Source organism: Miniopterus schreibersii (genome assembly GCF_964146895.1).
Source record: "Miniopterus schreibersii genome assembly, chromosome: X".
Lineage (NCBI taxonomy): Eukaryota > Metazoa > Chordata > Mammalia > Chiroptera > Miniopteridae > Miniopterus > Miniopterus schreibersii.
Window position 1 is genome coordinate 23078519 of NC_138104.1, and position 271777 is coordinate 23350295.

At 40.3% G+C, this 271777-nt stretch overlaps 1 protein-coding gene across 7 annotated transcripts; it reads right to left on the reverse strand.

Moving 5' to 3' along the window:
* Positions 1–5787: 5787 nt before the first annotated feature.
* Positions 5788–180528, reverse strand: TMEM164 (transmembrane protein 164). Of its 7 annotated transcripts, none has more exons than XM_081125962.1 (7): positions 180396–180528; positions 179016–179297; positions 109668–109717; positions 75526–75592; positions 36728–36806; positions 12191–12291; positions 5788–10505 (listed from the first exon to the last, which is right to left on the reverse strand). In XM_081125962.1, exons 2-7 carry the CDS (start codon positions 179022–179024, stop codon positions 10299–10301), a joined length of 513 nt encoding a protein of 170 aa, XP_080982088.1. In that variant the 5' UTR covers positions 179025–179297; positions 180396–180528; the 3' UTR covers positions 5788–10298. The 7 variants fall into 7 exon arrangements, with proteins under 7 accessions (XP_080982088.1, XP_080982084.1, XP_080982085.1 ...); XM_081125958.1 differs by having other exon boundaries at positions 179016–179680; positions 180396–180484; XM_081125959.1 differs by lacking the exon at positions 180396–180528 and adding an exon at positions 180014–180095 and having other exon boundaries at positions 179016–179680.
* Positions 180529–271777: the final 91249 nt, after the last annotated feature.

Sequence of the window (271777 nt, forward strand, 5' to 3'; positions counted from 1 at the left end):
ATATTAGCGTGCTTCAAATGCACAGAATCTACTTAGTGAAGGCTAGTGACTATATTGGAGACTTCATTTTGACCATCCACTGTCTCTCTGTAGGGCTGGAGATGGCAAAAACACAGGACAAGGTGTTTCCCAGAAAACTGATTAGTTGATTTGATTCTTTTTTTCTAAATCCTCCCCAAGGATATGTTTTTATTGATTTTAGAGAGAGAGGAAGGGATATAGAGAGAGAAACATTGGTATAAGAGAGGAACATCTATCAGTTGCCTCCTGTACACACCCTGATCAGGGATCAAACTTGCAACCTAGGTATGTGCCCTGATTGGGAATTGAACCTGCAATGTTTTGGTGCACAGGACGATGCCCAACCAACTGAGCCACTTGGCCCAATCTGGTTTGATATATGAAGTCAAAAATCCAGAGACTTAAACTTGTTATTTGATTCTCTGTTACATAATGGCACATGAGGTCTGACAGCACTGCTCTCAAGGGCAGCAGACTCTGTCCTTGGCTGTCCAGCCTTAGTTACTGTCTTTCTTGTCACAGGAGGAATGCCCTCAGGTTTCTGGGTACACAACTAGGGCTCAGAAATAGCCCCCTAATCAGCCTCATCAGCTTTGAAGGAAGCCGCTGAAGGAGGGGCCTAAGTAGGCCAACACTTTAACCCAGTTACATGAGGGCAGCTGTAATCTGGGCTGATCATGTTTTGCTAAGCTCTTGGTAGGGGTGGGAGGGGCTTGGGGGGGGGGAGTGTGTCCAAAAAACTGCTTCCTGTGTCCGTGTCCCTGGATCTCACTGGAGTCTCTCCTTCCCCTTCTGGAAGAGTTTGGCCTAAAGGCTGCAAGGGCCAAGCTTAGAGTGTCTGGCAGGACTGAAGGAAGGTTGGTGGTAATTTCCAACTGCAGTGAACATCCACGGCTTAGGCTACCCTTGGTTAAGGTGGTGTTTTCTTTAAAAGGCTCACTAACTAACACTTCTTACATCTTATTGGAAGAGCTGAGGAAATCATTGTCTTCCTCTGTGTGAGCCAGACAGTCACTCACATCAACCTAGGGAGTTTGGGTTAGGCTGGGCTCCTTTCCCTCACTCCCCTCCTAGCTCACCTCTGGCAATAACTAGCCCTGGGGGCTTCCCAGGGAAGCAGGCTGAGATGTCTGGTTAGGCTGTGGCTGGGAAATAAAGAAACCAGAGCTGTTGGGGATGGCTGGCCTGGTTTGTCTGGCTCCCTCCCCAACTCTCTTTCTGGCTTCCTCCACCCTCCGTCTCTCCACTGTAGTTGGCATGATAGGTTTCCCTATGCAGGTGCACTCTGCCTCCTTCCTCTCATGTCCCACAGACCATCTGCCCCAAGAGAAAACTCAACAAAGTGGGCCCCCTTCTGGTCAAGAAGTAGAAAGCTTGCCTGGCCTGAGTAAAAGCTGGCAGAGAAGAGGACAGAGTGTTGAAATAAAATGAGGCTATATTCTAAAAATTTGTTTATAAGTTTTTCCAAACGGGTTTTCTCTAGCCAGGAGGGTGACTCTCATGGGGAAAAGGAAGAGGAAACAAAGTTAATGGTCATGGAATTTCAGCGACTCTAAGATGCCTCAGATTGTAAAATATCCACTTCCTTATGTACCAGGGAAAGAGAAAAATAAGTTGCTGATTAAAGTACATCATGCTATTGCTTATACAATGCATCCTAAATTTAGAGATATTAAAATGTAAAAAAAAAAAAAAAAAAGTGTCTTAGAGTCAGTGAAGTACAAAAAAAAATTCCTCGAAAGTGAGGTATCACCTCTCCTCCAGACCCCATAGACCCCAACCACATGGGGCACATTAAGGCTCAGTGGATGAGTGTAGTCAAAACCACAACTAACCTCTGGGCTCTAAGAGCAAGCACAGTAACTACACTGTATGGAAATAGAACCCCCTTACACTAGACAGAACTTGATCATTTAGAAAGCCTTCTCACACCCATATCTCACTGGATGTCTCACAGCTGCCCTGAAGTTCAGAGAGATATGACTTGACCAAGGGCACTCAGGACTTAAGAGGGGACAGAGAACTAGAACTGCAGGCCCCAATGAAATTATTTACAGATCCTCCATGAACAAAGCAATAAAATTGGTTTTGTTCTGGGTGAAACAAGGAAAAAGGCCAGAAGAACCCCAACCACCCATCCCTCACCCATCCCTCATCCCAAGGGGCCTCCAAGACAGATCACCAGGCTCCCTGAAGCTCTGAGGAACAATTTCCAAACATGTGCAGTAAGGGGGCTTCAACTGTATTGGTAATATTATTTTCCTCAAGCTGGACTTAGATAATATTCTTTATACCTTTTGTTATGTCTTAAAATTTTCATTAAAAACAAAACAAAACCACACTGCTGGAGATGGTCAGTTCAAAGAGATGACTCAAAACCTGGAAACTTAAAGTAAAAACAAAACAAAATAACTTTTTTTTTAATTACTGGCTGGGGTGAAGCTTGGGCATTGAATCTGTCTTTAAAGTTCCTCAGGTAGTTTCAATATTAAGGAAAATTTATGAGCCCCTGTATGAATGTTATCTTGTCAGCTCCAACATTCCAGAAATCTGAGGGTATGTCCTGGAGTGCACAGGAAGGGCCCTCCATTTTCAGGGAGCAGTTGGAGAGCCCAGGGTCTTTGTAAAAATGTAACAGCAAAGGAATTGGGGGTCCTGGGAACTACGGAGAAAGAAGGCGCAGCTGAAGGAACAGTAAAAGCAGGCTATACCTCTGCAAGCCCTTGGATAGAGAGGAAAGGTAGAAGAGACCAGGGAGAACTGGTCATTGGAGCAGAGGTATGGCTGGGGATGGGTCCTTGGAAAGAACACCTATGGAGCTCTGCTATGGGCCCAGTCCCCTATCAGAGATATATCAAGGAAGCATCACTTCCTTGCTAGGACTTGCCTTGTGAGACACAGAAGCTACTGGCTGGCTGAGATGTAGGAGAAGCTGCACAGAAGTTAGGAAGTCAGCTATGAAGAACAAAGCCGTTTGGGTCATGCAACAGGAATAGCCTTCCTTACTGCCTCCCTGGGAGATACTTAAACCCCTTTACCAAGCAGCTCAGATATCCCAGATGTACAATCTAGATGCTGGGCAAATGCTGACTGGGAGAGGGGAGGGTACAAGCAGTAACAGAGTCCTTGGTTTTGGATTAGGCCAGCCTTGTCTGCTGTCAAGCTTAGCAAACCACATATTCTTTGAAAAAGCCATTGCATTTGTCAAACTGACATCTGTGTATCTCTGTTCTTCCACTGGCTTTGGCAAATAAACCAGGCAAAGGGGGAAATTCACTGGGGGATCAGATAGTAACCATCCCAAGCTGCTTCCTACCCCTCCAAGGTGTAGGTGAAGCATTCCAGGGGCTGGCGGGGCTTTTGTTATGCGAACACCAACTCTGAGTGCCCCAGGAAATGGAGGGGTGACTGTGGTGGGGATGAGCCAAGAATATGGAAAAGCAGATGGATAATGCCTTCCTCACTTTCTACCCAGAGGTCTGGGGAAGAGTCAGGGGGAACTGATATTGTCTCAGTTCTCTTCCATCCCAGCATTGCCACCTCATCCAGGATCCCAACCACAGAGAGAAGGCAGAGAAGCAGGATGGTTCCCTCAGAAAGGAGATTCAGAGGCTAGAGCTTGAGGTGCCTGGGCAAACAAAGGCACACAGCCTGTGCAGAACTCACAGGACAGGCAATAGTTATGTGGCCAAGGACTCTCCCTCAGGTAACAATGGTGCCTCCCAGGATTTTGTAGCACTCCGAGATAAAATCATTGCTTACAATCACCTTCTATGGAGCAGGTCCTGTGCCAGAGGAAGGAGAATAAATCAGACCCTACCCTGCCCTCACGGAGCTCATGGAACTCAACATCCATAGAGTAAGAGAAAGCCTTAAGGAATTACACAACTGGGGGCAAATGACAGCCTAGGAGTGAGTACTAGGTGCTGTGGGAGCCAGGTGGAGAGGAATCTAATGTGAAACTAGGGCTCATGGAAGACTATGCACAAGAGCTGACCCTTGAGCTGAGGCCTTTGGACGAGAAGGGAGAGTGGGGAGCTGAGAAAACAGCACAAAGAGAAAGGCAAGGGAGCTGGAAATGGCATGGCAAGAATAAATGGAATATGTAGACCTGGAGCAAAGGGTCTCTCCCTGTGTATGGTTTATGGGGAGGGAGGGTGCTGGGGATGAGGAGATGAAGCCTAGGTGTTTACAGGGGCCAGGGAAATGATACAGTCAGCTTTGCATTTGAAAGACCTTTGCCAGCAGAAGGGGAAAAGACTGGAGCAGAGACAAAGGTAGAAGCACTAGCCCTCAGAAGAGGGAGGGCATGGCTCAGGTCATTGGTATTTAGCTCTTCTCATTGGCCCAATTTTCATCCCCTCCATCCAACATCCTCTTTCTTTCCTTCTTCCTGGGCCAGCTCTAGCCTGGACCCTCGCACCAACACCGCCCCCCCCCCCCACACACACACACATTCCTATGCCTTTCAGCTCTGTTCTAAGGTTCACCAGGCTCAGGCTTGCTGGCAGCAGAAAAAACTATGGGCTTGACTCCTCTGTATCATGCAGTCATGGGTCTCCCCTTCCTCTCTCTTACCTTCCACATCATTTCTTGGCTCTCCTCCAGGATTTCCTCCCATCTCTTTCAGGGCTGGGTCCTATGCACAAGGTCTGCCCAGTAACCCCAACAGCCCAAACAGGCCATGAAGTCTGGGGGTGAGTGTAAGGCACATGGGTTTTGGAGTCTAACAGACTGGCTTTCACAACCCAGCTTCTCCATTTATTAGCTCTGTCAGGTGGGGAGAGAATTACTGGTCAACTCACTGCTTTTGTGGGGATCACAGGATGTACTGTGTGTGGAGGGACTTAGCATCATACCTGGCACATGGCGGTAGTTACTGTTTTGTAGATGGAGAACCTGGTGTGGCAAGAGAACAAATGACTTGCCTTACCTGGTGGTTTTGTGGTCCAGGATTGCAGGGCCCTGCCTCATTGATAGCCTGGGTGCCCAACTACTCATCAATGGGGAGATCCACTAGCACTGGGTGCCACTTCGGCTAGCTCTGTCCCTACTAAAAGCACCAGTACCAGTAAAACACCAAGGAGGGCCTCCATCTGGTATAAAGGCAAGCTGGGCTAATCACACTCACCATGGGCTGGTCAGCAGGCAGCCTTGGACAGGCAGGTCTGACTGTTCCCAAACTGCAGGGTTTTATTTTTTTAATATGTTTTTATTGATTTTTTTAGATAGAGGAAGGGAGAGGGAGAGAGAGATAGAAACATCAATGAGAGAAATACATCAATCCACTGCCTCCTGCACACCTCCTACAGGGGATAAAGCAGGGTTATCTTGTTCACTTCTCCCCATAGGCCATTCTGTCCTGTGCTGAGTGCAGGTCTGTGTGGAACAGTGCTAGCTCAGAGCCAGCCCTCAGGTAACTTGGGATGAGTGAGCCTAAACACCTTGGTTTCAAAATTACCTTATCCAACTCAGACATCCAGCCTGGCCCCATTCGCCAGGGGCCCAGTGAACCCAGGAGATAAGCCCTGCTAAGAGCCAAATACTCCCTGGGTCCCAGGCAGCCCTGGCAGAAGTAGGCAGCACATGGGAATTCAAGTCCACATGTCCTGCAACACGACTTCCAGGGCAAAGCTGTGCTAAGAGCACCAACTGCTGTTTGGTGGTTTTCTCCATAGTGTGGGGGACCAAAGGCCCCTTTTGTCTACTTTTCAAAGCAGAGGGCCTTCTGAGAGGGTTTTGGGAAGCAAGGCTAAGACTCTTGGGTTCTCATAAATCTTTTAATAACAGTAAATGAAGAAAACATTTGTAACAGTAAGTCCCATGGTGAGGGTTCATTTTCATTCAGGGATCTTCAACAACAAAAACACCTAAGACTAAAATGCAGAATGCTAAGTACACAAATTAATGACCATTTATTTCTGAAGGTGACCGCAGAAACCATTTCGGTACAATCAAAAGGTTATAGAAAACGGAAAACACATTACAAAATGCCCCAAGAGGTGAGCAAACTGGTAGGGGCACAGAGCACCCAAGAACCAGCTTGACAAAAATACTCACCCTGCTGTTGTTTAGGGGGATTAGGAAGACTGGTCCTAAAGGTAGCCATAGAGGGGGAATGGTGATGACAGGGAGGAGTCTGCCAAGTGCATAGCAATCTGCCTTGGGAATGAGAAAGGATGGGGGAGAGGGAGGCAGTAAGAGGGACAGAGTCATTTGCCAGTATCCTGGCAGAAATAATTACAGATCAGACTATCTTATTGTCTTCACCACAGTAACACCAATATAAATGAAGAATTCTTTAAAATATAATACAAAACTGACACTGAAAGAAAGCAAGTTTCCAAAACAAGAGCTTTTTAAAATGACTTTTGTTTCATTTTGTGCCACTCAGTAGCCAACCACTGTACAAAAATGTCACAGACAAGAGCAACAACAAATGACTAGATTTTCCTGAGCACAAACTGGCTCAGTCTATATACAGAAGAGGAAGGCTCACTCCCTGTCATGGCTCTACCTACCACCCAGAGGGCAGGACAGGTTATGCAGCAGGAAGGCCCCTTCTCAGTCTGGGGCATTGCCAAGGAGCACATGAGGGCCTATGGGACCCCTTTCTTATGCCTGCTCCAGATTTACCAAAACCACCACTGCATCTGCATCTTATCCTGCAGAGTCATGCACGGCCCTTCTTTTCTCCTCCCATACCTCCCATTCAGTCTTCCAAAGAGGACCGATGACTCTGGATCAACATCTACAGATCCAGGCAAGACTTTTTGGCCAAGGGAGTGGAAGGAAGGGCTTTCTACCACACAATGAGCCACCCAGCTTACTACCAGGGCACCACCCAGCCCTGGCACCAGTGTCAGAAGACTTGCTGACAACTTGTTATTTATGGGGAGCTATGCCCACTCCCCAAAACACTGAATTATCAGTGAGCACAAAGAGCAAAGCTCTGGCTGAGGCTGCAGCAAAAGAGATGATCTGATACCTAGACTTGTACTGGATGGTACAGTGCGCTGACCACCTCATTTATCCCAAACACCCTGAAGCAGCTTTTGTGAGTGCTGAGACGTTCAAGGAGAAAGAGTATTGACTTGTGGAGACGGAGTCTGTGCTTTTCTCACAAGCCCACAGAGGTATGAATCACTGGGGAAGACGGGCCAGATCATCTTTGGTGTACAAGACCAAATACTGAGACTGTAAGCAGGCAGGACCATATTTCTGCTATTCTGAGCTGATGCTACAAGTTGGGCAGTTGACTAGACTGTTCTCTTTGGCCCAGATTCTTGGCCAAGGCTATCCCAGGGCTTCAGGGAACACTCACTTCTCTTCTTAGGGCTATTTTAAAGAAACTGTCCACTTCTACGAACTCTGTCTTGACCGCACACTAAGCTCCCACACACTGGCTAATGACATGTGGAAGCTTGGCCAAGGTGGTTGGAGAACCTCCTTGGCACTAAAAGGAAAGCTCTGGGGAGGAGCTGGGAAGCACGGGCTCACAGGTAAAGGTGCCAACCTCTAAGGAAGGCTGCCATGGTTCTGGCCAGGTTACCTTTCTACATGGGCTTGGCCCAATGTAAGAGTGAGGTACAGACCAATTCAGATACATGCTGCTCCCTTAAACCTCAAACACAGTCCCTGACTCACTGTGGAGCCTCTAGATAGGCTCACTCTCTGTTCCTTTCATCTACATGTTTCTGAGCCAACCGGACCCCCAGAAGCCCTGCGTCTCCCCTTCACTTCTTCCTTCCCCTGACAGGTGTATCTGTCTCTGGCCTGGCCAGGGCAGGCATATGACTTTCACTCTCTTCTTTCCTTCCAACCAGCAGAAAATGCCAGCCAGATTGGGACACTGAGCTGTAGCCAGGGCAAAGACAAGCTTTTAGAGGCATGCCAACACAGGAAAAGCTCAGGCTAACTGGCAACTTATCCATGCCACACAGACAGAAAGAGAGCTCATTCAGAGTCACTGATGCCACTATGGCTAGCTGAGGCACATCATCTGCCTACAAAGACTCCATGTACTGGTAGGGGACAGGACAGGCCCCCAGGAGCTCTACCCATGACCTCCTTCCAACTTTTCCTTTTGTGGAGAGGCTGAGGGGCACTGAGGCCTTGCACATTTCCTCATCAGCCCATCCTATACACTGAGCAGTTTGATGGTGGGCAAGGGAAATCCAGCCAATCAAAAGGTGCCTCTTCTGGAAGGCAACCCTAGTGAGATGAACTAAGAAAAACTTGTCCAAGCACTCAAAGACAACATAAAATGAAGGCTACATGTCACGAGGAGCTCATAGGGACTAAGAGCACCCAGTGTTCTCCCTCCTGTTCTCCCACACCCCAGGAATTGATTTCCTCAGTGCCAGCAGGCCTCTGCAAAAGGGTAGTTCTGCGGTTGCTTCCCTGGGCCTCACCTTGCTAAGAGACTCTCCTACATTCTTCTGCTTCCTGTAGGTCCATTTGCTAAAATCATGATCACTGATTCACTGAAGTTCAATCTATGTCTAATTCAGTAACGTCTGAAATATTGGAACTGGCCCAGGGCAACTCGGTTGCCTAGAGAGGGAAATGGAAGGGGAGGCCCACCAGAGGAAGTTACTGAACCATCTTTTCTGTTCTTTTTAAAAAAAATATTTTTAATTGTTTTTTCAGAGAGAGAGGAAGAGAGAGAAACATCAATATGAGAGAGAAGCATTGATTATTTGCCTCCTGCACACCCCCTACTGGGGATCAAGTCCGCAATGTGGGCAAGTGCCTTGACCAGGAATCGAACTGGTGACCTCTTGGTGCACAGGGCAACACTCAACCAACTGAGCCACACCAGCCAGGGCTCTTTACTATTTTTAAACAAATCTGTTCTTAGTGTGATCTAACAAGGAATCACCAAAAGCCCATCCACTGCCTCCTTTCTTGAGATCCATGCATGATTAATCTCAAGTCTTTCAACAAAATGTCTTCCATTTGAAGTACTTGAATCTTCAGCCATGGGGACTTGATTCCTTGGTACCTCCTTTTAACCTAAACGTGGGCTTTGAGGTGGGTGGGGTGGGGAGCATGTGATGCCTGCCACGTTAAACATTTCAGCACTGAGTCTGGCTACAGTGATGACATCTGGACCTAGAGAAACAATACCAGCAGAATCTGTATGTCCCCAAAACCTGGATGCTGACATATCCTGTAAAACCACAAAATGTATTGACAAGAGGCCCTACAGATACAGGCCCTGATGCAAGGATTCTCCAAGCTCAAACATCCAAAAATAAATGAAAAATCAAATAAATAAAATTCAAAGAGCAAAAAAATAAAAATAAAAAGCCCCAAAACAACTCTAGCTCATTCTTCCCTGAAGCTGCCTTTAAAAAGAGAGAAAGAGAGAAGATTTAAGGGGCACTCAAGATTGAAGTGGCATCTATTATCAACATTAAACTAAAATGAAGCATATGATTCAAATCACTATTTTCTCAAGTTACCACTTCTGTTGATTAATTTCTATGCTCACTTCTGATTGGAATATAGGTCAGTTCTCACAGGCAAAATGTACCCAGGATCCTGCCTAGTATTAGTTATGGACATTTTAACCTTGTTCACTTTGGATTTGCCATTGCAGCAGCTCTCTATTCTCCTCAATGGAATCAAGCCCTTGGGCTGGGTAGTGCCCCACCTCCCACTGCAGGCAGCCTCCTGGAGAATGTGGCTGGTTGGCTGCTTGCTTTGAGTCATGGGACACCAATGGGAAGAATCTGGCCAGTTCTATTTTGGCCATGAGCTGGGAAATCCCTTGGCTCTTGGCTTGCCGCTGGTATAGAAAAAGGCTTCAGTCCCCTTATGGTAGGGGCTGTGCTGGAGACAAAAGGGGACCCCAGCATAAACCTGTAGGTCCCTGGCAGTGGAGAAATGAAACACAACCAATTCCATCACTGCGATGCCAAAAGAACTACTGCTTGTTGTTCCCTTTCTCCTCAACCAGCTGTTGTTAAAGCACCAACAAGCAGAGTGAAAGCTACTGACTACCCTCTCCCCATGTAAGGCCACTGGGAGCAGGGAGAAAGAGCAAAGGGGAGGAGGTCAAATCCAGCTGCCAGCACTACACCCCAGGTTCCAGGCAACATCCTGAGAGGAAGAGCTGGGGAAGGAAGACTGGTGGAAGAAAGGGACAGAGAGAAGGAAAAAAGAAATACATCAAATATCCTACTGCCCTCTCCCATGATTTCATTAAGAACTGGGTGTTCTCCAAGTCAAGTCAGGACTTGTTTCCTCAGGGAGAAAAAAAAGCACCTTCAGTCTATTTTCTTGGCTGGAAGCCGGAGCAAATCTAGCAGATATTTACACAAGGGCCCAACCATGTATGAGAACAGGATGACCAGCTTCCCGTGGGTCATGGTCATGAGAGTCTGGTGTCCCGAGGCCCAGATGCGATACCAGGGGCCGTAGAATGGGTCTGAGATGGCCGGACACAGCATGTTGTTCAAATTCACTTCGGTGACCTGCAGGGACAAGGGAGGTAGAGTGAGCGTTCACCATCCTTAGGCTTTCTCTGGCTTCTGCCAGTTCAGCCATCTATAGCTAAAGGGGGACTAGACAAGTAGGGATTGACAAATCCCCACCTGTTAATAACAGGATTTTTTTCCCTTAGGTTTTATGAGTGGGTCAAGGCTAGAGTCCCCTGGAGGTGATGGGGAAGGCTGTCTGTCCACTGGAAGAGCTGTTTGGTTTTGCTCTATCTTGCCTTCTCGGTTGAGTGTAGAGCCCATTGCTATTCTTAAGCATCTACTATGTGCCTAGTTCCTGGAGAGGTATTATGGTAGAAAAGAACAGTCAACAGCATGATCCCTGCCTCCACATAGCTGGCAACCAATCAAGTTGGCATGATCAGTCTACCACATCTGACCTCAAAGCAGACAAAGCTCACAGGGATTTCCCCAACAGGAGATCTGCAGTGTACAGAATGGGGGCCAAGTTTTCATGGAAAATTTCATGAAGGAAGTGGCACTGAATGGACTCATGAAGGATGGATGGGGGTCACGGCGAGAAATGGAGTAAGCAGAGCCCTCCTTGTAGGAGTCATGGCCTGAGTCAGGCCCAGAAGTGGGACTGAGTATGGTGATGTGAGGACACTGACTCCTCTGGAATCAAAGAGACCCAGTAGAGAGCAGTATGAATAAGGGTGTGAAGGTCATACTACTTCATTTTTGTGTGTGCAGGAAGCATGCACACCTTCAGCAAGGAGCTCAAACCATACCCCAAAGTCAACCAGAGCAGAACAATATGCCAGGGTGGGAAAAAAAGGTAACTTCTTCTACAAAGACACTGGTGACATCAGTTATATGCCCTAATCCTGCCAGGCCCTGCAAGGCTCCACATGAAAAATGCTACATTACTGCCGCTCGCACACAAAACCAGACATGCCACTCCTGCCCCAAGGACATCACAGCACCTTCCTTCCAAAGCCCTTCAAGCCCATTCACATTAAAGACAAGTCTTCACCACCTGTTGGGGAGGTTGGGGGTTTTGTGCCATGTCACAGAGAGGTAGAGAGCTCTCCACCCTTGAGGATGAGGTGACTCACCCAGAGCAGTGGCAGAGCTAGGACTTGAACTTGGGCCTTCTGACACCCAGCCCCAGCCCTGAGCTCTTCCTATTCACTTTGCCACCAATAGACACCCATACACTCAGCAATCTTGGGCTCTGGGTAACTCAACTACTGAGCCCAGCCATCATCTATGCTCCAGGCAGGTCTGAACACCCCAGAATGCACAGCGGTCCTCCAACATCACACTTCCCCTGGCCACACAGCTCAGGGTTTGGGAATAGGCCCAAAAGCTTACCGAGGCCCAGAGCGAGGGTTAGGGTCTTGCCTCCCCATGGAATCCACAGCAAACCACTGTCCAGTTGCAGCTCACTGTTTCTGACCCAAGTGGCCAAGAGTGAAAGGCAGCACCCTTACCTCTCCATGGATGAAAGAAGCAGCCATTACCAAAAGATTCAGAAAACTCTTAGAAAAGTCAAGGTTATAGATCGCAAATCACAACCCAGACACAACAATCTGACATCCTGGCCTTTGGCATCTTGTATTTTCAAAACAAAATGATACAATAGCGCCAACCAGGATTATAAAGATTTACGGAGAACTCCAAATAGAGGGGATAGAAAGGGATAGAACCAAACTTACCAGGCCCAGGATCTGTAAGACGCTGAAGTGATAAAAGAACATGAGGCCAGTTGAGAGAAGGGCCCACCGGAAACTGCTGAGGGGTTCTGGGGTGTAAGCTCCTGGGGGAAAACGGGAGATGGTGAAATAGCAGGGTTGGTGACCCACTTCTCCTCCTTTGCCCCACGAAGTGCAGGTGCTGAGGCCACAGCTGCTGCCTACTGACCCTTTCACTCCTCAGTGACAGCTACCTAAGAGACAGCCCCGCTATTTGGGTACTCCAATAAGCCCCTTCCCAACCTATGTTCTGCCATGTAATGTTGGGGCCATTACAAAGAGAGGGATTTTATTTATTGTAAAAGTAATAAAATAAAATGTGACTAGAATTGAAATACTCTGTAAGTCAAAGTATATAGATTTTTCATATGAAAAAGAATGTAAAATATCTTAGTTTTATATTGATTACATGTTGAAATGATATTTTGAATATACTGAGTTAAATAAGACATTATTAAAATTTAGTTTAAAAAAGTAACACATCTCATTAAAGGAAATTTAGAAAATGTTAAAAAGTAGAAACAAGATGGAGGAAAAGAAGAAAAACATTCCCAGTGTTCTATTACCCAAATGCAACTACTGCTAACCGGGAGGGTGTCTCTTTGGTTCTTTTCTCTACGCCTTAGGAGTTTCTTTCTTTTTAAAATTTATAATTGTTATTTTACTGTATATATAATTGCATATCCTTTATTTCCACATTTATTTTAATCATTCCCTCATGTTTCAGAAGAGAAACGTCGTTTATTGGGTATGGCATGGTGGTTGAGAATGTTAACTTTGATGTCAGACAGATTTGGTTTTAAATCTGGATTCTACCACTTACTGGCTGTGTGACCCTGGAAAAGTTATTTAAACTTCCAAAATCTCAGTTGAGTTTTCTCTAAAATGGGGATAATAGTCCTACCTACTTCTTAAAGTTGTGAGGAGTAAAGGACATAATATATTGAGAGCTCTTAGCATGAGATCTGTTACAGTGTAAATGTGCAATTCGTGTTAGATGTTATAATTACCACACCATTATTATTATTCAAATAACTAAAGAATATGCCATATCCAATGATTGTGCCATGTCCCAACTGCTAGACAACTCCCTCCCGTGGTATAGCAAGAATGATATATTTTCCCTCTATTGTCACTAAGGATCACCATACCAGTAGGCTTAGATGTATTCCAGAGCTTGCAGGGTAGGGGTATGGTTTATAGAATTTTGTGAGTGTCACTCTGAATGGAGACTTGGAGGGCAGTGGTCCAGAATGAAAGGAACCTGGAATTCTCTACCCAAGTAAGTAGGTGGCAACATTACATCTTGGAGTAGTATTTTCCCAAGTAAGTCTTTCACTGATTCATCCATTCATTCATCAGTTATTAGCACCTATTATATTTGGTGGAAGGTGTGAAAACAAGGAATACTTCTTGGTTCAGTGAGCACAGGCTCCTGAAGGATAAATGGGACTTAAGGAGGGACCTGGCTATGGCAGAACAGCCTATACTAAGGCAGATGTGAGTGGAGAGCCAGACAATTCAGAGAATAATGGGTAAGAGCTGGGGCCACAGAGGAGAGTGTGCTGGGGTAGTGAACAGAAGTAAGACTTAAGAGGTTGACAGAGCGGTCTGCTCCAAGCTGGGCCACATAGGACTTTAGGAGCCAGGCTGAGGGCTTTGGGCTCCATCCTGTGCTTGCAGGGTCATGAGCCCAAATGCCTCAAGTCTCAGGCAGGTAACTGGGAGTAGGAGGGTGACCAGGGACAGAGACATTAGGGATGCTGGAGATTGGCCAACTGGAAAACCCATGCCTTTTCTAAAGAGGACAACCACCACAGCACCAGCCAATCATTCCCTGCAGGGATGTGGGCCCAGAGTTAGCAATTTTTTCACTTTTGCAAGAGAAGCCAGAAATATGAACTTTCATGTGGAATTTCCTGACTTTTTAAAAAATACATCTTTATTGATTTCAGAGAGGAAGGGAGAGGGAGAGCAAGAGAGAGATAGAAACATCAGTGATGAGAGTCATCACTGATCAGCTGCCTCCTGCATGCCCCTAACTGGGGATCGAGCTCACAACTGGGCATGTGCCCTGACAGGGAATCGAACCGCGATCTCCTGGATTCTAGGTTAATGCTCAACTGCCAAGCCATGCCCAGCTGGGTGGAATTTCCTGATTTTTAAATGTTGGCAAATAATTCAAAATATTTTAAGCATGATCAATGAACCAAAAAACATGTCTTCTTAGATGGATTTCAGCCCATGGATGGCCAGCTTAGAGCTCTGCTGCAGAACCATAGAAAACAGTGGAAGGTTTGAAGCTAGAAAGTGATACAATAAGATGTGTGCTTGAGAAAGATCATCCTCGCCCACTAGCGAGGGGGGGATGGCTTGAAGCAGAGGGAGCAGAGGCTGGAGACTGATAAGGAGACTTCTTCAGGAACCCAAAGAGGAAAGACGATGGATGGTCTTTGAACATAATAGCAGTGGAGCTGGAGAAAAATGGAGTCAAATCACCAGAAAGTGGTGGAAGGTTGGATGTTGGGAGGAAGTGTGAGGAAGGATATAGGAAGACTCCCAGGCTTCTAGTTTGGGCATCATTAGGTTGATAGTGCCATTTATTGCGATGGAGAAGACAGGAAAAGGCAGATTGGGGAGAAGACAGGGAAAAGATGAGGCCAATTTTAGGCATGTTAAAATTGAGGTGTCTGTGGAATATCTTAGTGAAAATATCTCTTCGATACCTGGATGCACTGTGGGAAATATGGTGTGATGGATGACAGTGTCAGCACCAGATCCTGGCAGACACAGGTTTTCAAATCTTGGCTCTTGTCACTTATTAACACCAAGGCCTTGAGCAAGCCTCAGTATCTCTTTTTTTCAAATATGTTTTTTATTGATTTCAGAGAGGAAGGGAGAAGGAGAGAGAGATAGAAACATCAATGATGGGAATCGTCGATTGGCTGCCTTCTGCATACCCCCTTTTGGAGATCAAGCCCACAACCCAGCTATGTGTCTTGACTGGGAATCTAACCGTGATCTCCTGGTTCATGGGTCAACACTCAACCACTGAACCATGCCAACTGGGCAAGGCTCAGTATCTCTTGAATTCAGTTTCATTCATCTATAAAATGAGAAACCACTGCCTACTTCACAAAGTTCTTGGATAGATGAGGTGAGATAATTTAAGCAATGATTGTAGTGTCAAATCTGGGATTTGACAAATGCTAATTATTTTTATTATTACAGGTATACCTCGGAGATATTGTAGGTTTGGTTCCAGACCACTGCAATAAAGTAAGCCACACAATATTTTTTGTTTCCCAGTACATATAAAAGTTATGTTTACATTATACTGTAGTATATTAAGTATGCAATGGCATTATATCTTTTAAAAAATAATATACATACCTTAATTTAAAAACATTTATAAAAAATGCTAACCATCATCTGAGGCTTTGGTGAGTCGCAACCTTTTTGCTGGTGGAGAGCCTTGCCTTGATGTTGACAAAAACACAGTATCTGTGAAGCTCAATAAAGCAAGGTATGCCTGTTTAGGGGTGGGGAACCTTTTTTCTGCCCATGAAATCATTTGGTCTGGCCCTGCCAAGGCAACTGCAGACAGGACGCGAAATTCAATAAACTCAATTAAATGTTTGACCAAATTTAATTTTTAAGTTGATAATTTTGTATGGTAGGGCCAGACCAAATTATTTTGTGGGCTGTATACAGCCTGTAGGCTAGACATTCCCCACCCCTGATGTATGTGAATCACAAACTCAGTGAAGAGGACGGGGCTGAACATCCAGATATAGGTGTCATCAGTACATAACAGTAACCGAAGTCACAGGAGTGTATGTAGAGACCAAGAGAGGAAGAAGGCCAGAGGAAGAACATCAAAGAACACCATGGGGTGGGGGTGGGGGTGGGGGTGGCAGATGAATGAGATGGGGTGATTAAAGCGAAGTTGGGTCTTCTGGGGGAGCAGCTAGCTCAGCATTGCTCTCTGACAAGAGGCAGGCTCACAGCACATCTGAGTCAGAAAGCCCTTTAGGGTATCAAATTCATCTCTCTATTTCATAGATGGAGAAACTGAGGCTGGGAGATGGGCAGACTATGTGACAGCCAAAGTCACATAGCAGAACACGGGGGACTTCTAGGGGGCTCACTGCTCAATGTCCATTGCAACTCCATCACACCAACTTGTATCCTTTCTTTCCTTGTCTGCCTAACAGTCTAGACCAGAGTGCCTTGGGGTAAAGAACCATGTGGGACTCATTTCTGTGTTCCTAGGATCTAGCACAGTGCTTGGTTTGTGAAAAGACATTGAGCTATGCACTTACGCTTCATGCATTTTCTTATCTGCTAAATGAGTGGGAATTGGGCACCATATTGTCACCCTGGCTGCTGGGGACATAAAGGGGAAGAAGAGGGGACCTGGAGGACTCACAGGTGCTGAGGCTGCCGCTCATGCCACTCCTCAAGCCCCAAGCCATTTTCCCTAGGTGTCCCTACCCTCCACTCTCTGCTTGGCTCTTCCTAGTGACAGCTGGGCAGTACTGACAGGCCCCATGGGCCAGGGGGTGGATGCAGGAAAGGGATAGATGGGGAAAGTGTCCAAAAGTATCCTCATCCAGGAGGCAGCTCAGCCATAGACCTAGGGAAAGCTGGGACAAGTTCTCTGGGCAGCCCCCCTCTCATTGCGTTCCTCTGTCCTGTGATATGGGGGGGAAAGGAACACTCAGACACTGCCAAGGGTCAGGTTTCTCAGTGCTCTCACTGCCTCTCGCCCAACTCCCCACTTTAGTCTCATTCCTTCTGAGTTGCATCATCCATCCCACACCAGACTTAGTTCCCTGGGGGAGGGGCTGTTACTGAATTACTTCTTCACCACCAGCACCTGGTACACAGTAAGCACTCAGAAAATTATCACTGCATGGATGAATAAAGGGCACAGATTTTCTGAAGAATCATAAAACTATAACTCTTTGGCTCAACAATCCTACTTTTAGGATTACCATCGAATACCTAAAAAACCAAGAAACTGACCTTATTTGCACAAAGATGTTTACATCTGCACTGACTATAACATTGGGAAACTAGAAACAAACCAAATGGGAGATAAGTTAAGTAAACTCTGGTACCTCAGTATTGTGTAACAGTCCACTGCCATTCAAATGACAACCTGACAAACTAAGTCCCTGGATAGTAATGACAAGTGTAAAAGACAGAACACCAAATAGTACATCGATGATGGAAAATACAGCTTAGTGGTTTAAAATAAAGGCTTTGGGTTCAGGCAGCTTTGGGTTTGAATCTTGCCTCTACCACTACTTGTAGGGGTGAGCTTGGGCAAACTGTGCTGCCCCTCTAAGCCCGTCTGCCCATATGTAGACTGGAGGTAACATCTGCCTTTTGAGGCTGCTGAGTAGAATAAGATATTGAGGAGTAAATACAGCAGCTAGGCTGGCACACAGATGGTAGCTGCTATTTTTACCCATGTTCACCACAGGTATCCAAAACCTCATAAAAGACTAGAAGACAGGGAGTCTTGTAAAAGGTGATTTTCTCTAGGAAGGGAGACTTTGACTATGGTTTCCACTGCTTTTTTACTGTTGTTGGTTCTTTACATAGCAAAGATGATCAAATATTCAATTTCTTTGAAAAATAAAGAAGAAAAAGAAAAAACCCTGAGAACAGATGACCCAGTCTACATAGATATATGCAAATTATATGCAAACACACATCATTATTTTTTCTATATACCTGGATGTAGCCCTTGGGATAAAAACCAGTGAAAAACAAGTTTTCTTTTAAAGGAAAATAGAAACAAGCATTTTCAGAAAAATTAAACACATAAAACTTATTTTCTACTTTAAGAAAAAAAGTGTGACATTTTCTGGTAGTATCTTCTATCTCAGGAGGATAGAAGCATTTCAGAGCCAAAGGTAGGGGAAAGCCTAGATAGCTTTTTCTGAAATTGATTTCTGCCAGAAAGAAGCTTTATGAGTGCTGGGAAAGAAGTCAATTGCAGTACCAGCAGCAAAGACCTATCTCTAGAGAAGCCTCCCAGTAGCCCTTTCTGTCATTCTATAATCCCACCCAGGAAGGACTTACACCAAGGAAATGAGACTAGGCACAGTGGCATTCCTTCTCCAAATCTTCTTCTTGTTCCTTTCAACTCATTCACTTCTACATGTTACACATCCACTCAACATCAACTGAATGCACACTGGGCACCAGACTCCATGCTACGCAGTGACAATAAGGGGGCAAAGATAGCTCCTGCCATTGAGAATGACCCTGCAGCTTACAAGTGAACAATGAGATGGTGCAATAAGGTAAGCACAGTAAGTAATGGGGACACCAAGGAAGGGTAGCTGGAGAAGATAACAGTTGAAGTGAGTTTTGAAGAACAAGAAGGATTTGGGGTAAGAACTTGAAGGAAGAAAAGTATATTTGAGGCAGTGGGTACAGCCTGAGAAAAAGTGTGGAGGCATGAAACAGCATGCTGCTTGCATCTAATCACAAGCAGGTCTGTCTTCCTGGAGCATAAAGTGGGAGGGAACATGTGTCAGGAGATGCAGCTGGAGAGACAGATGAGTGAGGTCAGGTCATGAAGAACCTTGTTTTCCATGTTACAGAACTTGGCCTTTATCCTGTACACAATGAGAGGCCATTAAGTTTTTAAACAGGGGAGGGCAAGGTCAATTTATGTTTCTAGCTAGAGTGCTGTGGTAGCAGTATGGACAATGGACTAGAGAGGGACAAGATTGTAGACAGGCTCAGATTCAGATGCAGAGATATAGATGACTTGGCAATTTGTCTGACACGGAGACATCTAGGATAACTCCCAGGTCTATGACTTCAGTAACTGAGAGGAATTGACTGAGGGGGAGATGAGCTCAGATTGGAGCATGCAAACACTGAATGTCAATAGGATATCCAAGCAGACATCTCCAATAGGCTGTGGATGTCCACGTCTAGCTTTCAGGGAGGGGGGTGGCCTGGAAACAGAGCTTGGAGTATGGATAAGATCAATAAGGAAGAGTCCACAGAACATAATTAAAAGACCACGGACAGAGCCTGAGAAACAGCAATAGTTGCCAGAAGAAAGAGGATCCATGAGAAGATAGGATTGAAAACAAGATTAAAAGTTGTCACTAGCCACATGTGGCAATTTACATTTAAATTAATTAAAATGAGAAATTTCATTCCTTAGTCACGCTACATTTCAAGTGCTCAATAACCACATGTAGCTAGTGGCTACCATCCTGGAGAGTCCAGAGATAGAACATTCCCACCATTACATAAAATTAAACTGGGAACATACTTCTCTACAGAGGTACAGTAAAGGAAAGACAAACAACTTCTACTGGGTTTGGTAACATGCTGGTCACTGGTTATCTTTGCTATAGCAATTTTAGGAAAGTAGTGATGCAGGAACTGGCTGGTAAAAGATAAAGAAAAGTTTTCTAGGTGCAAAAGGTAAGAAAGGGAATTCCAGGAAAAAGGAACAGATATGCAGTAACAGAGAAATATTTAGCCAAATTCCCAATAATATTTTAATAACTTTTTTGAATATTCCCTTCATCCTTTTGCTCTTACCCCACCTACCTCTCTCCACAAGGAGTCTGCTTCATCTCTAGCCCTCTAAAGGAATCACTGGTTTTGGTCCTTTGGCCCATGTAGGTACAGTAGGTAACTTCTTTCTTTGCATTGCTGTTTCCTGACCACTGGTACTGCTTTCCCCTTAAAATCTCACAACCACCACACTCACTACCCTTCCATTTTACACTTGTATACAAATGTATGGGTCATGGTTCTCAATATTCCTTGAGGATATTAATAGCTGGCTTGGTACCACTCTCTCCAAAAGTATTCCTGTCATATTTCTTGATAATTTCAATATATGCCTAGTTGAAACTTCCAGTATTCTGACCTCTCAGTTCCTTGGCCTGTTCTCCTCTAACTGTATGTGCCTTAGCCACTCATTCTTATGGTCATGCCAGAGACCTTACAATTATGAATATCTGCAGCCCTTCCATAAGTCAAGCTTTCCCTTTTTACAACTTACTCCCTCTAACCTTGACCCCAACACTTCTTTGACTCCACTGGAATCTGTTATCCATTGGTTCTACCATCTTTTTGCTATCCCTCATGGCTCCCTTCTTCCCTCCTTAAATTCCATAGTCCATCATTCTAATTATCTTTGGCGTACACCTTTGATTCCATTGCACCTCTAATTATCATACTCATCTTGAAAAACATTCAGATCTGGTTAAGTTCCAATCTTCTCTTCTTCCTTGCTTGCACCTAAAGTTGAATGTGGCTGGAGAAAACGACAGATGACTGTTCTCACTTCAAATTTGTGATCACAAACCTCAAGTGCACCTTTCATGTTGCCAGGCCATCATACTACATTTCCCCAGTTCATTCACTCTCTCATGCTGCAATTTAATATTTTCTCTTCTCTTCTCAGATGTTCAATACTTTTATCTCAATCTCAATCTCAGATGATGACTTTGCTTCCTACTTCACTGAGAAAAAAGGAATCAGACCAAAATGTTCCATAAGTTTTCATTATTTCCTATCTGCCTCAGGGCCCAATGTGCTCTGCCTTCACCCCTCTTACCTAGGATGACTTGCCCAGATTCCTAACCAAGGCCAGCCCTCCCATTTGTATCCAGATCATGCCCCTCTCACTTACCCAGTATCACTCCAGCAACTTTCCTTTACATGAACCATTTCTTCTCTACTAGATTATTCCCATTACCATATAAACTAAATATACTATAATAGCTCCCATCCTAAAACAAATACTTGACCTCACTTCCCACTGCAACCCCCTCATTCTTCTGCTCCTCTTTAATAGCAAAACTCCTTGAAAGTATTATCTATTACTGTACTCTCCAATATGGTAGCAACTGGTCATGTGTGGCTATTGAGCCCTTGAGATATGGCTAGTTTGAATTGAGAGAAACTGTTAGTGTAAAATACACACTGGATTTCAAAGGATGTAAAATATTGTGGTGATAATTTTATATTAATCATATTGGAATGATAATATTTTAATATATCGAGCTAAATAAAATATAAGATATATTATTAAAATTAATTTCACCTGCTTCTTTTTACCTCCTTTTTAATGACTACTAGAACATTTGAAATTACATATGTGGCTCACATGTTTTATTGGATAGTACTTGTATATACTCCCAGTCTAGAATTCCTTTCTTCCAATTCACAACCCGCTGTAATTGGGCTTCCACCAAAACAGCTCCCATCAAGGTCACAAATAACCTTTTCATTGCTAAATCCAATGGTCAATTCTCAGGCCTCATCTTATGTCCCCTTTCATTCTTGAAACATTCCTCACTTGGCTTCAGGGATACTGTTCTCTCTTAATTTTCCTCCTGACTTATAGCTTGCTTCTTCTCAGTCTGCTTTTACTGGTTCCTCCTTATCACCCTGACCTCTAAATGATGGAGAGGATCAGGATGTAGAATTCAGAACTCTTCTCTTCTCTATATACTTACATTCCCTAGGTGATTTCAACCAATCTCATGGCTGTAATACCATCTGTGTACGTGTTGATGACTCCAACCATTATATCTCAGTCCGGACCTCTGCCTTGAACTCCAGGTTCACATAGCTCACAGCCTACTCAGTACTAAACTTGAATATCTAGAGGGCATCCAACTCTTAAAAACAACTTCTAATCTTGGCTCCTGTGGTAGATTGTTACAGTACTGGCTCCTAATGAATCACATTATCACACCATCCACACCCTTATGTATTCCCCTTCCCACACTGATTTGGCCCTGTGGCTCACATGGCTCAGCCACATAACTTGCATTGTTCAATGCCATATCATCAAAAAAGATGCAATCAGAGGTTTGCTAAGCATTTGTATATTCCTTCTTGGAATGCTGCCCTAAGACCCCCCTATCATGAAAGGTCATGTGGATAGAGAAGCCCAGCCATCCCAACCATCCTAGCTGAGCCCAGGCAAAACCAGTAGAAAAATGTCTTAGTCATCTCAGGCTGCCATAACAAAATACCATGGAATGAGTGACTTAAACAACAGAAATGTATTTCCTCACTAGATCAAGGCACTAGCAGATTCATGGTCTAGTGAGAGGCTACTGCCTAGTTCATAGGTGTCCATCTTTCTGCTGTGCCCTCACATAGTGAAAGGGGCTAGGGATCTATCTGGCCTCTTCTTATAAGGGCGTTAATCCCATTCATGAAAGCCCCACCCTCATGACCACATCCAACCTAATTATCTCCCAAAGGTCCCATCTCCAAATACTATCACACTGGGGTTAAGACTTCAACATATGAAATTTGAGGGACAATAACATTCAGTCCATTACAACCCAGCCAACTCACACAGTTGTGAAAAACAGTAAGTCATTGACTCAAGCCACTAAGTTTTGAGAATGTTTGCTACACAATAAATAACTGAAAGAGCACTTCCTCCGACCCCCCCAAAAACAATAAACAAGCACAAAATTCCTTTTCCCAATAAATGGCCTTCCATCTAAGACTGAAAAGTCTTAAGAGCCATCCTTGACCTCTCCCTTTCTCTCATACACATCTGTCTCATCAGCAAATCCTGTAGACTGTACCTTCAGTATGTATCCAGAATCCAATGATTTTTCTTTGTTTCTACTATACTAGCCCAAGCTTCTGTTATCTCCTTTCTGGATTATTACAAATATCACTTACAGGTTTTCCTACTTCTATCCTTGTCCCACCTCAGTCTAATTTCAGCATAACAACTGAGTGATCCCTTGAAAAATTAATTCAGATAGTGTCAGTCCTCTGCTCAAAACCTTCCAATGGCCACCCGTATCCCTAAGAACAAAATATCTAGTCCTTACAATGGTCTATAAGGCCTTATATATGATCTGCCCCTTCACCTATATCACCAATCTGAACTCATCTCTTACTACTTTCTCCTTCCTTCACAGAACTCTAGACACAATGACCTACTTGCTGTTGCTGGAATATTCTAGAAACTCTCCTGTTTCATGGCCATTGTTATTTCCTCTGATTGGCACATTCTTCCTGCAGATACTCATTGGCTCACTCCCTTGCCTGAAAGCCTTTCTTCAAATGTCACATTCTTGGTGAGCCCTTCCCTTTAAATGAAACACCCTCATTTAAAATTGCAGCCCTCTCTACCCATTCAGCAGCACTATGACCCTTACTCTGCTTTGTTCTTCCTCTATGGCACTTAACATCATATGACTTACCATATATTTTACTTATTTCCTTACTGTCTCCTCCCACAAGAATGTAAACTCCATGAAAACAAGGATGTGTATCTGTTTTGCTCACTGCTTTATCCCCAGTGCCTGACACAAAGTAGAAATTCAATAAATACTTGCTGGAAGAATAAAGTGAGCAGCGCAATATGTTCAAGACTTTTATATAGTTCAATATCATTGAACTATAATGTAGGAGAGAAGGAAAAAAGTAGGAGATAAGAGCCACTTGATATTCTGGAATTTACAAATCACCTTGAGATCTTGTCAAAAGGTAGGTTCTGATGGAATAGGTCTGGGGTAGGGCCTGAGTCTGCATTTCTAACTAGCTCCCAGGTGCTGCTGGTCCTCTGACCATACTTTGAATAGCAAAGGATAGAACTCGCAGCCTGGTGGCTGATTGAAATAGGACGAGACTAGAGACAGGGAGACCAGTGTTGAGGCTGTTGCAATAGAACATAAACAGGAGTAGTGGAAATGAATTTGAGAAATGATTAGGAGGTCAAATTGACAGGATTTTGCAACTGATTGGTTGTGAATTGCCAATGATTATCTTTAGATTTCTGGCCTGGGTAATGAATGGGTGGTGGTACCACTCCATGGGATGCGGAATATTGAAGGTGCACATTTGGGTACAGGGAAGAGAATGACAAGTTTTTAGATCCTGACAATGCCATCCCATCTTTGGTGCCCACTAAATGAGACACCTCCATTTCTAGCTTTTGCAAGCCTTAGTTGCCCAGAAGATATGTCTCTGAGTGGCACAGCCCCAAGATGACCATGGATATGTGATTTCTCATTTTCTCAGCCATTGAGTGCAATCCCAAGTCAGGTTTCCCTTCATCCAGGCGTTTGACTGAATGAACTGTTTAAGGTGCAAGGAAGTGGTAGCTGTCTTGATTTGGTGTCCAAGTGGAATGTCCATCTTGTCGACCTCTTATTCTGAGATGCTGGAGAGCCCACTCAGGCCAGGCTTCATCCTCAAAGTGCCTAGTGGGGACTGACAGAGTCACCCAGCCTGTGGCTATGGCAACTTAAAGACCTAACTTCCATCAGGATCAGAGAGCCAGCCCTCTGCCAACTGCATACAAAGTAAGGACCCTGAGCTGGCAAAGAATTCATCATGTGAACCTGGCCTAGCAGAAAAACCTCTGGAGTCCAGAGACCCAGGTTCTAGCTTCTACTCTTATCAAGTTGCTATGTGACCATCTGTGTGGATCGAAACCCTCTAAGCATCCATGTCCCTCTCAGAAGGGAATCCCAGGCCCTACATATCTACCTTTCAGGAGCACTGTAGGAATAGAAAAGTTAAAGGAGCATGGAGATACTTTAGAGAAAAGTGCTACTTAAACATAACGCACCATTATGCTTCACACAGTTCTGCAGTTTGTATTAGCTGGGTCTCTGGTGAGCTTTCAGCAAGGGGGACCAATTCTTGGATCATTTGAGGCAATGAGACTTAACCTTCGTTCTGCATCAGAATCCCCTGGAGGGCTTGTTAAAAGGCAGTTTGCTGGGCCCCACCCCAGAGTTTCTGATTCAGTAGGTATGGGTCGGGGCCTAGAAACAGGAATCTGAGAATTTGTATTTCTAACAGGTTCCTCGGTTGGGCTGCTGCTGCTGTTGGTGCTCCAGTGGCCAGGCTTTGAGAACCCCTGTCCTAGAGAATATGTGGAAAATGCAGATTATTGGGCCCTGCCCCAGAGACTTGAGTCCAGGAGATGTGAATGGGTCCTGGAATTTTCATTTTAGTAACATGAACCTGCTAGGTCTTCCGATCCCACAGGAAAAACACTGACTTAGGAGTAAATTCTGGAGTTGGAAGAGGTATCAAGAGGCCTAGGAACAGCTACCAGTAGAGGGGCCACAATCTGGCCAGATGTAAGGAGGAGTGTCTCCTGGAAGCTGATAAAATTAAGGTGGGAAATACTTAATTATCTGCTCTCACAAAGTGTTCCTGAGCTCGTTACTTCTTCCTCAGCATGGAGGTTTTCAGAAACTCACCTACCTACCCTCTTGCACAAGGCTCAGGCCTTGGCCAAGTTTTCAAATTCCCCAGCTCTCCTCTCAGCCACTAGCCCCTCAAGAGCCTTCAGAATCTACTTGAGTCCTTTATCTTTTCCTCTGCCCCTCGCCTAACCAACAAAGTGAAAGTGGAAAGCTAGTGAAAGAGGAAAACTTTCCCAGCATCCTCACACTAGCTAGGCTAGAGGGGCATTGGGCCAATGGGGAGGGGGGAAAACAGGCAGTCCAACATGGAACTAGGGTTATTATGACCTTGGGGCTAATTTCAAGCCATCATTGGCCAAAGTGCTCTGGCTTTAACAGTTCTAGAAGCTAGCACAGGGACTGTATCCCAACCCTCATCCTCCAGGAAACAATTTAAAACCCACTCAAGAGAGAAGAGGGATCAAACAACATTGGAGTTCTTACATCCCAGTTTCCAGAAATGCCCCCAAAGACCATGTGGATTTGCCTGTAATTCAAAACAACCTTCCTACCCAGTGTCAAGCCTCAGGGGCCACTGCTCCCCAATTCTGAAACAGGAGCTCCCTCTAGTGAAACACAAAGGGCTTTCCAGGCAGCATGGAGACGGCTTCTTACCTTCCTACCACCACACAGGGACTCTCCTCTGGCAGCGTGGGGACATGGACAAATCCCTTCTCAGAACAATGTTTTAAATGCATAAAATAAAAGGCAAAGGGTTATAAAATAAGCCAATGATATTAAAGGTTATCAAAATATGTAAACAGATTTGAAATACAGTCCTCTTGTGTTTCTTTATTAATGCATTTAATAATAAGATCTAGCTGCAAGTCTAATTACTAGTATAATTTCAAAGCAGTGATGAGCTAAATAGTATTCTGATCTGTCTGCAACCACTGTAATGTGATAGGAAGCCATCTGTGATTGCTACTGACAACAAAGGCGCAGGTGTGCTCATTGCCTACATTCATGGGCTACACTTCTGCTAGAGGTTAGTGAAAAGAAAGATGTGATTTTTTCTCCCCATCCAAGTTAATGCACCCTTAATTCCTATTTGTGGATTCCAGGTGAAGAACCCCTGCCTAAATAAAAAGAACCACAAGCAATGAACAAAAAACCCCCACAGGGATGAAGAAAAAGGAGCTCAGGGCGGGGGAGGAGGGATTGTGTTACCAGCCTTGCAGGTGCTGAAGCTGTGCAGGCACTCTCCTATACCCAGCTGACTTCCCGTCAAACCTGGTGGCACCATCAACAAATCCTCCTATGCCTTTCATGTCTGCACAGCATGACCCTTTCACATCCTCACCCTAAGGAGACCTGGCTCTCCCCAGAGGACACTACTTCTCCCTCTGGCTGCACAGAGCAAAGATTGTTCTTTCTTATCCTTCTATTCTCACAGAAAGCTTTTTTTTTTTTTGGGGGGGGGGGAGACTGAAGATTCCTCTAGCCCCTCATCATTGCTTTTACATGTTTGCTCTTCTCTTTTTTTCTTCTTTCAAGCTTCAGCTTCTATTCCTCATCACTGTCACCCACTGTCTTCCAGGTGACTATCAAATTCATCCCAGATAAGTCTACATTAGGCCTTTTCCTGCCAGCATTCTGGGTGATTTCAACATCCATGCAAGTGCCACTTCCTACACCCTCACTTCATGGCTTCTTGAACCTCCTCATCTCTAGAGATCTGCAACCTCTACTCCACCTCTCCCCCTACAACCAGTTTCAGTCAGCACTCACAATCACCCTGCCTCAGTTAAGATTATGACTGTGGTCAAACACAACCTCCCAGAGTTTCAGCTTTCATATCCTCATTCCTACCATGCACAGGCCCACAGGCTTCTTTGTGACCTCTGACCCCCTGATGTCCCTGACCTTCCCCCATGGATTTCCTCCTTGGTCTGCAGCTCTCTCCTAGACTCACTTCCTTCCACACCACCTTGGACCCCATGACCAATCACTTGAACTCACACACACCCTCAAATCCCTGGTGAGCAGAGGGGACCCTTCATCCCTCCTGCCCCTTCACTAATTTATCCCCAGGGGGTGGCCTGCTAAAGATGAGAACCTAAGAAACTGCTCAGACCACATTTTATTACATTAGGGGGCAGAGTCATGGTACATTAGCAAGCAGACACCACACAAATAATAGCAAATTTAAATAATGCAAACTAAGTGACAGACACTATTTCAAGTGCTTTACATACATGAATACATTTAATGCTCATTATAACCTTTTGAAGAAGTACTATTATTCTTATTTTACAGATGAGGAAATCGAAGTGCAGAGAAGTTAAGGAACTTCCGCAAGGTCACACAGCATGTAAGTAACAGAACCAGTATTTAAAACCAGGTAGTCTAGCTTCATTATACACATCTCAGAAGAATCTGTCTCTAGGCAGCTAGGCCTGTTCACCTTCCTCTCTAACTTCTCAGCCCCTTTGACCGGGTGGGAAAGTAGTTCAGGATCACTCTACAGATCCGGCCACCTGAAATTCTCAGGGTATGTACAGAGCAGGAAGTTCATTTACATGTCAATACCAAAGCTGCAAGCTCAAGCCCAGTCTGCCACAGGAGCCCTGCCAACATTGGAGGTACTGGGTGCCTGCTCAGCTAAGAATAAAGTGAGTTCTATTTCCCATTCCACTATAGTTTCTGGGTGACCTGCCTTTAGGTGGAAACCCTAAAGGAGGAAGGTGGGTGGCAGGATCACCAAACTCTGTCCCAAACCCTGAACATCCCTTTCTTTCTGGATCTTCCACATCATTGACCCTATTTACAAACCCCCAAACTCAGATGGATCCCTCAAGCCAGCTGTTTTGCTCCTTCACTCAGGCCGATGAGCCCTGAGAAAATGGGGTGATCGCATAGACCAATGATGGAAAAATACACAGAAACTTGTTCCAGGTGGACTACCTCAGTGCTAGTCACCAAAGTTCTAGAGCTACACTGTCCAATATACTGTTGACACTTGAACAACAAAGGGGTTATTAGGAACACTGACCCCCATGAAGTAGAAAATGCAACTTTAACTTTAGACTCCTAGTCATCTCTTGGTATCTGCAGGGGATTGGTTCCAGAACCAGCAGGGATACCAAAATTCGCAGATGCCCAAGTCCCTTATATAAAATGGTGTAGAATGATGTATATAGTTGGCCCTCCACATCCAAAAATTTCCAACTGTGAACTGAAAATACTTTGTTCAGTCTGTGATTGGTTGAATCCGTGAATGTGAAACCCATGTATTTAGAGGGTGAACTGTATATTTATTGAAAAAAACCTGCCTATAAGTGGATCTGCACAGTTCAAATCTGTGTTGTTCAAAAGTCGACTGTAGTAGCTACTAAAGATAGGTGGCTATTTCAATCTCAATTCAATTACATTAAACTTAAGTCAAATTAGAAATTCTTCAGTCCTAGTTCCTTAGTCACACTAAGCCACATTTCATCTGCTCAGAAGCCACATGTAGCTAGTGGCTACAATATTGAACAGATCAAAGAATATCTCTATCATCACAGAGAATTTTATTGAATATTACCAAAACAGTCTAGAATTAACTCCTTCTTACATAGTCTACTGCACTTGCTCCTCTTGTCAATACCCTTCTCAATCTTCCATAAACTGCTTCCATTCTCAGCAGTTGTCATTATCTCATAATTTATACATTCTCTTTTCTCCCTTGTATTTTCAATTTTTCCTCTCACTAACGGCCTTCATCTTAGCACCTTAACATGCCCAGCATTGGGAAGAGAGGAGAGGGGAATATTAGAAAGGGAATGAGGGTAACAGGAAGAGGGGGGAGGAGGGGCTGAAAGAAAAGTAACTCCTTTGGCTCTGCAACACCCTTAACCCCTCCTTCCGTAACGCCTTTAACTTCCTTTTCCTTCCCATTCCCACTTCTCCAAGAGATTTACCCTCCTGGAACTCTCTGAAACAATGTGGCAGTATTCTTGAGCACTACTACTTTGATGGACATTTCCATTAGCTTCCAGGACAATCAACCACTCCTATTCTTCTGACCATTCTCCTTACAATTTTCTTCCTGTGTCTATTATTTACAGGTTGATGCAGCTCAACATTTTTCTAAGTTCTATTTCTTCCCCACCTACATAGCTACCCTGGACTGCCTGACATGACTGTATCCACCACCTTCACAGCAATGATACCACAGTCAGCCTCTATCTCACACTCCCTTGAACAGCTCCAGAATATTCCATTCAACTGCTTCTTGGACATCTCAACCTGAATAGCCAGAAGTACCTCAAACCCAAGTAAAATCGTCTCCCCTCTAAAATATGTTCCTTCCTTCTGTGCTTCCTCCCCACTAGTAGCACCGTATTCCCCCCAGCCACACAGGCAAAAATCCTGGGACTTCACGAATGTTGCCTTCTCTATCACTCCCATAGCATCTTAATTACAATAAACACTATTAATTTAATTATTTGTTATTATTAATTTAAATTTTTAAAAAAGATTTAGAAATGATCTTAATTGTATATACTCATTTCTTGACAAGATGAAAATATGAGACTACTGCCACCTGGTGGCAATACACAGATAAACAACGAGATAAGAGTTGTGACACTCAACAGTAATTCAAATTAAAACTGAATTGATATACTAATATTTTTACCCATCAGATGGGCAAAAATTAAGAAGGTTGTTAACACACTCGTTTGTTGAGGTTGTGTGGAAGCAGACACTCTTACACATCGCTAGTGAGCATTTAAATTGGTATAACTTTATGGATTGGGAAATATCCATCAAAATTACAAACACATACACTCTTTGATCCAGCAATTCCACTTAGGGGGATTTATCGTATAGATACACTTGCACACATGCAAAATGGTACAGTACAAGGTGGTCCAGTGCAGTGTTATTTATATTAGCAAAATATCTGAAACAACCTAAATGTCTATTAATAGGGGACAGAATAAATAAATTATGGTATAGTGTTGTAGTCTTACGTTATGCCTAACAGCAAAAACCTTGGAGCTGTAACAGTGGTTCAAATCTTGGGTCTTCCACTTAGTATCTGGGTGTCAGTTTTCTGGTTTAAAAGGGAGATAACAGTAACATCTACTACCTACAAGGACTGTGTTGGGGAATAAATATGTTAGTATGTCTGAAGAGCTTGCAACAATGTCCTCTGGCATGTCACAGTGCTATATAAAGTGTTGCCATTCTTATTATACTTATTTTATCATCCACACAATGGAACACATGTTGCTGTGGAAAAGGATGCATAAGCTTCCTATAGGCTTACATGGAAAGCTGGCTAAGAAATACTGCTAAGCAAAACAGTAACAACAGCAAAGGAACAGTTGTGTAGTAGTATGCAGCAGTAATATGTTGAGATGTGTGTTTTAAGAAGGAGGAAAATAAAGTACTTTTAAAGTACTAGTACTATGGGAGGATATGCAAAAGCAAAAGTGGTATTTACTTGTGGAGTTGTAGAGGGGATTATGTGGATGGAAGGAAGAGGGGGAAGGGAAGGTGACTTTTTGTATCCTAGATTTTGAAGTACAAATGGTCCATGACATACGGTAGTTGCTGACAGGATTTTCTGACTTTAAGACAGTGTGAAAGCAATACACATTCAGTAGAAACCATACTTTGAATTTTTAATTTGGATCTTTTCCTAGGCTAGTGATACGCAGTATCATACTCTCTCATGATGCTGGACAGTGGCTCCCAGCTCCCAGCCTCGTGATCACGAGGGTAAACCACTGATACTCCACAGCATATTCATTGTTAGGTGATTTTGCCCAACTGGAGGCTAATGTAAGTGTTCTGAGAATGTTTAAGGTAGGCTAGGGTAAACTATGATGTTCGTTTGGTAAGTTAGGTGTATTAAATGCATTTTTACCATATTATTTTCAACTTATGATGGGTTTATTGGGACATAACCCCACTGTAAATCGAGGAGCATCTGTATATCAATGAATTATGCAAAGAAAGAATCAAGAGGAAAAATGAACTGATTTTATGCCCTTTCTTAAAACTTTCACTGACTTTCCACAGCTCTTAGAATAAAGACCAAATCCCTGACCATGGTCAAAAAGCCCTCCATATCTGACTCCTGCCTGTCCCTCATGTCCTGTGTTACTCATCCTCTCCAGGCTCCCTCTCCTGCTGCAGTGCTGTTATACATGTTATTCTGTCTGGCTATAAGAGTTCACCTCTGCTAATCCTACACTTCCCTTGTAAACTCCTCTATTCATCCTTCAGCTCTCAGTTGAAATGTCACTTCGTCAGGGAACTTTCCCCCAAACCTCCAACCCAGGTCAGCTTGTGTAGCTTGTGTTGCTGTAAGCTCTCATAAAAACATGTTCCTTTCCTTCAGAGTATTTACCACAGGTATACAGGGTGGGGCAAAAGTAGGTTTACTGTTGTTCATATGGAAAATAATATAATAATTAATAAATAATAATTCAAGAATAAACTGTTTTGTGTGCTCACAGATGTAAACTTACTTTTGCCCTGCCCTGAATACATTCATTTCTGTGATTATTTGATTCATGTCTGTCTCTTCCCACTACAATATGAATTCTGATATTCACTCATCAGGGCACCCCAGTGACCAGTGCAGAGCCTGGCAGAAATAAAGCACATGTAAATATGTTGCTATGATTGGAATGTTTGTGTCCTCCCAAATTCATATGGTGCAATCCTAACCCAGAAAGATGATGGTATTAGGAGATGAGGCCTTTGGGAGGTACTTAGGTCATCAAGCTGGAGCCCTCATGATAGGATCAATGCCCTAGAAAAGAGGCTCCAAAGAGATTCTTCACCCCTTCCAGCATGTGAGAATATAGTCAGAAAGTGCTGGCTATGAACCAGGAAGAGGGCCCTCACCAGAAGGTTACCATCCTAGCATCTTGACTTGAACTTCCAAGATTCCAGAACTATGAGAAATAAACTTATGATTTTTATAACCTATCCAGTTGGTGGTATGTTGTTATAGCAGCCTGAATGGATGAAGACACATGTGTTATACGAATGGATGAATCAGATACAGGGGTAGCAATGATTCCAAGGTTTTAGTTGGGGTGACTAGGTGGTGCCATCTCTCAAAACAACCACAGGAAGAGAAGCAGGGCCAATGGGGAAGATAATGAGTGCAGCATGGACAGGTTGAGTTTGAGGGGTGCTCAGGATGATTAGGTGGAGAAGCTGAGTAACAATATAAAACTGATTCTCCTAAGTCTGGGCTGCACATAGGAATGCAGTGGTCATCTCTGTATAGGCTGTTGGTTAAACTGTGTAAGCTCATGAGACCATGTCAGGAGTAGCAAGCGAAAGGTGATCCCAGAACAGAACTCTGGGGAAATCAATATCTCAGAAAATGGAGAAAAAAGAACTAAAGAAGACAGGAAGATACAGTCAGTGAGATAGATAAGCCAAGAGAGGGATAGATTTTGAAAGCCCCAAGAGCAGAGCCTTATCCATGTAACCACTTATATTATTATGATGTATATAATATAGGTCCTTACATCTACTGGGGGTTTTTTCCTAAAATATATTTGTTTGTAAGAGAAACTTTATATTATCCATGAAATCCTGAATTTACTGCACTGGGTATATATTTTAATATATGTTATTTACATAACTATTTTTTTAAAAGTTTATTTCTGTACCACCTGAAATCACAAGATGTTGAGAGCACAATTATAACAGAAACCATGGAACTTTAGTCGTCCAAATCTAAATGACTTGAAAGATTTTCTCTAGTAGGCCAAGACAGGGCACTGGGATTGGACACTGGTCCCAGTGGAAGGGGGAAGGGAGTGAAACATTTTCAGGAGCTGGTAAAAGGAAAGTCCCAGTAATTGGTCATAGTGGTATAAGCTGATTGAGAAAAGGAGGAGTAGAGATTTTAGTCAAAGAAAGGAACATAGAGGCTTACAATCTCAGACAGGGGAGTTTAAGGGGAAGGAGTAAGGCAATGTCCAGATGGCTAAAAAGAAAGGGATGCAGAAGTCACCTAATTAAGAAACCCAAACCTTAAGAAGCTGCAGGTGGAATGAACAGTCCTCACTAGAAGTCTCTCAGCATGCTCGCTAGCATTGTAATGGAAAATTTGAGAGCCCATGGGCCAGAGACATCTAGGAATGTGGGGCAAGTGACCAGGAGGTTACATGATGGTAGTGATGAAATAGGGTCAAGAGAATGGTAAAGTAGAAGCATTTTCACATAAGGTAGAGATAAAATAATGGTCTGGAAGAGACAGTGGGGAGCCAGGCAGAACATGGGGTTGAGCAGAAAGGGCTGTTTCCATTAGAGGTAGCTTTGGGAAGGAGATAGGACTTTGTGTTCTGTGAAGAGCTGGTGGTAGAGCTAGGGGGTTATACAAAAATACATTTTCAGAGGGCCAAAGGCAAAGAGTTCAGAGGAAAAGAAACAGAAATCAAGAACCAAGCTGGTGGAAGAAAAGAGTATAGTGGACAAAGATGGTGGTATAGAAGGACTGAAGGAACAAGGGAGGAATGGGGTTCTCATTAAGCACCATTCACCACCTCAAAATCACAGGAAAAAGCAGGACTGTGCCTTTTAAGAAAACAGAGCTCCTGGGAACAAGAGGTATCTATAGGAGGGCTGTCTTGCCTTGGGTAAAACCCCTGAGCCAGTTATTTCTGGAAAATCACAAGAGACTTCTAGGGAAGAAAAGTCCCAAACCCTCAGCTTTTTTGGTTTATAGGAAATAATCTTCCCATTGCTCACTGCAGATCCACTTCTCCTTTGCAAGGCCTAGGACCAAGGCTCTGACTGAAGATCAAACCAGCCTGAGAAAATCTAGATTATTCTCTAAATGCTCATAATTTCCCCCACATGAACAGCAGGTGGCAGTAAAGAGCCACAAGAGAAGCTGAGCCCACACAAGAACCCAGAAATGGTGAAGGGAAAGTGAACCAGACTTCAGAAATCATATCATGCTCCCATGGTACCCTATGTCACACTTACCACGTTGTATTATAATTATCTATCTTCTGCCATTGATGAGGAGGGGAGGCTCACAGCCTAATGTAATAAGGAGACAGACATCTGTCTTTGAAGACAACATTGCATATGGGAAAGAATACTGGTTTGGGAGGGGATCTAGGCTAACTTTGAATCTGGACTGTGGGCAAGGTACCTAACATTTCTGAGTCTTGATTTTCTCTTCCGTGGAAGGAGGTTTTTTTTCACCAGGTTAGTTGTGATGAAAAAATAGATAAAACATGCCTAGTACAGTATATTACAGATAGTAAACACTCAATAAAAAAGTAGGCATCGATATTTATTGTGATTATTATTACTCTTATCATTATTATAGCCTCATCTCAGGGTCAGGCACCAGAGGAAATGGGGAAAAAAATCACAAATAGTAGGAAATAAATTGGAATTAAGACTTGGAATTCCTACTTCCTCAGCTCAGTTTTCCTAAACAGTGCAGCAATAGACCCAATAGAAGGCCACAGTAGAATCAGCCACTTCTAGAATGTGCTTGCTTCCCAGATTGTGGTTTGTTTATTGGGTCGTTGGGGAGAGAGGAGAATGGCTGCTTCGTATTTTCCATGTCAGACCAGTCTAGCTCAGCTACCTGAAGGATTTTTATAGGCACCTCAGAGCACAGATAGGTTTAACTAATAGCCATGTGCACCCATCAAAACTTGCATCACACCCCTCAGAAACCAGCAACAATGAATGGTGGGGGTCTGGAGCCCTGGAGCCCTGCCTGGTCCTCTTCAGAATGCATCTATCCCCAAGACTTGAATATTATTAGGAAGCTATTGCCTGTGCCACAGGGGACAGACAAGAGAAATGGCACAGATTTCCTGGCCATTGAAACTTCAAACTTCCCTTAAAGCTCAAAGGGGAAAATAATGTGTTTAAAGCATATTCAAAGTTAAGATCATTTGACAGCGTGAGACCCCAAGTGGCTGTACAGGGTAAAAACAGTCTTGAAAAATATTTAGATATCTCTTAAGAATCCTAATTGATAGAAACCTGGGGGAGAGGGCAAACCTCTGGACAGGTAGTAGCCATCATAGACAGTAATAATGCCCATCCTCCAACATGTCCCTGAATTGACTGGTCCTTGAGGCTATCTCATGCCAGAAGTTCTTAAGATTTGCCAGAATTCCTGAGTTAGAGGAACCACACTTCCAAACGATATTCCAAAAGGTTCAAGGGCCCATGTGGACTGTTGTCATTTTTTAAATATGTTTTTATTGATTTCAGAGAGAGAAGGGGAGAGAGAGAGAAAGATAGAAACATCAATGATGAGTCCTTGATTGGCTGCTTATTGCAGACCTCCCACTGGGGATTGAGCCTGCAACCCCGGCATGCGCCCTGACTGGGAACTGTGACCTCCTGGTTCATAGATCGACGCACAACCACTGAGGCACTTTGGCAGGGCTCAGGCAATATAAATGAAACCCTTGCTGCCTCGGGTCAAGTAGGGAAGGTTGATCTCAGAAAACTCCCAGCAACCTACATAAAGAGGCTAGTGGCTAAGACTAGGAGAGGACGTCTTCCAGGTATAGGCTTTACAGGATGGTAAAAAGACAGAAGGAGCTGCTCTCACACTTAGTCTAAAAGATATAGGAACTACCCTTCCTTTTTGTCTCCTACACAATAGAGGGAGGGGATAATTTAAGGGGCATTGCATGGTCACAAATCAGTTTCCATTCTAGGCCACCTCTCCCAGGTTGATGGTCTCATCCTCATGACCAAATGAAAGTTTTCAATAGTTTATTTTACATGAAGGTCACTGCTTTCACCTGACTCTTCCCTCAATCCCATCATCCCCCAATCCTTCGATTTCTTGCCTCTTTCAGTATTTCTTTTGTTCTGAGAGGATGGGTACTATAAGCAAGAGCACAAGGTCTGTCTCTTGAGAGAACTGAGTGCTTCCTTCTCTCCTTCCACCCTATACTGCACACTAAGGCAAGTAGAAGGCACAAGCACAAGCGAGTGACAGAGCGTGAGAGGTTCCATGCAAATCCAAACAACCACAGAGCCCAAGGCCTAGGCCCTGAGATAGGCAGTCAGCAGCACCAAGCTCACCCACAAAGGGTAGTTCTGAAAAGCCCCCAGAGTCTTTGCAGGCCTTATCCATGCCCATTTCCCACTGCCTGGCATAAAGCATGCTGCATAAACCCAGTGAGGCAGCAGTTCAAGATCCTAGTAGGCACCCAAAAGTTTGTGATTCCCCAAAACAGAAGGGAGAGCCGAGGTGTTGGGGTGGTACAGGGGTATGGTCCTCTGGACTTACCTCCTTTCCAAAGCAGGTAGATGGGCACCACGTAGAGCATAACATGCTGAATGTAGTAAACCTCCAATTCAAAGGGGAGCTGTAAGGACAGGAGGGAGAGGTATTTCAGAGCAGAGAGCACACATTTCCACAGATTCTGAACTTGAACGATCTTGCTCTTTACAACCCACATCTTTAGCAACCCCATGTATTTCACCAGTTCACCTCCCTTCACAATCAGACAAAAAAGACTGAAATAAATATACCTATGACCTAGGTCGGCATCTTCCAAAGTGTATTTTGCAGAGATGGCACTTGAAAAATGTCCCACTAAGAAAGTTGGTTACCCCATAACTTCTGTCTGTAAAAACCAGTGGGGATTGTGGCTAAGGGAGACAGAGGGCTCTGGAGTCTCAAGCAGTTCCTCTTAAAGGGCCCACACACCGACTTACTCAGATTTACTCCCTCTGAGCTCCAGCACTGGGACAGCAGCTTGAAATGAATCAGGGACATACGGGGAGGAACTGAATTGTCTGGCATCAGGGTGAGAGATGGGGGCAGCTTTCTGCCAGACAGAAGTGCTGGCAGAGACTATTGTTCCTTTTCTGAGATATATCCTCACAGAGCCAGCAGGCAAGTGCCATATCTGAGTCTCCATCTACCTGGCTCACACTGTTTGCCCCATCCTGGTGATTCCCTGAGGCTCTGCCCCACTGGAATTTTGGGCCGACCTGAGCTGTTTCCAGTGGCTTTTCCAAATGAATGGCTTGTCTTGGCTCATATTTCAGACTTTCCTAAAATCTCTCTAACAAGCTGCATCTGGCCTCTGCACACTCTATACCTCTTGCTAAGTGAACCCAGGCCTGGCACTAGCGGCAGCCCAACATTGGTTTGCAGCTTGGTCTCTCCTGGGCACTTCCAAGCCCAGCACACATAGCAGCCATCTGCAGATTGCTCTGTAGCTCGTGGTGGATGGCCTCAGGCAGGGCACAGGCAGTGGCTGACCTTGCACCTCCCAGGAGTCCCCAGAGCCAGTGCACCCAGTAGACAGCTTCAAACCACACTGGATTAAAACCTATCACTTCCATGAGTGACACACTCAAGAAGTGGACTCAGTAAGCATCAAAGCCCCACTGAAGCAAGTCCTGTTCTGTAGGGTTGACTCCTGCACAGCAGCTCCTCTTCTACAGTTGCAGCTGGTCAGCATGGGAATCAATCCCTCCCAGTGATGTGCCAACAGCAATCAAGTCTCAAATATAACAGAACAGTGCACATAGCCCACACAGGAATGCACCTGGAGTGCCCAGCTCGGGTGACTGTGGAGGCTATGCCACTGGGCCCCACAGTACACCTATAACACCAGGCCACTCTACCAAGTCTGGGAGATGTAGCATATCTACCTAATACATGGAAACAAACACAGGGAAGAAGTCAAAATACAAAGGAAAAGAAACAGGCCCCAATTGAAAAACCAAGAAAGATCTCCAGAAAAAGAACTAAATGAAACAGAGGCAAGCTAATTACCAGATACAGAGTTCTAAACAATGGTTATAAGAATGCTCAAGGAACTTAGTGAGAGCTTCAAGAAACTTACTGAGAACTTCAACAGCATGAAAAAGGACATAGAAACCATAAAAAATAACCAGTCAGAAATGAAGAATACAATAACTATAATGAAGAATACATGGCATGGAATCAAAAGTACAGTAGATAAAGCAGAGGATAAAATAAACAATTTGGAAGATAAAAAAGCAAAAAATACCCAATCAGAATAGCAAAAAGAAAAAAAAAAATTTAGAAGAGGATAGTGTAATGAGCCTTTGGGACAACTTCGAGCATACCAACATTTGCATCATGGGGGTGCCAAAAGGAGAAGAGAGAGCAAGGAACTGAAAACCTATTTGAAAAAAATAATGACAGAAAACTTCTCTAACTTGGTGAAGGAAATATACATACAAGTCCAGGAAGCACAGAGAGTCCCAAACAAGATGAACCCAAAGAGGCCCACACCAAGACACATCACAATTAAAATGCAAAATATTAAAGACAAAGAGAGAATCTTAAAAGCAGCAAGAGAAAAGCAGTACAAAAGAGCTCCCATAAGACTGTCAACTGATTTCTCAACAGAAACTTTGCAGGCTAGAAGAGATTGGCAAGAAATATTCAAAGTAATGTAAAGGAAGGCCCTACAATCAAGATTACTCTACACAGCAAAGCCATCATTTAGAATGGAAGGACAGATAAAGAGCTTCCCGGACAAGAAAAAGCTAAAGGAGTTCATCACCATCAAACCAGTATTACAAGAAATGTTAAAGGGTGTTTTTTAAGAATAAGAAGAAAAGCAAGATAAAAAATAAGAGCAATAAAATGACAGTAAATACATATCTATGAACAACTGAATCTAAAAAACAATAAACGAACAAGCAGAACAGAAACAGGTTCATAGATATAGAGAACATTTTGACAGTTGGCAGATGGGAGGGGTGTTTGGGGATTGGTGAAAAAGTTGAAGGGATTAAAAAGTAAAAATTGGCTGTTACAGAATAGTTATGGGGGTGTAATGTACAGTATAGCGAATATAGTCAATAATATTCTAATAACTATGTATGGTGTCAGATGGGCATGAGATTTATTGGGATGATCACTTAGTAAGTTATATAATGCCTAATCACTGGGTATACAACTGAAACTAATATAATATTGTATGTCAACTGTAATTAAAAAATTTAAAAATGATTTTAAAAAGATAAAGAAAGTTGGTTAAAAGTGTAAGAAATATTGCATACAATATAGTCTCTTGCAGATTCACCATGTATATTAGTGGTATGTATATGAAGGACCTGGGTGGTCTCTACAATTACAAAATCTGCTTAGTATTATTTATACAGTGTTTCCCAAAGTTAGTTAGCCTGTGCCTTTTAAGAAATAACACTCAGTATTCTGCAGAATATACTGGAAGAAAGATAACCTTATGTCACTTCCTGTTCCTGGTGAATAGTTAGTGAGCTATTTAAAAGCTTACTTATCAGTTGACATGAAGAACATATGGAATAGGATTTATTATTCCTAATTTCCAGATTAAAAAAAAAAAATGATTGCTAGATCCAATGTGGTCTAGATCCAAGAATAAAGAGTTTCCCTACTGGATATTTGGGGTCAGTCCAGAGTTAGTCCTACTTTTGGGTGAAGACCAAGCAACTGGGCCAATATTTTTTGTCATATGTTGCCAAAAAATTGTCTCCAAATTCCCTCCATCCAACAAACCCATTCATTCACTCTTGTTTCCCATCTCTCTCCCAAAATGGAAGCTCTGGATTACCGAGGCAGAGCACAGTTTCAAATTGGCATAGGCACCATGCTATAGACCCTGGCAGCGAGTGGAGAATGGAAATGGCTGGGTGACTAACTCAGTTTTAGCAGCTGGCAAGAGGCCAAGCCTCCAGGCTTACACAGCTCTCAGCGCACGATCACACACACACACATACACACACCCAAGGGGAAGCCCAGAGAGACAAGAACACCCAGGGAAAGGGTCAGCTGCCTCCTTGTTCCCTACAGGACATGCACAGAAGCAAGGCTATGTGCTAATGAGAGGAGGCATTTATGGGCTCTCCAGACCCAGGAGCCCACGCCTGCCTTGTGTCAAGAGCTGAAACTAAAAGATGGCAGAGCTCCCAGAATGGGAGCTTGGACGACTGTAGATGCTGGATAGACACTGGCTCTGGTTCTTGAAAACAAAAACCCACGCAGAAGAAAATTTTCCCATGGATCCAGATGATGCTCAACTATTATTCTATGTTCACAGAGGGAAATGTAAAACTCCACAAAAAGAGATGAGGTTCCAAGCATCTCTCTAGACCATGCTGGAACAGCTGGGAAAAAATCATGGGGTTTGACAATGGGCATCACAAGCAAGAGGTAGTTAGGCTTGAGTGGCGTGCACTGGACCCTCATAGTAATGTGGTCTTGGATCACCCTACTTTCTTTAATTTCAGTACTGCTTCATGCTTTTTCAAATGTTTTTACATCTACCATTGAAACAATTCTCTCAAAAGCCCCATGAGGTAGGGGGGTAAAGTATCATTATCCACATTTGACAGATGAGGAAACTGAGATGCAAAAGGGTTAACTGACTTGACGCTGGTCACCCAGAAAATGGATAAGGAGGAAAAAGACCCAGGACTGAGTGCTCTGGCTATAATCTGAATTTTCAGGTACTTAAGGGACTTGACCTCTTCTTGAAACGGGCCTGGGAACCCAGGCTGCTCTCCCACACAGGGAGCAGAGAACCAGGCCAAGGGCCCCCAGCCCCTGGTCCCAGCCAGGTCATCAAACAGTACCTCTGCTAGCCTCTTAGACTCTATTTACCCCACTGGACTCACAGTGCCCACTTGCATCTCCCTCCTTGACAGCCATCCTAGGAAGCAAACTGCCCACCTGCATGTTCAGTTTAGAACCATGGCTGCAAGCAAGGACTTTGGAGTCTGTCAAATCTGTGTTCTAGATTTGATTCTGCCACTTAATAGCCCTGTGGTCTCAGGCAAGGCACTTAACCTCTCCACCCCAATGAAATGAAAATAACTGTGCTGTTAAAAGATTGCTGTGCCATGGCTAGTGTTGCTCAATAGTTAGAGAGTTGGCCCATGAACCGAAGGGTTGCAGGTTCGGTCGAGGGCACATACCTGGGTTGCAGATTCGATCCTTGGCCCTGGTCAGGGTGCATGTGGTAGGCAACTGATCGATGTGTCTCTCTCACATCAATGTTTCTGTTTCTGTTTCTGTTTCTGTTTCTGTTTCTGTTTCATTCTCTCTCTCTCTCTCTCTCTCCCCCTTCCCCATTCCCTTCCGCTCTCCCTCTCTCCCGTCCACTCTCTCTAAAAACCAATGGAAAAAATATCCTAGGGTAAGGATTAACAAAAAACAAACAAACAAACAAACAAAGATTGTTGTAAGATTTCTAATTTTTTTTTAACATAACAAACATTTATATAGTACTTATTATGTGCCAGGAACTATCATAAGCACTTTGTTAACTATTAATCCACCTAATCATTATAACAACTGTGCACCAGATCCTTGAACAACGTTGTTTCCTTCAACATTGTTTTGTTAAAAAATTGATGACATGCTGTAGGCACTAAACTCTTGTTTATATCAATTAGCCTGTGGTAAAATTAGTTTTGTTATAGGTTGTTTCGCTTAGTCAGAGAACCTATTAATGATGTTAAGTGAGGACTTCCTGTACTATTCTAATTATCATCATTTTAGAGATGAGAAACTGAGGCACAGAGAGGTTATAAATAACTTACCTGAGGGTACATGACTCACTCGGTGACAGAATCAAGATTCAAACCCAGGCAGTCTGGCTCTAGAGTATGTAGATTTACCTGGTATACTCTGCTACCCACTACCACTCCCTCCACCCACCCACCCCCATCCAAAACAAAGCCTGACACCCAGTAGATATGCAGTGGATGGAAGCAGTTATCATTTACAGGAGTGGTAATGGTGGTACATTAGCAGCAGCAAAATTAGTGCATGTCCTCACTGTCCCTCCACATGAGAACTTGGCCCAGCCCCTCCCAGTTCACATGATCCTCACCTTCACAGCCTGCTCTGCCCCACTGTGGCCCCAGCCCCACATCACAGAGTGGCCCAGCTTGGCCTGCAATACAGCCTCCTGTCTCCAGCCCACTGAGGCTGTGTAGACATCTCAGGCACAGATCTCAGTTGGAATAGTGAGGCAGCCCCCATCAGCAGTGTCCTTTCTCTGAGGGCTGCCTCACTCACTATTCCAAGAGTTCCCTACCTTGGAAGGCCGTAGAGAGTGTTAAACTGAGTGTGCTTACCACTGACAGCCAGAGCCAGGGAGGAGAAAGAAGATATAGGCAAAGGAGGAAGTGTAGGAAAATAGGAAGAAGAAAGGAAAGAGATGAAAGAGAAGGGGGGCGACATAAGAAAAAACACAGAAGTGGAGGAAGAAGGGAGCTTACTAGGTGCAAGAACCTACCACTGGTCATTTAATAAAAATATTTATTAAGCCCAGCCGGGCGTGGCTCAGCAGTTGAGCATCGACCTAGGATCCAGGCGATCGGAGTTTGATTCCTGGTCAGGGCACATGCCCGGGTTGCGGGCTCGATCCCCAGTCGGGGGCGTGCAGGAGGCAGCCGATCAATGACTCTCTCATCACTGATGTTTCTGTCTCTCTCTCTCCCTCTCCTTTCTTCTCTCTGAAATCAATAAAGATATATTTATAAATAAAAAAATAAAATAAAATAAATAAATAAATAAATAAATAAATAAATTTATTAAGTACTTATGTACCACGCACTGTGTTAAATACTTTTACCTGTGTTATCTCATTTAATTATTACAAGTTTCCTATGAAGCAGGAACTATGATCACCCCCATTTGACAGATAAGGAAACTGAGGCCCAGAGCCATTAAATGACATCCAAAGAATAAGTGGCAGGGCAGGGATGGTAAACGGTAATCAGCAATGAGGAAGGAAAAAAAGGCAATTTTCTTTACTGAGCACTGAATCTAGGCCTAGTCCCAGGGACTTTCTCATGGAGCCTCCCCATCCTCTTTTCCCCATTTTGCAAACACTATGTGTAAAATGTCATACTTCCCCCAAAAGAAGTTCTACTTGGCTGATTCATTTCTAACCTACAGAACTCACATCTGGAACTCCACTCTAATGTACGCATCCTGGTTCCTTTTCAGCTGGAGGATTCCCAAAGCTTTAGACCAAAAGTCTTACATCACTGGGATTGAAAGTCAAAAGTAATAAAAACATTTTAAGTTGCACAGATCATTAACATCCTTCTCACAGCCAAGTCAACATCTTTTCTAGAGTCAGACTGCCTAAAACACTAGGTGCATGGACTCTGTCCAAGGAAAGATCCTGACCTCCTTCCTCTAGCCCTATATCCCTGGTTACTTCAGTCACCATACAAAGCCCAAGACTCCCTGGTCACTGCCCAACACCTGAATGAACTCTATCCTCTGGATCCCAGTGATATCACACTCTTCTCTAAGCAATCCCTTCACCTTCTTGCTTTAACAAAAACCTGGTCTTCCCACAAGGACACTGCTATTTCTACAACCTTCTCAAGTTGTGGGTGATTTTCCTCCAATATCGCCTTGTATCACTGGGCAGGGGGTGGTGGGGGGGTGGTATCTTGTTTGTTCCTCACTGCTTCTTCTAAACTGCTGTCTTTTCCAGACCATTCTCTCTGCCTTCTTTCTAACCACTCAATGTGAATCTCATATCATTAGACTCAACCACCCACTACTCTTCTTGTTACAGTCATCTGTGAACCCTCTACATGTGTATTCCCTTTCAGTGCTTGAAGACTTTAACTCTGGCCTCCCTGTCTCTCCTTTCTGACACACCTTTGTCAAAATCCTTGTGTTTCCAATATTTAGCAATACTCTGGTCTCTCAATGCCATGATGTTTAGTCCCCTTGAGATCTCATCTCCAGCTAACCTCAGCCCTTTATTCCTATTGTCATACCTGTCATTACTAATATCTGGAATCCCTACATAAACTCTGTCGTGTATCACACTCTTCAACCACCACTTCTTATCTATCCAACTCACTCCCCCTCATATCCCGAATCTAACAATCTTTCTACTTTATTGGAACCTAGTCTATCAATCCTACCACCTTTTTATTGCCCCTCACTAGTCTCGTGTCCTCACTTCTATGTTTACCTATCACACCCTGGACACCCTCTCTCCCTTTTTCCTACTTGCCATGCAAAACCACATTTCTGGTTAAATCCAACTCTCTGCCTCCATGTCCCTATACCATACAAGTAAGCATGACTGAAGAAAAATATAAAGCTATGCTTTTAACCCTTTAAACTCATGATTGCAAATTTTGAGTGGGCCCTAAATTTGACCCCATGATCTGACTGCATTCCCAAGTCCATTCACACTCTCCTGTCTCCTAGACAACTATTCACAGCTTCTCCCACTTTCGTCAAATCTTCACTCATCTTCCCCCTCAGCTGGTGATATGGTTTCCTCTTTCATTGGACGGGGGCGAAGCATTGTAAGAGGACATGCACAAGCTCTCACCTTGACATCACCCTCCTCCCTGAACCCATCCCCACAGCTGCTTTTTTTTCTTCTGCTGCTTTGCAGAAACACCCATGCTGTTAGCTAAGGCTACCTCTCCCATTCATGCACTAGATCCTATCCTTTCTCACCAACTCAACGTCACACCTGCAATTGTCCTTTTCTTCCCACTGGATTATTCCCATCAGAAAACAAACAAGTTACAGTATTTTTAATTTAAAGAAACAAAAATTCTTGAGCCCACTTTTTCCTCTAGCTATCATCCCCTTTATCTGTTTCCCTTCATAGCAAAACTCCTCAAAACATTTGTCTCTCCTCGTTGCCATCATTTCCTATTCTCTAAATTATCCTTCATCCACTCCAATCAATTTTCATGCCCACCACTTCCCCTAAATTGCTTTTATTACCAATGACCTCCATGTTCCTAATTCCTATGGGTAATGAGGATGGAAGCTAGCCCATATGGTATCTTTGTATGAATTCTAAATAGCTGCCCCTTCTTCATCCTTATGTCAGGGTGTCAATTTTAGGTATCTTCTTATTTGACCCATCAGCAGCATTTGATGCAGTTGATCATTCTCTCATTCTTAAAACACTTTCTGCACTGGGCATCTAGGTCATCGCTCTCTGTTCTTCCCCTATCTCAATGACTCACATTCTCAATCTCCTTTGCTGAATCTTCCTTATGTCCCACACCTTTAAATATTAGAAGGGACCAGAGCCAATTCCTTGGTTCTCTTTTCTATCTACTATCATTCAGTAGATAATCTTATTCAGTTCCTGGCTCTAAATGCCATCTATATACTGATGACTCCCAAATGAATATCTCTAGTCTAGAGTCAGGCTGCTAAGACTGAAATTCTACCTCTATCATTTAGTTGCTATGAACCTTTGGGTGAATCATTAATCTTCCTCTACTTCAGTTGGCTCATTTGTAAAATGGGAATGATAATAGTACCTATCTCATCAAACTGTGGTGAAATTAGGTGATATGAGGCATGGCATAGTGCTGGCATATAATATGTACTCAATAAACATTGGCTGTTATTATCCTCCTCCTCTTCAACATCAATCAGTCAGTAAATGGTAAAGCCAGGATTTCAATCCCAGCCAACAAGACTTAATGCCAGGTCTCCTTGGATGAAAAGCAGATGGTCTTTTCATCTTATCATTCTGCCTTAGCAAGAACCTCCAGCAAGAGATGGTGGCAGCTGGGCCTGCCCCACAGCCCTAAGATACATATCAGTATATTTATCAGGTGACTGCTAGGGTAACGTTAGCTTCCCAAATCAATCCATTCTTTTGGCCCATCTCTAGGTGAGTTTCTCTCCGGAGACCTCTTTATTTCTCGAAGGAATTTCAACACTGCTCTCCTCTTCTCACCCATGACAATCTCATTCTTATTCTCATCCAATCAATAAAAAAATAACACTCATTGAGACATGACTAAGTGTCAGGTATTGTACCTGGCTCTGGGTATACTTCAATAATGAAGACACAGTCCCTTCCCTTCAAGAGTTCATAGTCTAGTTGACGAGGCTAACATATAAAAGTTTAATATCTGTGCAAACAAAAAATCATGGAAGTACCTGTAAATCAGGCATTGAATTTGGTTTGATGTTTTCTTTTAAAGTCAGGGAGACTCCTGTATGATGTACAGTTGTGTAGAGCTACTGTTGGTGGCTAGGTTCATGGGATGCTCATAGAGGCAGAGACACCAGTTAGGGACTGGCAACAGCAATGCCTAAATCAAGCTTAAGGCAGAGGCAGCAAGAGAAGAGAAGGTAGACAGACTTGAGAGATGGTAAGAAAGTTGAATCATCAGGACTAAGCAGTTGATTAGGTAGTGGTTATGCAGGAGTAAGAGGAGGAAAGATGTCAAAGATATAGGGGCTTCTCCTTAAGTTGGAGCCTACAGTCAAGGAAGCAGATTGGAGGAGGTGGGGTACAAGAAAAGAAGCTGGGACCATGCTGAGTTTGTGAGGCTAGGGTGTAGCCTGACAGGATGCTCATAAGTCAGTGGGAAAGTGGGCCTGGAAAGGATGAGAAGAGTTAAAAGGCAAGTGATATACATGTATAACTATGCATTACACATACACACACACACACACACACACACACACACTTTATAAAGCACAACCTGGAAAAGTAAAAGGATACAATTCTAAAATGCATCGAAATGCTAATATTTTCTTTAATCACCCGAATAGAACATCTTATGCACCCCACTTTGCAGACACCTGCTCCATAGTACTCTTTCAGGAAGAGTCCATTAGTAGAGAAATATGGAAGATATAACTCAAGATCAGTATCAATAAAGAAAAATAATTGTAAAGAATGGGAGAGACATGAACATACTTACAGACTTACAGAGGGAAGGAATCAACAGAAAGGAAGAGGCTAAAGAAGCAAGAGGGGCAGGAGGGCACTGGATGGTGAGAGGACCTGAAGCAGGCATGGGATGGAACCCAGAGCACAAACAGAAGGATTTGCTCGGGCTCTAGGAGATGAGCAGCAAAAGATAAGCTGAAGTGAGAATAACTATAAAAGGGAGGGGCATGCTAGAAATTGAGGGAGCTCACTACTTAGGAACTCACACTACATGGCAGCAAATTTGGCATTACTTAGAGTCCATGGCTGATGATGAGATACAAAGGGAGGACAGGTGTATATAAAGAGAGGATACTGGTGCCAGCTCAGCCGCAGACTGCAGCCTCTTGGGAGAAAAAAAAAAAAAAAAAGAGAGAGAATCAGAAAAGATAATTGCTATAGCTCTCCCCCTGCCCCCAAATTCATGCCCAATGTGATGGTATTTAGAGGTGGGGCCTTATTAAGTCATGAAAGTGGAGCCCTCATGAATAGAATCAGTGCCCTTATAAAAGAGGCCCCAGAAAGCACCCTAGCCCTTTACGCCCTGTGATGACACAATGAAAACTCTGTGACCTGGAAGAGCCCCTCAGTAGACCAGGCTGATACCCTGGTCTCGAACTTCCAGCCTCCAGAACTGTGAGAAAGACTTCTGTTGTTTATAAGCCACCCAGTCTATGGTATTTTTCTATAGAAACCTGAACAGACTAAAACAAAAATTCATTTCCCTTAGAGGCGAAGGGGAAAGGGAAGGGAAAGGATGCAACCCACTGTTATTTCTGCCTTTGGTAATATTCCTGCCAACCAAGTTTGGCTTTAGAACACTGTATCTTCATTAACTGACCACAGACTTTTACTGTGGTTGTGGTCTGCTTGTGCCACAAACTCTTTGGGAATAAATACCACTTGTTAGAGGAGCCACAAAAGGAATGCCTGCAAGCTAAAATGAACCACAATGCACTATAGAACAGAATACCATGCTGCTATTAAAAACAAGGTGCCATGAAGAAACAGACAAATCCAGAATGTGGAACTTTCTGTGAAACAACTGGCCTGGATTAATCAAAATTTCAATGTCATGGCCCTGGACAGTGTCGCTCAGTTGGTTGGAGCATGACCCCATAAACCTACAGGTCGTGGGTTTGATCCCCAGCAGGGGTGCGTATGGGAGGCAGCCAATCAATGTTCTTCTCTCTCTTTTTCCCTCTCCCTTCCTCGCTTTCTAAAATCAATAAAAACATATTTTTTAAAAATTTCAATATCGTGAATGAAGAAGGTAGAGGGACTGTTTCTAGATTTAGAAAAATAAACAAAAACTGAAGAGATAGAACAATCAAAGCAGTCTTGAAATTTGATTGGATTCTAATTTGTTTAAAGTTAAAAAGCTATTTTGGGAACAATTGTGGAAATGTGAATATAAACTGATTATTAGATAAAGTATACAGTATTATAGAATTGTTGATAATTTTCTTGAGTGTGATAATGGTACAGCGCTTTTAAATGATAATGTTCTTATTCTTAGGAGTTTCAAGCTGAAGTATTTAGAACTGAAGTGTAAACATGGCTACAATTTTTTTAAAATGATTCAGCAAACTTACATAGAAAGAGAAATGAACTTTGAAAGTGAATATGGAAAAAAGTTAATTGTTGAATCTAGCTGGAGGGCATATAGTCGTTTGTTACACTATTATTTCAACTCTTCAGCATGTTTGAAAACTTTTATAATAAAAAGTTGTAAATGTGTAAAAATTAAATGAATTTAAATGAGGAAATTCTGAACTAATATGATAAAATCCTAAGAAATATTAACTGGAAGGAAAAACAAGGTACACTGATAAAGGACAACAATTTGTCAATATTTATTAAAAATTTTGAGTACCCATTCACTTTGACTCACAAATTTAACTTCTAAGAATTTATACTAACAGAGATACCTGCATACATGCTCAAAGCTATATCTATAAAAATGTTCACTGCAACATTATTTGTAATAACAAAACAACAAACAAAAAAACAAACAAACATCCATTAGTAGCAGAGTCATCAAAAAATACTCTGGAAGATTAATTATACAACCATTTACAAAAAAGGAGGTACAACCATTTGTAGGTAAATCTATGCTGTATAAAGCATGATCCTTTGTATAGAAGAAAAAAGGAAAAATTAATATTTGTATTTTTAGATGTATGTAAATACATAAAAAAGGACCAAGATTATATATGCCCAACTGGGCAGGGGAGCAGGACTGGGAAGGAGAGGTTGGGATAGAGAAGGAGAGACCTTGACTGTATACTTGTATATCCTTATATATCCTATATACCTTAACTATACACTTGCACATCCTATACACTTGTAAATGAATATGTTTTACAGCAGATGAATATATTCCTTTATTAATCATGTAGCTAAACATTTTTAAAAGTCAAAGAGGTGAAAAGAAGACTGTACCAAATGGTTAGTGGCAATTACTTCTGGGGAGTGGGAGGAGAGAACTTTCATGTTATATTCTTCATATCTCTATATATCCTTAACCAAGAGGATATATTAAGCTATTAAGGATTAGTGTACATTTTTCTTGTTTTTAAGAAATCCCTCTTTCAGAGTATCTGAGTATGTAAAGGAAATAACATGTAAAGGGAGGAGTCTATAAACATGTAAATCCTTTGTTCTCATTTTATCCAACTCTGTGACCCCACCCCCACACCCAGTAAAGACAGATATCCCTGGCTCTACCAGGCACCTGATATTCCATGCTATCCTCATGATCTGATGTGGAGAGAGGGAGTGGTAAGTGACAGGCTTGGGGGAGACAGGTCTTTCCTTTAGGAGTCTAAACCCTATGAGGCTACTCCTGACTTCCTCCTTGGTGCTCAGAGCCCTCAAGAGACCAGGAGGGCAGACTTGTAGTTGTTAGATAGCAGTCCCCAACCAGCTCACTAATGTCAGAATAAAGTATTTGGAGCCCATGAAAGATGTAATTTGCTCTGATGGTGCAGCTACTTGTGCAAGTGTATTTCCTGGTGTGAAAGATATAGCAGCCCAGACCTGCCTGCCTTGGCTAGGGGAGCCCATAGAACTTCACTGAGTGGCAATTTCAGGTCCCCAGCTTTTGAATATGTTGCCACACTTAGGTGTTTCCTTTCACCAAGATGAAAATGAAACCTCTTAGCTCTTCTCCTCCCACCTCTAATGGGCTTAAAAGTTGCTGCCTATATTATCCTGGGAAATAGCAAAGTGCAATTCCTTAGTATTGTTGCTGTTATGAAAAGTCATTTCTAAAAAGACAAGATAGTAAGCTCTGGTATTCTGCCCACCTAATAGCAATAAGAACTAACATTTGAGTGTTCTCAGGGCAAATGTCATAACAAAGTCTGTTGCATTTTCCTAAAGATGTAATGCAGAGGAGGAAGAAGATAATGATGATCATAATGGCTTATGCTTACTGATTTTTATAGGTTGAATTATATCCCCCAAAATTCATATGTTCAAGTCTTAACTACAAGTACCTCAGAATGTGCCTATATTTAAAGATAGGGCCTTTAAAGAAGAAATTAGGATAGGAGGATTAAAGATGGTGGCGGACTGAGTGGAAGTTACATTGACCCTCTCCAGGGACCAAACCGGAATTACAACCAAAATATAGAAAAACCATTCTGAATAATTAACTGCAACTGAAGACGAGCTGGAAAGCACCCTCATAACCAACGACAAAATGTGCAGACCATGTAGAGACTGGTAGGAAGTATGGAGGTATGAAAGGGCTGGCTGCGTTCCCACAGGCAGCAGCTGAAGGTCCGGAGGGATATCTCAGCTGTGGAGGGTTCCCACTGAGGACTCTGGGGCCTAAACCCCAGGCTGGGCTTCCTAGCCAAGAGCACCAGAACTGAGGAAGGTGCTCACATAACATCTGGCTGTGAAAAGCAGCTATGTTTCTGTATGCCAGGGAGAGATGGCTAGAAATGCAGGCACCCTCTTAAAGAGCCAACACACAAAGTTTCCTGTGCAGCCTCTCACTTTGGGCTCCAGCAGAGGGAGGGCAGAGTGGACTTGTGCTGTGTGAGGAGAATCTAGGTTTGTGGGCTCTAGAGATAGAGCTCAGAGGACACCCCTCTGGATTCCTGTGTTGAGTCATTCCCCCATAGTACAGAGGACATCTTTCAAGGCAGATATTTACCTTCCAAGCAGCTTTTGCCTGAGGGGGAAGTAACTGCCCCACCCTGCTGGAAAATCTCTTGCCCTACTCTGTGGAGTTTCTACAACTTGAGGTTCATTAAAAGAATTAGATTAATCACTCTGAAGGCAGACGCAGACCTCAGAGTGCTTTGAGTCTTTGTCTGATCTGCTTCTGGACCCAGGCCTTGGAAAAGCAGACTTTGGTGTGCATCTTGGTCCTGTCCAAACACACCTAGCCCCAACAGAGGGGACCTTAGGTTGTTGATAGCTCCAAAAAGGGTACTCAGGGCCAGTCACAAACAGCGTCTGACATTGGCCTGCACCAGAGACCTTCCAAAAAGATTAAGAGTCCTAGCAGACTTACCTAATACATAGAAACAAACCCAAATAGGCAGACAAAGTGGGGAGACAAAAAAAGAAGCCCCAAATGAAAGAACAGGAGAAGTCTCCAGAAAAAGAGCTAAATAAAATGGAGATAAGCAATCTATCAGATATAGAGTTCAGAATACTAATTGTAAGGATGCTCAACAACATTAAAAAAGATATGGAAACTATGAAAAATGACCAGTCAGAAATGAAGGATGGCATAGCAGAAATAAAGAATACATTGGAAGTAATAAACAGCAGATTAGAGGAAGCTGAAGATCAGATCAGCAAATTAGATGACAAGGAAGAAAAAAAATCACTCAATCAGAAACCCAAAAACAAAAAGCAATTAAAAAACAGGAGGACAGTTTCAGGGAGCTGTGGGACAAGATGAAACGTAATAATATTCGCAACATAGGAGTGCCAGAAGAGGTAAAAAGTAAGCAAGGGTTAGAGAATCTGTTTGAAGAAATAATGGCGTAAAAATTCCCTAACCTGGTGAAGGAAAAAGTCACACAAGTTCAGGAGGCACAGAGAGTCCCAAGCAAGAAGAATCCAAAGAGGCCCAGGTCCAGATACATCATAATTAAAATGCCAAAAATTCAAGACAAAGAGAATATTAAAGGCAGCAAGAGAAAAGCAATATGTTACCTACAAAGGGGTTCCCATAAGGCTGTCAGCTGACTTCTCATCAGAAACTCTACAGGCCAGAAGGGAATGGCATGAAGTATTCAAGGTAATGCAAAACAAGGATCCGAAACCAAGAGTCCTCTATCCAGCATGGCTATCATTCAAAATAGATAGTGAAATAAAGAGTTTCCCAGACAAAAAAAAAGGCTAAAGGATTTATCACCACCAAACCAGCATTGCAGGAAATGTTAAAGAAACTGCTGTAATTAGAAGTAGAAATAGAAGCATTGCAAGAAATGTTAAAAGGACTGCTATAATAATAAAAAAGACATATAGAGAGAAACATAGACATAAAGAATTAAAATGGCAATAAATAAGGACCTATCAACCATCACCTTAAGGGCTTTAAGGGAGGATCAACAGCAATACAGTCATAGTCACAGACGTTAACACCCCACTGACTTCACTGGATAGATCTTCCAGACAAAAAGTCAATACAGAAACAGTGAATCTAAATGGCACACTAGATCAGATGGATTTAACTGATATTTGCAGAACATTTCACCCCAAAGCTGCAGAATGTACATTCCTCTCAATTGTATATGGGTCGTTCTCAAAGACAGACCACATGTTAGGACACAAAACCAGTCTCTACAAGTTCAAGAAGATTCAAATCATATCAAGCATCTCAGATCACAATGGCATGAAATTAGAAATCAACTACAGTAAAACCACTCAAAAACATTCAAACACATGGAGGCTAAATAGCATGTTATTAAACAATGAATGGGTTACCAGTAAGATCAAGAAAGAAATAAAAAACTTCCTGGAAACAAATGAAAATGAACACACAACCCAAAATCTATGGGACACAGTGAAAGCAGTCCTAAGAGGGAAGTTCATAGTACTATGGGCTTACCTCAAACGTAAGAAAAATTTTTAGAAAACTATCTAACCCTACAACTTAAAGAATTAGAAAGCTCCCCTGTGAAGCCATCCGGACCAGCGCTTTTGTTTGCTGGGATTTTTTTTTTTACTACTGCTTCAATTTCATCCGTTGTTATTAGACTATTCAGGTTTTCTGATTCTTCTTGATTCAGTTTTTCATGATCTCACTCATATGTGGAATCTAATGTTCAAAATGGACCAAGGAACAAAATAGATCCAGAGCCATAGAAGGATGGAACAGACTGATGAATCTCAGTGGGAAGGCATGGGTGGGGGAGTGGGTGGGGAGATATTAATCAAAGAAATTACATGTATATATGCATAACCCATGAACATAGACAATAGTGTGGCGAAGGCCTGGGGGGCGGATGCAGGGTGGAGGAGATCAATGGGGGGGAAAAGGGGGGATACCTGTAATACTTTCAACAATAAAGAAGAAATTAGGATAAAATGAAGTCCTATGGCTAGGCTCTAATGTAATATGACTGGTGTCTTTACAAGCAGAGGAAATTAGGATGCAGAGAGACACAGAGGAAAGACCATGTGAAGGCACTGGAAGAAGAGGCCATTTACAAGCCGAAGAGAGACTCTCAGAAAAATCTAATGCTAGTGACATTTTGATCTTAGACTCCTGGCCTCTAAAACTGTGTGTGGGGGGGAAAGTCTCTACTGTTTAAGCCACCCAGTGTGTATTATTTGTTATGAGAACCCAAACAAATTAATATACTGATCAACCATATACTATTGAGTTAGGCCCTGTACTAAGCCTTTTACAGCTATTAACTCCATTCATCTTCATAACACACTTAGGAGGTAGCACCTATTGTTATTCTCTAATTTTAAGATAAGAAAACTCAGGCAGAGAGGTTTCTGTAATAGTAAAATATTAGAAAACACCAAATGCCCATCTCAAGGAGAATAGAGAAAGATATTGTGGTATATCTATATGATAGAATGTTACATCACAGTGAAAATGTAACTATAGTTATATTCAGTAATAGTGAAAAATATTAGTAATATAATGTCGAATAAAATAAGCCAACCCCAGAAAAGTACATATGACATAATACTTTTTCATAAGGGACAAAAAACAACTAAAATTAAATAATATATTATTTAGGAATAAACATATACACAGACACATGCACATATGAGGGGGTGGGGGATGGGGGGGACTCTATTTTCAAAAGGAGCAAAGGAATGATTACCAAAATTCAGGTTAGTGGTTTCACTGGGGTGGACAGGAAGGTAGGAAGCAGGATGGAGAAGCACATAGGAAAACACAAGTTATTATTAATGTGTCTACTCCTTGCATTGGGTTCATCATAGTCATTTATTACATTATCCATAAAGAAACAAATATATTTGTGAACAAAATTAAAGCGTGCTATGTATGGACAAATGGTGGAGTTTGTTATAAATAGAGGATTGTAAATATGATTACCCCAACTGTGTGCAACCAAGTTCTCTTCAAATAAAAAAGGGGTAAGGGTTCATTTAAATAACTTGTCTGAGTCTCCAGGCTTATTAAATGGCTGAGCCATGATGAGAGCCCAGGAAACCTGGCTCCAGAATGCATGATCTTAACCACTGTTGTCTGCTCAATACTCCAGGCTGTTCCCCTGATGGAAAAGAAATAGGGTCTACTATGAAACATGAAATCCTACCCTACCTAGCTACCATAATATAGGCACTAGCCATCAAAGCGGACCCAGTGGTCTCCAAATTCACTAAATCCTGATTTACCACTTCTTCAGACTGGGCCAAAAGTTCAACTTTCATGTAGAAATATGAGAGAAGCTTTGAGTAGACAAGAAGGTACTTTAGGACTTAGAAGTCCAGCCCTGAAGACATTATTTAACTTTTTACTCAAGGAGAGAAAGTAAATATTTGTGTGGCTCTCCCCAAAGAATTCAGGGGAAAGTCTAATGATAGATATTGTTCCAATGGCTAATGATAGACATTGTTCAAAAAGCCTATAGAGGAATCAGGGTAGCTGCAAGTCAAAGATAATCAGCTTATTGCAGAGGCCAAACTGTGCCCGCAGAATGACTTATCCAGGATTGGCTTTCCTGGTTAGGTGGCAAGACAAGGGGCTCCATGAGGGCCTTTTGCACTATTGAAAGGGCCAAGGCACCATTCTCTCCTGCCTTGGGTTATAAATTCTACCCAGAAAATGTAAGCTATGCAGAGTGGGAGATACAAGAGGAAAGGTACTAAACTCACAGTCCCTCATCAGTCCAAGCAGCCTGTGGTACCATCCATCTATATTTTAGTACCTTCATGAGTATCAGATGGCTTGAAATAAGTCCAACCCCACACTAGCACGAGAGCAAAGAAAGGGACAAAATCATCTGAGATTTGGCTCTCAGCCCCGTCAAAACAGCTCAAGGGCACTCAGTACCCAGCCCACTGACCACCAACAACCTAATAGGGAATCCTGTTAACCTTCTACTCCTTTGATGAGTAGAAGATTAACCAGAATCTTCTTTGGACCCACTGGGATGGGGCCCAGCATTGTGTATTTTAATAAAGCTCCTTAATGTAATCTGGATGCAGAAGTGCTTAACATACACTTGGAGAAATACTACAGTAGGCTAGGCTCCAAAAGTCTAAATGGTAGGTGTGGAATCAGAGTATTTTTGTAAAAGACAAAACAAAACAAAACAAAAACCATAAAACAACCCCACAAACCTTCTCTAGAGGAATCTAGGACTCAAAAATTCCTACAAATAGAATCTCAAGGAAAATAAGCAATGTACAGTAACAGAACAATAACAACAGTAATATTTAAATAAAACCTAAGTACAGAAAGAAGTAAGCCAAGGACCAGTGAAAACAGAGCTTTAAGGACCTCAGAATATATTATCATTAGTTATAGATTATGTTTAATATATATAAAAACTGAAAAATAATTGAAATTTAGAACAGACTGACAGCTATCAGAGGGCAGGGGAGTTGCAGGGCTGGGTGAAAAAGGTGAAGCAATTAAGCAAAAATATATATATATACCTCATAGACACAGATAACAGTATGATGATTACTAGAGGGAAAGGGGGTGAGAGGAGGTAGAAGAGGGTAAAAGAGGGATTAACAGTGATGGAAGGAGATTTAATTTGGGTTAGTGAACACAATACAATATGCAGATGATGTATTACAGAATTGTACACCTGAAACCAATATAATTTTATTAACCAATGTCACCCCAAATACATTTCTTAAAGAAAGAAATAGAATAAAAGTGCCAGTCTAAGTGGCACCTGGCAGTCACATTTGTGCTGACTAGAGGCTCTTCTGTGTACTCTGGAGTTTGGGATGAGTACAGGCTCAACCCTAACCGAATCTCCTTCATTAACATGGCCCCTGGAAAAACAAACCCCTGATGTAAAGCCTAGGCCCATTAAACAAATACCAACTTGGGATGAGACATGCTCCTTTTGATCACCAGGGACAAAAATTATTCTTCCATTTACTTGAGGCCTATAGGTCTTAGGTTCTAAAGGAAAATAATTAATTCCGCTGCTCAGAAGTCACAGGAATTTTGGCACATAAGCTACTTTAAATTATTAAGTGTGTAATGGGTTTTTAGAAACACACTTTTAGCAGATTGGTGGGTGACTTGTACACATAGGGCTCAGCACAGGAATGGCTGGCTGCTTTAATAAGAGCCACCTGGTACATACCATCATAGGGTCCCCGGGTCTCTCTCTAGGGCAGCCTGTTGTCACTATTATTTCACCTATTAGAACTGATTGATCGGAATGCTTTCTATCCCCTGACCAGAGAAGGTGGAGTTCCCCCAAGTCTGGATAGAAAGTGGGGATCCTAGATCTCCCTTTACCCTTTCCTCACTGTTCCTTCTTCCCTCCGGTGCTGGCACTGCAGGGCACAGGAAGTGAAATTCAAACATACCTGGAATCAACTATTCTTGCCTAAGGGCCTACTCAATGAAAGGAAAAAGGATCTTCTTTTGGTTCCACCATTGGAATTTGGAGGTTAGTCTTTACTTACACTAAAACACCTTGCCAGGATAAAGTTCCAGGCAATATTTTCTCTGAACAGCTCTGTCCATGCATCTGCCAACAGTACTCCCACCCCCAGCCTGTTACACAGGGCAAGCTGCCATCCCTTTGCTCACAATTGGAAATAGAACAGGGCCCACTCCTTTGGCATAAGTTGCAGCTGACCTCTGGCCTAGTTTGGAGGCTGAGCAACAGCAGTTACATACAGTGAATGTGGTATGAGGAACAAAGGGGAGTGCTCCAATTCTTTCAACGCCATCTAGATCACCTACAAATTGGCCTTCTTTCTAATCAGTCATATCTTGAACACCCACTCCATACAGAATCTTGCATCCTCCCACCCAACACACACACACACACACACACACTCCCTAAAGCCCTCTTTGTGAATTTCTGTTTTCACTGTTTGTGTTTCAGTATGCCTCAGAAAAATGGAAGTGGACAGCAGTAGTTAATGTCTACTTGGAAAAGAATTCTGGAAAGCAGGAAGCTATAGATAAGCATAAGCCTCTCTCCAGATCACTCCTCGAGCCAGAAGTTTGGAATTGTCTCATGGTAGGACGATGCCGTGAGCACAGAGTTAAGGTTCCTCCTGCTTTGAGGCTCACTGCCCTTGGTCGAGAGGAGAGGTGTGCTCTTAGATCAGCTGGGGAAGGGAAGCAGGATTCCCCGCCACCCTCTGTCAGCCCTACATCTGTCCCTATGGGATGGCCCCCAGAGGGCAGCCTTGAGTCAGGACAGAAGCAGGGAATAACCAGGCAGCTTCTGGAATACTCATTTTCTTTTCTTCCTCTCCATTCACCCACCAATTAGCTTTTTCAAAGTTGCGGTCATATTTGAAAAAACATACTCCTGGTCTGTATGGACATGTTCAGCTTCTTTAGAGCACCTCCACTCTGCAGCCCACAGCGTCGCTGCTGCCACCCCAACCCACCCCCAGCCCATTTTAGGCCAACATAATTTACAATTCCCAGAAACAGCATATGCATTTGTGGCGCCAAGCCTGGCCGATTTTACAGATTTTCATTTAGCAGGTGTCTGTTGCTAAATCAGTAGCAGCTGCTAATTGCTTTTCCTCCCTCGAACCTTCCGACAGAATGAAACATCTGGTGTTCTCTCATTTGGGTTAAAATCAGATACCTTATCATTCCTCCTTTGGGTTCCATTTTCATTAAAAAGCTTTCAGCTGATGCCTAGAACAGGCTGCAGAGAGTGAAGCTGTCCCAGAGGAAGGGGAATGATTCTTAGAGCAACACAAGAGAATGAGCCTGCCTCATGCCACCAGACATCAAGCACAGATGCAGCGTTGCTCAGGCCAGTCCCCACAAGGTGGAGCTTTAAACGCATGACTACCCAGGTAACTTGGGGCTTCATTTCTCCAGCAAGAACTCTGAGGTCCCTGCCCCCCTTTTGCTTGCAGTGACCCTAACTGCCCTGAATCTGTTCCAGTACTGTCACCCCACATCCCATCTAGCTCTCCTCGCTCTTCCAGGGGAGGAGGAGAACTATTCAATATGCACAAGCTTCTACCACAAGGAACATGAAATCTCAGGAGGAACAAACTATATACAGTGGAAGGAAATTACAAGGACCTTATCATTTTGAGCTCCAATTCGTATCAGTGTTCTCTTGCAGCGTTTGGGGCCACTTTGAAAGTTGTTTTGTTTTTTTCCCCCCTCACAAAATATTTTTCCTGGGTTCCAAGTCTGCCTCTTGATTGTAAGTCAAAACCGTTCTTTTAAAAAAATATTTTTATTGATTTCAGAGAGAGGAAGGGAGACAGAGATAGAAACATCAATGAGAGAGTCATCAATTGGCTGCCTCATGCATGCCCCCTGCTGTGGATTGAGCCCGAAACCCGGGCATGTGCCCTGACCGAGAATCAAACCTCGATCTCCTGGATCACAGGTCAATGCTCAACTGCTGAGCCATGCTAGCTGGGGCTCAAAGAGATTCTTAAAGGTACCTGAATAGCAACTCAAATACTTTAGAGTATTAAATAATAATCTTAGCTAATCTTTATTGAGCACTTACAGTAGTATCAGGCTACTACATGTATTATTTTATTGAGGGTTTAGAAATTATTATAATCATTCTCATTTTACAGTATGGAACAGGCACAGAGAAGAGCCATTGATGATGTAGAAGCAAGAATGGAACTGTGATCTGGCTGGATTTGAAACCTGTGCTCTGCTGACTTGGTATTTCATAATTTTAAGGAATAATTATTGTAGATACAATAATGGTATTGCAATTATATATATTTAAAAAATCCTTATATTTTAGAGGTGTATAATGAAATATTCAGTTAAAATTAAATGAGATTTCCTTCAAAATCACCCTGGGATAAGTATTTGTGATGGGGTGGGAGGGCAGTTTGAGGTGAAGTGAGTTGTACTGATTAAAAGAAAACATAGGTTGTGAGTTGATAACTGCTGAAACTGGGTAATTTTTCTACATTTACATATTTTTCAATTTTCTGTAGTATAAAATCATAGATACACAAAATTATACACATACTATCCACTACACTTTAGAACCTCCTGACTTATGTAAGATTTTCTCTGCCCCAAACTTCTTTCCTGAGTCAGCTCCTACCATGAAAGCTTCCTAAGCTGGCATCTAGGCAGTATAGGGACTTAGAAGTGATTACACTCCCCTTGGATTTTTCTAAACCCTCAGTTTGTCTTACAGTCTCAAGTCACTTTACTTCAAGTCCTAGGTGTGTATGACATAGGGGAGGCTGGAAGGACAGCTGTTGGGGTAAGAGGAGGGCATCATGAGGCTCTGCCTATTTCTCCCTTATGTTTATGCAATCATCTGCTCCAGATTATTCCTTAATTTGGCTAGAGGCTGTTCTGGATTATCATGGATCTAGAACTCCCAGAATTTTACCTTTGCTTCTTTTCAAAAATCAAAATAGCTATCCAACCTCGGTTTTGGGTACCTATTTATGCTCTACGAATTTTAAAATTCACCTACAGTGAATTTCAGGTCCTAACATTTTTTTTTTTTACTTTCTTTTTTTATTGAGGTATATAACTCATATATTAAAGTAAAAAATACCTTAACCTTTGTCAAGCCCTATAGCTTAGGCTTCATTTACAACAGCTGAATGCCTGACTAGGAAGACCTCCATCTCTACGTACTACCCACATCTGTTCCATGATAGGTCTCCTTAAAGAAAGAACAGAAGCAGAATAAAAGCTGAGTAGTACTGAGTTGCCTTTGCTCCTTTGTATACTATACATTGGTCATTTTGCTCTCTTGATTTTGCTTCCCAAAATTTCATGTGCACACCAATCCCCAGGAGATTTTGTTAAAATTCAGATTCTTACTCTGTAGATATGGGATGGGGCCCAAGATTCTGAATTTCTAACAAGTCCCCAGGGGAGGCCAATTCTGTTGGACTGTGGACCACACTTTGAGTTTCAAGGGCTCAGGGTGCTGTGAGGAAGGTGGCATGATGTAGTGGAAACAGAATGGGCTTTGGAAACAAAAACTTTGGTTCTAATTTGCAACACTGCCTCTCACTAGTTGCCATTGCACTAGTTGCGTGCCTTTGGGCGGACTGCTTAACATCTTGGTGTCTGCATCAGTTTACTCCACTATATAAATGAGGTAACATAAATTTCAAGGCTGCTGAGATGATTAACTTAGATAAGGGACTTAACTAATCTACCAAAGTTCTGGGCACATATGTAGGCCCTCAATACATGGTAGCTGTCACTGTGAATGTCTGACTGAGCCCCACCACTCCCTATCTTTGCTGTTATGAATCCTAATATTTCAAATTTGCCCATGCCACACCTGGTATGTATCAGTATCCTAACTTGCTGTTATGGACTCTATGCCTGTGTCCCCCATCAAAATCACGTGTTGAAGCCCTAACCCCCATATAAAGGTATTTGGAGTTTGAGCCTTTGGGAGATAATTAGGTTTAAATGACCTCATGAGGGTGAGGTCCAAATGATGGGATTAGTGCTGTTATAAGAAGAGACACAAGAGAGTTTGAGGGGTCTGTCCCTACCATTTGAGAACAAAGCAAGAAGGCAGCAATCTATAAGCCAGGAAGAGGGCACTCACCAGAACTCAACCATGCTGATATCCTGATCTTGAACTTCCAGCCTCCAGAATGGTAAGAAACAAATTTATGTTGTTTAAGTCACTCACTGTATGGTTTTGTTATGGTAGCCCAAGCTGACTAATACACCTAAACTAAGCATACCAGCTATCCAATAAATATTTATTGAGCTCCTACTATATGCCTCTAGTTCCCTCATGGCAATGTAATATTACTGTATTTTAACAGAAACTCTATTATCTTTGCATGCTCCTCTTAATATATGTAAGATTCCATATTTTAATTTGAATGTAGATGACTTTGAACCTCTGAAACATCACAATGCTTCCTTTGGAAAGAAGTGAATTCTCACCCTAAGCAATTTCAAACTCTGAATTACTAAGTACCTCCACATTAAGCAACATCCTACTACCCTGAGTTCCCCAAAAATAGACATTTATTAAAGGTTACTAAAGGAACCTCCTCAACCTAATAAGGGCATCTGTGAAAAACCCAAAGCTAAAATTATACTTGATGATAAAAGATTGAATGATTTCCCCCTAATATGAAGAACAAGATAAGAATATCCACTTTCCCCACTTCTACTGACACTGCACTTGAGGATCTAGCCATGGCAATTGGGCAAGAAAAAGAAATACAAGGCATCCAGATTGGAAAGAAGTACTATCTCCATTTGTAGATAACATGATCATGTTTATAGAAAATCTTTAAAAATACACACACAAAAAAATATTAGTTGTAATAAATAAGTTCTGTGAGGTTGCAGGATATAAGATCAATACAGAAAAAGGAACTGCATTTCTACAGTTGCATGAGAAATCTGAAAATTAAGAAAACAATTCCACTCACAATACCATCAAAAAGAATAAAATACATAGGGATAAAATTAACAAAAGAAGTATAAAACCTGTACTCCAAAACTATAAAACATCATACAGGAAGAAAACAGCTGATATCTCTCTCTCTCTCTCTCTCTCTCTCTCTCTCTCTCTCTCTCTCTCTCTCAAATCAATGAAAACATATCCTCGAATAAGGATAAAAAATTTAAATAAATAGATATCATACCCAATGTTCATGAATTAGAACACAATATTGTTAAGATGGCAATATTCCTCAAATTGACCTACAGTCAATGCAAGCCCTATCAAAATTCTAGCTGGCTGCTTTGCAGAAATTGACAAAATTATCCTGGAATACATATAGCAATACAAGAGTCCCATAATGGTCAAAACAATATTGAAAAAGGAACAAATTTGGAGGACTCATACTTCTCAGTTTTAAAACTTTCCACAGAGCTACAATAATAAGGACAGTGTGATGCAGGCATAAGGAGAGACTTATACATCAAAGGAATAGAATTTGTGGTCCAGAAATAAACCCTGACATTTATTTTTGATAGATTTTTCACAAGGGTGCCAAGATATTTCAATAAGAAAGAGTCTTTTCAACAAATGATACTAGGTCAACTGAATATACAAACGAATGAATTTGTATCCCTTCCTCATACTGTGTATATAAATTTACTTGAAATGGATCATAGACCTAAATGGAAGTTCCAACACCATAAAACTCTTAGAAGAAAGAAAACATAGTCATAAAAGTTTGTGACCTTGAATTAGAGAATAGTTTCTTACATATTACACCAAAAGCAAAAGCAGCCAACAAAAAATTAGAGAGATTAGACTTCATCATGTTTAAAGTCTTTGTGCTTCAAAAGATATCAATAAAATACAAGGATGACCCACAGAATGTGAGAAATATTTAAAATCATTTATCTGATAAGAGTCTAGTGTCCAAAACATGTAACTCTCAAAACTGAACAACAAAAAACAAATAACCCAATAAAAAATAAAAAAGGATAGCCCTGGCATGTTTGGCTCAGTGGTCAGAGCATCGGCCTGTGGACTGAAGAGTCTTGCATTCAATTCCAGTCAAGGGCACATACCTCAGTTGCAGGCTTGATCCCTGGCCCCAGTTGGGGCATGTATAGGAGGCAACCACTCAATTGTGTCTCTCTCACATCGATATTTCTCTCTCCCTTCCACTCTCTCTGAAAAGCAATGGAAAAAATATCCTTGAGTGAGGATTAAAAAAAAAAAAGAAGAAGAAAGGATTTGAAAAGACATTTCTCCAAACAGGACATACAAATGGCTAATAAGTATCTGATATGGTGTACAACATCATTAATCATCAGGAAATACAAGAAAAACTGCAGCGAGTTACTACTACACATACCTACTAAGATGGTTTAAATAAAAAAGTTAAGCAATAAAAAGTGTTGGTGAGAATGCAGAGAAACTGGAATCCTCATACACTGCTGGTGGAAACAAAAAATGTTGCAGCCACTTTGCAAAGCAATCTGGCAGTTTTTCAAAAGGTTAATCATGGATTTACCATATGACCCAGCAATTCCACTTCTAGGTATCTACCCAAAAGACATTCAAACAGATAATTTTACGAACATTCATATCAGCACTATTCACAATAGCCAAAAGTTGGAAACAACCTAAATGTCTATCAATGAATGGATGGATGAACAAAATGTGGTATATCTGTAAAAATAATATAAATGAAGCCACTTTAAACTGGAGTTGGAGCATCCATCCCAGAGGAGCTGCCTTGAACATCTTACTCCTTAAACCTTTGGAATGTTAAAACTGGGCAAAAATAAACTTTGACTGGGCTTAAAGCAGTGTTATATTACAGACAACTGTTTGCCAAGTTAACAGGAAAGTAGACTTTTATGACTATGGAATTGAAAATTAAAGACATTCTTTAGAGTTAGGATCACTATGTTAGCTTATCTTCTCCTACAGAAATGCCTTCCTTCTATTCCTGTAATTGTTCCCCTTCCCTTTCTCATAAATGCCTCTCCCCTTCACCTCCTGTTCTGAATGCTACTTGAGTTTCTGCCAGATTCAATGCTTCCCAAATAGCTATTCTTTTGGATTTCAAATAAACCCTTGTTCCTCACTTTGAACTTTTATTTTTAGGTTAACATTTCATACAATGAAATATTATTCAGCCATAAAAAGGAATGCAGTACTGCCCTAGCAGGTTTTTCTCAGTGGTTAGAATGGCCCATGGACTGAAGGGTCCTGAGTTCTATTCCGGTCAAGGGCATGTACCTCGGTTGCATGCTGGATCCCCAGCCCCGGTCAGGGCACGTGCAGGAGACAACCAATCAATGTGTCTCTCTCACATCGATGTTTCTCTCTCCCTCCTTCCACTCTCTCTGAAAAGCAATGGAACAGATATCCTCTGGTGAGGATTTTTTTTAAAAAGGAATGAAGTACTGACACAGGCAATAGTATGGATGAGCTTGAAAACTTGACGCTAAGTGAAAAAAGTCTGTTAGAAAAGGCCACATATTATATGATTCTACTTATATAAACTGCCCAGAATAGGCAAATACATAGAGACAGAAAGTAGATAAGTGGTTGCCAGGGCCTGGAGACAGGAGAATAGGGAGACATGACTAATGTGTACAATGCTTCTTTTAGGAATGATGAAAATATTCTACAATTAAAGAGTGGTGATGGTTGCACAACTCTGTAAAAAACAGTTTGTACACTTTAAAAGACAGTTGTGCTATATAAATTATATCTAAACTAATCTCCCCTCAAAAAAATGACTGAAAAGAGAGAGAACAAGGCAAGTACTCATTTGTGTAGTGCTTCTAAATTTTTTTCAAAGCTCCTCGCTATCTCTTATTATCTTTTGTTATTTCTTGTGTTTTCTTTATAACCTATCTGTGAGTTGGAGAAAGCAGATAGTACTAGTCCCAGTGGACAGATGGGGAAATTGATGCTTGATGAGGTCAAGTTAACTGTTCAAAGCTCCAGGTCCCAGTCAGCAGCAGGGGTGGGACTAGAACAGGGTGCACAGCAGAGCCACTCTCTACACACTGAAATTGCCTGGAATACTTTCTTAAAATGAATGTTTTGAAATTGGCTCTGGTGATTCCAATCAGGGTTGAGAACCATTGGCCCAAAGGCTGGAATGAGTGAAATAACCTGCTAGATAAGGCTATTATTCCACACAAAAAACACTACTTGGGGTAGTGGTTCAAGGTTGGGGAAAAAACCGGTTACCACTGCTGAAGGCTGTTCCTTCTTATCTCATTTTAGGAAAACAGAACCAAGACAATGAACAGCAAGTTCTGGAGACAAAAAGGCTTCTGCTTGACACTCTTACGGCTGCCACTCCCTCCATGAGTTCAGGAGCTTGGCCCTCACAACAAACCCAAAGTTCTGGCAATTTTATTCAAGTAGGAATAATAACCAGGAGTGGGCCTAATTCACCTGTCAGGAGGGAGGTGAGAGGGCTGGCCAGTTCCCTAATCAAACAGGCTGTCTTGGAAACATGCAAAAAACAAAGGAGCTATTAGTCAACGTGGAAAAGAAAGCCTGCCAGGGAATTTTAATCTCCCTCAGCAAGCCTAATTCAGAAACAAAGCCCCCTTCACCTCACCATCACTCAACAGCTCAGGTATGCTGGGGCCAAACTTCTGAAAACTAACATCAAAACCACATGTCACCCGGCCAGTGCGGCTCAGTAATTGAATGTCAACCCATGAATCTGGAGGTCACGGTTTGATTCCTGGTCAGGACACATGCCTGGGTTGTGGGCTTGATATCCAGTAGGGGGCATACAGGAGGCAGCCGATTGATGATGTTTCTCATTCATTGATGTTTCTATCTCTCTCTCCTCCTTCCTCTCTCTCTAAAAATCAATAAAAACTTTTTTAAAAAATATATCTTTATTGATTTCAGAGAGAGAAAAGGAGAGGGAGAGAGAGAGATAGAAACATCAATGATGAGAGAATCATTGATCGAGCCCACAACCCGGGCATGCGCCCCGACTGGGAATCAAACCCCGATCGCCTGGATCCTAGGTCGATGCTCAACCGCTGAGCCACGCCCGGCCGGGCTCAATAAAAACATTTTTAAAAAAACCAAACACATGTCAATAGGAACCCCTCTCAATTTCTGAGATAATATTAGGAACAGTAACAATGATGGTATCTGACACTTATTAAGCACTTACTATGTACCACACATTATTTCCAATCATCTGAGCACCATTTTCCAGATAAGAAAATGAGAAACCAGAAGTTAAGTGATTTACCATAGGTCACAAGGCTAAAGACAGAGGAGCCACAGGCAGGCTAGATCCAGGGACCACATTTTTTATCACTATGCTATACTAACTCTCAACATCTAGGCAGAAACAAAAAGACTGCAAATACACAGCAAACAGTGCTAACAGTTGTTACTGCTCAATGATTTCTATTTTATTCTGATGTTTATCTGTGTTTTCCATTATAAACACATATTACTTGTGTAAAGAAAATATTTATATATTTGTAAAGATAAAGGCACAAAAGCCTCAGGCTTTTTGTTGTTTCTTTTTTATAAATGTGTTGAAAATTAACCACCTTTGCATTTTTTAATTTATACTTTTTCATATTTTACAACTTTTCAATAGTAAATATCTTTTGTTGTAATCAGGAAAACATTATTATTTTAAATGGTCTAAAAAATATTTCACCTAGGAAAAACATCACCTATCATCCCTCTATCTTCACACCCAAGATCTCAGGCATGTGAGAGGGATCCTTGCAATTTCTCTAAGCAACACAGAAGTTCAGTTTGTTTGCCTAATTCGCTTATTCTATCTGTGGATACCTATCATGTGCTAGGGGTGAGGACCTGCAGGGGACAGATATCACAAAAGACACTAATCATGCCCACAGAGAATAGTTATGATGCAGTGCTGAGAACCTGGGGACAGGCTGAATATAAAGTCCAATTACACTATGGCGTGTTAAGCAGTTATCTCCATACCTGAAAAGATTATTGATTATCTCCTGTTACATTAAAGGGAATATACTGGAGTACTGTTTACAGTATAATGCCAAAGAAACCTAAACCCCCAAAACAACAACCCTAGAAATAGAAAACTCTTCATCTACATTTATGAGCAAAATAAAAATGGAAAAATACACAAACTTTTAACACAACTTACCACTGGAGGCATAGGATTGAAAGTTGGTGGAGTAAAATGATTAGCTTTCTCTTCATACTCCTCTGATTGAATGAGCATGCATTATTTTTGTTAAAAATTCTTAAAAGTATAATCAGTCCCCCAAATCTCTAATGGATATTGTATAAAATTTACCACAAAGAGTTGATTTGGCTTAAAACTTAAAAATCAACCTAAATACAAGTTCTGTTTTCTGAGTGTCCCTGTGCAAGTTACTTCAACTTTCTAAATCTCATTCTATAAAATGAAGACGCTAATACCCACTTTACAGGGTTTTTTTTTTGAGGATCAAAGACTAATAATTAATATCTTACACTGACTGAGGGCTTCCTATTTGCCAGGTGCTGTGCTATGTGCTTTACACAAATTAACTAATTTAATCCTCAGAACAGCTTTAGGAGGCAGGTAGTATTATCACCTCCATTTTATAGATGAGAGAACTGGGACGTACAGAAGTTAACTTGCCCAAGTTCACTACACCTCTCTCTCTCTCTCTCTCTCTCACACACACACACACACACACACACACACACACACACACACACACACAGGAGTAGCACAGCCAGGATATGAACCTGGAGGATCTTATCCCTGAGTCAATATTTTTAACTACACTAGGGTGAGATATTTGTGAAAGAGCTTTTCTGGTTGCAGAGTCCCATGTACCTGTAAGAAATTCTTATTAGTAGAGATGGAAAAGATAAGAAATACATGTAAAATCTAAACACTATAAGTAAGGGCTTAAAGATGTGACAGAGGCAGAGTCACAGGATGTCTTCTGACAATTTGCTTATAAAGGACAAAGTCTATATATACAACTGGAATTCATGATTCTCCATCCTGCTCTTCAGAATTTCAATGATGAGTTTACTGTTTCCTACTGGCCATGACAGTCCCTTAGCTTGAACTGCCTCCTTCCTCTGCAATTTGCATGCACATTCTAATCCTCTTTCAAGGCTCAGTTCAGGCTTTAATTTTCCATGAAGCCTTTCTGGTCCACTTAATGATCACTCTAGGAGGTGGTGTGCTAGAGTGCAAAGTGCACAGGTTTAGCTTTAGCACTTACAAACCACGTAACTCTAAACAAGTCATTTAAGGTCTCTGAATATTACCTCATATGTAAAATAGGGTCCTTGTGAGAATAAAATAATATGTAAATCACCTGGCACATATTTGGTGCTCTATAAATGCTAATATTAATCCTCTTTCCATTTCTTAGAACTCTGGAACAATTGCAATTTAGCCATTAAACCTGAATTGCCTTGTGATTTTCCTTTTTCACAATTTTGACTCTAATATCGCCATAACTTTCCAGGCATTTATGTCTTATATTTCTAACTGCAAGTTCCCCGGGGCCCAGAAATGTACCCTGCCTGCTTCTGCATCCCCTACGGCATTTAGCACAATACTTGACATAGAAGAGTGCACAATAAAAATCTGTGTATTCAAATTCATGGCATGTGCATGCAGCCTTTACCCAGGCCACTCCACTCCCTTTGTGACTTTGGGGACAAGGGGAGTAGATATGAACATGAAACCTATGCTGCTTTTTGTGCTGTAATAGACAAAATCATTGGTCTGAAGAAAAAAGTCTGTGTATTAACTGGTGTGATGGGGCTGGATTCATGGAGAATACAAGACTCGCAAAGATCAATCTTAACACCTTGCTGACTGGTCACAAGATAACTCGTGTCTGCACTTACATTAATTTAAGTAATTTTAAACACATTGCTGACCAAACCAGTAGGCTGCACGGGTGAGTTCTGGCTCAAAATAGCTAAACAGGTAAGATAAAGGTAGTAACTACATATTCGACAGTAGTCCCCATGATTTGGTTTGGACCAGGAACCCCAGACTCTTCTCAGCCCTCCACATCCTCATGCACTTTGCATTCATTTGACCAGAAATGTACTGGCCTTTGTAGGTTAAGGCACAATTTTGCCCAAATCAATTCTTCAGAAAGCTAAGGGCTGTTTTGAAATGAAGGTTTTTATGTGTTAAGTACTTTCAGGAAAGCAGAGAGACATCCTGTCCCTAGTTCAGGTCCAAAATCCAAACTATAACTTTTTTAAATAGCTCAATTTGCCAGTCACAAAAATAACTTTCTAGGTCAATTAGCACATTTCAATGTGCCAATTAGCAAGAGTGAGATTCTCAAGCCTATTTGCATTGGTGACAGCAAAGTTTCCCCAAGCAGCATACATGGGTACAAGGTGTGCCAGTGGTAAAGTTGTATCCCAAGAACATTGAGGTAATTGTCGCTGGTGAGTAGCTGCCCAAGTAATGAAGATCATTACTAATCTCTTTCACTCAATCTGACATTTCAAAACATTCAAAAGAACCTAACAAAAAAAGTACTGGACAAAAGGGGAGGTGTGGTAAAGGAGGGACAAAAGAACTAACATAATAGATCAGCATGGATACACAAGATGGGCAATTTTGATAATGAGATAATAATATACTCTAGGCTTTTGGCCTTTTAGAAGAAAAGAGCTTGATAAAAAAAATCATTATCATTCTTTTCATTATTATTCTAGTAGAAAACAGATGGCTGCAAACACAACTATAGGCCATGCTAGTCTGGTCTGGGAAGAGGGCTGATCTAGTGTCTTAAGTTTCTTTTCCATTTCCAATCTCCCTTGCTCAAAACACTCTGCATTCAGAAGAAACTCTCATGGGCCTAGGAGGGCTGGGGATGCAGGCTGGGCACAGTGCTTTATTCTGAGGACCAGACTGCCAGCTTTGCAAGGAAAGAGTGGTAATTGAAAAGCTAATATGTAACCAGGTTCCACGAGTACCCTACTTAGCTCCCACTTCTTGGCTTTCATTTTCTGGAAGGCGGTTTAGCATGGAATGGATGATATCCTTTGCAAAGTCACAGGCAAAGATAAGCAACCTGGCATTACCATCAGGCCAAAAAGCCACTGGCTATAACAAAGAGCTTACAAAGAAGGCAGTGCATCTATTCTCCAAGCCCTGGACTACTGACAGTTTAGGCAGGGGAATCTTATTATAAGATCCATGGATGGGCTTGTAAGGAGAAAGGCAGGAAATGGCAGTCCGTGTGTCCCTAGTGAAATTATGTATAAAATGTGTTTGTGTATTTATCTAGGAAGAGTCTGTATGGTCCTCTTCAGCTTCTCAAAGAAGCCTATGACCTAAATCTTTTAGATGGAGGGAAGCTAAGAAGCATCTCTAGCACCTCAATTCACTAGCATTCAAACTTGCCGGGAGTTTCAGACAACACAAAAAGAGCTCTGAAGTCTGAATCAGGAGACCTGAGTTCAGGGGGCACCCACCTTTTCTTCTTAAGCAAGTCATTTATCCTCCTAAATTCCCCCTCCAGGTGATAAGATTAGACCAGACAAGCTTTCAGCTCCCTCCTAATCTAAATAATCATTAGTGCATGTCCCCTCCTTCCTTCTAAGAAGAAAAAAAAAAAGCCCTGAAGATGCCTCATCTGAAGCCAGAAAGAGGCCTCCAGAATTGTGGCAGCAAAGAGCACTTACTTATAATACACGCCATTGGAACACACATTCCTTCTTCTAAGGTGTCAGCTTCTAAGATGAAGAACCAGGAGGAACTGGAACCTGAGCATTCTCTAGCTGGTGCCATGAGTCATAGGATAGAGTGCAGCACATGGAAGTTCATTGATGACTCCCAGTCCATTAGCTGACTGTGGCAATTTCCTCCAACCCTCTCTCTTCTCTCTGTCTTTATATATGTGAGTGTGTTTGTCTGTGTTCTGGTGCACACACACTAATTAGTTCATTTTATTTTCCTTGCTTCCTCATTATTGCTAATGAGCAAAAGAAAAGGATTAAAAATATAAATGGCCGAGAAGGAAGGGAGGGCACAAGTCAAAGGCTGGCTTCCTGCCTAATTGAGTCATCAGGCTTAAAAGAAAGAGTTGCCTATCTTCCTGTGTCTTATTTTAAGTCAATATGAGCTCAACTAAGGGGTTGCAAAATAAAAGTCCTGAAGGCCAGAAGTAGCCCAGGAGGGGTCCCAATCATTTAAAATAACCAGACCAAAGCCAATGGCCAAGACACATGCCCAACACCATGAGCTTTTCTCAGCTTTATTTTAGAAAAACACCACCAAAATTATTTACCAGAATAATAGAAATTACTAGTTAAGAGAAAGCTCATTAAAGGAGTTTTAGTGTTAAGAAATATTACTTGAACATTCTTGATAAGGCAGTTGGCTAAAGCTTGACATTTATTTGGAAAGTATTATGTATTATAACAAATATAACAGCAAATCTGCCATGAGAAAGGAAAGAAGGAGAGAGGGAAAAAGAAGGAAGGAAGGAAGGAAGGAAGGAAGGAAGGAAGGAAGGAAGGAAGGAAAGAAAGAAAGAAAAGAGGGAGAAGAAAGAAAGAGAGGAGGAGAAACACTGCTTTCTATATAGACTGGTAAAGCTATTAAGGGTTGACTTGTGCTCCCCTCCCCAATTCATATGTTGAAGCCCTAATCCCTAGTATCTCAGAATGTAACTATATTTGGAGATAGAGTGAGGCCATCATGGTGGATCCTAATACAATCTGATGGGTATCCTTATAAGAAGAGGAAATTTGGACAACAGAGACATACCAGGGGTATGTGGACACAGAGGAAAGACCATATGGAGAGGCAACAAGAGGGGAGCGCTCTGCAAGCCAAGAAGAAAGGCTTCGGAGGAAACCAACCCTGCTGGCACCTTGATCTTGGGGATAATAAGAGTACCTTGCCTCATAAGTGTATTGTGAGGATTAAATAAACAAGTCAATGGAAAGGACTTAGAATAGTACCAGGCACATAAGCACTCAAGAAGTGTCAGCTGCTGTTGATGCTGGTGTTGATTTTAAAAGGGCTAAGGAAATATCAGCAGGCTTAGTGAAACTATATACCTTTGGTATAACACATTAATGACTGAATGAAGCATTCCGACTTCAGATATGTGAATGGGCGTTCATTTTCAAGCTTGCACAATAGGAATTATAACATCTGTTTGTGCTCAGTGGTTCTGCAAGGAGAAGACTATTCAGTTTTCCTCAGGGGAAAGGTCCCACTAAGAAGAGAGATATAGGTGACCTAATTAGAGGAACCATAGCTACCTCAACTGATGGCAGATGCTATTTGGCCAAAGATGTGGGCTAGATGCATTCACATTCAGGATCACTAACTCTTATAATCAATTTTCTGGTGTACCACTCCTTCCTTGAATCTAATAGAGCTGCTAAAAAATGGAAAACGAGAGCAGACTTCTCTCTGCCCAACCTCCAAATCTCCTGAGAAAACAGTAAGAGGGTGATCAGAGAGATGGAATAAGATAGCACTGGATCCACTTCCCTGCCTTAGCAGGTTATTCCCACAGACAGGGAGTAACTTGAGCTCCAGCGCTGTTCCACAAACCTAAGCCAATAAAAAATGTGTTTTCAATTTCTTTGATTTACACCATTCTTGGGTATTATCCCATATAGCCCTGAGACCAAGTCAGGAGTTTTGATTCTACAGTTCACCATGTGAAGTCAAATAAGTCACATAGTATGGGGAAATGTAGAAGGGAGGACAAGGACAAAGGTACCTATGTTAGCAGCCTGTGCCTGCTGATCCCAGCTAACAGGAGAACACTGAACTTAATGCACCTGGCCTATTATGACAGAGACCATGCACTAAGTCCTCCTTTAATGTCATCAATAGGTTCTGCAACTCTAAGCAAGATAATGTATAATGAAACCAATTTTGCAATAGGTTAATTGATATAAACAGGAATTAAGTCCCTATGACATCTCAAGAAAATAACATTATTCAATGACCTCTGTACAGCCTGACCTCTCTGACCTTAGTGTTCCCTTCTTCTGGAGGTTGAATGGGGCATTGTGCTCTTTGGAAGAAAGGAGCTAGGGCATATAAGCCACCCAGGGCTCCCATTAAAATGCGAGTTTTGATGCAGTAGGTCTGAGGTGGGGCCTGAAATTCTGCATTTCTAATAAATAGTCCGTCTGATGCTGATACTTGGACCACACTTTGAGTTATACATGAGTAACTTCGAATTTTCAGCAACTAGGACACTGATTTTCCAAGAGTGGTCTGAGGGCACATGCAATCAGCATCCCCTGGCATTACCTCAGACCCTCTCAGTCAGACCTTCTGGGGATGGGGTCTGGCAAACCTCTTTTTTTTTTTTTTTAATCCTCACCTGAGGATATGTTTCTATTGATTTTAGAGAGGAACAGGGGAGAGAGAGAGGGAGAGAGAGAGAAAGAGAGAGAGAGAAACATCAATGTGAGACAGTTGCCTCTCTTACATGTCCCAACCACTAGGGATTGAACCCACAACCTAGGTATATGCCCTGACTTGGAATTGAACCCACAACCTTCTGGTTCATGGAACAATGCTCCAACCAACTGAGCCACCTGGCTAGGGCTGGCAAGCCTCACTTTTTAGCCATACCTTCAGGTGATTGCTATGGACATTGTTTCAGAACCGTTGCACAAAATCAGTGGCTCTCAACTGCAGCTCCATGTTAGAAGGAACTCTTTAAAACACTGTACCCAGGCTGTATCACAGGTCAGAAATTCAGACCTGTGATCTGAGGTGGTAGGGGCAGGGGGGAACAGGGCATCAGTGTTTTTTGTTTGTTTTATTCACTAGTCTGTTTCTTACAGTACCCCTAGGTGAGACTTGAACATACTGAGGGTTTAAAATCATTGCTTTGATGAATTTTTTAAAAATTTATATTGATATATAATATGCATCTAGAAAAGTATGACAATCATAAGGATATACATGAGTATTTGTGGAGATGGAGTGACTAAATCCTTGGAGAGATTGAGTATAGCTCTGGTTGTAGGATCTGGAGGCTTAAGCTCTGCTGTGTGTGTGTGTGTGTGTGTGTGTGTGTGTGTGTGTGTTTAACTCCCTGAGTGTCAGTTTCTTCCTCTGTGACTAAAGGCCATGATATTTGCCCTATCTACCTTACACAGCTGTTATGTGAAAAGACCTTGTAAACTATGTTATCCAAAGAGAAAAAATTGTCATTTTGAGATTTAAACTATGAGGCAAATTTAAGTCATGAAAATGGAAAGCAGAAGGAAGGATTTACCAGCGATTTCTTTCCCTGAGCTTTCTAACATGGCCTCCTAATCCCTCTGCACTCTCGCATCTGGGACTCTGAGGACAGGGCCCTGCCACCCAGTCCTGTAGCTCCTGCTTCTCTCTCTGCTGGTTTATCACTCAGCTTCCTGCCACAGTGAGATTCTACATGCTAGCCACAGGAGATGTGTAGCCCAGACTTCCCTGTAGGTTTGAACAAATGGGGAAGGAATCTAATTCTTGCCCAAGGGGGGTCCCTGACAAAGCAGATGGGCTTTGAAGCTCCCCAGCAGATTATCCTGGTTCACTGTGACTGAGTCCACACTAGAGACCCTTAGAAACATCTTGAAACCTCTGTCTAATGGGTGAGGCCCCTAGTCTCCCTTCTCTCCACCAAACTTCTCCAAGAGCTTCTGTAAGCTTTTTGGTCTGTCCTGATTCTGGCCTAAACCACTATCTCAGCCTCAGAGTTCCACAAAATACTCCTATTCCCATCATGCTTCACTGCATCGAAACAGGGCTGCGTCAAACCTCAACATTAAATATAGCTGACCCTTGAACAGCACAGGGGTTAGGGATAAGGCCCCTTCCCATGCAGTCAAAAATCCACATGTAACTTTTGACTCCTCAAAAACTTAACTGCTAATAGCCTACTGTTGACCTGAAGCCTTATCAATAACATAAACAGTTGATTAACATATAGTTTGTATGTTTTATGTATTATATACTCTATTCTACCATAAAGTTAGTGAGAGAAAAGAAAATGTTATTAAGAAAACCATAAGGAAAAGAAAATACATTTAAAGTACTGTACATTACTTATTTTTAAAAATCCATGTATAAATGGACCTGCACAGTTCAAACCCATGTTGTTTAAAGGTAAAGTGTATATAGATATTTTAATACTCACATGTGCACATGAGCTAAGGAGGAGGACAAGCAATATATAAAGAAGTAGCAAGCAAATGCTGTTTTATATGTTGCTGGTATGTTCCTAGAAGAGGCTACTTACCAGGCGGGTATTTACCACAGGAAACAGCAAGGCCAGAAGAGCTCCATTCAACATATGCATCTGTAGCCTGGAGAGGAAGAAAGATAAAGTCTAGGTCACACTCAGACTCTGATGGATAGGCAGAAAAAAATGTGTCAGGTTATGCCACGCCATATGGGAGAACATGTAAACAAGTGTCTCTCTGTAAAAGAACACTGGGGTTGGCACATGTGCATAATAAATGAAAAGTCACATATTTTGTATTAACTGAAATGTTCTGAAGAGCATCATCACTGCCTCAAAATCCCCAAAACACGTCCGGAACACACTTTGGTTACAACACTTCATTACATAATGAGCTCTGAGTTCCCTAAACATCCAGTCAGTCTCAATCAATGGCTTCAACTGCTGCAGCTCAGGTGGCATTAGAAAAGGGGAACTACAGTGGCCAAGTACTCTGTTATTACAGTAGAGGCCTATATCTTATAACAGGGCTGCTTATTTACGGGGTCATGTTCAATCCATTTCCCCAAACAGCAACCTGGGCATAAAATGGCTAGTACGACCCACAGAGCCAACTGCAGTGTTTTGCAAACTGTTGCCCCGTCTTCTTAGAAATGCCTTTAGGGGCTGCTATAGGAGGTATAAGGGCAGAAGTGGCAACCTTCTAGGCTTCCTTTGATCTATTTATATATTGGGTTCTGTGATTTAAAAGAAAGGGGTGGTGGGGAGAAGGCGTTCACTCCAGCATTGTGTAGTAATACTGTTTCCCAATATCAAACTTTATAAACACACACTAGAAACCCAGTATAAGTTGAGAACAACCAAGTCAGAAACAAACTTCACTTGTGAGGGCTCTGAGGATGGATTTAAATAGCTTTATTTATGACTAAAAGCAAATGGTCCTTTACTACAAAGAGAGAAACAAAGAAAGACAGTCTGTTCCTCTGGAAGAAAAGCTGATTTGATGAGTCACATATAACCACCACTGAGTCAACATGCCTCTTAGACCTCAAGTCTCTCCTTCTCCCTCTCGCTCTCATTCTCTTGATCTCTTGCACACACACAAACACAGCAGCCCTGAGATACCAGAATTTCTCCTATACCAGGAACAGGAAAGCAGTCCATACCTTGAAGACCCCCAGGACATTAGCTCTTCTCTTGGAGCTCACAGATGTGTGCCTAACAGTAAGTAAAGTTTCAAGGAGACCCAAGGGAACAGCCCAGAAGCCCCAAGGCTGCTTTTCATTTCTCCCAGTGTGTTTCTTACTGCAGCTCTTATTGCCAATGCCATGATGATGGTGATGACGCCCACTTAACATATTCTACACAAGTATCTAATTAACTGCTATACATGAACACTATCGCTTAATTTTTATAGCAATCTTATGAGATAGGTATAATTATCTTTCCCATTTCATTGATGAGGAAAGCAAGTTCAAAGAAGCAAAGCGACCTGATCAATGCCACTCTTCAGAGCCATGATTCAAACCCTGGTTTATCTGACTCCAGTCCCCAAATTATTATATTCTTCTCCCAGCCTCCTATCAGAGCCTCCTTGCCACCATCCTTTGCAAAAATGACCTCAGGCAGAGAATCGGAGATGCTCCTTTTTCCTTGTGGCTTTGTGGGTCTCTCTACCACCTCCAGCATCCACTTCCCGAGGCTTAATATGCTTTCAGGGAATGAGCAAGAGTGCTCTTAAGTCATAGGAGGTCATCACAGTACTACACTTTACCAGGACTTGGCTTGGTCCATCAAAGGGAGGAGGCAAGCCAGTACAATACCACTCCTACATCCCCAGGCTGGCCAGGTTACCATGCTTTTGCAACAGGGTCCCTTTTAGGGATACTCCATGCTCTGAGAAACTGACTACTGAAAACTCTGGCTCAAGCCTCAGTGCTTAGAGCAGGGGTCATTAACAGCCATCCCAGGCCTCAGCTGAAGCAGAATCTGGCCTAAGTGTGTTCCTCCTATGTGACAGCCACAGCATAAACACTCTGTAAAATGCACTCAACATAAGGAACAGTGGTGCCAGGCTTTGCCATTTGCCTTAAATGCTGGCAATTTACACCAGGCCAATTAGAAATTGGGGCACCAAATGTTGAATCTTGAGGATGATGAAAGTGAACCCAAGGGATTGTGAAAGGCCAAAGTTAAAGAAGATAAAACTAATATTAAGATTCAAAACAAATGATTAACTTCCTAGAAAAAGGCAGGCCTTGTTCTGAGTCCTCAAAATTCATTTTCACAAGCTACATACATGCCAAAGGGTAAATTATCCATAATATATAAAAAAGTCTTGCATATCAATAATTACAAAAATATCTAACACGTATTGAGCATTTCAATGTGCAAATCACTGGGCTAATTATTCAAATGCATCCTCTCATTTAATCCTCACAGATTTTATTATAATCATCATCTTCTTCAATTGTATGGCTGAGAAAACCAAAGCACTAAGTGATTAAGTGACTTGCTCAAGATCACACAGATAATAAGTGGCAGAGGGAGAAGTCATACTCAGGTCTCCTCAAGTTTCAAGCCTATGTGTTTCCCACTGTACCCTGCTTCAAATCCATGACATGAACATTACAACATGTTCCGTGTGTGTGTGTGTGAGCAGATGAGTGTGTCAGATTGGTAGCGAGTTAGGAAAAAATTGTGGGATGTCAATGGGGGAGGGAGGGTCATGCCTAAAGGCACCAGAACCCCTGTGTCTTCTGTGACAAAAATGTCTGAATTACACAGTGCAACTGTCCTCTACAGACCCAGGGCACAGCTCAACAAGTAAGCAACTAATCACATCAGAGGCCAAGGCCACCTCCTGCCTGACACCCACATTTATACTGGGTATGGGAAATGGATAATGGGCCACTAGAAGGTCCTGTGAGAGTTTCCTCATCTGTACAACAGAAACAATAATAATACCAACTCAAGATTATTATAAGGAGTCAATATGTATAAAGTGCTTAGAAAAGTACATGGTACATAGTGAGACAGAATCACTTACTGGGTTAGTGACTCTGAAGAAGTCATTTAAAATATGTATGTCAGTTTCCTCAACCTTAAATATGGCCTAATAACAGTCCCTGGCTGAAATGGTTGCTGGGAGAATTTAATGAGATATGATCACATAAAGTGATCAACATAGGCCTAGGACATAGTAATCACTCAATACATGATAGCTATTATTATCCTTAATAAAGCAATGTAAATGAATGTCATATTATTATTCATAACAACAGATAAAGCTGTTAAAACCTTCACGAAATTATTTATATTTCAATTTAGCACTTGATTACAACCAAAAACCAAAAATATGGAACAGATGACAAATTCTTCTATGAGTGGCTAAAAAGGCAAATCCACAGAGAAGAATTCTTAAAGGAAATTACATAATATTATGAAGTGGATGAAAATAAAAATACAACATATCAAAAAGGATGAGATATTTAATTCTTATATTAGAAAAAAAGGAATGGTCTCAAGTCAGTAATCCAAACTTCCACTTTGAGAATCCAGAAAAACAAAGAGCAAAATAAACCCGAGGCAAGCAGAAGGAATGAAATAATAAAGATAAAGGCAGAAATCAATGAAATTAAAAACAAAAACAATAGAGAATATTAATAAAACCAAAAGTTTGTCTCTAAAAAAATCAATACAATTGATAAAAACTCTAGACAGAATAACATGAATAAAAAGAGAGAAGAAAACATTTACCAATATCAGGAGGGAAAGAAGGGATATCACTACAGACCCCCAGAATTAAAGGGATAATAAGGGGGATACTATGAAGATTTCTATACACATAAAATTTGAGAACTTAGATAAAATGGAAAATTACCTCTGAAATCACAAATTACCAAAACTCATGCTAGATAAAACAGATAACCTGATCATTATTTCCTATTACAGAAATTGAATTCATACTTAAAATCTTCTAAATAAGAAATCCACAAACCTAGATGGTTTCAATGACCAACTCTGTCAAATATTTATAAAATGTCCAGAAAAGAGAAGAGAGGGAAACATTTCTCAACTCATTTTATGAGACTATTATTAACCAGATACCAAAACCAGACAAAGAATGTACCAACAAAGAAGGAGGAGGAGAAAGAAAACTAAGATTAAGCTAATACCTCTCATGAATGCAGACACAAAAATCCTCAATAAAACGTTAGCAAGTCTAGCCTGGCCGGCGTGGCTCAGTGGATGAGCATCAACCTATGAACCCAGAGGTCAAGGTTTAATTCCTGGTCAGGGCACAGGCCCAAGTTTCGGGCTCCATCCCCAGTAGGGGGCGTGCAGGAGGCAGCTGATCGATGACTCTCTCCCATCATTGATGTTTCTCTCTCTCTCTCCATCTTCCTTCCTCTCTCTGAAATCAATAAAAAAAAAAAAAAAAAAAACATAGAAAAGGGACAAAATAAAATTTTAAAAATGTTAGCAAGTCTAATGCAGCAATATCAAAATAATAAATACTCCATCACCAGGTGGTGTTTGTCCTGGTAATAAAAGGTTGATTCAATATTTGAAATTTAAATAATGAAATCCATAAATTTAAAAAGTTAAATAATAAATACAAATACAAAACTATAAAACTTACAATGTTAATCTTTGTGTATGTGTACACACACTCACATACACATGTAGATGGAAAACAGTATACCAAAATATTAAGTGTGGTTAGTTTTGAGTGGTAGGATTAGTTTTTTCATTATCACTTTTTTGAATTATTCAGTTTCTACAATGAGCATTTATCAATTTTACACTGGAAAAAGTCCCAAATATTACATTAAAATTTTCCCATGTTTCAAAAAAACAAACAAACAATAAATAAATAAATAATGAAATTCCCCAAATTAAAAGTTTAAAGAATAATAAGTACATAATCATATTAATTGATACAGAAAGGGCATTTCTCAAAATTCAACATCAATTTATGATAAAAAATACCAACAAACTGGAAACAGGGAAAATCCTAAACCTGATAAAGTGCATCTAAAAAATATTATATGCCCAAACATCATACTGAATGATCAAAGGCTGTATGTTTCCACCACTAACATAAGGAAAAGACAGGGGGCCTGCTCTCAACACTCCAATTCAACAAGATACTGGTAATCTTAGCCAACAAAAATAATGGAATTTGGAAAGAAAGAAAAAAAACTGCCCCTATTTGCAAAGAACATGATTATATGTGTAGAAAATGCTAAGGAATCTAAAAAACAACTCCTAGTACTAATACATGATTTTAGCAAGGTTGCAGGATCGCAAGGTGAATCCACAAACATCCATAATATTTCTACATAATATCAGTTTAAAATTGGAAGCCAAATTTTATTATTATTTTTTCTTTTTAATTTTATTATTGTTTAAAATATTACAGATGTCCCTTTTTCTCCCCAAGGACCCGTTCCACCCCGTCCTTCCCCCCCCCCCCCAGTCCCTCTCCCCACCATTGTCCATGTCCTTGGGTTGTGCATATATGCACATAAATTCTTTGGTTACTCTCTCCCCCTCCACCCACCCACCCTCCTCCATCCCTCTGATATTCATCAGTCTCATCTATGCTTCCATGTCATTGAATCTATTCTGTTCATCAGTTTATTAAGTTCTTTAGATTCCACATATAAGCAAGATCATGTGATATTTGTCTTTGGCTGCCTGGCTTATTTCCCTTAGCATAATTTTCTCCAGGTCCATCCATACTGTCCCAAAGGGTACGGGATTCTTCTTCTTTACAGCTGCGTAGTATTCCATGGTGTAAATGTCCCACAGCTTTTTTATCCACTCATCTACTGATGGGCACTTGGGCTGTTTCGAGATCTTAGCTATTGTAAACTGTGCTGCTATGAACATCGGGGTACATATATCCTTTCTGATGAATGTTTCAGGATTCTTAGGATACATTCCTAGGAGTGGAATCACTGGGTCAAAAGGCAGCTCCATTTCTAATTTTTTGAGGAACCTCCATACTGTTTTCCATAGTGGCTGCACCAGTCTGCATTCCCACCAGCAGTGTACTAGGGTTCCCCTTTCTTCACACCCTCGCGACCACATGTTGTTTGTTGATTTGTTGATGGCAGCCATTCTGACAGGGGTGAAGTGATACCTCATTGTGGTTTTAATTTGCATCTCTCTGATGATTAGCGAAGTCGAGCATTTTCTCATGCGTCTCTTGGCCAACCGTATGTCCTCTTTGGAGAAGTGTCTATTTAAGTCCTTTGCCCATTTCTTAATTGGGTTGTTTGTCTTCCTCTTGCTGAGTGCTATGAGTTCTTTGTACACTTTGGAAATTAGCCCCTTATCAGATTCATCCTTGGCAAACATGTTTTCCCAGACCGTGGGGTTCCTTTGTATTTTGAGGCTGTTTTCTTTTGCTGTGCAGAAGCTTTTTAGTTTGATGTAGTCCCATATGTTTTTTTTGTCCTTTGTTTCTCTTGCCCTAGGAGATGTATCAGTGAAAAGTCCACTACGTGGGATGTCTGTGACTTTACTGCCTATGTTTTCTTCCAGGATTTTTATGGTTTCGTGACTTACATTTTTGTCTTTTATCCATTTTGAGTTTATTTTTGTGTATGGTGAAAGTTGGTGGTCTAGTTTCATTCTTTTGCATGTACCTGTCCAATTTTCGCAGCACCACTTATTGAAGAGACTGTCCTCTCTCCATTGGATACTCTTGCCTCCTTTGTCAAATATTAACTGACCATAATGGCGTGGGTCTATTTCTGGGGTCTCTGTACTGTTCCATTGATCTATATGGCTGTTGTTGTACCAATACCAGGCCGTTTTGATTACAGTGGCTTTGTAACATAGTTTGAAGTCTGGTAATGTGATCCCTCCCACTCCGTTCTTTTTTCTGAGGATGGCTGCAGCTATTTGGGGTCTTTTTTGGTTCCATATAAATTTTTGAAATGTTTGTTCTAGGTCTGTGAAATATGCTGTTGGTATTTTCATAGGAACTGCATTGAATTTATAAATTGCTTTGGGTAGTATAGACATTTTAATGATATTAATTCTTCCAACCCATGAGCATGGTATCTTCTTCCACTTGTTTAAATCTTCTTCTATTTCTTTTTTCAGTGTCATGTAGTTTTGGAAGCCAAATTTTAAAAAATAATATTTACAATATATCCTCTCAACTGAAAGACATATATATATAAAACAAAATATGTACAAAATCTATTTAATGAGAACTGCAAAAGATTGATAAAATAAATCATAGAAGACCTAAATAAATAGAAAGCCATACCATATTCAAGGATTGAAAGTCTCCACATATGAAAGATGTCAACTCTTACTAAAATGATCTATAGGTTCAATGCAATTATGATCAAATCCTATCAGCATATTTTGTAGCTACAGGTAAACCAATTCCAAAATGTATATGGAAGACAAAGAAAAAGAATTTTTAAAAATACCCTTATCATATGACCCAATAATCCTGCTCCTAGATATTTACCCCGCTGAGATGAAAACTAAGGTTTACACAAAAACCTTTACACAGATATTCATAGCAACCCTATTCATAGTAGCCAAGTTGGAAATCATCCCAGATGCCCTTCAATGGGTGAATGTATAAACAAACTGTGGTATATACATATCATGGAAAGCCACTCAGAAATAAAAATGAACAATTGATATATCTAATAACTTGAATAAATCTCAAAGGCATTATGCCAAGTTAACAAAGCCTAATTCAGCAGGTTTCATACTGTAGGGTTGCATTTAGATGGCATTTCCTAAACAACAAAACTAGAGAGACAGACAACTAACTAGTGGTTGCCAATGTTTAGGAATATGGGAGGGTGTCACTCTAAAGTGACAGCATGAAGAGTTTTTACAAGTAATGAAACTATTTATACTCTGATTTTGCTGATAGTTACACTAAACTGTTCTGGGATCATGTTCACAGATGCCTGTCACTTCAGAGCAGTTTACATGCAGCTTGGGGAGGCTAGAGTAGGCAATAAAACCCTGTCCTCCAAAAATTAGAGATCTGTGTTCTGAATGCTGCTTCTGATCACAAAAATTACTAGCACAGAAGTAGTCTGTCATTGTTTCACACCCCCCATTGTTAAAAGCCCCTCCCCATCAAATTGATGTGAGTTCTAGGGGACGTAAAGGACCAACACATCCCCCCATTCATTGTTCCTTTTTTCCCCTTTTAGGAGCTAGAAATTAAAGACTAGGACCTACATATACAGGGGAAATAAGAAAATCACTGTCCACGCTGAGGTAAAGTCACAGGCTCAAAAAAGACCTGAGAAGACCTTAAATTTACACCTAAGACTGATCCTTGGCTTGGAGACAGCCTACAACAATAAAAACAAAAAACAAAAACAAAAAACAGTAAATCATGGGGGAATGGGGAAAATCTGACTTCCAGTGTTAGCACATGATTAGATTCAAAGTTCCAGTTCTCAACAACAACAATAAAAAAATCACAAGGCATTCAAGAACTAGAAACATATGGCTCATTGAAAAGGAAAAAAAACAACAACAGAAACTGTCCCAAAGAATGACCAGATGGCAGACATGCTAAACAAAGATTTTAAAACAAAGGACAGGGATGCTCAAAGAACTAAAGGAACACATGGAGAAAATAAAGAAAATGATGTATGAACAAAATAGGAATGTCAAAAAAGAGACCAAAAAAAAAAAAAAAAAACTAAAAAAGAAACCAAAAAGTAACTCTAGAGCTGAAAAGTAATATAACAGAAATGAAAAATTCCCTAGAGGAATTCAAAGGCAGATTTCAGCAGGCAGCAAAAACAATCCATGAACTTGAAGATAAGGCATTTGAAATTATTAAGTCTGAGGAACAGAAAGAAAGATTGAGGAAAAAGTGAACAGAGCCTGAAGAAGGAAAAAGAGAGAAAGGGGTAGAGAGATTATTTGAAAAAGTAATGACCAAGAACTTCCCAAATGTGATGAAAGATATGACTGTAAATGTCCAAGAAACTTAATGAACTTCAAGTATGATGAACTCAGAGATCCACACCACAACACATTACAATCGAATTGTCGAAGGTCAAAGACAAAGATTCTTGAAAACAGGAAGAGAAACATGACTCATCGTATACAAAGGGTCTTCAATAAGATTATTAGCAGATTTCTCATCAGAAACTTTGGAAGCCAGAAGGCATAGTGCTGATATAATTCAAAATGCTCAAAAAACAAACAAACAAACAAACCCCCCACCCCAAAGAAACAGCTGTCAACCAAGAATCTTATATTCAGCAAAACAAGCCTTCAAAATTGAAACAGAAATGAAGACATTTTCAGGAAAAACAACAACCAAACAACTGAGGAGTTTGTGTTTTGTTTTCTTTTTTTAATGAATAGACTTGCCCTACAATAAATGCTAAAGGAAGTCCTGCAGTTTGAAATAAAAGGACACTAGACAGTAACTCAAAGTAACTGAAAGTCATATGAAGAAATAAAGATTTCAATAACAATAAATACACGGGCAATTATAAAAGCTAGTATTACTGTAACATAGTTTGTAACTCCACTTTTGGTTTTCTACATGATTTAAGAGATTAGTACATTTTGGAAAACACAATTATTGGTCTAAATCCAGTATTATTGTAATTTTGGTTTGTAACTCCATGTTTTGTTTTCTACATAATTTAAAAGACTAATTCATTTAAAATTACTTTAAGTTTGGGGGCACATAATATATAAGATGTAATTTTGTAATATCAGTAATTAAAAGGGGTGGAGATGAAACTGTAGGTAATCAGAGTTTTTGAACATTATTGAAATTAAGCTAATATAAATTCAAAGTAAAATGTTATAATTTTACATTGTTAAATGTAAGCCTCATAACAACAAAGAAAATAGTTATAAAATATACACAAAATTAAATAAGATAACTAAATTGTTACACTAACAAAACATCAACAGAACAAAAAAGAAGACAGTAATGCAGGTAATGAGGGACAAAAAAAGTTATAAAACAAATAGAAAACAAGTAGCAAAATAGAAGTCTTTTCTTATCAGTAATTATTTTAAATGTAAATTGATTTTAAAAAAACAACAACTCTCCATTTGAAAGATAAAGATTAGCCAGATGGAATTAAAAAACAAACAAAAACATGACCCAACTATATACTGTCTACAAGAGACCCTCATTAGATTCAAAGACACAAAGAGGTTGAAAGTGAAAGGTTGGAAAAGATATCCCATGCAAATGGTAACCAAAAGAGAACAGGAATGGCTATACTAGCATCAGACAAAATAGACTTATACAGACATTCCTCAGATACTGCAATTTCAGTTCCAGACCACCCCAATAAAGCAATTATCACAATAAAGTGAGTTGCATAAATATTTTGGTTTCATAGTGCATATAAAATTATGTTAACACTATACTGAAGTCTGTGAATTGTGAAAAAGCATTATGTCTAAAAAATGTACATACCTTAATTTAAAAATACTTTATTGCTAACCATTATTTCATCCTTCAATGAGTCATGATCTTTTTGCGCGTGGAGGGTATTGCCTTTATGTTCATTGCTGCCGACTGATCAGGGTCGTGGTTACTAAAAGTTGTAGTGACTGAGACTATTTCTTAAAACAACACAAACATAAAGTTTGCCACATCAGTTGACACTTCCTCTCATAAATGATTTCTCTGAATTATGAGATGCTGTTTGACAAGATTTTACCCCCAGCAGTACTTCCTTCAAAATTGAAGTCAATTCTCTAAAGCCCTGCTGCTGCTTTGTCAACTAAGTTGACGTGCGACTCTTCCTTTCACATGAACACTTAGAGTCCATTGTAGGGGTATTAATTGAACTAATTTCAAAATTGTTGGGTCTCAGGGAAGAGGGAGGCCTGAGGAGAGGGAGAGAGATGGGAGAATGACCAGTCATGGAGCAGTCAGAATACACACAACATTTTTTGAATAAGTTATCTGCTTTATATGAGTGCAGTTCATGGTGCCCCAAAACAATTATAATCATAACATCAAAAATCACTGATCACAAAACACCAAAACAAATATAATAATATTTAATGTTACTATTTTGATGTTACTACTATATATTATATTCACAATAATAGTAACATCAAAATCACTGATCACAGATCCCCATAACAAATATAATAATGAAATATTGCAAGAATTTCCAAGTTGTGACACAGAGACATGAAGTGAGCAAAGGCTGTTGGAAAATGGCACCAATAGACTTGTTTGAGGCAAGGTTGCTGCAAACCTTCAACTGTAAAAAAGCACAATAAAACAAGGTTTGTCTGTAAATCAAAAAAGTTTTGATCTAACAGACATAAACAGAAAACTCTAATCAACAACAACATTATTCACATTATTCTCAAATGCACATGGGACATTTCCAAGGATAGGACCTGTATTAGGCCACACATTAAGACTCAATGAGTTAGCCCTGGCCAGTGTGTCTCTGTGGTTAGAGCATCAGCCTGCGCACCAAAGGGGGCTTGGTTTGATTTCCAGTCACGGGCATATACCTTGGTTGCAGGTTTGCTCCCTGCCCCCAGTCAAGGCACATGTTGGAGGCAACCAGTCGATGTGTCTCTCTCACATCGGAGTTTTCTCTCTCTCTCTCTCCCCCTCCCACCTTCCCTTCTACTTTCTCTAAAAAGCAATGGACAAAATATCCTCAGGTGAGGATTAACAACAACAACAAAGACTCAATGAATTAAAAAAGATAGGTATCATAAAAAGTAGATTCTTTAACCACAACAGGATGAAGTTAGAATCAGTAACAGAAGTAAAATGAAAAAATTCACAAATTTGTGAAAATTAATTAGCACTCTTAAACAACCAATGGATCAAAGAAGAAATCACATGGGAAATCAGAAAATGAAAGGCAAATCAAAACCAAGAGATACCATCTCACATCATTAAAATTGTTACCAGTTTGATTCCTAGTCAAGGGCAAATGCCCATGTTGTGGGCTTGATCCCCAGTAGGGGGGTGTGCAGGAGGCAGCCAATCAATTTTGCACTCTCACATCGATGTTTCTCTCTCTCTCTCCCTCTCCCTTCCTCTCTCTCTAAAAATCAATAAACTGTTCTTAAATATATATTATATATTTTTAAAAGCATTAAAAAACCCAGAAAATAACAAATGTTGGCAAAGATATAAAGACATTGGAATGTTTGTACACTATGGGTAGAAATGTAAGATCGTACAGCTCCTGCGTAAAACAATACAGCATTTCTTCAAAAATTAAAACTAGAACTACCCTATGATCCTGCAATTCCATTTCTGGGTATATATCCCCCAAAATTGAAATCAGGGTCTCTAAGTGATATACTTGTATACCCATGTTAGTAGCAGCAGCATTATTCACAATAGCTAAAATACGGAAGCAACTCAAGTGTCCACCAACAGATGAATGGATAAACAAATGTGTTATATACACATACAATGAAATAGTATTCTGACACATGCCACAACATGGATAAACCTTGAGGACATTATGCTAAGGAAAATAGGCCAGTCACAAGAGACAAACAGTATACAAGGGTGGCAAAAGTAGGTTTATAGGGATTTGTATGGAAACATAAATAATATATAAGTAAATAACAATACAAGAATAAATTTTGTTTTGTGTACTCACAACTGTAAACCTACTTTTGCTCACCTTGTATTACACTTACATAAGGTATACCTACCTACAGTGAAAATCATAGATAGAAAGTAGAAAAGTAGTTGCTAGGGGCTAGGGAAAGGAGGGAATGGGATTCAGTGTTTAACAGGTACAGAATTTCAGTTTTTGCAAGATAAAAATAGTTCTGGAGATGAACGGTGGTGATGGTTGCACAGCAATGTGAATGTACTTAATACCACTAAACTGAACACTTAAAAATAATTAACATGTTGCATTTTATGCTGTGTATTTTAGCATAAAAATGAAAAAATCTCAAAGAACTGTACACAAAAAATAATAAATTTTACTCTATAATTAAATAAAATTCAAAAATATGTATGAGAAGCAAAGAACTGGACTCCCCCATCCTCAGCTTTCACACATATGAAATAAGTGATACAAGGTGCTAAGCCTTTTAAACAATGCTTTTTTCATTCTAGTGTTTTCTATGTTAACATTTTCCAACACACAGAAAGTATAAAAGAATTAAGAATCTCTGTATCCACCATACCGTTTTAATAAATGTGAACATTACTGATTCAGTTGAAGCCTGTTTACCCTTCCTGAATATCATTTGTCTCCTCAACTCCCTAACTAGGGGGAACCTTTATTATGGAGTAGTAGGATTCCTTTCTATGTTTTATATGTTTATTACATTTGTATGTATTTACAAACCATATACATTGTTGTTTCATGTTTATCCCCTTAAATAAATGATATTGTGTGTGTGTGTGTGTGTATGTATACATATATATATATATATATATATATATATATATATATCTCCTTCTGTAAATTACATTTTCACTCAACATAGCTTTCTTTTAATTATCGATGTTGATACATGTAACTATCTCATCTGTTTTTTACTGCTGCATATTATTCAATTGTACAAATATATCAGAAGTTATTAGTCATTTTCACATTGATGGGCATGTGGATCTACTCTTTCCTTTCAGCCAGCAATAGCTCTATTTCTGCTATCCCAGAACCCCGGGTCCTTCCACTGCAACCTTCTGTTTCCATAAACCCTTGATCTGAGAGTGTACATTTTTTGCTCATTGTGTGAGTGTACACTTTTTGCCCATGGTAGCACAAGCCTACCATGTAGCAGAGAATGCAGTTAGGATCTTCCATTTTTTAACTTGCACATCAGAAAGCATAAAAAAACCCCTGCTGAATCTAGGTGGAGGTCATATAAGTTTTCAGCATACTACCCTGTTCACTTTTTTGTATCTTTGAAAATTGGCAGGATGAAAGTTGGAAAATAAAAATCAAGTAACAAAAATAAACAAATATAACAGGAAGGCTTAGCTGGTTTTGCCTGTGGTTGCAACTGGTGGTTTCCCACTTCCTTGTTCACGACCAAATGGGGCCATAGAACTACAGAGGCTCCAGAACTTTTTTCAGGTGAAGTTCAGGAAGTTGGCCAAAGCCACCATCTGGAAGGTACTCAACTAACAAAAGGGGTTACTGATCTGAACACAGTTTTCATTTTGAAATTCTATGTATATGAATGAAAGCAATTTTCATTCCCTGGGACCCTAATTCTAACAGTAAGATAAGCACACAGATGGTAAAATATCAAGACAAGGATAATGTGATAGATGATTAACATTTATGGATTACTTAAGTCTATATTAGGTTGAATGCCAAGAAATTAACATAGATCACCTCATCTATTGTCACCACCACTCAAGGAAGTAGTTACTATCCATAACATTCTTTCATAAATGGGGAAATGGACCCTGAGACCTTAACACTTGCTCGGAACCATAGCTATAACCTAATTTCATCTTATCTCCTACTTCCACTGCACTATTCAAGATTCCTTCAAAACATATCTACCCAACAAACCAAATGTTGATGGACATTTGGGCACTGTTTGAATACATCAATATTATGTTCATCCAAATGATGAAATACTATTAATTCATTAGAAATCATGTTTAGAAGAATGTTTAATGACATGGCAAACACAGTCTATCAACTTTTAATATATCACAAAGTAGCATATATAGAATAATCTCATTTTTAAAAAATGGATATATGATACACAGAAAACTGGGAGAAAATTATACCAACATATTAACAGAAGAATTATCAGTTATTCTTATTTCCATCATTATTGCTTTCTGTTATGTTCAATGTTTTCCTCACAGTGATCATAGGTTACATTTATAATGAGAACAAAACATTTCTACTTCTTCATTATCTACTGCACAGGTCCTACATATCTTACCCAAACCTTATCTATTATGCTGTACTGGTTTTTTCTTTCTGGAATTGCTTTTGCCCAATACACAGCATAGTAAATTTCTCACTTGGCTTCCATAAAAACTGGGTGGGCTGATAAAGTTAAAAGAGACCAAAAATGATCAGTCCACTATTCCTCTAGTCTATACTGCTTTCCATGCATGCCCAGATGGGAAAAATTACCTAAATCTTCGGCACTCCTTTTACCCAGAGATGATATACATCCAAACACATGTTTAAAGCAAAGCAGCCCAAGAGGAAGAAAAAAAAAGCAGTCCCTGCTCCAGGAACCTTAAGAGACTTCCGGGACAGGATTTGGTGAGATGAAAATAGTAAATCAGAAAATGTGGGCTAAGACCATAGAAGCCAAAGCTCCCAAGGAGAGAACAAAATTGAATATGTACACATAGGAAGAAAGGCAACTTCCAGTCTATGTAGCAGGGGAAGAAACCTGTGAACAACCTGAAAGCTTCTTCCCTCTTCTAAGCATTAAGGAAACAATATGTATGGATTCAAGGCAATGACTGGGCAATTAGATGGCTCCCAGGAAAGCAGACACCTGAGCAGCATTCTGTATAAGAAAGGAAATTGGTCTCCTTAGATTGCTGCTTATTTACTGTGGATTTTCTAGGTCCCTGGTCTCTACCTTTTAAACTGACAGCATTCATATATAGAACTTTTCCCCCCTTGCCAAGAACAGTCTTAATAAAGCTTCTCAAGTCAGAGGCAGTCTCCCAAACACCTTTATCCGTAATGAGTCCAAAGCTAAGCCAAAAAGCTGTTCCTTTTAAGGTTCCAGAGTGGCTGACCTGTTGATCACTGTGAAAGGGGATGCTGAGATGGTAATACCATTCTGAGATATTTAAGACACAAGTGGCTCAGCCTGAGCCCATCTCATAAACAGAATGATCTTAGAGATATGAGTCTCCCTGGGGAAAGTTGTATTCTTTAAAAATTTGACACATTATAATAAATGGGATCTAAAAAGAGAGGGTCACAGGGCTACTAAACTCTGGTAATATCATGTGGCCCAAAGACTTACAGGTTATCAATCTTGCAATGCCAAGATCACATGTCAGGCTGTTCTAATTCCCCTCACCAACCCCATGCATCCCGTACCTACCTTGGCTCACACCAGCCTACCGTCCTCTCTCCATCCAGCAATGCACTCCCTGCTGTCTGCAACACAGATGAAATTTCATCTCATCTCCTTCAAAAGCCTCTCCAGACTGAGTCAGCAGGTAGTCATGACCAAATAATCCAACTTGCATCACAGATCCACTCCCCTCCACGTGTACATGAAAATGAGCAGATTTACGGGTTTCAGCATTCTTGGGGAGGGGGACCATACACTTCCTTGAGACAGAGAATGTCTGCCAGCTCTCTGCTATGCACTTTTCTTACCAGCTCAGGGTGGGGAAAGAGTCCTCTGCCATTCAAACTGCACAGCTCAGTGATTCACTCCATGAGTCCCCCCACCCTGGCAGCACACACTTGGATAACCAGGCATATTAAGCAGTGGGTGTTCACCAGACAGCTAAACTGTCGGATCATAATCTAAAGCTGGGGAAATCTTAACAGCCATTCTCTTTTCTTCCTCTACTCCTTCAAAATATCCCAGCTCAGAGAGAGGAGAGTTCCAAAAGGCTGGCTTCTCTAAGAGGCTCCCAGCCTCTTGTGAAATCAAGAATTTCACCCTCTTCTAAAAGCAGCAGCCACGATGCCAAAGAGAAAGCTGAAAACTAAGAGGTCGACTGCACTCAGAGTCCTTTGTGGTGGTGGAATCCATGGTGACTGGGAAGGGGGAGTGAGCGCTTGCTACCATGATGACGACACCCTCCTTCAGCCTAAATAACAGACCCAGAGACCTGGGAACTCCAAACCATGCTGTGCTGCCCAGAGCTGCTCCCAGACACAGCAGACAGGCCTGCAATTCACCTGAATGATAGTGTCTTCAGTTGTAGCCCCACCTCCCAGCTGTAACACAGAGATCTTAGCTTTCCTCCAGCTTCATCTTTGGATGGGGGGGGGGTAATATAAATGGACATTGATATGCTAACTGTGCTCCAAGAACAGCATGAAACACACCAGAGACCTGCACCCCCAGTAGATGGGATTAGGACTTTAGGCTCTTTAAAGATCTTGGTCAAGCTGAGGCCTGCCAAGGCTAGAGCTGGGAAACAGGAAAATCCTCTCCACATCACTGAGAGAGGCACTTAGGGTCCTGAAACAGCATTGTTTCCAGATGTGAAGGGCTTGGGTCTCCAGTTGATAAGGAGTCCTAATAGTACAAGAATCTTGGCAAAAAGGTGCAAAACCAGCTGACTCAGACTAGTGGCAGCTCTTTTTTATCCAGTGAGTTTGTTGTGGTTACTAGCTAAAAAGTTAGGATTTTCTAGCTTTGGAAAGAGACCAGATCTTCTACAGGAAGTGTCAGCAGTCACTGAGAAGGAAGGACTGGCTGGCTTTTAAGGTGCATCTGATATGAACACTTCTGACAGCTGGAGAGGTTTCTCCAGCCTGGGGAGTAGAAAACTCCTGCTCTGATTCTCATGGAAAAAAAAAAAAAAAAAGTGTGACTGTGAACTCTGAGTATCTCTATCCCTAAAGACCATGGGATGATGTCATCAAGATGAACTGTTGCTTTCCAGAACTATACCACCCCACTCTCACTAAAGTATCCCTTTTAAATACTTGAGAAATCTGTCCCACTATCTTTGAGCTTATTAACAAAGTCACTGTATTGTACTCATATAATTTCCTCCTCCCTCCTTCCCTTTGCCCCACCCCCACTCTCTTTCTGCTAGATTTAATTGCTCTAAACTCGGGGTCAGCAAAATATGGTTCTCCTGTTATGTTTGGAGGGGATGGTAAAAAAATACATAACATAAATTTTACCATCTTAACAGTTTTTAAGTATGTAGTTCAGTGGCATTAGCTATATTCACATTGTTGTGCAACAACCACAATCATCCATCTCTAAAACTTTTTCATCTGTTCCTCCTGTTTTTGTAAATAAAATTTTTATTGGGACAGAGCCAAACTCATTTGTTTACATATTGTCTATGCTGCTTTCATGTTGCAACAACAGTTATTTAGTTAAAACAGAGGTAATATGATCCACAACTTCCAAAATGTTTTCTATCTAGTCCTTTACAGTAAAAGGTTCTTGGCCTCTGCTCTAAATGAAAATATACAGTAGACTTCTAGTTTAAAAGAGCACTTAACTAACAGCCACTAATACAGCCTCTCCCAGCTTTCCACTAAAATACCTATGAAGATACAGGAAAAGATAAAACTCCCCAAATCACTGAAAACTTAGATTGACAGTCATCCTATCATGAGAATTTAGGAGAAGTCTCCATTAACTACAAGGCTAATGATGAAATGAGGGGAAAAAAGCAACCTGTGGTCAATTCATGCAGGAGAAACCTGAAACAAGATAGAAATGATACCTTTGTAATTAGCTAGTTACTAATAATAGGAAAGGAGCAAAAGGAAGGCCAGACATTATAAGTATGGCCATTTGGGCAGCCTTGCCAGGAAGGTGCAACTTTGTACTCCCCAGGGAACCACGGGCCCATGCTCTGCAGATCACTGGGGGAAGAGACTAGAAAAACGGAAAGATGGGCACATGCACAATGGGTCAGGGTGATATCGGGAAGGTGCTTGCTATCAATCAAACCTGGGAACAGAGGTAACTGGCCACTGCAATCCTGCGAAAATTTGGGGATACATAATCCCAAGACAAAGGAAGTAGCTCTATTGGCTCTCTTGGCTCTTGGTGCTCTTGGCTCTGGGCTCTTATGGCTCTCTTGCATTCATCCATGTTCCCTCCATAGCCATGTGGCCCTGCATACCCCACACATAACTGACTGATGGACTACAGCGGGGAATACAAATTAAGCTAGCCTGGTGCTGAACAGGACACTGTTCCAACATGGAGCAGAAACTCTGGACACTGGCTTTCATCCTCACTCTGCTGAAGCCACAGACACTTCTTCTATGATGGGACAAAGGGAAATGGGACCTTGGAAACTCAGGGGTATAATTCCTCAGAAATAAAGCTTTCTACAAAACCTCATCCGCCCATGGGAGCCTCTAGAAATTCTTATTCCAGCGGCACCCAAGAAGCCCCTTCCCATTGATAACAGAAAGATACTGAGTCTTTCAGCCACTATCAGCCTCATAGCTTAGAAATCAAGAGGTCATCACTGAGGAATCAGCAAACCAGACAACTGTATCATCACTACAGGGCTACTACTTTGCTTGCAAAGGAAATCGACAATTCTCCAAACGGGTCTCCATCCATTTGGAGACTTCTACTCCCACAAATCAGAAGGGGTAATATATTGGCATTGGTGCTGTCTCATCACATCCTGGCAGTGGGAGATTTCACAAGTAAAACTCAGGTAGCAATTCATGTGGGAGATTGTAGTTTTTCCACATATTTTATCTGTTCAGAGTATCAGAGAACCTAGTACTATAGTGAGAGTGATTCCATAAGAATTCAGCAGAATACATGAGATGAAGCCTCTAGATTCTGGGAATGGGGCTAGAAGCTATGTGCATCAATCAGCCAGCCAAGCGTGTCTTTTTCCTTCTCTTAATTTTTGTTTCTTTTGTTCTAAAGTAGGTCTCTTGTAGACCCAAATTAAACATGAGAGGAATCAAAGGCAATCCACATGCCCTTTGTTTGACAAATAATAAATCAATCTTCCTTTAAATATGCATAAACATGCCCCCCAAATCAGTATGGTTCCTATGAAAACTTCTGGCTGCAGAAGAGAAATGGACTTGGAGGAAGCACAAAAGCCTGAATTTAGTGTCTGAACCAGGAGAAATATTTTAAAAAACTGCATCTTCAAAGAATGCAAGAAAACATGGGCTCTATAAAAATAGGTATAGAAAACCATTAGAATAAAACATATTGAGAAAGAAAGACAACAAACTGGGGTAAAAAGAGCACTCAGCAAAGCAAGGAGGAATTACAAAGAGATTAATATTGTAACAGCAGAATTAAAATTCACATTGGAGATGACAAAGAGCAAAATCAGTCACATTTATAGTATGGAAGCCAAATTTGAATCTCTCCCAAGCATGCAGAAAAAAAGGAAATCTGACCTTAGAAATCCAAGAAAGGTTTTTTATTATGAAATCTACTAATATAACATACAAAATGGGGAGGTCAAAGGAGAAAACCCAAATGAATCAGTAGATTCTCAAAAATCATTAGCTAAATTCAGCAACCATTCCTGATTTATTTTTAAAAAGCACATTGAATTTAAGAATAAGAATTCCTTAATATTATAAAAAACATCTAATGTAAACTAACTATCACCATCAGAGTCAATAGTGAAACACTAGAAACATTTCCATTAAAATCAGAAGTAAGGCCTTGGCCAGTGTGGCTCAATTGGTTGGGCATTGTTTCATGCATCGAAAGGTTGCTGGTTCCATTCCTGGTCAGGGTACATGCCTGGGATTGCGTGTCTGATCTCTAGTTGGGGATGTGCAGGAGACAGCTGATCAATGTTTCACTCTCACATCAATCTCTCTCTCTCCCTCTCTCAATTCAATAAAAACATATTTTTAAAAATCAGAAGTAAGGCAAGAATTCCTGCCAGTACCACTATTATTTATATTGTCCTGGAAGTTCTAGCCAATAAAATCAGGCTTGAAACAAGGGTGGAGGTAGTTTTGCTCTGTAAAAGGAGATAAAGTTATCATATGGGAGTTGATATTATTAATTTCCAATATAATCCAAGTGAAGCAACTGAAAAACTATTAGAAGTGTTAAACACTGTGGCCAAATATGAAATAAACATATAAATAAAAATATTTCCTATGTACTACTAATAATTAGGTTAAAAATAGAATAAACAAATGGCATTGTAAACTATAAACTGTCCAAGAATGACTTTGATGAAAAATATGTGGAACACACACACATATACACACACTCACCCCTAAAGAACATAAAAGGAAACTTGAATAAATTAATAAATATACTATGTCTTTTCCTGGATGGAGAAACTCACTATTGTAATGATACTAATAAAATTTTAGGTTTAAATAATTCTGATCAAAACTAATAGGACTTTGGGGGAGAATATGATAAAAACATTCTAAGTTCACTTGAAAGGAAAAATGATTCAGACTAGCTAAGAAAAAAGTGTGGGTCAAGTAAAAAGCTGGGGAGATTGACAAAGAGAAATGTGGCCTGCTAGTTGTTGCAAAGACAAGAGTATGAAACTGGTGGAGAACCCAACAGAAACATCAATGCACTAGTACAACAAACCCCCAAATAAACCCTAGCATATATAAGAATTTATATATGATAAAAATGTAACAGGAATAATCATAGGAAAAGTTATTCAACAAATGATGCTCAAATAAATGAAAATTGGGGGGAATTACGTTACATCCCCACCTCATTATATTCACAAAATGAATTTTAGATAAACTGACAGCTACATATTTTTAAAACGATTTAAAACTAGATCGTCTATCTGATCTTAGAATGGGAAAAGTCTTAAAGTCTTCAAGCATAAAAGCACTGGAAGAAGCTACCATGATCTGAATATGGTTTGGAAACCAATGAATTTAAGCAACGAAGCATAAAATTTTCATTAAAAGCATTGTCAACAATTTAGAAAGCATTCTGGGGAAAACATTTACTGCAAAGGTGATAAAGAATTAACACTCTTTACATATGAACAACTTATGCAGATCAACAAGAAGAAAAACACCCCTATATAAAAACTGGGCAGAGAACATGAAGTGACAATTCACAGATTAAAATACATAATGAGTAATACGCATAATACATATGTGTTTGAAATTTTCTATAATAAAATATGAAGGGGGGAAAAAAAAGAGGAAAAAGGCAAGGAGAGAAAAAGAGAAGACACCAGGGATATGTAGGGGGAACTGAGGAGTACCTGGCTACACTGCAACACAACCCTCTTTCTTCTCCCTTTGGTTTGCAAAAGGGAATCTTATTTATTAAGAACTCAGGAAGCAGGCTGGTTCATGTTATGGGACGGCCTATGTTTCCTACAGGTAACTGAGACAGATAACTTCTTTTTGTTATCTCTGAAGAAATGTTCAATTTTACTTGGATGCTAAGTATCGCGATGTTTCTAAGCTGCTCAGAAATAACGTCTTAGGAACCTCTTGGATGTGCTGAATTAGCCCACTGAAAAAGTATATCAGAGTCTCCGGATATCCTGCCTTTCTTGAACTGGGTAGCAGGGTAGGCTAGTTCTTCAAATTAGTGACATCTCTGATCTCCTATCTCTGATCCCCACAATTTTCAGACCTGCTTTCTCCTTGAATATCCAATAATGTCAAATAAAATGTTTAAGTGTGCAAAGCAAACTGAGTTATTTGCTTCTATCTTTAAGCTTGTCCATCTTTAGCTAAAATTTGAGAATGGATTTCCATTTTGATAATAACCCTAAGTCATAAACATAATGTCTAAACCAGAAAGATTAAATACAAATTACATTATGCTTCATCTATCAATAAAATGTTCCATGCATTAAATAATATTTGTAGTTATTCAAATACTTACATGCTCTAATCTATTATGATTAGGTGTACTCCAATAAAGATATTTTTTTAAAAATTTATCTTTAATGTTGAAAGCATTACAAATGTCCCCTTTTCACCCACTGATCCCTTCTACCCTGTACCCCTCCCCCCAGACCTTCACCCCACTATTGTCTGTGTCCATGGGTTATGCATATATGCATACAAATCCTTTTGTTAATCTCTACTTACCCACCTGCCTTCCCTCTGAGAATCATCAGTCTGTTCAATGCTTCTATATCCCTGGATCTATATTTTGTTCATCAGTTTATTTTGTTCATATAAGAAAGGTCATGTGATACTTGTCTTTCTCTTCCTGGCATATTATGCATAGCATAATACTCTCCAGGTCCCACCATTCTGTCTCCAAGGGTAAGGGATCCTTCGTTTTTACAGCTGCATAGCGTTCGATTGTGTAAATGTCCAAGATTCTTGATATGATTTCAATCTTCCTGAACTTGTAGGACTTGTTTTGTGTCCTAATGTGGTATATCTTTGAGAATGTCCCATGTACACTTGAGGAGAATGCCTATTCTGCAGCTTTGGAGTAGAATGTTCAGTAAATGTCAACTAAATCCATCTGATCTAGTGTGTAATTTAGAGTCATTGTTTCCTTGTTGATTTTTTGTCTGGAAGATCTATCCAGTAAAGTCAGTGGGGTGTTAAAGTCCCCTACTATGGCTGTATTGCTGTCGATCTCTTTAAAGTCCTCCAGAAGTTATTTGTTTTTCCCCAGCCTGTGTGAGTCTTTTGTTCTGAGGTAGGTCTCTAGTAGACGGCATTTATTTGGGGTCTTGTTTTCTTATCCATTCAGCTACCCTATGTCTTTTGATTGGGACATTTAATCCATTCATATTTAAGGTTATTATTGAACGGTACTTATCTATGGCAATTTTATTTCTTTATGCCAATGTTTCTCATTCTCTCCATTTGAACTTCGTATTATAGCAGTCCCTTTAACATTTCCTGCAATGCTGGTTTGGTGCTGATAAATTCCTTTAGCCTTTTTTTGTCTGGAAAGCTCTTTATTTCACCATCCATTTTGAATGACAGCCTTGCTGGATAGAGTATTCTAATTTCAGATCTTTATTTTGCATTACCTTGAAAACATCATGCCATTCCAGCCTGGCCTGTAAAGTTTCTGATGAGAAGTCAGCTGACAACCTTATGGGAGCTCCTTTGTAGATAACAGCTTGCTTTTCTCTTGCTGCCTTTAACATTATCTCTTTGTCTTGAATTTGTGGCATTTTAATTATGATGTGTCTGGGCATGGGCCTCTTTGGGTTCTTCTTGCTTGGGACTCTCTCTGTGTCCTGAACTTGTGTGAGTTTTTCCTTGACCAGGTTAGGGAAGTTTCCTGACATCATTTCTTCAAACAAGTTCTCTAACCCTTGCTTACTTTCAACTTCTCCTGGCACTCTTATAATGCAAATATTGTTACATTTAATGTTGTCGGACAGCTCCCTTAAACTGCCTCCTGTTTTTTAATTGTTTTTTTTCTTTTTGGTTCTCTGATTGAGTGATTTTTTTCTACCCTGTCCTCTAATTTGCTGACCTGATCCTCAATTTCCTGCTGTTCATTCCTTCCAATGTTTTTTTTCCTACTATGTCATTCTTAATTTCCTTCATAGTTTCTATATGTTTTTTCATGCTGTTGAGCATCCTTATAACCTGTATTCTGAACTCTATATCTGATAGATTGCTTATCTCCATTTCATTTAGCTCTTTTTCTGGAGAATTCTTTTGTTCTTTCGTTTGGGGCTTTTTCTTTTGTCTCCCCACCTTTTGGCTGCCTGTTTGGATTTATTTCTATGTATTAGATAGATCTGCTAGGACTCCCAGTCTTTTGGGTGGTCTCTGGTGCAGGTCAATGTCAGATGCTGTTTGTGACTGGCTTTGAGTACACTGTTTGAAGTTTTCTACACTCCACAGTTTCTGGTTTCCTCTGCTGGGGCTGGGTGTGTCTGGACAGGACCAAGATATGCACCAAGGTCTGGTTTTCCAATCCCTAGGTCCAGAAGCAAATCAAGCAAAGAATCAAAGCACCCAGAGGCTGTTATTCAGTCTCTTAATGAACCTCAGGATATAGACACTCCACAGGGTGCGGCCAGAGGTTTTCCAGCAGGGTGGGGCTTGCCCCGCCAAGGACAAAGCTGCTTGGAAGGTAAATGTCTACCTTAGAAAGGTGCCCTCTGTCCTATGGGGGAATGACTCAGCAATAGGGTCCAGATGGGTGCTGTCTGAGATCTATTTCCCCAGCCAGCCCTCTGGATTCTTCTCACACAGCTCTAGTCCACTCTGCCTTCCCTCCACTGGAACCCAAGGTGAGTGGCTGCACATGAAACTTTTGTGCATTGGCCCTTTAAGGGGATGCCTGCATTTCTAGCCACCTCTCCCTGGCAGACAGAAACCCTGCTGCTTTTCACAGCCAGATGTTATGTGGTCACCTTTCTCAGTTCTGGTGCTCTTGGCTGGGGAGCCAGCCTGTGGTTTAGACCTCAGAGTCCTCAGTGGGAACCCCCAACAGCTGAGATATCCCTCTGGACCTTCAGCTGCTGCCTGTAGGAGCCCAGCCATCCCTCTTGCACCTCTGCACTTCCTACCAGTCTCTAAGTGGTCTCCACTTTTCATCCTTGGTTATGAGGGTGCTCTCCAGCTCGTCTTCAGTTGCAGTTAATTATTCAGGATGGATTTTCTATATTTTAGTTGTAATTCCAGTTTGGTCCTGGAAGAGTGTCATTGTAGTTTTCACTCAATCTGCCACCATCTTGGATCCAATAAATACACTTTAGCTAAACTTTTCAGGTTGATAAAAGCTATGGTATTTCTACCTAGACTGTACTTCTATGACTTTCAGTCTCCTCCCATTTAATACACTAGACTTTATCCTAAATGCATGCTCAATATCTAAAGAAATGCTATTAGACAGGTAACTTTTTTCAAAGTTAATAGCAGGATTAGTAAGCACAGAATGGTCTCTGAGGACATACTGGTTTTAATCAAACCTAAGTGAGAGAAGTCATTCTGTGGCTTGCATATTGAAGGTGCTAGTAGATAGCTCTTCAGTAAGGAACTGCTCAAAAGAGGAAATGAATAAAAATAAGAGAGCTCAGATTCAAACAGATACAGAATAGCACTGTATGTACAGACACAACAAAACAATTCTGGTGTTGCTATATGAGCATGTACAGAGGAGAAGCCAAGAACAGGAAGGATAAGAGGCCTTCAGAGATAGAAGGCAGCCAGGCAGGAATTCTAAGAAATGGAGATATTAGAGATCAAAAGAGCACCATGCCCAAGGTTGCTATAGTGGTGGACCAGGTAGAACCCCTTCCAGTCTTAGCTCCATATTCTGAATGCATGCTTTCAGCTGAGGCAGACTTTCTATCAGCAGACTTAGCAGGTGATATGTCAACTGAGGGGCACATAAATGAAGCACCCTAGGACCCAGCTAGAACAATGGGGAATGGTCGTTCCCTCTTGTGAAGAGTACCATGGGAACCCTGTGGAGAATCCTACCCATTCCTCACTCCAAAGAGAATTGCTAGTTCCTTCCCAGCAGGGGGCATGAGGCCTGCTGGTCACACCATACCCCTTTCCTGCAGTGACTGGGCATGCCACCATGATCATGCCAGCCGCTGCTTAGCTGGGAAGCAGACAAATTCATGGATGGCTGGTGTAGTAAAGGGCCAATAGAAAAAACAACCCAGAGATGGGTATATAGCTATCATCAGTGAATTCACAGAACACATTGGCATAAAAACCACAGCAGTGCCCAACTGTGTATAAACAGATTTATGAAATTTTACATAGAATGTTTTTGTGGTTTTAACCCCTTAAATACTAATAGAATAGCAGAAAATATTCACTTAAACCACATAAGGTAGTGGTTGGGAGCACTATCTCGGGAGTCACAGAGACATTGGATCAAATCCCACCTGCATCACTTACCAGCCACACGGTAAGTGATCACTTTCTGAATCTCCATTTTCTTGCTTTAACTGGGGATACTATTTGTATCTCCCTACATACATTTGTTGGAAGGATTAAATAATACATATTAAGTGATTCCCACTGTGCCTAGGAACACAGTAAACCTGATATGAGCATTAGCAGGAAAAGAAAGAATGAGAATCCTGACTCTGCCACTATGTAATTTTAGCCAAGTTACTTAATATCTCTTGGCCCCAACAGCTTTTTTTGTAATGTGGATAATGTATTCCCTATCTCATAGCATTATTTGAAGGATTAGATGAGAACATTTAAGACAAAGTTCTTTCAAAACAGTAACAAGCTACACTAATGTAAAGTAGAGTTATTTTAAGAGCTATCTACTTTCTAAAATACTGATTTTGAACTTCACGTTGAAAATGGTATTTCTATACAATGAAATAATATGCACCTCTGAAAATGATGTGTGTAGTAAAAACTTAGATGAATCTCCAAGGAATTATGTTAAGTTTTTAAAAAAAGGCAATCTCAAAGGTGACATACTGTATGATTCCCTTTATTTAATGTTCTTGAAATGACAAACTTAGAGACATGGAGAACAGATTAGTTGCCAGGGGTTAGGGACAGGGTCAACTGGGAAGGTAGTGGGTGTGACTATAAAAGGACAACAGGAGAGATTCACATGGTGATGGAACTGTTCAGTGCCTTGAGTGTATCAATGTCAATATCCTGGTTGTGATATTGTACTATAGGTTTGCAAGAGGTTACCACTGGAGAAAATTAAGTAAAGGGTACAAGAGATCTCTCTGTATTTTTCTTACAACTAAATCAATATTATGATATGATATGGTATTTATTATGTTATGTAATTATCTCAAATATAAAGTTTATTTTAAAAATGATGGGCACAATCAATCTGTAATAAAATGGAGAAAACATTAAGCTAAGAAAGCACAATAGAAAACTATCATTAAAGAAGAGAAAAGTAAAGGAATAAATAGAAATCTTGAGAGATAAGAAAACCCAGGAAGAGAAAATAAAGATTAAAAAGTTTAAAATTTAGTAAAAAAATACATAAAAATAATAAAGTAAAAATGATAAATATATCAAAAATTGGGTTCTAGAAAACAACCAAAAATAGATAAAGTGCTTATTAACCTGACTAAAATATAAGATATAAGAAAGAGAACAAAAAAAACCCTACAAAATTAAGCCCAAGAAAGAATACATGGCTATAGATGACAAGATAGATTCTAAAATTATAAAATAAGAGGATATTCAACCTGCTCAACTAAACTCATGACAACAAATTTGTAAACTTCGAATAAATGGATAATTTCTCAGCAAAATACAAATGACCAAAGTTGACCCGAAAAGATTTGAATAGGCTAATTAACACAGAATACATTGGAAAGGTGATTAAAGGTCTACCAACTGAAAAAGGCACTAAGACCAGATGGGTTTCACATTAAGTTTTATGTAATCTTTAAAAAACACATAATTTCTAAGAGTAATTCAAGTATTCCGGCCAGAGGAGAAAAAAAGAACATTCTGCAGTTCATTTCACACAGCCACCATAATTTTAACCCTTAACCCTGATGGAAAAAAAATGACTCCAATCTTATGAACACTGAGACCAAGGTCTATATCAAAGATTGACAAATAGAATAAAGCAATGTATCAAAATAATAATATACTATGATTGGCAGGGCTTATTCCAGTAATGTACCTATCACCATAATTCACTGTATCAAAAACTTAAAACAACAACATGATCAACAAACATTGAAAAAGTATTTAACAAAATAAAGCAACCATTCTCATTTAAAATATTTCTATGTAAATGTGGAAACTATTTAAATACAATAAGCTATCTAACCAATGCCAACAATATACAAAGAAAGAAAATTACAGGCCAATATCCCTGATGAACACAGACACTAAAATCCTCAAATTATTAGCAAATCAGGTCCAGCAATACATTAAAAAGATCATAAACCATTACCAAGTGGGATTTATCCTAGGGATGCAAGGCTGGTACAATATCTGCAAATCAATAACCATGATACATCACATAAACAAAATGAAGGATAAAAATCACATGGTCATATCAAGAGATGCCAAAAAAACAAAAAACAAAAAACCAAAAAAAAACATTCAACAAACTCCAGCACCCATTTATGACAAAAACTTGCCGCAAAGTGGGAATAAAGGGAACATATCTCAACAAAACAAAAGGCCACATATGACAAACTTGCAACCAACATCATACTCAACAGGCAAAAGCTAAAAGCGTTTCCCTTAAGATCAGGGACAAGACAAGGATGTCCACGTTCACCACTCTTATTCAACATAGTACTTAAAGTCTTAGCCACAGTGATCAGACAAAGAAAAAATCAAAAGCATCCAAATTGGAAATGAAGAAGTAAAACTTTCATTATTTGAACATGACATGATACGGTATATAGAAAACTCTAAAGACTCCACCAAAAACACACACACAAAAAAACTACTAGAGCTGATAAATGGATTCAGTAAAGTAGGAGGATACAAAATAAATACCCAGAAATCAGTCACATTTTAGACATCAATAATGAAGTATCAGAAATGGAAACTAAGAAAACGATCCCATTTACAATTGCATTAAAAAATACATAGGATTGAATTTAACCAAGGATATAAAAGACTGGTACTAGGAAAATTATAAGACATTGAAGAAAAAAAAATGAAGAAAATACAAATAAGTGGAAGCACAAACCGTGTTCATGGATAGGAATAATTAACATCATTAAAATGTCCATATTAAGCAAAGCAATCTATAGATTCAATACAATTCCTATCAAGATACTAATGACATATTTCACAGAACTAGAACAAATGTTCCAAAAATTTATATGGAACCACAAAAGACCCTGAGTAGCTGCAGCAATCTTGAGAAAGAAGAACAAAATTGGAGGAATCATGCTACCTGATATGAAACTATACTACAAGGCCATAGTAATCAAAACAGCATGGCATTGGCATCAAAACAGATATATATAGGTCAATGGAACATAATAGAGAGTCCAGAAAGAAACCCACACCTTTATGGTCAATTAATATTTGACAAAGGAGGTAATAACTTACAATGGAATAAAGATAGTCTATTCAGTAAATGGTGTTGATAAAATTGGACAAATAAGTGCTGAAAATGAAACTAAACCACCTTCTTACACCATACACAAGAATAAACTTAAAATGGATAAAAGACTTTCATGTTAGATTTGAAACCATAAAATTCCTAAAAGAAAACATAGGCAGTAAAATCTCAGACATTTCTTGTAGCAATATTTTTTTCTGATATATTTCCTTGGGCAACAGAAACAAAAGAAAAAAAAAAACAAATGGGACTACATCACACTAAACAGTTTTTCCACAGCAAAGGAAGCCATCAACAAAATGAAAAGACAACCCACTGACTGGGAGAGCATGTTTGCCAATGATACATCAGATAAGGGGTTAATATCCAAAATTTATAAAGAACTTATACAAGTTAACACCAATAAAACAAACAATTGAATTAAAAAATGTACAAAGGACCTGAATAGACATTTCTCCAAAGATGGCCAAGAGAAATATGAAAAGATGCTCAATGTCACTAACCATCAGAGAAATGCAAATTAAAACCACAATGAGATATCACCTCACACCTGTCAGAATGGCTACCATCAATAAATTAACAAACAACAAGTATTGGGGAGGATGTAGAGAAAAGGGAATCCTCGTGTACTGTTGGAGGGAATGCAGATTGGTGCAACCACTGTGGAAAGCAGCGTGCAATTATTTCAAAAAATAAAATAGGACAGCCTTATGACCCAGGGATGATACTCTGGGAATATATCCAAAGAAACCCAAAACACTAATTCAAAACAATATATGCACCTCTATATTCATGGTAGCACTACTTATAATAGCCAAGATTTGGAAGTAGCCCAAGTGCCCATTAGTTGATGAGTGGATAAAAAAGCTGTGATACATTTACGCAATGGAATACTACTTGGCCATAAAAAATAAGGAAAACTTACCTTTCGCAACAGCATGGATGGACCTGAAGAATATTATGCTAAGTGAAATAAGCCAGTCAGAGAAAGACAAATACCATGATGTCACTCCTACGTGGAACAAAATAAACTAACAAACAAAAAGTAGTAGAAACAGACACATAGATACAGAAAACAGACTGACAGCTATCAGAGGGAAGGGGGGTGGGTGCTGAGTGAAAAAGGTGAAGGGATTAAGTAAAAATTTAAAAATAAATAAATAAACTCACAGACAGATAACAGTATGGTAATTACCATAGGAAAATGTGGGTGGGGGTAGGTAAAAGAGGGTAAAGGAGGGATAAATGATGATGGAAAAAGACTTGACTTTGGATGGTGAACACACAATACAATATACAGATGATACATTATAGAATTTTATACCTGAAACCTATATAATTTTATTAACTAATGTTACCCCAATAAATTTAATTTTTTTAAAAAAGATTCTTTTATTTTAATTTTTATTTTTGTTGTTTAAAGTATTACAGATGTTCCTGTTTTTCCCCATTGACCCTTCCACCCTGCACCTCCAAGAAATTTAACTTTTAAAAAGTTTAAGAGATGACAAAGATGGTAGTTTGGTTCACAGGGAAAAGTATGGATTATTTAATATATTATGCTACTACAACTGGTTATCTACCTTTAAGAAAACGGTCTTAAAAAGCTGTGGAACATTTACACCATGGAATACTACGCAGCTGTAAAGAAGAAGAATCTCGTACCCTTTGGGACAGTATGGATGGACCTGGAGAATATTATGCTAAGTGAAATAAGCCAGGCAGAGAAAGAAAAACATCACATGATCTCACTTATACGTGGAATCTAAAGAACTTAATAAACTGATGAACAGAATAGATTCAGTGACATGGAAGCATAGATGAGACTGACGAATGTCAGAGGGATGGAGGAGGGTGGGTAGGTGGAGGGGGAGAGAGTAACCAAAGAATTTATATGCATATATGCACAACCCAAGGACACGGACTATGGTGGGGAGAGGGACTGGGGAGGGGGGTGGGATGGGGTGGAATGGAACAGGGAAAGGGACATCTGTGATATTTTAAACAAAAAAAAAAATTAAAAGAAGAAAAGAAAATGGTCTTAATCCAGACTGGAAACCAGAACCTACTTAATAAAAGATTCATATTTGTATATGAAAAAGTTAAAAAGTTATGTGGAAAAAATATACTATCAGCAAACCCAATACATACAGATTTTGGAGAGGTTTTCTTTAACAATGATAGACAAAGGGCCAATATAAAAGATATTCAAAGAGGTCTTACAAATTAAGAAAAATATAAATAACTCATGAAAATGGGCAGATAATATGAACAGATAATTCAAAAGGGAAATTTAATTGGGGAGGAAAAAACAACATAATAATAAAATGCATTAGTAGTCAAGGAAATTCATACACTAAGTTATGAAAATTATAAAAGAACCATAACACCTTATGCTAGTAAGGATATGAAGAAAGGGATAATTTCATATATTACATACAAGAGGTAAAAGTAAATTATAACAGCCTTTTATATGTATAATCAATATAAATAATATATTAACTTAACAAATACATATACTTTATATATAAACATTGATATATGCATGTGTTTGTTTGTGTGTGTGTAGTACCAGTAATATATAAGTTCATATGCATAATGATGTTTATTTCAGTACTGATTATAGTGGCAGAAATCTGGAAAGAATGAATGTAAATGTTCATTAGTAGGAAAATGGCTAAAAAATTGTTGTGCCTCTATAAAATTTTCTGCACCCTTGTTTTATATTTATTATTTATTTATTTATTTATTTATTTATTATTTTATTTTTAAAATATATATCTTTATTGATTTCAGAGAGAGGAAAGGAGAGGGAGAGAGAGAGAAACATCAATGATGAGAGAGTCATTGATCGGCTGCCCCCTGCACGACCCTGACTGGGGACCGAGCCCACAACCAGGGCATGTGCCCTGACCGGGAATCGAACCCCGGTCACCTGGATCCTAGGTCAACGCTCAACCACTGGGCTGCACCCTTGTTTTAAAAGAATAAGAGCTATACCAAAAGACTTGGTTAGATTTTCATGAGATACTATTGAGTGAAAAAAGCAAGATGTATTAAATTATGTATAAAATTCTATTTTTGTAAAATAATGAACAGCAAAAACTCATGTGTGTGTTTGTATGTGTTTGTGTGTGTGTATACACATATAAGCATGGAAAAAATATAGAAGGACATACTTGTTTGGTAATATACAAGGGTGGGATGGAAAGCTAGAGGAGCCAAACAAAACAAGGAAAAGGAAAAAACAACAACCACTATAAAAAAATAAATCCAGCAATTATATTTATGTATTTTACATATAAAACATATATATAAAATGAATTAAGTTTAGAAAAGTTACAGTAAAAGTTCTAAAAAGGATCTCTGTTTATTAAGAAAAGAAAGAAAATAACCAAAATTATCTCTTGATGATAGAATTAAGGATGATGTTTATTTTCTTTATGTATCTCTGCATTTTCTATAATAAGAATTGTTACTTTCATAATAAGGAAATAAAACTAATATATGTTACTTTGAAAACATTACACTAAAAAATGGAGCTGATTTTCAGAAATCAAAGGAGGAAACAGGGTTAAATACCCCTTCTGCTTAGGAGCTGTCCAAGTAGGAGATATATGAAATCAGGATACATTACCCCTCATCAAGCAGAAAGTTACTCACCAAAGCCAAGAGACTAAGTGTCTATTCCAAGAAGCTATTTGAAGCAGCAAATAGGGTATAACAGGGTATATTTCCCCCTACCTAACACTTTAATGACTTAAGTAAATCAGAAAGCCATTTACACCACTCTCAATTATCCAAGAATCTTCAGGGCTCTTTACTTCCTGTCCCTTCCCTCTGGCCTGTGGTCATTTCAGTGCTCAGGAACAGCTCCAAAATGGGGGCCAGGAAGCAGAAAAGAGATGAAATTAATTTCGTCAATTTAGCTTCTCATTAGCAATTCTAATAAAAGGCTTGATAAATGAGATGGTCACAACTCACGGTTACAATGAGGGTTCCGGGACTCTTGAGAATTTTACTTAAGCAAATTTGCCTTCTGATAAACACGATTTGCCTGAAATAGACTTTAACAGATTTAATACTTGCTATTTTTAAGAGAGCTAGAACTTGTAATAAGGTAATATTTTTTTTCTTCTCATTTTAATTTTAAGGGGAAAAAATATAAAAACACAAAAACAAAGGCCTTAAAAGTGAAGACATATCCTCAGTGGAGCAGCAGGACCACAATGAAAAGATTCTTGAAACAAGGGAAGATGTCTGGGCGCCAGTTTGCTCTCAAGAGAAAGTTTAGGAAGGCGGCAAACTTCCAAGGGAGCATGCCTTGGCCATAAACCACCACCACAAGAAATAGCTGAAAAGGATTTGTCAGGACTTGACAAAAGCGAAATCTCCACATACAACATTTGCCTGTTTCACTGTGCCCTCACAGACTTTTGTCCCTTGGGATGCTCAGAGACAAAGTGGTGCAGGTCCAAGGTATTCACAGCAATGAGCTCATCATCCTAGGTTATCAAACAGACAAAACAGTCTGAATAGCAGTGGCAACAGAGCAAAAAACAATTTTCCCTTACTTGAAGACCACGATAGCTCCTGGACATGGAGGGCAGGCGAGGAGAAAAATCTGCAATGGAAAAAGAATTAAGTATGATTACTTAAAAAAAAGTGTGATTATTAAAATAAATGCTAGATGCAGTAAGACAATGTTACTTTAATATTAATAATAATAATAATAATAATAACCAAACTTTAACACAGAAAATGTAATATAAAAATTTAAAAAGGCAAACAGGTGGTTTTACAAACATGTTTGTTTGTACATGCATCTACGTGTGTTTATGTCGGGGAGGAGGGAGAGGGTCAGAGATGGAGAGTGAGGGAACAAAAGTTTGGGGGTTAGGAGATGGAGAAAGCTTAGGTTCTTTTAGCCTCTGGAACACTTCCTCTTAACCTCCAGAACAAGACTCAACTTTTCAACACTTCAACTTCAATACAACACCAGTAGCTTGTCTGAGAAGCTTTCAATGCAAGACAAGTACAAATGCCATATGGTTTGCCTCCCATAAGGGAAGTTAGGTTAATCAATACCCAGCATTCAGATTTAGTAAATAAAAATATAGGCTGCCCAATTAAATGTGAATTTCACATAAACAATAAATAAAGTTTTAGTATAGGTATATTCCATGCAATATTTAGGTTGAACTTATATTAGAACATTATTCAATGTTTATTATAAATTCACACTTAACTGGGCATTCTGTATTTTATCTGGCAACCCTATCAATATTGCCTGCCCTAGGCTCTATACCTCCCTTTGATTTTCAAAGGAAACAGAATTTGCCTTCCCAAAATCTCTCTTTGGCATGAGGATTATTCTAGATTGATTATTTTAAGAAACAGCAGACACAGAAAAAGCTCTGGAAACTGAGTAGAAGTTATTACCCTTTTGTAAGAAACATTTACTTTTATCAGGGAAATCTCTGTTTGTAAGTGTGTCTCCCTCTCTGTACCAGGAAGAGAAGGATAACTAAATATCTAGAAACTCTTCCATGTAGAAGGCAAGGACTAAATCTGCATGACAACCTTATTCTTCTTTATTGTGCTGTTTTGGTCTTCTCCCATAACTCACTTCCCCTCCCAACATCTTTTATATTTAGCTGGAGATGGCATTTAAGGTGATATCTTGGACTAGTTCAGGGAGTTACTCAGTTTTCCTGGGTCTTTCCCATGTACACCAGGTATACATTTTATTCAACATCTATTTGTTCTTCTCCTGTTAATGTGTCTTATATAACAAGGGCATCTCAGCCAAAAACCTAGAAGGGTAGAAGGAAAATTATTTTTCCTCCCTCACATTGGATCGGTTTGTTTCTAAGCATGACTAAGTAGTTTTATTCTTCTATTTTCCATCCAGGCCAAACTAAACAAAAAGAACCTTGTCCTAAGAGACAAATCAGTCCCATGCTACTTCATTTGACCTAGGCCTGGATTACAGCCTTCAAAGTTTGACCTTCACCCAAGCACTGGTTCTTTAAATGGACAAAGAAACCCTGCATATCGCTTATTAAACATGTGAATTGCTGGGCTCATCCGTTAAAAATGCTAATATTCACATCCTGGCCAGTAGCTCAGTGGTTAGAGCGTTGGTCTGCATACTGAAGGGAAGCAGATTTGGTTCCTGGTAAAGGGCATGTACCTGGGTTGCAGGTTCGATCCTCAGCCTGGGTCAGGATATAAACGGGAGGCAACCAGTTGATGTTTCTCTCTCACATTGATTCCCCCCCCCCCCGCGCTCATCCTCCCTCCTTCCCTCCCTCCCTTCCACTCTCTCTAAAAAGCAATGGAAATAATATCATCGGGTGAGATTGAAAAAAAAAAAAAGAATGCTGATTCCCGAAGTCTGGGACTTCGGGAATCTGCACATTTAACAAAATCCCCAAGACAATCAACCACTCTTGGCAGCCAGATATGCTAAATATTTGACCTTGGCCTGAAGTCAGAGACATTCAGCAGGATTAAGAACTGATAAAAAAAAAAATGAAACCCATATTTGTGGAGTTCTTTCACCTACAGTGATTTAATAGTGCAGTTTATAAAATCATCAATATGTGTCCTATCTTGTGAGCATTTATTAATATAGATTATCTGCATTATAGACTTTTTGGCTTTGTCATGTGTATATTCTTTAGCATTTGGTTCTTCAGTTGTCTCAGAGTCTACATTAGAAGTAAAGAATACTATAAGGAAAAACACTGTAAGAAAGACAACCACTTGAATCTCTGTCAAGAGGAAGAGAAAGACGAATAGGAAAGAAAAGAGGTCTTGAGAGGAACACAGGCAGGAGTCCATTACCTGCACAATACCTCATCAGAGAACCTCTCCAAGGAAATATCCATTGAGAATGTGCCTTTCCCCCTGTGGGTTAAGTTGATTAAAAGTGTAAAACCAATGACAATTACAGGTCCACAATCCTTTATCCGAAATCACCAAATCTAAAAAGCTCTCAAAGTCCATTTTTTTCAAAGATAATTTGGTAGTAAAACATGACCTGAACTGAGCTAAGGCAATTAACAGACTCTGTTTATTACACTTATGGTGAATATTCATATATTTTCCATAAAAATAATGTATTTTGATTATCGAGTGCTGCCCCAGACCCTACTGGCAGTATGTATAAAATACTCCACATGCACTGTATTGCCTTTCTAAAACTCAAAATTTTTGATTTCTGAAATACATATAACCTTAATGATTTGTGATAAGGATTGTTGACTTGGAATTTCAATCATCCAAACATGAACTTATCCCAGCTCTCCACCCTAACCCTCAGGAACAGTCCAAGAAAGAAAAAAAACAAAGTTGGCGTTCTTTACCACTGACCCAGCAGTAAAGTTACTCACCTTAGGCAAGGGACCAAGCTGCAGGCTGCACATAGTTACAGCATCTGGCCTATCACAGGCTATACTCAGAAACTACAGTATACAGAGAGCAGAGAGGGGGCCCCCAACCACCTTGGAAAGGTCCTCAGTACCTCTGGAATCACCTAAGAGCCATGCCAGCAGCCTTCCTGAGCTTCTGAAATACCCATGATACTTCCAACATGCTAAACAGAGAAGCAAAAATACACACTGAGCCTCAGAGTTAACTCTTAATTTTCTATACCCATAGCCAAGAAGAAAGGAACAGATTCTTGGGGGGCATATTTCCCTATAATTGCTCCATTTGGCTGGTTCTCATCCATGACAGTACTATACCAGAAACCCAGAAACCTACTAAAGGGAGAAGCCTAAAGTTCCAATGCAGTAGGGTGTCATGTTATCCTCAATTCAATCATGGATCTAACTTCCTTTGAGGTAGCTAATCTATTCTTGACTCTGAGTTTTCCAACAGTTACTTTCATGTGGCCATGCCATTCTAATAGAGTAGGCAGTTAGAAAGGCATGAACAGAGCAGGAATGACAGGCCAGGAATAGAATGCCAAAAGGGCAGAAAGTCTGGGGTACCTAGCAATAGGCAAAACTGAGAAAACAGCTATTATAGTCTAGGACCTCATCCCAGGGTGACCTTTCCTCCCCTAGCATGTAGCTAGCCATGCAGTTTAGATGCCTCTGATCTTTCATATTGCTAGTTATGTGGTTTAGATCCCCTGAGAGGAGAAATAAGGTGCCGGAAAATAGCCTTATATGGTTCCATACAAGCCTTTGCATGACCACTTCCTTAAGGATTAAGTCCCCCAAGACAATGAGGTTCTGACCCATATCAAATGACCTGAGGAACAAAGCCATGGGTCTATTGACCACAAAGACAGAATTTTGATCAAACTAGAGGTGACATTTAGGCTTCAGTTGTGTTTTAGCTCCAGGTCCAGAAAAGCACCAAAACCAGATAAAGCTACACCATGGCTGACATCAGGACCAGATGCAATAACTAATGACCCCCCCACACACTGCCAGCCAACCAATAGAAACCACAACCTTGAAAGAACACACCTAGAAACGCTGATGAATATTCTATTGAGATCCTCCCCTGGAACCTTCCCTAAAATACCTGCCTTTGCAAAAAGAGATAAAAACCCTTAAGACAAAGGACCCTGTTTTCTCTCTCTCTCTCTCTCTCTCTCACTCTCTCTCTCTCTCTCCTTTTCTCTTTCTTTTTCTCTCTCTCTTTCTCTTTCTCTCTCTCTCATGCCCATGCCTTTCCCCATTTCCTTCTTTCCTCACGTGCTCTCTCTCTCTCTCCCTCGGAACATGCCTACATCTTTCCTCCTCTTCTTCCCTTGAGCTTGTTATCTTTGCTTTCTTTTTCCTAAGCTCCAAGGGCCCTTCTTTTTCCTCTATAACTTGTTTCATGTCCACTCTGTCCATCCTGGCTCACTTCTTCCACCTCTGTGACTTTCTAAATAAACTTCTTGCATTAGAGTTCTTGGCTTTGAATTCTTTCTTACTCGAACTCATGGACTGGGGTCTAACTCCACATTCACCATTAACAATTCCAAACAGCACTTTGGCCTTTCTCATCTTGCCTGTCTATTCCCAAAACCAGTATAGAGGGTATCTTTTATAAGCAATCTTGAAATCAGATGCATATAGACATATCAAACAACAGATTTGAAAAATAACCCCAAATTAATCATATTCCATTTCCAGTAAACTCATGACAAGGAAAAATTCTGAGATGTCATAAATTATAGCAGACCAAAAAGTGGAAGGAGACAAGAGAGGTTAATCTGTTAATAGAACCAATAAAAAACTGCTCTCATTCCTGAATGTATGTTAAAACTTTGAATCAACCTTCAGGTGACTATTTTCCATGATTATCTAGAGAGAATAGCTGAAGAGCTGACAACCAGATGCCACCACATCTTGATTACACATGAACTTTCCAGACTGTTGCCCACAACCAATCCAAAAGCAGAAAGTATGTCTTCCTTATAGACTGTGCACCTATCCTAGAACTTTCTCGACTTTACCTCCCCCTGACTCCTTTATCTATAGCCAATGTAAATTCTTTTCAAACAACTTACATATTTCTTCTCCAAACTCACTGTATAAAAGAGTTCCAACAACCCTGGATGGTGGGAGTGTCTGTATTCTCCATCCAGGTCCTAGTCCTTTTTTGCCTAGCATATGGCTCAATAAACCCTTTCTTTCAGAAAAACTTTCGGCCTTGAAGGTTTTTGTTTAACAATGACCTCCTTTAGCAACTTCAAAGATTTATAACATTGAACCTCTCTGCTCTGTCATGCTGGAGCCACATCCATAATCACAATTAACCAAAGGAGCCACGTGAAAATAACATTTTAATTTAGAGGCCCAAAGGCCCCCAGCCTTTGCCTAAATATCTTTGCTTTCTTCCTTGGTTAGCTGCCAGCCACCTCCAAATTTGGGTAGTATGTGTTTTAGACTAGCAGGCAGAAAGCTAAATTTTCCTTCAGCTGCAAAAAGTGTGGGAAAAGAAGACCTTAGAAGTGCAAATAAGGACAGTAGGGAAATTAAAATGCATCTGAGCATATTCCAGCACCAACCAGGCATTTTTGTATTCATGCTGAAATTCACCCAGCTCAGCACCTAAACAAAAGTGCATGGGCAGGTAGCATAGAGAGAAACAAAGCACTTGCGTTTTCCCATCATCTGGTAGGTAAGCAGAGCCTTATTATTAAATCCCATCTTACAGATGAAGAAACCAAGGAAGAAAGGTCCTGACAAGCTTTCTGATAATAACCTAGGTCCCCTAACTTCCAGATCAAGACCCTTTCCACCTCACACCAGATACATTCCAGGCCTCATAGGGGCTTCTCTTCTTTAGACTCAAGACCTGCCCCTTGACCCCATGGCACACAAAGAGTCACCCAATGGCCCCACACCTGTGCTACCACACAACCCACAAGATCTACTCTCTACAAGGTGAAACATCTCAAAACAGAAACCTAACCGGGCAGCAAATCATATTTACACCAATGGGTTTCAGAGCTCAGCATTACCTAAAGCATTAGCTCTAATCTGCCTCATTTCCAGGTTTGCTGGGTGCTTGCAATTCTTTCAATCTTGCAAAACTGAGGTCTTTCTTGGCTATTTTTTCCAGGAAAAACCTACAATTTCCATTCAAAATCACACTCTCTCAGCTTCCCCAGGAAAGCTTCCTGTACTACTCCAAGGTTCTCCTGCCCCAAAACTTGTAAATTCAGCTCTTTCCTAAGCACCTGACAAGAGAAAATTTCTGAGATGTCCTAAATTAACTATCAGTGGGCTGGAGGATGGGAGAAAGAGATAAGGGTAGTTAATCTGTTAACAATTGTGGGCTGAAACTAACAAAAAACTGCTCACATTCCTCAATGTAGGTTTAAAATTTGAATTAACTTTCATGTGACTATAAAAAAAAGTTGACCACCAGATGACACGAGGCACCACCACATCTGGTTTATGCATGAACTTTCTAGATTATTGCCCACAATGAATCAAAAAGTAGGAAATATTTTTTCCTTACAGACTATGCACCTATCATGGTAGAACTGCCTTCTCTTCTGCCTTCATCTTCTCTGCTCCCTCTATTTTTTAAAGCCAATGTTAATTCTTTCAAAACAATTTACATCTTTCTTCCCCAAATTCATTGCATAAAAAAGTCCCTTTAGCTCCAGGACAGCAGACATGTTCTCCATCTAGCCTTGGTGTTGATGGTTTAGACTGTATGTCCCAAGACCTGGTGACTTTTCTGGCAAGCATATGGCTTCATAAACCCTTTCTTTCATAAAAGCTTCTGGACACAAAATTTTTGTTTAACACACCCAATCTAGGTACCAGCAGGTGTACCAGTTCATCCTCTATCTCTGAACCACTCTGGTTCCAGATTCCCCACCTTCCCTACCCAACCTACTAGCCAAGCTATCACTTGTAGCACCTCCCTGTTCCTGTGCCAGTTATATCAGCCCCAAATTCACTGGCATCATTGTCCAGCCTCCCATTAACTTCTGCTCCACCTCAACATTAGATTCAATAAACTTCCATTTTCATATCACCTAAAGAAGATAATTTTTGTTCACAGGAGGAAGTGTCAGTACTATGGGAAATATAATTGAGAAGGAAGGCCAGTCGCCACAAACCACCCTAAAAGAAGGATTTGCCAGTTTAACAGTACAGGGTGATGGAAAAACTAAATAAAAGGGAAACAGAATGAGTGGGGGACAGGAGAGTGATGTTTACCCTGGCACACAATCTTCCCAAACCAGCCCTCTGGCTCCAGTTTTCCTGGCTCCACATCCTATGATGGCACACAGCTATTTGGGGATTCCTAAGAACTCATGCTTATAACCATCACCCACTGTGGACCCTGAGAAGGAATTTATCTGCTGAAGTAGACTCCCCATGGTCAAAAGAGAGCCCAAATTTTATAAATAATAAGAGCCTAGTGGCCATTTGCTGACAGGGGCTCCTCACCTAATCTGTATATCAGGAAGAACCTCAGACTGAACTCAGCTTTTCACAGTGTGTCCTGTTTGTTTATGCTGTCTGAGTCAACCACTGCAGGGGAATCCTGGTTTCCTCTTTCTACCAAGGTACTGAGACCTGCCCAGTCCAATCAGAACTACACAATTTGGATACTACATTTACATAAAACAGACCTAATTGGGAACCTGGGCAGGAGCTTTCAATATAAAAGTCAGCCTCCCCTTTGTCTCAGTGGAGCACAATTTAGGTTGCTACCCAAATCTGTGTCTCCTGGGCTGCGGTTCCTTTTGCTCAGATAATTTCTTTTTATTCTTTATTGTAGTCTAAAATTAATTTTGGTTTATACCACCATTCCTTGGGCTGCCCAAAGTCTGTCCTAGGCTCTATGTATTCACTAATGTTCATACTCTCCCAGGACCACTGCAATTATCTTTTCACTGGTCTCTGGTGTCTGGCCTCCAGGAACACTGCTTCAAGAGGGGTCTATCTAGCATGGCCGGGCGTGGCTCAGTGGTTAAGCATCGACCTAGGATCCAGGCGATCAGGGTTCAATTCCCGGTCAGGGCACATGCCCGGGTTGTGGGCTGCAGCTGATCAATGACTCTCTAATCATTGATGTTTCTATCTCTCTCTTTCCCTCTCCTTTCCTCTCTCTGAAATCAATAAAGATGTATTTAAAAAAAAAAAAAAAAGAGGGGTCTATCTAAAATGCAGCTCTGATCTGCCATTTAAAATCCTTTAATTGCTTGCCAGTACCTACAGAAAAAGCTCAAACTCCTGAAGGAGAAAAGAGTTTGCCACCTCTAAATATGTCTCTGGGATATTGATTAGGACAGAAGACCTAAGAGAAGCTCTGAAAACTGAATAGAAGTTATGTTTTTGTAGGAGACATTTACATACATAAGGAAAATCTTGTAATGATGTCTCCCTCACTGTACCAGGAAGGAGGGGATGACTAAATCTCTAGAAAGCCCTCAATAGAGAAGGCAAAGGCTTAAACCTGCTTAACAGCCTCCACCTTGTTTACTTTTAATGTTTTCCTCACTAGTTTCCCCCACCACAAGCACACCAAACACCTTTTGTCTTTACCTGTATTTTTGTATTTAATATACTGGCGTGGGCCATTTCAGGAAGTTATCTGGTTTTCCTGGCTCTCTCCCATGTATATAGGAGGTATGCATTTTATTAAATGTCTGTTTGTTTTTCTCCTGTTTATTATTACAGGGGAGGGAGTCTCAGCTAAGAACATAGGAGGGTAGAGGAAAAATTATTTTTCCTCCTATACAGCACATACATATCCTTATTGCTTTAATTTGTATAACTATTTTCTAACATGTTTTTTGGCCAGGTATATTTCTTTTTTGTGGATGTAACCATCTGTGGTCTTTGCCTATTTTTCAACTGGCATGTTCTTTTTCTTATTAAGTTCTAAGAGCTGCTTATGTTTTAATGACATTTAATACACACTATTTGACATTTATTGCAAATACTTTTCCCAGGTTGTTATTGTCTGTCATAGCTCTGCTTATGGTAGTTTTTTGATGTATAGAAGTTTTTTATCTTTATGTAATCAGATGTATTTTTCATTTCCTTTCTGGCTTCTGGCTTTGATGTCATGCTTTGAAAGTCTTTTACAACCCTGAGATTATAGTAAGAGACACTTATTGTTTTCCTAATATTTTCATAATTTTATTTTTAAAGTTTCAATCTCCAATATCAAGAAATTGTACCACTGTTAATCCTACTCATTCTTCCAGAAAGGCCTTCTCACCTTTCCTCTTCTGGCTAACTCCTATTTACCTTTCAAATACAAAATTATGCATCATTTTCTCCAGGGAACGTTTGGTTAAATGCCCATCCTCTCTCCTCCCATTAACTACTTCTGCTTACATCTTGCTGAGAAATTACCATTCTTGTCAGTATAAGGAGCTTACAGAGAGAATTTTTCCTCAAGAATTTAGACAAAAGGAAAGTAAAAGTACCTACTAAGAGTTGGGCTTTAAAATCAACATACAAGGGATTAAAAAATTATATGTTCATTTTAAAGTCAGAATGTTTCCCAGACTTGAAAACACAGATTGTAACCAGCTTGAATTAGACCTAAAGAAAGAACGAAGTTGGTCAACCATTGAGGTATAGAATAAAAAGAGTTACAGTGCATATTTGGCAGTGTCCACAAAAAAGGGGGTATATGAAAAGTAACCTCACAGGGTGATCTGATCATAAAATCCTAGCTGGGCAGGTCATGGTGGGTAGTCCCACGCCAGGCATATGACTTCTTTAGTAAAAGTTTTACCTTTGCCTTAAGCAATCCCTGTCCATTTTTTCTGTGCATCTAGTTAATGCACCTTTGAAATACCTCTTTTCACTCTTCTCCTTCTAAAGCTTGCCCATCTTCAAGAGAGCACATAATATTGTTAACTATCCTGTAATCAGATCCCTACCTTGCTTTCTCCCACCTTCATGTAGTCTTCCCTAATTCCAAATGCATAAGTGAAACTACAAACTATCATTTTTTGGAAGCATTTATCTCAGTTTGTTGAGATCTTGCTTCCAGGCTTATCCTCTGTTTAGCTCAAATAAAGTTTTGTAAAAATTCACTACAGATTTGGATGTTCTTATGTCAACAAGCCAGGGAACCTTAGCTCATCAACATTGAGTGTTCTGGTCCCATTGGCAAATTCATCCTTGTTAAGAGGACAGAAGCAGGATAGTTAGCATGGTGAAGTGGTTAAGATTACAGGCTTTAGAGTCAAGACAGAATGGGTCCACATGATGGCTCTGACACTCAGCAGCGTTATAACCCTAGGCAAGAGATTGGAGTAATTTTCATCTCTAAAATAGGGATAAAAATAGTATCTACGTCTCACAAGGTTTTGGAGATTATCAAATGAGATAAAGTACACAAAGCACTTGGCACAATGCCTAGCACATAGCTAGCACTCAATACGTAGTAGCCGTAATTATTCTGATCTCAATAGAAAATCCATCCCTACTGTGAGCGGCATCAGCACATATTGAACTTCCACTTCATCTAACTTGACTTATTTTAATTCCATGCTTGCAGAATAACTTTCTGATATATTTTCTTGGGCTTCCCTTGTCCAGCTGCCTATGGGGAGAGAATACTTGACCACTCTAGGCTCAGTTTCTTCATGTGTCAAATGGGGACTAAAATAGTATTATCTCATATGGTAGATGTGAGGATTAAATGCTTGAAGCACTTAGTTTAGTACCTGTCACACTGAAGGAATAAAGTAAGTATGAGCATCATCTTTCTTAAATGCCCTTTCTCCTCTCACTGATAATTCCATCCAAGGCCATGACAAGTGCTATTTCCCCCATAAAGTCTTCTCCAAGAACTCCAGATAACACCTTTCCTGTTTTCTAATGGCCTGTAGAACATATTGGGTACTTAGATTTTATTTAATTTGGGATATTAAATGGCTCTCAAATGTTGTACACAGTGCTATAGTAGATTGAGAGCTAGGATTTGATTATCAATCATTTCCTCTGACAAATCTTAAATTGGCATTGGTGAGCCATTAAACAAAGTCCAAAGTAATTTGTAGGGTAATCACAGCCCTCAACAATGTACCCCCCCAAGCCCCAAGAGCCTTACCAGTTTTATTGCCCACTATGGTTCAGGTTTTTACCCTAAACCTCAGTTTCTACATTCTAAAATGGAAAAGAATAATAGTACTTGCTTCCAATATATTAACCTCAACTCTTGTTCCTATGCAAATATCAAATGCTTTCTGGATATTTTCATCTGGATGTCATACAGGTACCTCAGACGAAACATGCCTGAATCTGAACTTGCCATCTTCTTTCCCTAACCTCTTCCCTCTCTAACTGTTCCCTCAAAAAATGGGAGAGAAGGAACAGCTCTTGTAACAAGACAATTCCAACTAGTAGAAGTAGAAGGGATGAGGGAAACAAAATCAACATTAGGCAAATACTGTAGCAATAACTGTTGCAAGCAGGGATCATTGATAGACCCTGATTAGTAAGGAGAGTCTTATCATTTTGGGATGCAAGATATTTGTTAATTACAATGGGAAAATAGTAACTTTATAATGGAGAAATCTGGCCGACACCACCTTAACCAAATGACCAAGGTTAACATCACCAGTAATAAAGCATATCATCATGTGCTCCTGGAAACTATGTACCAAAAAGTGTACATAATCACTTCTGTGGTATTTTTGCTCAAATTCCCAAATCTAATAATGAAAAACATCAGGGACAAATTAGGGACATTTTACAAAGTAACTGACCATGAGTCTTCAAAATTGTCAACGTAATAAAAGACAGACTGAGGAATTTTCATGGATAGAGGAGACTAAGAAGACATGCAACTATGTTGGCTGGGCGGCTCAGTTGGTTGGAGCATCATCCCATACATCGAAAGGTCATGGGTTCGATTCCCAGTCAGGGCATATACCTAGTTTGGGGGTTCGGTCCCCAGTTGGGGTGCATAAGGGAGACAAACGATTGATATTTCTCTCACATGAATGTTTCTCTCTCTTTCCTTTCTCTCTAAAGTCAATAAAAAATGTATCCTTGGGTGAAGACTAAAATAAAATAAAAAAAGACATGACAACTAAATGCAATGTGGGATACTGGATTGGATCCTGGAACAGAAAAAGGGCATTTGTGGGAAAACTAATGAAATCAGAATAAAGTCTACAGTTTAGCCCATAGCACCAATGTAAATTTATCAGTTTCGATAATTTTATCATGGTTATGCAAGATGTTAACATTAGGGGAAGCTGATTGAAGGGTATATGGAAATTCTCTGTAATATCTTTACAACTCTTTACATAAGTTAAAAAATACTGTTATCAAATCATTAGCCTATCTTTAAATGTCAGGGCTATCTTTGATGACTCTTCTTTCTCAGCCTCCATGTGTAGTCAGTCCCCAAGTCCTGTCAACTTGAAACTTTAACCTTTTCAATATATTTCAAGTCCATCCTCACTATTTCTTCCTAGTTCAGTCCCCATCATTTTTAAAATTTTATCTTTATTGTTGAAAGTATTACAGATGTCCCTGTTTTCCCTCATTGAACCCTCTACCCTGCACCTATCCCCCATACCAGGCCTTCACCACACTATTGTCCGTGTCCATGGGTTATACATATATGCATGTAACTTCTTTGGTTAATCTCTCCCCACCCACCCACCCCTGTCTTCCCTCTGAGATTCATCAGTCTGTTCTATGCTTCTATGTCACATATTCTTTTTTTAAAAATTAATTTTAGAGAGAGATGAAGGGAGAGGGGGAGAGAAAGCCAGAGAGAGAGAGAAACATGGATGTGAGAAAGAAACATTGATTGGCTGCTCCAGTATGCACCCAGGATGGGAATAGAACCCACAACCCGGGTATGTGCCCTGACTGGGAATCAAACTGGTGACCTTTCGGTGCACGAGAGGTCGCTCAACCAACTGAGCCACACCTGCCAGGGCCCTATCATTTTCTTAAACTACTATAACAGTTTCCTATCTAATCTCCAGGTCTCTAGTGTCGCCCCTTCTTTACTCTAGTTCATTCAGTATTGTCATGTTTCTATTCATAAAAGAGTCCTGATCATGTTACGCTCTTCCTTAAAAATTTTCAGATGACAGGTTTAACACAATCCCTATCAGAATCTCAGCTGACTTATCTGTGAAACTGAAAAGCTAATTCTAAAATTCGTATGGAATTGCAAGGCACCCCAAATGGCGAAAACAATCTTGAAAAGAATAACAAGTAGAAGACCCCACACTACCTGATTTCAAAAGTTACTACAAAGCAACAGTAATAAACAGAGTGTGGTACTGTCATAAGGATAGAGATATAGACTAATGGAAGGTAATTGAAAGTCCAAAAATAAATTCTCACAACTGATTTTCAACAAGGGTGTCAAGACTATTCAATGGGGAATAGTCTCTATAACAAACAGTGCTAGAAAAACTAGATTTTCAAGTACATAAGAATGAAGTTTGGAATTCTACCTAACAACTATATACAAAAATTAACTTAAAATCAATCAAAGACCTAAATGTAGAAAGAAAACTATAAAATTCTCAAAAGTAAACATAATGGTAAATCTTCATGACTCCAGATTTGGCCATGGATTCTTAGATGTGACACCGAAAGCACAAGCAACAAAAGAAAAAAAATAGGTAAACTGGACTTCAGAAAAATGAAAATCTGTGATTAAAAGGACACCATCAAGAAAGTAAAAAGACAACTCAAAGAATGAGAAAATTTTTGCAAATGCTATCTCTGATAATGGTCCAATATCCAGAATACAAAAATAGTTCTTAAAACTCAACAGCAAAAAGGCAAATAACCCAATTAAAAAGTGAATTACGGATTTGAATAGAATTTCTCCAAAGAAGACATACAAATGGCCAATATATCTATGAAAAGATGCTCAATACCATTACTCATTAGGAAAATACAAATCAAATCCACAGGGAGATACAACTTCACACTCACAAGCAAGATGAAAATAAAAAAGACAATTACAGGTGTTTGTGATATGGAGAAACTGAAAACTTCATAGACTGCTGATAGGGATGTAAAATGATGCTGCAACATTGGAAAACAGTATGGCAGTTTCTTAAAAAGATAAACATAAAGTTATTATATGACCCAGCAATTCCATATATGTGTGTGTGTATCTCCACGAAAAATATTCATATAAAAACATAGATGTTCATTGCAGAATTATTCATAATAGCCAGAAGGTGGAAATAATCCAAATACTCATCAATGGATGAATGAATAAACAAAATGTGGTATATCTATACAATGGAGTATTATTTGGCCATAAAAAGGAATGAAGTACTGATATATGCTACAACATGGATGAACCTTAAGAACGTTATACTTAATGAAAGAAGCCAGTCAAAATAGACCATATATAATATGAGTTCATCTGTATTGAATGTCCAAAATAGCCAAATCTAGAGAGATAGAAAGCAAATTAGTTGTTGTTTAGAGCTAGGAAGATGGGGGAAGAATGGGAAGGGGAGTGATGGCTAGATGGTATGGAGCTTCTTTTGGAGGTGATGAAAATGTTCTAAATTGACTGTGGTGATGGCTGCACATACCTGTCAATATACTAAAAACCACTGATTGCACACTTTAAAGAGGAGAATAGTACTGTGAGTTATATCTTTATAAACTATTTTTTTTAAAACTTCAATGGCTTCTTACTGCTTATTGAATAAAGTCCAAACTCCTTAATTTGGCATCCAACTCCCTCCCTCAGCCATCATCATTTGAGCCCCTAGCCAGCATTACTGTTCACTACTTTTTCATGTGCTTTTCTATCAAACCAAAATGAATTATTCACAATTATCCACATGACCCATGTAGTTTTCCATCTTTGTCTTTCCTCTCGCTATTCCTTTCCCTGGAACTCTTTCCTTGTAACTCATCTTTACATTTTTATATCCTACTGCTCTCACAAGGCCCAGTTCAAATGCCCCCTCCTATGCAAATCCTTCCATGTGTTTCAACTCTCATATAGTAGGCCCTCAAAAAAAGTATTTATTGAAAGAATGAAGGTAAGTAGTCCTCCCATATGATGGTTGCTGCTGTCAGAGGATAATCCTCTCAAAACCACAACTGCACTTTTCTCTTCCTTACCTAGTCACAGCAGCAGCTCACTGCCTCAGCCACATTATTAAGATCCTGAGAATGGTTCCAAACTGCTACTCTCTACCTCTCCCCAAACCCTTCCCTTGATGAACAAAGTATTGACATTACATTATGCCAGGGCTGCCGAGTATAGTTGTGTAGGTTGTACACTGCACAACCCTAGTGGCGCCATTCAATTATAGTCTATGTGAATGGCACACTCTCCTAGGGTTGTGCAGTGCATAGCCATTCATGGCAGCCCTGCTTGGAAACATCAGTAGAATTTGGGAACAAAGCCAAAAATAGCCTTCAGTGAAAGAATCACTGTAACTGTATTGCTGTTGAGAAGTAGGTATTTTCCAAATCTTATCAAGAAGATCAAAAAGAAACTCAGGAGAATAACATGATCATAGCAATCACAGAGTCTTTGCAAGAAATTAGAAACTGGGAGCATCCCCTAGGAAAAAAATTGTCATTGATGTTTTTCCAGCAGTGGAGAGAGAAAAGGATATACATTCTGGTCTATACAAAGGTGTGATATATATACATGGTCTCTTTCATGAGACCCTTCAATTCCACTGATTTTGGGTTATCAAACAAGCCCTTGTTTAATTTGGATTCAAGAATATTGCTATCTGAAAGGATATTACCTGGCTGATAGACAAGTTTTACGTCTCTATATAGGTCTCTTTCTCCCATCATCAATCCATTCATCTGCCTTGTGGTTTATCAAGAAGTCTTTTGTGAGGTTGTGGAGTATAAAACCAACACCCCTAGGTAAGCTGAAAAAAATTAGGCTCTGAACCCATAGCCAAGTTTCAGAATTAGGACCCATATCAACTCCACCAAGGTAGATACCCTCTAAATTCAGCCAGAGCAGCCACTCAGTAAACCCTCTCACTCCAAATACCAACTCTAAACTGCAAGCAGTAATGCAGGGCTCTTGAAAATGGGGAGCCATACTGGCTGTGAAAACAGATGAGCTGGTAGTAGAGTCTGAGTGTACCAGATGTTGGGTTTATTCCTTCTTTTTACCTCTACCTACAGTTCATCTCAGCCTCTCACTTTCATCCATTTGCTCTATCTGGCATATTTGATTCCATGTCTTCTACCTCCTCCAGAGATTTCCTGGATAACCCACCCAAATTGATCATTCCTTTCCCGACCTCCATTTGAACTTAGTAGTACTATACACATATTGCTTCATTAGCCTCCTACTATTGTTAATAATAATAACAGTAGTAATAATAATGATGGCAGCAGCTATTCTTTATTGAGTGGTTTACTAGGTGCCTGGCACTATATTCAGCATCTTTTATGTATTATTTCATATATGCCTCATGGTAATCTTATGAGGTAAGTAATATTTCCCCATCCCACCCCTCCCCTATTTACATATGAGAAAATCAAACTAAGGAAAGGTTAAGTAACTCACCTAAGGTCATACAATAAGTAAGTGAAAGTTAATCCTTGTACCCAAAACTGATCCCAAAGATTGTGTTTGTAGCCAACTATTTTTTGTCTCTCCCATATGATAATTTGTCTTTTAAGGAGTCTCCTTTGCCTCCATTACCCATAGTGCCTAACACACTGTCAGCCACAGAAAAATTTCCCAGGAAACGTGTGCAAGTGTGACTCTGCTCCCTGGCCAGAGCCCAGCCCAGGATACAAGCTGGAAGAGAAGGGAAGAGGGACAGTGAGTATAGAGGGGATCACCCTTTCAGGGAGCCACAGGAGTCCTCGTCCTCTGACCCATTTACAAGAGGATCAAGCTGCTGCCTTGACCTCAATCCCAGAAAAATATTTAGAACAGGATGACCTGGTTATCTTAAAACTCTTCCAGACAGCCCTAAAGGAACAGAGCCTAGGCCAACCAATGGGAGGGATGAATGGTATACAGTTCCCTGCAGGAAAGGGACCAACTGTGTCAGGGTCAGATCCATGTGGGCCAGCAAATATTTACAGATCTCTGCCACTGAGAAGCCATGTGACTATGGTCAAGGCTTTTGGGAGGAAGGGAGGGGGACAGGAGTATGTTTAAAGAATGGAAGGGTTTTTTTACACCTCTTTAAGCCTCAGTTTTCTCATATTTAAAAATAGGAATAAGAATACCTAACACTTGCAATGCAACCAAGGTATAAAAAGGAATGTAATAAAGTGCTTATCACCCTGTACTTGCATCAGTTTGTCCTTGCTTGGGTTGGGCACAGAGAGATACAGAACATGGTTCCTGTCTGCAAGAAGGTCACAGTCTGTCTGACAAAGGTCTTATGATGTAGAGTACTGCTAGACTCTGTCAGCCAATCATAAAGCTGGCTGATAGATTACACTAACTCTCAACTCTCAGCAGGACATTTTGTCAGATGGGAAAGAAGTAAACTACTGACAAGAATAAAAGTTGAGGGTTATGTTTTTACTTCCAATCTCCCATCCACACTTCCATATTAGAAAATTGGGGAAGGGAGACTCTATCAACCACTATTTTGGAAGTGATGCATGTGAACTCTGTTCTTTTCCTTCACAACACTCCTCACCATTTCTCATTTTCTAGTAGGTGTGTTTTTGTTAAATGTCTATCTTCCCTGCTAGACTGTAAGCTCTTGGAGGACGGTGACTGTGTGCTGGTCCTTACTGTAGATCCAGAAGCTAACACAGTGCCTGGAATATACAAGATGCTCATCAGATACTTATTGAATAAATAAATGAAACAAACTTGGTTACCTAATCAGAAGCAATTTAAAATATGCAAGCCTTATTTATGCATAGAGTGTCTCTTAAGGTCTCCAAGTAACTGGTAATGGTGGTTTGTTTCTGGGGAGAAGAAATAGTGGAGTAGGATTCAAGGGTTGGAGGGAATTATACATGCTATTTTATTCCTTTCAGATTGTTTGAGTTTTTAAATAACAACCAATCAAACATAAAATGTGAAGTAAAAACATGCTTACAGTGGTTAGCTCTAGGAGATAGACTTCTAGGGGACTTTTATTTGCTATGTGTCATACAGTTGTAATGTTTCAGGTTTGGATCATGAGGGTGATAGAAAAACATAATAAAAAGGCAATTTTCACAAAGAATAAAATTATGGTGCCTAACTCTGCTAACCACCTGGGTTATGGGAATGGAATCAACTACAAACTGGGGCAGGTTCAAAAACCCAGAAAGCACTATCTAAACTGTACTGGGGAAAGCGATACTGCTGTTCCTCCCCACAGACAAGCTCTTCGTTCAAGAAACTGGGAATATTTAGTTTAATCCCTGAGACTGCCTCAAGCTACTATTACAGCCCAGACATCAAGCCAGCTGCATAGTTGGATATTTTTTTGAAGAGCAGGTGCCTTTCTTTTGTATGTGACAATAATGATAGGGAAGTGAGAATGGGCTTCTTAAGTTCTCAAACTTTACTGGTCCCATCTTCTAGGCAAGAAAAACTAAGTTATGGAAAAGTTGATCATATTTCCCTCACTTGTCTCAGACAGCCCAGAATCCAGTTGGTTGGCTTTGTTGCCCAAACCCAGTGGTTTTAAATGCTGAACACACATAAGAATCACCAAGGCAGTTTAATTAAAACAAAGTACTAATCCTGGGGCCTACTCGTCAAGATCCTGACTCAACTGCTCCAGTCTGGGGCCTGGGCAGCAGCATTTCAGAGTTTCCCAGGTGATTTCAATGTACAGCCAGGTTCAAAAACCATGCTTCTACCCAATGCTGAATACTGCAGTATCCTCAGAGAAAGGACACTCAGTCTCTATTTTTTAAACTCTTCTTTAAGCAGTATATTCCCCTCAAAAAAGGCAGGCCAAAGGAGTCTGTAACCAAGACAACAAGCTAGGAGCACAAAGAGATAGGTCTCTGTGATTTGAAACCAAAGGAAGCAGAAGAGAAAAAGTAGAGAAGTCTGAAAGCAGACACTGAAAAATGGACAGGAAACTAGAGAACAAAGGCATGGTGTCTGAGAGAACGCCTGGATGGCAGCACATCAAACTCCTTGCTCCATCTTCTAAACTGAGTACCTTGACACAGATGACCTAAAGATGGAAAACAACCCTGAATTAGCAAATTAAACCCTTAAAAACATGCTTTCTTCTTAATAGATTTCCTGGGGGGAAGGATGGGAATATCTGCTGTTGTGGATGTTACAAACCAATTTTTTTCCTCTCCAAGTCCTCTCTCATTTAACACCTGCACTTGACCATGTAGGAAAGCAAAATGACAATGAAGCATGAAATCCGCATGTGCTTGGATTTTTAAAAAGCTCTCTTCCTCTTTATGTGCTCTGACCCTGGAGCTAAAGTTCTATTCCCAACCATGGAAGCACTGAGGTGGATGAAAAGGCTGAGGACGTTGCAAATTGAAAGCCATGGAGTTGGCCTTTTGTCCTCTTTTTCAGGCAGGGGCCATTCTGAAAAGCAGACATCAAAAGGAAAATTCAGCCTGCGCTGAGCTGAAATTGGACAAGATGTGATGAGGCACAAATGAAAAAAGTAATAAAAAAAGAGGGGGAAAAGGAAAAGAGGAAAATGGGTCTTTCTTTACCAGAAGGGGCTCTTTTCTGAAAACTGCTTCAAATTATAGCACTTTCCACACTTGGTTCATTCCAGGAAGCTCTGCATTGTACTTAGAAGCAAAACACTTTTGCCACACATTATGAGGAGAAATTGAGGCAGATGCAAATGGCCCCGGATTGGGTGGTTTTGGAAGGGGAAGAAAATGCATGACTTCAAGAACAGCCATTCTAGGCTCATCATTCTATTTCCCTCAGTCCAGATGGACAGCCAAGAGTTTATTCAGAGTGACATTGAAGAGGCACACAAGCAAAGCTATTATGAATCAAATTATTGGTAATTTGAGGAAATACAAAGCCATACATTATCTTGTCTTAAAGGAACTCAATGAATGGTGCTTTACTTTATTATTATAATATTGGCCCACCAGTCTCTGAGGATTTTGGGTGACCTGCTGGAAGGATGCTTGGGTCTCCCAAGCCTTTGAGGTTGACTTTTGGGCTTATGATCTTTTTAATTAGCCACCTGCTGGCTCTTTTCCTCAACACAGGGACAAATAACCAGCCTGATGTGGGACTCCTGCAGTGTGTTCTACTGGAAGGCAGGTGGGGAAATAAACTATGCTGTCCTTTCCAGTCAGCCACATACCTTCTTTCCACAAGAATCCAACTCTGGGTCACAGGCTTACACTTGCAAAAGCATTGCTTTCACTTCATCTCCAGGGGCCTACAAATTGGCCTTTCTCCTAAATGCCTTTGAACTTCACTTAGGTGACCCATTATGCTGTGTCCTCTAATTCAGTCCTGTGACAGAACTTATTCTGAGCCGAAGAAACCCACAGGAGTCAGAACAAGAACTGCAAATAACATTAAGCAACAGGTATTTAAGGTACCATGTAATTTTTAATAGCTGAGGCAGAGTTCCAAACCAAATGGCCTAAAGGCTCCTCCCAGCTCTGTAGGAACTACAAAAAACTAATAACAACAACAATATCATTTATCAAACCACATGCTTACCAATTAACTGATCGATGGTATAAAAAAAAATCCCACCAGCAGAGTGATTTTAGCAAATCACATAATCAAGAAATAACCACTGAACTTTCAGTCATGTTCTAAGCTCTCTACAGATATGGAATGGTAGAATAATGAAAAGTCATCTGTTATGTCTCAATTCTGTAAGCAGTGCCTTGGGTAAGCTGTACTCCCTTAGCTCTCCTCCAGGCCCAGTATTAATGAATCAAACCTAAACTACAGAATGTACTTTTTGCATTACTGCATTACTTCGCCTTCCTGTATCCCCCAATCCATCACCAGTAGTGCCCAGGTCAAGTGATTTGAGACTGCCTTTATACCCAAAGAAGGATAAGCTGTTTCAGTGCATGCGGACTTCATTAATGGAATGTATACCTCTGGAAGAAACTACAATGGCCTGGGAATCAGAACCCTAGGTCCTAATCCCAGGACACCTGCTAACTAAAGTATGGAATTGGGCAAAAGGCTTCCCTCTCTAAATCTTGGAACCCACATCTGTAAAAGAGGGTTGGACCAGGTTGGTACTTCTCAGCATGGTTTAGCAGCCCAGTGGTATGTCGTATCAGGTGAAAGGTGAGGCAAGTGATTTACTATGAATAATAAAGTACTGAAGTTTACATTATCTGCATATATACTTATTTGTATGTTATCCCTTTGATAATTCCTTCTTTCTCACTTGCATTCCTATATGCTTTCTTTCTTTTTTCTTTTTTTAAATTCTCACCTGAGAATATTTCTTTTTCAATTTATTTTTAGAGAGAGTGGAGGGGAGGGAGGAGGGGGAAAGAGAGAGAGAAACATTGACATGAGAAAGACACATCGATTGGCTGCTTCCCGAAACATGAGCCCCCACCAAGCTGGGGATCAAACTTGCAAACAAGGTACATGCCCTTGATGGGGAATTGATCCCAGGACCCTTTGGTCTGCAGGCCGATGCTCTAACCACTGAGCAAAACTGGTCACGGCTCCTATATACTTTCCTGAGTTGTGTTACAGATACAGTAATTGAGAATTCTGCATAACTTAAATATTATCTTCTTATTGATGCAGCCCTCAGCTTTGTTTGTTGAGCATGTGAAGACCATCCATCATATGTATAGCAGCTAGAAAAAGGTTTAGAACCCACGGACTAGATCATTCATTCACTTGTCATATAGTTTCTAAGAACCTACCATGTGCTAAACACTATGTGAAGTGCTGGAACACAGTGAGTAACACAGACATGGTCTTTGCTTTTTTGTAGTCAGTCTGGCAGGAGGGAAGAGAAATGACATAAAACATGCAAATCACACTGTACTAAAAACTGTGATCAGAGTGTTGAGAGCCTGCAGCAGAGCCACCAATTGCTCACCAGGAAAGGGGAATAGGTTCCAAGCAGAAGGAAAAGACAGGTAAAGGCTTCAATGGCCCAGAGGTTATAAAGACATGTTCAGGGAACATGTGGCTCCTTTTGCTACAAGTAGCTCCTTTTGCATGGATAATATAGAGTGCCAGGGGAAACATAGTAAGAAATGATGCTGGAGTGCTGAGCAGAAGCGAGATCACTAAGCAAGGCCTAGGAAGCCATGTGAAGGAGTTTGAATTATTCATTCCAACAATAAACCCCTATGATTCTGCTCAGAGAGTAAAGCTGGAATGTGTATCTAGGTTCACAGGTCTGAAAGCCTTTATCCCATAAATACACTGTTAGGAATCCTGTTAGGGCCTGGGGGACTGCACTTCCATTCCACTTCAGAGTAAATAGGCTTTTGCTGGCTAGTCTGGGAACCTGGTCTCCAAGAATATTGAGTTCATGGGAAAATGCAATCTGAATTCTAAACAGATTTCCAAAGAAACGTTTGGAACAAAACCCCTTCAACAGTTGTTGGGGAATGCTTGGCAAGCAATGAAACAAGGACATTGCTTTATTCCATAGAGCCAGTGTTTAAAAAATAGACTGAACACTATGAGCACTGTCTTAAAATAAACACAATATCCTCATTTTAATTAGTAGGGTTATATTTAGGCACAACCATTGAGTGGCATCATGTAGTGCTTATTTATATATTTAAATTACCACAAACGCCCAAATATGTTGGAGATGACTGGCTATTTTCACTCTAAATAAAGACAATGAAGAAATGGGGAAGAGGGTGGTCTCTTTAGAAGGAAACATGGATGCAAACCAAGTCTGTAACTAATACAATCTTCCTGTGTCCCTGCCCAAACAACTCTCAATTACCCAGGCAGTAATTCAACAAATATTTAAGTGCTAAGAGCCATCTAATTTTGTATGGTAGCATCTCCGTTTTTCTTCACTTTTCTTTCAGTAGAGAAGCCCTATCTATTTGCACTCAGAAAAACACCCTCTGACACCTGGGATGCCCCATTTTCCCCACTCACTCACTTGGTCTACTAATAATGAAGGAAAAGGAAGTATTGGTAATTTCCCAGAACTACCTTCCAAATCCCCTCAGGTCATTTTATAGAGTAACCATTCTCAAAGTTGAATGTGCATAATATCACCTGGAGAGGGGTGGGTAAAATTCATATTCCCAGGTCAATTCCCCTCCCACATATCCAGACTCAGTAGGTCTGAGCTGGGGCCCAGGAGTCAGCATTTTTAATAAGCAACCAAGGTGACTCTGATACAAGTGACTCAAGAATCACACTTGGAGTCCGGCTGGGCATGGCTCAGTGGTTGAGCGTCGACCTAGGATCCAGGTGATCAGGGTTCAATTCCCGTTCAGGGCACATGCCCAGGTTACAGGCCTGATCCCCAATCAGGGGTGTGCAGGAGGCAACTGATCAATGACTCTGTCATCACTGATGTTTCTATCTTTCTCCCTCTCCTTTCTTCTCTCTGAAATCAATAAAGATATATTAAAAAAAAAAAAAAGAGTCAAACTTGGAGAAACCCCACTGTAGATATTTTAGCTAGCTAAATCCTGCACTGAAAATAATAGTCACCAGTCAGAATGCTGGGTGGCTCTCACATGCCGTGACACTGACAAAGGGTAAGATAGATGAGAAAAAAACAGCATCCTACTCAACTTACCCCCAACTATATTTTAGTTTTTAAAAATTCCATATTTTTACTTTAATCAGGCAGATGGCACTGCCTTTCCAGCACTCTCCTACTGACACCAGAAAAGGAACTCAACAGGGATGATTTAGAAGGAAGATATAAACATGGGAGAAGAAACAATGTTAACTTGCTTGGCCCTGTCCCAACTTTTTTCAGCCTCCTTACCTCTCCTGCTAGTTGGTTTCCATTTCTGGAACTGAGTGCTGCTGTGGCAGGGAAGAGAGGCCAAGTTGGGGCAGTCTTCTATTATTCACATTAATGCTCTCCTCTATTACATGAATAATCAAGAGTTGACTGGAAAGAGGAATAAATGAAAGGCAAATAATCTACTGAGAGGTTAAATAGGATAAAGGCAGCCCCCTGTTGGTTGAGAGCTGTGAGGTGATAAATGAACAGTCAGGATCCCTGCCTCTTTTCATTCTCACTGTTTGCCAGGAACACAGATTTAAAGTCCATAACGTCAGCACCGAGCTTGAGAGAAATAATCGGTATCTTCCACTGTTCCTAATACCTAGAACAGTCTTCAGCACCTAATGTTAACCCTAAATGTTAACCAACTGTTGTCAATTCAGCCCAAAAGTCTAAAATTTTAAAGGTAGGGGTGAGATCTGATCTGACAATTTATTTTATTTGATTGTGATAAGAATATTTAACATGAGATAGACCCTCTTAATAAAAATTTAAGTCTATAATACAATATTGCTAACTATCGGCACAATATTGTACAACAGAGCTCTAGAATTTGTTCACCTTATATAATTGAAACTTTATGCCCATTGATTAGCAATTGCCAGCCCCTGGTATTCCTTTCCTCCCAATCCCTAGTAACTGCCATTCTACTCTCTCATTCTATGAGTTTGACTATATAAATGCCTCATATCAGTAGAATCATGCAGCATTTATCCTCTGTGACTGACTTATTTCACTTAGCATAACATCCTCAAGGTTAATCCATGTCATGGCATACGACAAGATTTCCTCCTTTTTAAGGCTGAATAATATTCCATTGTATGTATGTTCGTTTTCTTTATCCATTCATCTATTAATAACCATTTAGTTCATTTCTACATCTTGGCTATTATGAATACTGTAACAATGAATATTGGGGTGCAAATACCTCTTCAAGATTCTGATTTCAATTCTTTTGGATAAATACCAAGAAGTAGGATTGCTGAATCATGTGGTAGTTCTATTTTTAATTTTTGTTTTCCAGTGGCTACACCATTCTGCATTCCCACTAACATTGTACCAAGGTTCCAAATTCTCTATATCCTAGCTAACATTTATCTTTTTTTTTTTTTTTTTTGCTATTATCAACAAAACAAAAAGCAACAAGTGTTGGTGTGACAATTTTTATTGCAAGAAAACAGAGTCCTATTCAATCTGGTTTGTGGTAAGAAAACAGGTATCCCATGAGAATCCTAGTACAGGATAAAGCTTGGACTCAGGAGAACTGGAAGGTGGTTCTAGGTTCAAGGTGGGTATGGGGAATAGTTTATCTGTCTCTCAAGGCATCTCTAGTCCTCTCTTACTAGTTTCCTCTGTTTACTCATAGTTTCTATCTCCTTATAACACCAGCTTGGACATGGGATGACATGACTGCTCCTCTCCCCATCATCTTTTGGCTCTTGTCCCTGCTGCGGATAGCCTTATTTAGTCTCTCAGCCTCCCAATTCTAATTTCCTAGATGAATACAAAGCTCATCTTGTCAAGCCTATGTTGCTGGCCAGGTGATAGATGGGCTGTTTTGAGGACAGATAGCCACTTTTTATCCAATCAACCCAAGCCTGGGAGACAAGGTATCAGACACAGTACATGGTTGCTGTCACCCAGTGCAGCTAGTATGGAGTGGTGCCTTCAAAGTAGATACAGACCAAAAGGCACTATTATCTATCTATCTATCATCTATCTATCTATCTATCTATCTATCTATCTATCTATCTATCTATCTATCATCTATCTATCTATATCTATCATCTATCTATCTATCTATCATCTATCTATCTATCATCTATCTATCTATCTATCTATCTATCTATCTATCTATCTATCTATCATCTATCTATCATCTATCTATCTATCTATCTATCTATCTATCTATCTATCTATCTATCTATCATCTATCTATCATCTATCTATCTATCTATCATCTATCTATCTATATCTATCATCTATCTATCTATCTATCATCTATCTATCTATCATCTATCTATCTATCTATCTATCATCTATCTATCATCTATCTATCTATCTATCATCTATCTATCTATCATCTATCATCTATCTATCTATCTATCTATCTATCTATCTATCTATCTATCATCTATCATCTATCTATCTATCTATCATCTATCTATCTATCTATCTATCATCTATCTATCATCTATCTATCTATCATCTATCATCTATCTATCTATCTATCTATCTATCTATCTATCTATCTATCTATCTATCATCTATCTATCTATCATCTATCTATCTATCTATCTATCTATCTATCTATCTATCTATCATCTATCATCTGTCTATCATCTATCTATCATCTATCTATCTATCTCTATCTATCTATATCTATCATCTATCTATCATCATCTATCATCTGTCTATATCTATCTATCATCTATCTATCTATAATGCTTAGTATGAAATTTGAAAGATAGTGACATGTCCATTCATGAACTTCAAATACCCATATTTTTACTTTCTTAATTAAGAGAAAAGAAAGCATCTGAACACAACCCAAACCATATCGCCAACTCCCTGAGGTAAAGATGAAAAGAGAAGAGAGCAGGAGACAGACAAATACTGATAAAGTAACAGCACTGGCCTTTAGCCCACCTCTCCACAGGCAGTCTGTCAGTTTGCTTTACACCCTATGATCATCTTATCTTCTAAGCTTCTCCAAGTGCCATGTGAGGTCAGTGGTCTACGTTAACCAGAACAAAGGAAGCAGCATCACAAACCAACAGTTGGCAATAGAGAGTTATCATTCTTCGGTTATTTTATTCCCTGGAGTGATACTGGCTGTCAGATACTTGTACTAATTCTCAACTAAACATTCCCCTAGATAATCTTCTTTTCACCTATCAATTCCCAGTGACAACAACAATAAATGCCACACTTGATAAAGTCAATAGGAGGTTTGCTAGAAACAAGTGCCTGGACAGAGGAGGAAACAAAGAAACACTGACAACCACTGAGGACCCATCTCACAAAGTGAGTAACAGATGAAGAGAAATTGAAAGGTTACACTGCCTTGAAAACGGTGTTTCTCAAAAGCAGAGCAGGGCCTACTGCAGTTGAAGAAAGAGATTCCAAAGAGGGTTTCAAAGACCAGAGCTGCAAAGCCCTAAAGAAATGTAAAAGTAATTGACATGTAGTCTTAATCTCTTATCTTGCAATTACCCCTAAGTAGCTTAGTTTAAGAGTTTTCTTGTAACTTTTAACAACATTAATTTTTATCTTATCATTCCACGTAAATAAGTTATGGTAGCTCTGGAGTGGGAAGTGGACAGAATGGTGCTGTTTGGTACCCAACAGTGGTTATCAAACTTTTTGTCCCAGGTCCACCTATCATCCCTTCTTCAAAACAGCCCTTCAAAGTCACTTACACTTCCTGCACACGAGAGATATGTAGCTGTGAAAAGGAATGAAGTAGTGCTATATGCACTGGTGTCCAACTCTCTTGTCAGGTGAAAAAAGTTTCCAATTATAAGGCATAATCCAATTTTTGTAAAAAAAAACACAAAAAAAAGATGTGCAAAGAAAAAGATCTGAAAGAATAAATAGAATGCTAGCTGTGAATATTGATTGTTTCTGGTGGATGGATTATGGAGAGTTTTCACTTTCTATTTTTGCTATTTACGACTTGCTTAAATTTTTCTTACAAAACATATTTTTTTGCAATCAAGAAAAGGATATTTTTAACCCCCTCCAATTAATCAATAGGTGGTACCCCCACAGCTTTATTTTCACTTCAAATTTGTATAGGTTTTAGAGAGGCAGGAGGGAAGAAAGTAACAAAGAAAGGTCTCTGGGGTTAGAAGAAAGTTGTTCACTCTGTTTATGATAGTTGGGACTCGGTAAGTAAATCCCACAAATGGGACAGAAGTCAGTGTGGCACAGAGGTCAAACACAGGGGCTCTGGAGTCCAGGTTCAAGTCTCAGCCTACTACTAACTTGTTTTAAGTTTCTCCCTCTGTTTACTGATGATATATATGAAACACTTGAAATACGTCTAGCAGATCATGTGTTCAATGGTACCTATTTTTACTTTCAATGGGGAAACTAAAGTGCTGTAATTGAAAATCATTTTCATTTACTTTAAGTTATAATGTCTCCAATTTACTTACAATATAGACACTGTGATGAGTGTGTGTGTACTAGTTTTTTCTACACTGTAGTGTGTTTAGTTAACATTCAGTGCTGTACTGAAAGCCCAATAACACTGGCTAGCAAGAGTTGATTATACACATCCATTCCCAACTCCTTTTTACTTGAATGTGGACAGATGGGTAGCTGAAAATGCACCATGGAAAATGGTGAATGCTATAAATCAGTGCTTTAAATGTTTACCAGCACACCACTGTTAACAGCTGAAGGACCCTAATTGAAAATACACACTCCAGGGGTGATTGGTTAGCAACTGAAATCTCTAATCAAAACCCACAATGAAAAACTCAGTAAAAGGCAAACAATCTGTTTTTAGAAAATGGGCAAAGAAAATGAATAGGCATTTCCCCAAAGAAGATATACAAATGGCCAATGGGCACATAAAGTGCTCAACATCATTAGTCATAAGGGAAATGCACAAGAAAACCATAATGAGATACCATTTCATACCTACTAGGATAGCTATAATTTTTAAAATGGAAAATAAGTGCCTGAGAGGATTTGGAGAAATTGGAACTCTCATACATTGCTAGAAGGAATATAAAATGGCTCAGCTTTGGTGGAACAGTTCTGCAGTTCATCAAAAATCTAAACATAGAATCACCATTTGACCCAGCCATTCTACTCCTAGTTATATACCCAAAAGAACTGAGAAGAGGGACTCAAACAGATACTTGTAAGGCAATGTTCATAGCAGTATTATTCACAATAGCCACTGGGGGAAAATCCAAGTGTCCATGAATAGATGAGTGGATAAACAAATGTGGTATATCCATACAATGGGCTATCATTTAACCTTAAAAAGGAATAAAGTACCTATAGATGCTACAACATGGGTGAACCTTAAAAACATTGTGCTAAGTGAAAGAAGCCAGATATAAAAGGACATATATTGCATGATTCTACTTATAGGAGGTACCTAGATAGACACATTCATAGAGATAGAAAGTAGAACTGGTTTTCAGGGGCTGGGGTAAGGGGGAAATGGGGAGTTACTGCTTAATGCTTAATGGGTACAGAGTTTTTGTTTTGGTGATGAAAAAGTTTTGAAAATAGATAGTGGTGATGGTTGTCAAACATTGTGAATATAATTAGTGTCACAGAATTTTAAAAATAGTTAAAATGGCAAATTTTATGTTATATATATTTTATCACAATTTAAAAAATAATGTAATACCAAAAACCAATGAATTGTATATTTTAAATGGGTGGACTCTATGGTATGAATTATATCTCAATAATTCTGTCTGGGCTTCTTTTTAAAAGCCTGCAAGCATGTTGTGGGGAATTTGGGGGGTTGATAGAAGCATTCTCTTTTTTGTTTTATCCTCACCCGAGGATATGCTTTATTGATTTTTTTTTTAAAGAGGAAGGGGGGGGGAGAGAAATCAATGTGAGAGAGAAACATCGATCAGTTGCCTCCCAAATGCACCCCAACCGGGGCTCAAACCCACAACCTAGGTATGTGCCCTGACAGGGAATCGAACCCACAACCTTTTCAGTTTATGGCACAACACTCCAACCAACTGAGCCACCTTGCTGGGGTGCATTCTCTATCTTGATTATGGTATATACACTCGTCAAAACTCATAGAATTGTATGCTAAAAAAGGTGAATTTTACTGTATGTAAAATATACCTTTTTTTAAATGAAAAAATAGCCACACTCAAATGGATTGTTAATTTTAATTAGAACAATGGATACTACAAATGATACTTCATTGAAGAACTTCTTGGTGTTTCCCACCAAGGTGGGGATAAGTTAGAAATATTATTCAGGCACTCCTACCTTTGCATGAGTAAGACTGGTTGGCCCAATGTTCTCCACCCTTTTGGAATAACACATTAGGCTCAGGAGTCCCAACAAATCTTATGTTCAGACACTTTATGAAGGATTCAGATGTGTCCTTTGATTAGAAGGTAAGCTGAATTGTACCACTAGAATATTGTCATATCTATCTCCAGTGAACTTTCACAGATGACAGTGGGTGGAATAAATAAGAAATGGATTGTCTCTGGGCATACAGATCAGGTTGTATGACTGTTCTGTGCCTGATTATTAATAAATTTATGCATGGCGGAATAATATCTGAATTACTTTCACTGTAATATATGAGCTGTGAAGAGGAAACCTACAGCCCTCATTTACCTCTAACTACTAGAGATCAGTGAAACCCACCAAAATAGAATCTAATAACTGTGGACAACCAAATTGGCTTATTAGATCAATTTGTGACAAATATTTTTGGAACTTCTGTACAAACAGGAGTGCATCTGATCTGAGAATTCACTTTAAATAAAATTGTAAATGAAGAAACAAAATAGATCTACTTTCTCACTCTGGCTGTATAGTTAGCAGGGATGAGAGAATGGGATGTTTCGTGTTTGTTACTTATTTACAAGGTACAATAGTTCCCCCTTTTCTGTGGAAGATAAGTTCCAAGACCCCCAGTGGATGCCTGAAACCTTGGATAGTGCTGAATCCTATGTATGTTTTTGCCTCTACATGCATGCCTATGATAAAGTTTAATTTATAAATTAGCCACAGGAAGAGATTAACAAAAATAACTAATAATAAAATAGAATCATAAAAATATACTGGAATAAAAGTTATGTCTCTTTCTCTCTCTCAAAATACCTTATTGCATTGTACTTACCCTTCTTCATGTGATGATGTGAGATGATACAATGCCTACATGATCAGATGAAGTGAGGTGAATGGCGAAATCATTGTGACACAGCACTAGGCTACTGTTAGTGTTATTTGAACACAACCACTGTTCTACCTCCATAGTCGATCTGATAACCCAGACAGCTACTCAGTGACTAAAGGGTGGGGAGAATATACAGTGTGGAAACGTTGGATAATGGGATCATTCAAGTGCTAGGTGGGATGGTGTGGTATGGCGAGAGATTCATCACACTATGCAAAATGGCACACAATTTAAAACTTACAAATTGTTTATTTCAGAAATTTTCTATTTAATATATTCAGACTGCAGTGGAACTTGAGTAACTGAAACTGTGGAAAGTGAAACCATGAGGGGGGCAACTAGTATAGTACTATTAAATGGATTTGTTTCTTGGGAAGATTTTCCATTTACCCTGTTGCTCACCTAGGTGTTTTATGCAAAGGGTCAGAGTCAAACTTCACAATATGGACCCAGGGGGGAAAAGAAGACGACATATAACAGTGGCATTTCTTTAAATCAAGCTTAAAGTTAGGACACAAATATTAGCTTCAGGTGTGTCCTCTAGCCTCAAAGGCCATGCGATTAATTACCTCTAAGCCTCGGGACTTGAGCCCAAGCAATAGGTAACCTCCTCTGAGTGTGCATGAGAATAGGGGGAAGGAGGTTCAGTCAAACAACACAAGGCAAAGGCAAGCAGAAGGAAGTAAGCAAATAATTATTCAGTTCTTTACTAAAAGAGTATATTACTCTGTATTCTGTCATCATGGAAAGTGATTGTACACAACTCCTTAAAATACTGTATGGACAAGTTACTAGGAACCCGAATATTTAATGAACTAACAGAGCTGCTGCTACAGCTCTGAGGTCTCTGTGGAGCTACATCAAGGGAGATCATGACATTGATACCATTTCCCTGAGTATTCTATAAAAGGAACATACCCAGTTGTTTCACTAAAAGGAGGTTGTGGCCTGCAAAATAGGTAAAGTACTTGAAGCCAACTCAATACATTAAAATCAAGATTCAACAACCAAGAATTTGAAGACTATAATTCACATTTCCAAAGGAATTTTTCAAGAGATTCTCCGTGGAGCCCTGGCTGGGTGCCTCAGTTGGTTGGACTGTCATCCCATACAACAAATGGTTGTGGGTTCGGTTCCTAGTAAGGTCACATACCTAGGCTGTGGGTTCAATTCCTGGTCAGGACATGTATGGGAGGCAACTGATGTCTTTCTCTCTCTCTATCTCTCTCTCTCCCTCAAATCAATAAAAATATATCCTCGAGTGAGGATAAACAAAAAAAAAAAAGGAGGCTCTCTGTGGAATTCCTTAGAATAGAGAGGAAAGATGCCCCCTCAGCACTTACAGTTGAATTTAACATATATATTTGTATCACAAGCAATTCTTCAAGTGTATATTTCTTCTCATTCTTACAAAAAAAGATAATAGAAGAAATAAGTAAATTTGAAGGAGGGAACATTAGTGGCTCTTACAGTAAAGTCTTCTTAACATTTAATTTTGATATCTATGAATAATCTCTTTGAACTGGTCACAATAATCTAGCATGTTCTTGTTTGCTAGGGTCCCCTGTTAGGGCAGTAGACATGGACACCCCTTCAGCCTTGCTCAGGGATTTCAGTGTTACTGCTATACAACTCTCACTCTCTAAGCCACCCATGACCCCTCAATCCACATACCACATGTATCACTCTCAGAAATTCTGGCCCAGGCAGTACAGAAAGTCAAAATCTAGACCCACTGACTCCGCAGAAAATTATTCCACCATGTAAAAGCTAGTTTTCTATGGAAAATGATAACTGATTTCCAATGTTATTTCTTAAGATTAAGAGACCAACTGGAAAGCTTTCCTTAGAATCAAGCTAATAAAGCATCCAAACCAAGGTAAAGAGACCATGACCCTCATGTATGGAACATAAGGTTTTCCTGACTCAAAAGTAGTATCTTCCACCACCCACCCACCTACTCAACTGTAAAAAGTAGAGATGCCATTTTCCCATGAACTTACTCTTGAAAAAGCCAGGAAGAGGTGCTGTCATCAATCCCCACCGGCCTTTAGACAGAGCAGAAACCTTTGAGACAGGTGGCAATTACCTTAGCTTTCCTTAGTGAAGGCAGCTCTAGAGCTTTCCTCACTCCCTGGGTACCTAGGAACACTTTCCATCAAGAAAATCTTTCTTAAATCTGTCACACCCAATATCTCTTACTCTGAGGATATGAAGCTTCAGGAAGGCAAAAGTAAGCATGATGAGGAATGAGGAAAAAGGACATTGAATCCACAGGCTTAACCTTGAGGTTATTACAAACATAAATGGACTGCTTTAATAATAACAACAACTACCTTTTATTGAGTCTTTATTATGTCCCAAGAACTGCACTGTACAGATACTATAATCCTCACAACAACCATGCAAGGTAAGCATTACTACTCCCATTTTACAGACAAGTCAAATGAAGTTCAATAAAACTCACCCAAGCTTAAATAGCTAACTGAAAGAACCAATAACCCTGAAACTATACCACCTCCATGAGCAGTATAGAAAACAAAACATTACCGGTTTTTACAAAAATCTTAAGTGTATAGCTCAAATAAGCTTTTTAAAAAATTCCCCTTCCCCTCAATGGCAACTCAAGACAAGAACTTTTCTCTTTCCTTTAAATTGGGCAACAGTGACAAAGCTGCTTCACTATGCAGAGAGAGAGAAAAGGGCTACTCACAGTTATTCTGTTTCTCAAGAGCAGGAGGCCCACACAGGGCCACCTTTTCTCTAGCAACTGGACCCTGTTAATTGTCAGTGAAGTAGAAGGGGCATTCTGTTTTCAATTGCAAGGCCTGCAGGCACATAGAGTTTTAACTGTTTGTCTCCCAAAACCCCACCCGAGTCTATGGTTTCTGAAGACCTCTAGGTATGACTTAGCTAGAATGTGTTTTCCCAAAAGGGAGGTTGTTTCTGAGTTAGGCTATCTCCTTGACCCAAGCTGGGCCAGGGGGTTGGAAGTCCAGGTAGGGTAGAAAATGGGAGAGGCTGGGTTAGCTGGGCATGTTGGGGATAATGAAGAGAGGGAGGGTCCCTTTGATAGTGTTTTTCTTTTTCCTCAAAATGAGTCCAGAGGCAGATCTTTAGAACAGTAACAGTTGGTTATTAAGCCCATGTGCTAAGGTCACAGCAGGGTTATGGAAATATAACCAATGTAATAAGGAACAGGTCAGGGTCAGTAAGGAGCAGATAGAAGGAAGAAACATAAATGTTTTATTTCGACATATTTAAAGTACAAATGAACTTGGAATACTTAGGTTAACTATATATACAAAAATGAATAATTTTCCTCTATATACCATTAACACATAAAAAACTTCATATATAAATCTAAATTATATTAATATTTGTTTCATGAACATTTCTGTGATTTACACTGATAGTTTAAATCATAATTGTATTAGTAGCTACTCATAGTTTTTGACTGGCCCTTAGAGGAAGCAGGCAAGTGGGAACAGAATGAATGGGTGGGCTCCCAAGTTGTTTCTGACGAATCAAGCGAGCGATCCAAGACACACTTTCAAGGTACCAGGGCCACAGAGGGCAATTCTGTCTGTGGCTAAGAAGCACTGACCAGCCTGCCTCCCCTCACATAGGCAGCCATTCTCTCCTACCTCCCAACTCAACTCTTGATGCTGGTGTGTATCTGAGCCACAGGAAGGCACACAATAACTGGAAGCCAAAGCAAAAATAAATAATTTGTGTTTTCTGACATGGCTGTGTTTTGATGGAGTTGGTGAATCACTGCTGCCCAGCCTTATCCAATAAAGGAGGGGCCGATAACTCACATCTTCTACTCAGCAGCTTGCCCTCCCCTGGCAGAGCTGATCTTACAACACCACTCTTACCCATCACTCCTTTTCTCATGAATCTTTAATGGTTCCCTATTATGGACAGTATCAAGTCCAAATGTCTTCTCTTAGTATTCCAGCTTGTCATACTCTGCCTCCACCCTACCAATCTGGCATAAACTCCTTCTTCTCCCAACATACACCTTTCAATGGAGGCAGTTTCCATTTTGAACCAAACTCACAGCTTCCTCTTCCCCCATGGTTCTACCAGGATCTGGACTCCTCTACAAAATTCCAGGCAGCCACAATGTCAGTGTTACTGTATATTACTATAAATATCAACCTTCTCTTAGCCATAAAAAGAGACTATGCCTTTAAATATTCTATATGATCCTGCGCTGTCTGCTATGGTAGACGCTACTACTTGTAGCTATTTCAATTTAAAGTATTTAATTTTTTTAATGAAAAAAAAAAAATCACTTCGTCAGTTGGAATAACCACCTATCAAGGGCACAGTAGCCACAGTGGCTAGTGGCTACTGTATTGAGAGTGCAGGTATAAAACATTTCCATCATCACAGAAACTTCTACAGGACAAGGCAGTGCTATACTATATATGCAAGGGAGGAGTAGCCTAATGTGTGCTAAAATTGTTGTTTATCATTTCTTGGAAAAGCTGGGGATCCAAGTTTCACAAAAAGGAGTGCATAGGACTTAGGGATACAGCTCATCTTAAGTAGTCATCAAAGCATTCTTAACTGTGATTCCAAACACTTCTGTAAGCATCACAGGTAGAACTGCAACATCACATTTCCAAAAAAGTTACACGCTGCAGACCTCAGGAACCTTTCAACAAAGCACTAATAGACTATTCAGGTAACTGTATACTAAGCATTCTGCTAGGCTCTGTCAGCCAATACAGATTAACATGATGCAGACTAGGGGGAAAGCCCCCACACAGAAAACTACAAAAAAGGCAAAAAGATATAAAGACCAGGAGAGAGGTACTATGGACAGAGAGGTCAGATGAGTGGGAAGAACAAGGCAGGACTGTGTGGACAGGGAGATGAATTCATATCTGGATCAGGCCCTAGAGGATGAGAAAAATTTGACACAAGGAACTCAAAGGATGAAAGGGGAAAACTGCATGAGCAAAGGGAGAGGGAGTTAGGGTCCAGAGTTCATTTATGGATGAGTAAGCTAAAGAAGAAATATGACAAATGATCAACAACCATTTGAATTTTTTTCAAACACCTGAATAATCAAATAATTGTATATTAACTTAGCTGCCATTAAAAAAAATTGCTTTAGTGAGAATGTTGACAAGGAGGAAGTGGAATGGGCTCTCTTCTACACTGCTGGAGGGCATGTAAATGGGAACCACCTTTTTGGAAAGGTAGTATTAAGCTCCTTAAAAACATTCATACCCCCTAACTTGATAATGCCACTTCTAGAAAAATGGCCTACAAAATAATCTGAAATTCAAAGATTTATATGCAAAGGAATTTTTTGCAATGTTATTTATAACCAAGTAAACAGGAAATGACTGGGTAAATTTTGATTATGCAGCCATTAAAAATTATGCTTTTGGCCTGGCCGGTGTGGTTCAGTGGTTGAGCGTCGACCTATGAACAAGGAAGTCACATTTCAATTCCTGTTCAGGGCACATGCCCAGGTTGCAGGCTCAATCCCCAGTGGGGGGCGTGCAGGTGGCAGCCGATCAAGGACTCTCTCGTCATTGATGTTTCTATTTTTCTCTCCCTCTCCTTCCTCTCTCTGAAATCAATAAAAAAATTTTTTTAAAAAAAGAATCACGCTTCTGATAAGTTTTAAATGACATGTAAAGTGTTTACAAGAATAAGTGAAAAAAATCAGGACACAAAATTTCAAACAATTTGAATAGAAAGAAGAAAATAAGCAAAGATGTTAACATGTTGGTAACAAGATTATGGGTGAGTTTTATTCTATTTACCAGGGCTCAGCAAACTATAGCCCACAAACCAAATCTAGCCCATATATAACTGATTTGTACAAAAAGCTTTATTGGAACACAAACACATTCATTTCTATATTGTCATTGTCCATGGCTGATTTTGTGCTATAATGGCAGATTTGAGTAGTGACCATATGGCCCACAGAGCCAAAAATATTTACTATCTGGCCCTTTACAGAAAAAGTTTGGAAACCACTGTATTTTCCAAATATTCTATAACAAGTATGTGTTTCTTTTGCAATCTTTCTCTAAAAGGTCTATTTCCAAATTGTGAAGGGCAAGGAACAGGCTAACAACTTCAGGTGTTATTCTGTAACTGTGAGCACTAGAAATTTCTGAGGAGAGTGGAACATGATCTGGCAGGATGCCCACAGAACACCAGATCATTTAAGAAGATGGAATTTATACTGTATGCCAGGCCAAGTCTGTGATTCATCAACAGCTGTGATTCTGGGCCACTCCTCATTTGAAGCGGAAGACGAGTCTGAGATTTGGGTTATTATTTTCAAGCTTCCTCCTCTGAATCAAACCTATGAAATGGCCTCCTCCCTGCCATAACAACCAATCAAATTTTGCCCTCCAAAGAAAGGGGGAGGCCATATGCAAATTTGTGACTTTTGCCTGGAGAGGCAGTTTGAACATTTAGGGTGGTATTCCTCTCTTCTTCAAGTCAGTTCTCAGTTTTCCTAGGTTTTTCCTGTTCCTACTTTACTTTCCTGTTCTAGAAGTATACAGGGAAATGACTTTGGTTAAAGGGGTAGGAGGGGCAGGGGAAAGCACAAAAGAAGAGAATAGAAAGTGTTTGAAGCTTCTACCTTAATAGCCCTAAAGTAGCTCCCTAGATCTACCCACCCTTAGAACCTGGTCAAGAAGACCCTAAAACCTATCTCCAGGGAACATGGGCCATATGTTTGGTTTTATCTTTAGGGGAAAAAAGCTGTCTCTCTAAGAGACAGCCACTCCATTCACAGGCTTTCTTCAGGTTCCCCATGCCTTTACTATCAGCTTCAGGCCTACTTTCCCAGATACACAGCAACTGACCAGATCCACAGACCACTCTGTACTCATTCTCTCAAGCATGAACACAGTGAAAGGATGGAAATGGTCTGAAGAGTAATTTCCTTTCAAATGAACACACTACCCATCACAAAGTTCAATCAATCATCTACAGAATGAAAAACTCCAAACTACCATAATTCCAGGTCTAGATGGAATAAAAAATACAGTAAATATGTCTCTTTTTTGTTTTACTTTAAACATATGACTTTTTTGGATCTCAGTAAATTAAAGCTGTGAATTTCATTTGGGGCACCTTATAAAACAGAACAACTAGCATATATTTATATTTTATTTTATTGGTTCAAGAGAGAAGATACAGAATACACCGAGGTGCTCAATTATTTAACAGATCATACTTAACATTTTATATTTTAACATATACCCAGTGCCAACAATTGTTCTCATGAGGTTTCTGAACCATTAAGATGTACTGCTCTCCTTCTTCTAAATCAAATATAAGTAATTTGTTGTCATAGCAATGCTTCTTCCCACTCCAAAATAGTTCAATACAGGCTTTGTTTCAGCAAGCAACTGTCTACCAAAAACTGATCATTATCTTCCATCTTCTTGACAAATGTCTTCTTACATTTAGCTGCCTGGCTTTTACAGTTATCAGGGGACTGTATTTCTGTGGCACTTTTTAGCACCTGTATAGGAAAGGAGCTTATAGGACTCCTCTGGAACTGCCTGGAAGCATATCACAGCTAAGCTGCTCGGTGACAGCCAACCTCTCCAGTCATGATGACAACAATCCTTTGCATTATTACACAGATTTAGAGTTTATGGAGTGTTGTCACCCACTTCATTGTATTTAAGGTAGTACTAGGTAATGCTAATATGCTTCTTCAATTGTCTACAACAGATGGGTTATTTAGCTATGTGCATCAGTAATAAGTTACACTTGTTCTGCTATTTTTTTCTAAGGTTGAGTTCATTTTTTCTACCCTTTCACTGTGGTATATATTAAGCTAATAAGGGCAATTAAATAAACTTTTAGATTTGTAAATAGAAGTAATAACAGAGGCACAGTATAGCATTTTGCCAGTTCCTTGTGCAATGGCCTACTAGCAGATACTAACTGTTTAGACAAACACAGGAGACCACACCCACAGCCAGCACCAATATCAATGCTAATCTCATATTTGTAGGGCATGTTATGGTTTACAAAGCAATTTGACAAAAATGATCTAATTTGGATTGTGCCTCTTATCCACCCATCCCCCCGACACACATAAACACAGCAGGATCAGGGTGTGGGGACCTAAAATCTTATTCCCTGCTTTATAATTTATCCATTGGTAAATAAGGAAGAATAAATGGTATCTCCAAATCCAGTTCATTCAAACTCTGACCTTCATTTCATGCAGCCATATTCTGTAAAATCTACAACCCCTCCCCTCTCCCCATTAGGTTGGAGTTTCTTTTGCACTACACTTTTGTGAGAAAAGCAAATTTGAGGGAAGAATCAGAAGGTGGGGAGGAGAGATTCTTTAACATTAGCCCAGGTCTTCAAAAATAAAAGAATGTGGACAGGGAGATGGATTCCCAGGACCTTTCACTTTTTCTTTACACATTCCTATATTTTTATGATTTTTAAATTTGTGATCATGTTATTTCTAAATTCAAAAAACAATAGTTCATTTTTTAAAATGAAGAGAGAGAAAGAGGAGTGTTGCTGCATTTAAAGGAAAGGGCAGCCAGAATCAGGGGTTCCTAAATAACTCACCTGAACCACTTCTTTGAAACTCTCTGGGAGGGATGGATGTGCTAGTGAAGAGGACCAGCTCAGTGCACTTATTTAGGAGATACAATCAGAATCAGGGCTGCCCTGACAGAGCCTGAAAATGAGATTTCACAGTACCACATAGGCTCAAGAGCTGGAGCTGAAAAGTTCCATTCTCACTCAAATGTGACCAAATATAATTTGTTTCTCTGTATGACTTCCAGCGTCATGTAGTCTGATTCTATTTGAAAATCTAATAAAAGGTGTAGTCGTTGCCATAATTTCTGTTGCTTGGTCCTTGTGAGCACTTGTCTCCTACAGCCTTTATTTTCTTTCTGCAGAGTGAGCAGAGGAGCTGATGAATTATTTAGAAGCCCTATGCAACTATTATCTCAATTTCTGCACACCTCACCCCTGTCAGGTGGAAGGGGAATGAGCACTACCCACATAATTACAGCCATTGAATCTAAAAGGCAGAGAGCTAACAGGCTTTGGGCCAGGTCCCACAGAAAATGCTTGGCAATAGAAAGAAGAATGCCTAAGGGTCCAAAACCTGTCAGACTAGCCAATAGTAATGTCTACAAGACCTAGGAGAGACAAATCTCTCCTTCTCAACCTCTCACCCAACCCAAAGGAATACAGTTTTTCAAAACTGCTTTAATGACGACAAAAGCCTCTGGCAACTTCAGGATATGAGGGTGTTAATTTTGTTTGGCAAAGTCAAATTGCTTTAAGAATTTAATTCTATAACTGGGAAGGTACAACTCTGATTTTAAATGTGTTTCTTCCCTGATGCTCAAAACTGAATTTGCCCAGGCCACATAGAGGGATGTTTTGCTTTCACCAAGTCACCCTTATTTATCTACAGGCTAAGTTGCAATGAGAACCTCTATACTGAACATTCAATCAATGGATGTAACAAAGAAGTGTAAAAAGTAACTTACTACACCTAATAACATAGCTTCAAAATATATAAAGTAAAAGTAGACAGTACTAAAAGAAGAAATAGATAAATCCACCTTTGTGATAGTAAATTTTAACAACTCTCCCAATAACTGACAAGAGTAAGAAGACAAAAAAAATTGGGTAAGGCTGTCAAGGAGCAGCAAAATTAACAAGGTTGATCTGGTAGACATTGGTCTCCTGCTGGGCTACAATGCAAGTCTCAACAAATTTCAAAAACAGACCACATAGACCACATCCTCTGATCACAGCGTTATTAAGTTAGAAACATTCTAAAAAAATGTTTAGAATTTTTAAAAATCCTTCTAAACAGCCATGGGTTAAGAAATCACAGTGGCAATGACAAAATACTTGGAACTGAACAACATAATAAAATACTACATATCCAAATCTGTGGGATCTAGCCAAAGCAGTGGGAAACACAAAATTATTAGCCTTTCATGCTTACAGTCAAACAAGAAAGACTGAAAATAAATGAGCAAAGCATCTGACTTAAGTTGGAAAAAAGAACAAGCAATAAAACTCAATATGAAGGATAAACAATTTTTTAAAGTAGCAGAAATTGCCCTGGCCAGTGTTGCTCAGTTGGTTGGGCATCCTCCTGTGGAACAGGAGGTTGCCAGTTCAATTCCCGGTCAGGGCACATGCTAGGTTGTGGGCTGAATCCCCAGTAGAGGGCCTGCAGGAGGCAGCGGATAGATATTGCACTGTCATATTGATGTTTTTCTCTCTCTCTTTCTCTTCCTCTCTCTCTAAAAGTCAATAAAATAATTTTATTTAAAAAGTATCAGAAATTAACAAAATATAAAATTAAAATACTACAGGGAAGATTAATAAAGCCCAAATTGCTTCCTATGAAAGATAAATAAAGCTTATAAAATTCTGATGAAACTGGTTGTTAAAAAAGAATATTATGGATGAAAACATATTTTTAATATCTGTAGGTTTTATATTTAAAACAAGTATTTTATTTAAATTAAAAATAAACAAAAACAGTTCACCCATTTCACCTACCCCACCCCCCACACACATATACCTCTGACAACCACCAGTCTGTTCTCTATATCTATGAGGTTAAGTGGTTTTGTTTCTTTTTTAAGATTCCACATATGGGAAAGATCATATGGTATTTGGTTTTCTCTGACTTATTTCACTTACCATAATGCCCTCAGGGTTCATCCATGTTGTCTCAAATGGCAAGATTTCATTCTTTTTTTATGGCTGAATAATATTATGCTGTATATACATATAGCATGATTTCTTTATCCATTCACCCACAGATGGGCACTTAGGTTTGTTGCCATATGTAGGCTAATGTAAATAATGCTGCAATGAACAAGTGGGTGTATATATCTTTTCAAATAAGTGTTTTTGTAGTTTTGTAGCAGTTTCTTCAGTTAAAAATCTATCACCAATTTTAAACCAATAAATTTGAAAATTCAGACAGAATAGTCACATTCCTAGAAAACATAAGCTACCAACACTGAGTAAGAATAACTGGAATACTTGAAAATTCCTACCATCATTAAAGAAATTGAATCAGTAGTCCAAAATCTTCCCTCTAAAAAGACATCAAAGCCCAGATAGTTTTATCAGCAGGTTCTAGCAAGCATTCAAGAAACAAGTAACTCCAATATCATGTAAACTATTTCAGAGTTTAGAAAAAGAGGAAGCCTTTTTATGAAGCTAATGTAAACTTAATACCAAAACTCAAAGAGACATTATGAAAATAAAAACTAGAGCTATATTCATTCACGAACATAGCTGTAAAAACACCAAATCAAATACTAACAAACCCTATCCAGAAATAAGAAAGATAACGGATTCCATGACGAAGGCAATTTGATTCCAGCAGTGTGAGGTTGGTTTAATATTCAAAAAGCAATCAATGTAATTTGCCACATTGAAAAAGTAAAGAACAAAAGAAATGTGATCATCTCAATAGATGAAAAAAGCCTTTGATAAAATTCAACATCCATTCATGATTTAAAAAACAACAGTTTAGCAAACTCAGAATAGAAAGGAACTTCTATAATCTGATAAAGGATATCAACCAAAAACTCTATCATACTTAATGCAAACATCATACTTAATGGTGAAACACCGAAAGCATATCATTTTACACAGGGAACAAGATAAAGGTAACCACTATTGCTCCTTCTATTCAACATTATACTACAAATCTTAACTAGAATCTAGCAAACCCTCTTCTGTGTAGCTACCAGAAAAAATTCAAAACATTTATATGCACCCCTATGATCAATGCAGCATTATTCATGATGGCCAAGAAATGGAAACAACTAAAGTGTCCTTTGATAAATGATTGGATAAAGATGTGGTACATATATGCAATGTCATACTACTCAGCCATAAGATGAAATACTGTCAGTTGCAACAACACAGATGGACCTTGAGAATATCATGGTAAGCTAAATAAGTCAAACAGAAAAAGTAAAAAAAATATATATGCTTTCAGTCATATATGGGATATAAAACTGAAAGCAACAAATGAACAAACAAAAACTCATAGACATAGGCATCACTATGGTCATTACCAGAGGGAAGGGGATGGGGGTAGTAAAGAGTGAAAGGGGTCAAATATATGGTGAATTATGATTTGACTTTGGGTGGTGGGCACACAGTGCAAAATACAGATCATGTATCATAGAAATGTATACTTGAAACCTATATAAACTTATTAACCAATGTTACCCCAATAAATTTAATAAAAAAGATTTAAAAATTACAATGGCTGTAAAGGAAGAGACAAAGGTCTTATCATTTGAAGATTATGAACATCAACATAGAGAATCCAAAACAATCCTCAGATAAGTTAACTATAATTAATTTAAAAGTATTTAGCTGACTCTAACCACTGAGCAAACCGTCCAGGGCCCCCATCTGACCTTAATGTTTTAAAAATTATCTCAGTTCTCAAAATAGATAAAAGACTTAAATGTAAGATGTGAAACCATAAAAATACTAGAAGAAAATGTAGGCAGCAAAATCTCAGACATCTCTCATAGCAATATGTTTGCCAATACATCTCCTGGCAAGAGAAACAAAGGCGAAAATAAACAAATGGGACTGCATCAAAAAAAAAACTTCTGCACAGCAAAAGAAACCATCAACAAAATGAAAAGGGAACCCACTGTATGGGAGAACATATTTGCCAATGACACATCTGGTAAAGGGTTAATATCTAAAATACATAAGGAACTCATACAACTTAACAAAAGGAAGACAATCCAATTAAAAATGGGCAAAGGGCCTAAATAGACACTCCAGTAAGTAGACATACAGATGGCCAAGAGACATATGAAAAAATGCTCAAAGTCACTAATTATCAGAGAAATGCAAATTAAAACGGCAATGAGGTATCATCTCACAGCTGTCAGAATGGCTACCATCAACAAATCAACAAACAAGTGCTGGCGAGGATGTGGAGAAAAGGGAACCTTAGTACACTGCTGGTGGGAATGCAGACTGGTGCAGCCACTATGGAAAAGAGTGTGGAGTTTCCTCAAAAAATTAAAAACCAAACTGCCATTTGACCCAGTGATCCCACTTATAGGAATATAGCCTAAGAAACACAAAACACCAATCTGAAAGAACTTATTCACCCCTATGTTCACAGCAGCACAATTTACAATAGCTAAGATCTAGAAACAGCCCAAGTGCCCATCAGTAGATAAGTGGATAAAAAAGCTGTGGGATATTTACACCATGGAATGCTATGCAGCTATAAAAAAGAAGGATCCCTTACCCTTTGGGACAGCATGGATGGAACTGGAGAGTATTATGCTAAGTGATAAGCCAGAGAAAGACAAGTATCACATGATCTCACTCATATGTGGAATATAATGAACAAAATAAACTGATGAACAAAATAGATCCAGATACAGAAGCATGGAACAGACTGAGGGATCTCAGAGGGAAGGTGGGGGTGGGGGAGTGGATGGGGGGAGATTAATCAAAGAACTTACATGCAAATATGCATAACCCATGGACAGACATTGGTATGGGGAAAGTCTGGGGATGGGGCAGATGAGGGGTGGAGGGGATCAATGGGGGAACAAGGGGGACATCTGTAATACTTTCGACAATAAAGATAAATTTTAAAAATTAATTTAAAAAATTAAAAAAAAATTACAATGGCTGCAAAGGAAGAGACAAAGTTCTCATCATTTGAAGATTATGAACATCAACATAGAGAATCCAAAACAATACTCAGATAAGTTAACTATAATTAATTTAAAAGTATTTAGCCAGATTGTTATATACAAAAATAATGAAAAAAATCAATTGTATTTCTGAACACGTGCAACTAACCAGTACAACACATATGTTAAAAAAACAAAGAAAAAACTACTAGAGATCGTACAAGGTAGTTGGTTAAGCCCTTGGGCTCTGTTATCAGACTGCCTAGTTTCTAAACTCAGCTCTACCACTAGCTATGTGACTTTGGGCATGCTACTTGGTTGTTCTGTATCCTCCCTACCTTTTAGAATTCTTATGAGGATTAAATGAATTAGTACAAGTAAAGCACTTAAACAAGGGCCCGGCACAAAGTGAGAGCTAAGTAAATATAAGGTGTTATTATTACTGTGAAGAAGTAGTTGTTAATAGGCTTATTACCAAGAGCTCTAAGGTTCCAACTATTGGATTCCAAGCCATCTCAAGGGTAAAGAGTATGGAAGTCAGCTGTCACAGGAGCCAATGAAACTCACCCATGTTTTCCCTAAGGCTGGGCAGTGAACTCTCACACCCAACATACAGCTCATTACCCACATACCCTTCTGTCTACAGAGAAATAACCAGAAGCACACACCCTTTCTCTGGAGATTTCTGCCCCAGTCTTACCAACTCTTTCACTGACAGCAAGTCAACAACTTCAAGCTTCCTGTGAGGATGCAATCCAGAGATCCTGACAGCTACTCTTCATCATCAAAAGAAAAGGTAAACTTCAGCCCCTTGGGGTAAACTAATGACAGGAGAACTGCAGTGACGTATTAAAAGAAAGGCTTTTATCACTGGCTCCATTTCTTGAGGGGAAAGAGGAAGACAATAACTAATATTTTTGAACACTTACTGTGCATCAAGTACTTTTCTCACAGCTTCACAAATATTAACTCATTTCATTCTCTCCATAACCTGATGAGATAGATAGAATTCTTACCCCATTTTACAAATGAGAAACAGGGTGACAGTGATTAGGTTACTTGCTTAAAGGCACACAGCTCATGAGTGACAGAAATTAGCTTCAAACCCAGATCTGTCTGACTGCAAAGCCCTACACCAAGCTAGAAGAAGAGAAAGAAATAAAGGGGGCTAGTTCCTAAAATGAAGGACAGCCCGGCCGGGCGTGGCTCAGCGGTTGAGCATCGACCTAGGATCCAGGCAATGGGGGTTCGATTTCTGGTCAGGGCACATGCCCGGGCTGTGGGCTCGATCAATGACTCTCTCATCATTGATGTTTCTATCTCTGTCTCTCCCTCTCCTTTCTTCTCTCTGAAATCAATAAAGATATATTTTTTAAATAAATAAATAAACAAACAAACAAATAAATGAATAAATAAAATGAAGGACAGAGTGGGTACTACATGTATGAAGCTATGGACTTTAATTCTCCTTCTGAGGCCAGAAGTGAAAATGAGAATGAGAATGCAAACAATCATGTGGAGAAGAGTGAAAAATCAGCAAACCAGCAGGGTATCCAAGTTAGTGCTTGTGATGTAGTCAGATAAAATGCTGGCGCCATTTTTAAGAATCCTACAAGACTACTGCCACTGTGTGACCTCATTTCATTCACTCTTTTCCGCCCAGGATATTCATGGCCATAGCTTACCCAGACCTGGTTGAAAATAAAGTAAAATCAGCTTGTGGTACAGGATTGGTAGCCAAAGAACAGGGTGTTCTGCCCTGGCTGGTGTGGCTCAGTTGGTTGGGTGTTGTCCCGTTCACTGTAGGGTTGCCAGTTTGATTCCTGGTCAGGGCCATGCCCGGGTTGCAGGCTCAATCTCCGGTACAGGGTGTGCAGGAGGCAGCTGATTGATGGCCTGCTCTCACATCAATGTTTCTCTTTCTCTCTCCCTCTCCCTTCCTCTCTCTCTAAAAATCAATTTAAAAAAAACAAAAAATAAAGAACAGGATGTTCTTAGGTTTTGATGCCACCAGGATTTTAACTCCTGCTGTATGGCAACACTGCTGGGCAAACTAACTTGGTGGCCCACAAGTGATGAGTATCCCAAGGGCTTTAACCTGGAACTGGTAAGCAGAAGGCTAACATTTGTACAGTACTGCCTATGTGCCAAGCATTACTGCCATCACAGCCCACCTGTCAGGGCTTCCCCTTCCTGTCCCGAGGTCAATAATTTTATTCCTCCTAATGGTAGTAACTAATCTGAATGGGCAGAAGAGGAGACAAGAGCCTGGCTTGTATCAGAGTCCTGCCTGATACAAGCTGATATACACGCCACCCAAAGTAGGGGCCTCCAGGTTCAAGAACACACACACCCCAACAGTAACATACAAATATTTTTAAGATCAAACTAACAATCTAACTGCAGCATCACATAGGTTTGACAGATTATTAACCTTAAGTGTTCTTGAATATAAGTGTGTTTTTTATGACAAAACAGATAAATGAAACATAAACTACACTAAACCTAGTTATGCATCTACCTACTCTTAACCTCTGAGGGGAGATAAAAGTTGTACGTACAACATGTTGTTCAGATTGTTTCTCTTAGAAACCACTATCTCCCAAAGCCTTCTTGCAAAACAGAACATCAATTCTAGTAATTCTAACCTAGAGTAATAAAATACGAGCACCCCATATTTATGTGCCCTGTTATCTTCCCATCTTGATTTGATCTTTAGAAATACTTTTAGAGACTACAAGGCCTGAAAGTAAATAAAAGACACTTTAAGATAACAAGTATTCCTGATATGGGTAAGGAGCTAACTGAAAAGAAACTCCATTTCATTATCAATTCCTGAGGGAAAACAGAAACAATGTGTAACTACCTAAGCATAGTAAAGACATTTGAGGTGAACTGAACCATCCAGCAAGCTCCTGAAAACAGTGTTAGCTTCTCCCCACTTTTGTGTTTCATTGGTGCCTTTGGTCCCTCCTCCAGTTCTCTGACTTTTCTATTCTGCCAGGGAGTGAGAAATGAAGCAAAGTGTCACCAAATGTCAGAGGTGGAAGGGATCTTAGACACCATATGGTCCAAACCTCTCGTTTACAGATGCAGAAAGTGAATCCCAGAGAATGAAAGGGAGCTCACCTGACTCTGCAGTGTTGGTGACTCACATGTCTCTTGACACAGTTCGCTCCACAGTGGAAAATAATTGCATGCAGGACTCTAACCTAAATTAGCCTAGTAGTTTACAATGCTGGCTATGGATGTCCATACCAGGTTGGCCACTTTCTAACTGTGTGACCTTGAGTATGTTCCTTAACCTCCCTGAATTTATTATCCTCATCTGTAAAATGGGAATGCCAATAGCATCAATTCCACAGGGTGCCTGGCACATGTTAAGTGTTCAAAATATTAGGTATGACTATCAAGATAGCCTGGCAAACTGAAAGGCAGAGTTGTCCCTAATCCTGTTTGTACAGGAAGAGGGCTCTGGGAAGAGTAACCCAGTATGTCTACCTTGAACTACACCTGACTCTTCAGAGAAATCCTCAGACTTGGAGCTGAATTTCTTACTTGGGAACTGATGGGAAACAGGGCTAAAAGAACCAGCCTATGCCAGCACCCCTAGGAACCACCATACTGTACTAATTCCCAGGCCTGCACATAAGTCCAGGTACTTCCTGCCTTTAAGGTAAGTTTCACAAAAGTTTTTTTAAAGAACGACTGAGGCAGAAAATTCATAAACACTCTAAGCTTGGGAAAGTGCCCTAGAAAAAGTAGAAAAGTACCATAATTAAACACAGAAGGGCAAGAGTTAATGGCTGTTTCAGTCAAGGGGAAATTACTCAACTTTATGCCTCTTGAGCCTGAGCTATAATTCCAGTGGTGACCGGTGCTGGCCCTCCCCAGGCAAAGTTTTCAGAAAGACTGGCCCTCCCTCAACCATACGGAAACCTGGAAGCATAAAATGCAAAATGGATTTCTTGTTAAAGATTTAACGTGAACAATTAGGTTCCCTTGTCCTTCAGCTGATCGACAGAAGAGTGTAATAGGACCTCAAAGGTCACGTTGGCCCTGGCTCTGCCATTCCCAGTGGTGTGTGAAAGTAGCTTCCCACTCTGGGCTTCCTTTCCCCACTGCAAAATGAAAGGCTTGAACTACAGGAACTCGAAAAGCCCACTGACCTCTAGCATTTTCCTGTTAAAAGTTCTGCAGATAAAATGCCAACTAAAAATGCAGTGATCAGACTATAAATGAGCCTCAATAATAAGCTCCTTGGGGAGCAGAGACCACACCTGATATTTCTTTTGTATCTCACAGTCCCTAGAATGAAGCTAGGCCTGAAGTAACTGCATAATAAATGTTGCATTATAGATATTCCCACACAGGGCCTGGCTTATCATAAGCTTTTCACGTGCCAGGCAATTTTTGCACCTCTCTCCCACCAGACTTTCTGAATATGTCAGATTTTACCATTCCTGAGCTTTTAATAAAAAGAGCAGTGCACAAAAAAACAAAGCTCCTTGTCACTTCATGTGACAATGATTAAACACCTAGGTGCCAGGAGCTCTGCTCTGTACTGAAAAGGGACAGACCAGGCCTACTGCTGGCACCAGTCCTACAGGCTCTATGAGTCAGGGTGAGTCAGTGAACTCAGGCTGGTGTGAGACCCACTAAGTACAGTTGCTACTACATCTTGGACCTCAGATTTCTCCCAACAGACTAGCAACTAACTAGCACACAATGGGATGAGCACTTTACTAATAATCACCCATCCAAAGGTTTTGGGAATACAGAGGAGGAAATACATGTATGGAGATACTGTTAAACACACACACACACACACACACACACACACACACACACACACAAGAGCTTTAGAGGGCCAGTTTAGGCTCAGAATACATTTAATCCAGCCTTCTACACTACTGGTTCCTAATCCTAGTTGCACATTTTAATCACTTGAGGAGTTTTAGAAAATGCTGGTGCCCAGGCCCCACCAAGACAACCATATAAGAATGGAGCGGAGGAAACAGACACTATTATTTTTTAAATGATTCCTTACTGACTGTAAGGTGCAGCCAGGGTTGAGGACTCCTGGCCTTCACCTTCTCCATCTCTACTTCTAGTCCTAAACTTAGTGACACGTCCAGCAGACAACTCAGAGGCCTGCAACAGCCATAAAAATTCCATTTTGGTCACTCACCAGACTAATCTCTGAGCCATTAAGACAAGTCTGCCACTGCCAAAACAGTTTGGGCAGCCAAAACTTAAACAAAAGGGGGCTTCCTTAACCCTCAGTTAGTCAGAGAAGGCAATTAGGTAGTCTAGCCTATGCCCCAGCCATTCCATTTATTTGAGACTTAATCAGCCTGAGATTTCATCCTTTTGGGGGAAGCTTCTCTACTCCTAAAACTGATACTTAATTTGTCCCTTCTCAACTGCCTTACTCTGTCCTCATACTGATTTTTCTTACAGCTATAAGTGCTCTCTACTCCCTCTGCAGCTCAGCACCCAGCCAGCTCTGCCCTCCCTCCCCCAAAACTTCCTCTGCCTCTTGGCCACTTCCTCTTCTTATCCCATCCCCTTTCAACTGAACCTCCTGTGCATGGGGTAGCTGCCTCATTTCAGCAAGCCTCTCTCCATGCCCCCATCTCATCTCCACCAGCCACACAGGTAGCAAGGTTCCTGTAAGCACAGCCTCCAAACACATGTTTTCTCAGTTGCCAGATCTTCTCTCATGAGTTGGTTTCCTTCATCCATTGAATCTCTTCTACTGAAACTGTTCTACCCAGGCTCTCAGTCATCTTTTTTTCATTCATTGAAAAATAATTTTTCTTAATTACTAAAGAAATGTGGATTTACACCAAATTCAAACAATACAGAAATGTATGAAGTAAAAAGTGAGTATCCCTTCCCCTAATCACTCAGGAGTAAGCAGTATTTGGTATACAGTTGACCCTGGAACAAAAGGAGATTTAGAGGCACCAACCCACTACATAGTTGAAAATCCACACTTTTGACTCCCCCAAAACTCAGTCATCCCTCAGTATCCATGGAGGATTGGTTCCAGGAGCCCCTGAAGATGCCAAAATCCATAGATGCTTAAGTCTCATATAAAATGGCATAAAAAAATAAATAAAATAAAATAAAATGGCGTAGAACAATGCATTTAGTCAGCCTTGCAAATTCGCAGATTCACAAACACAGGTCGAAAATACTGTTTCCCATCCACAGTTGTTTAAATCCATGCATGCAAAACCCAGGGATACAGAGGGCCAACTGCATATTTGTTGAATAATATCTGCATATAAGTGGATATGCACAGTTCAAACCCATGCTGTTCAAGAGTCAACTGAATATTCTTCTACACTTTTGCAACGTGTCCATAAAAATGTGCATATAAGAGTTTGTTTGCTTTCTTAGAATAGGTTTCTAACATACATATTGTTCTGCAACTTGGTTTTTTTTAAATTTTAGCAACATATTGTGAACATCTTTCAAAGTGAATACAGAGATCAGCCTCCTTTCTAAATATATCTTTACTGATTTCAGAGAGAGGAAAGGAAAGGGAGAAAGAAAGATAGAATCATCAATGATGAATCACTGATTGGCTGCCTCCTGCACACCCCTCTCTGGGGATGGAGCCCACAACCCAGGCATGTGCCCTGACCAGGAATCGAACCACGATCGCCTGGATCCTAGGTCGACGCTTAACCGCTGAGCCACACCGGCCAGGCAGCCTCCTTTCTAAAAGCTCCACACAACTCTTCACACAAGAACATTTCCAGGGTGATTATTTAGAAGTGGATGGGTGGCTGGCCATAGACCCAGCCTGTACTCGCCAATTCCAATTGCTTTTTTTCAAGTCATCCTTGTTCTCAACCTCTTTGCAACACATGACACAGAGGACCTGCTCCTGCTTCCTGAAACTCCTTCCTCTCTTGGGTCTTCTTCACTTCCTGAATGATTGCATCACTGAGTCTTTTTTTTCTGCCTCCAAAAGTACACAGAATACTTTTCTTCATTCTCTTTCCTAGCTTGCATGATGTCCTCATCTTCTCCTCTCTCTTCCCTAAAACTCAACAAACCCCCAAATGAACTCATGACCTTTTACTCTAAGCCTCAGTTTCCTCACCTGAAAAAACAAAGGGCCTGGACTAGACTCAATACTTTTTATATTAGGAGTACAGTACACACTAGATGCTGTGGGGATAGAACAATTAACAAAAACACAGATGTGCTACTTGCATTCAGGGAACACACAGTGTAGGGAGTTGGGAAGATATATAAACAATTACGTAATACAAGACAGAAAAAATGCTAAAATAGACACGAGTGCCTAAATTTGGCAAGGAGGCTTGAAGAAAGTTTCACAAGAGGGAGTATCTGGGCTGAGCCTTGAATGATGACTAGTATTTCAACAGGAAGATAAAAGAAAAATATTTCTGGCTGAGGGTACAGCATGAACAAAAATATAAACTCAAAGAAGCATGGAAGTGCATGTACTAGAGGACAAGGCTGCAAAGAAAAGTTAAGACCAAGATCATAGAAAATCCTGAATCCTATCATCAGAGTTCAGACTTTCTCTAAAGAGTTGATCTACTTGCCAGCCCTAGCCTATGTGCCAACTCTAAGTGACTGGAGTAGCTGCCTAATATGCTCTGCCAAGAAAGATTCTGAACATACATGGAAACTCACCGGGAAAACATGTATATGATTGATTAGCAAATTGTCCCAGGTCACCATAAGGTACCATTAGTCCTTACTTAATGTCATCCATCAGTTCTTAGAAATGCAGTGAAACAATGTATAAGGAAACCATTGCTATACTAGGCAAATTGATAAAAACAAGAGTTAAGTACCTATGGCATTTCATCATTGTTATAACAAAATAACACTGAACAAAACACTGTTATTCGGGGGCCTGCTGTATATGCACATGGTGTAAGGCAATAGGGAGCTACTGAAGTTTTTTGAGCAAGGCAATGGCATGACCCACATGTGTTTTACTAGTATCATTCTGGCAGCAGTATAAAAAATGGACAGAAAGCCCTGGCCAGTTTGGTTCAGTGGTTAGAGTGTTGGCCCATGGACGAAAGGGTTAAGGGTTCTATTCCTGGTCAAGGGCATGTACCTCGGTTGCAGGCTCGATCTCCAGTCAGGGTGCGTGCAGGAGGGAACCAATCGATGTGTCTCTCTCACATCAATGTCTCTCTCTCTCTCTCTCTCCCCCTCTTCCCTCCTTCCCTCACCTTCCCTCTCTTCCACTCTCTCTACAAATCAATGGAAAAATATCCTCGGGTGAGGATTTAAAAAAAGAATGGACAGAGTAGGAAGACAACTAGAGAAGGGATGCTCAGTCAGGAGGCTGCTGTAATAAGCCAGGTGATGATGATAAACAACCAGATGAATTAGGGCTGAGGAATCAAAAAAGAAAAATAGAAAACAGAGTACACAATGAATGACAGAATCAAGATGACTCAGACTATGATGATGGAAGGGAGAAAAGGGGAGGAAGGGGAATGTATCAAGATTTCAAGGGATTTAACCTGAGTCACTAGATGGACTACAGTGCCATTAACTTCGATTGGAGCACTGCTTTTCATTTCAAATCCTTCAACCACTTTACTTGGGATGCATGGCTTCAAGGCTTTCAAGCACCCTCGAGCACACTGAAGGGAAAAGGCATGATATGCAATGCTTGATGCCCTCAGCATTTATGTAACATATAAACTTACTGTTCTCCCTTTTTGCTAGGTCACCAAAGAAACATCCACAAATATCTGATCCTAAAAACAATGGGCTAATTAAACCTGTGAATGTTCATGCTCTCAAAAGATTATTCTTCCCATTCAGCTAGAACTCACTATTCACTTACTTTATTTCACTTGATTCCCATGCGTAACCCTATGAGTCAGGAAGAACAAATATCATCTCTATCTTACAGATGATAACAGCCATAACTCATACGTACTAAGTACTCACTATGTATTAGACACTGTTATAAATACTTCACGTGTAGCCATGCATTTAATTCTTACAAGAAGCCCGAAAAGTAGGTACTATTAGTCCCAATTTACAGGGAAGAAAATATGCCCAGTGATGTCAGTTAACTTGCCCAAGGCTATACAGCTAGAAAGCAGCAGAGCTGGGATTTGAAACTGGCCAGTCTGGCTCCAGAGCCTGTACTTTTTTTTTTTTTTTGCACCAGTAAGAAACTGTTCTTGATTACTGCAAATCTGTAGACTTTTAAAATGGGGAATTACAATTAAACATGTCCAAATGACATAATTGGTATCTATGTTATGTTATGTTTTAAGACACTGAAGCTCTCACTATTAGGAGGTTGATCACATCTTAAAGCTTGGTGAGCTCATAACATTTTGCTTGATTCAAGCAAAATGGACTTGATAATCTATCAAGAAAATTCAAGTTACTCCCATCACTAAGTCTTACCATGTGACCAAGGCTATCTGATATCCAGGTTCTGACCCCATCTGGAGGGATTCTTTGCAGTAATGCCTGTGTGAAGGTGGGGCTTTCTAATACAGATGGTACAAACTACTGTCACCACTTTTGGGGACTGGCGTCATTTTTGATGTTCATGTGGTTATTTTTTTTAAATCCTCCCCCAAGGATTTTTTTCCATTGTTTTACAGAAAAAGTAGAAGGGAGAAAGAGAGGGAAAGAAACATTGATGTGAGAGAGACACGTCGATTGCTTGCCTCCCGTACTCGCCCCATCTGGGGCTAGGGATCAAGCCTGCAACCAAGGTACAAGCCCTTGGCCAGAATAGAACCTGGGGTCCTTCAGTCCAAAGGCCAACACTCTAACCACTGAGCCAAACCAGCTATGGTCATGTGGTTATTTTTATTGTCACTTCCACATTGATAGAATCCAGTAGAAGGCATGGCCACATACATTGCAGCCATACCAGAATATACTTTTATTTTGTTGTTCTCCAAAGTAATCAAAATAAGAATGTCATCTTTAATCATATTAGCCAACATATATATCCTACTTACTACATGCCAGGTGCTGTTGCTGACAACAACCCTACAAGGTGCAGGTACTGTTGTCACCTCATTTTACAGATGAGGAAAACAAGGCAAAAAGAGTGATGAGATTTTCCCAAGGTCTCCAGGCTCAGAAATGACAGGGCCATGATGTCAACCAGAAGTTGCAGAGCATGTACTCTTAACTACCACAGTATATGTCTTATTATATAAGAAGGTTGAGGCACACAAAGGCTCCTGATTAGCCAAAAACAACTAGGTTCTGTCAACTAGTCAGTGATGAAACCTATAACCAAGGCCCAGGTCTGGCTGGCACTTAATCCAGTGCTCTTTCTATTACTATTCATTCTTTACCAAGATGAATTGACTTCTCCCCCACTGGGCTGGCAGATTATTTTGACCTTTTTCCTCTTTGGCCTTTGTCACCTTTGCTGGACAAAGTTCCTGGTTTCTGATATTGGTCATTTGCCCTGGAGCCTCATACAACTGTTCACTAGGATCCAATGCAAGCCTCTGTTTGGAGGCAGGAAGTGATGACTTCAGTTATATCCCCAGCTGAATGGGTCCCATTTCCAAACAACCACTATCTCATGGCAGAACACACTGGCTCTACATGCAGGCTCATTGAACACACATCTTCCTGGACTAACTGCCCAGGGCAAGCAGCCAGCAATGTGGGCACTGGGGCCAGGCTCCTCTGTGAAAGAGAGGAAGCAAGGGCAGTAAAACACAGAAAAAGCCATTGCTGTAACAGCCAGGTACAGAGGTGGCCTGTAGCCATGAGATCCTCACTTTTTAGGCTGCAATAGACAATGATGTTAAAAAACACAAGATTTTTATTTCTCTACCAGTACATCCAGGTACTTTTATGCTGGAATGGTTATGGATAGAAGGAGACCATGTGTGGTATTTTAAACACACAGTGAACTGGGAGTCAGGAGATCCAGCTCTGCCTCTATCTAGCTGTGAACTTGGGCAAGTCACTTCACCTCTCTGGGTCACAGTTTGCTCACCCGGAAAAATGAGGGAAAAGTCAAACTAGATGATCTCTGAGGTTTTTTTCAGCTCTGACTTGGCATCACTCTATTTCAACAGCCTGAGAGAGTATTTCTAGAATATTTTATCCACTAGCAATAGTCAACCAAAGGTGAAATCAGCTAGAACAAAGGGAAAGAAGAATTACGTAAAACAAAAATGAGCTTTAGGGAAGGCCACAAATGAGGTAATATAAGGCAATATACTACGCATAGTCCCTGGAGCATAATATATGCTCAAAAATGTTGCAAGTAATTTTATTACTGCTAACTTTTCAGAGAGTGTACAGATATAACCAAAAATTATAGTGAACTCTTCTTCCTAAATTCAACTATTTTTTGCCCATCTGATCCTGTTTCAGATTTACAGTGTTTAAAAGGTCCAAGGGGGACCCTAAATGACCAGCGGCACCAACCGGCCCTAATGTGGTAGACAGTTACGACTGGAAAGTGAGAACCCAGCTCCAACGAAGGTAACAAACAAAGAAGTGGGAGGAGCCAGGATTAGTTCTCAGTTTGCTGCAAACTGACTACGGAAAAAGGGGAATAAAAAAACAACAGGTGCAGACCACAGTGAACTTTGCAAATTGTTTTCAGTACAGACCCAAAGCAGGGAGTAAGAAATTTGGGAAGATGATCCTAGATGTGTGTCCATCTGAGCAAACACAGCACTGACTGTGAGGTGTGGCCAAACATCACACAACCAGTCAGGAGCCCCTGTGCCCTAGCATGCTTCACATTCTTCTCCACAAATCTAATGTGGCCTTGGCCTAAAGGTTACCCCTGACCTCCTTGCCCAAGGCAAAACCCCCCTGAGAGCCCTGCCCAGAGAGGACAGTCACAGGGGGTAGGGGGTGTTAATCAGTTCTCTTCACTCACTGGCCAGAAACCCCACAAGCAAACACAGAAACTTGACTTTGGCTTGGTGCTAGCTTGCAAGAGTACTCTAAGGAAACTGAAATGGAAAATGTAGCAGAATGGAAATCCAAAGGTAAAAGCAGCCCCTTTCCTCAGGGTGCCCAGCTATTCATCTTGAGACTGGGAGCCCAGGAAATAGGGAGAAATGCCCATGCTAAGCAGCAGCCAGCAGTGGTGGCAGATCTAGGGGCTGGATGTAAAAGTGCTGACAATAAAAAGGCACTTATGCACATGACCCTCAGCCACATTCCTTCAGGGTGCAGAGAATAAAGTGCAGCGACAGGCATGTACATGCTGAAGAGCCTGGAACTTAAAAAAGGAAACTCTTAACAAATGCAAACTGACAAGGAACAAGTGGTGATATAAAGAGGACCCTTTGTTACAATCTCCCCTAGGTCTTGGAACAAGTGACCTTCCACAGCTAACTTCTAAAGGTTGTTGTTTCTTTGGGTTGCTGTTTGTTTTATAAATGCCCTCCAAGCCAGCTCCTCCCAGGGAACCAAAATAATTACAGAAAACCTGACGCAGCTTTCTCATTTCTCTTAACTCCAAGACTAAGGAACTGTGGACTTACCCACAATGCTTAGGAATATGCATGAAGGCCTTCCAATGGTCTTGGTGGGATGGTGCACCCCACCTCAAGGCTGTGAAGTCACATGACAAGGCCTTAGCTCTGGCAGGCTGCACATAAAGGGGGCCTTCCTCTAGTGCCTGGTGGTTTAGGTCCCAGAGTAAAGTCAATTCTGAAAGAGAGTAGCTGGTCTTGAAAATGAGAGAGGTTTACCATATCCTGAGACATAAGAACAACTGTCTTATCTTTTTTCTATCCATTTGCTGATGTATAAGTCAAACACACTGAAAATCTCTCCTGAGCAGCACATTTTCCACTACCGTGTTTCTCCTTCAGCAAAGATACTGGTATACTTTAAATCCTCCTTTCTCCTAGGAGCTCTGGGAGCAGCCCTTCTCCTCCAATAATTACCTAAGCCTGGTTACAGGTGGCACTTGAGAAAGCTGCACTACCCTCAACCATATGAAATATAATGAAAAAGTAAAAAATAAATCCACTTGCCCAGCCGGCGTGGCTCAGTGGTTGAGCATAGACCTATGAACCAGGAGGTCATGGTTCAATTTCTAGTCAGGGCACATGCCTGGGTTGCAGGCTCGATCCCCAGTAGGAGGCGTGCAAGAGGCAGCCAATTGGTGAATCTCTCTCATCATTGATGTTTCTCTTTCTCCCTCTCCCTTCCTCTCTCTGAAGTCAATAAAAACATATTTAAAAAATAAAATAAATCCACATACCTGCCTCTGCTCACCCATCCCCAAACCACTCCTTTCATACTTCTGTCATGTACTCACTGGTTTCCTAGGCTACCAATCTCAAAGTAGCTTACACCATGGAGCTGTTCCATTGAGGAAAAGCAGTGATAATTAAGCCAAGAGGTCCCTGGAAAGCCAAGCTTCCCATCAGTGAGAGCCATCCTCCAAATTCTTCAGCTAGGACTGAGTGATTTAAGGTGACTTTCAAATTACTCACAAAACAGCTTTTAGGCCTCAAACAGCTAAGCCGCCCTGACTCACAGAGACTACTTGGGTGCCAACTTCATAGAACCAATATTTTTGCCCACTGCATGAAACAAAGATGCCAGGGCAGGTTTTCTTGGGTGAGGTTCTTAGAGCTGCCTCCTGTATCTCATCCCTATTATCCCAACATCAAACACTCAAGCTCACAGCAGCAGCCACCAGCATAATAATGATGATGGTGATCACCACTGTCATCATCATCATCATCACAGCTAGAGTTTATTGAATGTTTTCTTTGTGCCACATACTATTTTAAACACCTGGCTGACCAGTCACGAGTATACACGTTTCGTGTCCGAACATTGCTGACTGGTCACAAGATAACTCGTGTCTGCACTTACATTAATTTAAGTAACCTTAAACACCTTGCTGACTGGTCATGATGGAAAAGTAGCCAGCCACATGGGCAAGTTCTGGCTCAAAAGAGCCGGTCAACAAGGTGTTAAGTGTTTTCTTAGTATTTTTTTCATTTATTCCTCACAAAAGCCCTTCAGGATAGGTATGATTATTATTCCATTTGGAATAACAAATATGGAAACTTAGGCTCAGAGAGGTTAAGTAAGTTGCCCAGGGTTACATAGCTAGTGATAGGGTTTGAACCCAGGCCTTTCCCACCCTAGAGTCTGTACTCTTATCCAGGGTACCACTGCTGCCTTGAAATACATAGTAGCAACACTACTAATATGAACAACTGCTGACATTTGTTGAGTGCTCACAGTGAGCCAGACCTTCTGCTACATGCTTTATTTAAATTATTTCATTTAATCCTCACAACAACCTTATTAGGTAGGTACTAGTATTACTCGCACTTTACAGATGAGTGAAATTGAGGTTCAGAGCTGTTAAGTGACATGCCTAAAATCATATGGTGATGAAGCTCAATAACAAACCCAGGAAATATGGTCCAAAAACTCAATCCACTGCTGAACTTGCATTAGGAAAAGGAGGCACTTCTACTGCCCTACTTAGTCAGACTCCCTGCCGTGTACCAATCCAAACCTACAGGGTCCCAGAAAGAATTTGGCAAGTCAATGCCAATGAGGAAGACTCTTTAGCCCTTCTGTGTACCTGCCAGCAACTCAGATCTGATTAATCTAGGAAGAGATTCAAGACTCTAAAAGTCTCTCACCTCCTTTTCCCCTCAACCTGATTTCTGAAGAAAATACCTCTTTTCTAGCAGTCTCTGCTAATGTTCTGCCCAGAACATCTAATAAGTGTTTACCCAGGGCTCCCAGAGCCCTAGTTAAGGGCCTTAATGTTCAATCCGGCTTTGCGCCTTATTTAATCAGCACCTGAATGAATGTCTTTTTTGCTAGCAACAGCCAGAGCACAGTCAGCCAGAGTCTTTCTGCAAACACAGCTGGTCAACTGGCAAAAGCGATTCAATTTACAGGCAAAATACACTCCAAGTTTATGCCAATACTGCTGTGTGATGGAGATAGGGAGACTGAAGGCATAAAGATGGAAATCAGAATGGGCCCATGCTTCCTTTCTCTTCCAGATAATCTTGCTTCTCCCTCTTCTCCCCCTCTATACATCTGACCACAGGGCATAACTTGAACTTTTTCTGCCAAACACGTCAATCCTCTCTAACCTCCTAGCTCCTACCATCCATTCACTTCCCTCAGAACCATCCAGCCCAGGACAAGACTCATCCTTTTTCCCTCTGGCATTTATTCCAGCAGCTACTGGAAAGGAACCACAGCCAACCAAGAGATCCCCCAACCCCCTCCCTTCAGGAGCTCAGGCTGGCAGCAGGTCTAAGTCCCTTGACACACCATGCACTGCCAGATATGCAAGCCATGCCCTGTTTAGCTGGCAGAGACCTTAGTAAACAAAGAGGACTGCAACCTAGAAGAGGATTCCTCTCCAAGCTTTCGAATTTAACCACTGCACCCAAGCACCCTAGAGGCAGACTTACCCTGGGGGGAAGTAGCAAGTAGGGTAGCAAGACACTGATAACCCCAGTTCTCTGGGTGGGACAGGGTGGGGAAGAGGCCAAAAACTGGGCAAGGAATATGGGAAAGGTCACTGTTCAAAAACACCTCACCATTTGGAGATCAAGGTAGGATAATAAGGCCCTTTTCAAAACTCATCCTCTCCTCCATGTTCAGCTGAGTCTATGAGCCACTCACTCTTCAGTATGAATCTCTCAAATGGAACTGCTTTCTTCCTAGTTTCCTCTTGGATATCACCTCCTCTGATGCAATGGGCATTTTGAATTGTAAAAGAGTTTTGGAGCTTGGAGTACTCTGGAAAGAGGCAAGCTTGCATGGGGTAAGTGGGGGAAAGAGAATTGGAAGCAGGGAACAAGGAATAGGAAAAAGACAGGGTAACATCACATTTCATTAGTTCTGCTGTAGACTTCAGTGGGGCAGCAACCATTCCATAAGCCATTAAAATCATCTTCTAGTCACAGGTGGGATGCCTGCTATCTCATTTTCTGTATTTAATGTCTGCTCACTCACGTCAATGTTTTGTGTGTCTGTCCTTGACAGTGTGAGCCTTCCTTGGGACAACACAGAGAACACTATCTCATAAGCCTTTATATCAAGGATTCATGGGCAACTGATGTTGTCTTATTAACAGTCCAGAAATGACAGAGCGTTCCTACAGTTTTACTTGGTTTGCCAAGGGAAAAATAAGAACTCTGCCTCTGATAATAATATTCAAATGACTCCAAGTTACAGTTGACACACTTTCCTGTGAAAGACAAAGGAACTCTGTGCCTTTGCACGTATCATTTCCTATGCCTTGAATTCCGCTCCTTCCTGCAACATCCAACAAACTCCTACTCATTCATTCACAATTGTTCACCGAACACCTACTATAAGCCAGGCCCTGTTAGAGGCACTAGAATAGAAAACAAGACATGTAAGGATCACCTTATCATGGAACTGATGTGTCTTCTTCGTGATCCAGCAATGTCACCTCCTCTAGGGAGATTTCCTTAATTGTACTAGAAAAAAAAAGACCCTCTGTCCTCTATGCTTTGCTCAAATCTGTTACTGTACATGTCATGTTGCAATTTAGTTGATCTCCTTTCTTGTCTGTCTCATCTAAACTGTGAACTGGAGGGTAAAGAATGTTTCTTATTTATCTTTGAATCTCCAATGCCTGACATAATGTTTGACATATAATAGCACTGGATAAATATTTGCTGAAGGGATACAAGAATGAATAAATTCCCATGAGCATTGAAGAGTCCTGCAAACAGAGTTAAGTTAGCATGCAATAACTATGTGTCAATATTTCCTATTGTTAGTTCCTGAAGACATTAGAGGCTTGAAGGAAGGGAGGGAATGTAGACAGACTGGGAGGTGCTGAAGGACTGGAAGGCCAGGCTGAAATACTTCACTGACATAATACCAGTCACCAACCAAGCCACTGGAACTGTAAAGCCACATCACAATAACTTGGGGTCCTCGACCTCTAATTTCAGTCACATTATTTAACACCTACATAAACACCAAGGTATTATCAGAAGACTAAATGCCTTGCCCACAGGGAAGTCATGCCAGACAGAATGAACATTTGAACAAACTTCCCACCTAAAACTTTAGCCACTAAATAATGTATTTCAAAGTGGAGTCCAAGTTTCACCAGTATCACAATTACTCAGGAGTTTGTAGTAAATGTAGATCCCCACCTAGTGATCCCACTTCTAGGAATATATCCTAAGAATCCCAAAACACTAATCAGAAAGAGTATATGCACCCCTATGTTCATAGCAGCACAATTTACAATAGCTAAGATCTGGAAACAGCCCACGTGCCCATCAGGAGACGAGTGGATAAAAAAGCTGTAGGACATTCACATCATGGAATACTATGCAGCTGTAAAGAAGGAGGATCTCTTACCCTTTGGGACAGTATGGATGGCCCTGGAGAATATTATGCTAAGTGAAATAAGCCAGGCAGGGAAACACAAACATCACATGATCTCACTTATGTGGAATCTAAAGAATGTAATAAACTGATGAACAAAATAGATTTAGTGACATAGAAGCATAGAACAGACTGACAAATCTCGGAGGGAAGGTGGGGGTGGGTGGGTGGGTGGGGAGTGATTAACCAAAGAATTTATATGCATATATGCACTACTAATGGACACAGACAATAATGTGGTGAAGGCCTGGGGTGGGGAGTGGGTGCAGGGTGGAAAGGGTCAATGGGGAAAAAAGGGAACATCTGTAATATTTTCAACAATAAAGATAAATTAAAAACAAACAAAACAAAACAAAACAAGAAATGTAGATCCCCATACTTGCCCTACACCTCCTCAAACTCTGTGTAGAGAGCCAGGTGTCTGCATTATAACAAGCTTCCAAAGGAAATTTCAACAAGAAAAATTCAAAAATCACTGCTCTCCATACCCATAGTCTCTTCATGTCCACTCAGCCAGTTACTGGCAGAAGAGGAGCACCTGAGAAAAGATACTCTTAATTTAACAAACAATATGAAAGACAACAGATGTGTTAAAACTCGATGAGGGTGGGGAGGTCCTTTCACAATGTGTACTTAAAACAAATCATCATGTTGTACCCTTTAAATATTTCACAATTTCCTTAGTCAATTATACCTCAATAAAGCTGAAAAAAATTTAAAAAGACGTGAAAGACCAGAAGAAGTTGAGAAATTTGGCTGTTTTTGCAGTGAGTACTTTAATGGGGCATGATGGCAACAAGCTACCCACTGAAAAATACAGAAGGGGAAAAAAGATGGAAAGTGAGTCACTAGCCTAATAACACTTTAAAAATGTATATGATATTTAAAAGGACAAAAAGAAAGTAGGTATGTCCAGATATCTACCAAGGGAAGCATAATTTCCTCATTGGGATGAAAGGGAGCAGATACTTCAGGCAGAAAATGGGCCGCAGTTCTAATAACCAGCTCTTTGTTGAATAGATAAAAAAGCTGTGATGAAAATTGAACAAAAAGATGTGTGAGCTGGAGCTGAAAGTGCCTCTCTCCTCTGGTTATTTCAAAAAACAGACAGGACATTTTCCTAATGGCACAAGGAGACATAGGAACCATGCCGATGAGACCTCAAGGAAACACAGACAGGGCCACCAGAGGGAAAAGAAAAAAGGGAATAATCAAGTCAGTTCTGTCAGTCAGTCAGCATTATCCAGACACACATTAAACAATTAATGTGCATGTATAGTATTGTATTAAGCTCTGCAGGGAATTACAAAAAAAAAAGCAGTATTCCTTTCTGTAAAAAAAAAAAAAAAAAAAAGTATTCTCACTACTGGAGGAGACCAAACAAACATGCAAAAACAAGCAACTCAGTCAAACACTTACAGAATTACCTACATGTATACAAAGGTATACTTTAAAGAGCCAAATAGTCTGAGGAATGTTTGGAGGGTTCAGAAAGGAAGAAAAAAGGTGTTACTAAAATAACTGGAATAACTGAAGCTGGGTCAAAGTCATTTGGAAAGTTTCATAGAGGAGAATCTTCAGAGGAGTACCTATGGAGGGGAGGAACACATGACAAATCCCATGACAACAACAAAGGTGGCATATTTAGGGCAAAGGAGCAAAAATTCAGGGACCCTGTGGGTTACCCCCTGCATAGGAGCCAACAACATACTGACTCAAAAGCAAGCCTCACAACAGGCTGTGCTAATAGGTGCGTGGCAAGTGAAGGCTGGCAAGTACATCTTTCCTCTCTACTAGCTGTAGGCTGAGCCTCTAGTAAGAGTTTCAGTATCCAGTTTTATACACTGTGCATTAGAAGGGTGTGCAGGCACAGGCCAGGATCTAGAGAAAAGCCACAGAAAGGATTAGAGGATTGGATTCTAATAGCTATCAAAGGTGAAAAAAATTAAGGTTTGTCAGTTTCCAAGTCTGAGGTAAAAATACATTGGCCATCTGCCAGCTTTGATCAGCTTTGTGCAGTTTCTCTGTTTAAGCGAACACATAGTTATTCAGAGGATTAAAATGCTTTCTTTGCTTGGGGCCCATTACATGGAGAATATAGAGATAGGAAAAGGTTAAATAATTTGCTCAGGTTCCCTAGCAAGCCATGAGTTCAACTAGCATCATAACTTTAAATCCCAGGGCTGTCTGTGGGCTATTTAATCCGCCAATGCATACCATTTCTCTTTATAATGGACGCCCCCAAAAGATTATAACAATGAAAGATGGAAATATTCTCTGCAAATTTCCATGGGGGAAAAATAAAACAAACTAAAAAGGAATGTCATGCCTCACTGCTGAGGCCCATATAAACAGCATCCCCTCGTGTCCCTCTAGACTGATGACACAGGACACAGACCATCTGATAAACTGTCAGCAGATGGCTGGATCCCTCATTGTACCCATTACCCACCGGCATCAATTCCAAGCAGGAGCTGTTATCAGTGCTCCAGACAACAGATGGGATGGGGAGGTGTGGCTGGTCTGAAGTCTGGAGGGGGAGGGGGGGGCGGGGAAAAAACCTAGTTCTCAAATCCGTCAGGTTTTCTGTAAAACAAATCCATCACAGAACAAATGGAACACACTGGAGTATATTCAGTTAGTTCTAAAAGGTGCCACAAAAAGCTCAGGACTGTTTTGAGTATGTGCCATTTTACACTTACAGCAAGGAGGGAGGAAGTAAGAAAATCAAATGGTGAACCAAAAGCAGGTAAGCCATATTTGGTGGAAATTAGACTTCTTATATATTATAAAGAAGACAGAAAAACAAATAGCAAATGGCAACTCTAAAAAAGAATAGGGTTCAGTATTACTGGCTAAAAACTAGTAACTTGGGGCTACGGGGATGACAGCATCAATTATTATTTGCCAAATGTCCAGCCTGGGTCCAGCCCACCTTATGTACATATGAAATCGAGGTTTAAATGTCATATATTATGCCTCACTAAGTTCAGTGTCCCATCAGGAGATGTTGACACAGACACATGCAGAACCAACAGGAATTGGGTAATTAGGCAAGACATTCAAAATGGGATCTTTCTGTTAAGTTTCTAAAGCAGAGACAATATAACTGTACGCAAGGGAAATAAAGGGCTACTAATTTAAGAAGACTGGTCTTTACAGATACAATCAGTCCAATTGTCTGGCATTTTAACCCTTCTGCTGAGAAATTGTAGGTTTTGAGGCTTAAATAGCTATGAGAATATCTTTCTGCTTCCCACCGTGGCAGCTCAGTTCTTAAGCCACCTCTGCCACTAACTTGGCTGGGTGATTCTTGGTAAACAGCATAATCACTCAGTAAACTCATTTCCTGTCACCCACACCTGCCAAAACAATATGCACAAGAGGACTAGCCATGCTTGAAGAAATACTTATCAATGTAATTGGTAACTGATTTTCAGCAAGGAGATTAACGATGGTGCTGCTTGCTGATCATGAGAACCCTCAAACATCTCCGGCTTGAGTTTAGATGTGAGATCATGCTGCTTCAATCACACAAACCTCTATTGGTCCAGTCCCAGGCTTTAAGAAATCAGACAAGCCCAAAGAGAAACTTGACACCAGGAATATTAATCAAGACCAGAACACGGGTGCAAAAACTGCCCTTCCTTATGTTTCTAAAGCTGGCAACATGGCTAAGAGGAGGGTCTGTGTAACGAGGTTTTGGGAATAAATACTTTATAGACTGTAAAGTGGGAGATGGGGAGACTAACCAACTTCCCTCCAACTCTTCTATTTCCTGGCCTAAAGCAATACTATCCTTGTTATAGACAAACTTGCACTGAATGTGAGGAACAAGGCCTTTCTATAAAGTCAAAATTGAGTCATCCTGTTGCAAGACACACATCAGAAATGTTTCTACTAAGCTCTCCCTTTTATTTCAGCTAATGTCTCTCTTCCTTAATGAGGACCTCTAAACTCCATAGAATTTACTGCCATAATATAGCCTAATTCAGCTATTTCACCTGCCAAAGCATTTCTTTGTACTCAATCTCTCCCCTTTGGAAGTACACAGTCACAGGAAGCATTTTAACATCTCCTTCTCCAGGTCCAAGCTGTTCTATCATAACCCTAAATAAAATAATGTATGTGAAAGTGACTTAAAATAAACAGTAAAGTGCTAGATAGATGTAAGGTAATATTAACCATACTTACTATCATTAGTCATTGCTGCAACCAAGTCAGAAAACAGAAAACTGTTTTCAACCATCTGTTATGAAAATTTTTTAAGGACTTACATCAAGTTCTTAAAATCCACACATTTGTGCTTCCCAGGAAGAGGTATGGAATAGGTAGGGTATGGAACACTGGAGTCATCAAAGACTAGGCGTCCCAGTAGGCCAGAGGTTACTATTTAAATGACATAACAAAGTGACTTAGGAGTAAAGTGTAGAGGAGTCTAATCCAGGGTAGGCTCAAGAATTCCTCAGCATGACTCTGTTCAGAGCTTGAGCTAAGCACAGGACAATAGAAAACGCAAAGGTGACGGGAATCAGTCCATAGTCCCCCAAACATCTATCTCTCTGCAGCAACCAGTTCTAAGTGCCATCATCATCTACACATATCCCCAAGGGTGATCTGGTCAGGTAGACTTTACTGGAGAGACAGAGGTAGCAGCAAAAGATTAACAAGGATGAAAAGATGAACAAGTCCACCTGACCTCAGCAGAGAAGAAACTAGTATCCTTTTTCCACCCACAAACACCAAAAGCATTCCTAAACAGATAAAGGTAACTATTTATCTTTGCATCCTAGGCCACTGCTTAATGGAGAAAAGAATCATAGAACTTAGGCTGTCAACAGCTAGGAGTGAAGTTCTGTCTCATTTTGCAGATGGGCAAACTGAGGCCAAGGAAGCGTACTTTTCCCCAAAGTCACACAACTAATTAATGCCAGAACTACGTCTCCAAAGTCTTCAAAAGCATCTAAAAACCTTTCCACTAAAAATCATGGTACTGCCAGGTTTGATGTCATCACACCAGCAGCAGCCCCAGTCAGGCTGAATTTAGTCCTTTGTTGACCTTCTAGATATGTGGCTGCCAGAGTCCTCAAGATCCCTTTGTGGAAGAGGTACCCTCTGACCCTCACCACCTGCCGTCCAAAAAAAGCACTCCTGTCCTAAGAGCCTCACGCAAGCAATGGCTGAGATGCGTTGATTCCTCTCATTAACAAACAGGCCATTCATTTAAAAAAAAAAAAAAAAGAGGACTGGCTCAAATTTACACAGAAGGTCTAGCTGGGAGAGCCTTGGGCTTCCTGTGAATGGCATCACTTCCCAAGAAGCCTTCTCTTAAAAATAATGTTGCCCCCTCCAGTCCTGCTCAATAATGAGCCACCCAATCAATAACAGCGTCTTTATTCCAAAGCTATCTGCACCTTCTTGCCACATCTGCAAAATGGGAAGGGCTTGAAACCATTTACCACATTTTACAAATTGAGAAACTGAGGCCAGGAACCTGCAATTAAAGGAGCTCCTAGAACACAGAGTAACAAGGATGCGAGTCACAAGTAAGCATTGCCATGCTGATCAGCCTCAGCGTCCCTATAGAGACTGCCCTGCTATTCCACGGACAGCTTGCCACCCCAAAGATGGTGGGTTAGCTTTGCAACCCAAACAATTCATCTTTTGGCTGCAGGCAAGTGACTGCCCTATTCCTAGGCCTCCGACAGGCCTGTAACGTGGCGATAATAATCTTAACCTCCTGCCCCACACAGGGCTGTCATAAGTCTCCTGAGAATAACCTACAAATACAAAAGCAATAAAGATTCTAATGACAGGTTCCAAAACAAGTGCCCATTAGTAGATGAATGGATTAAAAAAGTGTGGCACAGTCCTAGCTGGTTTGGCTCAGTGGTTAGAGTGTCAACCCTTGGACTGAAGGGTCCCAGGTTCAATTCCAGCCAAGGGCAAGTACCTCAGTTGCAGGCTCGATCCCTGGCCCCAGTCGGGGCCCATGTGGGAGGCAACCAATTGATGTGTCTCTCTCACATCAATGTTTCTCTCTCTCTCTCCCTTCCACTCTCTCTGAGAAGCAATGGAAAAAATATCCTCGGGTGAGGATTAAAAACATAACAAAGCTGTGGTACATTTACAGAATGGAATATTATTCAGTTATAACAAAGAAGGATCTCTTACCCTTTGAGACAGCATGGATGGACCTAGAGAGTATTATGCTAAGCTAAATAAGCCAGTCAGAGAGAGACAAGTATCACATAATCTCACTTATATGTGGAAGCTAATGAACAAAATAAACTGACGAATGAAACAGATCCAGAGACATTAAAAGATGCAACAGACTGACTAATTTCAGAGGAAAGGGGATGGAGAGGGCAGGAAGAGATTAACCAAAGAACTAACATGAATATATGCATAGCCCATGGACAAACAATAGTGCGGGGAAGGCCTGGGGAGGGAGGGGTACAGTGGAGCGGGTCAACAGGGGGGAAAAGGCGAAACATCTGTAATACTTTCAACAATAAAAAATTAAAATTTAAAAAAATAAACCTGTCCCTGAATAAAACATACCAGGTTTTCCACAGCCTGAAATTTAAAAAATATTTGTTTCCCTTTCTCCTCTTTCTTCTCCTCCATGATTTTATAGTTTTAGAACATTTCTTCACACAGGCTAAGTACAGAAAGACAGTGTCACTCTTGGTCCTCAACCAGATTATTTTCATGCATCTGGCACTTTCCTTTTTAATCCCGTTTGTTTTGTTTTTCTTAGCACAGCTAATGAAAGGTAAAGAAATCAGCTTTCTGAGTTCCCCTGGACCATGACCACAGAAGATAGAATATGAGTGATAAGATCGAGAGGTTTGCAAAAATAAATCCCCTCTCACCATGGATAGAAATCACCAACACAAAGTTCGAGTCAGCCTGGGGCCTGTTTCAGAGTCCACTCAGTAGGAGCTTGGTGCTGCCCCAACCCTCAGAATTCAAAGACAGACTTCACCCTAAGAGCATAAACTCCCAAATGAAAGAATAATTAAGGGAAACCTGCAAAAGTATTTCCCCAAAGTACTGCAGTAGAGACAAGGAACCTTATTTCTCTGAGAAAAAATGTCACCAGGCCTCTGGGGATTAACTGTGACATGGCATGGGGGCTGGGCTATGGTCTCCAGATGTGATTCAGAAATGGCACCTGGCTGGGGCTGGACTTCCTGCTTGTGAAAGGCCCAGAGCAGGGCTGGGAGGGACAGGCAGCTAGTCTGAGTGCCAGTCAGCTCTGGCATTATGTCCCTGCCCTCCACTGTAAGGCTGATGCATTGTGTAAAGGTGAAAGAAAGCCAAATCTGAGATATGTACAAAAACAGCAGATCTTTGGAAAATCATTTTTAAGGGTCCCACTTCCCACAGGGATGACGTACTGTACACTGCCGAGTGTCCTGAGCACAGCAATGACTGTTATCACTAAGGCTGCCCAGGAAAAATTCAACAAACTCACATGCATCATGGTGACCAGGTGACAGGGGTTGAGCAGGTAGATGACGGTCTTGGTGGCGAACTTAAAGCCCACCTCAACCCCGAAGGTCAGGCACAGGGCTACTAAGAGCAGATTCTTGCTCAGGCTCTCCTTGCCTTCCTCTGGCCGCTGGGTCACCTGCTCTGGCTGGCAGCCACGGCCACCCCTACCGTCCTCCTTCGTCTGCCTCAGGATGTGCCGCAGGGCCACCAGGATCTCCAACAGGGCCAGGGTCAGGACCACCACACTTTCCAGCAGCCGCTGCTGCCAAGAGAGGAAGGCAGCACAGTCGGGGCCCCCATTGCCTGCAAAGCTGGGGTCCACGCCCCCATAGAGCCAGTCCAGAAGAGTTTGGTAGCTATACCGGGACATGATGCAAAGTGGTTCCCCTCGACCACCGTGCAGGAAGCTAGAGTGAGATGGAACACACACCCAGAGAGTTGCCCGGGTGGTGGGACATGTATGGAGGGCACACCCCCACACCCGAACTCCCCTCCAGACACGGGGACACCGAGAGCAGGGGAGGGGAAGCTACACGCGAGGCCCGGGGTAAAGTGCTGGCTCTAACTTGTCCCCACGGCTGTCTGGGGAGCCCCCCGCGCTTCTCCAGTGGCCACCAACGAGGCACGGTTGAAACGTTGGCCAATCTAAAAGGAAGGAGAGGAAAAAAAAAAAAGGTCTCAAAGAGGCAATTGCATCGGGAATTATGAAGCGGGGAAGGGTAATTAGCGAGGGAAGAAAAGGGCAACCGGGGCAGTGGCGAAGCAAGCAGGGGTCAGGGGAAGCCAGAGGCCGAGAGGTTCAGGGCCAAGGGGACCCAGCAGTGCCGCGGGGGCGAACCAGGGGTTAACGGGGGTGAGACCAAGGGAACACGCGGAGGCCAGGAGAGGAGCTAGAGGGGCCGGGCAGGCGGGGAGGGCGACGGGGATGGAGGGACGCCGGACTCCTCCTTCACACACTCGCCACAGGGGATTGCTTACTCCGGCAACCGCGTGGCCTTCTCTGCCCCCAGCTAGCAACTTCGCCGCCGTCGGGTCCCTCCGGCCAATTTAGAGCCGTGCGGGTCCAGCCGCCCGCCCCCGGGTACACCCCCAAGCCCCCAGCTCCACCCCCGGCTCCCGCCCTCCGGGCAGCACCTCCCCCAGCCTGCGGCCCGCCCGGGACCGGCCCCCTTGGCGCGGGCAGCGGCCGGAGGAAGCCGGCAGGGAGAGAGGGAAGGAGAGAGAGAGGTAGGGAGGGAGGCCGGGCCGGCCAGGGGCTGGGCTACAGCCGGCCCCCTCCCTCCGACCGGGCGCCGCATCTTCCCGCGCCTCCCTCCTGGCCCCAGGAACCGGCCGCCGCGCCCCTCGGGGCTCCACTCACCAGCAGCTCGGCCCGCGGCCCCGGCTCGGGCCACCTCTCGGCTCCCGCACTCCCCGCGCCCGGGCGATCGGCTCCCCGGGCGGCCGCAGCCGCTGCCGCCGAGCACGGCTCCTCCTCCCGTCTTCCTCCCCCTGCAGCCGCCGCGCTCGCTTCCTCCTTCTTCCCCTCCCTCTCTCCTCCCCCTCGCCGCCGCTGCCTCCTCCGGTCCGCCTCAGCCTCGCTCCCCCCCCATCCTCCACGCTAGCGGGCCACGAATACCCCGCCTCGTCTCCTTCCCTCTTCGGAACCCCTCGCTCCCGCCACTGCCGCCCCCAGTCACACCTCCCACCCTGCCTCTTGTAGGCTCTCCCTCCCTTGTCCTTCCTCCGGGCTCAATCTCCGCCTCCTTCCCCGCCTTCCTGGCCTGCCTCTTATTCTGCACTCTTGGAGCCTGCACGCGGGCACATCCACCTTCCTTCTCTAATGTGTGCTGAAGGCGCCTCCTTGGTGAAGCCTTTTGACATACTCCACATCCTATGACTCGCTTCTCCAGGGCACTTCTTTGTACACTGAGCACTTAGTAGGCACTTAGCCGGCCCTCACTAACTTCTCAGGGGGCTGAAGTCTAGTGCTGAATAAATGGGCCAGCTTTCCTTTGGCTGGGTCTGGCCTTCTCGAGCCTCCTCCTTTTTGCCCTGGAACAGTAGACTCGTGCAGGACCAGGATGGCAGCTTCCTTCACCTTTCTAGCTACAGCTCCACTCCTCACACTTCAGTGCCTAGGCCAGAGGCTTCTAGTACTACTTTTCCCTGCTCTTCCCCATCCTGTTTGGATCTGGTATTTTTCTCTTTTTACCTTGGGCTGCAAAGCCCACCACCTTCCTTTCCAGGACCTCTTTCTCCCCTTTCTCCTACCATGCCTTCAATCAGAGACTTGCTGGACCAAAAGAAAATTCCCCTGACCTGTGTCACTCCTTCCTCCTTGCAAGATAGCAGCTGCTTCCCAAACTGAACTTGGCAAAGAGTCCTGACACTGAAAGGCCAGCCAGGAAAATGTGGGTGTGCACAGGCCCAAAAATTGGATAAGGACATCTAATTGAAACAGGGTCTTCTCTTCCCTGCTGCTTTCTACACATAGACTATGGTTTGCTTTTCCTGGGACAAGGAAACAGGAAAAGGACTTCTTAAAATCTATCTCATGTTACTTTAATATTTGTTGAAGACTTACAATGAGTTAGGAGAATATCCAGAAAAACACAGCTAGGCACTTTGCCTAGGAAACACTTTCAGATGTTGGCTGCAAGCCAGACTCAAAATATAAAATACAATCTGCTATATTATCAGGCCATTGTCCTCCTATCCTTTCCAAGTCTGGTTTTCCCAACAAATTATAGCTTCAGAGCCAGGTAGCCTTGTCTAATTCCAAGCTTTTGTACAGCATCTACCATAGGCTGGATGCTCTTCAAGTGCTATTTAATAAAGAACAACCACAAACAAGAATTGATTCAAAAGCTCACTCACTCATTCTCCATAGGTGTTTTGTTAAATCCCCTGCTACATAACCAGGAACATTAAGTATAAAGCTGTGAAGCTCCTGGAAATGACATGCTGCATCCGGAGACCTCAAGTTCCCATGTTAAAGGAAGTAAGAATGAGGTGTGAAAAATAATATAAATGGAGCCACTTTACTTATTTATTTTTTAGTTTTTATTTGTTGATTTGAGGGAGAGAGAATCATCAGTTTGTTGTTCTATTTATTTATGCACTCATTGGTTGATTCTTACATGTGCCCTGACAGGGGATTAAACCTACAATCTTGGTGTATGGGACAATGCTCTATAACTAACTGAGGTACTCGGCCAGGATTAAATGAAGCCACTTTAAAATGGAGTTGGAGATTCCATCCCAGAAGAGCTGCCTTGAACATCTTACTCCTCAAACTTTTGGAATGTTAAAACTGGGCAAAAAAATAACCTTTGACTGGACCTAAAGTAGCACTATATTCCAAACAACTATTTGCAAAGATAACAAGAAAGCAAACATTTATGACTATGGAATTGAAAATTTAAAACATTCTTTAGAATTACGATCACTATGTTAACTTATCTTCTCCTATAGAAATGCCTTCCTTCTATTCCTGTAATTGTTCCCTTTCTCATAAATGCCCCTCCCCTTCACCTCCTATTCCAAATGCTATTTGAGTTTCTGCCAGAATCAGTGCTTCCCAAATAGCTATTCTTTTGGATCTCAAACGCTGTTTCTCTCATTTTGGCTTTTTATTTTAGGTTAAAAGGCTAGAGCAACTCAATAAATGGCTTCATTAATCCCTCCAATTTCCATGCTGAACTTCAGTTGGGAATTTGGCCTAGAGAATCCTTGTGTTTGCAAAATGACCATCTTTAATGACTGTAGCCCAGCCAACTTTCTCACCTGAGCCACAAATTCCACTCTTTCACAGGTAGAATATCTAAGTGTTTTTAGGACCTGGATTCTAATTCCATTTATGTCTTTTACTTGCTGCAATTTATTCAGCCTCTCTGTACCTCAATTCCTATCTATTAATTGAAGGATTACTAATTATCTGTTATTCAATTCTGAGGATTATGCACATTTAAGTGAGTTGAATTATGTAGAACATTATGTAGTATCTGGGGCATAGAAAGTGCTCAGTAAATGCTACCCATCATTTTTACCAGTTCTGCATGCATGCATGCATGTGCACATGCATACTCAAATTCAGTGCCCTCCCCTACATCTGTATAAACAGTCCTACCCATCCTTCAAAGCCCAAGTGAAATTGCACCCTCCCAAACCCCACCCCCAGCTCCCAGAGCTCTCTCCCTCCTCTGAACTTCTATAGCAGTTATTGCCTGCACTACTCATTTTATTCTGAATCACATCCTGCCTTCCATTGTTCTCTCATTGTTAGTGCTGTCTCCCACACTCAGATCTTTGACAGCAAGGTATGGGTCTTAATCTTTTCTAAACCCCTGATAGCACCTAGCAGAGTGGCAAAGATAGTAGGCAGCAGACAAACACTAGGAGATTGTTGTCCCCATATAGTTCAGTTCAAGCAATAATTGAACTGAAACAGTGTGTCAAATTTTAGAAACTCAAAAAGCTTCACAGGAATGTCCTGATCATTTTCTTGCTGGGACACAGGCCAGAGTCTTCTTGTCTCCAAACAGTAACAAGAGCAAATGAGCTTTGCTTTTTAAGTAGAGCCTTTCAGGACACAGTGAAAAGGCAACCTCAAATCCAGGCTCCGTTCAAAGAGACCTTGGGGAAAATCATCTCTGTATTCCAGTGTACTCAGATAAAATGAATGAGTTGGACTAGAGTGGTTTCTAAGATACCTGCTGGCTCTAATATTCTGATTCTAGGAATTCAACCTTTCTGCTTTTCATTCAAGTAATGTTTGAATCTTAAAGCAGAAAGCTGATCTACCTGACTTGGTGATCTGTGCCGCCTTTCTGCCTATTAAGACCCTATATTCCTTTGTTCAAATTATCTTCCCAGTTATGAGCTCAGCTGACCTCCTGCAAAATGCAAAGTGTCAAAATTATAATCACAGACAAACTGAGGCTCAGAGAGGTAAAGTGACTTGCCTAAGATCACACAAGTTAGTGGCAGAGTGAAAACTAGAATCCGAGGTTCAACAGCATGAGCTTGCTCTTGGACTTGGCCATATGATCTTTTTCTCCTCCTGCACTTCATATCCTTTGAAACCACTCCTGCCCCTCTACCCCAATCTAACCTAAGTCAAATGCCCGACCCCCTACCCCAATCTAACCTGTATGATCACCCACAAGCAAAACACAATGTATAATCCTGATATTATATCAAGTGTTATCAGTAAAAATAAACTACATGTGTATGGAGGAAAATGAAAAGAGAAGACTTTGTCTTGAGCAGTCTGCTTACTACTTTTTTATTTTATTTTTTTTAATATTTTTTATTGATTTCAGAGAGAGGAAGGGAGAGAGAGATAGAAACATCAATGATGAGAGAGAGTCATTGATCGGCTGCCTCCTGCATGCCCCCTACTGGGGATCGAGCCCACAACCAGCACATGTGCCCCAACTGGAAATTGAACTGAGATCTCCTGGATCATAAGTCATTCAACACCAGCATTAATTTTGTAACCATAGTTTAACATTTCAATTAAGCAATAAAGCTTGTATATCCTGCATTCTCTCAAGACTACAGCCAACTCTCTGTTTTCTTAGAGTATGTAAATAAATTCCCCCATTTTCACTTCTTATCTAGCCTTTCTTACAGCTTAGAGCCACTTGTTTCAAGAGAAGGGCTGCTCAGTGCTAGCCATGAAGACCTACAGTGTCTCCCCCTCCTCAGGAGAAGCAGCATGCTCAATATTCCCCTTCAGCTGCCTCTCCCTTTATTCCTGGGAGAGATGGCATGTCTATAGACCCTTCCCCTGATCTCTTTGTTCTGCTTTCCCTCTCCATCCTTATAAAAAACATCTGCCTGCACTGAAATATTAAGATGGATTTTTGAGGACAGGAGTACTCCATCTTCTCAAGATACCAGAACTCGAATAAATCTTTTTCCTTTGCACCAGCACCCATCTCACGAATTTGGCTTTCATTGGGGCAGGTAGCCAAATATGGGTTCAGTTATTGAGCCTCTATTGTGTGCATAGGAATATGTTAGACATGTGGGCAATCTCTACCTTCAAGAAGCTTAAAATCCAGCTAGGAAATTGGGACTCACAAACAAGAAAGTTTGCTTAACAATACTTGAGGAAGGTATAATTACAAGCCAAGCAAATAAGAGCTGCTGCCACAAAAGCAACTATTGCATGTTTCAAGTGAGCTGCACAGGTCAGGAGGGCAAGAATAATTCAAGGGTGATTCAACACCAGGCAATACTCATCTATGGGGAGAAAGGTCAGCATGGCAGTGAAGGGAGCCAAATTTGTCACCCCAGAATATGCCTCTTTGCCAGAAAGATTATTCTAAGCTGATTATTTTTAAGAAATGGTAGACACAGGAGAAGCTCTAAAAACTGAGTAGAAGTTGCCCTTTTGTAAGACATTTACTTTTATCAGGGAAATCCCCATTTGTAAGCGTGCCTCCCTCTCTGTACCAGAAAGAGAACAATGACTAAACATTTAGAAACTCTTATCAATGGAGAAGGCAAGGACTAAATCTGCATAACTGCTTCCTGCATTTGGAAATTGGCCTCCTTTTCCCCATCAACATCTACTTTTGCCTTTACCTGAAATGGTATTTAAGGTGGTAGTTTGGGTCATTTCTGGGACTTAGTTTTCCTGGGTCTCCCCCTTGTATACAGGAAGTGTACATATTAAACTTCTGTTTGTTTTTTTCCTGTCAATCTGTCTTTTATTACAGGGGTAGTGTTTCAGCCAAGAACCTAGAAGGGTAGAGGAAATTTATTTTTCTTCCCCCACAACAGTTACTCCTTGAGGGTTACTTACAGGGAAGGAGAAGTAGGAAGCCTTCTGGAGTGTTTACAGTGCACTGTACCTTGATCTAGGTGGTGTTACATGGGTGCACATGGACATAAACATTCACAGAGCTGCACACTTCAAAGTTTCTCACTTTACTGTATATCAGTTAAACCTCAATTTATTTAAAAGTTCGGAGAAGAGAGAAAATACCTGCAGCTGGAATTGCCAGTGTTCAACAAAAAAATTTCAAGGAAGAAACTTTTTCTGAAAGAGTTTATTGAGCCAAATGCTAGTCAGAAAAGGACCAGGTCCTGAGGCATGAAGTCTAAATCAACAACAGCAGGGCTAGGTGGAGAGGGAAAACATGTTCACTGTGCAGATTTGTTTGGCACATTATGTTTTAGGAAAGAAATATATAAGAATTTGAAAGAATTTGCATTGGTTACAAAAAAAGGGGGACAGGAAAAGGTAAAGTAGGGTGGCAGTTCTAGGATAGGTGCACAGTCCATAAGGAAGACATATTTACTGCTTTTTATTGGTGATGGGCAACAGTCCTAAAAGTTCATGCATAAGCAGGATGCTGTGGCTTCTAGGGGTCACTACAAAAGTTGATTCAAAGCTGCGACACACATTCAAGAATGTGAGCAGTCTTTTGTCAGATGGTTCACAGCTATTAAATGGATAATTACTCTTGTCTCTCTTTCACTCTGTGACCCATAGTAATTTAATTTCAGACATCTTGAAATTTTTCTCTTGTCATCAGGAACATCCACATGGAGGAAGAAATGGTGTTTGATTGGATATATGAATGAATCTAGCCCAGTGGTTTTCACCTCTAACTACAATTTAGATTCAACTGGGTATCTTTTAAAAAAAACTGATTCTTGGGGCTCACACTACACCAACGCAATCAGAAACTCTGGAAGTAGGACCTTTTTATGCATTTAAGAACATTTTTTTTATTTCTAAATTACAGTTGACATACAATATTATGTTAGTTTCATATGTATACCCCATGATTAGACTAGACATTTATGTAATTTAAGAAGTGATCACCTTGATAAATCTAGTACCCCTCTGACACCATACACAGTTACTACAACATTGTTGATTATATTCCCCATCCCCCCAACTCTTCTCCAATCCAGCAACTGTCAAAATGGTCTATGTATCTATGAGTCTGTTTCTGTTCTGCTTGTTAGCTTATTTTGTTTTTAGATTCCACATAGAAGTGAAATCATCTGGCATTTGTTTTTCTCTGTCTGAGCTATTTCACCCAGCATAATACCATCTAGATCCATCCATGTTGTTGCAGATGGAAAGATTTCATTCCTTTTTATGGCTAAATCGTATTCCATTGTATATATGAACCATTTCTTTATTCATTCATCTATTGAGAGACACTCAGGTTGATTCCATATATTGGATATTGTAAATTATCCTGCAATAAACATATGGATGTATATGTCTTTTTAATTTAGTGTTTTGGGTTTCTTTGGATAAATACCCAGAAGTGGGATTGCTGGGTCCTTGTTTTTCTCTTGTTATAGGCTTTGTTTTAAAGTCTATTTTGTCTGGTATAAGTATTGCTACCCCAGCTTTTTTGTTTTGTTTTGTTTCCATTTTCATAAAAAAAATATTTTTCCATCTCCTTACTTTCAGTCTGTGTGTGTCTTTCTATCTGAAGTGAGTCTTGTAGACAGCATATGTAAGGGCTGGTCTTGTTTTCTTATCTATTCAGCCACCATATGTCTTTTGATTGGAACACTTAATCCATTTACATTTCAAGTAATTGTTGATAAATGTGTATTTATTGCCATTTTATTATCTTTTTTTGTGTGTGTTGTTGTTTTTTTTTTGTTGTTCTTCTTATTCTTAAGGAAGGCCCTTAACATTTTTTGTAACACTGGTTTGGCAGTGATGAACTCCTTTAGCCTTTTCTTGTCTGGGAAGTTCTTTATCTGTCCTTTGATTCTAAATGATAGCTTTGCTGGGTAGAGTAATCTTGGTTGTAGGTCTTTACTTTTCATCACTTTGAATATTTCTTGCCAATTCCTTCTGGCTTGCAAAGTTTCTGTTGACAAAACAGCTGACAGTCTTATGGGACTTCCCTTGTAGGTAACTGACTACTTTTCTCTCGCCTCTTTTTTTTTTAATTAAAAAAGTTTAATGTTGACACTATTGCAGTACTTTTATGATTCTTTCTTTGTCTTTAACCACTGGCATTTTAATTATGATGTGTCTTGGTGTGGGCCTCTTTGGGTTCATCTTGTTTGGAACTCTGTGCTTCCTGCCTTGTATGTCTATTTCCTTTTCCAAGTTAGGGAAGGTTTCTTTCATTATTTTTTCAAATAAGTTTTCAATTTCTTCCTCTCTCTCTTCTCTTTCCAGCACCCTGTTGAATATTGGTATGCTTAAAGTTGTCCCAGAGACTCCTACCCTATCCTCATTTTTTAAATTCTTTTTTCTTTTTGCTGTTCTGATTGGATGTTTTCTCCTTCCTTATATTAAAAATCACTGATTTGATTATCTGCTTCATCTACTCTACTATTGATTCCCTGTAATTTATTCTTCATTTCAGTTAGTGTTTCCTTCATTTCTGACTGGTTATTTTTCATGGTTTCCATGTCCTTTTTTATACTGTTCAAGTTATCACAAAGTTTCTTGAGCATCCTTATCACCATTCTTTTGAACTCTGTATCTGGTAGTTTGCTTGCATCTTTTTCATTTAGTTCTTTTTCTGGAGTTTTCTTCTGTTCTTTCATTTGGGACCTGTTTCTTTGTCTTCTCATTTTGGCTGCTTTTCCTTGTGTGTTTCTATGTATTAAATAGGGCTGCTACATCTCTCAGACTTGGTAGAGTGGCCTTATGTAGTAGGTGTCCTGTAGGGTCCAGTGGCACAGCCTCCCCTGTCACTCAAAGTGAATGTTCTAGGTGCATCCCCCTCCCCCTTGTGGGTTGTGTGCACTGTCTTGTTGTAGTTTAGTTTTGATTGTTGTTGGTACATCACTGAGAGGGACTGACTCCCAGGTTGATTGGCTGTGAGGACCGACTGTGACTGCAGCAGAGAAGCTGTTGTGCAGGGGCCAATACCCTGGAGGAGGACTTGCTTAACTGAGGCTTTGGTGCTCTCCAAGTATTCCCCTTGAGAGTGTCACTCATGGAGGTGGTTGGGTTGTAATCTGGCATGGTCTGAAGCTGACCACTGGGTGCCCTGGCTCTGGGGCGTCCTGGGAGATACAAGGTCAGCCACTGCTTATGCCCTGCCTCTGGGGCCACTTGGCATGAGCTGCAGAGTGATATGCAGATGGCTGATACTTGAGCTGGGCTTGGAGGTGCTCAGGAGAGGCTAAACTATGAACTGAGGCTGGCTGCCACTAGTGCCATGCCAGGGGCCACTTAGCAAGAGTTACAGGTATGCAAAGTCCAGATGCTGCTTGTTAGATAGACTTTTAAAAAGTCCAAAGCATGAGCCAAGAAAGGCTGTTTGTATGGAAAAGCCACTGGTAGCAGCTTGGGTGGGCCCACAAGTTGGGTGGGATAGGGTCTCAGGGAAGAATCACCAGAGTGGGGCAAACAGTGTGAACCAGGTTGATGGAGACTCAGATATAGTGACTACCTGCAAGCTCTGCGGAGCAGGGTCTCAGAAAAGGAACAACGCCTTTTGCCAGCACTTCTGTCTGGCAGAAAGCTGTCCCACCAGCTCTTGCCTTGATGTCAGACAATTCATTTCCTCCTCTTATGTCCCTGGTTCCTTTCAAGCTGCTGCCCCAGCGCTGGAGCTCAGAGAGAGTGTGCCTGAGTAAGTTGGTGTTCAAGCCTTTAAGAGGAACTGCCTGGGACTCCAGCAGACTCCATCTCACTCAGCCTCAATTACCACTGATTTTTACAGCCAGAAGTTATAGGGACTTCTCTTCTCAGCACTGGAACCTTGGGCTTGGAGACCTGATGTGGGGCTGGGACCCCTTGCTTCTCAGGGAGAGACCTCCACAGCTGAGATATCCCTCCTGATTTTTATCCACCAAGCCTGGGTATGGGAGCAGCCCTTTCTGCCTCTCTGCCCCTCCTACTGTCTCATTGTGGCTTCTTCTGTATATAAGTAGTTATAGGACTTATGTTCAGCTAGATTTCAGGCAGCTCTCAATGATTGTTGTCCTTTAGTAGTAATTTTGATGTGGTTGTGGGAGGTTCCAGTACTGCATTTACCTATGTCGCTATCTTCTTTCTCAGTATGCTTTTCAGTATGCATATTTTTTAAAAACCAGGATTGAGACCCTGGCCAGTGTGGCTCAGTTGGTTGGGTGTCATTCCATGCCTGGAAAGTTGCCAGTTCAATTCCCAGTCAGGGTACATGCCTGAGTTGTGGGCTCAATCCCTGGTGAGGGGCGTGCAAATTGCAGCCAATTGATGTTTTGCTCTCACGTTCATGTTTCTCTCTCTCTCCCTTCCTTTCACTCTAAAAATCAACAAAAATATTTTTTATAAAACCAGGATGGAGAACTACTATGGGTCTTATCATTACAACAACAAAAAATATAAGGCTACTCAAACACTTTTAAGTGGCCAAGGGCTCTTGCATACATTATTACATTTAAGCCCCATAACAAATAGTCCTGAGAGATAGGTACTATTGTTGCAATGATCACTTTACAGATGAGAAAATAAAGGACCAAGTCATGCTGCCTATAAGTATCAAAGCTGGAATTTCATCTTAGATCTGTTAGCCCCGAAGCCAGTGACCTCAACCCGTACACAATATTGCCTGTCAACCAAGCATGTCACTAGGGAAGCACAGGCAGAGGCTTTTGATGGATGAGCTGGCTGTTTATGAAAAGATCTCTGCTTTTTAAATGGCCTTTCTTTTTTATTGAGTGTTAACTTACATACACTAAAATGCATTATTAGTCTTATGTGTATAGCTCCATGAGTTTGACAAATGTATATTGCCTTATAATCACCACCCAGATCTTCATGCCCATCTCCAGTCAATCCCCACCCCAAGAGGCAACCATTGTTCTGATTTCTATCATCATAGATTAGTTTCAGCTATTTTTGAATGCCCTATACATGGAATCATACAGCATGTACTCTGTTGTGTCTGGCTTATTTTGCTCACTATTCTGTCTGTGAGTTTCATAAGATCATTTCTTATGTCAAAAAATGTGTACTAAGAGTCTAGGAGATGCTAAATCTATCAGATTCAGGACCTACCAGGGCTCAGAGATTTAACTGCAGAACTGGAAACTGCTGTTGCTGGGAAACCTTTTTCCACCCGGTCACTATATTTCTAGACATGCTCTTACGACTAATACTAACAGTGGAGCCCCCATGACATATTTCTACAAAATTGTCCAAGACACTTGGAATATATTAACCTCATACAGTCTGGGAAGTAGCAGAAGCCAGTTTCCTGGAGTGCTGCAATGACCTTGGCCTCTGGATTCCAGAAGCCCCAGGAAGACTTCTGGTCCTTCCAGTTTCAGAAAGGTCCCAAAGAACGTTATCAATATTTGGCAGGAGGTGGCGAGATCATTTCTGGTGCACCTCACTTTAGTAGAGTTCAATTAACCCCTCATATTCCACTATGTCTCCCATCAGTGCTGAGCCCAGAATGTCATGGCTGACTCCAAAATAACACAAAGTATACACAGCCATTCTCCCTCTCCTTCCATCAGCCTTTCACCCCAAGCTAACCTAGCCTCTTGTGTTCCGCTACTTTCTTCATTTTTATAGGTAATTCCAAATTTCTAGATTTTTAAGTCCATTGTTATGTGAAAGCTCTATCATATAGACATCATACAATCATTTTGAATGGGTTTAGTCATATGGACACAGCTTTACTCTCTCTCTCCATTCAGGGTTTCCAGCATGAGGCGAAAATAAGTTGAGCTCATACAACAAGTAGAGATCTTCAATCAGAGCTGTAAGAGGCAGAGAATCACAATCCTTGTGATCTATTTCTTGGATTTATTTTAAGGGTTTCCTTTCTGTAACCTTGAGCTTTGACATTTGTACTTCATTTGTAAGTCTACTGTAGTCTCCAAACATCAAGCTAACTTTTCCATGTGGTACCCTAGTATCTAGTTGATTTTTTGTTTGATTGTTTTCTTCATTGTTTGGCCCCCTAACTTCTCACCTACTTGATTTCTCTAGCAGCAAATTTCACTTGTTCACCATTATATCACTTGAGAAGAAAACAGACCCACTAGTTGAAAAAAATATTATGTTCGGAGATGAAAACCATCCATATTCTAGCCTTGAGTCCTTGACTTGCTGTCTAACTAACTTCATCCTTTGCTTTCCTCATATTTTGCAGAAAGGTACAAACTCCAACCTCTCCATGCTTCACAAGAATGTGCACAGGACAAATAAGAGTATATGCATGAGGCTCTTGCCTACATAAATTCAAAAGATGATTACCATCATTAAATCTTAACTAATGGGAAAGCAATGTTTTCACAAGGGAAGTCACTTAGAAGTCACTATCAGGTACATACTAAGAAAAAGAATTAAAACTTCAGTAACAGCAGGAAAAAACAAGGTTTTCTTTTGGGGGTAACTAACTTTGAACAGAAACGACATTAAATCTTTTATTTATAATCTAGGAAGCCAAGTTGAAGAAAAAGTTCAAGACTAGCAAATTACTACTTGACCTTCCAAATTTAAACATTTCCTTAATTCTATTAATTGATTATTAGTGGAGAAATGTTTTCTTGGCTTGTAGTCCTAAGCTACCACTTAGTTCTGTCATCAGAAATTCAATTTGGCATTATTTGGCTATTTAAATCATGAAGTAGCCAGGCAGTGGTCTTTTTTTCCAGGGATTCCAAGAAAAGTCTGCAGTTAAATGTCACAGACTCAGGCAGAGCCAAAAACTTGCTGTGGCATATACTGGGCAAAGCAGGGGACTCTTCAGGACTTGGGCTGCTTGCTATACCCTTGACACATCCTGGGAAAGCCTAGCAGGGTGGCAATGCCATATTGTTAGTTGAAATTGCAGTAGGGGACCGGCAGCCAGGAAACCTGGGTTGGATTTGTTTGGCTAGCTTGGGCCAGTCGCTCTCTTTCTTTGGGCTTCAGGTTTCTCTTTTGGAATGGAAAAGATGTCAGTCACTCACCTCTCAATTTTCTTCTAGCTTATTAATATCCCTTGAAAATAATTGGGAGTGTTGGTGTGAAAGAACTGGCCTTACAAATTTAGTATGCAGTTTGGAATTTTGGGTATGTAGCTCATTTGTCCCTTTTCTATCTATTTATCTCTTTTCTATTCTATCATGATGCAATAATGAAGGAATTGCTTCATCGAATAGAGACATAGGCTGATTCATTCCAGGCTAAGCTAGTCACAGGTGCATGGAACAGGGAAGACCCAGCATTTTCCTGTGGGAGGCTCCTTTCTACTGGCCATATTTCCTCACATCCTTTGTTATTATTGTGTTTAGTGAACATGTATTGAGGGCCACTATATGCTAAGTAGGATGTAAAAACAGGTATTTTATAGCTAAAACTTCATAGATAAGATATATTTTGAGCATTCGAATGAATAAATGACCATCCCTTGTTTGTGCAGAAGTTGAATGTTGCAAGAAATATTTTAAGTCTATGATGTTGAGTTAACATAAAAGTACCAACATTGTTTCATGAATTAATATTTAAATAACAAAGTAAATGAACAAATTAGACCTGAAATCAGAGTGATGGGGGTTCAATTCCTTGCCAATCATGACTTTTGCCAACTCTAGGCAAATGTCTTAAACCCTCAGAGCTTGTTTTCTGATACGCAATATGTTATGCACAGTATCCACCTTTCAGGATGGTTGTGAAGATCAGTGAGGTAATATATATGGAAAGTAGCTAGCACACTATCTTGCAAGTAAGTCATTTGACTACTGTTTGCTTTAGGGATTTTCCCTCTTTCCAATTCCAAATACTCATGTTGTAATCCTAGGGCAGAAATCAAATCTACCCCAAGTGGGATAAAGTGGGCCAATTTTCTGCTGAAAATTCACTTCCTTAGTCTCAGATGGAATTGATATCTTGTCCTACCACAACATAGCAGTAGTGTTATTATTTTTTAATATGTTTTTATTCATTTTTGAGAGAGAGGGAGAAGAAGAGGAAGAGAGAGAAAACCATAGAGCAGCTGTGTCCTGCACACCCCCTACTGGGGATTAAGCCTGCAACCTGGGCATATGCCCTGACTGGGAATTGAACCAGCGACCTTTTGGTGCACAGGACCACACTCAACCAAGTGAGCTACATGGACCAGGGCAGCAGGAATGTTATTAGAAACAACACCTTTTCCTGTGGTGAAGGAATAAGAGAGGAGGGGGGGATAAGAGAGGAAAGAAGAAAGGAAGGAAGGAAGGAAGGAAGGAAGGAAGGAAGGAAGGAAGGAAGGAAGGAAGGAAGGAAGGAAGGAGAGAGAGAGAGAGAGAGAGAGAGAGAAGAAAGAAAGAGAGAGAGAGAAGAAAGAAAGAGAGAGAGAGAGAGAGAGAGAAAGAAGAAAGAAAGAGAGAGAGAGAAGAAAGAAAGAGAGAGAGAGAGAGAGAGAAAGAAGAAAGAAAGAAAGAAAGAAAGAAAGAAAGAAAGAAAGAAAGAAAGAAAGAAAGAAAGAAAGAAAGAAAGAAAGAAAAAAGAAAGAAAGAAAGGCAAGCATCTGTTATATGTGGAATTAATTTGGAGATGTGGGCAAGCTGGCGGTTTGTAGTTGCTCTTTTCCTAAAGAGCAACACTGTCAGAAATCAATATGCTGAAAGCAGTTTTGGAAAGCCAGCTTGGGAAACCCTGGAGGATTCTAGAACTGTTGTCACATACATTCTAGCTCTAAGCAAGTGCCTTAACCTAACTGGGTACTCTCTTTGTAAGATAAGCAATCAGGGCACTATCTTCTCCCTGTTACAGTGAAGATAAAGCTATCTGGCCTCTGAGGGGAGGGGATAGGCCAAGAGGTTTGATTAATTGTTCCAGCAGTCGAGTCAGTTGGGGTAGAGAAGATAGATTTCATCTGAGTTAAGTTCCCACTGGTAATAAATGGAAGGGCAAATTTCCAAGTCAGATCTGTCTAAGCTCAGAGTCTGACCAGCTAACCTCCACACCACCCTGCCTCTTACCCAGAGTCTCATATGACCTGTGTCTTGTTCTTGCAAAATGACTGACAAAGTTTGGAGGACTAATTTCAGGACAGGAGAACATTATTCTACTGTTTGGAATTGGGTAGTTGAGAAGGAAGTGAGCACACAGGGTTTAAGCCCAGGACCTCAGCCTCATGATCACAATATTTTAATCATCTAAGCAATTGGTTATACCTCCTACCATTAGAGACTGGTAGGCTTTTTTTACTTGCTGCTTCAAATCAGAAAGTGATTTAGCCCTTTCAAGGACTCATTTGGCGTAGCTAGAATCTGCTTCCAAAACACTTGGGGATTGAATATCTTCAGAGGAGTTCCCTCTTGGATGGGATTCTCCAGATAGTGATGGATCTGTTTCTAAGGAAACAGACGGAAAGAACAGAGGAATACAAGACAACAGTCCTCATTTTACCCTTAGATCGGCCCCTACCATGCCAATCATATATATACACACCAGGGGTCCAAAATGAATATTTAAAACTCAGATTCTTAGTTTATCTCCATGCACCCCAGACTCTTTCCACAACCTCTCCCACTTGGCACTAACCTTTGTGGAAAAGCCTTAAATTCAGGGCCACTTTCTGCTCTCTTCCTCCATCTCTTCTCTTCATCAACCCTCCATCTGTTCTTTCATCCACATTTCATTTCCAGATGCCCTCCTTCCACTGTAAGGAATACACAGCATGGCATGTGTGTGACCAATACAGCTCCTGATATACTATTAGTCCACAGCACAGCTATACATTCCATTCCTTTCCATGTTTTATATTGTCTTTACTCTAGCTTAGAATAGTTTGCAGGAACTATACACAGAGAAAGGTATAATTTGTCGTCGAGCTGAAAAATGATAAGATGTGAATAAGATGTGGTCACTGCAGAAGACTCAGATGGGAGTTTTTGTTTTCTCCTTCAAAATGGGCCATCTCTGACAGTCACCCCATGACATTTTCTCATACACCATAATGCTATATGAACTTAGTCATGTAGATGAAGAGTAAAGAGATCCACTAAAGCAAAATCTAATTGGACTTTTAAAAGCAAACACAGTACAGCATAGTGCCTATAGTTAACAATACTGTATTGTATACATAAAGTTTGCTAAGAGGGTAGATCTTCTTTTAAGTGTTCTTATCACACCAAAAAAAGTAAATAAAGAGGCCTGGCTGGCATGGCTCAGCGGTTGAGCATTGAGTCATAATCCAGGAGATCGAGGTTCGATTCCCAGTCAGGGCACATACCAGGGTTCTGGGCTTGATCTCCAGTGGGGGACATACAGTAGGCAGCCAATCAATGACTCTCTCATAATTGATGTTTCTATCTCTATCTCTCTCCCTCCCTCTCCCTCTCTCTGAAATCAATAAAGATATATTTTTTAAAGAGGACAAGAGGGAAAGTTGGAAGTGATAGATATGTTCATGGTATTGATTGTGGTGATAATTTCATGAGTGTAGACTTATCTCCAAACTCATCAAGTTGTATATATTAAATATGTACAGCTTTTTGTATGCCAATCATACCTCAATAAAGTGTTGTTTTTCTTAAAGCAAACGTAACTGGATAAAGGTACACGGGATCTTTCTATATCATTTCTTACAACTGCATATGAATATATAACTATCTCAATTAAAGAGTTTAATTTTTAAAAAGCAGGTGGAAGATCTGTATATACAGGATTTAGTCTGGGGGTTCTAAGAGAAAGAGATCAGTGGATAATTAGGTCCAAAATGTTCTGTTTCCCTCAAAGATCAAAGGACATCTAATTCTGAGTGCAGAAACTATGCCTTTATTAATATTCAATTGTTTTAAGGAAAGGAGAAAAACAAAAACAAAAAATACAGCAAGGAAAATGAGATATTTCTCATTGTGTTGTCAGTTCTCTTTTTCACCCTCAATATGATTTTCCCCCCTCAGTTGGATCCACTGCAATAACTAAAGCTTATTTTAACCCAGTCACATCATCTGATTGGGATGGTAATATCAACTATAAGCAGAAGGGAGCTCCTCCAAATGGTGATTTTACAAAAAAAGGATTTATCTGCCTTCTAGTGCCATTTACATCCTCTAGGGCTTTCTCAACTCTGGGCGTCTCTCTCTCTCTCTCTTTCTCTCTCTCTCTCTCTCTCTCTCTCTCTCTCTCTCTCTCTCTCTCTCTCTCATCACATCATCCAAAGATTGAATTTCATCCTGTTTTCTATAGGAGACAGACGAAGCTTTCCTGGAAAAAAATCCCTGGAGAGATTAGACTGACTAATTCTCATTTCCAGTATCTAGGGGCAGAGGATTAGATTAAGAAATAAATAATATAATACTGTGCTCCAATTGCAGTACACAAGCTCTCTAATATATGGCATTTTTAATGGTTGCTGGCCATGATAGTTCTTAGAAGCAGAGAGTGAGTACTACATTGGTCAATGGCACTACACACCTAGGAAGAGGACAAGAGGCATAAGCTAAGATTTAGAACAGAAAAATGACTTCTGGTTTTTCTTCTTGCTCTGATATAAACATTCAGTCATAAGTTTCACATTGAAGTGTGCATTTGGGGAGGAGGGCAGAAATGCTATTTTGTTATAGCCAGTACCTATTGTTAAAGGGGCCAAATAACAAGCATTAAGCAGGACCACCCTGGGTTTTCACTTCCTATTCCTTCTGATACCCCTCTGATGTCTTTCACTGCTCCTTCCTTCTTGTTTTTATCTCATTTTTCTTCCTTACCTTGTCTCCTTCCATTCCTTTTGCTCTGGTCTGGAAAATTATATTTACTCTCAAAGACAGCAAAAAAAGAAAAAATGTCCAGATAGTGCCACCTGACTGGGAAAAATGTAAGGTATTTTTGGCCCCTCCAGCTTTGGGTTAGCTCAGACCTCTGGGGCATCCAAGCCACCCTTAATGGTTCACAGAATAACACAACTGAATCCAGATGCCTTATGAATAGTGGAGGGAAAGTGGGGACAATGCTTGGCTCTGCTAAGACTTCTTTGGCTATTCTACAAGCCTTACAGAGAAGCATATTTACAACAGGGAGGCTCTGACCTTTCCCTGCTTCCGACCCTCCTTCTCATTCCCATCTGCCAAGAGTCTTGTCTATTCCTCTGGGCAGGTGAAAAACCACCAGAAAAAAAAAATGACTGTTGCTTCTTGGATTGCTATAATAACCAGTGAGAACAACATTAGAGTTCTGTAGATGTTGAGAGAGGGAAAATAGGAGGGAGAGAAAAAGCATTCTCTGCCCATTAGACCGGTATTACAAATAAGACCAAGCAGTCACTGGTCTCTTTTATGAATTTTCCTTTCTTTCTGTAATGACAAATGAGATCAGAAGGGGGAAGGGAGGATTTTAGGGATTCAGTAGAAAAGCTAAAATTAAATTTCATAGATTGTAGCATGGATTGTAGCATGGTGGTTGAAAATAAGAGTCTTTGAAGTAAGGGAGATCTGGTTCAAATCCTGGCTCCTTCACTACTAGCTCTATTTGTGCCCTTAATCTCATCTCTCACCTGCTTAAGAAATTTCCACTTCTCTATTGTAGCAATAATTTCTTTTCTATATGCTGTAGCATCTACCAAAAAAATCCTCCATTTACGCGACATCCCTCTCCAGCTTCTGTCCCATTTCTTTTCTCCTTGTTACAGCACAATCCCTTGAAAGAACTGTCTATATTCTCTGTTTCTATTTCCTCTCCACTTCCCTCTTGAATCATCTCCAATCAGGGTTTTGTCTCTCTCTATCACCCCATCAAAATAGCTCCTCTCAAGGTCAAATGAACCTCCATTTTGTCAAATCAAATGTGGTCAATTCAGAGTTTTCATCTCGCTTGACATTGCATCAGCATTCTGCTCCAGTCACACTGGTCTCCTATTATTTCTTAAATATGTCACACATGTTCCCACTTGGGGGTCATTGCATTGGTTGTCCCTTTGCCTGGAAAACTCTCTCCCTGGATATCAAGGTGGATTGCCCCTTTGCTTCCCACAGGTCTCTGCTTGAATGCTGTTTCCTCAGAGAGTCCTTACTCACTTTATTATTTCCCTTGGCAAATATCTCCATCTGCTATAGTATAATTTTATTTGATTAATGTCTGTCTCTTTCTAATGTCAACTTCTTGCGAGCAGAGAATTTGTTTTATTCACTACTCTACCCACCAGCACTTAGAATAGTGCTTAGCACATAATACTCAATTAATATTCATTAAATGTATGAGTGAATGAGTGAATGAATGAATGAATATCTCTTTAAATACTCCTACAAACAAACAGTGTCATATAGAACAAGCTCTCTGTAATGCTTAGGCAAAGCATCTGAAAAGACTAGCTTTTGCCCCAAAACAAAACAGATACACATATCAGTGAAGAGTAACCTTCATATCAGAATAAATATTGACAACTCTGCATCTGCTTTTTATGCCTGATCCTCATAACTGAAAATAGAAATAAGAATCTTTATTTTACAGGTGAAGAAAATGAGAAGGCTCAGAGAATTTAAGTAACTTTTTCAAGCCCACACAGTTGGTAAAATTCATCCTTTTATTTGCTCATTCTTTCAACAAATATGTATTGAGCATTTACCATCCACCAAGCACAGCTCTGGACTCTGGAAATATAGCAGTTAATAAGACATGAATTTCCTGCCCTTCATGGAGTTTAAACTCGAGTGGAGTAAGTGAACTTATGAGCAAAAGATATTTAAATGCTTTTTCATCTACTTGATTCTTTGCTAGAGAATCAGCTGATACCACTATAACAGATTTTTTTTAAATGCAGGTTCTTATCCAGTACATCTGGGGTGGGGCTCAATTTTCTGCATTTCTAAAAAGCTCTCAGTGCTGCTGGTATCCCTGGTCCAGGAATCACACTTTGAACAAGGTCTTAGTGTAAGATGCACTGTCAAGGAAATAGAAACATTACTTGGCCCCTGTCCTTTCATATAACACAGCCTAGACAGAAGGATTAATTACAGCAAATGGAACAAATTTCAAGGTATGAAGACTTGGAATTTCCTGACAGGTGTGTTAAACAGGGCATTGGAACTCTAGAAGCAGCTGCTGTTGAGAGATGCAGCTGGGTAAGCAGAGCCAAGGAAGTCACAGTTTGCAAGGCTCCAGTCATTGGAGAGTTTCAATTCCTGGGGAGGAAGAGGAAAAGGACTGGAGGGAATAGAGCAGACTCCCAGTTACAGAGAATTATCAGGCTCAAACAGGAACAAAAAGCCAGAAACACAATATAGTTGGAAAATGGGGGCTTGGACTCAGGATGAAGGTTGAAGTCATCACCACAGTGTCAAGACTTGTCTTGAATTAGAGCCCCTTAAATTGCTGGAGGGCAGGATTGGTACCACAGATGGGGCAAAACCACTGGGCTGTAAGTTGGGGGTCAAGTGGCTCCAAGGGGAGGCTATGGAAAGAGGAGGGCTTTGGGACAGGGAACCAAGCAGATTCCATACTGTTCCTATCAGGAGTTCTTAAAACTCATCAAGAGGCAGAAAGTGTGTTGACCTTTGTTTTCAATGATATGGTCACAAAAAGGAAAATTTAATGTTGATTATTGGCCAGAGATACTGGAAAAAAACAACAACCCACCACCGATTTTTCTCTTATCTGTCAGGCTAGAAAGCACTTGGATATGAAGAATATTAAACTAATACTGGGAAAAAAGAGATAGCAGAGAGATCTGCTGAGAGAGAAGTGATTGACAAAAGAGGACAAAGGGAATCTGGTATTTATAAACCATGCCCTTGATGAGATAAGAAGTGCAGGAGGAAGCCAGAACTTCACAGGTAAATGTTAACCAGTCAATGTACTCCAAGTGACCTTCACAAAGAAAGGTGACTAAGGCCCAGGTTACTGGCAAGCCACTGAGCAGAGCGGCCATGAGAGTTTGACATCTCTCCTTCAAAATGAGCCAGAAAGGCAGTGTAGGCCCCTGATTCAGAGTTACACACCCGGAATAATACTGATTATGAACACGGCTTCTAGAGCCAGATGGGCATGGGTCCAAATTCCAGCTCTGCCACTTAACATCTCTGGGCCTCAGTTTCCTCATCTGTAAATAGGGATGATAACAAAATTACTTACATAATAGAACTATGGTGAGAATTAAGTTACTCCATGTGCATAAAGTGCTTAAAACAGTGCCTGACACATTGTTAGTGCTCAACAGGTGTTAGTTTGTTACTGTTGTTGCAACAAGGAAGAGCTGGAAGGGACATGAGAATCCAATCCTCTCATTTCCTAGAAAAGGAGCATAGTTCCAGAGAAAGGTAGGGAGTTGCTCCAGGTCACCAGGAAGCTTATTATAGGGTTAAGAACAGAAACCAGGTCTCCTAAGCTTGATGCCTTTCCACCATATAACATTAACTTTTCAGAGGATTGGCTTCCCTACAGCTTAGATCACAGATACATTTTATACTGCAGCCTATACATATATATACACATGTATATAATTGACACAAATTTTTCATTAAATAATACTTTGACATATGAATTCACTCTGATATTTTCTATTCTATTCTTACTAACAAAAAACAATAATAACTGAAGATAAAACCCATCAGGGTCAGGAACCAAGAGTAGAAACTGAACAAAGCCAGCTGGAGAATATTACACCTGTGAGGGGTGGCATACATAAAAGCCCATGAAAGGCACTTGGATGTCTATCAGACAGAGGACAAAGAGGCCAAATCTACCTCAGTTACACTAAATAACCATATTCCTTCCTTCTAATCACAACATCATGGTGCCCCCTTCCTGGAGAAATTAGAATCATTAGGGGTGAAGGCCGAAGAGCAGACAAAGTCTCTTTGGCCACAGGGCATGCCTGAATTGAAGGGAATGGGAAAACATCCAACATCAGAAATAAGACTGAAGATTCCAATTAGAACAAGGCTGGATTGAACATGATGTGATATAGAATTGGCTAGGAAACCAAGGATGCTGCCCACATGACATCATTTATTTTTTATTTTATTTAAAAATTTTTAAAAAATCCTCACCTGAGGATATGTTTTTATTGATTTTAGAGAGAGCGAAAGGGAGAGGGAGAGAGAGAGAGAGAGAGAAACATCGATTAGTTGCTTCCCGCACATGTCCCGACTGGGTATCAAACCCCAAACCTGGGTATGTGCCCTGACCAGGAATCAAATCTGTGACCCTTTGGTGCATGGGACGACCCTCCAACCAACTGAGACACACCAGCCAGGGCCACATGACATCATTTAAAGGAAGGGAAGGAGTCTTGAACTAATTTAAAAAATTAATTGGAGAAGAAAATATTGTCCTCTTGTATTCAGACTGCTCGGTAACTTTTATAGTGATACACATAAATACATATATACAAAGAAAAAAATTATTTTATTAATAGAGAATTGATTATATAAATTACCATTGAGCTGTATGATGGATTACTGTGCCATCGTTGAAAAGTATGAAGAATATCTGTACATGGTGATGGAAAATCTCAAACATGTATATTTTTCTTGATAAAAGAAAAATACAGAGGAGTGTGTATGGACTTGGCTATTCTAGACATTTCATATAATTAGAACCAAGCAATGTGTTGTGTATTATGTCTGGCTTCGTTCATTTAATGCTTTTCAAGTTTTACCCATGTTGTAGCATATATCAGTACTTCTTTCCTTTTTATGGCCAAATAATATTCCGTTGTATGGTTATATCATATTTTATTCATCCATTCATAAATTGATGGATATCTGGGTTATTTCCAAGTTTTGGCCATCTTGAATAACACTGCTAGGGACATTTGTATATAACTCTTTGTGTGGACATATATTTTCAATTCCCTTGGGTATATGACTAGAAGTAGATTTGTTTTGCCATGTGGTAACTCTGTATTTAACTTTTTGTGGAACTGCTAAACTGTTTTCCAAAGTGGCCACATATTCCCACTAGAAATGTATAAAGGTTCCAATTTCTCCAAATACTCATCAGTACCTGCTATTGCCTTTTTAATTATAGCCATCCCAGTGGATGTAAAGTGATACGTCATTATGGTTTTGATTTTCATTTCCCTTATGTTAGACATATTGAGCATCTTTTCATGAGCTTATTTGCCACTGGTATATTTTTTTGGAGCACTATTTATTCAGATTCTTTGTTAATTTAAAAAATGAAGTATACAAAATCCCAATGATGCTATTTGCAAAAAAAAAAAAAATTTTAGAACAAAAATTTATTTTATTTATTTATTTTTATTTTTAAAAAAAATTATCTTTATTGTTGAGAGTATTACAGGTGTCCCATTCCCTCCCCCATGGACCCCCTCCACTTTGCTCCCACCCCCTCCCCAGGCCTTCACCCCGTTATTAACTGTGTCCATGGGTTATGCACATATGCATATAACTTCTTTGGTTAACCTCTTCCCACCCTCCACCCCCCTTCCCTCTTTCCTCTGAAATATGATCATCTGTTGCATGCATCAATGTCTCTGGATGTATTTAGTTCGTCAGATTATTTTGTTCATTAGCTTCTTAAAGAAGACCCTTCAACTTTTCCTGTAGTGATGATCTGGTGGTGATGAACTCCTTTAGCTTTTTCTTATCTGTGAAGATCTTTATTTGACCTTCAATTCTAAATGATAGCTTTGCTGGGTAGAGTAATCTTGGTTGTAGTTCCATGTTTTTCATCAGTTTGAATATTTCTTGTCACTCCCTTCTGGCCTGCAAAATTTCTGTTGAGAAATCAGCTGACAGTTGTATGGGGGCTCCTTTGTAGGTAACTAACTGCTTTTCTCTTGCTGCTTTTAAGATTCTCTCTTTGTCTTTAACCTTTGGCATTTTAATTTTGATGTGTCTTGCTGTGAGCCTCTTTGGGTTCCTCTTGTTTGGGACCCTCTGTGCTTCCTGGACTTGTAAGTCTATTTCTTTCCCCAGGTAAGGGAAGTTTTCTGTAATTATTTTTTCAAATAGGTTTTCAATTTCTTGGTCTCTTTCTTCCGCTTCTGTTACCCCAATAATATGAATGTTGGGCTTCTTGAAGTTGTCCCAGAGATTCCTTATGCTATCTTCATATTTCTGGATTCTTTTTTCTTTTTGCTCTTCTGGTTAGGTGTTTTTTGTTTCCTCGTGTTCCAAATTGTTGATTTGATTCTCAGTGTCCTCTACTCTACTGTTGATTCCATGTAAACTATTCTTCATTTCAGTTCCTGTAGCCTTCATTTCAAATTGGTAGTTTATTATGTTATCAATTTTCTGTTATTTCCCTAATAGTTTGCTTAAACATCCTTATAAACAAAATTGTGAACTCTGTATCTGTTAGCTTACTTGGATCTATTTCATTTAGTTCGTCTTCTAGAGATTTCTTCTGTTCTTTCTTTTGTGATGGTTTTTTGTCTCCACATTTTGGCTGCTTCCAGGTGTTTGTTTCTATGTATTAGGTAGAGCTGCTATGTCTACTGGAATTTGTAGCATGGCTTTGTGTAGTAGGTGTCCTGTAGGGTCCAGTGGCTAAGCCTCCCCAGTAACCTGAGCTGGGCCTTCTAGGTTCTCTCCTGTGTGGGCCGTGTGCACTGTCCTGTTGCAGTTGAGCCTTGGTTGCTGTTGACATCCCTGGGAGGAATTGACCCCCAGGCCAATCAGCTGTGAGGACCAGCTGCAACTGCAGCCAAAGAGCTGCTGTGCTGGGGACACCCCTATGGAGCAGGATTTACTTCAGTGGAGCTTTGGTGTTCACCAAGTGCCCCCCTTGAGTGTGTCACTCGTGGATGTGGTAGGGTTGTAATCCAGCGTGGTCGAGTCTGAGCACCAGGTGCACCTCCTCTGGGGCCTCCCTGGAGGTGCAAAGTCAGCCTGTGCCAGTGCCTTGCCCAGGGCCACCCAGCATGAGCTACACAGCAAACTGTAGTTGGCTGCTACTTGTGCTGGGCTTTGCATTATCCAGGAGAGGCCAAGCTATGAGCCAATGCAGGCTGCCACTAGTGCCAGGCCTGGGGCCACTTATCAAGCCGTATGGGGCGTGCTGCTGCTTGGTTTGAGAGATTTTAGGAAAGTCCTAAGCATGAGGCTGGAGAGGCCACTTGCATAGAAAAGCCACTGGAAATGGCTTGGATGAGCTTGCAGGTGGGGAGGGGCGGGGCCTCTGGGAATCACCGGGGTGGGGCCAACGGTGTGAGTCACGTGCTGGAGATTCAAGTATGGTGCCTGCCTGCTGGCTGTGTGTGGGGAGGACTTGCCAAAGGAGAAATGGCCTCTGCCAACTCTTCTGCCTGGGAGAAAGTCAGCCCTCCACCTCTCGTCCCAATTTCAGGCAGGTTAGTTCCTCCCCAAATGTGCCAGGTTCCTTTCAAACTGCTGCCCGGTGTTGGGCTCAGAGGGAGCGAGTCTGAGTGAGTTTGTGCCCCGGCCCTTTAAGAGGAGCTCCCTGGGGCTCCTGCAGCCTCCTTGACCCTCTGCCACAGTCCCTGCTGGTTTCACAGCCCGGAGTTGTGGGGACGTCTCTTCCCTGCCCTGGAGCCCTGGGCTGGTAGCCTACTGTGGCGCTGGGACCCCTTGCTCCCCCGGGAAACCACCACCACTGAGATGTCCCTCCTGGGTTTAAACCGCGGCACCAGGTGTGAGCCCACAGTGAGTCTCTGATTCAGCCCCAATCAGCCCACGTCTCCGCCCCTCCTACCGCTCTCGATGCTTCTTCAGTTCCCTGGTTGTATGGCTTCTGTTCAGCCAGATTTCAGGAGGTTCTGAATAATGGTTGTTCTGTATTTTAGTTGTAATTTTGATGTGTTTGTGGGAGGTGACGGGTGCAGCTGTTACCTATGCCGCCATCTTCTTTCTCTCCACATATAACTTTTGAATCCTCTAAAACTTAACTACTCATATAGCCTATTGTTAACCAGATCCTTACCAATAACATAAAGAGATGAACACATATTTTATATATATGTTATATGTATAATATAGTGCATTCTTACAATAAAGTAAGCTAGAGAATAGCAAGTGTTAAGAAAGTCATAAGGAAGAGAAAATACATTTATTTATGGTATATATTTTAAAAATCTGCTTCCAAGTGGACCCATGCAGTTCAAACCTGCCTTGTTCAAGGTAAACTGTATTTATTAAGATGCTTCCTATGATTTCCAGATACTAAAAGAAAATGTACCCATGAACCAGCTATTTATGTAAAAGCTAGCACAGTGACTGGCACATACAAAATAAGCACTTGCCCAGCCAGGCGTGGCTTAGCAGTTGAGCGTCAACCTAGGATCCTGGCGATTGGGGTTCAATTCCCGGTCAGGGCACATGCCCAGGTTGGAAGCTTGATCCCCAGTCCAGGGTGTGCAGAAGGCAGACGATCAATGACTCATCATTGATGTTTCTATCTCTCTATCCTTCTCCTTTCCTCTCTCTGAAATCAATAAAGATATATTTAAAAAATATATAAGCACTTAATAAATAAATCTATTCATGTTATTAATGGTGTTAATAACAAAAATAATATTTTTGAATGCCTAATATGTGTACTACTCCGGGCAAGTTCATAGTTCCTGAATACATAATACTCACAATCGTCTTTGAATTAGATGATTTTGCTCCATTTTTTAAAAAATATGACTTTGATTTCAGAGGGAGGAAGGGAGAGGGAGAGAGAGAGAGATAGAAACATCAATGATGAGAGAGAGTCGTCATTGATCAGCTGCCTCCTGCACATCCCCGACTGGGGATCGAGCCCGAAACCCGGGCATGTCCCCTGACAGGGAATCGAACTGCCATCTCCTGCATCCTAGGTTGATGCTCATCCGCTGAGGCACGCTTGGTCGGGCGATTTTGCTCCATTTTAACAAATGAATAAACTAAATCTCAGAGGGGTTAAAATTTCCATAAAACTACACTGATTTGATACCAAAACCCATGCTCTTAATAATATCTAATACCAATAAATAACATATACATTAATACAAATAAATGGACTAAAAATAAAAACTAGGTCTTACCAATCCCCTGGAAACAATGCCTACGATTTGAATTAAGCTGAAAGATGAAATTCATTCAATGATTTCCGTGTTCCCCTCCAGCAACTCAATCAGACTTTACAGATGTTAGCACCTTGGAGAACAGATATTCTACCTCTCCAGAAGCCAAAGTCCACTTGAAGCTGGACCTATTTCACCCAGACCTATTTCACAGTAGGCCCTGGGACCTTGTTCTATCCCTTTCATCAAGAACTTTCTCTTTTTATTTCATTTTTAAAAATATATCTTGATTGATTTCATAGAGAGGAAAGGAGAGGGACAGAGAGATAGAAATATCAATGATGAGAGAATCATTGATCGGCTGCCTCCTGCACGCCCCTGACTGGGGATCGAGCCCACAAGCTAGGCATGTGCCCTAACTGGGAACTGAACCCCGATCGCCTGGATCCTGGGTCGATACTCAACCATTGAGCCATGCCCGGCCGGGCACCTTCTCTTTTTAAAAAAAATTTATTGAATTTATTGTGGTGACGTTGGTTAATAAAATTATATATGTTTCAAATGTACAATTCTATAATACATCATCTGTATATTGTATTGTGTGTTCACCACCCAAGTCAAGAACCTTTGTGCTTGGTTACACTCAGTGAGGAATAGCCAGTGAACCAAGAAGGAGTCTTTGGGAAAAAAAGAGATAAACAAGCTTATTCATTCATAATATAGTGCTTTGGTAGAGTCTGCTTGTTGACTACTCACACTATCTATCCTCATATTTTCCTATAGTGATAGGAGCTTTAACTGCACATGATAGCCCAGGTAAAGTTTGCCATTTTCAATATCCGTTGCAGCTAATGTGGCCAAGTGACTGGATTTTTAGCTAGTAGGACTCAAGTAGAAGTGATTAGTGCAGCTGCTTAGTTTTGCCCTTAAAAGAAAAAAATCATGTCTTCCACTTCCTGAGCTTTCTCTTCCTATGAGTTAGAATATTAACAGGCTGGGGAGCAACAAGTTAGAAGGAGCCTGTGCTCTTAACATCTTCAAAACTCCATATCAGCCCTGGACCACCTACTTGGACTCTTGAGTGAAAAATAAGCTATCTTGTTTCAATCACAATACTTTTGTGTCTCTTATTAGAGCAATTGAACATGTAACTAGCTGATAGGAATACTAGGGTGAAGATTGTTCTAGAAAGTTGGCTACTTTGCATGTTTTGCTCTAAATGTTTAAAGATAGAAGGACCTTTATCTTTCATCTAATCCAAGGTCCTGCTATTTCAGATGAGACCCAGAGAAGAAGAAAAGACTTGTCAAAGACTGCCCATTTAATTGGGGTTGCCATCTGTTAACATCCACATTGGTTATACTCTTTATTTATGTACTTGGCATTATTAGAAGTCAACAATAAATGCCCTTTCTAAAAATAACAAACTCAATTTGTCCTTGTTTACAAATAGGCACATTTCTAAAAGCAGGTCTGTGGCTGCCCCTTGAAGGCCAGTATACTGGTGGACTGTGGTGGTTTCATGTTTTCAGAAAGCAACCACATCATGAAGTGATAAGTTGAACTGTAAAATAGTGACACCCAACTTGTTTAAACATAATAAGAGTTTTTAGTTACACTTTTTTCTGAGAATCAACATAAATGTACAACCAAATATTTAGCACTGACTGTAAAAGTGGGGGGTTAGAAAACTTGACTAAAGTAAACATTGACTCAGCAAGGTTGAGTTGTGTGGCAGGCATTCAGAGTGGCATTCAAGAGAGAATTTAGACACATGCATTCATGCATCTATTACATGAAAACATGCTTTGAATGAACTCATTTCTTGTAACAGAGCACCAACCTGAACAAATATCAGTGTCCAGAATATGGAAAGGTCAGGTAAGCAGAACATTCAGATTTACCTTCAGAAGGCAGTGGTGAATGCCAAAGATGGAGTATAAGGACAGAGAAAGATTTGAAAGAAAGATATGGTGGCAAAATGAAGTTACAGATTTGCTACATTCCTCCATAACTGTGCCAACTCCTCATCTTGATATTTTGTGGTGTCTCTTAAGGATTACTAAGGCCCTGGTAGGCCTCAGTTGGTTAGAGTGTCATCCTGATATGCCAGGGTTGCGGGTTCAATCCCCGGTCAGGGCACATACAAGAATCAACCAATGAATGCATAAATATGTAGAAAAGCACAGTGATGTTTCAATCTCTCTCTCTCTCTCTCTCTCTCTCTCTCTTTCTCTCTCTCTCTCCCCTTTCCTCTCTCTCCTCTTTCCTCTTTATCTGAAATCAATTTTAAAAATTAAAAAAAATTACTAAGTACTATTAGAACTAGGTTACAAATGATTGTTGGGGGCAAGATGTGGTAATGGCTCAGATCATGGCCTTTGAAGATGGATAGACCTGGGTTCTATTCCCAGCTCTGCCACTTACTAGATACTTTTCATTCCTTTCTTCAAGCTTTGATTTCCATATCTATGAGATACAGATTATATTCCCTACCTCAATAATTGCAAAGATTAAATGTGCAATAGAAATGTCCAAAGCACTTAGTACAGTGTCTGGCATATAATAAGTGCTCAGTTAACATGCTCTGCCATTTTTATGGTGTTTATATGTGGTTACAACACTGGAACCTATTTGAGCAGGAGTAGGAACCCCAAACAAAAGCTCCTCATGGTAAGGACAGCAGTTCTTGTCTTTCAGGGCTTAATAGATTTATAATGTGAGGAAAATTCAGATGCCTGGGTCCCACTGCCAGAGATTCTGATTCAGTAGTCTGAGGTGAAGCATTTTTAAACAAGCTTTCCATATGATTCTGATAGATGTGTTCCAAGGACTGTACTTTGAGAAAGATTGGCTAGGATCTGAACAGGACTTGGCAAAAGACTGTTAGATGATTTCAACCATTGAGCAGTTCTTGACTTAACACTGTGATAGTGACAAAATTGTACTTCACACTCTTGTTTGGAAATAGGGGTGAAGGGTTTCCAGTTCTGAGCTCTCTTGGTTCCATTAGGCCAAATATGTTTCAGAGTTAAATAAAAATTACAATTTAATTTTCTTTGGCTGCCTTGACCTGATACTTTCTAAACACCCTCTCTCCCTCTCCCCTCTCTCAGGAGGCACAAGTAATTGCTGACCATACAAAAGGGAGGCTGTTATAGCTATGGTTAATTAAGCTGTTAAGTAAGGGCCACTCGAATTATCAATTGTCTTGTTCTCATCAAAATTAGAACTGTAAAGTGGCTGGTAATGGGATAAAGGATCCATTTTCCTTCTCTGGAAGGTACACACACAGCCCCTGCAGTTCAAAATCCCAAGCTCCTTTCATGATTGTCTGAACAGTTCAACTAGGATGTTTGCTCCTTTTATGCTGAGATCAGACATAAGGGCAAAAAACACAATGTCCTACCTCTTCATACAAGACCCAACAAAATGATTCACCTGACTTTAAACACACACACACACACACACACACACACACACACACACCTTCCCCTTCATTTGGCTAAAGCAGTGAGAACAAGGTTGAAGTTGCTACAAAAAGATCTCTAAAGCTTTAAGATTGATGAGATTTGCTTTGACACCATCCCAGCTTACCGCCATGATAAACAAAAGGTGAGAGAGCCAGCAAACTTCTTATAGAGGACTAACTGAAAAATTTCTAATATTAGAGAAGAGATACTAGGGGAGAAGGGATTTTTTATTTTTTGGTAGAAGTGAACCATCTGTTTATTTGCATTGAAATATACTATTCATGAAGTATCCTCTTGAGTTTATGTGATCATAAGCTTTGAGAGTGCCACAGATTTGCATAAAACACCATATTCTTTTTACTTTACTTTTGTTGGGTGAGGTCGGGGAATCAGAGACCTTGATTTGCTCAAGGAGGCTTTCTCTACATTATGAAATGAATCTACAGAATAAGAACTGTACCTCCACAGAGATTTCTCAACCCTAAGTCATTTCCCTGAAGAGTTTGGTCTTTAGTAACAAGTCACAAGCTACACCTTCCTTTCTCTAGCAAGCCCATTAAAGAAGCTACACAGAAACCCAAAGGGTTTACTTTTTCCGGAATTTGGATTAAATTAGTTGAATAGAATACTCTTGACCTTTCTCTATTCTGTGGAAAGAGGTCAGTGGTTCACAATAGTTTGTAAAACACTTTGCCTATTTAATTCTGATATTTCTGAAAGTCTACCATTTCATGACTGCAGAGATCTAGTATTTCACACAGGCTCCATTGGATTTTCTTTCCTGTGCATGCCCTATCTGCTCCAGCTAGAGACCATAGTACGCTGCACAGAGCACTCTATATTGGTTTATTGATGATAATCACAGATGGCAGAGCACTGGCCTAGGAGTAAGGAGATTTCAGTTCCAGTTTCAGTTCTGCTAACAACATGCAGTGTTACCTTGAGAAAGTCCCTTCCCCACTGAAGAATAAATTTCCTCATCTGTAAAACGAGCAAGAAGAGCTCTGAGGGTTGCTCCTGCTCTGCCATTCTATGGGTCTTTATATAAAGGCTTAATCAAATGCAAATCAGTCATGTCACATCAGGCACCCTGAAGCCAGTGGTTCCTAAGCTCTAGCATGTGTGAAAATCAGCCAGAGAAGAAACTCCAGTTTTAGAAATTTATCCTCTATCTAAAACATGATGTGTGTACAAGGTAATCCATTATATCCATTGATTGTATTAGCAGAGGACTGTAAACAACCCATGAGTCCATCAAAAAGTGACTGATAAACCCTAGCTGGTTTGGCCCAGTGGTTACAGCGTCAGCCCACAGGCTAAAGGGTCTCGGGTTTGATTCTGGTCAATAGTTTGGTTCCAGTCAAAGGCAGACACATACCTCAGGTGCAGGCTGGATCCCCTGTCCCGATCAGGCAGCATGTGGGAGGCAACCAATCCATGAGTCTCTCTCACATCGATGTCTCTCTCTCTCTTCCACTCTCTCTAAAAAACAATGGAAAAAATATTCTCGGGTGAGGATAAAAAAAAAAGTGGTGAAATAAAGGCTGGTACATCCATATAATGGAGTACTATGCAGCTTTGAAAACTAGTAATGAAATTCTCTGTGACAAATATGGAAATATCTTTAAGTTATATATATATATATTTTTTTTTTCAGATGCAAAATAGTGTGTAAGGAGTGCTAACTTTTGTGATTGGGAAGTGAAGACTGTATATCTGCATTTGCTTGTTTGTATCTGATAAAGAAACTCCAAAAAGATTCATAAGAATGAATAACAGTGGTTACCTAGGTTCGTATGGCAGGTGGGAGTGGAGTAAGGTGGCAACTAGCCACATGAGGACAGATTGGGAGAGAGACTTTCACTCTATACATTTAATATATATGTATAGTATATGTATATGTATATGTATATGTATATGTATATGTATATGTATATGTATATGTATATGTATATATGTGTGTACGCGCACGCGCTCGTGTGTGTGTGTGTGTGTGTGTGTGTGTATAAAACCCAGCTCCACCCCAGGTCTTCCCCATGTTATTGTCTATGTCCATGGGTTATACATATATGCATATATGTTCTTTGGTTAATCTCTTCCTGTCTCCTCTCCCCTAACCTGCTCCCTACTGAGATCTGTTCCGTGCATCCATACCTCTGTCTCTATTTTGTGCACCAGTTTATTTTGTTCTTTAGATTCCACTTATAAGTGAGATCACGTGATATTTGTCTTTCTCTAACTGGCTTACTTCGATTAGCATAATATTCTCCAGGTCCAACCATATTGTCTCAAAAGGTTAAGGGATCCTTCTTTTTTAAAGCTGCATAGCATTCCATGGTGTAAATGTACCACAGCTTTTTTATCCCCTCATCTACCGATGGGCACTTGGGCTATTTCCAGATCTTAGCTATGGTCAATAACGCTGCTATGGACATAAGGGTGCATACATATATTCTCTCTGATTAGAGTTTTGGGATTTTTTAGGATATATTCCCAGAAATGAGATTGCTGGGTCAAACAGCAAATCCATTTTTAATTTTTTGAGGATCCTCCATACTGTTTCCCACAGTGGCTGCACCAGTCTGCATTCTTACCAGCAGTGTACTAGGGTTCCCTTTTCTCCACATCCTCATCAGCACTTGTTCTTTGTTGCTTTATTGATGGTAACCATTTTGGTAGGTGTGAAGTGATACCTCATTGTTGTTTTATTTACATCTCTCTGATGATTAGTGACAGTGAGCATTTTTTCATGTGTCTATTGGCCATCTGTATGTCCTCTTTGGAGAAGTGTCTATTGAGGTCCTTTGCCAATTTTTTAAAAAATATATCTTTTTATTGATTTTAGAGAGAGGAAGAGAGAGGGAGAGAGAGATAGAAAGCATTAATGATGAGAGAGTCATTCATCAGCTGCCTCCTGCACGCCCCTGACTCAGGATCTAGCCTGCAACCCCGGCATGTGCCCTGACCGGGAATAGAACCATGAACTCCTGGATCCTAGGCCGATGCTCAAATGCTGAGCCACGCCTGGCCAAGTTGCCCATTTTTTAAATTGGATTGTTTGTCTTCCTGGTGTTGAAGTGTATGAGTTCTTTGTATATTTTGGAAATTAAACACTTATCAGATGTATCATTGGCGAATATGTTTTCCCATACAGTAGGTTCCCTTTTCATTTTCTCAATGGTTTATTTTGCTGTGCAGAAGCTTTTTAGTTTGATGTAGTACCATTTGTTAATTTTTCCTTTGTTTCCCCTGCCCTAGGAAATGTATCAGTGAAGATACTGCTATGTGAGATTTCTGAGACTTTACTGCCTGTTTTCTTCTAAGATTTTTATAGTTTTGTGACTTACATTTAAGTCTTTTATCCATTTTGAGTTTATTTTTTGTGTATGGTGAAAGTTGGTGGTCTAGTTTCATGTTGTTGTTTTTTTGCACGTACCTGTCCAATTTTCCCAGCACCACTTGTTGAGGGGACTATCTTATTCCATTGTATGCTCTTATCACTTTTGTCAAATATTAATTGGCCATATCAACATGGTTTGATATCTGGGGTCTCTGTTCTGTTCCATTGGTCTATATGCCTGTTCTTGTGCCAGTATCAGGCTGTTTTGATTACAATGGTTTTGTAGTATAGTTTAATATTCAGTATTGTGATCCCTCCAATTTTGTTCTTTCTCAAGATTGCTGAGGCTATTTGGTGTCTTTTTTGATTCCATATAAATTTTTGGAATATTTATTCTAGATCTGTGAGATATACCATTGGTATTTTAATAGGTTTTGCTTTGAATCAGTAAATTGCTTTGGGTAGTATGGACATTATAATGATGTTAAGTCTTCCAATCCATGAACACGGTATATGCTTCCAGTCGTTTATATCTTCCTCTATTTCCTTTTTCAATGTCCTATAGTTTTCTGAATACAGGTCTTTTAACTCCTTGGTTAAGTTTATTACCCGGTATCTTTGTTGTTGTTTTTGTTGCAATGCTAAATGGGATTTTTTTTTTTTTTAGTTTCTTTTTCTAGGTTCATTATTAGTGTACAAAAGTGCCATTGATTTCTAGGTGTTAATTTTGTATCCTGCTACTTTTCCAAATTTATTTATTAAATCTAGCAGTTTTTGGTAGCATCTTTAGGGTTTTCTATATACAATATCATGTTATCTGTGAATAATGACAGTTTTACTTCCTCCTTTCCAATTTGGATGACTTTTATTTCTTATCCTTGTCTGATGGCTGTAGCTAGGACTTCCAGTACTATGTTGAATAATAGTGGTAAAAGCGGACATCCCTGTATTGTTTCTGATCTTAAGGAAAATGCTTTTAGTTTTTGCCTATTGAGTATGATGTTGGCTGTAGGTTTGTCATATATGTCCTTTATTACTGGTGAGGTATGATCCCTCTATTCCCACTTTGCTGAGAGTTTTTATCATAAATGGGTGCTGGATTTTGTTGAATGCTTTTTCTGCATCTGTTGATATGATCATATGATTTTTATCCTTCATTTTGTTTATGTGATGTATACATTTTATATTTTTTAAGTTTTGTGTCATATAAAGAAATCAGCTGTTCAAAAATTACATAATAAAACAGAATAACAGAATCTACTTGAGAGTTAGTTAAAAACACTGAGCTTAATGAGACAGAACTCTAGGGGTCCACAATCTGCCTTTTTAGCTACTTCTGCCCAGTAGATTCCAATGTAAGTGGTGAGAAAAATATATTGAGAAAAACACTGGCCTAAACACTTTGGAAAACCAGAAGAATGGCAAAGAAGTCTGCAGTGTAAGTTAGGACCTTCTCTAGCAATTTCTCTCTGAAGCAGGCCCACATCAGATTTGAAATTATAAGGCTTCCAAATACATTTCTTATTTTCCTGCCTTCCTGCACCTTCCAATGATGTAATCAAGTCTTCTTTGGGAAATCCTGATATTTCTTGACAGTGGAAAATATTAAGCGTCCGGCACCTATGGTTGTATGAGTTTTATCTTTCATATGATCACGCTAGCAGAACATACCCATTTGGAAGAATAAGGGTTTTGAAGAAAGAGAAAAACCCCTCTAAAAAACAATTTCAAGAGTGATTTCACTTGCCTTACACTTCTGCTGCCAGTCACAGGAGCAGCAGCAGGACTGCAACCCCTGCCTCCTATTAAGGGGAACTGCTTGTGGATTTTGAGTCAGGGTGTGGACAACATTAAGGTCTTGCTGGGAACTGAATTACACTTATCCTTTTCTTGAGCAAATTTGATGCTCTTTTAAAAGTAATATTAAGTAACATTTATTGCATATGTGTGTTAAGCACTTACGACGTTGTCTTACTTATTTTTCCAGCCCTGCAAGGTAAGCACTGCAGTGTTTTTATCTCCATTTCACAGATATGGAAAATGAAACTTAAGTAGGGTAAGTGGTTAGCTGCAGGCCACACAGCTAATAAGCAGTCTAGTTGGGATTTAAATTCTGGTAATCTGATGCTAGAGTCTGTCCTCCTAACCATTTCACTACAGTGCCTCTCTTTGGTGGTGGTAGAGGGTTATTCCTACTCAAAGACAAGATCCAGTCACCCAATAGAAAGGTTTTGCAACTCTGTCCCAAGAGCTCAAGAAATCTCCATAGGCTCTGTCTTTGACTTGCAGTCCTGATTCGTCTGGTTGGTTGCTCTGGCCAGCTATGCCTGGTTTTCTGGAAGAACCCAGATTCTCTCCCATTGGAATTGGCGCTTCAGTTTGAAAGGTTGTCTGGCTGAATTTTCAGCTTCTCCCTTGATCACTGGCCTTCAGATAAACTTTGGCTTCAATCTCTAAAGCCCACAAGCAAGTGCAGTGGAGCTTTACTCATATTCCCAGCACAGGTCCCCAGCATAGATGTATAGTATCCTAGCATCCTGCTTGTCCTACCAGCAAGAGAAGAACAGACTCTCTTGGTCTCTCTCAGACTTTTCTTTCTCAGCTAGCTGCTTCTGCTGACCCCTCACCCTCAGTCATGTGCAACAAGATCTCTCAAGCCTTGCCAACAAGTTGACAAGCATGCCATAAAGGAACAAGCCAGCAGCAATGACTCATTGGTGGCCCAGGATTGTACCTTAGAGCTATAATGCATTTGATGGCTTTTGCTGCTCCTCCCTATTAGCTGTTGGGATACAACCCAGGCAGGGTGGAGACAGGAAGAGGAAATGTTTAATACAACCACCATAATCCATGCACTTTTTAGTTTTTCAGCAGTGGGGACAAATTTTCATCAAACCAGTCACTCATTATTGCCTTGTTCCACTGTGGGGTGCATTTGAAAATGGTTGGCCATGGTGGGGAAAAGGTAGAGTGTTTGGCCACATAATAGAGTAAAACAAACTGGCCCAGCCTCAATCAGAATAAACTGGAAGCTTTAATCAATGGTGTTAACCAGTCCCAGATAGGGGGACAGAAACAACACGAGCTCATTTTTGGAGAACATTTGCTTGGTTTCATTAGCTATTTTGTGAGCCTAATTATGCTTTGCTAGTTTGTATTTTTTATCATCTCCTTGTCATCAGCCAAGTCCTACATACTATGTGAAGTTAGACCTCTATATCTCCTTTTGCTGCTTTGACCTTATCCTTCCCCTTTTCAAAACCATTTAGCAGTTCTTTCATCAGAACACCAGAAAAAGTAGAGCCCATCCATAGTCCATTTACACAGAATAAATAGTATGGACTTTGGAGCCAGAATTCCTGAATTTTGAAGCCCAGATCTGCTACCTATAGCCTGTATAACCTTGGACAAGATACTGAATCTCTCTGTTTTCCAGTTTCTTCCTCCATAAAATGAAAATAATAATACTACCTATCTTATTGGGTAGTTATGAGAAATAAATGAGTTAATATTTGTTAAGCACTTGGAACAGTGTCTAACTGTAGTAAGTGCTATGTAAATGTTTGTTAAATGAATAATGTGTATGTTCATTCATAAAGAAATACCTCTTAAGTAATCATGAGCTAGCCAGAGGTTGGCAAACTTTTGCTGTGGAGGGCCACATAGCAAATATTTTTAGGCTTTGAAGGCCACATGATCTCTGTCACAAGTACTCAACTCTGCCATCAGAGTGCAGAAACAGTCATAGACAATATGTAAGCCAACACAAATTTGTTTACAAAATCAGTTTGGCCTAGTTTTGGCCCACATGCCATAGGTTGCTGACACCTGTGTTGGGGAATTGAGATACAATGGTATGCAAAACAGACACATTAAATCATTTGGTCTAGTGTAAGAGACAGTTATTAAATAAATAATTTTTAAGTATAGGGGCAGAGTTGGGATAGGGGTGGGTGTAACAACATACTCTGAAAAATCAGCAAAGGCTTCTCTGAGGAAGTGGCTTCCAATTGAGATCAGAGTGAGATGTAAACAGATGAATGGGGGCATGTGTGAGATGCCCCACATTGATATCACTCTCAAAGACTAAGGATGTCCTAAACAACCTAAATATCCCCATCTTACTCTTCATTTAATCTATGGAGAAATATTTGAGACTTTATTCAATTCTTTCCTGAAGTTGTTTTTAATCTTGGCATGTATAATCTCTTGTGAGAATAGCAGAATTGTTAAAATCATAGACTATTGCCAGACTGTTTGGTCTCACATGCTAGTTGTGTAACCTTGGGCAAGTTACTTAATCTCTCTGTATCAAAGTCTCCTCTTTTTGTCTGATGAAGAGGACAATGTTAGTATTACCTACCTCATAGGGCTGTTATGAGGATTAAATGAGCCAATCCATGTAACCTATTTGGAATAGTGGCTGGCTCATAATAAGTGTTAATATGTGTTAACTATTTCTATTGCTGTGGTTTATGTGTTTGATACTTTTTGTAAGTACACTAGGTTTTCCTTTTCTTCCTACTAACATAACCTCCTTCTTATTCTGAGGAGTACCATTCCACTAAATTCTCTTTTTCAGGATTTAGATACCAAGCCAATAAGACAATGGTTAACATGTATCAAACACTTATGTTCCAGATTCTGTGCTAAACAGTTTGCATACAAATCTCATGTACTCCTCAAAATCAAAGTCTTAATAGTCCATTTAAATTGAGAAAACTGAGACTCAGAGAAATTATATAATGGGACACTGACTATGCCAATGGACAATAGCCAGGCCATATATAAAAATAGAACTCTGACCTACACTTGCAGCAAATTCCCAGGAAACTAATCCTTTATCTACAATCACCAGCCCAGGAAGGCAGCCTGCTATAAGTCAGACTTGTAGGGGGTCAGACTGCTATCTCTAATAACAATCCAGGAAGGTAAATAATAGCCCTTGTAACAATCAGATCCAAATGTCCAGGACTTGATTAATAACTGATAGTGTAGGACCAATCAGAGAGAGCCAAATATGTACCTCTAATCAATCTCACAGGATATGCTGTTTCTAGTTAGCCTGTTTCAGGGAGAAATTTTCCTCTACCCTTCTAGGTTCTTCTGACTTGTCTAAGAATTAGATTGACCACTGATTTGTCACAGATTAACAGGAGAAAATTCAATTAAATTTAATATGTATGGGGGTTCCACAAGAAAATGGGAGCCCAAGGACAAATCAGGACTTGAGGCTTATATGTCAGTTATTTATTTATTTATTTATTTATTTATTTATTTATTTATTTATCCTCACCAAAGGATATTTTTTCCATTGATTTTTAGAGAGAGTGGAAGGGATTGAGGGAATGAGGGAGGGGGAGAGAGAGAGAAACATTGATGTGAGAGAGACACATTGATTGGTTGCCTCCCACACGCTCCCCAACCAGGGCTGGGGATTGAACCTGCAACCCTTCAATAAACAGGCCAATGCTCTAACCATTGAGTGACACTGGCCAGGGCTTATATGCCTTCTTGAGCTGAGGAGAAAAGGGTAATCATTTAGAACTTCAAAAGATAGGAAGGCAATTCACGTGGAGATGGAAAAACAAATGTTTGCCTGGCCATGCAAAGCCAATGGGAAACAGAGTGGGCTCTGATATCTAGGCCCTGTCTAGTTTCTTCTACCACACTTAGCCCATTTTCCTTGTAGATATCTCTGGTGATAGCTCTATTCTGAGAACAGTCCATTTATCTAAAATCTTTTAGGCAGTTTAGGGGGAAGTAACAAGAAAAACTTCCCAAGTCTTCTGTTTCTTAAAAATAACTAGTGTAAATTAATGCTCATGCCAGAGATACATTTTGGGGTGGCAAGTTTTGCTCCCATACACCTGCCTACAGCTTTCCTATTGTAACAGCCACCAATTAATGCATACTGAAGACTTTTCTTTTTCCACTATAAAACTTTTCCACCTTTTTGCCTGCCTTTGAGTATCTCTACCTAAGACTAGTGATGATGGCTGACTCTCTTGCACAGCAAGCTTGGAATTCAATAGCCTTTGCTTGTTCTCACTTGATTGGTCTTTCTTTATTTCCACAGTTACATCCTAAGGGTCACAAGGCTATTAAGTGACAGAGCTAGGATTTAAACCCTTGTCCAGCAGACTCCAGAGTCCCAAGTCCTTAATCAGTATAATATATTGTCTCCCCACACATACTTTCAAGATGTTCTTGAATTGTACATTTTGATGGCATCCTCTTCACCTTTCCCACTGAAAAGAGATCATCTATTCCCCTTATGCAGCAGCTCCTGCCTCACCCTCTGTATGTTCTCTAGCTCATTGCACAAATACAGGAGCAACTTACATACCATAATTACAGGGCAGCACCCAAGTAAGAGTATAGGTGTGTGTTTTCATCAAGGCTAGCACTATGAGTAGGCAGAGTAATCAAGATAAAGATGTAACATCTGTTGAATACTTATTATGTGCCAAGCACTGTGTTGAACACTTTATATGCATTAATTATCATATTTAATCTTCAGAACAACACTAGGAAGAAAATAATGCTATTATTCCTATGGTACAAATGATGAATTGGAAGCAGAGAGAGCTCCAGCAATATTGGTATGACTTAGGGGATAGAGAAAATTTTTTTGCTCCCCAGGACACTTCTGGGTAGCACTCCTGCCTGAAAACCCATTTTTTTTCAAGGTGTTGGCAAGGTTGGCTTCTTTTGAGGGCTATGAAGGAAGAATCTTTCCCAGGCCTCTCTCCTTGCCTCATAGATAACTGTCTTCTTTTTGTGTCTTCACATCATTTTCTCTATGTTCATGTCTGTGTCCAAATTTCTTCTTACAAGGACACCAGTCATATTGGATTAGAGCCCACTCTAATAACACCATTTTGAGTTTCATTATCTCTTTGAAGACCTTATCTTTAGATGTAGTCACATTCCGAGGTACTGGGCATTAGTACTTCAACATATGGAATTTGTGGAGGAAACAATTCAGCCCATGTCAATCACATATGTTCTAATGGCTCCAAAATCTCTATCCACATCTCTTGTCCAGATTTCTTTTTTGAGCTTCATACCATATAGCCCAATACTTCTCTGACAGGTACACTTTCCCACCATGTATGTACTCTTAGCAGTTAGCATAGTTGGTTGAATGAATAAGTTACCTAACAGGCGGTTGGGTATGTGGTCTCACAACACTTCAAACATAACATGTTCACAATTGTACTCATTTTCTTCTTCTTAAATTTGTTATTCTCTGTATTCATTATCTTGGAAAGTGGCACCTATATAGTCATTCCTTTTCCTAGGTAAGAAATCTGGTGTTATTATAAACTCTCCTCTCTTGCATGCCATCTCTCAAGAGTCATGAAATTCCTTTGTTTTATTTCCTTAACATTTTTCTTATCTGTCCCTTTTTCTCCACCTGTGACTATTTCTTGATTCACAGATCCTCTTTATCTCTTACTAGGATTTTCCCCCCTTCCTTTTTTTTAATTGTTCAAAATATTACAGATGTCCCTTTGTCTCCTCATTGACCCCGTCTACCCCACACCCACTCCTTACACAGGCCTTTACCACACTATTATCTGTGTCCATGGGTTATGCACATATGCATATAAATTCTTTGGTTAATCTCTCCCCACCCACCCCCACCTCCCCCACCTTCTCTCTGAGATTCATCAGTCTGATCCATGCTTCCATGTTACTGAATCTATTTTGTTCATCAGTTTTTTAAGTTCTTTATATTCCATATATAAGTGAGATCATGTGATGTTTGTCTTTCTCTGCCTGGCTTATTTCGCTTAGCATAATATTCTCTAGGTCCATCCATACTGTCCCCAAGGGCAGAGAGCCTTCTTCTTTACAGCTGCATAGTATTCCATGGTGTAAATGTCCCACAGCTTTTTTATCCACTCATCTACTGATGGGCACTGGGCTGTTTCCAGATCTTAGCTATTGTAAATTGCGCTGCTATGAACATAAGGGTGCATATATTCCTTCTGATTAGTGTTTCAGGATTCTTAGGATATATTCCTAGAAGTGGGATCACTGGGTCAAAAGGCAGCTCCATTTTTAATTTTTTGAGGAACCTCCATACTGTTTTCCATAGTGGCTGCACCTGTCTGCATTCCCACCAGCAGTGTACCAGGATTCCCCTTTCTCCACATCCTCACCAGCACATGTTAGTTGTTGATTTGTTGATGGTATCCATTCTGAAAAGTGTGAAGTGATAACTCATTGTGGTTTTAATTTGCATCTCTCTGATGATTAGCAAAGTTGAGCATTTTTTCATATGTCTCTTATCCATCTGTATGTCCTCTTTGGAGAAGTGTCTATTCAGGTCCTTTGCCCATTTTTAAATTGGATTGTTTGTCTTCCTCTTGTTGAGTTGTATGAGTTCTTTGTACACTTTGGAAATTAGCCCTTTATCAGATGAAAATATGGAATGCTTCAGGAATTTGCATGTCATCCTTGTGCAAGGGCCATACTAATCTTCTCTGTATTGTTTCAATTTTAGTATATGTGCTGCTGAAGCGAGCACCGAATCCCCATTTTAAAAGAAGTGCTGGTTTTATCAAAATGAAGGTGGGGGGCTTAGTGGAGAAGGGAAAATGGGGGGAAATGGGGGACATTTGTAATACTGTCAACAATTTAAAAAAGCAAATTTCTCTAAAGAGGTAAAACATTGTCTTCCTAACCCTTCATACTTGGAAGTTCCATTTCTGAAAGCTGGTTTTGAAAGGCAGAAAAGTAGAGAGAGTAAGGACACACTCAGTGAGGGAGCAGACTTTGGGGCATTTACTGAGAGATATAATTCATGTAAGAGCCAGAGAGCTGGCCCTGGGTTCTACTTCCGGTATCCATCCTAAGAACAGTGTCTGAAGCCATCCCATTTCTATTTTCCAAGCTTTCTTTGAAGTTCTGGACAAGGCCATTCCCTCCCCACTATCATGAACATAAGATTATGAAACCTTTCCCTTAAAGCTTCTTTAAACTATTGCTCACTCCAAGTGACCTACATTGATTAAGGTTAGATTTATTTTCCTGAGCAACCAGAGCAAATCATTGCCAAAGATTCTAGCTCAACCTGACCATTCAGTTCTTATCATAAAAGGGACACTACATGTTCCAGTCAGTGTATTAATGGACCTTCACAAAGCCCACAAGCTGACTGGGTTGAATTGGTTTTAATATAATTCAACTGTCTCAAGTAGTCAGAGTGTAAGCCATCACCCTATCTCCATCCTTCAGTTCATTCCATCTCCATTCCTCCTTTTAGGAAGTTTCCAAATTGGTGATTTGGGCTAATCAGCTACCTCCTACACAAAGCAGTAAAAAAGAAATAAAAATAAATCAATATTCTGTGTCCACTGTTAGCTAAGCTTTTTATCTATGGTCCAGAAATCATTTTTAAAATAGGTGTTTTCATAATAGCTGGCTTCCTATGTTGCTGTCTAACTAGCTGAGGGAAAACAAAAAAGAGGCTGGAGAGAGAGAAAGAAGATAAGACACGTCTAAAAACTTCTCCCTTTATGTCCCATCCTATAACCCACCTATCACAAACCCCAAACCTTAACTGAAACTGGAACTACACAACTGGAGTTGGCTATGGGTTGGAAGGGAGCAGGTAGTTTTACCAATTCAGCCTGAGATTTAGTGACACTCTTATATACCACACACCTGTTACATGTACATAAAAATATCATTTCAAGAACATGATTTCTAATATTGACCCCACCCTCAATACACAAGTATATACCCAGAAGTACACAGTTTTCTGACTCTGTGTCCCATATAAGGTGAGCAGGTCTAGGAAGAGTATTTAAGTCTGCTTTCCCCACACTCCTGCTCCTTTTTTCCAGCCAGTATTGGCTTCCCTTCAACTGTGTGTGTGTGTGTGTGTGTGTGTCAGTAGAGGTAAGGGAAGAGAAGGGAGGAGGAAGAGGAAGACAGAGACATCAGTCATTGATTTAGAACAAGCTCTAAAAGTGGTCTAAGCCAGTAGTCTATAAATGGCCAGAAAAATATTTTAGTCTTTGCCAGCCATATGGTCTCTGTTACAGCTACACAACTCTGCCATTGTAGCACTTAAGCAGTCATAGATGATATGTAAATGAATGAGCAAGGATATGTTCCAATAAAACTTTATTTATAAAAAGTGGTGAGCTGGATTTGACCTGCAGGCTGTGGTTTGCAGACTCCTGATCTAAAATAATGAGAAGGCTAGAGATCATGAAGGTGTGGCCATTGTTTGAGTCTGTTGAGTTGAGTGTCTTGCATCTTCACAGGCTATAATTTTGAACACCACTGGTTACTACCCAGATATGGGAGTAGAAGTCATGCTACAGAAGGATGCAAATGATTAGGCCCAGTGTGGCCTGACCTCAAGACGTGCTCTGGGTAGTGCTGTTTTAGTGCAGAAATCCTGAAAGGAGCTTTCTTCCTTTCTATTTCTTCTGATTCCTAGAGGTATAATGTGTATTTTGTTTGAAGAGGGGTGTAGGAGATAGGAGGAAGATAGGAAGATTTCCAGTGACTTGAGATTCTGATGAATCTGATTCCAGTTGAGGTCTGCCGGCCTCCAAGTTAGCAGCACAGCAAGCTTGCGCTCCTTTGTATGGATTGTCATGAATTATTTAACCAGGGTCTTATTGACAGATATTTAGGTTTTCCATAATTTTTTTTTTTTCTAAAGAGAGAGAAGAAGGGAGAGGGAGAGAAACATTGATTGGTTGCCTTCCGCTAGTGCCTCGACCTGGGATGGAACCTGCAACCTGGACATGTGACCCACTGGGTATAGAACCCACAACTTTTCAGTGCATGGGATGACATTCCAACCAACTGAGCCACACTGGTTAGGGCTCCATAATTTTTTGCTACTGAATAATCCTTATATATGTGGGCGTGTATTTTCATGATAAATTCTTTTTTTTTTAAATATATCTTTATTGATTTCAGAGAGAGGAAAGGAGAGGGAGAGTGAGACAGCTAGAAACATCAATGATGAGAGAGTCATTGATCGGCTGCAGCCTGCAACCCAGGCATGTGCACTGACAGGGAATCGAACCCTGATCGCCTGGATCCTAGGTCGACGCTTAACCACTAAGCCACGCCTGGCCAGGCTTCATGATAAATTCTTAAAAGTGGAATGGCTGCATAAAGATGTTCCAATCTACAAATACAACAGCACAATGAAACATGAAATCTCATTGCAATATGAAAATTTACTTTTCTTATTATGAATGATGTTGAGGATCTTTTCATATATTTGAGTCATTTGTATTTTCTTTTCTGTGAACTGTTTGTTCATGTCCTTTACCTATTTTTCTATTGGATTAGTGGTCTTTTCTTTATTAATTTGCAGTGGCTCTTTATATAGTAAGGAAATTAGCTCTTTGGAATTAAATTGCAAATATTTTTCCTGGATTACAGATCCTTCACTGTAGTAGTGAGACTTTTTATAATTTCTCAGTCAGAGCAGGTAGTAAAGTAACTTTATTTAGGATTTTTCCTGCATCTACTTGCAATCTATGGAAATTTATTTCCTTCTTGCCTTATTCCTTATATTCTGGATCCTATTTTTTTTCTCTTCCTTGCTAAAATATTACCTGGCTAGTGATTACCTGCCTTTTTCTAGTCAAAGAATCTTTAAGAATCTGATTAAAGGATCCAAGATGATGGTGGAGTAGGTGGAAGCTACACTTACCTCCTGCAAGGACCAAACTGGAATTACAACTAAAATATAAAACAATCAACCAGAATAAACAAACAAAGATTAACTGAACATAAATTTTATAACTATGGATTTACAGAAGAAGCTACGTCTAGTCTGGTAAGAAGGGTGGAGATGCAAAAAGGGCTGTCTACAGATGGCCAATAGACCTATGGAAAAAATGCTCAAAGTCACTAATCATCACAGAGATGCAAATTAAAACTATAATGAGATATCACCTCATTTTGATATTTGAATGGTTATCATCAATAAATCAAGAAACAACAAGTGTTGGTGAGGATGTGGAGAAATGTGAACCCTCTTGCACTGTTGGTGGAAATGCAGATTGGTGCAGCCACTGTGGAAAGCAGTATGGAGTTTCCTCAAAAAATTAAAAATAGAACTGCCTTATGATCTAGCTATTTCACTTCTGGGAATATACCTAAAGAAAACTGAAAGATTAATTCAAAAGAATATATGGATTCATATGTTCATTGCAGTTATTTACAGTAGTCAAGATTTGGAAGCAGCTCAAGTGCCTATCAGTAGATGACTGGATAAAAATGCTGTCATACATTTTCACAATGGAATAATACTCTGCCATAATAAAGAAGGAAATTTTACCTTTTGTGACAGCATGGATGGACCTCGAGAGTATTATGCTAAATGAAATAAGTCAGTCAGAGAAAGACAAATACCATATGATTTCACTTATATATAGAATCTAATGAACAAAATAAACTAAATAGAAAGAGAATCATAGATACAGAGATCAGACTGACAGCTGTCAGAGGGGAGGAGGTTGGGTGCTGGGTGAAAAAAGTAAAGGGATTAAGCAAAAACCAACAGCAGCAACAACAAAACTCATGGACAGAAACAACAGTATGGTGATTACCAGAGGGAAGGGGGTCATGGGGGAGGTAGAAGATGGTAAAGGAGGGATAAATGGTCATGCAAAGAGACTTGACTTTGTATGGTAAACACACAATGCAATATATAGATGATGTATTATAAAGTTGTACACCTGAAACCTGTATGATTTTATTCACCTATGTCACCCCAATAAATTCAATAAAAATTAATTGGAAAAAAAATCCTGTTAAAGCTGTGGACCTAATGCCCAGAAATATACCCACATATAACACAACTACAACTTTGCATTTACTTTTAGGGAGGTCATAACCATTCTGAAGAATGATTCTTGAAGTGTGGCCTACGGATATCCTGCATCAGAATCTCTTTGGAAACTTGTTTAAAATGCAGATTCCTGAAGTGAAGGAATCAGAATCTTTGTATTTGCATTTGGGGTTATGGAATTGCATTTAAATATATTCCGGTAATTATGATACACACAAAAGCAACCCACAACCTAGAGGTACCCATGGATCTAGGTCAAGAACCCCTGGTTTAAGTCTCAATCTTTAGTTAGAGTGCTTGAATTCTGATAAGAACATTTGAAAGAGGAAAATCCTCAGGAATCAAGGTTCAAATGAAGCTGTAAAAATCAAGTGACTGATAGGGAAAATGACTCCTCTACAGAGGTCTCTCAAATTATACCATGAGGTCAGTTAATTAAAGCAGTATCTGTGTGTGTGTGAATGAAAAGGAAAATCCCATGTGAAGCTATCTTTATCTTTTTTTGAAATGTATATAAAATTTTTTTTTCCAATATCTATCCCTCTTTCTCCCTCCTCACTTTCTCTTTCTCTCTTTTTTTTCATTAAAGTACAGCAAAGCATAGCTTCACTCCACGAGGAAAAGGTGTTGTTAAAAGGTAAAGTGGTTTTCTGGTAGCAGCCCGAATCTTGCTAGAATAGGTGGTTGATAAGGGTGATTTGACTAGCATTTGATTTTTTTTCATAGAAGGGTGTGCTAAGGGGAAACAGTTACTTGGTTGTCAAGACCTCAGTTCTTACTCTGTAGGGGCCACAGGGCCATTCTTTCATGTTGGTGGCACTTTCCCATCCTATAAGCAGCCTACCCCAGGGACCAACTAGCCTTCTTTGCTGAGCAGTGTTTGCTAATGATTTCTTCTCAAGAAATACACAGTGTGGCCTCTTATAGCAGTGTCTCTTATTTATGTGGACCTCTACCAAGACAAAAGCACTAAGCATACAATTTGCATAGAGTGCCAGGGGCCCACAAACTTTCTGAAGCCCATCCATGAGCTCCTAGGGCACTACTTCCCAAACTCAACTCCTGGACTTCTGAGAATCTAGGTCACTCGGGGCCTTTGTAGAAATCCCAAGGCCTATGCTTCACTCCAGACTTACTGAGACAGAATTTCTGAGATAGCTGCCTGGACAAGCTCCCCAGATGGTTCTCATATGCACTGAAATGTGGGACATACTGGATCTGAGTTAAGAATCCTGATAGAGGGTTCCTTCCTGTGTTAACTAATGTGATAATTCAGTTCCCATGGATGTCTTCTCCAAGTGAAATCACTGAGCTCAGGGGAGTGCAAGACACTGGGGGTCACCACATGGTTCTAACATGCGAGTCTTCAAGAAATTAGGCTAACACACTGATTTTGTTTTCTTTCCAGATCAGATTCTACCTAGGAACATGCTGGGAGATTGGTATGCTTGAGATGAGAAAATAAGATAGTGCAGCTTGAGAGCTATTCAGTGATTCTCTTTATAGATACAGTCGATCTAAGCCCTCTATATTGTAAACATGGACTTGAAAATTGAGGTGCACAGCTTGCTGCTGCTCATCAGGGAGAGGAGGCTCAAGTGAACCAATGTCTACTTAATAAGAGAGCATCTGGCTGTGGCAGCCTGCCTAGCTTCTGGCAGCCTGAGAGTGTGTGGAGTGAGGTAGGGGGAAAGGGATCCTTTAACCAGCTCCATTCCCCAGACATGTCCCCCCACCAGTTCCCTTGATGCAACTCAGATAGAGGCTGCTCTCTGGGGAGCTGTCTTACTCTCCAGGGCAGCCCCCCTTTTGCCCTGCTACCTTCCTGCTAATAAGCAATCTTTGAGGATTGGGGAGGGCAGCCTTCCTGGAGGGCTACATGTGCTCCTCCTCTCAGCTGGCTAGAGAAGCCATGGAGAAGGAGACAGGAATGTGCAGGCCGCTTTGCGTGTACACAGAAGATAGAAGATTCCACCCAATAGCTGCTGCCAGGTCTTGTGGCAAAATAGGCACGTCATGGTTTATTTCATTGAACAAAAGCGTACTTTAAGGTGGTCACCTTTGGTGTGGAGCCTACTCTGCCAACCCAGAACTCAATTTAGCTCTCAGTTTCAAGAGGAACCATTGGGTCCCAATAGAAACAACCAAGGATAAATAAACAAATGCAGAAGACTGGTTTACATACTCAACCTCCAATTTATTAAGTATCAGTGACAGTTCTACCCATAGGAGCAATATGTCCCCTCCTTGAGCTGGTTTGTGTAGGGGGCAAACTTCTCTTAGCTCACAATGCTAAAACATCTCACAGTGGGCTCTGCCCTTGTGCCTAAACTCTCCACCATTGGAGGTGCTATTTTACATTAGGGCATGCATTCTCAATGGCAGCAATATCACCCCCAAGGGGACAAAAACTGGTTCTTGGGAATAGAGGTATCTTAGATATTACAGTGATGTGTGGCCCTCCAAAAGGCAACAGTACATAAACAGATACACATATATCTATAGTATTAAATTTTCATGAGGAGAAAGAGATTAGAGGTTAAAATGTCTAAAAAGGCTCTTTAGTGGCACAATAATGCAAAAAATGGTTGAGAAATATTAGTCTAGGAGAAGGGGAAGGAACCTCCAATATCAGGGCCAAATCCAGTTCTTGGCATGCTTATTTTCAGCCTGTTTATTTAACCTGTTATTTATTTGGGCATTGCTGTAGTAAGTGAGGAACTAACGTTTTCCTGGGCAGACTGCCCTAGCTGAGTCATTTAGAGGAAAGGGGTAGGCTGAAGGACGAAGAGCTGTTGAAGATTTGTGAAGGGTGACTGACTGGCTAATAATTTAATTGGATTTTTAAAGACTGAAGCCTAAACCCTAAATTAATTTCAAAAAGAAGCTTATCTTGCTAACACTAACCTTAGAATTATCAAAATTTATAGTGTCTCTTTCCACCTCAAATCAGATGAGGGTATGCAAAATTAGAGAAGGGCCCTGAATGATCTTTGCTAAGAGTCAGTGATACCAGGTGACAAAAGGGCTCACCACTTGTTTCAGGCATTCATCTCCTCATCCAATGTTCTTTACTCCTGATGCTTAACTGAAACCTGGCTTCCTGAACAGGCTTCTCTAGTGGAGTTGGCTCATTCCCTCACAAGTTACCAACTTCTAAGCCAGGAGGTGGGGTGGCGGTCCTTGCTCCCCAGTGCTGCTCCCAGACCACTACTCCTCCACTTTCATGTAAAAAATCTCTACTCTTTTGAAGCTCCTCCTAGCCAGCAACACTACATTTTCCCGTTGTGCTTTATGGCCATCTTCTAAAGTCCCCACTATTCAATGAATACATAGGCATCTGCTTCTCTGTCTTTCTCTCTATCCCAAGTCCTACCATCTTTCTGGATCTCCACTTAGCACTTTGAAAATTCTGTTTACATTCTCTCCAAAGCAAACAGAGTGACATTAAAAAATATATATAAATTGAATCATGTCTCCTATCTCTTTAAAACCCACCAGTGGCTTCCCATTGCTCTTTGGATGAAGCCTGCACAGTCATGTGCTGCTTAACTATGGGGATAACGTCTGACAAATCCACTGTTAGGTCATATTCTCATTGTATGAACATCACAGAGTTTACTTACAAAACCTAAATGGTATAGCCTACTACTCACCTAAGCTGTATGGTATAGCCTATTGCTCCTAAGCTAAAGGCCTGTACAGCTCAGTTGGTTGAGCATCTTCCCATGCACCAAAAGGTCGCTGGTTCGATTCCTGGTCAGAGCACATACCCAGGTTGTGGGTTCAGTCCCCAGTCGGGGTGTGTGTAGGAGTCAACTTATCAATATTTCTCTCTCTCCCCCCACCCCTCTCTCTCTCTAAAATCAATAAAAACATATTAAGTCAAGCATGAGAGAAAGTGATGTAATCAAGAGGCATGGTAAACATATCTCTTATAGAGTAGAAAGAGCACACTCTAAAATAATAATAAGTATGGTATAGTAAATAGATAAACCAGTAATATTATCATTTATTTTCATTATCAAGTTATTTACTGTGCATAATTGTATGTGCTATACTTTCATACAACTGGCAGTGCAGTAGGTTTGTTTACACCAACATCACCACAAACTTGTGAGTAATGTGTTGCTCTAAGATGTTACAATGGCTACCACATCACTGAGCAATAGGAATTTTTCAGCTCCATTATAATCTTATGGGACTACCATCATATATGCAGTCTATGATTGACCAAAATGTCCATATGTGGGCATGATTGTATTTTTTCCTATGGGTGGGTTACAAGGTCCTGCATGATTTGGCTGCCACCTACTTCTGGACTCTTTTCTAGGGTTCTTGGGTTCTCTCACTCTGCTCTAGCCACATGAACTCACCAAACTCATTTCCTAAGGTCCCTTACATTTGTGATTCCCTCTCCCTTGTAACTTTGTCTTCCAAATTTTTGCATGAATTTTGCAAAATTTTGCATTTCTCCCAAATTTCCCATCCTCTCAGTTCACAGCTAAAATGTCACTTCAGAGTGGTATTCCTTGGCCACCCATATAAATTAACCCCTACCACCACCCCATCCAGTTATTCTCTTTTATATTATCCTACTGTATTATTTTCATAGCACATATATTCTTAAATGATCTTGTCTGTTTTTGTCTGCCTCCCTCAATTTGAATGTGTTAAGAAAAAATATTTTTGTCTCTCTTGTCCACTGCTATATCTTTAGTACCTAGAATAGTGCCCTGTGCATAGCAAATGTAGTAGGCTCCCATGATCCCCTTCTCTTCTTATTCATATCTTTATGTAATCCCTTCTCATTGAGTATAGTCTAAACTCGAATTCCAATCTAGCAAATAGAATACAGCAAATGTGATAGATGTTACTTCAGAGATTAGGTTACAAAAACTACAGCTTCTGTCTTGAATGTGCTCTCTCACTCCTTTGCTTACTCACCCTGAGAGAAACCAGCTGCCATGTTGGGAGTTGCCCTCATCACAAGGAACTGATATCTCTGATCAATAGTGAGAGAGGCCCTGAGGCTTACCAGCAGCCATGTGAATGAGCTTGGAAGGGAATTGGAAGTAGATTCTTTCTCAGTTAAACCTTGAGGTGTAGCTCTGATCAACACCTTTATTGCACTCTTTGGGAGACACTGAGATAGAGGCAATTAACTAAGCTATGTTCAGATTCCTGACTCGCAGACACTGTGAGATAACAGATGTTTGTTGTTTTAAGCCTCTAGACTTTGTGGTAATTTTTTGCCCAGATAGATAGTTAATATAGTAGATTCTCAATAAGTAACTGTTGGATTAGTGAATTCTTGGTGACCTCAACACTCATGTGACTTCTTCATCCTCAATAACCCTGCTTTTCATTCCACTTCAGTCACCCACTGTCTTGGCCACACCCTTGTCCTTGTTACCATTCTCCACCTCTAAAATCATAAGTTAAAACATCCCACCTTGTAACCACACCCTTCCAATCGTTCCAACTCACTCATTACTGCTGATATACTAAGTCTTCAACATCACTGGGACTCATGTAACAAGTTGATTTTCCCAGGAAGCAAACTCTCAAAGGGAGTTTAGTGTGCAGGATGTTTATTAAGAAGTGCCCTTGGGATTAATACTGGTAAAAGGTGGTGTGGGAGGTGGAGGAAGCAGAATTGGGCAAAAGTTGGGATGCAATGCAGCCCCAGAGACAGCCTTGGTCAATCCCATATGGAAGCTATGAAACTACAATGGTCCTTAAGTGTTGTACTGAATAGGTCATGAAGACCAGGGCTTTACATCCATGTCTCAGTTAGCCTTTTAATGTTGGTGAAAAGGGAAAGGGTGTGACTTTGAGTGAGGAAGCTAGCTCTCTACAGCTGTGGAGTAGTTGAAGGCCCTGATAGCACAGTTTGAAGGCAGCCTGTGAAGGCATTCCCAACACTGAGGCAAAAAGTCCTTCACTGACAGGTGATCAGTGTGTATCACACTTCAATCTGTCAGCCTCCTTTCTGTCCTCATTTCCTTCTCTACTTAGCTTATGTGCCATTGTTCAGGATAGAGAAAATCAAAGTATTGTGCATGTTGGTGTTTCCACAAATCTGTAGTCTCCAAACTCAACTGTGTCCTCAATGTTATCTATAAATCCTAATATGTTTCTTTTGTCAGCATTCTCTCACCCAGAACTCCAGCTATTTTAAGTCTTCTCCATGTCCTTTCAAAACACTGAACTCCCTAACTCTCCCATCCTCTTCTTCTTCAAGGAGAAAATCGTCATTAGAAGAGTTTTTGCAAGTTCTTTCCAACAAATCTCCAGGTAGACAAGCTCTATTGATTCTCTCTCTCAAATAACTTTCAAATCAATTTACTTCTTACCACCTCTACAGCCATTTCCCTATTTCAAGTCACTACCCTCTTACATTTAAATGGCTGCAGCTCTCTTATAACTGATCTTTTTGACTACAGAATTTTATTCTCTCCCATTGGAGTAAAACATCATGTTTACTTTCTTCTCTATGTCTTCACACATAAGTTTCTCTGTGCCCAGAATACTTTTCTTTTTATATCTATCTCTACATCCTGGCTAATTTCTGCTTTCTAGTGAGGCCTCAGTTTAACTCACCCCTCAGTAAGAACGTATTTGACTCTCTAAACTTGATTAAGATCTTCTGATATATGTTTTCATAGCACACTGTAGTTCCTTTTTTATAGCACTTATATACCTTGTATGAGTTCTCTATTGCTGTGGAACAAATTACCCCAAAATGTAGAGGCTTGAAACAACAAGTATTTACTATTTCACAGTTTTTGTGGGTCAGGAGTGTTTTGGCTAGGTGATTCTGACTTAGGATCTCACATGAGGTTGTAGACAAGATGTTGACTGGGATTGTTGTTGCATGAAAGCTTAACTGGAGTTGAAAGATCTACTTAGAAGAAGGTTCACTCACATGGATTTTAGTAGGAAGCCTCAGTTCCTTACTATATAGGCCTTTCCGTAGAGATTCTTGAGTGTCAACAGTATATGGCAGTGATTTTCCCCAGAGCAAGTGATCCAAGAAAGGGAGGAAAAAGAAAAGTGCAATGCCTCTATGACCAAGTCTTAGAAGTCACACATCATTACTTCTGCCACATTCTATTTGTTAGAAGTGAGACACCAAGTTCAACCCACACTCAAAAGGAGGGGAATTAAGTTCCACCCCTTAAAAGGAAGAGTATGTAAAAGAATTTGTGGACATATTGTAAAACCCCCATATACCTCTTTATAATTGTGTTTGCTTGATTGTGTTCACCAGACTGCAAGCTCCATTAGGGCAAGTACCACATCTGTCTACTTCACTCCTGTGTTTCCAATGTTTAACACAGTGCCCAGAGGATAATGGAAGTTCAATAAATATTTGTTGAGCAAAGGAAAGCATTAATTAATGAGCTGATGGCTCTTATTAGAATGAGAGAGGAGACACTACACAACAATATTTTGTGAATCAATAACCTCTTAGATCAAATTAGTGTATCAGGTTAGCTTTGGAAAGAATGGGGTTCACATGGGGTGGGGCTATATGACAAGAGTAAAAAACCTTGATGGAGGCAGTGCTAACTCTGCATCCAAAGCTGAGAGTTGTTTTTTGAAGATCCTGAACCTTGAAATAGTTCCTGAAGAGCCACATGGGATGATGGAGAGCTCTTATTTGCCTTCCTTCTGGTAGGGAAATAAATGGTAGAACCAAAAATTTAGCTTTCATTCAAAGATCTGCCAAATTCTCTCTTCTGAAATTTACTCTGATTCATTAGACCGCAGTGAGATGGAATTATCAGAAAAATTGTCAAGACAAGAGACCAAATGCTGTCTCTAGACAATGTCTAGATATTATCAGCACTGCTTCCAGTCCTCTGCCTGAAAGTGGAAGTCACCAGGAACTCAAACAGTGCAAACTGTGGCACCTAGTTCTTGGAGTTGTTTTTGTTGATGGTAATGATAGAAGTGATGTCCTCACCAAGATAGGTCCATGATGTGGTTTTGGATACAGTTCTTTATTTCTTTGCTTCAAGACTTGCTCTTCAACCTTCCCAGTTATTCTGCAATCTACCTTAAATAAACCCATTTCTCCTTAAATCAACTATGGTCAGTTTCTGTTGCATGTAACTAAGAACCCTGACTAATATAAGCTGTCCTAAAAAATGTATATAAACACTTCGAATAATTATAAAGGGAGTGTTTATTAAAATACATTTCATTTTCAAAATTGAGCTTTTAGCTGTTAAAGTGTTTATACATTTTGGGGGAAACCCTATATGGAGAAGTCAAATGACTTGCCCAAATTTATCCACCCAACAAACAGAAATTTGCCTCAAACACAGGTATATCTGACTCCAGGTCCTAGATTCCTAACCTTCCTCATACTTCCTTCCTGACTAAGGCTTTCTCTTCAAACAGCAAGGCTCCCACTCTGTCAGGCAAATCAATAGTCCAACTGCCATCCTGATAACAACACATCAATCGAAGAGTCTGACAAAAAATGATGGAGTTCCTAGTGTGCAAAATACAAGTCTTGGTTCTTGGGGTGAGGATGGAAAGTCAAATAAAGATGAAAGGGGTGTTATTCCTTCTTTCAGGAGAGCCAGCACACACTCATACATTAAAAACCAAGTGGACTAAAATAAATCCCATTAAAGGGCTAGAAATTGCTGTGGGAGCAGAGCTCTTAGAAGGAAGAGATGATATCCAATTGGGAAAATCAGGAATAGCACAAGGATGTGACATTTATCTAAACTATGGGAAAGTTTATAAGAAAAACTGCTCATTTTCTTCAACAAATAAATTATAAAGAATAAAAGAAGAAAAAGAGGGGGTACCTAGAAATTAGTAGATAGTTAAGAGATTTATCAAAGATCCTCAACATTTCTACAAATCAAAAGCACAATGAAATATCACCTCGCACCTGTTAGAATGGCTATCAGATGTGCTATATTAAGTTTTATTTATCCATTCATCTATTGATGAACGCTTAGGTTGTTTCCATATCTTGGTTATTGTGAATAATGCTGCAGTGAACATGAGAGTGCACATATCTTTTTGAGGTAGTGATTTTATTTCCTTCAGAAATGTACCTGAAATGAGATTGGTGAACCATATAGTAGCCATTTTTTAAATTTTTTGAGGAGCGCGCGCACACACACACACACACACACACTGGAATATTAGGTATCAAAAAAGAAAATTCTTCTTTTTTTTGACAATATGGATGGAACTACTTGAGGGCATTATGTTAAGTGGACTAAGTCAAACAGAGATAAACAAATAATAAACATCTACCTTGTTTAAGACATTTTCATTTTTGGTGTTCTGTCACTTGCAGCTGAGCCTATATTATAACTGATAAAGGAGATAATTGAGGTACCAGATGGGATTGAGAGCCTCAATTATCAAAGGTTGGAAGCAGTGATTGTAGAAAAGTACAAGAGAGTTGAATATTATTCCAAGGTTCTGAGCCAGAATGACCATTATCAGAAATAGGGAAGCCTGAGGAAGAGGTGGATTGAGAGGAAAGATAATGATTGTAGTTTTAAATATGACTAGAAGTTTCATCAAGAGATTTCACGAACATTTAATGCCCAAATGATGCCAAATACAGGCTCTCAGAGACACTTGCAAAGGGAGGAAGTCAGTGTTCCCTCAAATACTCCCCCAGTTACTTTTGTGATCTCCACAGGCACTTCAGTTTATGCTTAGAAACATGTCTTCTCATGGGCTTTCATGCTGGCTTCCTTTTCAAGACCCTTTGTCATTGCTTCTACCCCAATAAGAACAGCCTGGATCATGAAAAACTGTCCTCTGCTAGCAGTCATCCTTAATGGTACTGCTGTCTATAACCAAGTGGTAGGCAGGGGGAAGGCTGGTTATTTTCCCAACTTTGTGAATCACTTCATCACTTGAGCCATGAAGCAGCACACCTTATGCCAAGAATCATCCAATGTACATGGCTTTTCCACCATCTGGTTCTAACTGGATGCAATCTCTTTGAAACCACTAAAGCACAGACCCAGTAATTGTGGTGAACAGACTCTAAGATGACCCTTTATACCTGGTACATCCTTGTGTAATCTCCTACCCTTGAGTGTGGGCTGGCTTAGAAAATAGAATATGGCAAAAGTGGTAAGAAGATCCTTCTGTGATTATGTTACATAAGATTTTAACTGTCTTGCTAGTTAATTCCTTCTATTGCCTTCATGAACTACATGCTTTGATGGAGCAAGCAGCCTATTGGTAAAGAATTGAGTAAGACCTCTAGTCAACAGCCAGGAGGAAACTGAGGCTGTCTGTTGAACAACCTGTGAAGAACTGAATCACACCAACAACCATGTCAACTTGGAAGTGAACCTTTCCCCAGTCAAGCCTTCTGATGAGACTCTAGCCCTGACTGACACCTTGACTGTAGCCTTGTGGGAGACCCAACTAAGCCATACCCAAATTCCTAACTAGCAGAAATGGTGAGGTAACAAATGTGTATTGTTTTCAGCCACAAAGTTTATGGTAATTTGTTATGGAGCAATAAATAACTCCTACAATATCATTTCTTTTATTCTCCTCATCTCTTCTCAGGTCTCTGCCTCCTCCACTCTAAAATATCCATTATGTATGTGAACATATGCAAATATATGTCTTCAGGGTTCACCAGCTCACTAATTCTCTAATCACAGAGTTTTGGCATGCTATTTTGGACTATAACCTGGGCAAACAAATAATCAAATATAAGATTTTATGATTCCCTTACCTGTTGTACAGCACAGCTTAATTTAAAACTAGACTCACCTTCTGACTTATCACTTTCTTTTATCTTGGTGTGTTCAAATTGTCCTAAGTTGTCCTGGGCTCTGAGGGACCAAGGAAGATCAATTATGAAATTTCTAGCTTCTCACAGATGACTTTCTCAGAGCCTCAACTGACCTATTTTGGTACATAGAGGTAGATGGGTCTAGTTTTGGCTTTCCAGCCACCAGAAAAAAGGGTTTTGCTCTAGGTCTTTCAGACTATCCATGTCTCCATTCTTCCTCTGGGCTAAGTTTTCCCACTCTGAAGGTACTTCGAAAAACTTCTATACCCTGCCCCAAGCCTACCTCCATTTCTGATCCATAGTTTATTTTCATATGCTTTAACAATCTATAACTTTGTCAATCAGTCAACAACTGAAGGCACATGTACTTTTCCATAAAAATAATTTTTAAAAATTTAAGATTTTTAAATAAAACTCTATGCTTTGGAAATATAGTTATTTTTTAAATGTTAACATTTTTTGTATCTTTTTCTAATAGCTATGCCATTTTTCTTTATCTTCATAGTGCATAAAACCCCAGTTATTTGTGATGTGTGCTATTTGTTTTTCATGTCTAGGTGACACCAAATATTCCACTATTCAATGCCATTCAGTATTTATAATCCATATTAATCCTATGGAAACATTGTTTCCAGAAATTTCTTCTAGTCTCTAACTTTAATTCATTCAACCATAAATACCCATATAACAAGCACTGGTGATGTATCTACTATGAGTTAGGTGCTGGGAATACAAAGGTGACTAAGACATGATTTAACCTCAAGGAAATCACAGACAAGAGAGAGACAGGTAAGTAAAGCAGTATTCATAGCACTATGTGATAAATGCTGTAATCAAAGAGTATACAAAGAGTTATGGAACACACTAGTGGAAATGAATAGTGTTCCCAGGTGGGTGGGAGAAATTTAATCTTTAAGGTAGCTTTTGAAATGAGCTTTGAAGCCTGAGTAGGATTTTTGCATATGAAGAAGGGCATAGTGCATTCTAGGCAGAAACAACATAATATGCATGTCCAAGAAGATATCTATTGAATACCTTTTAAATAAAGCTTTAAAAGATTTTTAAATTGATTTCAAGTGGCTTCATTATGCCCTCGCCTAATGATCAGAACTACTTCAAATGATTAGAAAAATATATTAGGATTTGAAGTAGATGGTGAATAATTTTTCAATCCCCAAATTAGTACACACAATCTGGAAAAATACAACTATAATTTTGGGACCAAGTGTTTGAATTTGAATCTGTCTAAGAAAATCAGGTCAGAACACATAGTCTCTTAGTGATTAGTATATAGAAACTCCAGGTAGAGTAATTTATGATTACATCCCTTGACAATCAGAGAACTAATTCAGTAGGTTTGATGACTGCTTCATGGAATTTGCTAGCTCTTTGGAACCAGTCATGTTGAGAGCTCATTTGAGGGCTGTCCCATAGGAGTCTAACCATTCTGCTATCCTTTGCATCTTTGGGCTGTAACAGATATTCTAGGGAGCTCAGGGGAATATAAAGTGTTGAAGGGAATGTTTTGCAGGATCCTGGGGTATCTAAAAAACCAAAGGTGGAATGAAACAATCAAGGCTCAAGAATAGCAGAAATCAGGGCACCTCAGTAGCATGACCTCCCTTGAGGAACAAGGATCACAAACTCTGGGGTTCTAGCAGGGTTGAAGTAGGCTGAGATGATCTGGGGTAGTTGCTGCTTCCCTCTAGCCAATTATTGCTATGTAGGAATTTGGCCCAGTACTGCCAGATCCAGTAAAGTCAGAATTGTGGATTGTTGTGTGACACGGTCCCTGGTTTTTAAATATTGGCTACTAATCCACATTAAAAAACAAAACCAAAAACACTAAGGACCAAAGCAAACAAAGAAACAAATTTTAAAAACATGTATTCAGTCTTCTCCAAAGCACTTGTCCTCTCTGCCTTGTTCCATTCAAAGTTCATGCTTATTGGAGAGAGAATTCCATTGGCCCAATCTTAGCCAAGGGCCTATCCCTGATTTACTCAGCTATGACTAAAGGGTGGTGTAGCTTAGCTTAGGCATGGCAAATAGGCTGGGTACAACTTTATGTATAAAAGGGATCTTTATCAGGGAATAATGATAATGACTATCATATATTGAGCGCTTACTACATTCCAGTAACTGATCTAAGTATTTCACATGCATTGTTTTATATAAGCCTCACAACAACTTAGTGAAGGGATACTCTCATTACTATATTATAGATGGGAAAACTGAGGTTCAGAAGGGTTATAAGGGATTTTCCAGAAGTCACACAGCTAAAGATGGGAAAATCAGACAGACTGTTCCCTGATCCTGTGCTCTTAACCACTTCATGATGATGCCTTTCTAAGAGAAGGGAGGATTATGAACCAGGCAACCACCCCACTTGCTTGATAGGGTGAGATGTTTCAAGAAGCATATGTATGACATAAAAATGAGGAGACGAGGGGTCTTCCAGATTCTGACATCTAGGAAATTGAGTCTCAGGCTAGGGAAGTGGCTGGCTCAAGGTTACAGAGCTAAAAGGCTAGGAGCACTTTAAATCCTGCCCTTTCCAACATTGTCAACCAATCAGCTTCAATATCCATGCTTCCCAACACCTCATTTATATTTGTGGGGTCCCATAAAAATACTCCTCCATTTTTTTTCATTCAGTTCAGCCTCTCAGCTGCAATTCTGTATACTTACCCTTTTATCTTATATGTCCCTATTTATTTATGAAAATCAAGGGAAGCCCTAGAATGCCTTTCAGGCCAGAAAACACACCATTTTCCATCTGCTTTACTTTTTCCCCCATTTGTCAGAAGTCACCAGTAATGAAGAAAAATTAGCAGTTTTCCAATACTGGCCAGGATGGGTCCCAAACTGTGCAAACATGTACTCAGAGGTTAAATTTTAGAGGCCAGCGTCCACTGTCATCCTTGCTACACTGTCAGCTAGGCATGGTTTGAAAGCACTTGCTTTCTACAGATCTCAGAAATTATAAGAATTGGTTCAGGGAAAGTGCTGGTGTTTGGGCCAGCCTTGACAACTGGCCTTGAACGTCAAAACACATGGGGAAGTCCTTGCCTGTGTAGCTCAGTAATTAGAGTATCATCCCACGCACCAAAGGTTTGGGGGTTCGATTCCCCGTCAAGGGCACATACCTGAGTTTCAGGTTCGATTCCACGCCCCTGAGTGCATGCAAAAGGCAACCAATCGATGTGTCTCTCTCACACCAATGTTTCTCTCTCTATCTCTTTCCCCAACCTCTCTCCCTTCCACTCTCTAAAAATCAATGGAAAAACTATCCTTGGGTGAGGATTGACAACAACAACAAAAACAAACAAACAAATAAAAAAACACATGGGGAAATCTCAGTCCTGGTTCTCTGTTTTGCATGCTTTGGGGAGATGCCCTTGGGTATCAGGCACTCTGAGTGAAGACTGAAGAGAGGAAAGAGTCTAAACATGGGTTGGACTGTAGAAAGCAGAGGTTGGGGGAAAGGCAGAATTGAGGTTGGGTAACCCTTTTTAAGTCACTTAAATTTTCCTGCATCCTTGTGTTATCCTCATTTTTAAAACCTCTGGAATGAATCTGTTATACCCATTCCCACTGATAGATGCTGACCCTTTTCAGGTAGATTGGTGTTCTCATCAACTTACCTCACCTGGGAAGCTTGTACCCCTAAAAAGGTGGTGCATGAATGAGTTTTAGGAAATCCAAGAATCCTCTGAAATTGTAAAATGTTGTGGGTATGTGCATTTTTTTAAGGAGAGCAGTCATAGATCTGATCAGATAGTTAATGTATCCATGATCTTAAAACAAATGTACAAACCACTAGCCGGGAAACCTTAAAGTGAAGGAATGCACTTCTAATTGTGTCATTTCAGGTGCAATGAGCTAGGGTGCAAGGCAGGGGATTTTCCAGAGTCCTTAAAAACCACATGGAATTCATGAACAAAGTCAAAGAGATTTAGCCTGGAAGATATGGGACATCTTGGGACAGATTGAAGGAAACAGGAGAGAAAGGCAGTAGCAGAGGCAGCAGAGATGCAGAGAATTTGAAAGGTGGGCTGGAATAAAATCAAAGCCAGACGTTTTGAAATAACTTGAGCAGAGGAGTCAATCTGAAAGTTGTCTGCAGAGTTTGGCTGAATGATAGAGACAGGATCTGAATGGCTGGGAGAAAAAGCTGTCTTAAAGAAGATTTGTGTTTAACTGTGATATGTAATATTCCTTTGCAAGGCAAAACAGTAGCAATCAATGTGAAAGCAGCTGCTGCTTCCCAAATACTGTCAACAAGACAGAAAATGTGTGAGGTGTTGTGCATAATGGCTGTGATTAAAGCAGTGCAGAAATTCTGGTAGGATAAGCAGTGCTCCCAAGGTTAGGATTATCAGGTTCAATCTTAAAAACACTGCCTGTATGTGTGTGCGTATGTGGTGTGTGCGTATGTGGTGTGTATACATGTGTGCCAGTGCATGTGAATGCATACATATGTGCCTAAATATGTATGTACACAAATGTAAAAGGTTGAAAGAAAAGAAGTACACAATCTGGAGAAAGCATCATGGAGAAGAAGGGAAAGGTGAGATAGATGAGACTTGATAGTAGGGAATGATAAGAGAAAAGGAAAAGGGAGACAATGGAGAGGAAGGTTGGGTTTTACTCTAAAAGACAAGGGTCATCAATCTACCTTACCTGACTAAGTATGTTACTTAGGTCTACACACACACACACACACACACACACACATACACACACACACTCTGTTAATTACTTTCACTACATAATTTTTCATGAAATAAATGTACTTCTCTCAATTGCCCTCTCTCTCTCATTTTCCTTTCTTATTTACTGCTTTCTTCACTGAATTGTATGTTCCATGAGGACAATGACCACATCTGTCTCATTTACAACTTGTAACAGTCAGTTTAGGCTAAGATCTGCTGAAGTAACAAATGACTCCCCCAAACAAAGATTTATTTCTTGCTCATATTACATGCTGGTTGTAGATTGGTTATGGCTGTGTTCCGTGTGTTTTCACTCTGGGAACCAGGTTCACAGAGTAGCCTCTGTCTGGGATGTTGGTGTTCTCATGTCAGAGAGAAGAAAAACCATAGTATTGTCACACTATGGCTCTGAAAGCGTCTTCTTAGAAGTGGCATATTTACTTACACTCACATGCCATTGGTCAAAGCCAGTTGCATGGCCACTCCTGAGTTTAAAAGGATGGAGATATACCCTCAGGCATAGGTGACAAAAATTAAACAGTAGTACAATCTGCTGCACCACTGCATTCTCAGCACTGAGCATAGTTCCTGGAACAAAGTGTATCATCTTATCAATGGTTGCCTATGTACCTTGGTTCTTGGGAAAATTTGTTCTAATGTGTACTGTGAGATTGGCCATAAGAAGTTACTCCTGGTTTGTACTATGTGATGTTGAAAACTGATATTTTCTCAGTCTAACATAAAGTGTAAACAAAAGCATCTTTAGAAAAATTGTTCTTTTTATTGTTTTGTAGCACTCAATCCAAGTGAAAAACATGTGTTTTTCTTTTATGCAAAGGCAGCTTCAAGAAAAGTTTCCTAGCCCCCTCCCAAACAGATTGCTTTCTTTAAGCTCCTTCAACACAGAAATGTCAAAACTACCACTAGGTGGGGAAATGAAATGCTGGGTCAGTCTGGGGAGCGAGATTTGGAGCTTTCCAAACAGTTCAGGGAGATGGAGAACAGTCTGTGGGAGAAACACTGAACTATGAAACATCTTATAGACACACCAAACTTATCATGATCAAAGCTGAATCTGATATTCCCCTTCCTCCAAAACCTTCTCCACCTTCAGCCTTTTCTATGTCATTAAAAGGTAACTCTCTCTTTTCAATTGCTCAAGCCAAATTCTCAGAATTGTCCTTGAATGTTCCATCTGTCTCTGTCTCTCTCTCTTACCCCACATCCAATTCATCAGCAAATTCGGTCAGTTCTGCCTTCAAAATATATCCAGAATCTGATCATTTTCTATAATTTCCACTGCTATCGCCTTGGTCTAAAACATCATCATCTTTTGGCTGAATTATCACATGATCTTATCCATCTGTCAGCTATTGCTATGATGATATTGCCAAACAATCCCTAAATTTTAATTGCTTACAACATTTATTTTGCTTGCTCATGGGTCTATAGGGTGGCTGGAATGGCTCTGCTTTGGGCTGAGAGTCAAGTTTATATCCCCTCTGTGAATCTGTTCATTTCGCGACCAGCAGCCAGCTGGTAGGTTCTTCCCACAACAGATGGTAGGTGCACAACAGGTAAAGCTAAATCAGGCAAGCACATTTAAAAATCTCTGCTAGCATCATGTCCACTAAAATTTCACTGGATATAGCAAGTCATGTGGCCACGTTCAGCAGCAACATGGTGGTGAAATATATGCTGTTTGCTCTAGAAGGAAATATTGCAAAGTCACATGGCAGGGGGATGCATATATAATACTCTAACAGAAGCCATGGCTGGTGTTGCTAAGTCAGTTGAGCATCATCCTGTACACCAAAAGGTAGCAAGTTCGATTCCTGGTCAGGGTACATGCCCAAGTTCTCGGTTCAGTTCCTGGTTGGGGTGGGTATGGGATGCAACTAATCAATGTTTCTCTCTGTCTTTCTTTGTCTCTCTCTCTCTCCCCCCTCTCCTTTCCTCTCTAAAATAAAAAAAAAAGAATACTATAACAGGAAGGGAGTGAAAAATTAAGAACAATAATCTAATGTACCATACCCCCTAACTGTTCTCCTTGCTTCTGTCTTTTGCCTCCTAGAGTTTATCCTCAGCATAATTCCTTCCCTCACCACTTTTAAGTTTTTGTTCAGAGATCACTTTATTTCTTTTTTTTAAAAATATATCTTTATTGATTTCATAGAGAGGAAAGGAGAGGGATAGAGAGATAGGAACATCAATGATGAGAGAGTCATTGATTGGCTGCCTCCTGCACACTGGGGATCGAACTCCTATCGCCTGGATCCTGGGTTGACACTTAACCGCTGAGCCACGCCTGGCTGGGCCAGAGAACACTTTCTTAGAGAGACCTTCCCTTGCACACTATTTAAATTGTAATCCCCTAACCATCCCCATTTTTACCTCCCTTTCCTGTATTATTTTCTCTAATAACATTTGTCACCTAACATACTGTTTATTTTAGCTATTTAGTTCATCATCTTCCCCCCCCCAATAGAATGTAGGCTTCCTGAGAGCAGGTATTTTGGCCTGATTTGTTCATTGCTGTATCTAGAGTGCCTAGAACAGTGTCTGGCACACAGTAGTCCTTAATAAATACTGAATGGATACCTCATTCATTCATTCATTCATGTAGGAACAAGGAGTTGGCTAAGCTAAAAATGGGAAGAGGTTGAACATGGCAGTGGAGTGGGTACTTCGTGCCAAAGACACTGACATTTTTGAGGAGGGGAAGTGAGGAGATAACAAAAGGACCTCTGTTAGAGGGGAGATAACAATGCATCACTTTATTCATGGCCATTTGGGGTCTATAAGCAGTTAGGTGATATGATAACTCAGAAACAAATGCCTGTCATACCTTTAGGCTACCCCCTTCTTGTCTTCTTCCATTCACAGGCAGGAAAGCAAAACCCAGGATTACAAATTCTGGTTTCCTGAGTTCTTTTCATCCACTCTCCTCCCTTGGCACTACTCACCCAGCAATCTTCAATGGATGACAATTCACTTGAGGCATTGGGGTCTGTCAGACTGGCTGATTTTTCCCTGTGTGAATCCCAGTGGGTTACTGTCCTGGGGTAGAACCCTATTTGAGTAGCTCCCCTTCAGAAGAAAGGAGAAATTCCATGCAGGTGGGACACATGGTCAGCTTTAGAATCATCATCCTCTAAGTTATTGGGGTCTGAGGAAACTTGGCTGAGCTACAAGAAAGGGCACTGAAACACTTAGCACGATCTAGGTGTGAAAATGGATTCCAAAACTCACTAAGCATCTTGACATAGGGTCAATGGTTATGGAGTATAGGTCAAAATATCTGCAATTTTTGGCTTTTTCATATACATATATATAAGAAGATATAAATATATATCTATATCTATCTATATATATATAGATATATATATATATAAATGGTGTGGTAGTCTCCAAAGATGACCACCATGAATTACTTCATTTAGTGTACATGGCATGTTACTTCATTTATCAAGAAGTGGAGTCTGTGTTTTCTCCCCTTGAAGCTGATCTGGTGTCCTATCTTTCTTTAACTGATAGGATGTGGTGGATGTAGCACTGTGCCCAGTTCCAGGTCTAGCTTTTCAGATGCATAAAGTGTCCGCATTCTTTTTTTTTTTTTTTAATATATCTTTATTGATTTCAGAGAGAGGAAAGGAGAGGGAGAGAGAGAGATAGAAACATCAATGATGAGAGAGTCATTGATCGGCTGCCTCCTGCACGCGCCTGACTGGGGATCGAGCCCGCAACCTGGGCATGTGCCCTGCTTGGGAATAGAACTCCGATCACCTGGATCCTAGGTCGACGCTCAATCTTTGAGCCACGCCTGGCTGGGCAGTGTCTGCATTCTTTCAGGGTCAGCCAGCTACCAAGTAAGAAGTCTGACTAATCTAATAACACCCATGCTGTGAGAAAGCCCATATAGAAAGGCCATGTGGAGGAGAATCCAAAAACCCTAGTAGACAGTAAGATACGAATCTTCAGACATAGGAAACCAGCCAAGGCACCCTGACCAGGCCTCAGCTCCTGAGCAGAGGCTTCAGACATCATTGAACAGAGACAAGTTGTCTATACTATGTAGGGAATCCTGATGCACAGAATCATAAGCAAAACAAAAAAATGTTTGTTGTTTAAACCGTTAAGTTTGGGAGTAGTTCTGTAACAATGAAAAACTGAAACAATAGAACATGTGTAGTGAAAGGCAGTTTGGTTTAGTGTCAAGCCTGTGAATCATAGATAGATGCTGCCTGAGTACCAGCTGCATGAACCTAGTCAAGTCACTGAATCTCTCTGCTCTTCAGTTTCCTTGCCTCTAAAACAGGGTCAGTAATATCTCAAATTGAAGTTGTGATGATTAAGTGAATTCATGCATGGAAAGCCCTTTGAACTGTGCCTGGCACATTATAAATCTTATAAAAGGGTTAGCCGTCTTTGTGATGATGATGACGACGACGATGATGATGCTATATAATTTGCATTCTGGGTTAACCTGTTTCATTCACATTTACTCTTTTCTATACAGAAACCAAGTAGGACAAATAAAAGTACCAGCCTAGGGCCTTTGCATATAGTATGTATTCAGAATTTGGAGATTTAATTGAAGGCTCCAAATTATTTCTGGCTGGCATAGGGAAGAACTAGAGGACTGCAACCCACCACCCCTATCTAATCTTCCTCTGGATTTCCATTTTGCGTAGGCAAATGTTCAAGTTTGCATTCCTTAAGCACATATCTACAGGCTGTCATGGGAGCAGGGTAAAAGACAGCTCAGAAAACAGCTGGGAGGCAGGGAAGCCAGCTTACAAAAAGACATTACCCACAGATAATCCACAAAATGGATAATTCATAGGAAGAAACAAGGGTTGACTTTAGTAAATTACCTCTTCCCAAGCATTCCCAGTGGACTGAAAAGTTCATGAAGCCTCTCCAAGTAACTACCACTACTGGAGGGAAACAGTGTGGGCCCTGGGAGGATTGGCTTTAATATAGAATAAAGTAGATAATAAGTGTTTCCACCCTTCTTGTCACTCTGGTGGAAATGCAAGCTGCCAAAGCTGAGGGGAGGTGGGTGTTAAGTGTTCATCTGACTAATTTGTAAATCAGCATGATGCAGCCCAGGCCGAGGTAGTAGGAGGCAGCTTGGAGGGAAAAACTGGGCCCCTGACAATGGTGTGTAAGTGGAGGTTGGTGGGGGAGTCTCAGAGAGGCACTTACTGAGCTGGAAGTCAGTAAGAGGGGGAGAGGCAGAATAAAGTATTAAGGTAGGCAAAGTCGTTTCCCTGCCTGTATCCATTACCTTCATTTTCTCCACTACCTGCTCATTTGCCACATGGGGTCTTCTACCCAGATTGCACAGACCTTTTCTGGTTGCTACTCCTCAAGTCCCAAAATAAAAACACCCTTGACCACCACCCTTCTCCATGTAATAAAAACTGCCACTTCCCTGGAGAGCAGAGCCCATTCTAATGGATATCACGAAAGCAAACCCAGGTCAGAGAAGCAAGAACTGCCTGTGAGGGAGGACTGTGAGGAATGGGAAGTGAAGAAACCAGGAGAGTCCTGGAATCCAGCTAGTGTCTGGAGAAGCAGGGCAGGGAGTGGTGGGTGGGCTAGTTTGGGCAGCTGGCTGGCTGCTAGAAGAGCTTAACCAACCGAGTTCAAGGTGGTAGGGAGGAACTGTATCTAATCAATGCCAGGCTTGCAGGACAGGAATGGTGAAGGGACAGTGCAGAGTGTGCTGGGAATGGAAAGAACAACAAAAATAAAGTCCTCTCCCTAAGGAGTTACCAATTGCTGTGTCGTTTGACTCTCTCTGCTTTCCAACAGGGACACTATCTGCCAGCATATGATGTTGAGAGGATTAAAAATAGCCCCTAGTAACTGCAAGAGGATCTGTTTATAGAGTTCTGGCCTTAACACCACCTGTGAATTACACCCAACCAAGCAATCTTTTCTAAAAAAAATGAACTAGTTCTTTCTCTGAAGGCTCACTGGCCACAAAAAGCAGATGGTTTTCTGCACTTTTCTCTCCTCCTTTGGAGCAATTCCTTCCATGTCTTCTCTAGGAAAAGGACCCTTCTGCTGCCCAGCAGTGCCTGCCCACCCTGGGCGGGCCCACAGGCTCTGAGCACATCTCCATGCCCTCCCCTCAGTAAAGCTTATTGTTCTGTGTCCCATTCTCTCCCTTTCTCTCTCTGTTTCTGGAGACTAGCTAAGTAACCTGAGCCAATGTTGGCAATGCTAAATCCCTTCCAAGATCCTGCTGATGCACTCTCTCTCCTTCACGTTCCTGGAAACTAGCATAACGAGTTGCCCCTTCCAAGTAACACGTGTTCATTTTGAAAGGGAAAAACTAAGTTTTTTAACCTAAAAAGAGGTTGATAGTGTGAATTTCAGACAGGCAGGCCACCAGGAAGCTATTTTTGAGGCATGCAGGCTTTCTGTTGGCAATTTGTCCCACCCATCAGTGCAAGTACAAACTCTACCTATGTCAAAGACCAGCCCTGTGCCCTTAGAGTAGGGGTCAGAGACTCTGACACAGACTTAGTGACTACAGGAGCCAGGTAGGCAACTGAAATTAATCTACTGGGTGTGGTGGGCTAGTCTCCACCACCAGCTGGAGAGCACAGACCCATCTTGGTTATGAAAGAGCAGTGCAAAGGGAGATAATAAACTGCAGCAGACAGGCTGCTCAGTGCTGGACAGATAAGAAGTGGTGGGATGGAGGTGAATTAGGGGGGAGTGCATGCTCTGTCTAAACAGGGCAGCCATTACTCAGTACCAACCCAGTGTTACTGCATGTCAGGCTTCATGCTTAAAGCTGAGAGAGCCTCCACATTTTCAAGAGAAGCCAAAAGAGCTGATGTTTTAAAATGCAAAATCTCCTTGCTTTTCAGTAGTTTTAAATTGCCAAAAAATAATTCTCAAATATTGAGTGTGTAAAACACATCTTTGGGATGCATGCAACCTGCGGGCCATCAGAATATACAATACTAGGCATTGAATCAGGGCAGAATATTTAAGGTTGGGGAACTTTCAGCCTGGTACCAATTATATGCTCATGAATGAAAGAGAGAGAGAGAGAGAGAGAGAGAGGGAGGGAGGACGGGGGGAGAGAGAGAGAGAGAGAGAGAGAGAGAGAGGAGAGAGAAGGAGAAACTGGGGATAACATATATGTGTATATATATATAAATCACATGAAAGGGATTTGAGTAAGGCTTTCAGTGGAAGAGTCCTGAAATTTAGCCAATAACTAAATGCAGTCATTTTCAAATATGCACTGAAAGATTGCCTGTTCTGGTCATGGGAAGTTTGAAACCTGTGCTCGTTTCCTCTGACACTCCGGATAACCCTGGGTGTTGCCAGCTATTCACCTTCTCTGGACTGTGCACAGAGAATACCACACACACACACACACAACAGTGAAGATAATCCCAGAATCCATCCCCAAATTCCATGCTCTTGTGAATCTCTGGCAGAACAGACAGCAAGCTATCCACTGCTGGCTTTAACTTTATCTAATTAGTGTAAATTGGAAAGGGAAATTTGCTTGGGGCTATCTAGGCAAATTTATTGTCTAAAATCTTCTCAAGTGATCCATGAATATTGTTTCCAAAGCACAAAAATTTATTCCATTTCTTCTTGTACTTTTCTTTTTATTTCTTTCATTTATTAAATGCCTTCTCTGTGCCAGGCACTGTGCTAGTCACTAAATATAGGAAAAAAGACAGTTGCAACCTCTGCTCTCTGGAGCTAGTGGAAGATAAGGCAGATAGAGAGAATGGAATTCACTGGGATACAACCTGTGACTCATGTCAGGGCCTGCAGAACCTTTGGATATTTCACCATATTCTGAGTCCATTGCACCATATTATGTCATGTAAGAGAAAATACGTAGACCTCACTTTGAATACTGGCTCTGCCACTTGCTACATGTGTGACCTTAGGCAAATTACCATCTTTATGCTTCAGTTGCCTCATCTGTAAAAATGGGGTAATAGTAGTACCTACTTTCTAAGATTGCATGTTTAGCAGAGGGACTGGCTCACAGTCCTTAGGAAACAGTAGTTCCCTCTTTTCATCCCTCAAATTTTGAAAGTGATGCCACTGGCCTTCCATTCAGGATATGCACTCTTGGACTGTTTTTAATAGTGGAGTTGGGTTATGCTGATCCACCCACTGTTCTTAATTCCTGTTTGATGTATTTCACGGTGTCTCTGTTTGCATTTAGTAAAAGTCTAAGAATTCTGGCCAGTGTTGTGTTGGAGTCAACTAGCATCAGCTCATAGAGCCCTTTGCACATGTTTCCCAATTCTCTTTTCAGAGACATTTTGTTGATAGCTGAAATTGGCTAGTGGCAAAAGTTATACCATAGAAATTGGCAAACAATACAAATCAGAGCTTCTCCTTCTGCCAACCCCCAACAAGTGTCAATTGATAAACAATTACTAGCATCCCACTGCCTAGGGCTAGTTGGAACCTTACTAGGTCATCTGGTCCATTCCCTGCTTCAGGGCTGGGACTAAGGTGAGCAGGAAAGATGCCTAGGCTGCAAAATGTAAGGTGACACTTACTCTAAATGTCATGCAAAGACAGGCTGGGCACACTGTACTGAGAGTGCTTTCTTAAATGTTGTGCCCTGAGTACCTTGCTTGTTTCATCCTAGTTCCCAACTTACTTCCCTTCCATACAATTATGCTTTCAATCAATATTTACTGATCATTTACTATTTGCCAGGTTCTTGTCTAGAAACAAACCAGATCCCTGGCCTGATGGAGCATACATTCTAATGGGGAGGGGCAGGAATAACATGATAAATAAACATTTAGTATGTTAGATAGTGTGAAGTGGTAAGGCAAAAAATTAAAACAGAGAAGGGGATCTAGGAAAAATTTGGAGGTGAGTTGTAATTTTTTATAATGGGGTCAGGGTAAAGCCTCACTGAAAAGTGACCTTTGAATAAAGACCTAAGGAGTGTAAACAAATTAAAACATGGTTTTCTACCATAGCTTGAGAACTCTCTAGGAAAAAAGAATCCACAAGCTTCCATCCTAGGCTCACGCACTGACCCATTTATGCACTCATCCAATACCTATTTATTAAATGCCCAGAGACATTGCACTCGCTCAAGATAAAATAATAGCTAATATTTACTGTGTGCTTACCATGCACCAGGCTGTTTCAAACATTTTGCATATATTAACTCATTTAATCATCGTAACAACTCCAAGAAGTAAGTTTCATCATTAGCTCCATTTTACAGATAAGGAAATTGAGGAACAGGTGCAGGAATAACCAAAATATGCTACCTGTGCTCAACAGCTCTCAGTCTGATGAGGAATACAGATATATAATTATACTGTGACCTGATAGAAGAAAGGACAAAATATCATGGGTACACGGAGGGACCTAATCAGCCTTGAGAAGTTGGGAGTGGCAGCTACAAAAGATTTTTCAGAAGAAGCCATTGTTTTTGCAATAAAGGAAATTAAAAGAAGCTGGTTGCCTCCTGCATGTGGGGGGATCAAGCTCAAAATCCTTCAGTCCACAGGCTAACACTCTAACCACTGAGCCAAACTGGGTAGGGCCCGAATCTTTTTAAAGAATCTTTAGAAGATGTTTTTCTTAAATCCCAGAAAAAAACTGAATTTTTTTAAAAATGAGGGGTGCATTTAAAAAAATTTATGCGCATTATAAATCCTGTAACTAACCAGATTTCTATTCTTGCCTTGGCTGTCAGAAAGCTTAGAAATAAATTTGTGGCCCACCTCTCTAGGAGCAAAAGAACCTTTTAGCAGGCATTTTTAAAAAGGTGAATCTTGCCTTCCTGGATTTTTGTATATTTTCTTTTTCTAACTTTGATTTTCTTTTTGCTATGATTTTTATCATGCATTTGTTTTTTACCATTTTTTTGCATTTTGAAAGCTATCTCAAATAGTCTTCAGAATAAAATATAATATAAAAAGTAGATTAATTATAAGAGACAATGACACTTGAAGTAACTCTGAAAGTGCGAGTTTAGCATGGAAAGAGAGAAAAGGACATTCCAGGAGACATGAGCAGAAGAATGAAGCCATGAGAACTGACAGTGTGCACTGGGGAAAATAAGCTGAGCAAGAGAGTGGCTCCAAGCAGAGCCTGTGGACTCAAACTGGTCGTTGTCTCAGTTCCACAATTTTTATGACTTTTATTTAATGTAGCCAAGCTTTGGTTTCTTTTCTGTAAAACAGGAATAAAAGTTATACTTATTTAATAGAGGAGTAGATTCATTCAGGCATCAAAAATATTTATTGAGAGCCCTCCATGTGCCAGGCACTATACTAGACGTGGTGGTAAACAGATAGAGATGGTGGTCTTGCTCCTCACGGAGCTTACACTCTGGTGGAAATAACAGATGTAAGATGCTTAGTATATGGCAAGTGCTCAATAAGTAGTATATAATCATGTAGTAAAAATAAGAGTATAAATGGTGTTGCATGTTCAGTGTATAAGAATTATGGGACTGCAATATAGAGGAAGGGGATGGGAAGACAATGACTCTGGAAAAATATGAAGGGGGCAGAAGAGATCTTAAAAGGCTTTGAATATAATACTGAGGAGTTTGGAGTTTATTTTTTATTCAGGTAATATTTACATATGACACTGTATTAGTCTGAAGTGTACAACATACTAATTCAATATTTGTATATATTGGGGAAACAATCACCACTGTAAGTCCAATCTACATCCAGCCCCATGTATAGTTATACAAAATGTTTTTCTTATGATGAGGTCTTTTAAGATTTACTCTTTTGAGTCACTAAGTTTTTATGATTGAGCCAAATCTCTCTTCCTATAGTTTTTATTTACATTTTTATCCCCACTCCTTCTCCTTCTCCTCCTCCTCTTCCATCTATTACTATACCTACTACTTCTCATTTCTTGAATGATTACTATGCTAGGTACTGTACTAGGTTCTTAGCCTGTGCTTAATGGTACTTACCTCATAGGGTTATGAAGATTATCTTCATTTTTAAAATGTGAAAACTGAAGTTTAGAAAGGTTAAGTAACTTGACCAAGGTCACATGGTTAAGTGAGTGGTAGAGTTAATTTTTTAACCCTGTGAACACTCAATAATGTTCTCTATTTAATGAGTGCTAGGCACTCACTGTGCATATCTTTATCTCATTTCATCCTCATGACAACCTTGTTAGATAATATAATTATCCTCATCTTATAGATAAATTGAGTCTCAGAGGGGTTAACTAACTTTTCTAAATTCACACAACTTATGTGTAGTATATAACTCTACATTAAAATTTTGGAGAGTACTACTATTTAAATTGGCAGATTTGCACAGTTTGTACTTAAATTCTAGATACTATAGCTTAAACGCTTTAGGTCTGCCCTAGTTGTTTTTGTTCAGTAGCTAAACAATCAGCCCTCAGACTGAAGGGTCCCCCATGTTCAATACCAGCCAAGGGCACTTACCTCGGTTGCAGGCTTGGCCCCTGGGAGCTTGCAGGAGGCTGACTCTCTCTCTTTCCCTTCCACTCTCTGAAAAGCAATGGAAAAAACATCCTCGATGAGGATAAAAAAAAAAAATACTTTAGGTCAACAGATAGACCAGCTGAACAGTCATTTTTGTTTTAAAGGGGTCACCATTTCCTGTTGTGCCCTGGGAAAGAATGATAAACAATATTGAAGTTCGCTTCCCACTGAAACAGCTTTACACCAGTTTCCTGAGGTGTTTACCTTTTAATAGAGGTTGGAAACCAGAGCTCATTTCCATATCAGCTTTGTCCCCATCCTCTTACTTACAAATAACACCCTCTATCAGATATCCTGATGCCACAAAACAAACTGGAGTGGGGGAGTTGTGCAAAGGAAGATTTGACCTGACGGTTTACCAAAGAAGCCAAAGGCGGCAGAAACTAATGAATCTGAGCTTGACAGGCTCTTTACACCAAAAAAAATTAAATCATTATAAAATGTTGTCTCTTGAAGCTTCTCATCCCAGCTTCTGATTCATGAGAGATAAGCTCAGAGCTGCAAGCCTGCCACCTTATTGCCACATAAAACATTAATCTTTTGGGGTTTTTCCACAACCCTGACAGCACTGGGTAATCAGACAGAATTACAGCTATGAGACATTCATAATCATAGGATTTGCACCAAATAAATTGCTCAGGCTTTAATATCAATGGCCAACTATAGCCTTTTCTTTTCCTATCTTTTTTTGTTTCTGCTTCTAGAAGGCCAAGGGCACCTTTCTACAACTCTGTTCCACATACATTTCTTCAAAAAGCCATGTTTCTCAATGAGCAAAATAAGTTCATTTATACTGCCCAGGGCTACCATTTGCAGATATTGGGACAAACTGGGGCCCAGTATTAGCCCTGGTTTATAGGAGCTTACCTTTTAGGCTCTGTTCACTGAATGTGTGGATAAGGTGGCAAATAAGAGATGAGAGCAGAGGCTGTGCTGAAAAAACACAAGCCTTGTATAAAGGCAGAATTGACGATATGCCAGCAGGGGACTCAAGAGGCTCCTTCTCCCTCTCCCTCCCTGGACTGCTGCTGCTGCCTGAAATTTCACCATGAATGTCTGATTTCTTTGGCTTCAGGTTCACTTCCCTGCTTGAATGCACATGTCTTGGGAAAAGCACATTAATATAGGATAGTGCAAAAGAAGGTTTACAGTTGTTCATATAGAAAATAATACAATAATAAATAATACAAGAATAAATTCTGTGTTTCACGTACTCACAAGTGTAAACATACTTTTGTCCCACGCTGTATGTTTCAGGGAATGAGTTTGTCTTTTCAGATGTGTAACTAGCTAAAAGCAGGCACTTTTTCTTGTAATTTAATGTTTTTAAAAAGGTAATATATTAACATGATTCAAAATTCAAAACTATTTAAAAGGGATACATTAAGACATCTTCCCCCATTTTAATTTACCCTATTCTTTGTCCAATTCTCTTTTCTCTAATAGGTAAACAATTTTATTAAATTCTTGTATAATCCTTTAATATTTGTGCAAATATATGTTTGTGGGTTTTTTAAAATATTTTCCTCATTTCTTCCATGAAGGTAGCATATTATATATCCTTTTCTGTACTTTGCTTTCTTCATTGTAGTCTACATCATAAAGATATTTCAGTATCAGTACAGAACTAGCTTCCTCAATCATCTTTTTAACAATTGTACAATACTACTTTGTATAAATTGCCATAGTTTATTTACCCAGTTCTCTATACATGGACATTTGGGTTGCTTTCAACCTTTCACTATTATAACAACATGGCAACGAATACCCCTATACATGAATTGTTACATAAGTGTGGAAGTCCACCTGTAAGATAAATACCCAGAAGGGTAAATAGTTATATTTTTTATTATTATTATTTTAATTTTTATTGCTGATAGTATTGCAGGTATCCCCTATTTTCTTCTTCTTTGCTCCCTCCACCAAGCCCCTGCCCCACCCCAAGCCTTCACCACACTAGTTTCTGTGTCCATGGGCTATGCCTACATGCAGATATGTTCTTTGGTTAATCTCTTCCTATCCCCACCAGTCCCCTTCTCTCTGAGATATGTCATCTGTTCCATGCATCCATGTCTCTGGACCTATTTTCTTCATCAGTTTATTTTGTTCATTAGTTTCCACACGTAAGTGAGATCATATGATACTTGTCTTTCTCAAACTGGCTTATTTAGCTTAGCATAATAATCTCCAGATCCATCCATGCTGTCGCAAAAGAGCTCCTATCTTACAGCCACATAGTATTTCATTGTGTAAACTACCATAACTTCTTTATCCACTCATCTACTGATGGGCACTTGGGCTGTTTCCAGACCTTAGCTATTATAAATAACACTGCTATGAACATAGCTGTGCATATATTCTTTCTGATTGGCATTTTAGGATTCTTAGGGCATAGTGGGATTGCAGGGTAAAACAGTAGTTCCATTTTTAATTTTTTGAGGAAACTCCATACTGTTTTCCACAGTGGCTGTACCAGTCTGCATTTCCACCAGCAGTGTACTAGGGTTCCCTTTTCTCCACATCCTCACCAGCACTTGTTCTTTATTGATTTGTTGATGGTAGCCATTCTGACAGGTGTGAGGTGATACCTCATTGTCGTTTTCATTTTCATCTCTCTGATGATTAGTGACGTTGAACATTTTTATATGTCTATTGGCCATATGTGTGTTCTCTTTGGAGAAGTGTCTATTCAGGTACTTTGCCCATTTAAAAAAAAAATTGGATTGTCTTGCTGGTGTTGAGCTGTATGAGTTCTTTGTATATTTTGGAAATTAACCCCTTAACACGTGTATCATTGGTGAATATGTTCTCCCATACAGTGGGTTCCCTTTTCATTTTCTTGGTGGTTCCTTTTGCTCTGCAGAAGCTTTTCAGTTTGATGTAGCCTCATTTGCTATTTTTTTCCCTTTGTTTCCCTTGTCCTAGGAGATGTATCAGTGAAAATACTGCTACATGAGATGTCTGAGATTTTATTGCCTATATTTTCTTCTAGGATTTTTATGGTTTTGTGACTTACATTTAAGGCTTTTAAAGTCTTTTATCAATTTTAATTATATTCTTGTATATGGCATAAGTTGGTGGTCTAGTTTCATTTTTATGCATGTACTTGTCCAATTTTCTGAACACCATTTATTGAAAAAAATATCTTTATTGTATGCTCTTACCACCTTCGTCAAATATTAATTGACCATATTGGCATGGTTCAATGTCTGGGGTCTCTGTTCTGTTCCATTGGTCTATGTGCCTGTTCTTGTGCAAGTACCAGACTGTTTTGGTTAAATGGTTTTGTAGTATAGTTTGATATCTGTTATTGTGATCCCTCCAATTTTGTTCTTCAGTCTCAATATTGCTGAGGCTATTTTGTGTCTCTTTTGGTACCATACAAATTTTTGGAATATTTACTCTAAATCTGTGAAATATGCCGTTGGTATTTTAATAGAGATTGCATTGAATCTGTAGATTGCTTTGGGTAGTATGGACATTTCAATGAGGGTTAGATTTAGTTGTAAGGTTAGATTGTTTATTTGAGCTTTTTCTTGTTTTTTGATACAGGCCTGTAATGCTATGAATTTCTCTCTCAGGGGTCTCTTGCAGACAGCATATATATATGGGTCATGTTTTCTTATTCATTCAGCTACCCCATGTCTTTTGATTGGATCATTTAATCCATTTACGTTTAAGGTTATTATTGATAGTTACTTATTTATTGTCATTTATTCTTTATACTTACGGTCCTATGTCTCTCTTGATTTCCTCTTCTTACAGCAGTCCCTTTTACATTTCTTGCAATGCTGGTTTGGTGGTAATGTACTTCTTTAGCCTTTTAGGCCTTTTTTTTTTTTTTTTTTGTCTGGGAACTCTTTATTTTGTCTTCAATTTTAAATGATATCTTTGCTGGATAAACTGGTCTTGGATTCAGGTTCTTGCTATTCATTCTTTTGAATATCTCATGCCAATTTCTTCGGGCCTGAAGTGTTTCTGTTGAGAAATCAGCTGACAGTCTAATGGGAACTCCCTTGTGGGTAACTTTCTCTCTCTCTCTTGCTGCTTTTGAAATTCTTTCTTTGTCTTTAACTTTTGTAATTTTAATTATGATATGTCTTGGAGTGGGTCTCTTTGGATTCATCTTGATTGGGGTTTTCTGTGTTTCCTCAACTTCTGTGACTTTTTCCTTCACCAGGTTAGGGAAGTTTTCTGTTATTATTTCTTCAAACAGGTTCTCTATTCCATGCTCAGTTTCTCCTTCTGGAACGCCTATGATGCAGATGTTGTTACTTTTCATGTTGTTCTAAAGTTCCCCTAAACTGTCCTCCTGCTTTTGAATTCTTTCTTTTTTTTCTTTTCGCTGCTCTAATTGGGTGTTTTTTTCTACCTTGTCTTCCAAATCAGTGATTCAATCTTCTGCTTCATTATCTCTACTTTTAATTCCTTGATGTCGGATATGGTATTCTCCATTTCTGACCAGTCCTTGTTCATGGTTTCTATTTTCTTTTTCATGCTGTTATAATTCTCATTAAGTTTCTTGTAACTCTAAGTTTCTTGAGCATCTTTATAACCATTATTTTGAACTCTATATCTGGTAAATTGCTTTCCTCCATTTCATTTAGCTTTTTTTCTGTATATTCCTCCTTTTCTCTCATTTGGGAGTTGTTTCTTTTTTTCTCCATTTTTGCTATCCCTTTTTGTTTGTTTCTATGTATTAAATAGAACTGCTATGCCTCCCAGTCTTCATGGTGTGGCCTTATGTAGTAAGTGTCCTGTGGGACCCAGTGGTGCAGTTTCATTGATCTCCTGGGTTGGATGCTCTAGGAATATCCCTTGTGTGGGTTATTTGGTCTCTCCTGTTGTAACTGGGTCTTGACTGTTGTTTTTCCATTAGAGTTTGGGATCTCCCCTCAGGCTGTCTGTCTTTGAGGCTCAACCCCGACCACATAGTGTGAGCTTTTGTACAGGTGCTGACATTCTCAAGATGGTTTCAACTCTTCCTTGTTAAAAGTCTCTTCAGCTAGTCTTCAGTTGGTAATTCAAGGTTAATGTTTCCTAATTTAATTTTATTTCCAGTTTGGTTCTGGGAAGAGGTGCAAGAAGAATCCACTTTCTCTGCTGCCATCTTAAAAACACTTAAGAGTAAATATTTTTAAAATATTGATAGATATTGCTAAATTGCCTCTATGGGGGTAATACCATTTTGCATTTCCAACAATAATGTGTGAGGGTGTTTGTTTCAACAATGTTATCAAACATTTATATTTTGGAAAATTGAATAATAAGGAAATAGTATGTAAGTTTAGTTTTAATTTATACTTATTATCAGTGTGGTTGAGCACCTTTTTATATGTTTAAGGGCTGTTTGCTCCGTACTTCTTTTTTCATTGAATTTTCTACAACATTCAGCAGATGCTAATTGATTACTTATTATGTAGCAAGCAGTGTGATAGGAATTCAGGGTACATCAGTGAACAAAGATGACAAAGATCCCAGGCCTCCCTAAACCTTATATTCATTCATCCATTGATTCATTCATTCTATGAACCCTCAAGCAGGCACTGGGGATTTGTGGATGAATAAGACATAATTCCTCTCTGAAGGTTCAGATTAATTGGACAAGGAAAATATTTATTATACTATGATAAGGTAAATGCCATGAAAGAGGTATGTACCGAGTGTTAATGGAGCACAAGGATCCAGCATGTAACTCAGACTTGAAGCAATCCAGGAACCCAAATTTGAGGAAAACTGGGAGGTAGCCAGTCTAAGACAGAGGCAAAGGATAGCTCTGGCACCATAAAATACAAAAGCATGGAAACTCATGTCACCTTGTCGGAATTGAAAGATAGTTCTTATTGTGGTTATGGGTGGCGGGACAAAAGTGAGAAAGGGTAGGCAGGGACATAGTTTTCATATTTGGTACTCATTACATAGCTATTGATTGGTTGAATGAATGAATGAAGTTTGAGGTAATATGCTAAAGTGGTATATTACTTATCTATCGCTGTGTAACAAGTTTTCTCCAAACTTGGCAGCTTTAAACAACAAACATTTATTATTTCACATAGATTCTAAGGGCCAGGAATCTGGAAGTGGTTTATCTAGGTAGTTTAGGCTCAGGTTGCAATCAAGCTATTGCCTGGGGCAGTCACCTCTAGGCTTGACAGAGGCTGGAAAATCCAGTTTCAAACTAACTCACATAGTTGTTGCTAGGCCTCAGTTCTTCATTGGATGTTGGAGATACATATCTCAGAGAAATACCTGACATTTATTAAGTACTATATAAATAAAAGCTATAATTATTATTGCCTAAAAACTATTAGGAGTTGTGAAAAGATTTTAAGCAGATGAGTAACTAAATCATCTGTTATTTCAGAAATTTTTGTCCAGCTTTAGTGTGGGGAGTAGACTGAGGAAGAGAAAAGCAGGAGGGAAGGAGGTCTATTAGAAAGTTGTTGCAGGTGAGAGATGACAGTAGACTCAATTAGGGTGGTAACAATGGAAACATAGAGAAGTGGATGCATTCAATATTGTAGAAGTAGATTTATCTACACATTGATTAGATGTAGGTGATGAGGAAGAGAGACTGAACATAGAAAGAGGAGCAAGGTCTTTTATTTGTGGAGGTCAGGTAGGGATGGTAAGTTGAATTAGGACCACGTAGAGCTTGAGGTCTTGTAAAACATCCATGCCCAGCTGGGCATGGCTCAGCGGTTGAACATCGACCTGGGATCTAGGAGATTGTGGTTCGATTCCCTGTCAGAGTATATGCCTGTGTTTTGGGCTTGATCCCCAGTTGGGGGCATGCAGGAGGCAGCTGATCAATGATGACTCTCTCATCATTGATGTTTCTATCTTTCTCTCTCCCTCTCCCTTCCTCTCTCTGAAATCAATAAAGATATATTTAAAAAAAACAAAAACCATCCATGAGGAAATGTCCACTTAGCAGTCAGAGTTACAGGTGTAGAACCCAGAAGGGAGATCTGGGCTAAAGATTTAAGAGTCACCAACATGTGGGTCACTGAAGCCAGGAGTGTGGATAAGATTATCCAGGGGAGTATGTGTCTGGTAAGAAGAGAAGTCTGCCCAAGAAAGAACCCTGATGGTCACCACAGTTAAGAGATGGATGGAAGAGGAAGTGACTGCAAAGGAGTGCCAGAGGATGACCAGAGAGAAAGAGAAAACCCTGGGGAGTGTGGTGTTATATAAATCAACACAATGTCTCAAGAAGGAGAGAAGGAAGACACAATGGTGTCAACGCTGCCTGATAAGAGAAAAAGGCCATAGAAGATAAGAGCTGAAAACCATCTGTTGAACTTACCAAGAAAAACATCATTGGTAATCTTAGTGAGAGTTATGTCACTGGAATGGGTGGGTGGGGATCCTTGCCCCAGCCTCTTTCTCTAAACTGTGAGTGCACTGTCATGGGATTTACAAACCTTGGTGTTGAGCACCAGCTCTTTTTCCTAAACAGAAGCTTAGACCCCACTGGGAACAGCTTCTTATAGATTCAGGGGTGGAATTCACTAGAACTGGGATACTCTTTGACCAAGGTGATAATAAAAAATAGGAGCTAATGTCTATTGAGTGCTAATCTCTTTACATGAATAATCTGATTTAATCCTGCCACCAATCCTATGAGGCAGGCATGTAGCTACAGTGCTTACTATGTGCCAAACAATGTTTTAAGTACTTTACATATGTCAACTTCTTTATTATCCCTAGATAAAAATTTAGTAGCCCGCATCACAGTATAGACCCAGGGTGGGCTGGTTTAGGCTAAGATAACCAAAATCCTTAGGCATTGAAGAACTTCTGCTGCCTCTTGGCTCCAGAAAAACTCTTCTCTGAGGAATATAGAATTTTGAGGGTACTTTCTTGTGTGAATTATTTGGGCAAGACTGTTTGGAGCAGGGGATGCCAGGACAGGGAATATTTTAGAATATCATCCAGGAGACCATGATAACTTTCCCCAAGGGGTTATCCAAGATGGTGCTAGTTAAGCACTGGAAGGCCCCTAACCATGGTCTTCCATTGCTCTCCTTGAGTAGAGAGGAAGCTCTGGGTATGTTAGAAATTTAATTTCATCAGGACCCAAGCTCCCATAGGTTAGGGAGTAGAGAGAGCAGATTGCCATTTTAGATTGTAGCAGTGTGGACACTGTGGTAATTTCAGCTCCACTATTAAGATCACCAGGCATGCACAGGCGTCCATATGCCCAACAGAGGGCACATCTGCTTGGAGGTTTCATTGCTCTTGGTGCCGCTCCAGTGGCACTCAGCCCATTAAATCACAGGAAGGTATGAGCAGCTCATTCCTTCTGCCAGACCACAAATTTGTCAATAATAGAGATGAAATTTTGTTTAACTTGTGCCTCCCATGGTTTCCCAGCTTCTAACACAGTTCTAGTTTCAGAGTAATCCTCAATAAATACTTGTGGAATTTATGAATAAAAGAATGAATTAATTTTTCCAAGGACTGGCCCTAGTTCCAGCTTAATTCTTATTTATACTAAAAACCAGACTAACTTCCCTAACCAGCAGAGCATCTGTTCCTTTTTCTAAGACAAGGTTAACAAACAGTGAGTATGGAAGGACTAGATCAAGGTGATTCAATTCAACAACTATTTAGTAAGCTTGCTATGAACTTAGTTCTGAGTCATGTGCCCTGTCAGAACAGACATGAGCCTATGCAATTAAAAGGTTTCAAAGAATTAATATTTCAGACATATAAGAAATTATAAATCATAATATAACACCCAAATATCCATAACCCAATTTCAAAATTAAGACAATAAGCAGTATGCAGAGTTCAAAAGGGCTCTGAAAGTCAAGAGGCTTTTTTCTTTTTAAGTTTGTCATCAAAATTCTTTTGATGGCAAAAACCTAACCTGAACTGTCTTTTCTCAGACAGGAAGGATTATCATCCTACATTCTCCACTAGGTGACCCATCATTCAAAAAAAAAAAAAAAAAAAAATCCTTTGTTTAAAAGGTTTATTAAACAAGTTTCCCACAATCATTTTGAGTATTGCCATCATTAATTTTAGCTTTACCATAGCATACTACTATATATTTTTAAATATCTTTTTAAGGCTATTTTATAATCTTCATCTATCTTACTAAGTGTGACAAATTATACATTTTGCTGCAGAAATATCAATAGGTTTGATTATGTGGTGTCATCTCAGACCACACTGGGTATGTTACTTAATGTCTGGTATGTACTTGTATTACCTTTCTAAAATCTAAACAATTCTGAATTCCAAAGCATACATGGTCACAAGTTTTTAAGTAAGGCATTATGAGTCTATGGTCTATTGGGCCACAATTTAGGGCTTGGTTACCAAACAGTGTTATGCAATGCTCCCTAAGGGAAGGAAGAAAAGGAGGGGTCATGGAAACTGGGTAGGCAACCAAGAGTGTCTGGTACCCCTTATTATTCTCCTCAGTCCCTCAGCCCCCACTTTCATCTCTCTTCCTTAAGCTCTATGCTTCTTTCAGCCTCTAACTTGCCTAACGCAATGGCAGCTTCATCTTATACAAATTTCTTATGCCAAATTTCTGTATTTGTCTCAGATCTGCTCCATCCCCCAGGTTCTATGCCTTTCTCTCCCTGTCTTTAGTTCAACTTTTCCCTTTTGGTCTTAAGATTCTTTTTTTCTTGCCTTCATCTTTCTGATGGCTATTGATCTTGATCCCCTTAAATCCTGGATCACTGACTCTGGACCCATTATTCCTTCCCATTAATTTTTAGTGTAGCTCTTTCTCTCTGGGGTCATTGTATTTTTCATCTATATATACCTCTCTCTTTCTCCCCCCTCATCTTCTAGTTTACTTCTAAAATAGGCATATTTAAGTAAAAAGTTAAGCCAATTTAAAGAAAGATATTAAAAAGAGTATATAGTAATATGCTATGATATAGCTAAAATTCATAATGGCAATAGTAAAATGATTGTGAGAAACTTGTTTTAAAAAAATCTTTTTGAACGAAGGAATTTTTGTATGAATGATGGGCCACCTAGTGGAGAATGGAAGATAACAATCCTTCCTGCCTGAGAAAATACAGTGGATCTTTGATTCAATGACATGGAAGCATAGTTGAGACTGACGAAATGTCAGAGGGATGGAGGGGGGCGGGGGGTGGAGGGGGAGAGAGTAACCAAAGAATTTATATGCATATATGCACAACCCAAGGGCACGGACAATGGTGGGGAGAGTGACTGGGGAGGGGGAAGGAACGGGGGGGGGGACGGGTCATTGGGGAGAAAAAGGGACATCTGTAATACTTTAAACAAAAATAAAAATTAAAAAAATAATAAATTTTAAAAAAGGTGATGGTTGCACATCTCTGTACACAGACTAAAAACCATTGAATTATATAATTTAATGGGCAAATTATATGGTATATGCATCATATCTCAATAAAACTGTTATAAAGGCTAGAAAAAAAGCATTCAACCATCCTAACAGATCCAAAGCACTATCCTATGAAAATGTGTGTACAGCAAAGGGTAAGTCCCAGCAGGAGCATAGCTGGGTGCTATGTGTGACTATAGACTGCCATTGTTGAAGGATATATATATACACACACACACACAACATTTCCATATTGTTTGTATGGAAAATAATACAATAATTAATAAGTAATAATATAATAATAAACTGTGTTTCATGTATTCACAACTTTAAACCTACTTTTGCCCCACCTTGTATATGTATATGTTTATGTATATGCATCTCAGATGACTTGATGGCCAAGTTCAGAAATTTCACAAATGCTCTTTACAAGCATCACAAGGGAAATGTAACTGACTTCCTTGTGTCACACCTTTATTCTGGGAAGACATATTAAGGGAAAATTAGTGCTGTGCAAGGAAGAAAAATTGCAGTTTGAGAATGAGATGACTTCCAAATAATATTTCCCAATTTCATAAATCAAATCTCCAAAACACCCAAATCAAGACATTTCTATTGGTAGTCATTTATTCATTCAGCCATTTGTTGAGCCACCAAACAGCATCTTCAGACTACTCCAGTCCTATTAATATATACCTGAATTTTTATAAAAAGAAATGTATTACCTAATCAAGAAATGTATACAGTAAAACTAGGCACATTCCAGATATAGGGAATTCCAGGGAGCTTAGAAATGTGCTCCTCATGCACTTCTCTCCAAATCACCCAAATTAGACATTTTAACTGGAGTAATAGATATGTAGACTGTCAGGTAACCTTTGTTAATTATCCCTTGTTGAGTTAGTAAAGACTCTGAGGCTTATAGCTACTGTTTACCAGGAAAAATAATGTATGTAAGTAAGTCCTTGAAGAAATTCAAAAAGATCTGCCTTTAGAATGACCAACCATCCCAATTTGCCTGGAACTGTCTTTGTTTTAGTACTGAAAGTCATGCATCCCAGAAAAACTCTCAGTCCTGGACAAAATGTACAGTTGGTCACTCTAGCTCCCTTATAATCTTCAGAAGATTGATTGTGAGCAAATAACTCACCATCCAACCAACACTGAAAAAGAATAATAATCTAAGCTGTGTTTGAGTGATTGCTAAAAGCTATTTACTTAGTACTACCCTCAAAACAACCTTATGAGGCAGATGCTATTATTATCCACACTTTACATATGAAGAGGCTCAAGCACAGAGAGGCACAGAGAACTTAGAACCTCAGAAGACTTAGTAAGCCAGTGACAGAAACAGGATTTGAACCCAGACCAGTGCAGGGTAGCTCCTATATCTTTAAAGAGTGTGCCATACTTCCCTTATTCAGACAGAGCACTCAGTCACAGCAGCTTACTGGCTGTCAGACCCCACCTCTGGTCCCAAGTCATTCAATAATAGAAATATGGAGTTTTCAAAGACCTAGATATTTCCTTAAAACATTTTGGCAACAAACCTTCATGATCTGAGAAGTTTAAACAAAGTTTTTATGTTATTTTTCATCTATTTGATTCTGAATCACCTGAGCCACTTACTTAAAAAAATAATGCAGAAACGTGAGCCCTAACTCAGACCCTATTAAATCAGAATGTTTGGGGATCCACACTTTTATTAAAAATCCTGAGAATATTTTTTCCATTGCTTTTGAGAGACAGTGGAAAGGGGATAGAGAGAGAAACATTGATGTGAGAGAGACACATTAATTGGTTGCCTCCCGCACGACCCTGGCGGGGATCAAGCCTGCAACTGAGGCAGGTGCTCCTGGTCAGAATCGAACCCAGGACCTTCAGTCGGCAGGCTGATGCTCTAACCAGAGCCAAACCAGCTAGGGCTGGGGATCCACACTTTTTAACAAGTGCCCAGATAGGCCCAGGTACATGATCATTTGAGAACATCTGGGTTTGAAGGTTCTAAAATCAGCCAAGATCCAAGAAATATACTTTATTCATTTTCTGTATTCTTGTGTTCTCTCACTCCACCTAGTGTGGACACACCCCACATTCCATTATTTATCTTCTGTATGGCCTTCTATCTCTCCTTTCTTCCTCAGGGGTTCCATTATCTTTTCTGGCTACTACATTATAAGAGGAGTTGGGAGACCTAGGCCTCACTTCCATCCTGTCATTAATTTTATTACACTGAACAGATCAGTTCTCTCTGGACCTCAGCTTTCTCACCTGTAGAATGAAACATAATACCTCACCCTCATGTAAAGGCCTTTCCCCACTTAAAGTCTACAGTCTACAGCATTATTCTCAAGGTGTAGTATGAGATCCAGCAGTAATAATCACCCAGGATGTTTATTAGAATAGCACATCCATTGATGGATGAATGGATAAAGAAATGTGGCATATACATATAGTGGAATATTATTCATCCTTAAAAAGAAGGGAAATCCTGTCACAGCCACAACATGGATAAAACTTGAGGACATTATGCTAAGTGAAATGAGCCAGTAGCAAAATGACAAATGTTATATGATTACATTCACATGAAGTACCTAATGTTGTTAAAATCATAAAAATAGAAAATAGAAAGGTGGTTGTCAAGGGCTGAGGAAAGAGAGGAGGGAAAATTAATGTTCAATGGGTATAGAATTTCAGTTTTGCAAGACAGAAAAGTTTTCCAGATCTTTTGCACAACAATGTGAATATAATTAACACTACTGACCTATATGCATAAAAATGGTTAAGATGATAAATTTAATGCTATGTACTTTTCACCAAAATAAAGAAAAACACAGTTCTGAGCCTTACCCCAGAGCTACTGAACGAAAATGTCAAGGGTTGGAGCTGTGAAAATGCAATAGTTCCCCGTGAGATTTTTATCTCCTCTAAACTTTGAGCACCACCTACAAAATGTATAGTAAATATTCTCTTCACAGCAATAAATTTAATATCATGATCTTAGCTTCCCTTTTCCCCCAAGAATATTTATGTGCACATACACTTGCTTTCAGCTAGTGTGCTTAGAGAATATAAAACCATTTTATTAGCCAAAGCAGAAAAAATCCCAAAAGGCAAATGTACTGCAAAAGAAGGTCATCCAGTCCATTTCCAAACCAGAGACAACTTTGGGTCCAGCACAGTTTTAGATTACCTATGAATCTCATCATCTTCATTAGAGTGAGTAATTGAAAGCTGGCTACGGGTATGCTTACAGATATTATTTTAAATTGTTCACATTAGATAAATCTCAGCCTCTGGTGCTGTCTGTAAGAAATAGTGGTAAGAATATTAATGAACACTGTCTTTAGAATGAGATTTTGTAATTTTTAAACCACCATGAAGACTCCTCTTTTCATTGTCACTAATTAGGGAGCTGCTGAGAAGGGGCTTGCTGTATTCAAGATCAGTGTCAGACAAGGGATAAGGACGTCACCTCACATTTACTGGGCACTTACCATGTGCTAGGCACTGGGTTCAATTCTTTTAATGGAGGATTCAGTCAACCCTTCCCCTAGGCCTATAGATACATGTTTTTATCATCTTCTTTGCAGAAATGGAGGCTCAGAGATCCTCAGTAACTTGTTGAAGACCATCCAGCATGTAACACACAGAGCGAGGCCTAAAATATGGGGCTTTCTGGCTCTAGAGCCCATCATTATAACCATGACACTGCTAGTGCACAGTCTTCCTATTTCCATACTTCCTACCTATTGGTTTCTGCCCCAGGCCAATAATACTGTCAGAAAAGGGGCATTTGATAAGGAGGTTTAGTTAGCTGCTTAGAAGTTAACTTTTTACCTTGTCCCTAGTACCTGGGCTTTGTTCTTAAGACAAGCTCACTTTGAAGGCCAGACCTGATACTTGTGCCCTTGTCTTATTACCTAGCCTGGCCTGTGTCTCAGGCTAGAAGCCTATCTTTCTCTTGCCAGTCATCCTTCCTTGATTATCCAATTTCATCCTTTCTTGGATGTTCTTGCTCACTTGCTTGGACATTCCTAGGTTCCTTGCTGCTGCTCTACTCATGGGGTGGGTGCCTTGTTACTTCAACTGAATCTATTTTATTTTATTTTAATTTTATTTTATCTTTAAAATATTACAGATGTCCCTTTTTCTTCCCAATGACCCATTCCACCTAGTCCCATCCCCCTTCCCAGTCTCTCTCCCCACCATTGTACATGTCCTTGGGTTGTGCATATATGCGTATAAGTTCTATGGTTAATCTCTCCCCCTCCACCCTCCCACCCTCCATCCCTCAGACATTCGTCAGTCTGATCCATGCTTCCATGTCATTGAATCTATTCTGTTCATCAGTTTATTAAGTTCTTTAGATTCCACATATAAGCGAAATTATGTGATGTTTGTCTTTCGCTGCCTGGCTTATTTCACTTAGCATGGCACTCTCCAGGTCCATCCATACTGTCCCAAAGGGTACGAGATCCTTCTTCTTTACAGATGCATAGTATTCCATGGTGTAAATGTCCCACAGCTTTTTTATCCACTCATCTACTGATGGGCACTTGGGCTGTTTCCAGATCTTAGCTATTGTAAACTGCGCTGCTATGAACATAGCAGCTGTCCGGTATTCCTAGCACCATTTATTGAAGAGACTGTCTTTTCTCCATTGTATGCTCTTGCCTCCTTTGTCAAATATTAACTGACCATAATGGCGTGGGTCTATTTCTGGGGTCTCTGTTCTGTTCCATTGATCTATATGCCTGTTGTTGTACCAATACCAGGCCATTTTGATTACAATGGCTTTGTAGTACAGTTTGATGTTCGGTAATGTGATCCCTCCCACTCTGTTCTTTTTTCTCAAGATGGCTGCAGCTATTCGGGGTCTTTTTTGGTTCCATATAAATTTTCAAAAGTTTTGTTCTAGATCTGTGAAATATGCTGTTGGTATTTTAATAGGAATTGCATTGAATTTATAAATTGCTTTGGGTAGTATGGACATTTTAATGATATTAATTCTTCCAATCCATGAGCATGGTATATTCTTCCACTTGTTTATATCTTCCTCTATTTCTTTTTTCAGTGTCCGGTAGTTTTCTGAATACATGTCTTTTACATCCTTGGTTAAGTTTATTCCTAGGTATCTTATTTTTTTAGTTGCAATGGTAAATGGTATTGCTTTTTAGTTTCTCTCTCTGAAAGTTCATTGTTGGTGTTTAAGAATGCCATTGATTTCTAGATGTTGATTTTGTATCTAGCTACCTTGCCAAATTTGTTTATCAAATGTAGTAGTACTTTGATGGAGTCTTTAGGGTTTTCTATGTACAATATCATGTCATCTGCAAATAATGACAGTTTTACTTCCTCATTTCCAATTTGGATACCTTTTATGTTTTCTTCCTGTCTGATGGCTATGGAGAGGATTTCCAGTACTATGTTGAATAATAGTGCTGAAAGTGAACAACCCCGTCTTGTTCCGGTTTTTAATGGAAATGGTTTTAGTTTTTGCCCATTGAGTATGATGTTGGCTGTAGGTTTGTCATATATGGCCTTTATTATGTTGAGGTATGATCTGTCTATTCCCACTTTGCTGAGAGTATTTATCAGAAATGGGTGCTGGATTTTGTCGAATGCTTTTTCTGCATCTATTGATATGATCATGCGATATTTGTCCTTCATTTTGTTTATGTGGTGTATCACATGTATTGATTTGCAGATATTATACCAGCCTTGCATCTCGGGAATTAATCCCACTTTGTCGTGTTGTATGATCTTTTTAATATATTGCTGTATCTGGTTTGCTAGTATTTTAGTGAGGATTTTAGCATCTATGTTCATCAGGGATATTCACCTGTAATTTTCTTTCTTTGTAGTGTCTTTATCTGGTTTTGAGATTAGGATGATGCTGGCCTCATAAAAAGAGTTTGGGAGTTTTCCCTCCTCTTGAATTTTCTGGAATGGTTGAATGGAATTGGTGTTAATTCTTCTTTGAATGTTTGGTAAAACTCGCCTGTAAATCCATCTGGTCCAGGACTTTTGTTTGCTGGGAGTTTTTTGATTACTGCTTCAATTTCATTAGTTGTTATCAGCCTACTCAGGTTTTCTGCCTCTTGATTCAGTTTTGGAAAGTAGGAATCTGTCCATTTCACCCATGTTGTCCAATTTGTTGACATATAGTTGCTCATAGTATTTTCTTACAATCCTTTGTATTTCTGTTGGGTTGGTTGTTATATTGCCTCTTTCATTTCTACTTTTATTTGGGTCCTCTCTCTGTTTCTTAGTGAGTCTGGCTAATGGTGCATCAATCTTATTTATCTTTTCAAAGAACCAGCTCTTGGTTTCATTGATTTTTTGTATTGTTTTTTAGTCTCTATGTCATTAATTTCTGCTCTGATCTTTATTATTTGCCTCTTTCTACTTCCTTGGGTCTTTTCTTGATGTTCTCATTCTAGTTCTTTTAGTTGTTGTGTTAGATGGTTCATTAGATCTTTTTCTTCTTTCTTGAGATAGGCCTGTAATGCTACGGATTTTCCTCTCAGGACTGCTTTCACTGTGTCCCATAGATTTGGTTGTTGTCTCTTCATTTTCGTTTCTTTCCATGAAGTGTTTGATTTCTTTCTTGATCTCATTGGTAACCCATTTATAGTTTAATAACATGTTATCTAGCCTTCATGTGTTTGAATATTTTTGAGTTTTTTTATAGTGGTTGATTTCTAGTTTCATGGCATTATGATCCGAGAAGATGCTTGATATGATTTCCATCTTCTTGTGTTTGTAGAGACTTGCATTGTGCCCTAACATGTGGTCTATTTTTGAGAATGTTCCATGTGCACTTGAGAAAAATGTGTATTCTGCTGATTTGGCATGAAATGTTCTGTAAATCTCAATTAAATCCATTATGTCTAGTGAGTCATTTAAGGTCTGTTTCCCTGTTGATTTTTTGTCTTGATGATCTGTCCAATGCTGACAGTGGGGTGTTAAAGTCCTCCACTATGATTGTGTTGCTCTCCATCTGCCCCTTAAAGTCCACCAAGAATTTTTTTTATATATTTAGGTACTCCTAGATTGGATGCATAAATGTTTATAAGGGTTATTTCCTCCTGTTAGATTGATCCCTTTAGTATTATGTAGCGACCACCTTTGTCTCTTGTTATGGTTTTTATTTTGAAGTCTGTTTTGTCAGAAATAAGTATTGCCTCTCCAGTTTTCTTTTCCTTTCCATTTGCATGGAATATTTTATTCTATCCATTCACTTTTAGCCTGTGTGAGTCTTTTGCTCTCAGGTGGGTCTCTTGTAGACAGCATATATTTGGGTCCTGTTTTCTTATCCATTCAGCTACTCTAAGTCTCTTGATTGGACCATTTATTCTGTTTACATTTAAGGTATTGATATCAACTTATTTAATGCCATTTTCCCCCTTTATGCTGATGTACCTTTCTCTCACTATTCTTTCTTTTTCTTAGAGCAGTGCTTTTAGCATTTCTTGCAATGCTGGTTTGGTGGTACTGAACTCCTTTAGCCTTTTTTTTTTTGTCTGGGAAGCTCTTTATTTCACCTTGAATTTTAAATGATAGCCTTGCTGGATAAAACAGTCTTGGTTGCATGTTCTTGCTTTTCATTACTTTGAGAACTTCATGCCACTCCCTTCTAGTCTGAAGAGTTTCTGTTGAGAAATCAGCTGTTAGCCTTATGGAGGTTCCCTCGTAGGTCACTGCTTGTCTCTCTCTTGCGGCCCTTAATATTTTCTCTTTGTCTTTGACATTTACCATTTTAATTATGATGTGTCTTGAGGTGGGTCTCTTTGGGTCCCTCTTGTTTGGAATCCTCTGTGCTTCCTGAACTTGTGTGGCTTTCTCCCTTGCT

Bases quoted from the DNA above. Each gene is read 5' to 3' on its own strand.
- TMEM164 (XM_081125958.1), bottom strand. From the start codon at position 179,405: ATGTCCCGGTATAGCTACCAAACTCTTCTGGACTGGCTCTATGGGGGC. The intron at 109,718-179,015 runs GTGAGTTTGTTG...TTTCCATTGCAG, and splicing joins ACCTGGTCACCATGATGCAT to ATTTTTCTCCTCGCCTGCCC. The intron at 10,506-12,190 runs GTAAGTTTGGTT...TTGTCCCTGCAG, and splicing joins TCTTACAGATCCTGGGCCTG to GTCACCGAAGTGAATTTGAA.